General features: G+C 39.9%; 5 protein-coding genes, 1 long non-coding RNA gene and 1 pseudogene across 9 annotated transcripts; 5 read left to right on the plus strand and 2 right to left on the minus strand.

Annotated features, from left to right (window-relative positions):
* The first annotated feature begins 721 nt into the window (after positions 1–721).
* Lrrc72 (leucine rich repeat containing 72) lies at positions 722–66,615 on the plus strand. Its single transcript, XM_003469833.4, has 9 exons — positions 722–856; positions 6,704–6,777; positions 14,741–14,810; positions 41,971–42,052; positions 42,791–42,901; positions 53,994–54,083; positions 55,084–55,236; positions 65,529–65,556; positions 66,415–66,615. Exons 1-9 carry the CDS (start codon positions 722–724, stop codon positions 66,578–66,580), a joined length of 909 nt encoding a protein of 302 aa, XP_003469881.3. The 3' UTR covers positions 66,581–66,615.
* A 1,746-nt stretch (positions 66,616–68,361) lies between these two features.
* On the minus strand, positions 68,362–106,672 carry Ankmy2 (ankyrin repeat and MYND domain containing 2). The gene is made up of 10 exons (XM_063239062.1): positions 106,396–106,672; positions 100,340–100,404; positions 90,219–90,357; positions 87,872–87,970; positions 82,482–82,642; positions 79,437–79,651; positions 78,572–78,707; positions 75,411–75,539; positions 72,579–72,708; positions 68,362–71,192 (listed from the first exon to the last, which is right to left on the minus strand). Exons 1-10 carry the CDS (start codon positions 106,460–106,462, stop codon positions 71,008–71,010), a joined length of 1,326 nt encoding a protein of 441 aa, XP_063095132.1. The 5' UTR covers positions 106,463–106,672; the 3' UTR covers positions 68,362–71,007.
* Positions 106,673–107,010: 338 nt separating this feature from the next.
* Positions 107,011–159,193, plus strand: Bzw2 (basic leucine zipper and W2 domains 2). 3 transcript variants are annotated; one of them, XM_063239066.1, is made up of 12 exons: positions 107,011–107,143; positions 123,476–123,540; positions 129,878–130,054; positions 133,536–133,639; positions 136,679–136,744; positions 139,051–139,186; positions 142,681–142,790; positions 146,617–146,787; positions 149,774–149,920; positions 150,891–151,029; positions 157,959–158,081; positions 158,739–159,193. In XM_063239066.1, exons 2-12 carry the CDS (start codon positions 123,483–123,485, stop codon positions 158,765–158,767), a joined length of 1,260 nt encoding a protein of 419 aa, XP_063095136.1. In that variant the 5' UTR covers positions 107,011–107,143; positions 123,476–123,482; the 3' UTR covers positions 158,768–159,193. The 3 variants fall into 3 exon arrangements, with proteins under 3 accessions (XP_063095136.1, XP_063095137.1, XP_063095141.1); XM_063239067.1 differs by lacking the exon at positions 107,011–107,143 and adding an exon at positions 121,194–121,311; XM_063239071.1 differs by lacking the exon at positions 107,011–107,143 and adding an exon at positions 123,217–123,238.
* Positions 115,587–115,717, plus strand: LOC111756889 (U2 spliceosomal RNA; annotated as a pseudogene).
* A 39,005-nt stretch (positions 159,194–198,198) lies between the features above and the next one.
* On the plus strand, positions 198,199–210,334 carry LOC134473729 (uncharacterized). Its single transcript, XR_010044147.1, has 5 exons — positions 198,199–198,324; positions 198,943–199,166; positions 202,136–202,236; positions 202,363–202,488; positions 210,221–210,334. It is a non-coding gene; the product is annotated as an uncharacterized LOC134473729 (long non-coding RNA).
* An 8,222-nt stretch (positions 210,335–218,556) lies between these two features.
* Tspan13 (tetraspanin 13) lies at positions 218,557–249,366 on the plus strand. The gene is made up of 6 exons (XM_003469835.4): positions 218,557–218,831; positions 242,561–242,728; positions 243,390–243,470; positions 244,226–244,339; positions 245,506–245,619; positions 248,294–249,366. Exons 1-6 carry the CDS (start codon positions 218,769–218,771, stop codon positions 248,366–248,368), a joined length of 615 nt encoding a protein of 204 aa, XP_003469883.1. The 5' UTR covers positions 218,557–218,768; the 3' UTR covers positions 248,369–249,366.
* Positions 249,367–252,823: 3,457 nt separating this feature from the next.
* Agr2 (anterior gradient 2, protein disulphide isomerase family member) lies at positions 252,824–263,759 on the minus strand. Of its 2 annotated transcripts, none has more exons than XM_013152494.3 (8): positions 263,627–263,759; positions 260,635–260,771; positions 260,310–260,373; positions 260,149–260,201; positions 259,181–259,254; positions 256,933–256,996; positions 254,780–254,863; positions 252,824–253,097 (listed from the first exon to the last, which is right to left on the minus strand). In XM_013152494.3, the coding sequence occupies exons 2-8, from the start codon at positions 260,762–260,764 to the stop codon at positions 253,048–253,050; spliced, it is 519 nt and encodes a 172-aa protein (XP_013007948.1). In that variant the 5' UTR covers positions 260,765–260,771; positions 263,627–263,759; the 3' UTR covers positions 252,824–253,047. The 2 variants fall into 2 exon arrangements, with proteins under 2 accessions (XP_013007948.1, XP_003469882.1); XM_003469834.3 differs by having other exon boundaries at positions 263,610–263,744.
* Positions 263,760–288,358: the final 24,599 nt, after the last annotated feature.

The raw sequence follows: 288,358 nt of genomic DNA on the forward strand, positions 1-288,358 counted from the left end.
AATAAGCCAGAGTTATCACCACCAAGATCCCGCCTCCCAAGATACCCAAGAGAAAGGGCAACCAGACTCACACCCAAATGAGGTTGTAGAATAGTCTATGCTGGAGATCCCAACACAGACAGGGGATATATTCGTGTATTTTAGACACACAGACGACAGACAAACTATTTTCCCCCAAGACTAGAGGATGCCTGCCAAACAACGGCTCAGTTTATGCTTTTTACTAGAGCAAGGACTTTTCTGCTACTGACTCAATACATCCCTGATCTGAGCCAACAAGCCCAACAGGAAATTTCATTTTTCTGCGTCCATGGAGCCCTGGGGGAGCCTTAATCCAGCCACCTCCACCTGCATCTCCTTCGTGTATCTGGGTCCCCCATGAGGCAAGCAACGTCCTCGCCACGGTAGAAGCTGTCAGGGGGCACCAGAAGTCCAGCTTTTAAAATGTATCTTGCTCCAGCTTCCATGGCGCTCCCACTCTCCACGCGTGACCGGTGGACACCACACACCTCCGTCTTCAGGAGCCTGACCCCGCCGACGCTCAGACCTGGCGTCCTGGACCTGGGTCCTGGCAGCCGGGCACACACAGCCCCCCAGCTGTTCTGCCGGGAAGCCCAAGGGCACCTCGCTGCCCGCCAAGGGGCACTGCAGAAGCCTCGGTCTCCCCGCTGGAGATTGGCTTTGAGACCGCTGCAAGCCACAAGCATTTGGTGACGGAACAATGGGCCTGGCAGGGTCATCGGCGCCGCCTGCGCCCCCGCGTCCTAGAGTCTTGGAACCGCACCCCATGCCCCGCACCTTACCGAAACGCAGTCCCCCTCGGGCCTCCGAGCCTGCCCTGCTCAGCAGCCTCCAGGTAAGCGACCCTGACACCCAGCACCAGCACCCTGCCTGCCACAGGCCGACCTTGGGTCAGGGGGCCCACTCAGTCCTGCTACTGGACCAGAGGTCCCCAATTTCCAGGGTCTAAGTTGAGGACTGTCTGGATCCACAGTTAATAGGCTGACCTCGCTGAGCATCCTCTACTGCTATATCAAGGGTGGCTTAGAGATTAACACATCACTAATTAAGGACTCCTGAGTCTCAACACACAGTTACATATACATTACTGCATATGCACGCTCCTGATACTGGGCTATGTACATGGACTGCAAATATGAGGTGTGATCCAAGTATACCATCAATGATTAAATTTTAAATAACTTATTACAGTGAAAGACATTCCCATTAATTCCTCTCAAAATGCTTTCCCTCACCTATCCTATCCCATCTTCTCATTAATCTCTGAAGCACTTCTGAAGTCGCCTTTCCTGAGTGTCTTTCAGAGATGTGATTAAAAATACAGGAAAGCACCAGCAGAGAGGAAGCGATCCAACTGAAAAGCAGGCTGACTTGTCTGCAGCGCCTTGGAACTAGTGTGATAAAACCAGGCTGAGAGTTTTAAAATCAGTTTAAAGCTACTCACACTAAGTCCCCATGTGTGGTGCGTGTTGCCTGTAGGTATTAGAACTGAGTATCAGAGAGGATATTTTCTTTTAAGGACTTTAATGCAGATTTCGTTCTTCAAGATGTTAATAATCCTGTATTTTAACAGCATTTTTGTGTTGTATCTGGGTTGTAAGTGACTGGGTAGTGAAGGAATTGCTCACTCCTTTGACGCATGTAACTGCTCAGCTCTCATTGCTGCAACCCACGTGGCTCTTGAGGTTCCTGGGGCAGAGGATGAGAAAGTAAAGAGACAAAGCTGGGGTCAGGTGGAGCCCTTTCTGTCCTAACCAGAAGAAAGGAACTGCTCAACCACTGCAGCAGAAGGATACTGTCAATTTCAACACCCCTGCCCAGCAACATGTTTGCCTGGCTGGCCTGGGCCCTTTGCCTTCCTGGAGCTGGAACAGGTTGTTTACTGGCTTGCTTCGGGTTCTCTGTGTTTTCAGGGCTGGCCTTGCCGTGCCCCACACACATGATCACTCTCTGGCTGCAACAGCTCCCAGTACGGCTTACCTCCCTGACCTCTCTGATGAGATCTGCATTTGCACCTGCAGCTTTCTCCTGGCTGTCTTGTCTTCTGCGTTCCACCAGGGCTCCAACCTCCGCACTTCCCAGCTGACCTCCTCGTTATCAAGTCGTCCTCACATCACCTCAGCTGAGACTTCCCTGCACTTACTGGCTCCTGCAATACCTCACCAGTTCCCCTAGGTGTTCACACAGGCAGCCTCCTGTCTGTTTACTGCCCTCCCCCGCTGCCACCACCCTGCTGGCTGATGAGCTCCACCTTGGTGTTACAGAGGTGCCCTTGCTTCCTGTCTGCCCCTTTGGCTGCACAGCCAACCTGGATCCTGCCAAATGGAGTAACTAAGCACCTGGGTTTAGGGTACCAACATGCAAGAAAAGGATGAAAATGCTTTTGTAATAAGTTCATATCTGGTATTCTTTAAAAGATTGATGTGGTTATCATGGGAAAAATAAGAGTTCTGTTGGACTTTCTTACATGGCTTTTATCATGCAGTTAATTCGTATATATGTTTTTCATATGTATGTATATATGTGTAGAGGTCATATAAAATCAAGTTAATTTAAATGAGTTTGCAGAAACTATGTGAGTTTTTAGAGTTCTGCAAGCCGATAGAAGCTTTTCTTGGGCGCTCATCAGGTGCACACTCCCAAGCCTAAATTTCAAAGTTAGCGCTTATAACATGACCCCAATCTACCTTCCTTTATTTGTTTCTTACAGCTGACTTCCGCATGCCTTTCATTACAGCGAAGTCACTACAGCTTCCCAAGTCTCAAGCCCTTCTTCCATCAACAGGCTCTTTTCTTCTAACCCTTGAAGGTCCTTCTGTTGGACCTGGCCGGAAGTCATCTTCTTCCCTGGATTTGCCAGGGTGTTTCCACTTCTTGTAGCCCTTACCATTAGCAACCTCCTTTTACAGTATTTCATGTCCCTTCCTTCTGCCACCACGAGTTAGGCTTGTATACAGCAGGCATCTTTCACTCAGTTCATTGCTACATTCATAGCTAATCGCAGATCAGTCAAACTACTCACAATCTAAGCTAAGCGCTCCGTAGTTTATGGTTTAACAAATGGCTGAGCGAATCTGTTTGGACTATTTTTAAATATGTTCATCTCAAAGAAGGCTTGTTGTATACAGTCACCGTAGAAAGTGATATGGCAGTTTTTCAAAAAATTAAACTCAGGATTACCGTCTAACCCAATAATTCCACTTCTGTATATTTGCCCAGATGAAGTACCCAAGTTCAGGCAGGAAACTGCACAGATCTTTGTACACTATGTTCACAGTAGCATTGTTTGTGATAGCCAGAACAAGAATCAACCTGTGTCCACTGACAGATGCATGGGCAAAGAAAACATGGTTAAAACACAGTAGAATATTAGTCTTTAGAATGAACAACATTCTGACACATGCTATCGTATAAATAAATGATTCTTGACATTATGTTAAGGGAAATCAGCCAGTCGCACATGGACAAATTCTGTTCACTTCCATGGAGTACCGAGAGTGCTCAAACCCGTAGAGATAGAGTAGAGTAACAGTTGCCTTGGGCTGGAGGGAGGAGAAAGTAAGGAGTCTGTATTTAAGGGGTGCAGAGCTTCAGGTACAGAGGACAAGTTCTGGAAGTGGATGGTGCATGAGTCTCACAGAATTAGGAATGTACTTGCTGTGAATGGACTTAATACCACAGGTTCATCAACGGTGTGTGTGTTTGACAACATTATAAGTAACAGGGAAGGGGAGCTTTCTGGGGCTCTTTAGGGGAAGGAAGGAGTGTGCCACTGGGAAAGCTGGGTGTGGACTGGTGCCCAAAGCCACCCTCCTGCCAGTCCGCTGGAGCCTGAAACTGCTTGGCATACTTTCACATCCCTCGGCAACTTTGGTAGTAATATTTTGTTGCAAAATTGCTGATTGGAAAGAAACATTCCATGATAGAGTTGTGTGAGTAATTAATTATGCCAGTGATTTACATATTATGCAGCTATTTTCTGTTCCCTCTGTACAGCTTATAAATAAATCTTTATTCATTGGTTAAAATTTTCAAAACAAGTATTACTTTCTGATTATCAAATTAATGTGTTTGTTATAAAACATTCAAACATTTTTAAATGTATTACCAGCAAGCCCCCAGGTAATACATTGCACACACCTATATTCCCAGCTTCAGGAGCTGAGGCTGAGGCAGGAGGATCGCTTAAACCCACAAGTAACAGAAAGAACCTGTTTCATAATACAAAAATATATCGCCTGAAAAGCAAAACTCTCTCATGATCTCAAGTGATAGCTTTAAGTAACAATTGGAAATGTGTGCATTTTGTATGCATACAGATTTTATTTTTAACAAAAACATTGTTTCACTTATATAGGTTACTCTGCCTCTTACTTTTCTACATAGAAACACATGGTCCATATCTGTGTATGTCTAGATACCTACCAGTATTAGAATTCTTTAGAGAAATATAACCAATAAAGATGCATATACCAGAAAGGATTTATTTATGGGAGACTAGCTTCTTGATTAAAAAGGCTGACAAGCCCTGCAATCTGCTGGCTACAAGCTGGTAGTTCAGGAAATCCAGGGGGGTAAGAAAGCTCAAGTCCACAGGCTGAGCACTGGTCTGCAGGGAGGTGAGGTTGTGAGACCCTGCTGTAGAAGAAAATATAAATTTGTCCTTCCTCTGCGTTTTTGTTCTGTTTTTGGCCCTTGTTAGATTAGTGATGCCCACCCATATCAGTGACCTCCTTTACACACTTTATAATTCAAATGCCAACCTCTTCCAAAAACATGCACAGACATGCACAGAAAACTGTTTTACCAGCTATCTGACCCTCTGTTAGCCCAGTTATGCTGATACATAAAATTAGCCATCATGTGAATCTCTCTGTGTTTTTAAAGCTTCTGCACAACACAAGGTCACACATTAGTCTATGCTACAGTCATTGGGCATGTTTCGCACCCACAGATAGAGCATGCAGAAATGAACAACCATGCATTTTCTCTGTGTACAATGCATTTTTCTCTGTGTACATACATGTATGCATCTGAGTAATGGAGGTGAATAGCAATAAAGTTGGTTTCTCTTATACGAGAAACACAAAGTGTAAATAAAAAGCAAAATGAAAGAGAGGAAATAGGAAACAGGGAGGTAGAACTTTTACAAATGGGAAGGGGACCAAGAGATGAAGGGAGAAGGGAGGGAGGACAGGAGAGGCAAAAGGGTGAAAAAGGAGTTAAGATGTGTCCTAAGTGCCAGCTCCCCGCAGCGAATGCCATCGTTATGTGCTACAAACGCACTAATAAAAACTTTAAATGGAAACAATTAAATCAAATAAAAATAGAATTCTCAGAAAAAGTACATTTACAGTTTTAACAGATGACTGCATAATTTTAATTCTATTTTGACTGGCATCAACCACCCAAACACTTTAGAAAATTGAGATTGACTATACATAGCAGAGACCAAACGTCTTGGTAGTTAAAATTAAAATACCTAGATCAGAACAGCTAAGCCTGATCCAATGAGCTTTTCCAAAATGCAGCTTGTAATAAAAATCGCCTGATAAGAATACCTAAGCCTGAGCCTATAAATTCTCCAAGCCCCTACGTTCAGCTTGCTTAGCAAGAACTCAACGGAATTTACAACTGTAACTCTATAACTGTCTTCTATTATTAGGACCCCTACCTTCCTCGCTGCTTTAAATATTCATTCATATCATCAAATTTAACTCTCCTTAAAACTCTCAACTAAATGTGAAAAAATTCCCCCTGACATTACAACCTTACCACCCACAGCAAATCCAGCAGAAATCTGGTGATTATTTCACTCCTAAGCATTCAATATTTTTTATATTTCAGAATTGCAACAGTTACACTTTTTACTTCTGTTATGTCTTTTTAGCTCTGCTCTTTTGTGGCAAGACAGGCTCTAATTTTTCCATATCATTTTAAGTAATGTGGCCTGTAAATATTATTTTGTTAATTAGTAAGGAAACTAAGAAAAAGCACGTCAATAGTTATTGCTGAATTTGTGTTTTCCAAGCAAAAACCTATGAAAAGAAAGTTGCTGTTTTTTCACAAAAATTACCACAATATGAATTTGTTAATAACTCATGAAAAATGAAGTTAATCAGAGCAAAATACTTTTATTTACTTATTCAGAGAAAAATGGTATTTATTCACTCACTTATTCATTTGTTTGATATTTGAGAACTTACTGGGTGTCTGGCATGATATGGGTTGTTAAAAAAGAATTTGCTATAACAATATATATTATATTCTATCCAACTCAATTCCAACCCAATACTAAATGTCTTTAAAATATAGGAATCCTATAAAATGTTAATTATTTACATTTGAAAGAACAGCTAAGAATAATTTTTAAAACCCAATTACCCTGCCTCTCAGAAAATCAAAAATTTATTTTTGGTGTATTTGCACATTTTTTCTCTCTGATTAAAAATTATTTACATGTCTCTGTCCTGGATCTGTGCAGGATTAAGAGTAATGAAATTCAACCACAAAAAAGAGTAAATAATATATAATTGTAGTGTTAGAATTTATCATTTTAGAGTGGTTGACTCCAAATTCACCTTTCTTTGATCTCCTTGTAGATCTATTGTCATTGACTGCAAATGCCTCAGTATTTTTGCTCATTGGAATGTGGTTTGACAGATTAATTATATGTTATCAGGCAATTGAAGATCAGCTAAAGATATATGGTTACAAGAGGGATGCTGATGTCTTTGAGCTGTTCCTCTCTCAAAAGTAAGTGTACTTTATGTTTTTTAAAAAAGAGTATCCTGTTAGAGTCTCCCATAGATTCCAATGTTCTTTTCTATTTCCTCTCCCACCTCAAGGACTGGATGAACAACCTCATTCTAATTACTTATTATTATGATGGATCCACTCTTTTTATTGGAGAGAAACAAATGAAATGGATAGAAACAAAGATTAAGGAACCAGGCTGAGTTTGAATGCCAGCTCTATCTTTTCTACTGGATGATCTTAAGATAGTACATAAACTTTCTGTTAAGATTGTCATTTCTAGCAAATGAAAAACATAGAATACCTGGTTAAAGCTTAATTTTAGATGAACAATAAATATAATTTCTTCAGTATTGTATGTCCCACACAGTATTTAGGAAATTTGTTTCTCTGAAACTCAAATGCAACCTGGTACCCTGTATATTACCTTGCGACTGACTCAGTTTCCTGAGTATAATAATACTGTTTTATTCATAGGGTTGTATGGAGATTAGGTGAGTTAGTAAAAGAAGTAGTCCTGGTATCCAGTGAACACTCGGTTGTCAGTATAGTTAATATTTACTATTATTAGGACTCATGATCCATTTATACTCCTATATTATAATAACTCTTATTTTGCTATGACCCTGAACAACTCCTATATTAACCTTAACAAAAAATAGGAAAATCCCACCACCACCATGTTATGATGCAGTAAGAAGCCCTTTGCCAGATGTGGAGCCTGTGACTTCTAACTGCCCAGCCCCTGGAACTGTAAGACACAATTTGTATTCTCTATAAATTATTCATTTTCAGATATTCTGTCATGGCAACATGTATTAGTCAGCTTTCATAGTATTGAGATACAATTGCTTAATACTCAAAGGACAAGTTCAATCTGGCTCACGGTTTCAAGGGTGCAGTCCATTATCAGCTGTTCCAAGGCAGGAACATCATGGCAGAAGGATGTAGTGGACCAAAACTGCTCAATTCTCAGCATCCAAGAAATGGAGCAGGAGAACAGTGCCAGGAAAGAAGGATCCCAGAACCAAATATAGACTCAAAAGGCCCCTCTCAGGAGCCAGGTGCACTGAAGTGTGCTTCACTGTATTTCCGTATGGTTCCTAAGCCATTCAAGCTGACAATCCAGTTTAACCATCACACAGCACAAAAAGGACTTAGACTCCATTCCTACTCTTCATTTTCTTCCTTTATGTTCTTACGTCATTGTGAATTCTATGTATTATTTTAAAATAGGCTTGTCATATTTTTACTCCTATATAATCTTCAAATCTCAGCTTCTTCATAAAGAAAATGCCCTAGTTTATCAATGAACTGGTCAATTTTATCTCTAGTGATGTGAGTAAGTTCTTTATTAATAAACATATTTAGTTCACTATAATTAAATATTTATTCTTAATGTATTAGTACAGAAAAAAATGTTCATCTTTGAGGCAGCCCTGAATATATGGGAAGTAAGGGAATAAAGTGATGAGTAATTTGAAATTTTAAACACATACATATTGTAGAATGGAACAGATGTAATAAAATATTCAGACAGACTTAAGGTCATGCTTTGATCCTCTCCATAGGTAATCTAAGTATTTTGATTTTGATTGTACACTATTGATCACTAGGGTGAGTAGATTAGTTTTAAAACATTAGAAAAATAGAAAGCTACAATATTGATCCTCTGTCCATAGATATTTAATGATTTTGTATGATGGACAATACCTTTTATAACCATGAAATACTAGATTACAATTTAATATAGCTGGGGGCAAATATTTTACAGTCCATAAACAAATAAGGAAAATGAAATGGCTGTTTTCTGAAGTCTCTGTTGCCCTTGAAAAATGAAAAGAGTTTTATCAGTGTCTCCATGGGTAATCCTGGAGCTCACACCATGATGAGTGATGGATCATTATCAGCAGTAGTCATTGCCATCATTAGTAAAACTGTTTTCATTGTCTTCAGTTGACTTCACCTTAAAATTTAACAGCTTACAATTGATTTAGAACAGGCTTTTATGAGCAAAATAAAACTTTCCAATTTAAAAGAGTTGAAATTCCCTGAAAAAAAGTGAATCGCTTATGTCTAAGAGCTGAAAATTCAGTATTGATGTTGCTACAAGAAAATTAACAGCACCTTAACACAGTTAGTATTTTGAAGTATTAATGTATTAAAACAAAGTTTGTGTGAAATCTTCTAATTACCTCTTGAGATCCTTTGAAGCTACCATAAACAACTGCTTTTTATTCATCACCGTAAAAGGTGGTGCTAATGTGCTACCATTCCTGCCCAATGCAACAGTTAGGGCCCACCGAGGTCCAAGTGCTATTTCCCAGAAAGAAATCGCAGAACCTCAGTAAAAGAGAGCATATTAAGTGTGTAAATTTCCAACTGAAAGTTGCTTTAGAGGAGCATAGAATATTTCATGGTGCTAGAGAAGTGCACGAAGACTAATGCCACATGTCAGAAAGACTTGGGGGTTCTTTTAAAAGTCCTCAGCTTGGGTACTTTGAGAATTTTTAAAAAATTGATAAGAATTAAGAAAAATCTACAGGAATTCTGAAAATAGTGGCTTGATAGGTAGCAGGGTAGAGAGCCTCTCTGAGATAAACAACTCAGACGTTAAAAACAATTTAACGACATGGAGAAGACCAGATGAAAGAAGAGGGATTCTCATGACCCAGGAAGAAACTGAGGAAAAAGAAAAAGAAAGAAAGAAAGGAAAAATACAGGTGGAGGGCTGGAGTGAGACACGCTCACTGGGACGCATCCCATGCTGTCCTGGGAACACCATGGAGTCAAATGATTACAGTAGCACTAAAGTCGCAGCCGCTGATAATGGGAGTTAGTGAGTCTGGGGGCCTTGGCAGGCGTGGAGTGGAGCCAAGGTGGAGAGCTGCATTAATTCTCGGTGAGTGCTGGAAATTAGGTTGTGTGGCAGATGTGGCTTCCTGGAGGACATATTGGAATTGGGCAGGACAGGCTTGAGCCTGGAGCCGTGGTGGTATCAGTCAGCTGCCCCTGTCCCAGAGAGACTGGTGGGACCTGCGTGGGCTGGGTCACACCGCTGGTCGGGACTCAATAGCCAGGAACAAAACTGTCCCGAATCTGTGACATCCACACAGCACAGACTAACGTGCTGAAGGCACTCACCAGTTGACTGGCTTAGAAGAGAAAGGCCAGCACACAGTCCCTGCATACACCTCAGATAACAGCAAACTGGAGAGGGCAGCCAGCTCCTAGCCAGCACACTTCAGAAAAACCATAAGCAATACAAAGAGGGCCTGAGACCTCCACCACACACCTGTCTGAAAGAAACCAGAAACATGACAAGAGAAAAAAAATAAGAAAAAACCTCCAGCCACTGACCCTGGGAAAATAAGTCCAGGAGGGGTAAATACAGAAGAGAACCAGTGCAGCAGTCATGCAATGTTGTCCACAACATCAGCAGACATTAAAAAATACCTTTGTGACCTCATAGACCAACTTAAACTGAAATTTTAATCCAAGTGAGGCAAAATATAAAGATTAAGAAAAGAAATGCTAAGCCCCTCTCAAGAAGACACAGATGAAAGAATGGAGGAACCCAGAAAAAGAAGAGAAACCTTTGGTGAAGAATATAAACAAAATCTAGAATACATGAAACAGATCCAAAGAGATTACCAGGAAATTAAAAAAACTCTTGAAAGCTGGCAAAATGCCTTGCCAGAAACTAAAGTTAGCCTTTCAAAATTTGAAGATAGATTTGCAATGTGTGATCGTGAAAGAAAAGACCTCTTAAAAATAACAAGGAACCAGGAAGTAACAATACAAAGGCTAGAGGACAACAAGAGGATCTATAACTTAAGAATAAAAAAAAATGAGTGAAGAGGCAGGAATAAACACAAATGAATTACAAAGGCTATTCACAGAAATAGTTAAGGAAAACTTCCCAAGCATAGGAAAAGGAAATTATATCCAGATAAATGAGGCATACAAAACTCCAGCCAACTACAACCAAAATAGATCTACACCCAGACATATAATAATCAAGATCCCAGAAATTCACTACAAGAACAGAATATTAAAAGCGGTCAGAGAAGAGAAACACATTCCCTATAAAGAAAAATCCATCAAAATAATGACAGACTTCTCAACACAAACTATCAAATCAAGAGCTTGGAGTGAAGTAGTCCAAGCCCTGAAAGAAAATAACCTCCAACCCAGATTGATGTACCCTGAAAAACTCTCTCTCAAAATTAATGGAGAAACAAGATGTTTCCATGACAAGGAGGAACTGTGGGAGTTTGTGACCATCAACCCAACCCTACAAAAAATACTGAAGAACATTCTTGAGAGAGATAGAAAAAAATACCAGGATTCAGCAACAGTGGCAGAGAGGCCTCAATGAACAGTGCAGACAGTGGAATGAAGGAGAAAAGTAGACAAATTATATCAGAAAAATAGAATAGCAGAGAAGGTTGGCTATAATCTCTAACACAGATGGCCTTGATACACTAACAAAAAGAAACACAAGCAGAGATATTTGATCAGGGGGATAAGATCCATCGAGATGCTCTGAATAGGAAATATACTTAACCTGAAAGAGGGTTAATAAACCGAAAGCCAAAGATGAGAAAACAATGCTCTATGTGACAGGGAACCAGAGAGAAATAGGGACAACTCATCCAGCAGCTGCAGATATATTGGAAAGTCATGAAACTTTTGTGCAGTGGAGAACTACTCAGCTAGAAGGAAGGAAAAGCCTTGAGGCTTTCGTAAGTAAAGGAGTACAGCTCAAGATCAAGCTCAGGGGTAAAAAGGTTCAGCACCACTTAGATAGATAACGGGTTGCCCCCCTAATCTAAAAACTAAAGGAGTTAGTGGGACCCAAAATGTACAAAGCAACCTGAGAAAGGGAAAGGGGAGGAATTGTCTAAAAAGTAAGGCAGAGGACATTGTTAATAGTGTATCAGGATTTAAAAGTCACGGTAGTCCTATCACTCATTTAGTTTGATTTTATTCTCTGCTCCAGTCTGTCTACTCATACTAGATTTGAGGGCACAGACAGCTACCCCAAAAATAGCAGGATATACTGCAGTAACTATCCTTAATTTCCTATTAACTTAATCTGAAGCCCTGTGTTACTTATATTGTCTTACTATGACTGATCTTATTTGAATCTGGTTTGTTGTTTTGTCTTGACTGATTTTATTTGAATTTGGTATGCTTGATAATATCAAGTCTAAGAGTAGAGGCAACTACTCTGAAGATGACAAGATGCAATAAGATACCCATTCCGGTTTGATTATTAACTGCTTTTGAAGTCTCTGAAGTGTTTTTATTAAAATTGCTATGTAATGCTACGTTCAATTATATTGTACCTGATGATGTAGACAATTCTATTGAAAATAACAAGAGACAGCATAGTAACTACTGTAGATCACCTAGTATTGTGGTTTTATATGTCTTCTTCACTTCATGTTTTTCTAGGAGTTTATTTTGCTGTCTTGTTTTAATCTGTTTTTCCCCTATAATACAGAAAGGATAGGTATACATGTAGAAATTCACACATGTGGAGAATTTCTAAACAGTTTACGGGAACAGATTATATAATACACTATGTAGTCAACAGATACTCTGAAGAAGAGACACTAAAGATACCCAGTGCTAATTCTATAGCATTATGATATAAAATCTAGCAATATTCACTGTTCAGAGTGATGTGAGTCTAGTCTCTTATGTTTAATTTCAACATATGTAAAGATATGGACAGCTATTTTGAAGAGAACGAGAGACATTATGGCAGTCATTGTTGACTTCCCTATTGTCTGGTCTTGAAGACCTAAAAAGCCTTCATCATCCTGTTCTGATTAGTTTAGTACTATAATGTTCAGTATGTATTCACTGTGTGTGAAGATGGGGACAACTATTTGGAAGAAAACAAGAGATTTAAAATTGTTTCCTTATTATCTCTTTTGCTGTTTTATTCTGTTTAATTTTACCCTCTTTAAAAAAAAAGAATTAAGAAAAATCTGTGTAAATCCAGACAGTGTGTAAAGAGAATGAGGGAGAGAAAGAGGAGAAATGGGCAGCTACTCTTTATAGGAAGGTATCCATTAATCATGTCAAAAGAATGAGAAAATTATAAAAATCATAACTTTACAATCTCAGATCAATTACTTCAGGTAGGAATTGTCAATTGATGCTAATCCCATTAGACAGTTTTTAGGGGACATGATCTACATGTGGGGTCCAAGTTCAGCCACACATAGTACTTTGCAATTACAAAATTTGTACTTTGATGGTAAAGAGACCTGGCGTACACCGCCTTAACCAAGTGACTGAGCTTGGCTTTACCGAGAGTGAGATGAACTGGCCCCTGCTGAGCGGCAGTTACCACCAGTGTCACTGAGAAGTGATCTAGCTTGAATTTAATTATGAGAAAACCAGCAGACCAATTAAGAACTGGGGCATTCCTTCAGACAACTCTTTTGGACACTTCGAAAAGTCAATTTTAGCAGGGAAAAAAGGTGGCGAAATTGTAACAGACTGAAAGATTGTGCATTGAACACCATATGTGAATGCTGATGGAATTCGGAGGAACTATAAATGAAATCTAGGGTCAGTAGGGAAATCTGAATGTAAGCGGTAAATTAGATGACACTATGGAATTCAACTTTATCTTCTTAGATGTGATAAAGGTATTGTGACTAGAATGTCCTGATTTGTAAGATATACATTCTGAATTTTTCATAAGTGACAAGCCTATGATAATAAGCCTGCAAGTCATTTTTAAATGACTCACCAAAGAAATTATATATATATATATATATATATATATATATATATATGATCTGTTATACAAATAGAGTGAGAAGAATATTAAAAATTATAAAAGATCTTATAGTGTTCATTCCTTCAACTTTTCTTAGGTTTGAAATCTGTCAATCCAAAAATTGGTTAGAAAAGTTTATGTTGCTCAGAAATATTGTTTGCCGGTTACATTAAAAAATGTATGTTACCATAAAAACTAGGGACATTTCAGTCTGTCAAGGTTCCAAGGTTAGAAGTAATTGTGAGAGGATGTTACAGTACATGCTATGTGTGATAAATAAAAGAAACGTATGTATAAGTCCTTGGGATCCACAATACTGCTGGAAGTGGGGGATCTGAAGACTCTGGGCCATGTCGGGCAGACGGTCAGCTCTCCTCAGAGGCCCGGCCTTTCCTGCTGACAGCCCGCTCTGAGTCCTCTGCACCTGGCCCTTTGTTCAGTGAGCTGCATCAGACAAAGGCCACGCCACATGGACAGCTGGAATCCACGCAGTCCAGCAGGGCTGGTAATACACTGACTCCACAGCTAATAAACAAGAAAGCACCCTTCTCAGTCCTAACTTTTGGTGTCCTGCAAATTTCAGTTCCTAAGTCCAACCTGGTTAAGCTCAGGACTGGCCCCAAAGTGAAAGCCCTATAGAAAACACTGAAGCAAGAGCTAATTGTGTTGTTCTACACTCACCTAAAAATCCAATATCTTCTTTACTTTACTTTCTCCCTCTGCCCTCTCCCCAGTGAAATTTGTTTTGAAATAAGATTGCAATAAATTTAGTCATTGTGAGATATGAATTTCTGCTACTGTGCTAATGTGCTCTCTTTGAAGTATGTGTCAGCTACTGTGCTAATGTGCTCTCTTTGAAGTATGTGTCAGCATTAACTAGCTAGTTAGGTTACGCTAACAAATTTCAGAAATTAACAGGCAATGTGACAACAACTTTTTTTCCTTTCTGGATGGTGGCACCAAGGCTCGAATTCATGACCTCTCACTCGCCAGACAGGTGCTTACCCCACTGAACTAAATCCTTCACCCAATGTCAACAATTTTGAAAGGACAGAAAGGCCTTTCTAGTTACAAACAAGCCATCAGACCTCGATAGACAGCCTTATTCATGAGTGAATTAATCATTGCTAATATTCAACCTTTTTTTCTTTCCAGGAAACTGACAGAAGTCGTTGATCTTTCTAGGTTTAGAAAATTAAAATACTTATGGCTTCATCATAACAAGGTAATAGTATATTTTGTCTTTAATAAATTAAATTATCTTAATTTAAAGTTAATATTTAGAAGTATTATCACTTTATACTTACATTTAAGCAGACAAGAAACACATATAACCTAGATATCTGTACATATGTAGCTGGGGTCTGTATATAGAAAAATAAGTATGTATCTGGGATCTTGGGTAAGGACAATCTCTGAGAGTCTATTAGAGTGCAATTTTACTCCTGTCTCCTACCTCCTGGGAAGCTGTTCAACGGAGACTACTTCTTCCCTGGATCCCAGAAGAAAACCTGGACAGTGCTATGACTCTTCTCCTAGAGAACACAAAAATCCTGTAATCTGTTTGGTCACAGTCATAGTCCCATTCATAAATGGGAGCACATTAATCAACTGTCACTCTTCATTCACAAAAGAGACACACAGGCCCTCCCAGCCACAGCAAGGGCCAACTGCAGATGACACCTACCCTCTGCATTAACCAGGGTGATATGGTGGCTGGTGTCCTGCCCCCTTGCCTGCCCCCAGACTGTTCCAGGTTTGGTATGGAGTAGGAGATGGGGGGATGGAGGTAGACAGGCAGGGAAGACGTGGTTATTTTTGCTTTGTATTTCTAGTACTAGCCGGTCTTCCAGGCTGACTTTTATCCTGAGGAGTATTCACAAACTTCTTTGCTAGGGTTTTCAAGACCAACTCCTGTTCTCTGGTCACACCTGACCTCACCTTACCTTTATCCCAGGGCTATTTGCAACTGAGGATCTCTGGACCTTGGCAAACTCTGCCCTGGAGCAGAACCCCTTGCAATGTGCCAGCTCAGCCCTCCTACAGTGTTCCCACGTCCACTCCCCAGGACTCATATCTTTCTTCTGTAGTCAGAGGCCAAGGGTTTGTTGAGCCCTGTTGCTACTCAAGCTGATTTGCACTCAGGAAGCATTATGCACCAGGCTACCAAGTCCCCAGCTGCAAGGAACAGGCCTCAGACACACAAAGTACAGTCTCTGAAGCTTCTCTTCAAGGACAGGGCTTAGGAGGAAGTACCCTCTCACAGTACAGGCGTAGGTGTGAACTCCAAATGCTTTCCATATAAAAAAGCAAGACTTGACTAAAATGCAAACCCAAACCATCATTATAGTTGTCTAGTCAGGAGGTCATTTTCAACTTTTATTAATGTGGCTTTTTAATAACTTGCATTCTGTTCATTATACACGGATAATTTAGGGCTGGCATTTTGAATTTATGCTTTCCAACACCAGCTGGTTGAAAAAATTACAGCCGTAATCTGCCTGCATGCAGAAGTCCACATTCACACTGCATCTTTAAACAGCCATGTTTCTGAAAATATTTCAATATTTCATCACATTTTGGGGGTTTTTTTAACCAAATGAGTGGAAAATGCAAAATGGTACCACTTCGATATTAACTAAAAGCATAAGTCTCATAAGCTTGAAGTAATTTCTAGAAGAACAAACACAAATACCTCCAAGGCCGGGCAGTTAACAACTGGATTGGAAAGTGCTTGCATTCCCTAAGGGCATTTGAGCTGACTCTGCCACAAATTATCTGGGGTCACAGCCTGCGACCTCTGATTAGCAAAACACAGAACTCATCGGACTCGGCAAAAGTGACTCATCTTTGTGTTTAGTACGCGCTCTTTGTGGTGATGTTTAGTTCACAATGGGTACAAGTGTTGGCATAATATCTGGGGTGAAACAGGGAATTAACATCTTTGTCTCCTGTTTTGGCTTTCTGGGAGTGGACATGTCCGAATGAACTTTCACACAGTTGAACCGCAGATGCATTGTGCACATGGGAAGGGGTTGCATGCTTTGTCAACTGTTTTATTATTTTTTTAATGTTTGGTTTCCTTTTAATTTTTTGTTTTCATATTTTGTCATGGGGGATTGGCACATAATACAGCTTGTTTCTTTTTTTAAATCACCGTCCCACTTCCTCTTTCCTCCTCCTTTAATTCTCCCCCTAACTGTCTTTACATTCTTGTTGCTATTGGTAATCTTCATGCAGAGTTATGGCATGAAATAGCCATATTCATTAAGGTTATTAGGACCTTTACCTGGCATATCTTCACTCTACCTGTTTCCCTATGGCCTCCCCCTTACCAATCACCTTGATTACCCACTATACAGGTAGTTTCCTGGGTTTAGCTATTATAAATTGTGCTGCTGTAAACATTTGTATTTCTGTATCTCTGTAGTCTGATATCTTAAGATCTTTGGAGAAGATATGTAGAAAGTGAGTAACTGGGTCATTTGGAATTCCTAATTTTAGTTCTTCAGGAAAGCTACATTCTGATTTCCATAATGATTGTATTAGTTTATATTTCTACCAACAATGGAGGAGTGTTTCTTCTTCACCACAGCCATGCCAGCATTTGTTAGTTTTGATCTCATGGTGATTGCCCTGCTGTCTGGAGTAAGATGAAATCTTAGCCTTGTTTTAATTTGCATCCCACTGAGATGTGTTTTTTGCATCTTACAGATGTTGAACATTTTCTCATGTATTTGCTGGCCATTTTTATTTCTTCCTTGGTGAAGTATCTGTTCACTTCACTTGCCCATTTCTTGACCGGTTCTTTAATTTTAGGTGATCAAGTTTTTCTTAGTTCTTTATATATTCTAGATACTAGTCCTCTGTCTGAGGAAGACTGAGGAAGACTCTGAGAAGTAGCTGGCAAAAGTTTTTTTCCCATTCTGTAAGTTGTCTCTTCACTCCGCTAATTGATTCTTTAGCAGTACAGAAGTTTTTAGTCTGGTATGATCCTGTTTGTTGATTCCTGCTGTTATTTCTTGTGCAATTGAGGTTCTATTTAGAAAAAAACCTTTGCTACGCCTATGTCTTTAAGTGTTTTACCTATTTTACCTTCCAGTAAGTTCAATATTTCTGTTTTAACGTTTATATCTTTGACCCATTTTGATTTTAATTTAGTACACGGTAAGAGATAGACCAGTTTCAGTCTTCTGCAGGCAGATAACCAGTGTTCCGAGCACCACTTGTTGAGTAGGCTACCTTTCCTCCTCCTCTTCTTATGCTTGGTTATTTCTATGCCACAAACAATGTCATCACCTACTTTGAAACAGATTTGAGTAGCTCATGTAATGTTGAAAGGACATCATGCCTGAAACGAATTCTAAGTGAGGTCCTAGGATAAGCAAATAAGCTAATATGAGATTTCTTATTGGCTGATAATTGCCTGGCTGTGAAGCTTCCCTAGTAGTCATATTCCATTAAAAATTAATATCACAAATTCTACCAGGCTCATTAACCTTTATAGTACTGAACTGAAATTTTGATATAAATATATGTAAAATTTTGATTATGATTTCTTTAAAAATCTAGATTATACACTGTATAATCTTGACCACTATAAGAATACTATACTACTAGAAAATCTGCTGGAAACTTATGGTGAAAATCATTAACATTGATATATATAAAAATAGATATTTAGCATGACATTTCACTAAGGATAACCTGAATTTGTGACTAGCATCATCCTCACATGAGTGAATGTCTGAGACTGTCTTCTATTTAAGAAAAACAAGGAACAAACTTTCAAATAAAATGAATACATCTTTATTTCTTAATTCACTTTTTCATCTCACGGTAGTTACCTAGTAGTTACTGTGAAGACATAAATGATTGTCCACTGTCTACTGATTCTGTCATTTTTTTCTTATCCAACAAAATCTGAGTTTGGATTTTGGCATATACTCTTTCTCCATCTTGATCAAGTAGTTGACTGCATCTAGCTCCAGGAGTGAATCCTGAGGCATCTAAGCCAGTTGGGGTAATGCCACCATTTTGGTGAGTGAATAAATGGGGATGTAACCCAAGTATGGTGGAGGCTCCAGGGTATATCTGCTGGGAGGCTTCTGGAAGATGTTGCCCTATTCCTAAAAAAGAGCACAAGCAAGGAAATCACCTGTTCCCACTTGATGCTTTCTTGCCTGGATGTGAAGGCAGAAACTACCTGTCCTAGTTACTTTTTACTCATTGCTGAGACAAAATACCTGAAGCCCAAGTTGGGAAAGAAAAGTTTTATTTCTTACAGTTTTTGGAGGTTTCAGTCCACACTCAGTTGACTCCAAGACAGGTGGGAATGGCTGGGCCGCAGTTCATGGTGGCTGCAAACAGCAAGCGGGAACCAGCAAAGAGCAAGACACACCTTCTTCCTGCCATTACATCACACCCCTGGCTCCACCCCTTTTGTGGGTGGAGCACTGACATCATCAATCCAAGCGCTAGACAATGAACCAATCACAAATGCACAATGCAAACTCATGAGGCCTGGGGACCACAGACATAAACCATGACACTACCCTACCAACTTAGTGATTCCCACAGTTAAAGGAAGATGAAACCCAGAGAATCGTGGTGAAGGCAAGATTGAGGCTCTCATGATTTCTGTACTCTGGAGGGTGAGATAATAAGTGTCCCTGTCTTCTGTGCTGGCCTGAGTTGAGGTTAGAAATTACTTAGAGCCCAAGTAACTTGATACCGCTTAACCTGTGCTTGTATTATGCTTCTGACAGAATAAGCATTATGATGCCTGCTCTAGTGACAAAATCCAATGGGGTGTAAAGACAATGTTGAGGCATTTTGAAAGTGAGGGAATGGAGTCCAGTTCCACTTGTCAGCTGTCTGTCATGAGAGAGTGGAGCTGCATGGGAGGCAACAAATATATTTGGTTAGTTTGGAGCTAATGATAGAAGGCATTCTTCCAGCCACTGTCTAGTGGATTTTAGCACTTGACCTTCTGGTCTGAACTTGGAGTATCTGGTGAAACAGGCCCAAGATTGATAGTAAGGGCTGCCAGTATCCCAGCTTTCCTAGGTTCCCCCCTTTTTTTTGGGAAAAACATTTCATAATAAATAATAGAAGAATAACCATAGTTGATACACTGCATATTGTTATCTTCACAGTAGTTACTCAGAGTACAAAATATGTGCATAAAAAATTCTCCAAACAACATTAGCACAGACCTTTCATTTCAAGAAATTAAGAGAAACTCCGGGTCCTCCGTTAAACTCTCAGAAGCTGCATACTGCATGGATATTTACTAGTACTAGACCTGGCCTCTGGTGGGATCTTATTTTCCTAATGTCCTAGACATGGTTAACTGTTCTTAGGTGCATATTAACTGAACTCTTCTGAAGCCTCATTTTCCTTACTCAACTTCTAGCCAAGTTTAGATCAACATATTTATCCTTTCTCACCTTTCAGAAGTGGGGTCCACTTCAGACTTTTGACCTAAGTGATTTGCACTGTGTAATTTGGTTAAGTGACACATAATTTGAATAATTTAGTGTGGCACATACTAGTACATATGATCTCCTTCCTTTTTGTCTCATTACTCCAAAATTTTTCTTTGATGGGTTTCTAATAATGAGCTCTCTGTTCATAATAATAGCACCACATGTTAGTATACTCCTATTTCTGGAAAAATAGCAGTACTTTGGTATACTTCTTTTTGTCTTGGGTTGGAGTAACAATTTGATGAAGAACCCATGTGATGTCTTACTAAGGAACAATCCAATCCACAGTGGAATCTCGGTTTCTGTTATGCTACAAAAACATTGTTTTTGACAAATTGTAGTAATTGAATTTAAATGAAAAGGCCTCCCCTTCATCATCTAAATTATAATTTAAATATTTATAATACTATTGGTCATACTTACTGACTAGAAGATGGTCAGATCATGGGGGGACACGTCTTTTTCCTCCCACTAAAGAGGCCAAAGCAGAAGGATTGCTTAAGCCCAGGAACTGGAGATGAGATTAGGCAAGATAGTGAGGCTTTGTCAAAAAGTTTAAAATTTCTTTTAAAACATCCTGAATTTATTTTATGCTGTTGATATGCTATTAAGATTTTCTATTTCTAACTACCTCTCCAACATTCAGCACATATTGAAAATTTGGTAAATAGCATAAATTTTTGTATTTTAAGAAGAATATTGCTACACAAAATTAGCAAATCACAATTTCCAAATAGAAGTAATTTTATTGTGCTATTATAAATACTTGATAAAGAATTCCTTGATTCATGGTATAATACACTCCTCCTCTCTCTGCCAGAGATGTGTTCCAAGACAATACCTGCCCTTATTGAGAATGCCTAAGACCATAGATAGTACCAAATCCTATATGTACTGCATTTTCTTTTCTTTTATTTCTTTCTTTATTTTTTGTTACAAGGAATCAAACTCAGGACCTCATGCTTGCCAGGCAGGTGCTTTACCCTGAACTGCATCCCCAACCCTATGTATACCTGTGATAAATTCTAATTTATAAGCTAGGCAGAGTAAGAGATTTACAACAATAACTAACAATAAAATAAAAACAATCATAATGGTACACTGTAGTAAAAGTTATGTGATGTGGTTTTTGTCTGTCTTTCTTGCTCTTTAAATACTTTCTCTACTTTCCTACTTTCACTTTTTTAATCAAATGAAGCACTTTATAATCCAGGTGCAGTGATGCACGCCTGTCATCCCAGCGTTCTAAGAGGCTGACACTGCAGGATACAAATTACAAGCAAAATCTGGGTAATTTAGTGAGACACTGTCTCGAAATTAAAAACTAACGAAGATCTAGGGGTGCAGTTTAGTGCTAAGTCCCAGGTTCAATCTCCCTGTATGGCAGGGTGAAGGAGGAGGAATCACTATTTCTAGCATCACCTCTTATTGTTTGGGGCCGTTATTAAGTAAGATCAAGATTACTTCCACACAGGAACTATGACACTGAGGCCGCTGATCTGGTAACCAAGATGGCTGCTCCACAAATGGGTAGATGGTGTGGGTAATGCAGCTCTGCGGGACGGACGGTGTTTCACATCCCTGGCAGAATGAAGCAGGACAATTGGAGATCTAATTCAGACATTCAGAATTTAAAACTCCATTTCTGGATTTTCCCATTTATTATTTTCCAACTTTGTTAATTTTGGAAAAGTGAATAAACACTTGGCAAAGATTCGCTACCATGCTACCATACTTTTTGCAGTTAATTTTGTAACCTACGTTGTATGGTAGTTTTGGGGGGAAACATTTATTTGTGCATTAAGTTTGAGTATATATAATGATTTAATTGTACATGCTTTGTACATTAATATATAATGATTTAATTGTACATACTTTGCCTTTTTTCCAAAAAATGACTAAAAGCACACAAACCCCATGGTTAAGTATTCCATATAATTTGTGATCTTATATATCTCTGTTACCTCAGGACAACATTAATTACATTATGTATGTCAACTTTGTTGAAAGAATTATATTCTGCCAAATATTTAAAACCTCCTAAAAATTTAATCAACATAAATAAGTAAAATAAGGCTTTATTGTAGGGTTATGAAATTCATGGGTATACATGATATATGACATCAAGTTCTGATCGAATTATAAAAAATTACCTATTTTTGAAAAACATATATGCCAAAATTTCAGTAGTTTGAAAATAACAGGAGAAATCATGAAAAAGTATATTTGTTTTAGGAACAGTTATTGTTGAATATTTTAAGGGCAGATTTTATTTTTAAGTACCATATATATTTTAAACTAAGATACAAATAAATATACTGTTTTAACTTATTGGATAGGAAGGTCACAAAAATAAACTTAAGAATTCAGAAAATGTATCAAAATGTTTCATTGCTTACTATGTAATTCAGTGTATATTATTGAAATTATAATATATACTTTATATACACATTGAATATACATACTGAAAATTATAATATACCCAGCTAATAGTCAAATCTCTATGAAAATTTAGAAAACACTGACATTTTCAATACTAGAATAAAATATAATATATTGTGTAATCACTGTTCTGTATGTTTTTGTCCCCAGAATTATTCAATATTGACACAACTGACTTTCTGAAACAGACAATGCTTAGTGGTGGGAGTTGCTTCTATGCATTTCACTATTATTTAATCATTAAATGCTAGGAAAGCGCTCCTCCCATATGACAACCAAAACAACTCTGGACATTGTCAAATGCTCCCAAGGGGGAGCAAAATGCCTCCCCAATCTCTTACTATGACAAAAATATGGCCCTTGGAAACCGAAGTGAAAAACACGTCATGGCTCCTGTCACTTCCATCCAGCTTCTTACATTGGCTCACAAGGCCCCAAAGGATGTGAGGTCTGCATCACCCCAGGTGCCATCTTGCCTCTGGCCCATCCTGCTTTGTCCTCTAGTGCTGCCCCTGCAGGCCTCCTGCCATGCCACTCTGCCCCCACCCAGACGCTGTCCCCAAGTCACCTCTCTAGGCACCACCACCTCCCTGTGACATGATCTCCAGACTTTAATTTTCCACAATACTCATAAACATATCATAATGTACAATTGACTTATTGCATGCATTGTTTATTTCATTTTTTCCCTATTACAACAAAGGAAGGAATTTCTTTTTCTTTTCACTGCTAATCTCCCAGAATTTAGCAGAGTTTGGCGCACAGTAGCTGCCCCACAATGTTTGTTGAATGGAAGAATGAACAAATGAGCTCTTCTGTTTTCTCATAAATACAATAACTCAATAGTTCAATGTCGTCAATGAATCACAAATGACATCCGTTATAAATCTGAGCAGGGCGAGTTAGTACTGTGTTGCTCTTTTGTTTATTGGACATTATTTGTTTCTGCTTATTTGGCATTGCAGCTGGGAACTCCTCTTTGAGAGCCACTCCAGGTAACAGAAATGCACTTGACAGAACGTGCTTCTACTGAGTTAAGCAGAAAAGTTACTGATTGAAAATGATTTTGGGTAGATACAATGAATTTTAACAATCAAACTCAGAAAACTCTCCTGATCAAAGCAAGCTATTGTCAAAACCTTGCCAATGGAACTGGCTTCCCAAAACACTGTTGAATTGGCCATCAACAGCAGAAGCCCAGCTTGCACTGTTGGTGTCACCATGCCCAATTCCTGGACACACTACCATCACCACTGCCGTGCCACTGCCACTGCTTTGGAAAGCACATACTGTCATCTCCGTTTGTGCCAGGATGGACTCCTGTCTGTCTCAACTTTTTTGTGTTACTGTATCTCTACTGAAAGCTCAGAATGAGTGTTGGGGTCAGTTTATCCTGGGTTCAGTACTATCTGTCTGTGTCCTACCAACTAGAAGTCTAGGAAACACATGTCTTGTGCCATGGGAAATAAGTTCTATTCTCATCTCAAGACTCATTAATTGGGGCAATTGTTTGAATTATGTGGAGAAAGGTTAGAAGATGCTGAGCATCCAAAAAAAGTATAACTAACGTTTTCCAAATTGAGTTAGATGATGTTTAGAAAGACAAAAACTGCTGGAGAAAAACTGGTGGCTTGCTAGGGGGCTGGATGGAGAGCCTCGGTGGAGAAATCAGATCAGATGCTAAAATTTGACAACATGGAGAGGGCCAGATAATTGGATAATGATTCTTATTAACCAAGGCGGTAACCGAAGGGAAAAATAAAACTAGGAAGAGGAAGGAAAAGCGCAGGTGGACAACTGAAACCCAGCACACTCACTGAGACCCATTCCAGGCTGTACTAGGTGCACCCAGATGATCCAAAGTCACGCTGAAACCCCAGCTGCCGATAATGGAAGTCAGCAAATCCTGGGCCCTTACTGGGAGGATACAGCACAGTGAGCAGTGGATCCAAGGGGAAGAGCTTTATTGGCTCTTGGTGATTGCCAGAAATTGGGTCCCGGGGTCCCACGAAGCAGCCAGAGCCACCTGGCCATGCCGGAGACTGTGAGATGACCATATACCTGGGCACCAAAGCTGGGCACTAAAGCTGGGCACCATGCAGTTTTCTGACTGATCCACACTGTGCTTGGAGCGCAGTGAAGACACATAGTGCAGTGTGGAGTGGACCCAAGAGGAACTGCATTGATTCCCAGTGAGTGCTAGGGATTGGGTCCCATGGCTGCTGTCGCTGGCTGGAGGACATCTTGGAGTTAGGCAAAGCCTAGTGCCATGGTGAATTCAGTCAGCCTCCCCTGGTGCAGAGAGAACTGTCAGGATCTGCTGGGACTGAGCCACACCTCTGGTTGGGACTCAATAAGCAGGTACAAAATTATTGAGACTCTGTGATGTCCACAAGGTGTAGCCTAATTTGCAGATTGACTTGCTCAGAGGCTCGAGGCTAGCCTGCACCATCCCTATATCCCTGCATGTACCTCAGATAACAGCAAACTGGGGAGGGCAGCGAAACCCCAGTCAGCATGCTTCAGAATGACCCTAAGCAATATGGAGAGGGCCAGAGACCTCCAGGACACACCAGTCTGAAAGAAACCAGAAACATGACAAGAGATGGAAATTTAAAAAAAAAAACTCCAGCTGCTGAACCTAGGAAAATAAGCCCAGGAGAAGTAAAGATGGAAGAGAACCAGTGCAGTAACCACCCAATACTAGATGCAGCATCAGTGCACATAAAGAAATATCTTCATGACCTCATAGACAAATTTAAAACTGTACTTCTGATCCAAGTGAGGCAAGATACAAAAAGATTAATTAAAGAAATGATAAGCTCCTCCCAAGAGAACACAGATGGAAGAACGGAAGAATTCAGAAAAGAAAGAGAAACCTTTGATGAAGAATTTAAACATAACCTAGAATACATGGAACAGATCCAAAGAGATTACCAGGAGATTAAAAACTCCATTGAACACTTGCAAAATGCCTTAACAGAAACTAAAGTTAGCTTTTGAAACTTGAAGAGAGATTTACGATATATGATCATGAAAGAAAAGATCTCTTAAAAATAAAGAGGAACCAGAAAGCAATAATTCAAAGGCTAGAAGATGACAAAATGATCTATAACTTAAGAATAAAATATGTGAGCAAAGAAGCAGGAGTAACCAAAAATGAACTACAAAGACCATTCACAGATATAATAAAGGAAAATGTTCCAAGCATAGGAAGAAGAAATGATATCCAGATAAATGAAGCATACAGAACTCCAGCCAACTACAACCAAAACAGATCTACACCCAGACATATAATAATCAAGATCCCAGAAATCCACCAAAAGAACAGAAGATTAAAAGCAGCCAGGGAAAAGAAGCAGATTATCTGCAATGGAAAAATTATCAAAATAACAACAGACTTATCAACACAAACTCTCAAATCAAGAAGAGCCTGAGGGGAAATAGTCCAAGCCCTGAAAGAAAATAATCTGCAACCACGACTGATGTACCCAGAAAAACTCTTTCTCAAAATTAATGGAGAAATGTTTCCAAGACAAGGAAGGCCTGTAGGAGTTCATGGCCACCAATTCAATACTACAAAAAACACTGAAGGACATTCTAGAGAGAGAGAAAAAAAAATACCAGGATTCCAGTAACAGTGGCAGAGAGGCCACAATGAATGGGGCAGACAGTGGAATGAAGGAGAAAAGTGGACAAATTATACAAGAAAAATAGAATAGCAGACATGAGGTGGTAAGCTATAATCTTTAATATAGATAGCCTTGATACAATAAAAAAAGAGAAACAGGCAGAGTAGATTAGGAGGCAGGTTCCATCGAGATGCTCTGAATAGGAAATACACTCAACCTGAAAGAGGGTTAAAAAACTGAAAGTCAAAGATGAGAAAGCAAAGCTCTATGTGACAGGAAACCAGAGAGAAATAGGTACAATTCATCCACAGCCACAGATAGATTGGAAAGCTATAACATTTTTGGGGAGTGTAGAAGTACATAGCTGGAAGGAAGGAAAACCCTATGATTTTGTAAGTAAAGGAGTACAGCTCAAAATCAAGCTCATGGGTAAAAAGGTTCAGCAACACTCAGACAGACAACAGGCGGGTCCCTTAATCTAAAAACTAAAGGAGCTAGTGGGACCCAAAACATACAAAGCATCCTGAGAAGGGGAAAGTTGAAAAATAGCCTAAAAAAGGAAGGCAGAGGTCATTGTTAATAGTGTATCTGGGTTTAAAAGTCACAGTAGTTTTATCGCTCTGTTTAGTTTGATTTTATTTTGTTCCGGTCTGTCCACTCATATCCGATTTGAGGGCACAGACATCTAACTCAAAAATAGCAATATATACTACAGTAACTATCCTTAATTTCCTATTAACTTAAACTGAAACGCTGCATTACTTACATTGTCTTACTATGACTGATCTTATTTGAAGCTGGTTTATTAGACCGCAGTTTTGCCTTGGCTGATTTTATTCGAACTTGGTATGCTTGATAATATCAAGTCTAAGAGTAGAGGCAACTACTCTGAATATGACAAGATGTAAAAGATATCCATACCAGTTTTGATTATTAACTGCTTTCAAATCCTACAATGTCTTCAAAGTTATGTTTTTATAAAAATAGCTATGTAATACTATGCTTAACTGTATTAAGTCTGATGATGTGGACAAGTCTATTGAAAATAAGTGAAAGCCTAGTAACTACGGTAGGTCACCTAATATTGTGGTCTTATGTGTCTTTTTCATTGCATGTTTTTCTAGGAATTTGTTTTGTTGTCTTGTTATGATCTGTTTTTCCCTATGATACAGAGAGGAGAGATATATATGTAGAAATTCACACATGGGAAGAATTTTTTAAAACTATTTACGGGAACAGATTATATAATGCACGATGTAATGAACAGATACTCCGAAGAAGAGACACTAAGAACCCCAATGCTAATTCTGTAACATTATGATACAAAATCTAGCATTACTATTATTCACTGTTCAGAGTGATATTAGTCTAGTCTCTTAAGTTCAATTTCAGCATATGTAAAGATAAGAACAGATACTATGAAAAGAACGAGAGACATTATGGTAGTCATTATTGACTTCCCCAATGTCAGGTCTTGAAGATCTAAAAAGCCTTCATCCTGTAATGATTTGATTAGTTCTATAATATGCAGTATGTATTCAAAGTGTGTGAAGATGGGGACAACTATTTGGAAGAAAACTAGAGACAATAAGATAGACAGTGAAAGATCTCCAGTGGACCTGCTTTGAAATCGTATTTCTTTAAATTGTTTCTTTATAAACTATTTTGTTCTGTTTTGATACGTTTAATCTTACCCTCTAAGATAAAAAAACAAGTGTGTAGGACTGATAACCATATTACTAAGTTTTTGTTGGATCATTGAGCAGAACTGTTGGCAGTGTCACTATTTGAATGTCACTGTATGCTTTAATTTTGTAACCTGAACAACTATTTCTAAGATGACAATATGTAACTTATCAACTAGTGATTTCTTACTGTTTATTTTTCTGTAATTCTGTATTATTTCTACCCCTTTTTAAAACTGTTTTTGGGGTATTTTTCTCTTTAAATAAAAAAATATAAAAAGAAAGACAAAAAACGGAAGAGTGATACTATAATATTTGCCTGCATGAAGCCGTCAGAGTACTGGAACAGAGTAGTGACTTCATAAATGAATGTTGACCTGAGAGGTCTGTTGTAGGTGTGATTCTATCATTAACCAGCAGACAAAGTTTAGCAAGTCCCATGGTCTCTGTGAAGCTATGTTTCCCCTTACGCCACATAGAGGACTTCAAGCATCATCAAGAAAGAGAAATGAGCTGACAGACGTGAATTGCTAACCAAAGAAACTCACCTGAAGTGATCATAGGGTAAATACTAAGATCTCATTTTCTTATTCATTTCACAATAATTTAATTAGCTACTTCTACAGGTTATCAGGAGTTCCGTGTACTTTGGCCTCACCTGTCACTCCTCAGATGTAGCAGCCTTCAGTTCTTTTAAGTGATATTTTATTTATTGATATTTCTCTAATGTGTTACTACTCCTTGTAATTTTTTCTCCTAGACAGTCGCTGTTTTATTCCTGCTAAGGAAGATGAGGATTTAGCTCTTTCTCCTTCCTTTCTCCACTTCTGCCACATATGTGCATAGTTTCCATTTCTCAGTGTCCTGATGTGGTCATACTGTAAACTGAATTAAATCAGATGTGCCAGTTATATTGTTATGAGAAAGTACGCTTTTTGTCTAAGCTACGTATGAGGCCCTATTTTTCTTTCTTGGACTTAGTCTAATCCCCAGCAGTTTATATTTGTTTGAATTTTTATTTCACTTTTCTTATGTGCTGAACTGTGTCTCCCCCAATTTATGTGTCGAAGTCCTGATCCCTAGAACCTCAGAATGTGACTTTCTTTGGAGACAGAGCATTTTAAAAAGTAACTGTGTCTAAGTGGAGTAATTAGGGGTTCCAATTCATGTCATTGTTGTCTTTGGAAAAAGAGGAGATTAGGACAGAGCGAGGCATTAGTCATATGCAGGATACAGAGAGCACACGAGAAGAAGATGGCCAGGGGGAGACTTCAGAAGGAAACCCAATCACCCCCACACCCTCACCTGGGACTTCAGGCCTCCAGAACTGTGAGGAGCAGGTTCTGCCATGTAAGCCTTCCCTTCTCAGTGGCAGCTTTTTAAAATACTATTCTCCCTTGTTCGGTATGAACTCTGTCAATTGGCCAGATTTGCTTAATACATTCAGTTATTTTCATGTCCATGACAGAATCTGCCCAGGCCTCTCTCCCGACTCTGCACCGCTGGCTTGGGTGTCTGCGCGCAGCTCCAGTGGCCACAGCTCTCCTTTGCCCTTCCTTCCCTCTTTCTTTCCCTGCACATCTTTCTTCTTTCAAATACTCATGCTCCAGTTGCTTCCCGAGAAAGCTTACAGGTGGCGAACTGAGACTGCCCCTGCCTATAGTTTTGTGTATTTGATTTTCATATTTGAACCAATACGTGGACTTGTTTGAGTAATAATATGTAGGCCAGGGCTAAGGCACCTCCTCTCCATGGCTGTCTTTTCTAAGTCCTGCTCCTTGCATCTGTGTATGTGGTGTGTGTTACTTAATGAGTGTGTTTTTCTTCTATCTGGAGGCTTGTACACTCTTCCCTTTGTCTTCAGTGTTCTGATGTTTCATAACAATGTGCATTAGTATGTGTCTATGGCTTGTGTCTAGGTGTCCCCCCAAAGCCTCATAGGTCACAGGACTTTTTCAGAGGGAAGGGAACCTAAATATCTGATGCTGGGATTAAAGGTGTGTGATTACTGATCAGTCTACTGATTGGCTTGGCGAAGTTCTGGCAGGGATTAGGGGTATGAGAGCTACAACCCCCTGCCCCTGGGCAGGTACCCTGTATCCAATACAAGGGACAGGAAGGGTCTTGTCTTCTCTTGCTCCTTGTGTGTTTTCTGCCACCTTGAACTGTATCTCCTCCTCCATGAACCACCCTGCCTTGGAGCCAGATTATGGACTGAAACCTCCAAAACTATAAGTTAAATAAACCTTTCCTCTCTTTAACCTTGAGTTTCAGGTATTTTGTCTCAGCAATGAGAGGAAAGTAATAAAACATCCCCATCCCATTAAATTTGGGGAAATTTTAATCTGAAAACTCATTTCTTCCAATTTTGGGAAATTGTCCTGTGGTACTTTGATTTCTTCCACTTCTGTGGAAGTTTGTCTCTTTCTGGAACTTCTGTCTGCATATTGAACTACTGAATTGATCAAATTTTTTTACGTTTTCTTTTGTTTCCTTATTTTCTCATCTTTATCATTTTACTCTGCTTTCTGGGAGAGTTCCTTGACTTCTCTTCCAACCTGCTATTATGTTCCTAATGTCTGCTTCCAACTTTATCATTTCCAGGGTTTTTTTTCTAAATGTTTTTTATATTATCTTTTAATAAGAATTTAATAAAATTATATATTTATATAATATTCTTTATCAAAATATATTTATTTCTCTGAATTATCTTATTTCTTATTTATTTATTTTTCTTTATGAGAAAGGGTCTCACCATGCAGTTCAGGCTGGCCTTGAGCTCACTTTGCAGAAGGCTGATATCCAACTCTCAACAACCCTCCCGCCTCAGCCTCCCAAGTGCTGGGATTACAAGCATGCACCATCATGCCCAGCTCTTTTATTTTTAAAATCCTTTTTGTGTCAGAATTTGCCTCAAATATTCTCAACTAATTTGTTAACCTTTAGGTAAATATGTCCTATTATATTAACAGTTTCATAGAAGCATAAATGAAACACAAAAACCTGCATGTTGAATATATACCACTTGCTGAGTGTGAACATACATCTACTATGCCCATTAAACCCTCATCACAATCAAGATTATAAACATATCCTCTACTTTAAAAGACTCCAAGTGTCCTTTTGTGTGGTTTCTGTTTATTTTTGTGACAAGAGAACATGAGATTTATCTTCTTCACAAATTTTAAGTGCACGATATCACATTAATTACAGGCATCATATTCTATGGCAGATCACCAGAACTTACCCATTTTACATAGCTGGACTTGGTAACTCTGATTAGCAGCTCCCCAGCTCTCCCTCCCTCCAGTAGTCTTTGATAACCTTCTTCTCTCTGCTTCTGTAAGTTGCACTGTTTCAGATTTCTCTGAAATCCCACAATGGTTCCTTCAAGGACTGACTCACATCACTTAGCATAATCTCATCCAGTTCAGCAGTGGTAACAACTGCAGGGCTTTCATTTACCCTTTTTAAGTCTGAGTATATTCTTTTGTGTGCAAATGCCAGATTTTTCTTATACCCTTCACTGGTTGGTAGGTATTTGGGTTGTTTCTACCCCTTGGCCAATTTTAATAATGCTGTGATTAATATAGAGTGCAGATAACTCTGAAATCCTAATTTCAATTCTTTTGAATATGTACTCTACCATGGGATTGCTGGATCATGTTGTAGTTCTGTTTTTAATATTTTTAGGAACCTCTGTGTTTCTGTAGTGGCTGGACCATTTTATTTCTTGCCAACAGTTTACAAGCATCCCAGTTTCTCCATATCCTTGTCCATACTTATTTTTTATTTTTTGATAATAGCTATCCTTACAGATGTGAGATGATTAAAATATATTTTTTATGAACTTTTCCTTGTTTCAAAGATAAAATATTCTCTCAAATGTCACGAAGTATAATGATGATAGTGGTATTACTGCTAATATATGTATAATTTTTATATAGTGGTAATATAACATGAGATAGTATATAAATATATACATATTAAGTTAGTCTTATTTAGATTTATGTCAGAATTGTGTCTCAAGTGCCCTTGACTGAAGGGCTGCCTTTTAGATGAAAGCTTAAGTATTGATTAGGATGCTGAACATATGTGATTGCATAATCTACACTGAGAGCTTACATTGGTAGGCTAGTAGTCTGGCAGGCAGGCTTTGGGGAAACCTGGTATTAGGATGTCCAGCTCTTGCCTTCTAATGGTCAGAGGCCCCAAAAGAGCCCTTTCCAGATTCCTATTAGAGGGGTAAAGGTTTGAGTGTAGCATTCTGAGAGCCCAGCTCAGCAAAGATGGAAGCAGATTCCCAGCGTTAGAGGGTGACATATTCTCTCAGCCCTTAATCTTAGCTTAAAAACTCTATCTTTGACTGAGCCTCGAATGTACCTGTCCAGGGACTCTGCTCTGTTCTGAAATGTGCACCTTCCTCTCTCTGAGTGACAGCAGGTCCTCCATTGTCCCGTGGAAAACTGGTAACCTTCTCCGGGAATGCAACTGCTTCTTAAACAGCTTTCCATAATGTTCATTTGATTCTCTCTTCTTCTCTTTTACTTGCAGTTGCTGAGTCTTTTCAGGACATTGTGGGGTGTAGAAGGTCATTTTCTGGCTAGCCTTTGACTTTCTTAGGTCCATGGATTCTGTTACCTTTTGCTTTCAGCTTCCAAAATTATACTTATGTTGTCTCATTTCCTGTTATTTGTCCTTATTATAGAAAGAAATTTATGAAAGAATTCATTTTAGAAGAATCTTTGGATGACAAAAAATTGTGTGTATAACCTATATTTTATGTCATTTTCTTCAACTACACAATCATGCATATATGATAACTTTACAAATATTGCTTTAGTTAGAAAACCATATTTATGAAGTATCATTTTTTATATAAATATACAAGCTGAAATGACTGACTCAAGCTAATTAACATAGCCATCCCTCACTCTTATTTTTTATGGTGAGATATTTACTATTGAAATGCAATAACTAGTGACAGTTGTCACACTGCTGTTCAGTAGGTCACAAAACTTATTCCACTTGTTTTAAAGCAGCACAATTCATAATATCTAAATCTTGGAAGTGACCTATATATACAACACATAAATGAACAAAGAAAATGCAGTATTTATACACAATGAAGTACTACTCTGCCATAAAGAAGGATAAACTTGAGTCCATGTGTTGGAAAATGGATGCACCTTGAGACCATAATGTTAAGTAAAATAAATCAGACACACAGGTTAAATATTGTGAGATTTCTCTTAAATGAGACATCCAATATATAAAGAGCAAAAAATAATAGATATTAGGAAAAAAGCTTACTCCACTTGTTCATCTGAAATTTTGCAGCGTTTGACCAACTCTGCATTTTCTCCTTCCTCCACCTTCCCAGCTCTGGCAATCATCTTTCTGATTTCTTCTTCTCTGAATTCAACTATTTTCGGTTCCATTCATAAGTGAATACATGTTAGCCTTTCTGCTCCTGGTTCATTGTACTTAACGTAATGTAAACTAGGTTTTTCCATCCTGAAAAAAAGACTTCCTTCTTTTAAAAGACTGCCTAATATATAATATATTCATCTGGATGTATGTATCCATCCTCTTTATCCATTCATCCATTCATCACCAATGAACATTAAATTGATTCCATATCTTGGCTATTGTAGGAAATGCTGCAATCAACAGAGGAGTGTAAATACTCCTTTGATATATTTATCTCAGAATCTTTAGATTTATATTCAGAAATAGGATTGGTAAATCATATGGTAATGCTGATTTCTATTACGTTAAGGAAATTTCTTATCATTTTCCGTAATGGCTATACTAATTTATTCTCCCACCAATATTGTGTAAGAATTGCCTTTTCTGTTTTCTCCAGGTCTTCACCAGTGCTGTATGTATCTTTAATCTTTTTGATAAAGCCATTTTGACATGTACGAGTTATGTCATTCTGTTTTTAATCAGCATTTCTTTAATGGTTGGTGATGACAGAGGATTTCTGCATGTACTGGGTGCCATCTTGTTTTGAAAAATGTTTTTTCAGGTTCTTTGTCTAGTTTTAAATTAAGCTGTTTTCTTGTTATAAAGTTTTTGAGTCTCTTGTATATTTTGTATTAATTCTTTATCAGATATCTGGCTTACAAATGTTTCCTCCCACTCTGTACTTTGTCTCTTTATTCTGTGAGTTATTTATTGTGCTGTGCAGAGAAGCCTTTTAGTGTGATGCCATCTTATTTTCTATTTTTACTTTTGTTACACGTGCTTTCAGAATTATAGCCAAAAAGATTGTTGCTCAGACCAATGCCATGTGATTTTTTTCTCTGTGTTTTCTTCTAGTAATTTTAATTTCAGGTCTTAATATTTTTAAGTCTTTAATCCATGTTGAATTTGTTTTTTGAATATGGTCTGACGTAAGTATCAAATTCAATAAATAACCAGTTATTCATCATTTATTGAAGAGACTGTCTTTCCCCATGTGTGTTCTTGGCACTTTTGTCAAAAATCACTTGACCGCAAATATATGTATTCATTTCTGGGCATTCTACTTTGTTCCATTGTTTGAGGTGTCTATTTTTGTGTCAGTACCATTCTGTGTTGATTAAAATTGCCTCATGTAAAATATATTTTGAAATCTATGTCTGTGATGCCTCGAGCTTTATTATTTTTGATGAAATTATTTTGGCTGTTAGGGGTCCTTTGTGTCCCCACTTAAATTTAAGCATTTTCTATAAATATGGCACTGGAATTTTGGAACTGGAATTGCACTGAATCTGTAGATTGGATAGTATGTACATTTTCACAGTATTAATCTTTCAAGTGATGAACAAGGACTATGTTTTATGCAGTTTCATCAGTGTTTTCTAGTATTCAGTGTACAGGTCTTTCACTTCCTTGGTTAAATTTGCATCAAGTACTGTAAATACCTCGGTTCATAAATGTTTCTGTAATTCAGCTCATGAACAGAAACGTTTAGCAACATTTTACTTCCATTCACAAACTTCACATCAGGTGATGAACATGACTGCAAGCATCTTCCCTGCTCTGACATGGAGTCATGGCTTCCTCTAGTCGAGGCCACAGTCACACACAAACCTGCACACTTTTTCAGTGAAGGATTTTGTGTGCTTTTAGCTGTACAGTATTATTCAATCCAGTACGGCTCCAAAGAAAGTGCAGAGCATTAATGAAAGTGACAAGAAAGTACAAAGTGATCACGAACCTAACATTTGGGGCTGGGATGATAGCTCCATGGGAAAGCACTCATCTAGCAGGTGCCAGGTCCTCAGCCCAGCATCAGAACAAAAAATGCTGGAGTCAGAATGGTGGCACACACCTATCATCCCAGATACTCAGGAGGCTTACACAGGATGATCACAATAATGAATCCAACAAAAAAGTGCGAAGCAAGAAAGGTAAGAAGAAATTTTTAAAGAAAATCACCATTGAATTAAGGGGATTGTAGCAAAGCACAAGTGTGGTGTTAGTGTAACTGACCTGGCCTTGCGGTGCAAGATAGTCAAGATAATTTGACTATTTGGAGACTAAAGATGCCATCAAAGGGGGTGACAATGTTAATCACAAAAGGAGTAACAATGTTAAACAAGCAGAGGACACAAGAACTGGAAGAGGTTGGAAATTTCCTGTTAGTGTGGTTGAATGAGAAGCAGCTGCAAGGGAGAGTGTTAGGGAATCTATGAGCTGTGAAAAATCCAGGAAATTGCAGTGAGTTGCTGCAAGAAAACCCCTCTATAAGAGCAACAAGTGATGAATTTAAAGGCAGGAGAGGGTCGCTTGATAAATTCTACAAGAGAAATGACCCCCAGAGTGTGATAAGACATGCTGAGGCTTTCAGTCCTGACAAGGTCACTGTAGACACCTATAAAAAGAATTCATCAAATTCATGAAAGCAGAAGGATACATCATTCAACAAGTGCTGAACCAGGGCTCTTCTGGGAGAAAATGCTGAACAAAATATCTGTCATGCAGGAGAAAAATACACTTCCAGGGCGCAAGCTCGTGAAGGACAGTTGACCCTTTTACTGTGTGCAAATGCAAATGCTGATCCAGAGATTAATCCACTGCTGCTAAGACCCTTCTTGCATTCAAGGAACATCGTGTGTAGTGTCATGTGCAGGGTCACTGTGAAAGCTTGGGTCACAAGGCAATTGCTCATGGAATGGCTGCATGAGGTGTTAGTATCCACTATTAAGGAATATCTTTCTGATGACCAACCACCTCAAAGATTCCTCCTTCTGAAGGACAGTGCCCCCAGCATGCCCTCCAGCCTTGGTGGATGATACAGACACTGTCTTAAGCACTTTTCTTCTTGCTGAGACTAAATATCCAAAGTTAAGGGAAGGAAGGTTCATTTTGCTCACAGAGTTTATAGAGAGTTCAGTTCACAGTTGTCAGGCAGGGTAGTGTGGCTGAGGGACATCACAAAGGAGAAACAGTTCATGGCAAAGCAGGGCAGGCAGAAAGCAGCAAGCAGCAAGCAACAACCCTCTCTCTGTCTCTGGTGTCTTATCCAGACTCCCCACTCTTAGGGAGGGTGGCGCTCACCCTCAGGATGGGGCACCCTTACTCCTAGCATCACACTTTGAATCAATCCCAGCATCATATTTTTTATTCCAGCAGCACACACCCTAGATCCAACCACTTCTGCAAAGTCCTATCTATGATGACATGAGACTCTGGGAGGATATCTAGACACAAGCCATAACAGATGCTAAACATGGCTTCATAAAGGTCAAGTTCCTCCCCTCTCAACACGACACCTCTTCTGCTGCCCATGGACCAGTGAGTGATCTGCAACTTCAAGAAGCTGTACACAAAGGCACTCTCAGCAGTGGGCTTAATGTCACTGAAGAGATATCTTTACCTCTGAAAGAGTTCTGGAAGAAACATTTCAACATCCTGCATCAACCTCATTGACAAAGCCTGGAAATATGTCACGTAGCGTAGGCGACACCCCACTCACGCTGGAAGAAACTGTGATCAGAATGTGACTTTCCAGGTTCTGATGCACAAGCAGTGGAGGAGGTTGTGTCCATGGACATGAGTATGGGTCTGGATGTTCATGGTGCAGATGCAGAAGAACTTGGTGAGGACCAGGAGGAGGAGCTGATGATGAAAGAACTTGTTGAACCCCTGAGTGAGCAGCAGAAGGCACTTGTTGAGGAGCATTTCCTGAAGAAGAGGAAGATGGGAGGAGGTTAACAGTGATGCAATAAAATCCATTATGGGAAAATGGAATGAGTGCCAGGATTTCTTTGAGAAGCACCATCCCAACACAACCAGAGTGTTGAATCTGATGGAAGATAACACATGACCTCTTGTTTCTGGAGGGTTATGCAATACAGGAAAACAGAAGTGACATTAGACAGATTTTTTTTCATCAAAATTGAACCTGCAGCTGAGAGACAAAGAAGAGAGGAACCCCTGGAGGAGATCTCATTGATCTCCTTATGGAGGGGGCTCACCCTCCAAAGAGTAACCTCCCCCCACCCACCTTACTGTCCTCCATGCCACAAGTTACCTCAAGCAGGGTTAATGCTCTCTCTCTCTCTTCATACTGTACTGTACTTTAGTATTTTTGTGGTTAAAAAGTACATATGACTCACAATAGATTAGCTGTATTTGCGTTGAACCTTGTGGGAAAATTGGACGCAGTTTGCAACTAAAATTGGTTCAAGACTATGCTAGTAGTAGTCAAAACAGATTAACCTTATTTACATTGAACTTTATGGGGAAGTTTGATTAAGTTCGTAACCAATTCAGTTCTCAACCAGAGTCATGGAACAAACCAAACCAAGACCCCACTGTATTTTTGGTAATTCATGCTAATATAAATTGAATTGTTTTTTCATTTCCTTTTTGGATAGGTTGCTAACACATAGAAATGCAACTATTTTTCATATGCTGATGTTGTGACTTTACTGAATACGCTTATCAGTTTTGACAGTTGTGACTTGGTTTGGGTTGGTTGTTGCTGTACCCTGAGTGGGTTTTGTTATTTGTGCAGTACCAGGGATTAAATCCCAAGCCTTCACACTGACCTACATTCCCAGTCCTTTCTTATTTTTTAACAGTTAACCTCACTAAGTAACTAGATTGCCCAAGCTAGTCTCACATGTGATGGTCCGCTTGCCTCTGCCTCCCCAGAGTGATGGGATTACAGGGATGGGCCACCATGCCTGGCTGAGGTCCTTTAATAGCTCCCAAGTCATCAGGATCTGGCTTCATCTCTTTCCACTTGTCCCTCTTAACCTCAGCAAACAGTACACTCATCATATCCCAACAGCAGGATCCCAGACTGTCAGTGCTCTTGGGAAATCTGTGATTGTAGAGCCATGATGAAAGGTCAGGTTTAGTAATGTGCATCTCCTGTGGATGAGTGATGTAAGAGAAATTAGCCTCAACCAATTAATAACATTCTATTCGTGGGTGGCCAGGAGATAAATGGAAACGAAAGAGAAGAAAAAGTCATGATTTCCACTGGCCTTCTTTGCCTACGCTAATGTCAAGCATGGTTATTATTAGAGCAGGGAGTGGTGAAAGGAAGCACAGAAGGTACTGAATTGCTGCCAGGAGAACAAGAGAAAAAGTGAAAAGGCACAGGGAGCCCGTGGGGGCTCTTCCCTTCTCACTGTGAATGATTTTTCCTACCTTGGGGAAATGCGGCTCTTCACAGGCCTTAATGAAAGCCAGGGTAAGATCGTTGGTGGTTCTGCTGATGGAGTGCTGGTGTGCGGTGGTGGAGATGCGTCAGTGGGATGATGAGGTGAGTGGGATGTGCTCCCTGTGGAGCACCACGACCTGTGGATGTTATTGATATAGGAAGAAACAAGAAAATTCACCAAAGAAATCCGCTTTCAAGCTTTGGATGCAATCTAAAGTGGCTTTTATAGGGTATGCAAAAAATCCTCACTGTCAGATGGGCTGGTGGCTGTTTAACAAAATCTTCTCAGTGATAAAACTTTTCTTTTTTTCTGGGATGTTCGATATTATGGCCTGTGATGCAATGAACCGCTATTTTGAAGAAAACAAGACATCATAATAGCTAGTGCTGATTTAATACCATCTTGTTTTAAAGCCCCACCAAACTATTGCTCTTCTCCATTGGTCTCCATTGGTTTTATCATATTGTATCTTGCTGGATTTTATCATATGGGGTAGTACAAACAAAAATTGTTATAGGCAAAGAGACAATATAGAAACCATTGTTCATTTTTCTGTTAGCTGGTTCTAAATACTCTACAATGCTTTCATCCACTTGAATGGTGTTAACTGTCTTGATATGTTTGATGCTATAGCATATGAAGTTATATTCAAATATTTCAAGGAAAAAGACACTATGGTAACTACTATTAAGTCGGGTTATTTGGTGGTGAAGCACTAGGTTGCTGAAACTGTCATGCTTTGACCTGTATTGTTATGTTGTTATGCCCTCTTTTATCTTAACCTCTCCCTTATTCATTAAAAAATTATTTAATGTTTTTTAATTTTTCTTTTTTAAACTAAGGAGAAAAAATCAAAAAAGCTAGCAGGATATATTATAGTGACTTTTTTGATTTCCTATTAACTTGAAGTCCTGTAATACTCCCACTATCTTGTTTTGACTGATTAGACTCTGTTCCGCTCTTATGATAGTATTAAGTAACAGTATAGACAACTACTTTGAAGGCAATAAGATTCACATTGATGCCCACTCTGGTTTGACTATTATCCTTTTTTGAAGTTTTGTAAAGTCTACAATGTTTAGGTTTTATAGGTCTTATTCTCTACTGTTTAGGTCAACTTTATAATACCTAATGAGATAGACAATTCTTAAGGAAGCAAGAGGCATTATGGTAACCATTGTTGATAACCTTGTACTCTGTTTTTACATCATGTGCTATGTCTACCCTTGGTTTTGACTGACAGCTTTGTTTTATCATGCTTGATTTTATTCTCTTACCAAAAAAAAGTAATAAGATCTATGGGGGCAATAAAACCCAAAATGTATAAATTTTGTTGAAATAAAGAGAGGGAAAGAAAAAGTGTCCTAAAGGATACAACAGCAAGCATGTTTAGGTGTGTTAAATAGATGACCGTATTAATATTTTTGTTTGGATCATTGAACACAACTAATTGCAGTCTTGCTGTTTGAATGTTCACTTTGTATGCTTTGATCCTGTGACCTGAATAACCGTTTCAAAAATGATAGTGTGTAATCTATTAACTGGTGATTTCTTACTGTTTTTTTTTTTTCTTTTGTAATTCTGTATCAGTTGTACCCTTACACTGTTTTGGTTTTTTTTTCTGGTTTTTTTTTTCTCTTTTTCCTTTTAAATAAATAAAAATAAAAACTTTTCTTTCTTTCTTTCCTTTCATTTTCGGTACCAGGAATCACCCTCAGGCCCTCACACTTACCAAGCACTCTACCACTAAGCTATATCCCCCAGCCCCAATGATAAAACTTTTCTATTTAGATAATGATGGTTTCTATGATAAGCTTTAGAAAAACAAAGTTTTAATCATAAGAGTATCTTGTTGTATATATAAGTACTTAGTCCTTGACCTGTAACTACTTCATGAGATTCTTTCTCAGCTCGATCCCATATTAAATAGTACAGACAACACTTCTATATTTTAACTTCTCTGCTGCTCTTACAGCTACCTGAGCTGACCTTTACACACTTACCATGGCTCATAATTCAAACAAAGATGTGAAATTTTATCAAGATTATAGAGTTAATGTATTTTTAAAAGGGGTTCTCTTTGTGACAAGGATTTCTGGCATTGAATATCCCATTTCATATATTGTATAATATTTATTATATAATTATATATATGAAACCTACTCTTAATGGTCCAATTTGAGGAACTTTAAAGAGCGTACTTGTGACTATCTGTATTTTAAACACACTGAATTTTCTTTCTTTCTTTCTTTCTTTCTTTCTTTCTTTCTTTCTTTCTTTCCTTCTTTCTTTCTTTCTTGGCACTAGGGATTGAACCTAGAGCCTTGTGGATGCTAGGCAAGTACTCCACCCACTGAGCTATCTCCCCAGCCTAAACATGCTGAATTTTAAGCCAAACCGTGAAAATAAGATGCATCTTCACTATATTGTTAGAAGAGCAGGGAAATGGTGAGAATAAGATCCTGGAGAAGTACAGTTCTCATCTTAAGAAGACACAAAACTCTAGTTAGTGATCTAGTGATTGATTGTGTAGGAACAAATGTTGAAGTAAGGAAGAAAATTCAGATTCATGAACATATTGGAGGGTCACAAAAGGTCATGTGAAAATGATTGTCTGCACAGTAACAGAGATATTGGATTATCTTGTGTCTCATCTTCGAGTTGTGGCCGTAGTGTTGAGCTGTTGGCTATCAGGACTGACTGGCAGGGTAGCTTCCCTTGTCTTTGGCTAAACCAGGGAGCTCTGTGTGCCAGAATAACATGAAATAGAAAGGAAGAGATGGTTTACAGACGAGGGCAAACGAGAGTTCAGAATGCCACCGTGATTCAGGAGGTCTGACTAAAAGGGTCAGAGCAGGAAGAAGTTTCGAGAAACACAGAAATGGGTTGTAGCAGAGTGAGAAGTCAGCCGTAAACCGCGGGGAGGAGAAAGGGTAGTTCAACAAACCTCTAAAAGTGTTCCAGGGTACTGGGATGGTCCACCCTTGCACGGTCAGAGTGTCTTGTCGCCCTGCGACTGATCCTTAAGTGTAATCAGAAAGAAAGCACAAAGGGAAACCATAGCTCATCGGGACGCAGAAAGGGCTGCAGTGTTATCTGAGCAGAGCCCTTGGCTAGAGATAGTGACAGATGGCAGATCAGAGGGTGTGTGCACCCAGTCGGTACAACTATGTGAGCAGAACTGGGAGAAACACTGAGAGAGCAAAGGCGAGGCCAGATTGCAGTCTTTGAAAGTCCGAAGAGGGCGTTTGGCCAGGATGTGGCAAGGCAAGTTTGTTTTCGTTTGACCAAAAACATCCCTTCTATCACACAATCCTCAGAGACAACCCAGATCTACCACATAGCTTAGTCCAAAAGGTCACAAGTAGTACTTGCAAAGGTCGAATACTTATTGTCCTCTTAAAATTGTAAATCGATCTGTAACTTGTCGAAACTATATTACTTTCCAACTTCCGTTTTCAGCTCAGTGGGATCGCATTTTTAACCAGAAACTACTGTCTGACTGAACTGTATCTAAACAATAATGCACTATTTGAGATAGAAGGTATGTTTTAAATTTTCTCTGCTGGTCGAATAAATTTTCAATAAGTAACAACTTTCAACTGTAGTAACTCATAATAATGTAAAAAAAATCTGTTTTAACATTTCTGTTGAAAATATGTGATGGTCTATTTTTAAAACTGCTTTTTCGTATCAGGAATTGAACTTACAACCTTGCTTTTGCCAGGCAGGTGCTGTGTGGCTGAGCTATACATTCTTACATATTTCATCTTTAAGAAATGTTCTTGTAAAAAGAGAGAGAGAGAGAGAGAGAGAGAGAGAGAGAGAGAGAGAGAGAGAGGGATGTGCTTGTTAGAACACTTTTCTAACACAATATTTTCATGTGTTTTATTCAAAATTCAAGAGAAGGTTCTTGAGCACAGGAATTTTGCCATTCTACAGAATAGATGGACACAAATTAAATACAGTGATAGCCAATTTTAACAATATTTTGAGCTGGGCATGGTGGTGCACCCCTCTAATTCCAGCACTTGGGAGGCTGAGGCAGGAGGATCGCTGTGAGTCCTAGGCCGGACTGGGTTACACGGTGAGTTCAAGACCAGTAAGAACTACACAGCAAGACTCTGTCTCAAAAACCCAAAACAAAGAAATAAAAATAGAAAGAAAGAAAGACAGGCATTCTACTATTCCTATATTCCCACATCCCCATCCATTGCGTCCATTCTTGTGCTTTGTTGTATTCTTAATAATAATCTTCAATGTCGGTCTGGTTTCTTTCGAGGGCTGCGCTGCCTGTCCTCCCTGCACGTCCTCCTGCTGCACCACAATGAGTTAACGAGCATCGAGGCCACCGTGAAGGAGCTGAAGGGGATGCTGCACCTGAAAACCCTGAGTACCAGCTTGCACTTTTATATGACCGTGAATTCAAGTTGAAATAACAAGAGGCGTTTTTCTCATTGGCGAAGTTTAAGAGAGAGAAGCAATGTTAAAATAATAAAACATGAGCAGATTTTATTATTTTTTAAAATAATGTATTTGAAAGAATGGGTAGGAAATAAGCAGTGAAGAGATACAGCCTAGCAAGTGAAAATTACAGAAATAGGAAAGAGGATTTGTATGTTTAAATCTGTGTTTTCTATTTTATCTGAAAAATAAGTTTTAATATATATTATATGATCCTCCTCATATGAGAGATCTCAAATGGGCACATCCACAAGACAGTAACACCGAGGAGTAATTTTAGAGAGGTTAGTACTTTCTTAAAGGTTGGGAGGTTAGGGGACTGGGAGAGCTTCTAAGATGGTCTAAAAATTTTTTATGGTGGTAAGTTACACAGTTCAACTAAATAGAGTAAAAATGAATGAATGGTATACCTTAAATAAGGAAATGGCATGGTATACAAAGTATATTAATAAAGTAAATTCATAACCAAAAGATAAAAAAGCTTTCAATAGAGTGAGCAGAAAACTTCATTCATGAGCGCTGGATTACATCCAGTGAGGACCTGACTCCGGTAATAAAGAAAATCTTCCCTTTCTCATGTCTAATAACAGCCTCCTCCCCGTCTCATAATCTTTCTTAGATTTCATACATTAGCTAGGATATGTGATGTTTGTCCTTCTGAGTCTGATTTCTTTCCCTTAGCATGATGATCTCCCCTCTCTCTCCATCTTCTTCTGCAAAGGACAAAATTTCATTCTTTTTCTGGCTGAATAATACTCCACTACGTATATACCACATTTTCTTACCTGTTCATCTATTAATGGGCACCTAGACCGGTTTTGTATCTAACCTGAGTTGTATGGTGCTGTAGTAATCTTTAGTGCAAATATTCCCATGGATGCTACTCTAAGTCGATTTCACAGAATAGTTTGAGAAAAATTTGTGTTGGTTCTTCTTTGAAGCTCTGGTGAATTTTAGTAGTGAATCCATCTCATCCTGGGGTTTTCTATATTGGGAGATGTTCTACTACTGCTTCAATCTCATTGCTTTTTTTGATCTGTTTATATTTCCTATATTCTCTTGGCTCAGTTTTAATTGATCACGTATGTTTAGAAATATGTCTATTTCTTCTAGATTCTCTAATGTATTAGAATATAGATTTTCAAAGTAGTCTCCAATAACCATCTGGATTTCAGGGGTATCTATTGTAACGTTCCATTTTTTTCCTCAAATAGAACTGATTTGGGACTTCTCTCTTCTGTCAACTTTGGCCAGAGGTTTATCAATCTTGTTCATCTTTTCAAAGAACCAACTCTTTGTTTCACTAACCCTGTATATTACTCTTTTAGTCTCAATCTCATTAATTTCAGCTTTGATATTTATTAGTTTTTTCCTTCTATTGGGACTGGTATCAGTTTGTCCTTGTTTTTCCTGAACCTTGAGATGCATCATTGGTTTATTTATTAGAAATCTCTGATTTTTTGATGCAGGCACTCTTAGCTATAAACTACTTTCTTAAAATTGCTGTTCCATTCCAGAGATTCTGGTACGTTATATTTTTATTTACATTGGATCTTAAGAATTTTTTAATAGTCTTCTAGATTTCTTCAAAGACCCCACTGGTCATTCAAAAGCAAGTTGTTCAGTCTTCATGTGTTTTTGTAGTTTTTGTGGTTTCTCTTGTTGATTTCTAGTTTCATTCCATTATGACTTGAAAAGACACAAAAAATTGTTTTAACTTTTTGTATTTGTTAAGACTTGTTTTATGGTCTAAACTATGATCTGTTGTAAAGAACATTCCATGAATTGCTGAGAAGAATGTGTATTCTGTAACTGTTGGAGGGAATATTCTCTACATATCTACTAAGTCCATTTGACTTGTGGTGTAGTTTAACTCTGAGGTTTCCTTGTTGGGTTTTTTTTCTATGGATGACCTGTCTATTTATGAAATTTGAGTACTGAAGTCACTCACTATTGTAATATTGAAATGTATGTGTACTCTATGTTGAGTTGTATGCATGTATTTATATTGTTGAATGCGTATATTTACATTGTTATATGCATACTGTATGCATATCTCTGATGTTGTATGCATACATTTACATTGTTATATCTTCTTTGTGGATTGTTCTTTTCACCAACATATAATCACTTTATCAATTTATTGTCTTCTTTGCCTGGCCTGACTAATTTTGTCCTGACTTAGCTTTTTCAGATATGAGTATAGCTTCTCCTACTTGTTTTTGGGTTTCATTGGCATGGAATTTTTTTCTGTTGTTCCACTTTCACTCCGTGTATGTGTTTGCCAGTGAGGTGTCTTTCTAATAAGCAGCAAAGAGTTGGGTCTTTGTTAAAATCCAGTCTGCCAATCTGTGTGTAACTAGAGAATTAGTGTCATTTATATTCACAGTTATTGTGGAAAAATAGATACTAATTTCTGTCACTTTGTTGTTTTTCTGACGTTTGATTCTTTCCTAATTTTCTTTTCTTTTCTTTTTTTTTTTTTTTTAACCAGTACTGGGGATCGAACTCACGACTGCCTGCTTGCAAGGCAGGTGCTTATGCCACTGAGCTAAAATCCCCAGCCCCATTCTTTCCTATTTTCAATAGCTTCAAAGAGTCTATTCCTCTTCTATGTGTAGCATTCCTTTAAGTATTTTTAGCAGTGCTGGTTTAATGCTTACGAATGTCTTTTTGTTTCTCTTAGAAGGTCTTCATTTCACCTTAAATTTTGAAGGATGGCTTTGCTGTTTATAATATTCCGGGTTGGCAGTTATTTTCTTTCAGGGCTTGAAATGCATTATGCCATGCCCTCAAGGCCTTTAGGGTTTCTGCAGACAAGTCTAAAATTATTCTGGTAGATCCGCTTCTACAACCTGGCATTTCTCTCTTGCTGCTTTGAGTGTGTTTTCCTTGGTCTGTATTCATGCCATTTTTACTATAAGGTGACATGGACAGATTTTTTTTTAATGTTCACGTTTATTTGGGATGCTGAATAACTCTTGGACTTGGATACTTATCTCTTTCCCAAATTCTTGGAGCTTTTCTGTTAATACCTCATAAAATAGATTTTCTATGCTATCAGTGTGATGTTCATTATCCTCTTTTGCACCAAAAATTCATAAATTTGGTCTTTTGTGTCCCAAAGTTCTTGGATATATCGTTCATCATCTCTGAAGTTTTTTCTGCCTTAATGTCTGTGTATAGTACTTCTTCAAGCTCATCTTCAGGCCCTGAAATTCTGTTTTTCTGCTTGGGTCTGTCTGTTGGTGAGGCTTTCCAGTGAGTGTCTTGTTTGACTTGTTGTTCTTTACATTTCTAGGATTTCTATTTGGTTATTGTTCAGAATACCTCCCTCCTGGTTGAACTGCCCCTTTTTATTCTGCATTGTCTTCCGTATTTCATTCACCTTTGTTTGTATGTTCTTTGAAGTCAGTACTTATTTTATAAATTAGTCTTTCGAATTCATTGATCTTTCATCTAATGTAATATTTTTGCCTTCAATTCCTAATAAGTTATACACACTTCTAGGCAGTAAGTTGCCTTGTTTTTCATAATTCTTGTGTTTCCATACTAAGAGTTGTATATGTATTGGGAAAGAGATCTCTTCCACTCTTATGTGAGGGTGGACTTAGTGTCCAGCCCTTTAGAGAGAGGCTTGATCCCTATCACCACTCAGAAAAAAATGAGTCACAGTAATATCAGTGACACAGTGGGAAACCAGATATTGAAATATAGTAAAATCGTCTAAAGTCAGCAACTTTGCCACATTAACAATAGAAATAAGCAATAATAGTAGAGACTCAAAGACAAATGAAACCTTGAAATACTGTGAAAACCAATAAAAAGCAAAAATAATACAAAAGAGATCACAATAGTAACAGAAACACAAAGGCAAATTAGTTGTTGAAAAACATTAAAGACCTACTAAAACAAATAACTATATCACTGCTATTTCTACAATACAAAACAAATGAACAATAATAGCATAGAATAAGTAAATAGCTAAAAATCAATAAAGGTTAATAGTAATAACAAAAGTCCAAGAGTGGGAAAGGATAAAAATGGAAATAGAAGCAAATTTTGAAGAACAAACTGAAGGAGAATGAAAAGGAGGAGAGAAAAGTGAGATTAAAAACTCAAAGAATTTTTTTAATTAAATAGAATTAGGTAAAATCAGCAGGAAAAACCAAGAAAAAAGGAAGATCAAAAAAGGAGAAAAACAGAAACAAGTCCAAACAATTCCTCCACATTGAGTGTTTGGGTGGGGAATATTTTCCATGTCCTGTGGGACTGGAATCCAAAAGATAGGGACAAGGATCATGAGTCAAAATTGGGACCTGTTGTACTTCTTCTATGCCCACTTCCTGCTGTGTGAATGCAGGGTCAGTCAATGGTACGCTGTCTGCCTCAGTGCTATATTCGCTACAGAAGACTTTTGTGTTTGTTTACCCTTTTCCGTGCATCCTGAGCCACTGCTATCCCCAACTAGCTTTGAGACCTGTGGGATCATGGATTCCCCACTTGCTCTAGCGGCCTCTCTGTCTAAACCCAGGACGTGGCAAACATTCAAATAGACGCTTGTCTTATCGTGGTGGTGGTGGGTAAGCAAATAGGCCCCTGAGTTCTATGCTGAAAGAAGGCAGTGAGAGGAGTCAAGCAGTCCAGTGGGCTCTATTGCAGCCCTTTGGACCCGGTCCCCTTAGAAGACCCCAGGTGACTGGCCTGGCTTCTCACCACAGAATGCAGGAGAACAGTATCCCTCGCAGCCTGGGGTCACCACTGTTGAAACTTTTCAGGGAGTCTGTGACTAGCCCATTCCTCTTTGTGACTGACTCTTACGGCCATATCCCACCCACAAGTGTGGTTGTTCAGTGACTTCTGGTTCCTGGAGTAGTTCTATCTTAAATGATGATCTCCTTCTCAAAATGACTTCTGATTTTATCACCCTTAAATATGACAGGCACTGCAGTGGGGTTCTGCGCTAACCTACAACACAGAAGGGTCATTTTCAGTGGAAAACTCCCCCTCTGACTTTGCAGCTTACCACAGTTGTGGTTTTTCTTGGGACTGGCACTGCCAGTCTATTGTTGGTCACTGGGGCTGATGGCCTTCTCCACTCTGACGCTGCACTTGAGACCTCCTCCTCGGAACTCATGCTCTAGGTTGCTTCATTTTTTTCTCTGCATGATCTCCAGTTTTTCCATAACTTTTAGTTTTCCTGTTACCTCCTTCTTGATTCCCACAGCTCTCCTTCTCTTTATCTTTGTTAAATTGCTGTCTTCCAGGAGTCTCCATTCCAGGTCCCAGAGGGGCTCTGATCTGCTTCTGGCTCCTCCTCTCTCATCTTAATCTCTCCCCAGTCAGCTGTAAAACAGTTCTTTAAAAAGCATTTCTTGGGGCTGGGGATTTAGCTCAGCGGCATTAAGTGCCTGCCTTGAAAGCAGGCAGTCGTGAGTTCGATCCCTGGTACCGATAAAAAGGAAAAAGACAAAAAAAAAAAAAAAAAAAAAAAAAGCATTTCTCAGGGCCACAAGAGATGGAAGGAAGGAGAAAGGGAAAGACAAGAGAATGCAGAAATTGAGAGGTGTTTTGTCCACGCAGCAGCTCCTCACAGTGACTGTCATGATTATGTGCTGCAAATATTTACTACGAAAAAGTAAAATTTTAACAAAAATTATAAATGAGGAAAAGATAGAGAAGATATTAAAACTCCTTAATCTCATTCTTAAGTGATAGCCACTCTAAATACTTTTATGTATTTGATTCATTTATCTGAGCACATATGGGCAAAATATATCTGTAAATTTTAGTTTAGAAATCTCTCACAATGAACATTATTTTGAGGCAACAGAAATTAAAATTATATTATGTATTATTATGTAAATAAAATAATTTAGAACCTTCATATAGTCTAGAATGCCTACTACATAGCAAGTGGACTAAATTTAAATTTTGATATTTTAAGCAATCATCATCATTATAGTTATATACTTGAATAATATAGTTATATACTTTCCGTTGAGAAAAAGGTTATATTCTCTTTTAAACCTTCCCAATAATCCGATATATGAGTAGAACTACTCTTTTCTGTAGTGGAAGTGCTAGACCAAGATTTACCTAAACTACCAAAGAATGTCAAAATTTAAATTCATATCTCATTTCATTTGTAATTTATTAATTCATCCAATAAATATATATAATTTTTCATTCATTCAATAAATATTTGTCACACATTCACTCTGTGATACTTTACCGTATAACAGAACTCACAGTTGAATGAGAAAGGTCCCATTTGAGACCTTTTTGGGGCTTACAATTTTATAACTCACAGCCTAAGCAGTAGACAATGTAAAGGGGCTACTAAACAATTTGCTACATATTAAAACTCAATAATTGGAGCAAAATTTATTATGAGACAATAGAGTGGTAAGCAAGGTTGCCCAATAGTGGTAACCAGAGTTATGCCCTGTAGCAAGGTGCATGGTAGAGATCTGAGTGGGCACTGTCCTGCCTGTCAAGGATGTGGATGTGAGCACAAAATTGTGTCAGGCCTCGGGGTGGGGGAAATGCCTTGTCATTCTTTGAAGTCCATCTTAGTAACATGGCATCTGTATTATTACTTATTATGACCATTACAATGACATCTCCTTAAAACCATTGTGATGTAATTCAAGTTATAATTGTTCCATGGAGAATCCTGTCACAGGCTCACTCTCGAGAAAAACAGAAAAATATTATGTCCAATAACCAGAAAGAAAAGAAAAGCCTCTTCTGAAGAATCTTGGTAGTGAGGTTTCATAACTTGATGCCCTGCTCCAATTTGCTTAAAGGTATTTTACAAAAAAGTTAGCATTTCCTGGACTACCAGTAGTATTTGCACAGTTACATCCTTAGATTAAGTTTCTGAGAGCCTCATTTGCAGTCACAGATTAGATTCAGCTCATTAACTAAAATGAGAAACCCATGCACTTTCAAATGTTAAAATTTGTATCTTTTCAAGTTGTAAAACTGTATAAAAATTTAAAGCATTATTATTATTCCACTCCAATTTCAAGTTCTTCAGAGGGTGAGAAAATAGCCCGGAGGGTAAAGCTCTAATGTATTTCAGCATGTACATTTCCAAGCAGAATTGCTAAGCAATTGCCCTGGAGACGCATGGCGGCAGCTTCAGGGAGGCCCAAAACCCCAGGCAGAGTGTGAGGTCCTGCTGACTGGAATGCCTGTCTTGCAGGCAGGCGGTCAGTGCCCCACCTCTTCTGCCAGTAGGTCTACCTTTCCACTCCCTCTCTCTCCTGCTTCCTTTTTCTGTGTCTTCCCTCCTTCAAACTCTCACTCAGAATCCACACTACGGGTGATCACTTTATTCACCTCTGTCTTCCCCTGACTTTTTGAGCACTAAGGGAAGAAACAACAACAACCAAATCCTTCACTCTTTCCCCTGTTCTGAAACCTTCTTCTCATTTCTCTCAAATTTTGTCTGTATCTCATGAAGCTCTACAGTAGGCAAGTGCACTTTAGATGTCTACATTTTGTGATTGTTAAGGCTTGCTTCCCAGTGGAGCTTGCAGGAGTCACCCCGGAATAGGGGGTTCCCTCTTTTAGGAGAGGATTGCCCTGTTCCCACAGGAGCTGCTCTTGTTGGACATTCTGTCCTCTCTCTCTCCTCTGACCATCCTCAGTGGCCCTGTGCCCTGTGCAGGGATGAAGTTGGGTGCTGGGGCACAGAGTAGGACCATGACCTCAAGGGTCTCTTCATTTGAACCTCTCCCTGTAAAGTCCATCAAAGGGAGACCACCTCTTCCAACCACAGAGCAATTCACCACATAAAGATAACCAGCGGGTATTTACTCAGTAGCTCCGAGTTAAGAAAAGGTTCTGACCCTGCTACTCCCTCCATGCTGTTTTCTTTTTAAAAACAGAGGTGATTTCCATATGTACTAAAAGCATGCATTGTATGATGGCTCACAGGTTTCTGTTAAAATGAGGTGGTGATAAATAACAGTGGAAAACACGGGCCCAACTAAGTAATCTTACCCAGAAGTTCAAAATCTAGGCGTCTGATCTGATCATAGACATCTGAGCTTCCTTTCACAGACTGTTTTGGCTTCCAAAATCTCTCTGTATCATTTCCCTCATCTATTAAAATGGATATGTTAACCCCTTACTAATTACATCCACTTTCTTTGACGATGCCTTTAGAACATTTGGGTCCATTTAAATAATGATTTTTAAACCCAACTTTAAAAGTTTCAAAAATTAACTGGAGCCAATTATTTAAAGACTATATCCTTCCTTTCTCTCTTCCTTCTTTACTTCTTTCTTTTCTTTCTTTCTTTTTTTCTTTTCTTTCTTTCTCCTCTGTATTATTTAAGAAGTAGCTTCATACATGTGACTCATGTGGTTCAAGCTTGTGTGGTAAGGCGGTAGAGACATTTTGATATATTATTGGGTAAATGTAAATTGCTTAGACTCTGAATCCCAAATTAAGATAAGCAAGACAGTGCTGGCGCCACTGAGGTGTACTCTATAAGTAGCCTAGAGGGAAGGTGGATTAAATAGTATTAACCTATTGAAAGTGAAAGTGTAAGCAATTTTGCTTCGTAGTTTGCAAAGGAATGTGCCCATACATCACAGGAGGCTTTCAGAACATTCAGAGACAGGAAACTGATTTCATATCTTAGAAACTTAATTTATGGTAATTTTAGTAGCATCCATCCAAAACTCATAAATCCAAAATGTTAAATGTTTACAGTACATAAGGGAGGGGAGGGTAGAGAAAAAGACTGCTTCCTTCTAAAATTTAAGAGCTAGGGGGGAAAAATGAAAGATAATAAAGATAAAATGCCTTTCAAATTATTTAGTTCTTTTTTTTTTTAAGCTCAAGTAAGCAGAGGCTGGATTGTGGCTCAGTTTCCTGGCTTTCTGTCACTCAGATTTTACACTAAGACAAGATAAATGAAGACCCACAACAAGTACCTAGAGTTTTCAGTATGGTGGCTCCTTGGTAATAAGTCATGTAATGTAAATCTAAGTTTGGTGCTCTGTTTAACCAAAGGTAGGGCTTTAATTTTACATAAGAAATTACTCAGCTAGGAATTCAAAAGATATAGCCAAGAAAAGAAGTGAAACAGTAAAGTTCTGGGAGGGAAAGACAGGGTAAATGAGCCGCCAAGAGTAACCACCATTGCAAGATGTGGGTGCGTTTCCCGTCAGCATCCTGTGCAAAGGCACACTCGACTTCCAGTTGGTATAATGTGACACAGGGGAAACGAGGTGTCAGATGTGATTCCCCAAGACAGTAACCACAGAGCAGCCTTCTGCACTCAAACATTTCGGACTTTGTCTCCCTCCTAAATTCTCATTAAAAGCAATTGTGTTTTGCTTTTATATCCTTCAAGGATGCCTTTTACTTTCCTGGCTCGAACTACAATGCAAGATCCCTGTGGATCTTTTAAATCTGTCCTTATTCCTGCTTTCATATACATCCGTTCTATTCCCTATCCTGTAGTTATAATTATTTGTTTCCAGTTTCAATTCCATCTCTTGTAAGAATAAAATCCAAACCATTTTTGTTGCCTAAGAAATCCTGAAACATTTCTATTCCATTTTTCCCCCCCTTCCCCCAAAACATATGTGTTTCCCTTTAATGTTTTGTTGCTCCTGGCTCTACGTGTTTTTTATTCCTTCCCTCACTCATAACTTTCATTTGTTATAATCCAGGTGTCTTCCATCGCCTGCTTTATGTCCTTTTAACACTCATGCTTTCTACAGGGAATACTTATATATGAGGATTTTATTAGCCAGAAAAAAATTTATAGAAGAAATCAGAATGCTCTATTACCTATAGAAAAAAATCCGGATTATTGATTTGTTTTCAGTTTTTAACTAGTTTGTGGTCATTTAAGCAAGCATGCCTCTCCCACACTTCATGGTGCAAACTTGCATGACAATATTGATCTGTTTTTTCCCCTAAATTTCTAATGCTTTACAACATCATGCCTTGATGAAACTTTGCTGCATGTTGTGAGTCGTCGATACTGTTCGGTGCTCTTAACTCTAGCATGTACAGCACGCAAGCCTCGTTTTGTTGAGGATGTAGCTGCGCAGTAGCTGGAGCTCTTTCAGCTACTGCCATCTAGTGGATCTTCTCACTGTGTGTATTTTGTGGAAATACTTTCTAGAAATTGCATAGAAGCAGAATTCAAGTAGCTAAAGATGCCCAAACGATATAATAAAAGTTTTATTTCCTACTGTTGCCCTAATCCTGTGTACTATTATCTAAGGATTAATAAGTAAAAGACTTTACTTGAAAGTAAGACCCTCAGGACGTCAGTTGTGAATTGAAACAACATAATCCTCCGTGCTGCTTCCTTATGGCTGTGATGGCAGGAGCTCCCTGCACCCCACGTATGCCAGCTTCCTCCAGTCACCCCATAGAGAGTCAAGTCCCTTAGGTATCCCACCCCGCCCCCGCACTCCAGGATCTTAAAGCTGTGGGTGTCTGGTCAGAAATGGACAACACGCAGCATCCATATCTGCTGAGCTCTGCTTCACGCACATCTGAAGCTGCTACTAGCATGTGCATGTGTTGAGTTATGCGTGGAGGGATAAAGTTCTGCTGGGACAGTGTATTGTAACTCTGCACCCAACCAAGCACCCAGAGACCTTTGAGATTGGACGAAAAGTCCCTCAGGATACTGTAATCAAAAGCAGCCTCAACATTCCCCTTGCTATGGAAGTTTAACATTTTCCTCATTTGTGGCGGATTTGAGTTAATGATATGTACCTAGCATCTAGCATAGTTTTTAGGAGATAGTTGTGATACTTAGTAAATGTTTGTTGAATGAATGAATCTAGCAGATAAAAAAATTAAATGCTGCTCTCAACAATATGGGTTTACTGGAGCCATTGGCTTGATGTGAGGTGGAATTTTCCATGGCTGTGTTGTGCATGAATTCTTCTATCTCTCCTACTTTATCAAGTAATAAATAAAGTTAACTTTGAAATTTGACATCTCCTTTTGAATTCTTCCTTTGCAGGTCTATGCCAAAACCCTTTGTGCCAATATAACTTGTACCGTTTGTATATAATCTACCACCTTCCAGGAGTAGAACTACTGGACAGAAATCGTAAGCACAACCTTTTATTGCAGAAAAATACTGGGAAAGCAGTCTTACAACTTCTTAGTTTAAAAATACGGAGTGCCATTAAAAATCTGTTTTTGTAAATGAATACTGTTAAATAATTGTCTCTGAAATGGAAGGTTTTGAACTATTTATTTTTTAGATATTTGCTTTCTGAAATGTGATCTAGTTTAGCAATGCATGTTTTCATCCTAGTGTACTAGAAAGGCCATGTAGCTGGGTGTGAGGAAAGCTTTCCGTCTGGTCCTGCTTTGACATTAACAAATCAGGTGCCAAGTCATTAAGCCTCTGGAACCTTAGTTTCTTATCTCAAAAACGAAGGACTAAGTCTCTTAAAGCCTATGTATATTCTAATTTATTCTCTTTGAAATTATGTAAGTTTTTATTATTTGAATTGAGCTAATTAGTGATAACTTTTTATAATTTATTTTCATACAGTAGAGATAAGTTAGCATGTTTAGTTTAAATAAGTCCCATGTATACAATCAATGTCAGTGCATTACATTGTGCATTTTTAAGACTTATTTTATCTCCAAATTTTAACATTCTGCTTCTTTTGTTTGTTCGGTGATACTGGCTATTGAACACAGGCCTCACTCATGCTAAGCAGGTCCTCTGCCACTGAGCAACATCTGCATCATGTTATTACTGAGCTACTTTTTCTGTGATGTACATCAAAGCCTTGTGGCAATATCTCTTCTTCTCAGTGGCCCTCAGGAAATCCAGGGATATGTCACATTGGGATGTCACTCATCTCTGTGATGCATTAGAAAGTGTCCATGATGCAAGACTGAGCTCAGCTTTATAATGCAAGGAGTGTGTAATGAGGTCCTGTAAGATTATAGAAATAACTGTGAGAATGCTCTAGAAATCTAGAGTGACAGGATACTGACCTAACCTAGTTTATTTAAATACATGTTTTAAAGCCTTCAATTCTGTTTTGAATCTCTGTGCTATGCACTACTAATATTTTTGCATTTATCAGAAGTTACAGAAAAGGAACGAAGATCAATGATTACCATTTTTAACCACAAAAAGGCTCATATCATTCAATCCATTGCATTTGGAAGAAAAGTAGATGCCTCGTGGAATCCTAAATTACCATTAAAACAGAAACCGGCCCAGAAACTACCTTCAGGTATTTTGAAAAAAAGAAAAAAATTAACACTCTTTAAGATTTTGATATTAAGTTTTTGTTGGATCTTTGAACGGTTTGCACTCTCATTGTTTGATTATCCACTTTTTATGCTTTAATTTTGTAACTTGAACAACTATTTCTAAGATGACAGTATACAATTTATCAGCTAGTGATTCCTTAGCATTAATTTTTTGAAATTCTGTATTATTTCTATCCCTTTTTCTGGTTTGCTTTTTTTCTTTAAATAATGTAATTTAAAATAAGCTAAGTACCTAGATAGTGAAGTAATATGTGATTAGATTAGTCCCTTTCCCCTTACTGGCTCAAAATACTCAACACCCATGACTTAAAGGAGAAAGGGTTATTTTGGCTCATGGTTTCAGCGGTTCAAGCCATGGTCAGCTGGCTCCAAGGCAGAAACATGAAGGGTCACGGCAAAAGGAAGCTGCTGATGGTGCGGCAGCCAGCAAACAGAGAGAGAAAGCAAAGGGTCAAAGACAAGGCTCTACCCTTGTAGGCTGTGCCCTGGTACTCACCCTCCCGCCTGTCCTCACCTCCTATCAACACATTCAGCTATTAACTCATCAGTTAATTAATTCACTGACACCTTATGATCCAATCACCTTTCAAAAGCCCCATCTCTGAACACATGGGACTTTGAGAGAGATTTCAGATCTAAATGACATGTTTTCTAATTTTCTTAATTTGTACTTCTATTAGTTAAAGTGAATATGCATTTTCATCTGCAGACATAGTAAATCAGTGAGGGAGATGATAATGAGGTAATTAATATACTGAAGCCTCTTCCCCAGTATCTGGCACAATAGAAATGCATCAATAAACTGTAGCTATTATCATTACCAATAACAGAAGATAGTTTCATCAACTAAGGCTAATAATGATGATATAGGAAAATAATAAGAAAAAATAAAGATGATTTGCAAATTCACCACTCAGAAATAAGCACTCTTTACATTTTGGTAGCAGTCACTTATAAGACCATTATGTGAAAATATAACAAATATTTTCAGCATTGTTTCATTAGCTGCAATTTAATTTCTTGTAGGTAACAGACTCAAACAATCCAGAGCTATTTTTACAGAGTTTAGATATATAAAGTTAGTGTAAACTACCATGAGCTCATCAGTGTTCAAGAATATATCTATCTTTTTATTTTGCTTTACTTAATGTGCTTTACAGTTATAAGTGGCTGCTAAACCACAATTCCAGGGGGAAAAAAAAGAGGACATGCTGCGGACTTAGCTCAGTGGCATAATCACCTGCCTGGCAAGCATGAGGTCATGAAGTCAATCCCCAGTACCAAAGAGAGAGAGAGAGAGAGAGAGAAAGAGAGAGAGAGAGAGAGAGAGAGGAAGAAAACATGGAGCAATACATGTAATTATTTTCCTTATAACAGTTTTCCAATTGGACAATATATATTAAAGCATATATTAAAAAGAATGAAATGGATTTTCTAGAAATAAGGGAGAAAATATTAAGTGGAAAATAATATTGAGAAAATTATTCAGAGAAAAATAAATAGATGACATTAATTAAATGTTGACACAAGGAGATATTAGAAACAGAAGAGAAAATTTAAGTTTAGTAATAATTCCTTAAAAATTTATGGAAGAAGTTAAGCAGAAGATAACATTAGAAGTGATAGTGACTGAATATTTTTCAAAACTGATAAATGAATCCTTAGATTTATAAGACAATAAATTCAAAGACATAAAAGATGCAGACGCACAGCCTAAAAATGAAAAAATAAACTTTACGCTAAACACAAAGCAATTTTAAATCAATCAGAAACATTCAGATCCCCCACAGAAAGACAACAGAGTCCTAAGAAACTCCCCAGCTGCAGCGATGGAGGTCAGAAGACAGTGACGTAATGTCTTTACTGTGGAGGGAAAGTAGGGGCCAGCCAAGAACGACATAGCCAACTAAATGATTAGGCTACACCGGGCAAGAGAGGGAAAGGAAGAAGAACGAGAGCAAAACTCAAGGCTTCCTCCGCAACTTGTTATGAAAATGTTCTAACAGAAAAGGTGAAAGTACCAGTTGCTGGTAGCTGCCTGTGCTTACCCACAATTGGTCCTCCGCATGCAGCAGCCTCCCTAGATGGAGCTTTGCCTCTCTGTCCAGGGAGGCCCAGTGTCCTCGGAAACTTCTCCTCAGGTCTCACTGGTCATGCAGTGACAGAGTCAGAGGGACTGGAAACTGTCCGTGCGCTGCTGACCCCGGAAGCGTTTCACAAACAGACTTTACAGGCTTCACTTTCAAGTAGTGAAACACTGGATTCTTTGCAAACTGAGCTCAGGTTTCTCACAGTGACAAAGGAGAAAGTTGGGAGAGTTTTTATTAGAAATAAGGGGAAGGAGAAAAAAGGCTCCTGATTTCTCCAGGAGGAGAATCTGAAAAGTGGAATTTCCATGTGGCCCCTTGGTCCAGACAGTTTTATGGATAAGTATGGGAATTGCTCAGTTGTTTAATGGTCAGTTATCGCAGCTGGCTCTCTGCATTTGAAAGGATCAATTTTTTAATCTCTAAAAGTACATTTAATTCCAATTTTAGTATGAAATAACTTTTTAGTTATTTGCCTTCCTCTCATTACAAAATATTAAATGACATATGCCAGGCTTGGTGGCACATGCTTGTAATCCCAGCACTTGAAAGCTGAGGCAGGAGAATTGCCATGAGTTAGAGGCCAGTTTGGGCTACATACTCAATTAGAGGCTGGCCTGGAACACATAGCAAGACCCTAGTTCAAAAAAATAGCCACCCCCCAAAGTTACATGACATAAAGAAACTTTTACCTAAATCTATTACCTTTTAATAGCATACCATTTAAGCAGAATATACTTGTAAATAGATACTCAGTCTTTAATCTGAAGAGTGACATTTTCTGGGTTTCATAGTTTTTTTTTTTAACTATAATAACATATTTGACTATAATCATTACATAACAATCACACAAGCATAAGTCTGAAAATTTCACTACCAAAAACAACTTTATGTGGAGGTAATCAGTACGAGGAGATGTTTTCCAAAGTTTTGCATGCTTGAAAGCCTGTACGTCTAGAAAACACAAATGTATATTAAGTGTATATTCCATAAAGTTATCAATAACTAGTAGCACAGCTACATAGAAATATCTGCATATACTTAACTCTTACTCTTAAGGCAAAATGAGAGACTCCTTTAACAGGGTTACAGGGTGTAATTGCACTGACAAAAATTAAAGGACGTCTTTTACAAATTTAAAGTGTTATTGATCACAAATGGATTTATAACCCAATATACAAGTATATCTTCTTTATAAGCTACTAGAATTAAAGTCAGTAGTCACAGATCAAGTTTTATACTTGATCTTAGCCAAAAGACTCTGAAGTGGGAGATCAAATTTTGATGTCAGAAGCAAATTTAAAGAGAAGCCAAAAATTCTGATCATTTTACGTGTAATATATAGATGTATAGTGTGTTAAAACAGAGTGTCTGTTAGCTACTTTGTACACATTAAAATTACATATTCAATTCTAGAAGCTTAACTTTAAAGCTTAAACTCTTCTTTTTGTATATTTTTCCAAATAGTTATCTCATAAGCTAAGATAATAGTTTTTCATTCAACCAATTGTAAACTGATTATGGGAAACATTTTACAAAACAACATTTAAATAAATTCAGTCTTTACTAACCAAAAGCTTATTAACAGAAAACACAAGAAATGAATAAAATACAGAACCTTTGCTTTTTAACGTTTTGTAAGTTCAGCAAAGAACATTTTAACACATTCATGATAGGGCTCTAAGATGTGTGTGTGTGTGTGTGTGTGTGCGTGTGCGTGTGCGTGTGCGTGTGTGTGTGTGTGTGTGAGAGAGAGAGAGAGAGAGAGAGAGAGAGAGAGAGACAGAGAGACAGAGAGACCTGGGTACCTCCCTCTAATTTGAATTCCATTGTCTGATGTTAAGTAACTGAAGTACCAGTCATAAAAGTCACCCAATGGGACAGTTATTGGGTACCATGAGTACATGCGAGAACATGCTAATAACTTAAGAACACCTTATTGTTTCAGACATAGAAAGCTTAACCTTTTGATTGTAACCAACTTAAATATATTACAGTTATTTATTAACATTTGTAGGGGCGTACCACCCTTAGAATAACCAGAGAAGTCGCCCATCAGTAGAGAAACCTGAACAAATCAATTCAAGCAGCTGCTCTTTAAGCTACAGAGGGGAGTTGTGTCCAGTGGTTCCACAAGACCAAGGGGCTCCCAGTTATTTATCTTAACAATTCTTTTAGATAATGCATGAGACCAAAATATAACAATCAATACTTTTAAAGTATACACGTTATCTTTAGCCAAGGAAAGCTCTTATTAAAGTATTGTACACAGACACTAGACACTGCATTTAAAAAAAAAAAAACTTTTTTAAATATTACCTTGGTTGGCTAACAACATGTGTAGAAATATGTTGTCATCTTTAAAGACATCTTTACTCTTACCAGTGAATTTAATTAGCCAGTTGTTAAGCCACATAAACAATAAGCATTTGGACTAAATCATGGGTGCCTATTTATCTGTATGCCAATTTATGTAGAACTTTTGGAAAATATATGCCTGGAAGTTAACACACAGAAGTCAAACATAATCTTTATGTTATTCAGCCTACTATTTTCACGTGTAAGCCTCATGAAAGTCTGTAGCCTGCCACTTTTTCTTCCCTCCAATTTTTTAAGTAGATTTGGCTTCCCTGAAGTTGTTGGGGGAGAGTCTCAAAAGAACCTCAAAAGTACAAGGGAAAAAAGAAATTAACATGAGCATTTAAAAAATCTACAATGAAGCAGCTGCAGGTACCTTAACTACTTATTAAAAAATTGACAGACGGATGAACCAATGAGAAACACACAGAACACACAAAACAATTACTTTTAAATCAGAGGGAACTTTTAGACATATTGGTCACATTGTGCTATAGTTATCTTTTATCATTTGGGATTTTATAACTAGACTAGTCAGAACTTTCCCTGGGGGTTTTGTAGCACTTTCTACGTGAATCCTCACAGAAGTATCTTGTAATAAGTTAACACCAAGACTGGTGGGAACCAGAAAGGGAAAGAGAGCAAAGCTCCTTTACACCCTTGAAAGGAAGGACTGATTTAAAGAAGGTCTTAGGTTCATGACCTACCTTAATCTTTGGAATAGCTGTTCTCTCCGTGCAGCTCAGCAGGGTCCTCTGTATCAGAGCCACTACTGTAATTGCTCCTTTGATAGCCACAGCTGTTTCTTAGGTCACTGTTCTGGCTACACCATTAAAAGTATGCTTCTTCGACAACTATTTTTCCCATCTTGGGGCACTCAGCCAGGTAGGGGTGTAGAAAAAACCCCAGTGCCTGAAGGTCAAAGGAGAGGAGGGGAAGCTGAGTTCCACACTGATCTTTCCAGCACTGATAAACCACAGGAGAGACAGATGTCCGGCCCTGTCTCTTTCTCTGAGCCTGACCTCGTCCAGTGGCAGCTGTGGTGACTTGGGACCAGGCTGGACTGCCACTGTTACTGCAGCCACACCTTGTTTGCTCACATTCCCTTGATTCATACTGGCAACGGGCTTTTCTTTTCTCAGCCCTCAGGTTTTCTCTGAATATAGAACTTGCTTGCTCGTCCAGCAACATGTTTTACAGAGAAAGTTTGGCCAGAGAGATATCGCTCTTGGCTCTTACGCCTGTTTTGTCTAAGCTGCCATCAAACTCAGTCGGGATCCCTAAGACTGCTTTCTGTTCTATGTATAGAGTCATTTGTGCTGTGATGGCCCTGTTTTAAAAGCCCATCAGCCCATCCCACCCAAGCCATTTCCTGGACAGAGAGAAGAGAATGCAGATATTCCCCCATTCCCAGCCTGATCCCAAGGCAGAAAGACAGACAAATTGGGGCTAATAGTTTCTCATTCTTTTTTTTTTTTGAGAGTTTGAAGATTAAACCTAGACCAGTTTTAAAGAATGAGGTCCAGGAGTAAGTCAGAGGAAATAACTGCGAAACATAGGAAGTGTTGCAATGTCTCATCCACCCACAAAATATCTTGTAGGGTGACAAAGTGTCATTCCTGGGGACAGAAGATGCACATCTCCTTTGGAGGATCCTCTAGAGCAGTTCTCCAACTCATGAAAATGAAGGCCACACAACAGCTGACAAGGGACAGTTAGAAAGTAGGCCTGAATGTTCACAGGGAGGAGGACACTGGTCATCCTGGAGCAATGGAAAGCAGGTCACTAGAGAGTCCTGGAATCCAGCAGCCACAAGGTAGTGATCCACAGGGGAGATCCACCCTGGAGGCAGTGCAGAGGTCAATTGCATTGTTTCCTGGGGGAAGGGCAGAGAGTGGAAAGAACCAGAACTTCACCTGTGGGGAACAGGCATAAAGCTACCTGGTCAAAACAAAGCAAAACAAACCCAGCATCTATCTCATCGACCTCTGAATACAATCATGATGAAATGGAGAAAAACGGGAGAGAACAAACACTCTTCAATCTCTTACCTCCTATGAATCTCGATGTGCTAGATTTAAAATTCTAGGGGAATCATCGATTAGTATTTATATAGTTTTGTATAAACCCAAGATCTTTATCTACCAAAGTTGAAGAATAAATTTGAGGACCAAAGAATGAATTTAGGAGAGTGTTTATAAGAAATAAGAAGAAAAAACTCTTGGTGGATACCCACCAAAAAGGAAGAAGTTCAACATACTTTCTTGTCTTCCCTTTGTATAGATAAGCAGGGCATGGGGATTTGTTTAGAGATGGTTCAAAAAGAACTTAGTTATCTTGCATTTCTAATGTTTTCTCTGTGTGGGGTAGAGAGGAACTATCTTAGCATATCTCTTCCTTGGGAGACAAGGTCCTTGCCTCTCTTTTTATTTTTATCTTTCTTAAGTTTACCTTTGTGTATCTAAGCTTGGCTTAGCTTCTTGGATCAGCTCTGAATCTAGGTGAGCTATTCTAATTTTTCTTATCTGACCCTATCATTGGATTTTTTGAATGTCTACACGTAATAACTAAACTGCTACACTCTCAATCTTTAAAAAGACATTATGGACTATTTACAATGGAGAAATGAATCAATTTTTTAAATGTTTACTAGTGGTCTCAAAGTGAGACTACTAGATTTCCATCACATTTGCTCTTCCCTGCGAACAAGACAGAGCTGTCAGTACTGTGCCAGGGGGATCAGTGCTGCAGAGGCCAGGCCCTGGGCAGAGAGGCTTTGCTGCTTAGCAAGAGAGAAGGGCAAACCCAAAATGGAAAACAAAGGGCAATTACATCACAGAGGAGGTCAGTGTAACCCCAGGAAGGACAGAATGCTGAGAAAATGTAAGTTTTAACTGGAGAATCAGAAGCTCGGGAAGCCAGGTCTTGAAAGCTCTGACTCTGGGTAGCTTTAATATGAGCCTTACCTGGAAAAGTGAACACCTAGTATGGTACTACTTATGCATGAAGCCTGAGGCAGGTGCTGGAGGTCAGTGGTAGACACAGCTGAGAAATTGTGAGAGTTGTCAGATTCAGAAGAATTGATGGAGGCAAACAGAACTCCACCAGGTGTAGAGTTACCTAGAAAAGGATAACTCCCACCCACACCTCATTGTGCCTGTAGCAGCCCTGAGCCAAAGAGAGAAACTAAGGCTGCTTTGTAAGGGTGACATCTGTTACGGTTTAGGTTCAGAATGTCCCGCAGTGGTCTCGTATGTGCAGAGTAGGGCTTTGAAGAGTGCTATACTCATCACAGCACAGCCATGCTATTCTCACCATAGCTAAGTACTCATTAGCCCATTGAGGAATTCATAGCTAGACGTGCTAGGCTTAGCCAGGTAGAGCCTGGTGGGGAGAAGGGCCACTGGGGACATGGCTCTGGAGGCCCTCCCCAGTTTTTCCCTTCTCTTTCTGCTTCCTGGCTGCCCCCGAGTGAGCCACTTTCTTCCACTATGCCTTTCCACCAAGCCATTTCTGCCTTAAAACCAGCCAACCATGGACTGAGCCCTTCTAAACCATGAACAAAATTAAATCCCTCTTCCTTTAAATTGTGGGTGTTGAATATTTTGTTCCAGTGATGGGAAAGCTGACTAATACAACAACACACATGAAAATATCTCCTAGAAAGATTAATTCTAAAGTGTAAATTAAACTTTAAAGTACAGGAGGAAACCACTTCTATAACCCAGCAGTAGAGGCCAATCAAAGCTTCACACTAAATCTAGAAGCCATGAAAGAGAAATGCTGAGATTTAACCATAGAAGTAAAAATTAGGACATAGCATAGAAATGAAATTAACTACAAGATTAGAAAAAGTATTTGAAACATGTAACAGGCAAAAGTTAATACTCAAATTTTGAAAGGACTCTTGCATGTGAATTTGAAAAATCCTAGAATAAAGTAACTAAAGACATAGAGATACCATTTTCATCCAACAGATAAGACAAAATTTTTAAATGTTAAGAATGAGAGGAAAAAGTAGGATTAATGTTGATGAGAACGTAAACTGATTCAACTTTCTTGTAAGAACATGTGAAACTAGCTGTCGATATGTGAAAGTCCAAACCATTTGACACAGCAATTCAATTTGAAAGCCGTCCTACAGATGCGATTCTACAGACAAAAAAGAAAGAAAAAATATGTGTATATAAAAGCAACACTTTAAAGTAAGGGCTAATGTCATACAAACAATGGTTATCTGTGGGGGGAGTATTAAACTATGGCACATTTGTATATTATATACAATTCCATTTTAAAATTATTCCATGATATATTGGTATATTTAAAAGTGTTGCACAGTAATATAATGTGGAGTAGTAACAAAATTTAAATTGTCAATAAAGAAAACTGTGTGTTACACATGTGTGTACACATTGGTAGAAATGTGCACAAAGCTCCTTACAGTGATTTTTGTGTGTATGCTGGGAATCAAACCCAGAGCCTTGCATGTTCATTGAGCTATGGGCCCTGTGTTTTATAGCAATGCTTCTGAAACAGGAATTGGAAAGTGAAAGGAAGAGTTCACTTTTTACCTACTAGTTTCCTTATCATTTACATTCATTGTATAAGAAAAGTGTCCGTTTATAATTAAAAATAAAAAACACAAGGAAACACGGCCATCTCTATCAATATGGATAAATGTGGAGAACGTTGTGTTAAGTGAAATAAACCAAACACAGAAGGGAAAATACTGCATAATATGATGAGTACAAGTCTAAAATGGGCAAACTCTTTGAAGCAGAGGATAGAATGCTGGTTGCCAGGGGCCTGGTGAGAGAGAAAAATGAGATGTTGGGCAAAGGGGACAAAGTTTCAGTTCTGCAAAATGATGAAATTCTGGTGACATAAAGTGACTGTAATTAACTGTACTTGAAATATGCTAAAGAGATAGATGTGAAATATTCTCATGACTACACATCCACCCCGGGAGAAAAAAACGATAGCTAATAAGTGATGGGAATGTTGATTAGCATACTTAGGGGGGTTATTTCACAATATATATCAAAATGTCTAATGTGTTTAATTCGTATTTTTCACTTTTAGCTCGATAGCACAGAAGGGTAACTGGAGAGAAAGAAAGAGATTAGGGAGATCAGAGAAAGGCCAGGAAGGCTTGGGTCAGCCACATGTGCAGGGAACAAGGCCATGGACTGGCCGAGGCCACGTGCTTTGCTGTGTGTAACTGGTGGGAGCTCACGCAGTGGATTTCAGTGGCCTTCAGTGGCCCAGCAGGTGCTGGTAAATTTCACCTCCTGCCTGGCCTTCTGGAAAGGAGAAAGCAAGCAATGGTAGTCTGGAAAAGGCCATAAGAATGCCAGGCACTCGGGCCGGGTCCTTTAGCTCTAAAGCTAGGGAAGACAGATTCGCAGGATTTATTCTCTTTGTTTGAAGTTAATGCCAAAAGTCTAAGTGAGTAAAATGACCCTATTTCTCCTCATTTGGATTATTGTCCCATTTATAAGTGCATCAGAAGCAAAAGGTTCAACCTCTGAACCTCACATCTTAATTTTAAAAATTCCTATTTGCATCCCACTGGTAACTGAATTGATTAAGCGTTGTTCTCAGGGTTTTGAGGTTTGCATTGCATTGATAAATTTGTCCCAGATCCTAAGGCAAAACTCACCATAACTAAGAGAAAATTTCAGATTTGGTTAGATACCAAGGCATTTTGGCTAAATTGCTTAAAAACAAATTACAGCTTTGTTCCTTTGATCTTTAAATGCAGAATAATCATTTGAAAAATACTAATTTAGAATTTTTTGTTTTAGATTTTGCATTTGCAGATAATGTAGACAAGTAAGTGTTTTTTTAAAAATCTTTACTTTTATTAGATTGCTTCGTAACTGTCTTGTTCCTTAAATTATCACTGCTTTCTAAAATAGATTTTAATTAATTACAAAATGACTAGTTCTTCAAAAGATGAGGAAATGGCTGTTTTTCTGTAATAAAGAGTTCCAGCTATGTATTTATATTTGACATCTTCAAGGTTTTTACATGCTGATTATAACTCAATATAAATGTCAAGGTGATTTAACACATACAGACACTTAGTAATTATTAGCTGTCCCAAATGAGGGACTTTGTTTACTTTTCCTCTAAATATATTCAGTGAGAGCAATTATTATGTAGATTCATATTTTATATTCACTAAAATTTGCATTTCAAAAGCAAGCACTTCATTAACCAAGGGAGGTATTTTGAAATCATGAATATTGATGAATTTAAAAGTCATTTTAATAGTTGCATTTTTCAACATTCTTTGATTTGTTGAAAAATACTACCATGCAAATTTATAAAGTATAATATGAACAAAAACTTTATAATAGAATATACTAGTTATATTGGTATACATAATAACAAAAATATTTTAATCAGCTCATTTAACATCATTTTCAAAAGTATATGCATGAGCATGAGACCATTTTGGTCAAATTTAACAGCAGATCCCAAAATATATCCAGATACTTTATTTGAAACATAAACCTTATGTACAATAGCAATGTTACTTAGCCTGAAAGTCATTGTCAGTAGAGTCTCCAAATTATTCAATAGTGGTACTAAACTACAAATACAAGAAATATAGTATTTATTTAAAGAAAAATTTCAGCTTGTTCAAATTGATTTTCTTTTCTGACATAATTGCTACCCTTGTAGAACTGTGTTTGATGACCCAGAAGATGCTGTTTTTGTGAGGTCCTTGAAGAGATCAGTGATGACTAGGACCAGCATGAACTGGGACACAGTTCCCACACGAGAGGAAAAATACTTTGAAGAGAAAGGCTTGGAAACCACACGGATGCTCACCATTACACTGAGATAACGCCCTGGTGTTTCCAGAAATCCTACTGGTATTCAGCCGTGTATTAAACTTCTTTGTGACTTATGTACTTATTTTGCTATGTTAGCATACTATATACTTATTTTGCTAGTTTGAATCTTTTAAACATACATAGAAACACCAATACTGAAAAAATTCCTATAGTGTAGGCTTTATAAAGTTTTTGTTGAAGTTAAATATGTATATAGCAGTGGATGAAGATCATAAGAGTTCAGTTTAACAAATTTTCAAAAAATGAATAGGGTCATCTGTTCATGAACCTATCATCCAGAAATAGAACACTAGAGCACCCATTCCTGTTACTGGTCACTGTTCTTCCAAAATAATTGCTGTCCTAATTCTAGTCAATAAATTAATCCTGCCTAATGTAGAAAGCACATAAATGAAATCAGAATAGATTAATATTTTACATCTGGTTTCTCTCTATACTATAAAATGTATCCATGTTCTTGCTAGTAGCAAGAATTCTGTCATTCTCAGTGCTGTGTAACATTCTACCATAATTTATATTTATCCAGGGACCTGTTTTTCCTTGCATCTGGAGACATTTGTCAGTTCTGGAGATGAACTAGTAATCTGCACTTGGCCTAGCCAGACACTGGATACCAAGGGAAAAAGGAAACCAGACAAGCTGTTGGAAATTACCTGGCTCTGAGGGGAAAACCTAGATATTTAAAGTTAACTCAAACACCTTGCTGGTTCCCCCAACTAAGGGGCTGGATTAAATGCTTATACAAGGCAGAGTGACATCTCTCTCTATCCCATCCTTGTGTGGGGAGCACAACACACTGTGATAGTGGGACTGACATCAAAATAGACAGAGATGAAAGCTTAGAAAATGTAATCAACCAAGAACCCAGTAACATCCTTTCACCTGTGGGTGCTTAGGATTCTGTGCACAGCCAGAGTCTGTGATTTATACGAGTGTGTCTGAGACTGAGTCAAAAGCGATTGTGAATGATACCATAGTGGTAGAAAGAATCAACCCATCCCCTTCCGCTGCATCCTGGATGCAGAAGGTAACTCACACATAACTCACACTGATCTATGGTGCTGTACAGAATCTCTCTTAAGTTCTAAAGGAGAGTCAGGGCATTGTTTCCCAAGGCTCCTTAGCAAGGCCATACCACCTGCAGCAGAGAACCAGTCACTGTTCAAGCAACAGTACTAGACATGCCCCTGCGCCCAGCCCAGTAATGACAGCCAACCACTGGCCAAGTAACTGACCAAAGCTGCTCATCCTGAGCTGAACACAAGCAGAGATATCAGTAATACTGGGTGGCCACAATGCACTTTATGGGGAAAATGGCATATTTGGGATCAGATTTAAGCTAGTCCGTAAATTGCATAAGCAGTATATTTTAATTAGACTGTGATGAATTAAAGATGAGATTTTATGCTTTCTAGATTATCTACTAAAAAAGTATAGTCTTTATGAAAAGAATGAGACTTGCTCTAATTTGAAAAAAGTCTGAAAGATTTCACTTATTATTCATTTTAGAGAACTAATGGAATCATGCCCCACTTACATGAGGAAAAAGATTTGCTTTCAAGTGCATTCTTCAGTACTGGATGTGTTTATTCAATAATGAACGACTGTTTATGATTGGGAAACATTATATTAAATACCATTTCGGATAAACACAAACTAGAAGACATAGCCCATAAGTTACCTAAAACTCTTCCAAAATGTAACACACCATTCGGTGAGAGCATTTTAAATTAGATTCTTTGCTTTAAATGACAGACACACTCAGACTGGCTTAGGTGAAAGCATATTTATTTCAGGACCCACCAGGAGGTCGCATGACTAGTAAACAAAATGCTAATATACATAAGTATAGAGGTTCTGGCTAAAACTCTTATTAGTTACCTTTCATTACATCTATTACTTGTTACTTGGAAAAGTGAGTCAAGCACTCTAGGCTTCAATTTCCTCTTGTTCAACAATCAACAATGACTTCACAAAAGTCTCAAAGATCTTTCTTAAATTAAGTACTCAATATGTGTTAGCTGTTACATATATCATATCCTAAGGGGACTGTACCCCTTAGGGACTGTACTTATGTGGACTAAATGTGTGTCCCGTCTAAATTCATATACTAAAATAAGATCCCTACATGGTGTCCTTGGGAGGCAACTGGGTCATAAATGTAAGGCCCCTCAAATGGGATCAGTCCCTTTTAAGAGGTTGGAGGGTTTGTTCACCTTCTTCAAAGTGAGGATACAGCTGTCCTCTGTGACTTGGGAAGAGGTGTCTCACCAGTAACCCAATCCTGATGGCAACCTGATCTTGGGCTTCTGGCTTCCAGAACTGAGAAATATTTGTTGAGTAGGCCTCATAGTATATGATTTTTTTTTTTGCACTGGGGATCAAACTCAGGGCCTTGTACTTGCCAGGCAGATGCTGTACTGCTGAGCTAAATCCCCAGCTCTGTAGATCATTTTTAATAACAAACTCATCAAGATATCTGATGTATTAGGGTTATTAGAGGCAGACAACACACAGATGCACACATGCAAGTGTACATTTATTTTAAGGAACTGGCTCATGTCATTGTGTGGACTGTGAGTTCCATTTCTGAGCAGGCTACATTCTTACGTCTTACAATTCTCATCTTTCTTACAAACAAGCACCTCGCCCCAAGCGCCGTACATTGATTTTCTCACACACCCTGTCTGTGAGAGAATTTAGTGTTAAGAATGAGCTGAGGGCTGTGGATATAGCTCAGTGGAACAAGCAACTTCCTAGCAAGTGTAGGGCTCTGAGTTCAATTCCTGATACCAAAACAAAAACAAAAACAAAAACAAAAAAACAGTGAACCAAGGGGGAATTCCATGGGTGATTTTGTTTGAACTCATCTATTATGCCAAGATTCCCTTGGCAAAATAAATTTATTGATCAAAGTACCTCTTGTAGTGTCAGTCACCTTTAAGTATTAAAAGAGTCCTCCCAGGTGCCTCTCTCCCACAAACATGGTTTACAGCAGAGTTCTCTGTTTTGTAATGATTTTCTGTGCATGTGTATGTCATTGTCATGCTTCTCCTCCTGCTCACCCCATTCTTGGCCACACAGGGTGCTGGTTCCGGTAGGCTGGCTAGCGACCCTGGGATCTGGATGGTGACAGTGAGTTTTCTGGGCATTCTTTTTGCATTACTTATTCCAGTTTTGGAGATTAACAGCCTGCAACATGGAAACGCTAACATCTGTGGACAGTAAAAAGTCCCAGCAGAAGCCTGCCAGTCTGTTAGCCTCCCTGTGGATTTCATACTCAGGACTACAACATCAACCAATAAATGATCAGCAGGGTCAGGTGAGAATTCTAGCCATTCTGATCTGCAACTGCAGATACTAAAATAATATTTACTTCTGCATTATTTGCTATTTCCCTTTGTTATATTCCCTTTATGTGCAACCTCTTAACAACAAACTATAAAACATGATGAGCTGCTTACACGAGGTGTGAGTCATCTAAAAATCAACACAAGAAACATTGAGACAGCACAATATTCAGAAATCACATTCAAGCTCTGTTCAAATATCACATACGCTAAAAACAGGGCAGGACATTCTCTAAACAACAGGTACAAACCACAGTTTCTGGACAGGAAGAGTTCCATAAAAAGCTTGCAGGAAGATAAAATCTGTCAGGTACAGTATGGCACAGTTTCCTAAGAATTATATATATATAGCATGTGTGGCCAGCATTTAATCAGTGGTGTACAGGAGTGTCTCAGGCACATGCTCAGACAGCTTTAGCTACTGGATGCCTTAGCTCCTTCCTAGGAAGCTGAATTTCTGAAGGTACAGACGCTGTAGGGAACTTCACTGCAGAAACTACACAGTTCAGACTTCTCAGGACACTTCCCACATAGAACTGCACTTGGCTGAGCAATGGCAAAGAACTTTTTCAACATACAGCTTTTCTTCAATTCATCACACCTAGTAAGTAGAACTTCACTACTATAAATGCTATGATATACATTTTATTCACATATAAGTTATGATTTTTTAAAAATAACTCATTTCTGTGGCCATAAAATTTTTTCTTTCCTGAAAAATCTCTGTCAAACCTTTTCTGTTTGTCCTTTTGTTCCCTAAGTCTGTACTTATTTTCTTTGAGAACAGCTGCTGGGAATCCAGCCTCAAAAAGGGAATTCAGCCTAAGAAATGTTTTTCTTGTATGTTAAAAGGAAACATTTTTCTATAGAAATGCTTGTCCAATTATAGAACAGAAATCAGCAGGAAATCAGGGCATGGTCCGCAGAGCCTTGCTGGAAGCCTCTGTCCTATGCAATGTGCAGTCCCACCCGGAGCCATGCAGATGCGGCGAGGCGGTGTGGACAGTGTGTGAGCTCCCTGGCGCCTGCCAGGGTGGGGACCGTCCACACGAGCACCAGCTGCGCTGCTACTCCTCAGGGACCTGAGGACCCGCAGGTGCGTCCTGTGCACTTCCCAGCCCAGCCTCGCTGCCAGCAGGCTCTTTCTCCCCTTCCACAGAAGCTTCAGGACTGGGCTCCTCTCGAGAGACACCCACTTCGGCACCTGGCTGCTCTTCATAAGCACAACTAGAGTTGACATCCAATTTGTTGCCTGACAGAAAAGGAAAATAAAAGTAGGTTATTTCGTTCTTACCATGTGCCAGACACTTTCACGTTTCACACGTATTAACTCATTTAATTTTCTCATTACCGAAGGTAGATCATCACCCTCCCTGGTTTACAAATGGAGAAGATGAGGAGTGAGTGATTCCTTGCTCCAAGTTTCACAGCTTGTGCAACAGCAGAATGCGCACTGCACCCAGGACTCGGGCCTCTGCTCCAAAGCCAGCCCTCTACCTCAAGATGACTGTCTGGGACTTGAGGACAACATCTGTGTTTGGATACAGCCCTCTTTCAATGAGCCTGGCGTCCTGTGTAGGTAACTGCCTGTACTCCCTGCCTCACCATGTTCTATGAAATGGTCTCAGCAGTAGAGCCCACCCTACATTTTGAAGAAAGAAAAGGGTGTTTGTAACGTCTAGAGTGGTGTGTGGTACACGGCTGAAGCTTCACTGGGAGTCCCCGTTCTTTCTCTTCTTTCCTGATGGTTTGCTAGGATACAAACAGCTGCCACTCTGTCCTTAGCACTGGACAAAAAGGCTTAGTTCACAGAACAGAAGCCTTAATAGTCAAAGTCTGGCTGTCCTCTCAATGAGAAATGGTTAAATTGGGTACAAATTACCCAGCCACACTATGAATGAATTCTCCACCAAGTTGTAAAGGAGACAAGATCCTTTGAAGGGTACAGCTGAAGTGCCCAGGCTCGGCCTCCAAGGTCAGTTTTTCAAAGTACACACGGCCTCCAAGAAGCCGAGGCACATCCCCTGGGGTGGGGGTGCTCTCCTCTCCGCGGTAAGAATCACTGTGTCTGAAGAGGAGTCGCCTGAGCACGCCAGGGCTCACTGTTCTTACCTGTGCAGGAACTGAATCTGCACATTACATTTGCAGTCTAATCTCTAACTTGTAAATATACTGCGTAATCTCATCTGTAGTTCTGAAATGTTAACAAATCGGAAGGCTTCCAACATTTGAATCTTCTTTGGGTAGCTATTAGGGAAAATGTAATTATTTCCTCATTCAACGACCTTACCATTCTCATGGAGCAGGATGTAAGCGGCCACCCATTAGGATTCCCTTTCTCACACTCCAGTGCAGTCTCCTGAATGAGAGTGCAGAATGTGGGATAAAACACACTCCTCGGGAGTCTCCATTTTCTTGTGATATTCATGCTGATTAACGTCTATGAATTATCTCAGGGACTCAAAAAAGGGGACATATATAAGTGTGACATGTATGTCGGTCACCCCAGCACTTTCTTGGTCCCCAGAAAACAGTCCCTGTGTGTTCAGTGTTAGTCTCATCCATGCACCCCTGCAGAGGACACGCAGGCTCCAGCCCGGGCCTCTGCCCACTCGCAGCGGGCAGGGCTATTACGTACCCTTCTCCTCTCCACTCTTCTCTTTGGCGGCCTCCAATTGTTGCTTCTCATAAACATCTTTTAGATTCTTACAGATTTTCTTATGGGCAAACCAATGTGTTTTTTGGCATGTTTGATCACAATATATTACCTGAAAGGAATTCTAAGTTTATTTTCATTTCAAGAACTTTTGGTGCAGATTTTTCAACTCTGACATTAAGCCAAGTATGTTATAAAAATGTTAAAATTTCCACACTTATAAACCATGGTGCGTGACTGTGTACTGATTTGGATTTTCACGTTTCAGCTTATACTTTAAAACAGTAATAGATATACAACAGACAGTCTACCAAGGAGTGGCTCAGAATCTCTTATGTACCAGAATTGGATCAATAAGATGACAAGGCACAGTTGTCCCTTAAAGAAGAAATATGAGGAAGGACTACAATAGGGTAAAATAGGGGAGAGGCAGATATCTAACAATATGCCTTATTGAGGCAGATATCTAACAATATGCCTTATTTATTGATTTTGCAGAACTGGAAATTGAACCCAGGGCCTCATGCATGCTATGCAAGTTCTCTACCATTGAGTCATATCCTTAGCCTTTTCTGTGTATTATATAAGGCAGACTCTCACTAAATTACATAAGTTGTCCTTAAGCTTGCAAATCTCCTGCCTCAGGCTCCCAGTTAGCTAGGATGACTGGAGGAAGCCTCCACTTGGCTAACGGTGCAGCTTACAGTAGAGCACGAATGTTAGCACACTACAGGTCGGATGGCAGAGCAAAGGCAAATGCGAGGAGGCCGTGGCTCACTCTAGCTGGGGATCAGAACAGACAGAAACATGGGAGAAGAATTCCAGTGGGGGGAATATCTTGAACAAAATAAAGGAATAGAAAGGTGAATAATATGTACAAGTAGAGTAGTAAATTTTTATAATAAGTGAGTTTGTATTTTTGTAAGTGGGGGTGGCAAAGAAATGGGAGTAAAACTCCTTAAAAATATGCCAAGCCCGGAGTGGGGTGGGGTGTGTGTGTGCGCGTGTTAGGAATTATATTACTGGCTCCAAATCTTCACTCACTGATGCGTTCACACACTTTCCCAAGTGAACTCAGTGTTATGCACCAAATAGATTTGACTGGCTTTGGCCACCTGACTCATGAGAGCAACAGGACGCGGGGGTACAGTGGTCTCACAGGGCGCCTCAGGTGCCCTGTGTGTGTCTGGCTGCCAACCCGCCCCCCTGCCACTGTCATGAGAACATGTTCCACTGCCCCACTGCCTGAGCTGAGGCCGGCCAAGCACATGGGGGAAGAGTACGACGTTGTGGTCCTCGGCACAGGTCTGACGGTGTTGGCATGTACAGCAGTAGTTACCCAACACACACGCCAGCCCCATTTCCCACAGGAGGAACCTGATGTCTAGAGAAGTGAGAAATGAAAAGCGATGAAGCTGCAGAAGTAGATGATGGCAGATTGTGATGAGATTCATTTAACATGTTGGAGAATTTCAACCTTAAAATCAACAGGAGGTTAATGTTACCCATAGGATGAAGTGAATGTACAGGTACAGGCATGTGTGCAATAGCTGGATATGAGCAGATATACACAGTAAGACATGCCTCTTACTGCATCTGGATTGCCAATCTCTCAAACGAGTACATGGCAAAGGCCCAAATGAATGAAACAGGTGGTATGATCTTTAGGGCTCCAGGAGGATCAAAACCCTCTGCAGAGTTCTTCACTGTGGTGGCTGAGACATGATGTGTGTGGGCAGCCCATATTTATTTAGTATTCAAACAAGGAAGGGGTTAGAGTGAAAATGCAGGAAACCTGAGCAGGACCTTGGGAGGGCCTCAAGGACCCCTCCAAGCAACAGATGATGCTAATTAAGGAAAACTATCCGAGAAGTAACTCTCTAGGTGCCCTCAGCTGTGGCCTTCTTGCCCCCTGAGGTGTCTCCTTGCTCTCAGTTCAGCCATGCCCGGGCCATGCCACAGCCCTGCACGTGTATCCAGCTTCAATGGCTCCAACAGCCCTTTACAAAAATAATTCTGGCAGAGTGGGCAGTGTAGTTTCTAGGAAATAGAGTTTGGTGCCATTCAAAAGTTACAGACTTAACAGGCAGGCCGATGACCAAAGTCACCATCAGAAGAACTGACTGGATAGCAACGAATTATCCTAATCTACATTTTCCTATCTGGCTCAGTTTCAGTCCTCTTGGCCTCCAATGACTCTCCTGGCTCCTCATGCTCACCAAACACCCTTCCCATGGAGGAGACACAAACTGGGTGTTACGGCTCAGATATAAAATGTGCCGCCTCCAGAGCACACATGTGGAAGGTGACTGGATCATGGAGGGATTCATTGCTGAGTTTAGTAACTGAATGAGTCATTAGAAGGCACCCAGCTTGGAGGTGTGTCCCTGGTGGGGGGACTTGAATGTGTGCCCTCTTGTTCCTAGCTCCTCCCTTCCCTCTCCTTCCTGGCCCCTGTGATGAACAGCTTTCCCCTGCCATGGCACTCGGCGTGTCACTTCTGCCGAGCAGACAGCCAGCCAGGGACTGAACCCACTACAACTGTGAGCAAAAATAAACCTCCCCTCTTAAATTATTGGTTGTTTTCTCCCAGCAAAAGGAAAGTGGCAAATGCACTGAGAGTCTGGCAGAAGACACAGAACTACATTTTTCCTTCTCTTCTCTTACTGCTTTTTTAGTGCTAGATGCAATCCTTTCATGCATTAGAACTTATTTTAAAAACCCACATCAACTTTATGTTGACAGACTATAATCGATTCTCAGCTTACATGCAACCTTAACCAGGTGTCGGCAAAAAACAAACCCCATTCTTACCATTTTGCACACTGAGCATCTCTTACTTGCCCCCTTTTCTCCACAGGTGGAACAAAATTCGACATCCACAAAGCCCACCTGCCCAGTGATGGCCTGGGTAAGCACAGAGAATGCAGTGGGGTCCGAACCCTAGAGCGGTAAGAAGAAGAGAAAACCCTCTGAATCACCATGGAAGACCACGGAGATGTCACCCAAAGGATAGAACGTTGTTCAGAAACAATAAAATTTTCTGAGAATTGACATCAAGATAATATTCATGTAACTACGGGATAATTATACAGCATATCAGAAGCATTTACTACCTCAATTTGTAAAAGTCTGGTGCCATTTAAGTGTTTTAAATACCCTATATTTTAAATTATTTGTTAGATTTTGGTCTACAATGCAAACAGTTAAATTATCAGCTTTATCACTGAGATGTTCCCTTTTAATAAACACACATTCCAATTGCATCATAGTATTAAGAAAAACACTGAAAAATATTATCATATGGCTACTGAAGTTAGAATATTAAAGAGGATTTATAAAATTTTGTAAAAATTATAAGGGTAACTAGTTAGTTACCTGAGGTAGTGTTATTTAAACCTATCTGGAGTAAACAAAAATAATTACGGAATATCTATTTTTCTTATCTACTCTTAACAGTTCTTTGTTTCAAGTTTTTCAAATTTACACATGCATTCCCAACCAAAAATTTGTCACTTTTGAAATCTTCATTTTCATTTGTCTTTGCTTCTTTTTCCTAAGAATGTTTACTTTTATAATTAGCTTACTAACTACAGACAAGAGCTTTAGAAAATACCTGGGAGTAATATTGTATGCTATTTTATAAACTCAAGATAGTCAAAGAAAATTCTAGACTATTCAAGAAGTAAAATTCATTTTGAAACTATCCTGCTGCTGAATACACGGATAATAACAGTAATACTAACTTCTCATACTAAGGTGCTCAGTACTCTCTTTTAGACTAAGTATGATGTACTGAGAAGGAAAATGAGGTGGAGTGAAGCCTCAGACAGCAGAGGCTACTCATTTCATCAGGAAAGAAGGTCTCCAGCAATTCTGCTCAGATGCTGACGTGCCTCAGAGAACCCAAATCCAACCCTTCAGCCCGTATGTTTTCAAATGGAATATTTAAGGGGTTTCCAGATTGCATAGTTGCCAACATTCCCAGGCAATCCCAAGACATTTTAAAGTTTGAGAACTATTACTAATACATTAAATGTTCATAAATCTGTATTATTTTGCCTAAAAAGGAGCATACCGGATAGGATAGGAGTCTGGCTGGCCAATCAATAGAATATGATACACTCAACAGATATCACAAAAATTATATTCTTATGTTCAAATATTTTTCACACAACTGCCTGAGACACGTTTAGAATTTTTACCAGCATCAGGTGTTTATGGGAGAGTCAACGACAGTGATTTTTTTTTTTTTTAGTGCTAGGGATAGAAGCCAAGGCTTCCCATTTGCTAACTTAGTTACACCCCCGCCCTGAAGCTGTAACTAAAGGACATTGTTGCTAGGACAACAGTGTTCATGCGCGTGACTCTTGCTTCAGAAAAAAACCTTAACAGTGATGCACACAACTAACCACACAGAACTCTTTTTGTCCCTGTTGTAGGATAAGAACTTTCTTGTTTAAAGCAAGAAAGCTTCAGTGCCAGAGCTCCTCTCATGGAAAGATAACAGCCTGGAAACAGACAGGATGTTTTCCATGTAAGCTATGAGATCAGGGAAGTGAGCTGCTCTCCTGAAACTTGGAATGCATACTGTCAGCAGATAGAGCAAAACATCTTGAATGGTGTACTCCAGTGGAGCACGACTTCTCGAGCTGGTGCTTCACACTTCTTGCTCACCTAGAGTCCACATCAGGAAGAGATGCACCCGTGAGTGCAGGCATTAGCACCCTCAGAAAGCAGCAGAGCAGACCTCACTGCAGCCGGCCCTGAGAACGCTGTGTTACAGGCAAAGGGCAACACATTTCCAAGGCTTAAAACCTACAGCGCACAAAAACTTCTAAGCAGTAAACAATGACCTTCTGGGACACTCAAGGATAAGCACTCCAGATGCTTTCCAGACAGCAGAATGTGTAACTCTTAATGAACAGAGTCTTTAAAAAAGAAGTCTTTCTAAACTGTATCAACTACTACCTTAACTTTACTATAAGCCTTTTCTTGATGACTTGGATCAGGATAAACTTTAGTCTTCATACTCTCTAAACCTTTCCACTATTCCATCTTGGGGGGCTAAGGGGAACTGCTCACCCCCACAGTGACTGCACGAGCCGTTTCTGAGAACCCTGGGCTGCTAGTTTCAGTTTTTCTGTTTTCTCCCATGGTGGCGGCATGTGAGTTAGCACTTGTGAGCGCTGGAAACCCCCAAAGCAGGCACTGCTAGCTGCTGCTTTGACACCCACCCCACTTCCTCACTAAGCAGCAGGGAGTAAACAAGCCCCAAATACTCATTTCCCCAGGTCCCGCACAGCTGAGCGTGGCCAGGTGACCAGGCAGTGGGTGTCTGCGAGGGCTTGTATCATCCAGGTTGAGACCCTTTGGTTCCTCCTACCTGTGTGGGATGGGAATGTGAGCCTAGAGGGGTCATCACGCTCCTGTCCCTAATCCATTCTAAGCCACTGTGCCAGACATGACCTGTAAGCCTTTGAAAAGTGTTTGGGTGTAGGTTGAATAACTGATAGAGTTTGACAAGGTAGCCAAACCATTCTGTAGCAGATAAATCACTCTTATATTTTGCTACCTTCCTACTACGGAAATACTATTTCTAGTTGACAGCTACAAAAATGTTAAGAGGCTCATGAGAGAGGAAAAGAATAAGGAGAAACAGGTTCAGCAGGTTAATCTATCCCCATTTTTCTTTCTTTCTTTTTTTTTTTGTCTTTTTGAGACTAAGCCTCATTATGCAGTTCAGGCTGGCCTTGAGCCCACTTTGTAGCCCAGGCTGGTCTCGAACTCACAACAATCCTTCTGCCTCAGCCTCCTGAGTTGCTGGGATTACAGGCATGCGCCACCACGCCTGGTTTTATTCCCACTTTCCTCCTGAATGTTTTGAATAGAAAAACTCAAGAAAATTTGTCTTTAACAATACATGACATGGTAAGGAAGTCTTACTGACGGAGTTAACTTAAAAGGAGCCTTACAATTTCAACAGGAGCAATGCTTCGCACCAGCTGCTGGAGGAGTGTGGCTTCACAGTAAGGAAATTTTCTGATACTTTCTCTAATGATCTTTTCTTGATACACTGGAAAGCCATCAGAAGCTCGGCCTTTTAACAAGCTGAAAGATATTTTTAAAGAGTAACTAGGTTGACTGGCTAAGCATTTCCTCTTAGCTAACCCTGTTAGCTTTTAGTACTTTCTTTTTTAAGATTTTTTTCATTGAGTTTTCAAATGGTGATGGACTCAATCCAAAATGCTGCCAAAACTGAATGTCGGGCCAGGCCGGAGCAGGTATCCAAGGCCTGGGCCATCCAGCTAAAGGTGACCCCCACCATGAAAAGCTACATGCTGTTATCAGATTCGCTAGTTACTTATTACCTTTTCTGTTATTTGTAGGAAGATGAAAAGTCTCATTGGGTCACAGGCTTCTAATTTAGTTCCTTTTTCTCAGTGAACTGCAAGCAAATTTAATCTCTGTTGGTCACAGGAAAGGCTAAGACACAGCTCTCCTGGGTATCACAGAGAGCTCCATTAATGGTTTATGAACCCAGAGCAGCAACCCACAGCACAGCGTATCTGCTCTCCCTTCTGGCCTGTGGCCACTTTCCGGGCATGTGATCTTACACACGCTTAATCAGCTTCTCCACACCTCCGGATTCCTCATCACTAAAAACCTCCAGAGGATGAAACTGAGTAAACGCCTCAATCTGAGTATAATGTTGGCTCTTGATTCTTACAAACTATATGTGACCCCAATAATGTCAATTGCCGCTAAATGCTTTATTGTTGAATTCGCAACCAGCCATCACAGAGTAAAACATTATCTACTACATGATAAAAGCAGTACCTTTTGATCAGGGCATCCAGTTTATTCTCTCCATCTTTTAAGAAGGTGATGCATTTCTGAAAGATACAGCTGATATAATGCATTTTCATAGCCAAGATTTCATTCATGTCTCTCTGTTTCATACATTTCTCACAAATCAGATCCATCACCTTGTAGCACTTATTCAGAGCAGCTTCTTCTGCGAGCAGAGGATTCTCTCTTACTAGCATCACGATCTAAAAGCAAATCCAGCAAACAGATTTCCCATGAGAGGCTTTGCCATGTACAAACTGGGCAGCTGGTTCAGTTGATTTCAAGACCATATAAAGTCTTTCCGAGGATCACATACTTACTGTGCTAATGCAAATTAGAAGACACTGTCACAGATCTAAGTTATAAAACTAGTACAGAAGAACCCTGATTCAAGAAATCTTTTGCTAACAAAGTGTTGTAGAAGGCCCTCATGCTATTCATGAATTATGAAGTACAGCAGCCAGCACTCCCTAACTTGTGTGCTCCCTAACCCTAACCCTAACCCTAACCCTAAACAGCTGTCCAGGGGCTGTAAATGTCAGGAAACAGGTAGAGCAATTGCATGAATTACATTCTTCTCTTTAGGCACAAGGAAAGATCATCTGTTAGCTGAAGAACAACCCATGCCTGGACACCCACTTGGAAAAGTAACAGACTGGCTGTCCATCAAAAATTAGAAAAGGATTCTCACTTTTTTTTGGCACTAGGGATCGAACTTATAACCTCACACTTGCCAGGCAGGTGCTCGTGCAAAATCTCAAGCTGAGCCAAATCTCAAGTTTCTCATTTATTATTGCTATTAGTATATTTATATAATCTGTTTCTAAAAACCCAGCACATTACAATAATTTACTAGACTTGAAGTAAATAGAATCAGAATCCTTATTAGTGAATTGGTTGATTATTCCCCCTACCAAAACATGCATCAACTATTTCACGGCAGAGACTCATTAATTATCTACTTATTAATTATCTACTTTTGTTAACTAAAATAAACGTTGGTCAATACTTTATTTATATATGGCATTTATAATCAGAGTATAAATTCTTACAAGGGAGAATATTTTTTTTAAATCTCAAATGGAGATGGAATTCAAATTAGTGATTTTGTTGACCTGAGATACTAGACTTTATTTATTTTATAATGTAAAGCAAATATTTACAAAGAGGTATGATAAAGAACCACAGCATTACTCTAAGTTTACTGTATCTGGTGCACACAAGGACTATTTGTACAATTTTCTTCCTTTCATCTCTGCAGGATTATGAAGTAATATAAAAGAACTCCTTATTAAATACCAAAGAGAACTAAATACATTCCTTTTGCTATGAAAACTCTGAATCTTATTTCCTAAAGAACTGTTACCTTAGAACAAGTTCATACAGTAGCCTTCTGAATTCTTATTTTTTAAATCTCTTTTTAATGGTGCTATAGTTCAAACTCAGATTTCATGCATGCTAGGCAAATGCTCTACCCCTGGGCTAGACCCCTAGTCCCAAATCCCTTTACGGTATTTAAACTGCTAAATCAACAATTCTGAGCTTGAAAACTGTCTTAATAATCCAAGGCAGGATTACTCTGTGAACACCTGTCTTCCTTCTGCCTAAGAGACTCAGATCTGCTGCTATTTTTTCCCCTGTGATTCTGTTTTTCCCCTAGATGACCTTTATTTTCTGGGAATCAAAATAATTTCCCAAGTCCCTTTTGAAAACAAACACATTGTTATTGCTACAGCAGCCACTGAACCTCAACATGGAGGTAGCTATGTTAGATGTCACCTGATAAAAAGGAGTTCTGTGTGTTGGGTCGAGCCTTTACTTTAAAAGATGTTTTACTTTAAATGGTGACTATTTGTTACTATTTTAAAATAATATCCCCTATAAAGAATCATGCTAGCTTGAAAAGGCTGAAGCAACGAAACTGGGTCACCACGAAAGCAACTGGTAAGCTTTTATTTCCCAAGGATAAAGGGAAGTGTTTAAGTGAACAGCATGACCTTTGCAATTTACTGCCTGTATAAATATGTCCTAATCTAATTTACTTAAAATATATGCCTCTAAAGATAACTAAGGGTGGAATAATTCCTTGTACCCTGAGAAACTGGTTTTAATGGGTGGAACCATTAAAAATTATTCCAGAAACTTACTGAAATCTGAAGATACAGCTAGGTAGAATCAGAAAAACACAAAGAACTTTTTCAAATCAACCTAAATTACCATACACAAGAATGCTCAGGCCAAGGGGGAACAAAGGTCTTTAAATTCACACATTCTCTGCACTACGCAAAACCTGGCTCCTGTCTTTATTCTCAGCTTGGCTGAAGCCCAGGTGCCATGGGTGGGCAGACCCTGGGGCTCCTGGCAGGGAAAAACTAAGCATTTTTTGAGGTAACTGCTAAGTCTTATTTTACTCAGATTTTTTTCTGCATCTCTTTGTTGCTAGTGGAGATAGCTCAAGATCTGGAAGTTTCATTTAAGCAATCAATCTGAAATGTACATACTGGTCTGAAAGTTCAGTGATCTGATCTAATTCCTGGGGGAACCGTGTCACATAAAGGCTTCAAAGCCATTTGTGTCAGAAATGTCCTCATGATCACAGGTCGGGCTCACTTTGCCAGCAGATGTGGGGGACTGGATCCTCTACACTAGACTTGCACACCAGGCCCAGACACACTCGCCGAGTGTAGGCTGCCATGGGCTCAGGGTAGCCTCCTTCTCCAGAGAACCTCTTATCCTGAGAAGGCTGTCTCACTTTATGTGACCCGAGAGCCTGTCCTTTCCCTGTAGCCAGTCCTCCCAGCACTGACTGTGGGGGACAGGGTGTTGGCCCAGGCCGCCTTCTCCTCCTCCCTGGTTCTTTCAATGTCCCCCACATTTCAGTCCAGGGTCTCCCTTCCATGACCCCTTCCACGAACAAGAGAGAGCTCTACAACTCTGTGCCTACAAAATGCAACCTAAAATGACCACAACCCCGGGTAAAAGTGGTTCGAACTTCAACACTAAAGAGCGTGAATACAACCAACACCGCACTACCTTGACGGGGTGGAGATTTGTTGTGGTGATGATTTTGTGCAGTGGGCCAGCCAACTTCGGAGGCAGTTTGGGGTCTTTATCCAGCCCCTGGGGCTTTGTGTAATAATCCAGTCTCTCTCGAGGAAAGAAATTGTTGATTATTGTTACACAATCATGTTGACCTTTCAACAGAAAAACAGAACAGTAGTAGTTTTATTGTTAACAAGAAGACATTGTCTGGGTATTATTACGTTGCAATTTTCTTGTGAATCAAACATGTAATTGTCTTTATTCTTCAGGAAAGGAGAGTAGAGAATGAGAAGAGAGTTACAGTAGACTGCTAACCATTTTAAACTAAAGGAGTCATCTTTTAAATTGGGTGTTTTGAGGGCGCATGCCTGCAACTGCAAACTTGGGTGGCTGAGGCAGCAGGATTCTTGTGAGCGCGAGACCACCCTGGGCTCCAGGGTGAGCTCCAGGGCCGGCCTGAACTGCATAGTGAGACCCTGTCTCAAAAAGACAAATGAAAAAAAAAAAAAAAAATGGAGTCATCTTTTCAAGACGCACACTCTAGCCAGGTGAGGTGGTGCAGGCAGTAATCCCAGCACTTGGGGAGGCTGAGGTAACAGGATTGTGAGTTCAAGCCCAGGTTGAGCAACTTGGCAACACAGAGAAATGCTGTCACAAAATAAGACTTAAAGAGGGCTGGGAATGCAGTACAGCTAGCAGAGCCTGGGTTTAATCCTCCGTACCACACAAACACACACACCCACAGAATATCTAATACATAGAAGAAATACATATGAGAATATACGATTTTTTAAAAAGCCACTCAAGTTATAATTGATCCCAAAAGTAATTTATAAGAATTGATTGCAATTTGTCTCTTCCCCCCATAAAAATGATAATCATGCTTCTCTAAATCACGTGCACATGTGTTTTTACATAATTTAAATACACGCTATATAAAGTAGCTTTATCATAATTACCACTAGTATTTTAAAATATCCCTTCCCCTAAACTTGAGAAATGAATTACAGAAAAGGGCTGTGGCTCCCACGGCCTGGAATCTGCATGACTGCTTCTCACCCACCTCTCAGTGGCTTCTCTGGGCAGCGCTCAGGTTAGGAATGGCTCTACCAGCAGACCCCTCCCTGGTGTATGTATGGCCTGGTGGCCTAGTGCCCTTGCAGCGGCTTACGTTGCCTCCTCTCCTGGGCTTTCCCTACACCCACTCTTGCAGGCAGGCAGGACCTGCAGGGCACACACCTGGGCTCTTTGTGGCCTTCCAGAGACTTCTTCCTCTGCCTGCCTAGGGCCGAGTGACAGGGGACGCTCAGGGACAACCCTGTGGCTCTTGCTCCCTGAGACTCATCCACCCTGGGCCCCCCACGGAGCCCAGGCCACAAGCGTATGATGTAGGGGGTGCCCATTTGATCCTGGGATAACAAGTGACCTACAGGGGCATCACACTGTGGCCAGTTGCACGTTGCCCATGTGGCTGGCAGAGGGCTCTGCTTGGCCTGCGGAGAACCTGGGAGCACAGGCAGAGGGCAGTTCCTCCCTATGCCTCAGCTGGTTGGGTGACCCTAGGCCCATGAGTCTTAAGACCACAGCACTGTTCTGCCAGCTGGGCTTGGCTCGCTGCCTAGGAGATAAAGCACCTTGGGGATCCTGAGCTCCAGAAGCACTCCAGTGATGATTACAGCAAAAACAACGATGGCCCTTCAAGAATCTGCAGAAGGAACTAGGTATGATGGCACAGACCTATCATCCCAGCACCTAAGGCAGAGGCAGGAAGACCTTGAGTTTGAGGCCAGCCTGGACTTCATACCTAGACTCTAAAGGCCATAAATTCAATCCCCACTACCAGAATTGGGGGCAAAAAAAGACAACATTCAAACATTAAAAATTAATAAACAAATAGAAAGAGGTAATTCATTTTATTACTGGGAACTAAATTAGATAACTGCAGATCAATTGGACAATCTCAAAATAATGGATAATTCAGAGAGAAAAATCATTATGAAAAAGAAGCCGAAGAAATCTAAGAAATCTATCTGCTAGAGAGAAAAAAAGGTATGGATGGAGAATGAAACAAAGGAAAGAACTACCTATGATTCGAAAAGAGAATTTAGGAGCACTGAATATTATTTTAGGTATGCCATGGTGCTGTTCAGTACCACATTAGATTTTTAGTTCTTTTTGGTGGGGAGGCATAGCAGGTTGGCCCTTCCTCTTTCCCAAAAAGTTCCATTTGCCTTCTTAGCAATCGATATTAAAAATCTGAAATAAACCAAGATGAGCTGTTTAGAAAATGATCACGACTATCTTGAACAAATTAACATAAATGGGCTATGACCATGACAGTATCAAAATCACACAGGCATCTGTGTGTGTAAATTTACAACTGTGCATGAATTAATTTCATTAGACTATTTATAAGTCCATCTGAATGGGCAATTAGAAAGCTTCCCTTTGGAGGAAGTGGTTCTGGAGGCTTGGGCTCTGAAAGGTGTCTCTGTTTCCTGTCCCTCCTTTTCCCTCTGGCTTTTCTCTTTCTCTTTCTGCTTTCCTTTTTGCTGCTGTGAGATGCAGAGTCTTCCACATCCCCTTCCACCATGATGTTTCTGCCTGGCAGCCAGGTGACTACGGGACTAAGCCCTCTGGAACAGTAAGCCAAAATAAAGCCTTCTTCCTTTAAACTGATTTTTGTTAGGTATTTGTCACAGTGACTGCAAGATGAGAAACCATCAGCCTACTCATCTGAGAAGTTCTCACAACAAAATCTAAATGAGGTCAGAACTCCCAAGAGTGATGAGAGAAAGGGCAGAGGAGTGTCACAGGATGACTAAGAGATCACATGGTTGACAAGACTGCTGGAAGCCAGGCAACAGGCTGTCAGTGACATTCTAATAACAATGGTACTAAAAATACAAAGCCCACAGAAGTGTGACAGGCTTTGAGGAAGTGGAAGAAGCAGAAAAAAACTTTTAGTCTAAGAAGGCAAAAACAGATGTACAAAAATCAGTCAGGAGGGTTTCACCTTTTCATGGATTGATGAAATGGTCAAATATGTGCCCTGGGAGTGGGGCTGAGGTACAGATCTGACCAAGTAAATCCCATTAAGGAATCACATAGGATAGAGTAAAAATAAAGAATGCAATTGAGTAATTATTTTAAATATGCATAATTTAAATACCTGCCACGAGACTATCATTTGGATGATAAGACAAAATTCACCTATATAAATTACATTACTAAAACAATGAAAATTTAAAAGTTTTTTACATTTATAACGTATGAAAAAGACGATTACATTTTTATAATGACAGACATCTTGTATATGCATGTATACACGATGCATACACTTATCCACTTGACAGAAACAAAAAAGGAAGCATGACTCTTGTAAAAGGCTAATTATATAGAAAACGTAATTTTAACTGAAAGGTTGCAATGTAACTTTCCATCTATGAAACTGCTAACTAGTTAAAATGTAATGAAAACATTATTTTTATTTTTGAATGAGATACTTTAGAATGTGAATATTTTCTGTCCTAGATTAGTTATTCTGTGAACAAAAGAAAGAAGAGCAGCACATTAATTTAAAGAACAAGCCCTTTTGTTTCCAGACTGTGCCTGTGGGGAAGTTAACCTTCATCTGAGATCTACTTTTTCTTCTTTTAGTCATAGACATAACGGAAATTGTAAAGTTAACCAAACCTCTGGAGCTCACCTAATTCTTCTTTATTTCATAGAGAGCAAGAAATTAAGACCCAGGGAATGGGTCTCACAATCCCAATTAGGAAAAAATATAAACTAACACACAAATCTCTAGTCCTCGTTTAGTGTTCTTTCCACCCTGTACTGACACCCTCAAAGTGGCTTTGAGGTTGGTTTAGGGTAACTGTGAGGTTCCTAGTTGGGAGATAAAACATTTTTCTTACACACAGAAAGGTCATACCTGTCTCAAATGCTCCTGAAATTAAAATACAACAAAAATACCTGTTTTCACAAAGCTGTCATAAGGTGACTGATCATCAGGCTTCATCAATGGTAGCTACTATCAGTTTCAAGAAAATTTAATACTAACATTTAAAATGATGCACAGTTACCATGGTCTGCATTTGACTATTTCCCACTGTGTATTCTAATGTCTCTCAAAACCAGCTGCAGCAGGAGAGAAGATTCCCTCTTTCTATCTCTATGGAACTCAAATTCTCTCATACTTTCATGCTGCTTGTCTTTGCTGTTTGCCTCTAAATAGCATGAAACTTGAATGATGTCTCTGTCAACACTGTATCCAAGTGACCCAGCGTGATACTTGGTATGCAGGTTATGAACACTAAGAAACTTAAATATCACTGGTCCTCACAAGGTCATTTACTGTACTTCCAATTAATCAGATGTTCCTATCTTTCCTTTTTCTTTTGTAGTTATCTGAGACATAGTCTCGCTTTATAGGCTCATCTTAAATTCACTATCTAGTACAGGCTGGGTTCAAAGACACAGCAATCCTCCTGCCTCGGTCTCCCAAGTGCTGGGATTACAGGCAAGCGCCACCACCCCTGGTGGTATCTTTACTTTTCCATCACTGGATCTCTTAACTGCCAGTTCAATGAGTCCCATTAGCAGTGATCAAGTGTTCATTCTCACTCTCGCCTCCACCCCTACATTATGTCAATAGGATTCATACGCCAAGAATTATCGGGCACACAAAATAAATGTTTGCGGTTGATAAATATGATCATGAAGCAGCTGAATATTATCAAACATTCCTTCTACAGAAGAACTGGATCGCTGGTGCAATTATTATTAACAACAGTAACCATGTGTTTAGTGCTACGTATAAAGCCCTTTAAGTCTATCATCTCTTTTAATCCTCGGAATAATCCTGCAATTATTTTATAGTGAGGAAATTGAATGTGACAATCATTAAGTTGCTTGCTATTAAGTAGTAAAGCTAGAAGTGCAGCTCCAGATTGCTGACTCCAGGCTTCATGTTCTCACACATTAGGTTCATCTGCTTCCATCAGAGAGAAAATAGTCTTGAAGGCACCCTGCGGCAATTAAAATGGCCCCGCTCGTCTTTCGATCTCACAAAGCAGAAATTCACAATAGCTCAATTCACAATAGAAACTCACTTTTTCTGAAGTGTCACAAGGTATTTTACTACATTACTCAGAGTGGACTGTATCTGCTTATTTAGAAAAGCACATGCCAGTATTTGCAATTTGGTTTTTTTTTTTTTTTTGTCTTTTTCCTTTTTATCGGTACCGGGGATCGAACTCACGACTGCCTGCTTGCAAGGCAGGAGCTTATGCCGCTGAGCTAAATCCCCAGCCCCTGATTTTTTTTTTTTTTTTTTCCAGAAACAAAATCACTATAAAATTACAGCAAAAGCTCACCTACGAAGGCTGCCATCTGAGCGGCTGTTCTTCCTACAGAGTTGACCACGTCTGTCTCTGCCCCGGCTTCCAGCATTGCCCAGGTTATGTCTTTATTACCTGGGAAGATAAGGGAATAGATTTGCCGATACTAAGGAATGCACAATGTAAACGTCTTCTTCAAATTAGCAACACCCCACACACTTACTTTTAGGACTATCATATGAGTATTTTCATTTTTTCCAAACTATGAATCATAACTAGAAAGAAAACTGTGACAGAACCTAACACGCTTAAAAACCCTATTTTTCAGCTGAACACAGTGGCACAAGCCTGTAACCTAGCACTCCGGAGGGCTGGGGCAGGAGGATCACAACTTTGAGCCCAGGCTGAACAACTCAGCAAGATCTTGTCTCAAAATAAAAACTTAGAAAGGTGGGGGTGAGGGAGATGTAGTTCAGTGGCAAATCCCTAGGTTTGATCTGCACTACTGCAAACAAACAGATTTATTTCTGGAAAACAAATCAGGCAATGTAAAAATAGTATATAACTGAATACCACTTTTAAAAGTAAAATATTTTCTTAATGATAATGCTTAGTATAAAACCAAAACAATCATACAAAAATAGCGAAGAAAGACAAAAGAAAACATCTGAATAAAGTCTTCTTTTTTAATATCCACTCCCATTTCATCCTTGATACCGACAGGCTCTGGAATAACTATTAATTCTTGGGCACCTATCCTTCTATGAGTTTCTTCTATCTTGACATCCATAGTTTATTCTATTCACATTCTATCACTGATAAAATCATTATAGATACTCTGCTACTTTAAACTACATTTAGTGAACAACATTGTCCATTGAGTTCTGCAAATGTGAAGCATTATATTTTTGGGAACAGCTTCTAAAATCATAGCTGGGTTGAAGATCATACATGTTTTAAATGCACTGTGTCTAGCAAGGTTGAACTTGGAAATCTATTCCCCAAAACAGTGCATAAAAGTCCCTAGGCACTATCATTTTCTTAGCCTTTGCCAGTAAAATCCATGTAAAATAATTTATTGTAGGGGCTGGGGGTTTAGCTCAGTGGCATAAGTGCCTGTCTTGCGAGCAGGCAGTTGTGAGTTCGATCCCCGGTACCGATAAAAAGGAAAAAGACCAAAAAAAAAAATTATTGTACTACTTTAAATTTCTTTGATTATTGCTAAAAATGGTTTATATGTTGATCATCCAGTTACATTTTTTGTTCTCTGTGCAATTTTATATTATAGTACTTGTCTTTTAATTTTGTACAGGAACTCTTTATATTTAGCAATATGATCCTATCAGACATGTAACAAATATTTTTCTTTTTTTTTTTTTTTTTTTTGTGGTACTGGAGATCAAACTCACAACCTTGTGGTTTGCCAGACAGATGCTTGTGTTTACTTCATTTTTTATTTGTATTTTTTAAATTTTATTTACAATAAAAGCATGGCTAATATTGTAGGTAAACAATATAGTCAGTGTTACCATTTTTGGATTCTATATTTTATATACAATGCTCAGAAATGCTTTTGTGTTCCAGGTTTATAAAAATGTAAGTTATTCTTTTAAAATATGATCACTATATTACAGGTGTATTTTCTTAAAGAACTACAATAATCACAGATAACCCTATGAAACCTAGTATTTCTCAAGTAATAAATATGAGTAGGAATAAGTTTCTAAATGTATGATCATATTAAGTATATAAGTTTCAGTGAGGTAGAGTTCTATCACAGCAGTTGTTTGACCACAACAATGCAGTGTTCAGACTATCTCACATTCTAAAGACATAAAATATCATAGGAACTACTTGAAAGAATAACAGATCCAGCTCCTTTATTCTACCAAAACATATTGTCAACATAAAAAACTAATTAACGTAAGTCACTAAAGAAACATATCACCAGATAACTATAAAATTATTTGATACACTGTATCTTTTAAAAAAAAAATTCTCAACTATCTCTTGGTGATGCACATCTGTAGTCACAGCACTTGGGAGGCAGAAGGATCACCATGAGCTCAAGACCAGCCTGGATACACAGTGAGTTCAAGGCTAGCCTAGATTACATAGTGAGGCTCTGTCTCAAAAATCAAACACAGGGGCTGGGGATTTAGCTCAGCGGCATAAGCGCCTGCCTTGCAAGCAGGCAATCGTGAGTTCGATCCCTGATACCAAAAAAAAAAAAAAAAAAAAAAATCAAACACAAACCCCACCAATTCTCACCATTTCTATAAAACTTTAAATTACTAAAATAGAAATGTGTATAATCTTAAAAAGCATACATACTTCAGTTTGCACAGGTGACTAATATTAACATAGAGGGCTAAAACTTTACCAGAAAGTGCAGCAAACATGAGGGCTGTGTATCCATGTTCATGCTGGTGACAATTCACATCCGCTCCGTGTCGTAAAAGCAATTTGCACATATCAAGTTTTCCTTTATACGCGGCATGCATTAGAGGCGTCATCCCATTCTAACAGAAAGGAAAAAATGTATTGATATTACCCATTTACCTTTCCTTATCTATGAATATAAATACAAATGAATAAATTCAACTACACAATCTATTTTTATAGTCAGCTCCCCGCTAAACTTCTGAGGAAAAGAGAAGGTTTTATTTATTTTTGTTACCAACAGCAGTAAAAAGATTACACATTACAGATTATACATCAGAAAGGATGGATTCAATCTCACAGGGTTAGTAAATTAGTGGGGTTGGATCAGAACTCAGACTTCCCAAGATTTTAATCTTTACCCAATATACTTAGCTGCTCGGGAAAGAAATGAACAAACAGATATAAACACAAAGAAAACTGAAGAAAACCTTGAAATAAACAATAAACTGTTTATTTCAGAAAACTGAAATAAACATTACTTATCAAAGGAAAAGTTTAATAAAGTACAGCATATTCATAATAGGGGACATTATGAAATTTAAATAAATTCATTTGCAGTGGAAAATTTTGTATGAATTACTGGCAATGAAAGAAAGGAGATACAGGAAATATTTATTACAGTGGTATCTTTTTTTAAAAATAAAGCCCTCAAAATCACATGTCTATTGCAATTACAGTACATTACAATCTGATCAAATATATGATTATATAACTGCACAGAAATAGCTGATACTACACACACTAGGTTGTACTGCTTGGTCTCTATACATTTTGAGCATAACAAGGAAACTTAACATGTGCTGGGCACCTAAGTATCTAGCAGATAAATGAATGCAATGCTTCCAGAAGTGAATATTATCAGTAAACCTGGCTAAACTTTTGTAAGTACCAAAGCTGTTTATGATGAAAATCTCCCTAAAACATATAATCCCTTACTTTTATAAATCTTAGAATGCTAGCAGAATTTGAATTATTCTCAATGATTCCAGACTATTGTTATTAACATTAAGCTGTCATCTTGTTAACACAATGCCATACTTTTGTTTTGTTTTGTACTAAGGATCAAATTCATGACCTTGCACATGCCACGCAGGCGCTTGGGCCACTGAGCTAAATCCTGGGCCTGCCATCCTATTCTTAAAAGGATACTGACTTGAGAACTATAGGAAAGTTGGGTTCTTTCAGGTGGAGGAAAGTAATACTGGGTTTTAGGGGAAAGAATGGAAAAACAGAAGATTACAACCTTAAAACTCCTAGCTGGTCATTTCTATGAGAATGGGATTATTATATCACAAGTGGTTGAGTTGGTGGGAGACATTAGGGTTCCACTGCACACGGGCAGCAGCCACTGGGATGCTTTAGAGACAAAAAGGAACAGACAACTCAGTCACTGGCCTTTGGATGAGGCAAAATGGACTGAGGACATGGGGGACATCCTGATGGATGATGTAACCTGTACCTAAGAGGACAGTGTATAGAATGGGGGAGGGGGCACAAACCTACGAAAAACCACTAGAAAGAAGCAACCATCTATTTCCTTTACAAATTTCCAGGACTGACCTCAATCAAGGAGTATTTCTGTTTGGGCCACCCTAAAAGGGTGAGCAGCCAACCACCTAGCAATCATCCTGCAGCTGGCAGGTCACCGCTCTCAGAATGAACACTCTGGAAACTGCACAACTGTTCTGTTAGAAAACAAAAACACTAAAGAGGCCCTGAATATAATGTGATGATCTGCTTAGGAGCAAAGGAAACGTGTGAAGCTTTGGGATCCACACTGCAAATTGCACTTGTTTCCTGACTGCTGAGACTGCACTAATGATTTCTGCTCCTTTACTGGTCAATTGTCCTTTGTTTGCTGCTACTCCTTTGACTTCATTGTAAAGTTTTTTTCTCTGTTTATCTCTTTTCTCTCTTGTCCCTTCTCATTTACCAGCTACCATCTTAGCAGGGATTGCATGTCAGAGGCAACCAATGAGAACGTTTCTTTCCAAAAAGGTGAAGAGTTATCTCAGCTACATCATTTGTGGTGCAGCCTCAGAACCTGCTGTTTGTCATTCCTCTCATAGCAATTTCAACGCTGTGCTGGATATTCCTGAGTATTAGAAACCGACTTTTTGGTAAATAGCATGTGTAGACAGGTTTTTCAAAAACCTGGCTATCACACACACTTTCTTTTTTTATCTTAGTTATTCTGTGCAGTTTAAATTGAATGTTAAAATATATATATAACACAAAAACTCTAAATTAGTGCCAACCAATTTTTAAAACACTGAATGATCATTTGTGCACATTCACCATCTTTAGTTTGACAAAGGTACTATTAACACACAGCCCTAATCACTTATAAAACTACTGTCGAGCAGCAAGAATACCACGATCATAGGACAGCACAGAATGCTACCTTTAAGAAATCTCATCAGCAGTATTTGGCAAGTGGTTATTATGACTTGGCGGTAATGTTAAACACTCCTCATAACCTATGCGGCACACATACACAACAAATAGAATATGCAACATTAATTTATATAAATGGTATTCTTTATGCTTCAGATTTAACACTCTGGGACCCCTTAAAAGCAAACAATACAAAGTGCTTTGATTCTAGACTAAATAACTGACCATTACTCTGTTGGTTGCCTGAGAGTCTATAAACTTTAAAGACTGTTCTTTGCCTTTTTAAAGTCAACTTCAAATATAAATTGTTTTAACAGACAAAATCTTGTTCATTGACTAGATGTTACATAAAACATACCTTTTAAGAAAAACTGATCTTAAAAAAGACTATCACTGATGTATAGTAACTTCAAAAATTATTACTCTTAAGAGGAAAAATGCACTTTAAAATCTTTCAACATGTTTTAAGAGGCTATATTTTATGAATCCATTATGTATTTTCACCTTTCAGCAAAATATTTTGAAATGCTTCTTAAACTTAGCAACATGTTAAAGAAATGGGTCAGCATGTCTGTCTAACACACATATTTCCACCATGAATATCCATCAAGTGAGTGCTGCATTTAACTTGAGGTAAACATTTAAAAGCTCATTTAACAGTGCTGCAAATGTTTTTCCACTAACATATAAGTAGGACGCCCATATAGGCAACTGTCACAAGAAGAGATTTGGGGACGACTAGATGAGAAAGAAATGAGACAACCTACTGGAGTCCGCAGTTTTACAAATAACCCTTATAAAGATGGAATATTTGATAAACAACATTTTGGGGGAGCAGTCAGACAAGATTCTAATATTTATGCTTTTCATGCTCATAACCTTTTAACTTTTTAACATCAAACATAGGCTAGCGCACTGAGTCTAAAAATGCTACTGATCAGACATATTTTCTTATCTCTCAGTTCAATTTTGTGTTATACAGATTTAGAACAGTGCAAAGGAAACTATAAATTTTGAGTACAATGATTACCAGGCATATTTTGGTTCTAGTACTACCTTTAAGGAAATATTTCAATGTGCCAAGAAAAAAAATATTAATAAATTTTGATGCTCCAAAGACATATAAAGCCACATACTATAAATTTTCTACTCTTTCTATTCTTTTTATAGTAGTTCAATGTATCTGGAAAAGAAAATTAATGGTTTGAAACAAAACTGCTAGTCTACTACCTGAGAAAAGTCTCATGTTTAAGTAAATATGGTAAATTTAAAATGTCACATTCCTATTATAAATGGCTTAACAGTATCAGGGAAAAAAGTGAGACTACTGAATGCTCATGTCTGCTCAAAGTAGTGATAAAGTTTCATAAAGGGTTATCAGGGTGGCACTGAAACTTCATCAGTTCTAAGAAACACTTCGTTTTTATATTTATTGTCTGAAACTGTGTTTCAATTTCCAAGTGCTAATAAATTACAATAATAAATTATAATCAATCGCCACTCCTTTCATTTTTTAATATCTCTAAAATCTTTATGGTATCTGAATGAAACATAAGGGGGAAAATTCCCACCAGTGTGTCATTTCTCAAAGACAAACTCAGAAGTAGTTTGCTTAGCTGAATTGTATGAGAAAAGAGCTTCTACAGTTCTTTAAGTACAATAATCTTAAAAGTCGTATTTATCTGCTATAATTTTTGAATCAAAGCATTCATCAGTATGAGGCGATTATGTTGGAACTCCTTATTAAATACATCATTTACTTACTCAGCAAGTATTTACAGAGTACCTCATATAGCCCAGACACAAATCTACACAGTGCAGTAGCAATAAACAAATTCCACACCCCTAAGTCCCTGGCACGTAAATTCTAGATGTTACGGTTTGAATCTTAAGTGTCCCTCAAATTCCATATGCGAAAGGCTTGGTCACTTGCCTGTAGCCCTACTGCAAGATGATGGAGCTTTGTGAGTCAAGGAGAAAAGTGGTTATTAAGGACGAGGCTGCCAGGGCACACTGGGCCCCTGGCCCTTCCTTTTTCCCTGCTTTCCTGCTGCGGAGAGAAGAGCTCTGCTCAGCGGGACCCTCCCCACCATGACGTCCTGCCTCACCACAGATCCCAAGCAATGGCCCCGCGTGGTGCCACACCGAGTCCTTGGAAACGCTGCCCCAAAATGACCTTTCCTCCTCTACAGGGCTTTTCTCAGATATTTAGTCACAGCAAGGGAAAGATGACTAGGACAGCAGGATAATATGGCAGTGATCTGAGTGCTGGTAGGAAATAATAGAGTAAGGGAACAGGAGGAGGATTGGTTTTAAGACATTCAAGGAACTTCCAGCTGAGAAGGTGGCATCTCATTGAGGGCTTGGAGGGAGCTGTAAACAAGCAGAGAAAGCATGGTCCAGGTGGAGGGATGCAAGCGCAGGGCTTTCGTGGAGAGAAGCATCTGCAGTATGTCATGAGCCCTCAAAAAGGCCAAGTCTGTCTGTGGCCACTCACCATCTCCAGGGACACTTCAGAAGCTTCGTCTCCATCCTGGTTTTTGTTTTTTACCAGCGACAATCACAGCCTTGCGCTTGTCAGGCAGGCACTTACACCACTGAGTTCCTGGCCTTGGTTTTTGTTGTTGTTGTTTTTTAACACGAATGTTTGTGGACATTTTCTGCAAACTTTCTATCAAGCTACAAGAAAAAAATCATTTTATCCCTACTTCTTAAGACTTTTTTTGATCATCCATAGTTATTAAATTTTTGTGAAGATGTCATGGTGCCTGTTGGGGTGATTATATTCTTTTTTCTGTAGTACAGTGGACCACACTGAAACATTTTCCAGGACTGAGCCTCGTACCATTGTTGGAAAAAGCCTACTTGGTTTCGCTGTGTTGTAATGCTTGAATACACTGCTGCCTCTGCCTGGTAACATTTCAGTTAGTACAATTAGAAACCTATTTGCAAAGTGAAGTGGGTCTCAAGTCTGTGAGAGGGCTTCTTTCTATCTGGCATTGGCCTTATACAACCCTTAACTACCTACCCTTTTATAAACTAATAGTATAATTTGTGTAAAATGAAAATCAACTGATCCTTAAAGTTTTATAAAACTTAATTCAGGTTTTCACATTTTGAAGGTGAAAAGTATTTTTAAATGTTCCTAATTATTCTTTTTTCTATTATTTTTTATTATTTTTCTACGAAGTTCATGTGAATGTTAAAATCTATTTATTCAAGAAAAGTTATGACCATCCTCTTTATTTTTATTAGTACGTATTTGCAGTACATAATGATTATATTTATGGTGTAACACATCTTAATTCTTCTTTCATTCCCTTTCCTCCCCAGTTCAAGCCTTGGTCCCTTTCTCATCTGCAAAAGCTCCATTTTTTAAAATCCTCTTTTAAATCACATTTTCTTCCCTCTCCGTCTCTTGTTCCCTTTCCTATTTGTAAATGATCTCCTACCTACCTATTATTTTTATGTTGCTCTTGATTTGCAGTTTGGATTTCTCATATAAGAGACACCATGTGATAATTAAACTGTTTATTTTAGTTAACATTAAAGTCTCAGGTGCACTCTTTACCTACAAATGCTTCAAATTTATCCTTCTTTGTGGTAGAATAGTACTCCTCTGTATATAAATAAATACATTTTCTTTCTCCATTCATCTGTTGATGTACACACAGGCTGTTTCAAAGATGGAGCTATTATATATATAAATTGTGCTATTACAAACATGGTATGTATATATCACTGTAATATAATGACTTCAACCCTTTTAGGAGGATATCTAGAAAGAATAGCTTAATCAAATGGAATGTCTTTTTTTAGTTTGAAGCATCAACATACTGATTTCCATAGAAGCCATACTTCCCGACTACCCACTAACGATGTGAAGAGGTTCCTTTTTCCCTACAGCCTTGCTGGCATTTGCTAGTGACTATGTGATAACATATTGTCTTAATCTGCATTTCTCTAATGATCAGCAACATTCAACATTTTTCCATGCATTTATTGGCCATTTGTACTTAGGTACAAATGTACCTCCTGAGAAATGTCTAGCATCTCAGTTGCCCACTCTTTGATTCCGTCTTTTCTACTGGGAGGGGGGTCTAATTTTTTTGAGTTCTTCACATATTCTAGATGTCAGTCCTCTGAGGAATAGCTGACAAAAATTTTCCCCCCATTCTGTAGGCTGTCTCTTTATTGCTGGTTGTTTCCTTCGCTGTGCAGTCTTTAATTTGATGTGATCCAGACCTCATTCCTCTGAGCACCTGTTCTCCCCTCTTGAGTGGATCCTATCTCTCTCAATAAATTTCTCCTCAGCTAACTGCCACTGTTTCTTGGAATTCAGCCTTCAATTTCCGAAACATGGACTTGCAACATCAGGTCGGTAGTTATATGCCTTGTATATCATCTTACAGGTCTCACTGAGGTTTCTGCCAGGAGACTGAAAGGCAGAGACACCAGAGACTTCTAAACGTAACAGTATTGATCCCGCAGAGATGCACTGGCCAAGCAATGGAACTCTTGACTAAGCACAAACTGATCAGCGCAGGAAGAAGACAGCAGAAACTCCAAATGAAACGTGGTAGTTTCAAAACAGAGAATAATAAGCTTTGGATTTTAGAAAGATATGACACATGGCACCACAATGGAAAAACTGACAGAGAAACCTCAGCAAAACTGAGGCCTATGATGGTAACTTCTTACAACAAAATCACAGTGGAGTAGATGTTGATGAGTTGATGCAGCAACTATGATGTCACTTGAGGCACAAAGCACTGGCCAATAACTGTGTTTTACCTGACCATAAACATACATGGCATGAACAGTTTGACAGTTTACAAAAAAATAACAAATGCAATATATCATGGAGAAATTTTCTTAGAGGACTGGGACTGGTACTCATAAGAAATCATTTATAACAGGAGAACAAAATGTTTCTGCCCAGGGAAGTATGCCAAAAAAAAAAAAAAAAAGAAAAAAAGAAAGAAAGAAAGAAAGAAAGAAAATTGTAGAACACACTGGTGAGCTCTCAGATGGGAGGCAGGAGCAACATCATGAAGACCTACTACAACAGGAAAGCCAAAAAGATCTAAGCGGTGGCCTACAAAAAAAGACGGAAAACAAAACATATGTGCTGTCAGTATAAGTGATACTTGTGCACAGAACATGCAGTTTTCATGGTGAAGATTGCCTTGGCTATGACAACTGAAACAAGGATTATTTTTGTTATAGAGTTCTATTGGTATTTTTATTGTTCATCATGGAAGACTCTACTTCTGCTGTTATCCTTTAGGTTTTGTAAGCAAGTACACAGTGATGTGAAAATGTTGATGCCTATTCTTAGCACTCATTACACATTTGTTATTTTATTCATACCTTAGTTTCTTGCTAAGTGCATGCTGTACAACATAGTAAGAAGCTCCTGACAAAACAGCAAGACCAGTAAGATACCAAGTATATCTTACCAAAAATACGCAGGAAAGCTAAATACATGTGAAGACTGCCTTATGTGTGACAACTGAAGCAAAGATGAATTTGTTGTAGAGTTCTAGGGATTTGCACTGTAGTTCAGAGGAACTTTTTTTTTTTTAGGCTTTGTAAACCAAAAATAGTTGATGCTTTTTTTTATAAACACTCAATAAACATTAAAAATTCAAAAAAAATTGATACTATCCCATTTGTTGACTGTCAGTATCATGTCTTGAGCCACTGGGGTTCAAAAAGTCCTTATGTATGCTTTTGATATAACAACCACTTTATAATTGCAATTGTGTTTTTTCCTTGTTTGCTTTAGGTTTATATACCTACCAATTTATTTCTGTTCTTATGGATCTGAAGGTTCATTCATGCTGTAGCAAGTAGCAGTAATCAATTCCTTATGATTGCATATCCTACTGCATAAACAGGCCACATTTTTGTTTATCCAGCTGATGGACATTGAGGTGTTTCCCACTTCTAGCTATTAAGAATGATGCCGTTATAAATATGCATGCGCAAAGTTTTTTTGGATGTTTTTATTGCTCTTGAGTACAGACCTAGGATTGCTCAGGCTGGGGATACAGCTCAGTGGCACAGCGCCTGGCAAGCATGAGGTTGTGAGTTCGATCCCCAGTGCAACAACAACAACAAAAAAACCAGACCTAGGACTGCTAACCTTAATCACCTGAAGAACTGCTAGATTATTTTCCAAAATGGCTAGACCACTTTACAGTGTCACCAGCATGGCAGAAGAACTCTGATTTTTTTCACATCTTCATTAAGAACTGTTATTGTCTACCTTTTTTATTATAGCTGTATTAAATGAGTGTGAAATAGTATTTCATCACAGCTTTGATTTACATTTCCCTGGTGACTAACAATTTAGGCATTTTTTTCACATACATATATTAACTATTTATCTTCTTTGGAGCAACATCTATTCAGATACTTTGACCTTTTATAAACTGGGTTATATAACTTTTTATCATTGAGTTGTAGAAGTTTTTAATATGTTTTTTCACTGTAAGGTCCTCATCAGATACGATTTATAAAATGTTTCTCCTGTTCTTATCACTCTCTTGATGGTATGCTTTAGCAAGGCCAAAGCTTTTAATTTTGATAGTTCCCAATTACTTATTTTTAAAATTTTGTTGCTTACACCTGAATTTTTAAAATATTTATCCTATTTTTCCTAACTCATTTCTTTTGCATGTATATTTTATCCTTTTTATATAGTTTCATGAGTTGAAAATCTTAAAAACTAAAGACTGAAAGTACAATGAAAAGTACTGCAAAATTTCTTATGACTATGACTTTTGGTCACCTATCACAGCTTTTGACAAACAACAGTTTTTGATACATACTGTATTTTCAATTCTACATGGTAACCATTTCTATTTCTTCATTAGCTGAAGAATTATTTAAACTAAAATTATTCCAAATATGTATTCCTCCATTATTTTTTATTTTTAAATCTAACTGCATCTGATTTGATATCATCTAAATTTTGCCTTATAAAATACTATAATACATATAATCATTAGCACATAAAAGACCATGTTTCCCATATTTGACTGGAAAGGATATGGTTGTGGATAATCTGTGCTTACTTGACTCCCAAAAAGATTAAATGTGCTAGTTTATAACAGCCAAATCTTGGAAACAACTAAGTGCCCACCACTGATGAACTGATAAGATGTGGTTTTTTTAATATACAACCGTGTTCTACTCTGCCATAAAGAATATGCTCAAAACATTTCTAGGAAAATGCACGCGCCTTGAGTTCATACGCTTAAGTGAAATGAATCAGACACACTCTGGAAGTGTAAACACGGACTAAAATGTATTTTGAATTATGAGGAAAATGTTCAAATGGGGAAGGGAATGAGAGAGTGGAGGGGGAAAGAAAAGAAAGGAAAAGTAAGAAGAGATGAGAAAAGCAGGAAAACACGGAAACAAAGTTTTGCAAATGGAGAGGGGAGGAGGAGCTGAAGGACAGAAGGGGAATGGGGAAAAAGATTAAGTGTGCTTTCAGATGCTTATCGTTTGTGACCCATCTGCTGACATCTGATTTAGATACCATTAGTATAACTTGACCACAAATTCTAGAAGATAATTCTTATTGTTTATTTTATGTTATATATTCTCATAGGAAGTAAAATACTTTATTAATATTCCTTATTTTACCTCATCCAAACAGTTGACACGAACATTCTTACTGGATAATAGTGTTCCAGCTTCCTGGACAGTACCTAAGGGAAAAGGAAAAATGAAACATAAGATTATTCATCATTGCAATAGGAAAGAAAAAAAGTCTAACATCCAGGCAATAAACTTTAAAGAGTTATCTGTAGAAGTCAGGTCCAGTTGCTAAGAAATAAACCATCCAATCACACACTATTTGTTTTACAAAGTAACTGTCCGGGGTAAAAGATTTATGAAAACTAAAATAGTTGTCTTGTTTTTACTTTTACTGACCTTAAATTATCTGAAATTGGCCACATCATCTTTTTGGCAGTAATAAAACAACCACAAAGCGTAAGACATAATACCAAAACCAATCTAATCCAAATCAACATCTAAAGGTGAAATTCTAGTCAATGTAAAACTTGGAATCCAAAACTGCAGTCAATATTTATATAATTCCTCAGCACTAGGTCTTGTGAAATTGATGGCACGTTTATAATAGAATGCTTGGTTTGGATTTGCTTATGTGAACATTTGTAAAGCCTGGCAGTATGTAAAAATGTTCTATGATCAGTATTCGGACCACCGTACTGCAAGTGATCACACTGAAACCTGAAGGTCAGTTTTTTGTGAATTTGGAAACCAGCTGTAATTGAGCCACAATTCCCAGGTTTTCCCAGATTTCTGAGGGGGGATAATGGCAGACACAAGCGAATGGAAGACAGAATGTTGCTATTATTGTCATTAATTCCAGACAGTTACATCTTCTTCCAAATAATTTTTGGTTTGACTAGAAAGACAAAAATGAAATAGAATGTTCTCAGGGAGAAAGGAGATAAGAATCTCCTCCAGGAGAACATAAAAGGGTGGGAGCAACCCCCAACAAAGTTATTTCTTCCCTCACAATCATGCTTTGAGAATGGGTGAAATTCTGCCTGACTTGCAGAGTAAAAGGTACGGTGTAAAATTTAAACCAGCAGGATTCCTGGTCCCCAAGCTGCTTCCCAAGCAAGCTACCTCTGCACCACTCACCAACAGGTAAGAAACAGAAATGTGTGGCTGGTATAGAGACCCAGCTCTGTTGGGAAAATGTCAAGAGAATGATCTACGCGTCCCTGGAGCACAGCAGGAGCTATTTTTGTAAACAGTGCATTTTTCTGCCGCTGAAATCCATCTGAAAGCAGCGAGTTATCACTGACTGCATGGCTACAAGAGGAGAGGGGTAGAGCTCATATCAGCTGCTCCAAATCCTGGGTTTCATCCCCAGCACTGCAATAAAAAACAGGAAGGGGCGCTTTTGAGGCTGGGAGCAAGTTCTAAGTTCAGTCTTACCTGTGACTTATATCAGAGATTTTTCTCCAATGGCTTTAGAGAAAAACTGAAACAGAACAAAAACTCCTGCACCCTCTTTGCACTTGAAGGGGATGCTTCAGCTGAGTCACATTCTCATAAACGAAGTTACTGTCTTTCTGCAGTGTACACAGTGAAGGGAGAATGCTACAGAGATTGTCAGGGCCTTTCACATGTTAAAGGAAGATAAGAATTACAATCATAACATGTCCAGCCCTCGGAGAACCAGTGGCTAATTCTACAAAATGTTTGCCCAGTGGCTAGCAATCTAATCTGCCTGGTCAGAGAACTTCAGAGAAAAAAATGAGACATGTTGTAATAGGGGGAAAAATTTAGTTGTTTTCTCCTAGTAAACTCTTACTCAAGACTTCATTTCGGGTTCCAGATGCAGAGAGGTTTTCCACACACATGCCAAGCACTTCTGCAGCCGATATCAGAAACACAAAAAGAATAAAGGATGCACCTAGCACTTCTATTGCAAACAGGTTAGGAAGTTTAGGAGCTCTGTGATAAGAGCTACAAATATACATATATATTTCTTACTATATCACACACATAAATGCACACACACCACTCACTAGGTTAATATTTACCTTTTAAAATGAAGGATAAGAAAAATATCTGAAACAGTCTGGGCTTCCATAGAACGAAAGTGGATTTTGGAAAATAAGCAAACTAGCCCAAAAGGAAAAACTTGTGCTGACTTCTAATTTTGTGTTCCTAATTTAATGACATCAGGAAAAAGCTAGAGATGGTTCAGGATAGCAGTGAAATGTCAAACACGTGGCTTATACAGATGAATATTTACCTCTTGTCATTCCTGATTATGTATAGCAGACCCCTAAATGGTATTTTGAAATTAAGTTTTAAACTGTAATTGTTTTATTTTGGGAAGGAACTGTGTTAAATCTGATTTAACAAACTCTTAAAGTGGGGAGTACAACAGTATAAGAAAGGATGTGCAATGAGCAAACACTTACCTTCAGTGGAGACAGAAATTAACAGCTCTAAAGTAGTGAACGGAATATGAATGATCTGTTTCCCTTTTTTGAGAATTTCTCCAGGTTGTGTTATGGTTTGTGTCTCGATGTCCCACTAAAGTCTCCTATAGTAAAGGGGAGTGGGCTTTTCATAGGTGGCTAAATCTAGAGTTTGTGACTGATTCATGGTCCCAGGCTGGGAACAAGGGTGTGTGTGCTACACTCGCCCTAGGCGGGTAGCCTGCCTACAGTGTGGGGGACAGAAACAGGCGTGCCCCCCATCTTTCCTGTTGCTTTTGCTGCCTTCTACCATCATAAGCAGTTGGCCCGCTACCATGCCACCCTACATTGGAGCTAGATGATTACAGAAATGAAACTTCTACAAATTGCGAGTTAAATAATCCCTTCATCCTTTAACTTTGGGTGTTGGGTATTTTGTCTCAACAATGAGAAAAATAACCAACACAATTGTTAAAGAAGAAAACAACACAACCTGCTTTTTTAGGGTGAGACTAATCAATTTTTCTGGATAAACCTGCATTTCAACAGAGACATCACGCAAAGTGGTTTTCTATTATTGTCTTTCTTCTACTAAATCCATTTCCTCATCTATGAAACGTAGTGGGATTTAGCGCATAGGGTTGTGAGGAGGACTGAGGTCTTGATTTAATGTGGGCACACGGTAAGCCTTCAGTACATAGTAGATGTTCTTATTTTATATTCAGAGCAGCACCGTATAATTCACAATTCTGACACCTGGATTGAGACTACAGGTTGTTACTGAAGATAAGCAGATGTCACCAAAACGAATTCAAAGTGAGGGGCTTGTGACTCTGCTTCTGGCATTCCATCAGAAAATGACAAGATTAAGCCAGGCGTGGTGGCTCATGCCTGTAATCCCAGCACTTGGGAGGCTGAGGCAGGAGGATGGCTGTGAGTTCAAGACCAGCCTGGGCTACAAAGAGAGCTCAAGGCCAGCCTGAACTGCATAGCGAGACTCTGTCTCAAAAAGACACACAAAAAAACAAAATATGACAAGATTCAGGTATGTATGGACTTTTGTTTTTTGCGGCGTGGATCAAACCTACTGCCTCAAGCATGTGACAAAAGGATCCTACCACTGAGCTACCCCCAAACTTCCAGATAGGCATGAACTTAAAAATAATTATTCATCAGAATTCCCAAATGCGGACACTTTCAAGGATATTCAAACTATAGATTGGCTTGTGAAGTGCTACAATGTCAAATAAAATAAGTACATAAAAATGTTAATAAGAAAATAATGTAAAGAAATGTAAATAAAACAAATGTAAATACAATAATGTAAAAATATTTAAAATGCCTTAATTTTAAAAGAGCTATAAGTAGATGTCAATATAATCACAAATATAAAACTACAAACATACTAAAAAAGCCGACTTCCAATTATAACATGGATTTAAAAATAGTGAATTGGTGTAAGGGTTCTTAACATTCTCCCTCTTCAGTTTTCTTGCCATATTTATTGTAGCAACAGGTAACACAGTATTTTAAATGTGTCACTGGTCCTAACTCTTTCTACTAACTGCCTTGAGATAGATACTATTATTATTCCCATTTGTCATATGAAGAACTTGAGTTTCCAGAAAAGCAACTTGCACAAAGCCACATCACCAGTAAATAACTGAGGCAGGATTTCAACCCAGATATCCGAGGTTAAATGCCATCCCATGCTGTACCTCAGTGTTAGAGTTTAAAACTTAAATTCTAGCTCATCAAGATTAAATACATTAATATATGCAAAAGTTTCAGAATTATGCCTGTCATAATGACATTCAACCAATGTCAGTTATAGTTACCTTCTCACAACTCCTAGTAACTTTTCTTGAGAGGGCAGGCATGTCCCACAGACCTTGATTTGAGAAGAATGTGTCACACACTAAATTCATCTCAGTTTTTTTGCACTGGCCTAGGCCAATGAAAGTTGCTGAGACAGCCACATGCGGTGGCGCATGCCAGTAATCCCAGTACTCTTACAGGCTAAGGAGGAGATTAACTGCAAGTTCCAACTCACCCTGGGCAACAGTGATTTACTGAGACTCTGCTTGGAGTGTGTGGGGAGGTATAATACTCAGAGGAGACTAGGGATTTGATCCCCAATATCCCCAACAGAGAAAAAGGGAGGGAAAAAAATCTGCACTCATGCAACTTGATGCATGATATGGGCTCTGAAGTATCACAACACTACTGAAAGTAAAAACACATTAATTGTTTTTTGTAATCTTCAGAGTAATAGCTAATGGACATCTCAGACTATATCCAAGAACTCTCATCTCCCCTTTCAGTGATGTAATTTATATAACTTTTCACTAGTTTTTCATTTCTAAGAGCACATGTGAAACCTCTGGTCTGTTTAAAATCAGAGTTCTCACCTCTGGTGGATTCTGAGTTAATCCTTTGTTTCTTTTTTCCTCCCTCTACTCAGCACGGTACCTGGCAGAGGGATGGGACTCACAAGTTCCTTGAACAGAATCCCTGCAGCACCAAAGGCCAGGAGAAATTATCCAGAAGTAGGCAGAACACAAAGTCTACAATGCCAAATAGGTCAGCAGTTCCAACAATAAAAACTCAACCCAAAGCTCCACAATTCCAAACACTTATCATGCTAAACCCTGCCGTGACAGACATAATTTTTCAGATATGATGAAATGGGCTAGGCTTCTTTCACCTGTTGAGGTTAAACCCGATTTATTTACTTATTTATTTTTGCTGCTTTACATGTAGACTTCTCGTGTTGTGAAGACTTAAATGTGTCTTGTGCTATGGAATTCCAGATTTGAGTTTGGCTATTACGAAAAAAAGGAGACTTTTAACCGTGGGGCCTCGTGCTGCAAGGTCAGGCCTGTGTGTCTTTCCAGGGAGGAGTGGCTTTGCTCCCGTGAATCTGAAGCCCCAGGAGCTGGCAGTCCCACGCATCCTCACCCCAGCGCAGGCTAGGTGCGCGGTCACACTGCTATCACCTGCCAGGTAAGCGGACTCCCAGACAGCTCCTCCAGAACGCCTGCTCCGCGGCTAAGCCGAAAACATGGCTCCTCGGCTGTCGCCCCGCGCGGCGGAAATGAGCCCCGCGCCTAGGGAATAAGGGAGATCGCGCGATCCGGACCTCACGGAGCGGCGGCGCGGGCCGAAGGGTGGGTGTGGACGCCTCGCCACTTCCCGCGCCTCCACGCTTGTGACAGAGTCGGCCGAGGCTTTCGGAGCCAAGCAAGCTAGGGATGCCCTGGATGCGGAAACCTGGAAGCTGCACAATGCAGCCCCCGTCCTGTGCCCCCTCGGAGAAACCTAAGCGCTCCCTTCAGCCTGGACGAGGTGGGGACGGGGACGCGCCGGAGATCCCGCTCTCAGGGCCTCCGGAAGTGGAAAGGGCCCTTCAGATCCCCGCCCAGAAGCCTGGTGGTATTAGGCCACCTTCTCCGAGTCGCCCGCGGAGCAGCCCTGAAGCACGCGCGGGGAACTCAGAGGAAGCCGAGGGGAGAAGAAATCCAGGGTCCCCCAGAGCTCCAAGCAAAAGCCGGAAAGCTCGCTTCCTCCGGGCCACGCTCCGCCTCCCTAAGCGGTCCCGGGCCGCAGGGAGACAGGCTTCTTCCCGGCCTGGACAGCCGGCTGGCAACGCAGGGTGCCCCCGGCCCGGCCCCGCCACGCCCCCCGCCGGCTGGGCACGCGCAGGCCGCGGCCCCGCATCCGCACCTTTCCCGATGACTTCCAGCAGCTCCTTTTCCTCTGCGGCCAGCTCGCCTTTCTTCATGTGCACCATAGCCCCCGCCAGCTTGGAAGTTATTGTTTCTCTGGAAGTATTAAGTAACGATGTGTTTGCGTTAGGAAAGTCAGAAGCACGGAAGAGACCGGGACGCCGAGTCCTCAACCACGCAAGCACTCGCCTCCGCCTCCTCGCTCCTGCAAGCTGCGGGCTGGGCGAGCTCGGGCGAGCCGAGGGGCTTGGCGGCGGCTCGGAGGTGGCCCCGCCTCCCCGCGCGTCATTGGCCGGACCGAGAGGACAAGCCGCAAAAGGAGGTAGCAAAAGCCTGCAATTGGAGCAGCACCGGAGGGAAAAAACCAACTGAAGAGAACAAGAGGGGAAACCTAATTTCTTTCGCAAACTTCCCTCACTCATCCCGCCCGACACAGATATTTAGGGACAGACAATACTAAACGTCGTCTATCTTGAATGCCTCGGTCAGAAAATGGGTTCTTTAGCAGGTGAAGAATCCCCCGGTTTTCGCGGTACCGCCACCATATCCCCGGGAATGGCTTGGTCTGGACGGGGGCGGGCCGGGGGCGGGCGCCACGCAGGAGGCGGAGCTGCGCTGGGTTCCGTGAGTCTATGTCAATGTGTCTGTCCTTCACTCCTCCATTGTCTGCCGCCGCTGCAGTCGCCGCCGCCGCAGGAACCGTCCCAGCCCCCAGTCTCTTGCGTCGTCGCTACCTCCTCGGACAGGTAGGAGCAGCTCAGGGCGGGCAAGGGAAGCAGGGAGCCGAGCCCGCCGCCGCCGCCGCGCCTGAGGCACGCACCGGGGCCGGAGCGAGCGGGGAGGCAGCATGTGGCTCCCGGGCGGCTCTCAGCGGCGGGCGCTCGATGCACTCCACCATCCCCACGCGCGAGTGCGCCAGCGCCCGGGCCGGAGACACCGGCTCGCCGCTTGCGGTGGTCGCGGGAGACCCGGGCAGCGTGGACGGCGGCGGCGGCCACGCGGTGCGGGCGGTGGGTGCACATGGTCGTGTGCGTGGCGCCGCCGGACGCGCGGCGCTGGGGCTGCGTGCGAGGGGAGCGAGGCAGCGCCGCATCTGCCGCGTGGCTCAGGTCATCAGGCGTCGCCTCCCTCCACTTGTCACCTTCCCTCGGCCTCTGGAAGCCGTGGGAGAAAACCAGACTCGGTCGCCCGGGGGGTCGCGAAGGATGGTGGAGGCAGTTTCCACGCGCATTCGTGCTCGGTCTGGGAGACACAGCCCGGGCAGGGCGCGGGAAGGGCCCCAGCGCTGCCAGAGTTTCCAGTCTCTTTGTAACTCGGATCTTGAGATTTATGGAATCCGGGAGGGGAAGGCGCAGATGAAATTGGCGTTACTGTCTATATATAGCCCTAGATTAGCAGTTTAATCCAGCCTTCATTCAACTGTACTAGGTAGCCCCGAGCTTCGCGGTTACGTGGGAGGAGAGGGAAGGTAAATACAAGTGTGTACCCTTCTCGTGGCTCAGAAATAAGACTTCTTTGCTGAATACATAGTCAGACATTCCTCCAAGGTGCACATCCAAAATCTCCTGACGGCATCTGTGAAACCTTCTGTTCTGTAGAAATTATTGTTTACAGCTTTACTGTCGTTTCTCTACGGACTGGTATTGATGTTTCTCTCCAGACTCATTTGTGTCAAAGAGAAATATTTGAATCACTACGTAGATGGTTTTTGTTAAGCATCCCCAGAAACAATCCTCCTTCCCCCAGTGCATGCATAAAATGAAATGCATTTTCCTTCGGCCTTCCGCCTTCATTTTGCTTCAAGCGTTTTACTAACACTCCTGAGGTCCCCGGAAGATGTTTATTATTTCTTGCCCTTAACAAGAAAAAGAGTCTGTCTTAAATTCCAGCTGTCTCCCACCAGGGCTTCAGCTTTGAGGTGGGGGTAGGGTGGCAGATCTAGAGCCGGAAGATCTCCCATGAAAATGGTTTGAAATTATTCATCTCAATGTATGACAAAGAAACTTTTGTTTGGTGATGCTTTAATAATGATGTGACTGTTCGAAAGAGTAGAAGGGCTTTTGAGAGTGACCGATATTTTGTAACACTTAGAACGCTGTGACTACCACTGCAATTGATCTATAATGTGTCATGCAAAAAAGAACCCACACACCTAAGAACGTGCCACTGTGGAGTAACCTCAACCTATTATGATATCTTCCCAGTAGATGCACAGGCAGAATTGGGTATTTCACTGCCAGTATTTCCATCTCTTGTGCCAAATCTGGGCCATGGTTACTTGAAGGTCACACCTGTTTGTCTCACTGGGGTTCCTCGAGGATAACAGCTTTATTAGGTATTTTCTTGTTGCTTTATGACACCTCTGTCAAGTTACAGTCAGTGACATTTAAAAACAAAGAAACACTTAACATCCACATAGAGATAGAGGTAAATCGTGTGCAGTTTATATGTCTAGGAATAGATAACTAATCGATACTGCTTATTGGATTACACTGATAGTTTTATACAACATAAATATTGAATGTAGGTGTAAGATTAGCTAATGAGCATGTTGAAATGTATTTGTGTCAAAGAACTGTACTGATAAAAAAGTAACTTCTCACATTGAGTAGTCTGTACTTGATATTATGCCAGACACTTTGCATAGGATTATTCTAATCATTGTTATAACAACCCAGATATTGACCAATGCTGTCCCCATTTATGCAAATAAGGGAACTGAAACCAAGGAAAGTTAACTTGCCTACAACTCCACTGTGAAAAGTGCCAAAGCCAGAATTGGAACTTAGATTTGTTTATCTGTCTAAACACTCTGTTTCCATTACTGTCTTTTTACAGAAATGGAACATACACACTGTTGAATTTCCATGACACTCTCTTCTTTTTCTTATTGACCTTCTTAAACTGATCATTTCTGAAATTGTGAAATATCCTGGTACATGTCATCTCATCACTTCCTTCTCTTACCGCTCTAGACCTTCTCTTGCCTATTTCACTGGATTCCTAAGTAGTCTGCTTTTCTCTGAGCTCTCCACATGTAGCTAACTCAAGGAGCTCTCAATTCAAAAACGCAAACACTGATCAGCCATCCTGTTACTGGCTTTCTACTGGCTCCAAAGTTAAGTTCCAGCTCCTATCCCAGTGGGCATTTCCAGTCAGCCAGCCCTTCCCACATACCAGCCCTAAGGCCACCACACTGTTCCCTAACCTGCCAGCAATTTACAGCCTTTTGTCTCTGCTTTTTTCTTCCTGGAATGACCTCCCTTCCTTCTTCACCCAGGCTCTGCCCACACTGATGGACTGTTCACCTCTCAGAATTGACTTAAATCTAATCACTTCTCCCACCTTTTGTGCTTACCTTTCCTGCCCTCTGCAGTGAGAGAGTGCAGCTACCAGCTACCACCCTTAACTCCTGTCACTCAGCGAGGAGGTAAAGAAAGTCTTGCCCTGTGAATGAGTTTGACATGTGCCCAGGTCAGTTGTACCACAGTTGGCTTCCTCTAAATTTCCCTATCCTCTGGATCCCAGCTCCCCTCCCATCACTCTCTGAATTTACCTCTTTTTCAGGGTCATGGACGTTCATGACAATGGACTAAGCCCTTTCTCATCACAGTCTATTAGTTTTTATTAATTTGCTTTTAACCCCTCCTTGTTCTAGAGTAAAAATTAGCTAGGCTGAATCGATCTTTGTTTCTCAAGGTTTAACTCAGTATCTTGCACTTGGTGAGTGCCTAGTACATGCTGAGTTGAATTCATTTGATCTCTAAGTTATTTTAGGTGGATTTGTTTCCTTACTTGACTAATCCTCCCTGGCAATGTGAGGTGATGTGGCACTAAGCACACATGACCCTAAGCAGAGGCAGAGTCTTTAAATGTTTTGAGACTCAGGCTTCTTGACATTCCAGTGAATCTATCAACTAAGGAAAAAAAAAAAAAACCACTCAAGTGCACATGATACAACTTTGGTGTACCATTTCTGGATGGCCCCAGTGAAGCCTCTGGTTCTCTGCCTTAAGAGAACAGTTTGCTTTCTATTGCAGGGACAGTTTGGGGTTTTAGTTTAGTTTTTTGTGTTTTGTTTTGTTAGTTTTGATTTTTGGCTCTTTCAGGCTCATGTTTTACTTGACACTGTCTTCTTGTATTTGCACCAGATACATTTCTTGACTGACTGACTAGTTGATACTGTTTACTTTTTATTTGAGACAATATTATGGTTATATTTTCAGAAGATCTCTTACCTTTCAGAGATACACACTAGACATAAAGAAGGAATGATAAGCATCTGGGATTTGCTTTAATATAGTTCTGTGGCATTGACGAGGGCCGGGTCAGCATTTAAATGAGTAGATGATAGCCTTGTCACACTGTTCCCTCTACTTTTGGATATGTTGGACACTATCCGTGATGAGGTTGTTAAAAGGAACATTGGGAAGTATTACAGCCTTTAAGAAATTACTGTTTTGTTTTTCCCCCACAAAACCTAAGACAGTATCATAAGTACAAATGTCATTTCTCTACTTGGGGTTCAGCTGTTGCAGTATTTGTTAAAACATCCTAATCTACAGAGGACTGCTGCGAACAGTGCATTTACCTAAGCACATCACATTTTAACTTCTCAGCAAAACCAAGAGGTAGTGTCCTTACCGGGTGCTTCTCCCACGGGATTATGAGTATCTTCCAGGCAATTGACATCCATCGTCTTTGGAAATTGACAAAGTGATCTACAGACAAGTCTGAAGGAAGGAGTACAGACACATTTAGTTCTGCTGAGAAAATCAAGATGCGGTAACAGTGATTTTCCTCCAAGCTGTCTTGGAAGGCACCCTCCCTACCACCACTCCCCCCAAAATGACAAAGCTATTGAGACAGCATCAGTATTGTTAGAACAGCTGTATTAACGTAGGGAAGTCAGACCAGGCTCAGAACAAGGTGTGCTTGCTAGCTTCTTACTTATGGATGGCTTAACCGAATCCTTACTTAGACACCTGCTTTGCAGTTCCTGGAGCTATAGTTTATGTTTCTTGATGTTTAAAATTTTCGGGGGCAGAAGATGGAAATAGCTCAGTAGTAGAATGCTTGCTTAGCATGCATAAGGTCCTGGTTTTGAAACCTACCACTGCCAAAACTCTTTTTCTTTGTATTTTGTGTATGTTAAACATTTTTCTCACTCAGCTTCCTGGACTTTATTTAAAGAGCATTTAATTGATATAAAACCTGCCAGTCTTAGCAGGTCATACACAAGAATACTTTCCATTCTCAGCTTGCAGTGCTGCCTGCGTATTGAGGCTATGGATCTCTTCACCAAGTATCTTTTGGGCAGTGATTTGGCCTGTTCTAAATTTGGCTTGTGTTGAGTAAAGAGTGCCAAAAATGCTTAGATACTCTTACTTGTAAACTATCTGCTTTGAAAAATAAAGGTTTAGGTAACTCATTAAATGAACGAGTCTTTGTGATTTGATGAGACAATGCTCTCCTTATTCATAATTCATTTTTAGCATTAGGTGTTACCTTTAATTTTTTTAAATGCTTAAAACAAAGGAAAAGTATAATAACAAGAAAGGAAGAATATTGTCCCATGTTAATATTAAGCATAGTACAGCCATTCTAATTCTTTTAACTCTGGAAGTATTAATGTTATAGTTTGTTTCATACATTAACTTTTTTTCTCTAGAGGAGGGCCTTTAAAGATAGCTGTTAGGCATACTGTACTGTTATTTTTGAGGACTTCCAAATGAATACCAACAAGAGACCTGGGGAAGGTAAATCCTGACAATAACAGTGCTTTGCACGGTAGAGAAGGCATCATAAGCTACATGGAGTGTGTAACCTCTTAAGTCTACTGTCATCCTTTTCTTTTGGTTTACTCACTTCAAAGGTCTTTAATACTTTCCAAACTAATCTGGATAGCTTCCTAGATTTATGGTCATTTCTATGAGGAAAAGAAGAGTGACATATGTTTTTTCTCAGCGTTCAAGTAATAGAATGGAGCTATTATAAACAGGAAAAAGAACCCCAAATTGATGGTGCAGAGGAAACTGCTGGCCAGAGGAAGAGGATGTAGAAGTGGTGTTTGAGAGTGTGAAGACTGCTTTTGTTAGAGCTGAGCCTCTGCAGGAAACAATTTAAAAACTGGATCCTACAGTGTTACAGAAATCATGGTACCATAAACTTCCTCATATTTGCCTGTCCCAAGAGGCAGTATTTTTGTTAAATCTGTTTTATAAGGACAAGTGGTTATTTTCCTTTGTAGAACTCGTTCTGCATTTCAGAAGTAACATATGCTCATTCAGTTCGTCCGACTCCTGAACCAGACTTTAAAATTAATATTTATGCCCTTGCTCTATCTAATTCTAAACTATAAAATCTATGAAGCAGATAATGAATAAGCTGCCTTCAGGAATCATAATAACGTTCCAAGACCTTGCAGCAACTTTGGAAAGCGCTCTGAGTGGAGAAGAGTTAATGAGGTTCCGGTCCCCCGTCTGTGACAGCTCCAGATGGGCAGGATCTTTGCGCTTCGGTCTCCACTGTGTCACCAGTGCTAAATGAAATTCATGGCCTCGGCCAGGTGGTTTGACATCTCTGTGTAGATCCATCGTTTTCAAAGTATTCCCTTCCTTTAGAATGTCAATTATAAGTTACAAAATAAAAAAACTCAGCTGTTAAAATAGTAGTAAGTACAACCGCAACTCCAATGCATGCAACATTTGAGCACACCAGAGGTCATCAGTGCTGGTGTCCACTACTTCAGATGTCTTGTCAGTGCTCAGAACAATCTCCACTACCAGACAGTGACTACCGGGAAACTTGTCCCATATGGTCCCTGCTGTCTCTCTTGCCTAGGTTCAGACTGGAGTCGTTGACAAACTGATAAATAAAGAATGATTGTGAATGTTTGAGCCTTGTTGAAAATGTAATTGAGAGGATTGCAGTGCTGCACTGGTCTTTGTTTTTTTTTCTTTCAGTTTGAATTTAGTTGGTCACTTCTATAAAATATCATCAACCAGCACAGCCCTGCTGCCTTGGTGAGCTGTGGCCCATGAAGTCTAGGCTGGCTTTGGCCTTTTTATCCAGTTCCTCTTTTCACTGTATCATGGACCTGTGTGGCGTGGTGGGCATCCTTCAAATAAAGGTTCATCTTCTAGACAGGCTTGGGAATCCCCTGGCCCTTCAGATCTGGGGTGATGAGGCATAGGTTGCTTGGTTGAAAGAATTAATAAGTAAGCAAATGTTTGGGCTCATGCTCACCACCACCTTTGAGCTTCTTGAAAGTGCATTATCTTGTTTTTCTTTCTCTCTCTCTTTTTGTTGATTGTTTGCTTGCTTTTCCTGTGCAAGGGATTGACCCCAGGGTCTTTGCACAAAGCTTCCTCCTGGCCCAACTCCCCTTTACTTTGAGACAGGGTGTCAGTAACTCATTGGGTAGCCCAGGACCCTCCTTCTCAGTCTTCCCTCTTCCTGGGAGCTGGGATTACAGGCACGCACCACCTCCACACCCATCCCTCTACCTACCACCACCACCACGGTTTTCAAGTTGTTTCCACAGAGCAGAATACTCCCTCTGGTTAATGGATGGGGGTGGTTTTTTTTTCCCCAGAAGATTTTTGTGTTGTCCTCCTTCATTAAAACTCTGAAGAGAGGGTTACACGTCAACACTTTCTCAGTAATAACTGATCTTCCAAAGACTGCCTGTTCAGACTGGTAATCATCAACACTTTAAGCAATTTTGTGTTGTCAGGCCTTTATAAACTGACCTGTTTGCCCTGTGTTTGACGTTCTGCTCCTTGGTACTTCTCATCTGATTTTCCTCGTCTCACTAAGGGAGGCCTTGATGTGTATGCTGTCCACAAGCTTTTTGTGTCCGAGTGGAAAGTACAGCTCTCATAAAAATCCTCTTTCTCCTGTATTAAGTTAGGCTTGACATTTATTTAGCTATCTTCCAATGAATTAGCATTTTTCTGAAGAACCTGGGAGATGAGGAGATTATAAATATTACCTTTTGATTTTATTTAGTGTAGGTGAAAATCTCAAATGCATAGTCATTTTCCAAAAGTTTCCATAAGACAACGTTAAGGGGTTAAAAGTACCATTTCCAAGGGGTGACAGTGGGGCATGTGTTGAGAGTGAAGGACTGAAAAGTGGACATAACTTTTTGTTTTATCACTTTTTACACTGTTAATAATTGTGGCTTTGCTCCCAGATTAGAGCTTAAAAGAGCTAATTAAACATATAAAATCATTGTTTTCTAAGCTTAACATTATATGATAATTGGATTTTAACTTTTTTCTGCATGTAAGAAGTCAAGAATGAAGGATTTTGTAGTATGCATCATATCAGTATGCACAGTGGTTACTACTGAAAGTTAGATTTACAGATATTTTCTCTTAATTTGTCTCTAGATTTTTTATCTTGTGTATGGTGAGCTTAACTTTATAAAGGGTGATGTCAAAGGAATTCTGGTCAACACAGTTTTGTTTCTCCACACCTTTATTAAATAGGCAAGTGCTATGCATTATTGAATGTGAAATGTATGAGATTAATGTTCATGTGAAATAAATACATTGAAATAGACAAGTACAATGGGTAAAATTAACCCAAATCTTGGCACATATGGGACTTCCAAATCATCATGTTGTGAAATTTTATATTTACTCTGTAGATACTTTTATTAATCAGTATGCTTTTGAAATAGCTCTTGAGAAGTATATGTTACCTTTGAATGTCATATATAAGAAATACAGTCGGGGCTGGGGATTTAGCTCAGTGGCATAAGCACCTGCCTTACAAGCAGGCAGTCGTGAGTTCGATCCCTGGTACCGATAAAAAGGAAAAAGACAAAAAAAAACAAAACAAAAAAGAAATACAGTCATTGATGTACATAGTTACCTCGCACCTTCCTTTAACAGTGTTGTTGTTACTCAGGCCTTTGTTTCCTTTCAGTACTTCAGCATCTCATTGTAAATTCAGAGAAAAGAGTGTGTGTACCAGGAGATACCATGTGGTTGCATATTGGAATGAACATTCTAGCTAGCCTCCAAAGGACCACACACTTTAACAGATCAGACTGAAATACTTCTGGTGATAGCTAAAATAAAACCCTCCATCACACAGCAAATTTTTCATCATTGAGGGTAATGAAAAGAAAATTTTTGAGACTTTGGGAGAATTCCTGTAAAGGGGAAGCTTTGCATTACTTCTTGGCCTTTTGGCTAAGATCAAGTATAGTATCTGTTCTTAAAAAGGAAGGTGTCAAGAACCTTATGCATCAGAAGAATATTAATTAACGGCAATATTATTTTTTGAGGGGGAAAAGACTTTTCATTGAGTAATTCTGGAATATATTTTTTAATCGGTTAAATTACTGTTTAAATTTTTAAATTACCAGTTTGTGCATTTTTGTGTATTGTTCCAGTATTTTTCAGGTATATAGAAAAATTACAGATTTTACTGAAAATTTTGTAAACTTTGAGTCATAATGTTTTCTTTATATATTTGTTTTGAGTTAGTAAAGTTTGAGTTTCTTTTAAAAGCCTCATTTCTTGTGTTGTGCAGGTGTGTGTGCACACGTGCCTTGTTTACTCTTTTCATGGTGATGATCTTAACGATCAGCTTCATTTTATATCATTCTACTTTACTCCTCACTCAGGACTGTAATGTGGAAAAATACTTCCCTGGTGGGATTTAGAGAGGCAGCACAGGGCATGCTGAAGCAGTTTGTGGCTCACTTACGCCAAGGATTTCGTGTAGTCTACGTTTGCAGCAGGGTTTGAAGGATGGTCTCTTCTCACGTAGCAGTAACAGCATTAAAATGTTTTTTGCCGGGTGCTTAGGAATACTGTATTTATTAAGACATCTTCATGCCAAAGTTAATTTGCCTTTTTCCTGGAATGCACAATCAGTACAGCTGGGTTGTTTCCTATTTTACAGCTGAGCGATTTCTCAGGGATTTGGTAAATTACGTTAACCTTTCTCTGTGGCAAGCTTATTTCTAAGCAGCACCAGGAAATACAAAATCCCCATAGCGTTTGGCTTCCCGAGCCTTTTTCACTTCCCTAAAAGGGGTATAGCTTCCTGTGATTGGCCTTTGCTCCTTGCTCAATGTATACGTAATTATTTTTATTTCTGAATACTCTGAAAAGAAATTGCATCTACTTCATCCCCTTAGTTTCACTGTGTGTTTCTGAAGAATATTCCTTTGCTTACAGCATACACAATGCAAAATAAAATTCAAGGAATTTAATACAGACGCCATAGTTCTGTCTTTCTGATTCTTTATCTGGAACAGTTTTTTTAATCTGTTTTTTTAGAGAGAGTGACAATTTTGAAAAACATAGGCCATTTGTTTAGGAAAACCTTAGATAGGCATTTGTTTCTTCCTGATTAGATTCAGGTCATGCATTTTTATCTGGACAGCCACATGAGCAAAATCATACACTTTCCATTGGAAATCTTTTAAAAATTTGTGCTTTTCTTTTCCCCTAGTGAAAGTGTTGTCTTATTTCTTCACTGTGTAGTTGCTGTCTTGGTAATTTTCGTCAGGATGCTTTGCGGGCACATGTGCATCCTGTTGGTCGTGACACACATTGCCTCATAGGTTTGGTACACATGGTGAACCTTGCATGAAATCAGTTTTTGGTGTGATGAATAGAAAATGGCAGATTTTCTAATTCCATGTTTCTTTTCTATTTAATATTAGTGTTCTACTGGGAGAAAACTTTCCCTTCTCCCCAATTACTCACCTTTCTGTTGCGTATTGATCAGTTATTTACTTCAAAATGAACATAAAGTGATACACAGATGGTCCTTTTGAGTTCTTACTTTACTCAATAGATTATTCGGTGTTGCTTTTCTTTAAGTATCTGGTGATCAAGTTATCCCAGACTACAATAGTGAAATTATTCTCCAGATGCTTCTATGATGTTTTAATCTTTTGATTTTTATTTTTAAGAGAAGCCATCTTAGAATCTTCTCCAATCTTGGAATCAGCTTTTACTCAAGGACTTTTTTTTTTCTTTTTAGTAGGGAGTAATATCTACTATTTAGACCAGATCTGAACATCATTTCTTTTTTGCAGGAATATTATTGCTTGTAACTCCTCGAATTGGTTTGAGCTTCAGAAGAGAGTAAAGTTTTTCACTTAAATATATATAATTTTCAAGTTATAGAAGCGATCCATATATTTATATTATAAATATAAATATATTGAAAATCCTGAGAAATATAGATGAGAGAAATAAAATGTCTCCCTGAGGTCACTGCTCATTGGGTGCTGTGTTTATGTAGCCCAGATCATATGCACACAAAATTTGTCACTGCACTGAATATACTTAGCATATATTGTTTTCTCCAGATAGTAAAAATAAGACAATTTTGGTTTTTAGTTTTCAGTTTTCTTTGTCTTTCTGTTCCTCTTCATTATTGCAGCATCCTAAAGTAGGAAAAGTTTATTCACTGGTGCCCAACTTGTTTTTGCATATCTCTCCTCAGATTTCTTTCTCTGACTCTATTCTACGGTCCTTGTGAATAGCTCTGTATCAGATTGGGAAATGTTTGTTTTATGCATTTTAAAGTGTGTATATATATATATTTATTTATTTATTATTATTATTATTTTTTTTAATTGAGACAGACTCTTGCTGGGTGTGTAATTCAGACTGACCTCAAACCCCCAGCTATCCTGCCTCAGCTTCCTAAGTGTGGGATTCTGGGCATGCGTCACTGTGCCTGTGTCCTAAATATGTAGACTTTATTTTGTTTTACTTTGAATATTGTTTTCTAGTTGTACTTTTTTTTTTCAGATAAAACTTAAAATCTAGTCAGTGCTAAGTTTGTTTTGTCTGAATTTGACATTAGCATTTGGCAAATATATAAACAAGCCATTTGGTGAACTGTCTGCTTTGTCCTTGTTCTGAATTGTTTAGTCCTTGTGTGTCGCTTTCAGTCTAAAGAGCAGGGCCCACCTCTGTTCTGCCCTTCACTATCTCATCTGTCTAGGGCTTGCAGCCTGAACACTGTTGAAAATTTGCACCACACCATTTTTGCTGTGGAGGACTTTGTTGTACGTTATAGGCTGTGGGGTGTTCAGCAGTGTCCCTACCAGATGTCAGTGGCCTCAGCCCTCCTCCTCCTGCGGTGGCAAACAAATATGTGCCCTTAAATTGCCAGGTATGCCCTGGGTGGTAAAATTATCAGTTATTCCTGGGTGAAATCACAGTTCTACTATAATAGTACTGGATGCGTCCCCAAGTGTATTTAAACCACAGCTGGACAGATAGCAGTCCTTGACCATTTCTTTGTGTTAGGCTGTTTCCTCAAAGTTTTCAGGAATCCGATTTTTAATATGGTAAGTATGTGATAGTTACATTAATTATTTTATCTATAGAGAGAAATTCTCAGAATCTTACCTAGATGATAGGTTTTGGTGCATTTTGCTATGAAAACAACCTGAAATGTTTTTCAAGGATAAGTTGCCTAAAAGTCAATATTTTTCGGCAAAAAATATTTGTAAGTTTTTGGAAGACATTTGTTAAGTTTCATGCTTTTTGACAAAAAAAGTTTTGTAATTTTGTATTAAATAGGGTAAGAGTGAAGGGACAGGCATGTAACAGCAATTATTTTTGTTATTACGGAAAAGAATATTGGATTTGCTTATAAACTTTTATAGTTACATTATTTGCTATTAAAAAATTCTAAGTACAAAACTAGAATTGTTAGGTCATTTAATTAAGAGTTTTGTAGAGGCGGGGTGACTTTGTGTGTGAAAAGGCTGTTAGTTGCAAAACCAAGAAAAGGCTATTAAATAAGCTGATGTTCTGGGCAACAGATTGCATAGTGTTTTTATAGGCATGTGTGTAGTTGAATGCTTTAGAGCATTCATAATTTAAACTTTTTTGAGGCAATTTAATGATTTTTGTTTCTTTGGAGAGAATTTTGTTACAGTGTTAATCCCAAAGTTTCCTAGACCCTACATGTTCTTTAAAGGTTTTCATGACGCTGTTCTTACAGTTTTAGCTTTATTGGAAAGGAGAATTGTTTGTAATTATGGGTAATTTGGTTTTTTCCTTTCATAGTTGCATATTCCACTGACTTAGAATGTGAATTAGAAGGTAATTCTTGAATCTTGAGTCAGCACAAAGAACTTCAAGGGAATAGCTCAGTTTTATGGAGTTTGGTGCTATTTTATCTTTATGAAACACTTTCTTCTTTGGAAATGAAGATGTTGCTCTATACTTTGAGATTCTACAATCCTTTTTCTCCAAAATCTTAAACAGTATTGACTGAATACATGGATTTCTTTGCGATGTGGTGACTGGTTATTTTCTTGACCCCTGTGGCCATGTGGCTTTGAAATATGGGCAAAATGATCCTTAGTGCTACTATCTTTGCACTGTATTAATTAACAAATTCCTACTCTTTGAATGTATTTTCACGTTTTTTCAAACTACATGCTTGTAGCTGTAAGGGTTTACTTTAGAACTGTGTCACCCCGCAGAATAGCTGTTAGTCACATGGACTATTTAAATGTAAAACCTTAAGTGAAGTAAGACGAAATACTGCTTCCTTTGCCATACCACAGTTTAAGGGCACAGTAGCCAGATATGTCCTCTGACACATTTGACAGTGTGTTTACTACCAAATGATAATATAATGGTAGAGATTATGATTATAATGCAGATTGATTCCATCATCACAGATAGTTAAAATATCTCCTTTCTGTTCTTTTATTGTGACCCCTGCTTTAAAGTGTACATGTTAGAAGATTGAGGTCCTGTGTCAAGCATCATTATCATATACATAGCATATATTAAACTTTACAAAATAGGTTTTCCCAGTTTAAAGACAACCAGTCAAAAGTGTAGTATAAGCAGGGTATGGTGGCACATGCCTGTGACCCTGGCACTCTGAGAGGCCGAGGCAGGAGAATCACAAGTCCAGTCTCAGTCTGGGCAACTGGTGACTAAGAGAAAAAGAGAGACAGAAATACCAGGCAGGACTGACAGTCAGCATTCAGGTGTGTCTGTCCCTAAGAGGGCTGGGCAGCTAGCAGGCTTAGTGCCTCCAGGCCTGTCCTCGCTGTGGCCCATGGTCACACCTGAGCCTGCGTCTGGGAGCTGAGAGACCATCTGCTGGGCATGAGGACAGCTCTGTTGTTGGGGTCAGGTGGACAGCACACAGCTAACATAGGGAACCCAAAAACTTTTTCTTCAGACCTTTCTGTTTAGATTTGAATAAAAGTTATTTCAAAAGTATTTCATTTATTGGTCCCTAGTTTCCAAATTCCAGATTGAATTTAAGTATTTTTCTGATGTTCCTTTATCTTCTGAGATAGCCAAGAAATCTAGTTTCTTGTATGACATGTGAGATGCTGAAATCCTTTTTGTTTACCCTTTTATGTGTGCATTTTAATAATGTTTCAAACCACAGAGGAGTTGTATTTTGTTGGGACAGGAGATTTTATTGTCTGTTTGGTTTATAGCTTTGTTTGTTCCTTTCGTGGAAGTCAGATTGTGAAACATACATTGTATTTCAGATGAATTTATCTTTGAAGATTATTTTAAACTCTTTTAGCTGTCATTTTTTAGTTGGTGTCAAATTGTAATGCAATATAATAAACATAAGCTTTTGACAATGGAACTACCTTTGTTACTCTTTGTTATTTTCTGAGATTTGAGCTAGCACCATTTTTTTTTTTTTTTTTTTTTTTATTGCAAGTGGCCTCACTTCTCTTAGGCCAGAGCTTTTGTACGTGCTCAGTGAGGACTTTGTAAAGGCTGACCCTCACCGGAGCAGATTATAGTGCAGCCAGGAGAGCTAAATTTAGAGGGAAGCCGTGCCTCTGCTCCAAATAGCAACAGCTAAGAGATGCACACTTAGTGAACAACACATAATCTTCAGTCAGTCTTTCCCTGCATGGGTGAGTTTTTTGTTTTTGTTTTATGTGTTGCTGGTGTGTGTTAAAATCTTCGCATACTTATTTATGTTTACTCAGTATTAAGTTGTCCTTCGCAGAGAATATATTGAGGGTGAGGAGAGTAAACCCCTAAAACAGTTATGAAGAAAAGCTTTTGTGTTTCTAAAAGCCAAGGGTTAGAAACAGTAGTTCTCTCCCTGTGTTCATTTGGTGGTAATTCTCCCTCATCAGGAAAAGATACAAAGATAAAATTTCATAAGGAATTCCATGAGTTTGTATTCTAGACCAAGGGTAAGTTTTAGAGAAGGCCACACTTTAATATTTTAATTACAAAATAAAAACATCAGTGGAGAGTAACTGCTTACATGTTCTGCTAAAGGTATTTCAAGCTATTTGGAATCTTACTAATTTTTTTTTCAGAGTGAGACTAATGGGTGGTGGTGGTTGTGTTTTGTTGTATTTTTTCCTTAAAATAAGAATATATTCACAATAATACTTGTGCAGTTTGGGAGGTCTGAAGATGTTGAAGAAACATAATACAGTATTAGCGCTTTTGTACCAATTAAATGTTTGCACATCCAGAGGGACTGATTAAAACCCCAATAGGGAACTTCCTGAATGAGTTGTATAGTGAGTATAAATAATGCATCAGAAGCTTTATTTCCAACATCCATCAATGAAACGAAGTTTCATTGATTGCATTTATAGCGTTTGTCAGTGTTGTAGAATATACCTGTTGCCTGTGTACGAATGCAGAGCAGTGGCTCTCTGTACCCTCACTATGCTGGGCGCTGCTAGTGTTTCAGCTCCACATTGTATTAGAGATATTTGGATTTTATCTCTTCTACTGGTTTCCTTCAGGGTATCGATTCTAGCTTAGTTACCTGTTGGTCTCAGAGCAGTGTGTGAGTCATTTTACTTTATAGAATTGATAAGAATTCCTTCCACTCAAATCTCAAGTTGTTTTGTGTTTGCTATGTTTTTGTAATTGGTTTCTTTTTTTTTTTTTGAGTCAGGTTCTTGCTATGTACTATAATTCAGACTGGCTTATTCTCAATTGTAAGACATGTTATGGAGCAAGTTTTACATATTTTCATACTTGAATTTTCTCATTTAAGCCAGTAAAGAGTTACACTTTACTGTCTTCTAGTTAGTTGTTTGCTTGCCCACTAGCAACATGCCTTGAAAATCCTTCTATTATCAGTAGAGCAGCTTACTTGACAAGTATTTAATAAATGCCTAACCCTTGCCTGGTTTTTAGATATGAAAGACACAGTATTGTGTAAAAGCCACAAAGTCCCTGTCCTCACTGAAGTAACACTCTCATAAGAGAAAGTAACCACAGAGAAACAGGTACTAATAAATGGCAGGTAGTGAGTGCAAAGGGTCCTAAAAAAATAAAGCTAGGTGAGGACAGAGTGACAAGGAGCCAGTTGTGTCAGAATAGTCCAGAGGTTTATCCACAAAGGAAGCAGTGTAATGAATGCAGGAAGCCAGCAGGTGACAGCTAGGGAAGAACCTTCCTAAAAGAGAGGCAGGTGCGCAGCCTCGGAAACCAGGGCTCATCCAGTCAATCAGAAGAAAAGCAGAGACATTAGCGTGGCCGGAATGCTGTGAGCGATAGAAGAGGGGGACTTCACAGACACGTGGAGTCAGAAACGGAGCCAGGTGAGAACTGCAGCACAGTTAGATCTGATCCATTCCTTTATAAGGCTGCACTGTGTTCGGACAGGAGCTGCAGGGCAGCTTACTTGACCAGACTCCTACTTGTGGACATTTATGTAACTTCCCACTTTGTTCACGAGTCCAGCAATGCTGCAGTTAAATCCTTTTACAGACACGCAGACAGACGTGTATTTGCTTCCTGATGTGGTGTAAGTGTAGGATAAAGGCCTGGTGCAGGAATTGCTGGGCCGCAGGTGATAGCCGGGTGAGTATGGGTAGATTTTTACCATAAGCTTCCGAAAAGATACCACACAGAGTCCGGCCCCAGCCAAAGTTACTGTCTGTGTTTTTTTCCATGTCCTTTGCCAATACTTCAATGTTTTTGCTAGTCCAGTAATTAAAAAGGTATTTTCATTTATGTTCAAAGTTGAACATATGCTAATAACTATGTATTTATATGAAGTGATTATTTTAAAATACCTAATGTTCATTTCTTTTTCAGAAATTTTATGAATAAGCATCAGAAGCCAGTGCTAACAGGCCAGCGGTTCAAAACTCGGAAAAGGGGTAGGTTGTGTTTTCTGTGTATGTGTGTGTTTCTACAAAGGTTAATGTTTAAGGTAGAAGGGTAAGAACTCCAGCGATCCCTTCCACCTAACCTCACAAATTCTATTGCTGTAAAACCCAAATGTAGAGTCTGAAGTCAAACCAGTTCCTTAGGTCTTTGTTGGAAAAGTCATTCTGCTTGTCTGAGATATAAATCTTTGTAAAATTAGAACAATAAACTTTACGTTTTTTATTTCAGCATTCTTAGTTGGGTGTTGTTTTCTTCTTTGTCTTTCTCAACAGCAGAGATGCTTACTGTGTGAAATAATAAGTTGGGGTTAAAAGTACTGAAGAGTTTTTTACTTCCTTAGAATTTAGGAAGCCAAATTAAATCTTCTGACCTAATACCCAAAATTTGTAATTTTTGCACGTCTTTTATTGTGGATAGGATCATAGTAGTAGTAATATAGTGGTGGACACTTTTTGATGATGATTGGTAAAATTTCTGTTTGTGTGAGTGACTTTTATATATTGTTTGTTTTACCAGCCTTTTTGTGTAAAGAGTATTTTAAATATGATTTTATATTTAGTCAGTTTTATTCAGTTGCATAATGTTGCACATAATTTTGGATAATTGGTGTCTGTTATATAAAAATATTATATATTTATGATCAGTTTTACAATTGTATTTTCTTGTATATAAAAAGTCAAACTGAAACTCTGTAAGGAAACTCTTTCAAAGAGAAAACATGAAGTGAATTGTTAACTGATTTTAAGAAAGGCTGAAAAATGCTTAAGAAAGTCTTGTAAATGGCAAATGATCATTGAGTGCCGAGTTGCCTCAGCAGGAGCCCACTTTGTCCATCCCTGGCATGAGCAGTGCTGAGGAAGCACCGGCGGCCCGGGTTCTCTTGCAGGCTGTGTCCACTTAGGTAGCAAGTCTGGTCGGTTAGAAAGACCAGAAGTTCCAGTGCGATCGATCACTTGGAGCAGAAGAGTCTGAGGAGTCCCTGGGCAGAAGTAAGACTGAACCCAATTACATAAGCTCTTAGGACATGGGTAGCCTGAGCCACCTCCTTATAATTAGTCCTTGTCTCAGTCGTATAAATTGTGCTTCTCCGTTGGAATCTGGCAGCAGATACCAATGCAAGGCACTGGCCAGCGTGTATTTACTGTCTCACTGTTTTAAGAAGTCTTTAAAGAAAAAATGACATAGGTGATTTTGAAAGGCATTTCCAGGGGAGCCAGACCAAGGAAGCGATTGCCGACCCAGGAGTGTGATACTAGATAATCTGCCCCTGACTGGGAGGTGCAGAAAGCTTCGGCATTGCTTGCCTGCCGGGGAACGTGCTAATCTCGGACCTGGATCTGTAACTTAAGCAGTTTGGTGAGCATGATGCTGATTCATTGAGCTCCATGGCCAAGACAGCGCAAGACTGTGTTGCGCAAGAGCTGACGAGATTCCACAAGTGAGGGCCCTTCCCAGCAGCCGGCAGTGTGGAACCGGAAAGGGCTTCTTACTCTGCAAAGCAGTTCGCCTCTGATTCATTTGGTTGTCATGACTGTGTCATGAGAGTACTCAGAGAAAGTTAGTGAGAATTAGATAGTGTTTGTCAGTAAGTCTGGACTTATGTAACTCAGGTCAGATGGGAATTTAAGCAGCATTTGAGACATTTTGTGCCATGCTGCTGACTGGAAAAAACAAATCATGTCAACTTCAGATTGCCTCCTGATAACTTTCCAAGCCTCGTCATTGCTTTGCCATTATGGCAGGGCTTTCAGGTAAATGGTTAGCAGTGTCAAAAGGTGAGGGAGAAGAAAGAACTGGATGTCTCAGTCCTTTTGCTAAGCTGTCTCCTGAAGATCTGTCTTCACTTTGAAAGTGTTCCCTTGAGCATCATATAGAACCCCATTGACACCCTCTTTTCCTTTATGAAATACTGTATTTCTTGCCCATCGTATGCTCTCTAGTTATGTTTCCTAGTGTGGTTTGTGGAAGTCTGAAAGGGTGAAAATCTTTGGTGGCCAGATTCTGGGTGAGGATGAAGTTTTCTTTGCTTGCCAGTTAGGTCTTCTTAGGTAGAGGTACTGTTACCCTCTTCAGCTCACAGAATTATTTCTTTAGAATTCTTTTCCTCTCCTTCTACAAACAAGACTCTGTTAAGTGTATTGTTTCTGCTGCCAACATTTGCCTGTTTAGGGAAACTGGATAAAATTAGTGAAAATAGAAGAGGAAGAAAATGAACAAATTATAGGCATTTGGAGTGATCATGTATTGAGCTTTCTCCCTGAGACTTGAGCTTTGTACTGTTTCTTTTAAATCATTATTAGGTTTACAGGGCTGAAGAAGTAGCTCAGTGGTAATAGCCTAGCATGGTTGAGGCTCTGGGTTCAATCCCCAGCACTGGAAGACAAAACACAAAAATTTACCAGAAGTGGTGTTGTAACTAAATAGACTTTTAAGCTGTAAAATACATACAACTAGTATGTGTAATTGGAAAATACATGGTACTTCTTACCATAACTTAGTAGCCTTCAGAAAGAGGATACGTCATTCATCGGTTCATTAGCAGACCGGGCAAATGCTGAATTTACCAGTTGCCATAGTTGACACAACAAGCAGTGTAATCCAATATCAGACAGGCATATTCGAGTGTGTGAGTAGGCCTGTTTTTGTACAAAGCCTATTATGACTAACTCTTCAGTGTCACTAACAATATAAATTCCAGACCCTAATTATATACTTTCTACTTCAAGGAAGGCTTGCTTTAGGAAGCAATGGCATATTTTTGTTAAGAGTTTGTAAGTATTGCCGCTCGCTAGTCCACTCTCAAATGAAATACAAACTACATGATACAGAGTTACTCCAGTAGAAAGGAATCTTTGAGTAAAATGGCTTGATTCCAGTTGACCTCCGTTAGTGGTCCTGCCTTTTTGTTGTATAGTCTTCTTTTCCTCTCGATGGAGACTGTCTTCTCAGGTGGGAGATTTTTTTCAGCCAATAAGAGAATATTAGTTCTGTAATGTCATCATAACTTCTAAGATAGCCAAGCCTTGTAATGTATAAGTCATCATTTTGATATAATGCTTTACTGCTCGCTGTTGAAGTATCCTTGGTCATAATACGTTTTCCTCTTCAGCAATTCTTTTGGAAATTTATAATGGGATGAAGGCCTTTTTAGAAGCACAAGTTTTTAAATTTGTCTCTTAAATTTAAAGCAAAGTCTCTGGCAGAGATTCTCAGTGTATCCTGTTCTCTCTCTCTCTCTCTCTCTCTCTCTCTCTCTTTACGTCACTTACATTGACAATACCTCAATTCATAATTTTGAAATCATCAGAATCTGAACACCCCCCCCCTCCGCCCCCCACAACGGCATCCAAACTTGTGGTGTGTTTGTGATGCCTTCAGTTGGCTTTGGAAGCTAGTTGCAAGACTTAATAAACAGCCTCTGGTCTTCTCACTGCTACAGTCTCATAGAAAAGGAAAATTTTCTCCCACTGCTGGGAGGAAGAGTTACCCTTTGGCCAGATCCTGATAAGGATGGCTTTATCTCCACTTGCCTGTGGGTTCCTTTGCTTAGAGATACAGTTCCCCCTCCTCAGCCCCTCGGAATTTATTCCTCTGGAGTTCTTATCTATTCTGACTCCCTCTCGCCACAAGACCTTAATTATATTTTTTCTGCTGTCAACATTTGCATGTCCTGTGGCTGCATAATGTTTTCCCTATGGCATCAAAAGGACCTTCTATCTCCTGTGTATGACAAATACTGTTCCAGCTAATTTATGTGGGCCTTTATGGCGCCTCACACCCTGTGACTCCAACTGGTACTGGGATTGCCATTCTCCTCTGGGGCTGAGGCTGATGTAAGCGGTGTTAACCGCTTTTAGAACCCTCCTTTCTGTTAGACAACTCTAAGCAGTCAGTCTGTACAAACCAGACAGTTTGGTTTTTAAATGTAGTTTTAATTTTGTCAAAATTATGCAAGCACATGGTTTAAATAGTCCAACAGCTCTGTAAGACATGTTATAACAACAGCAGGTCTACTCCCCAGAGGAACTCTTTCAACTCTTCTAACCGCTGCCTTTGACATTTATATGCATGCTGCCAAACAGCATTCTTCTATGGCTATCCCTTGGCTGTTTGGGGGCGTTTTAAATACTGGCTTCCTAGGGTAGAAGCTGAGGCTTCAGCTCTCTCAGTGCCCACCCCTCCAGTGGACCTTGTGCCCTGCTGCTCTGTTCTTTCATTCTATACTGATTGCAGCTACACCAGTGTTTGGGCTTGTGCCATGATGACCTTTTTACATGCTAGTCACAGCTGAACTGATAGTTGATTATTTTTTCTGAAATTGTTCCATTATCTCTATCAAATTTAATAATTTGTCTTCTTTTAGCCTCATTCTCTGTTCCTTGAAATTAGCCTTTCCCTTTGTTGTACAAGTCTCAATACAAAGAATTTTAGGGATTCTAGCAGTGATGGTTTATTGAAGGAATTCTTCGGTCCTATCCCATTATATTATGTATTGAAGAATTCACTCTTGGTCAGGTCACTAAGCCACAGTAGAGCTGTCAACTTGGAATGTTGGAAATGCCCTTTCACCCTTTCCCACACACGTACGGGTCGCCTGTCTTTTACAGGCTTCTTTTTCTTTTTCCCTAGGCTCTCTTGACCTACGCCTTACTTAGCCTCCATTTTTGAGGCTTTGAATGTTTCAGTATATGTGAACTTTGCTCTTACTGTTGATTAATGGTTTGGCCAAACACTAGGATTCTGGGTTAGAAATTGTTTTCTTCAGAGCTTTAACGAAATTTCTTCTTGTTTCTGATAGTTCATGAACTATTGAGCAATTTGTGTCATTTTGTTTCGTGATATTTTGCATGGCTTTTTTTTGTCGTTGATGTTTTGTTTTGCTTTGTTTTATTTGTCCCAGAAAGTTCAGATGTTGATTTGTGCCCAGACGTCTGAAGTATCTGATGATGAATGTGAGCGGCGCTCTGCCTCTCTGCGTTAGTCACAGGGCTGGCTGGGCTGGCAGCCTTTTATTTGGACATTTTTCTGTTCTGTGAAACTTTTAGAAATGTTTAAAAAAACTACAAATTCTACCTTTTCGCTTTACTTTTTATTTGGATATTTGACTGATCTGCCCTTTTTGTTCTTGTTTTCCAGCTCTGACCATTTTTCTAGTTTCTCACAGAGATGCTCAGCTTTCTCCTTCAGTTGTTTCATTCAGTTTTTTTACTTTTCTGTCATATGTTTTATTTCCGATGAGTCATTTTCATTCATGAAGTCTTTTGTAGTGTTTATCCCTCCTTCTTCCTCCTTTCCTCCTCCTCCTGTCCTCTTGCGGCTCACATCAGCTCCCACATGGGAAGCACTGTATCTCTAGAGCGGGGAGCAGAAGTCCCAGTCCCTGACCCCCCACACCGTGCAGTGCTCTCTCGGGACCTGGCGCACTGCGTTGCTTCACTTACCCTTCAGCATATGCCCGTGTGACGTCTCGTGCTTGTCTTATCAGTGTTTCTTGAGGACAGAAGGCTATGTAATATAATAACCCGGATGTTAGTTACCTCTTGAATATTCTCCCATTAGTTTGCTGTAGTCTTCTCCTCTAAAGAGCGTGTCCTGTTGGGCTAGACTGAGTGCAATAGGTATATGAACCCATCTGTCTACTACTTAAGCCAGCCATTAAAAAGATTAATAAATATTCTGAAATTTTCTGGTTGAAAGTCTAACTAAGAAGTATCTATGGATATAACTGCCATGAACAAAGAGCCCTTTGGAATCCGCAGTACTCCTTTAAAGAATGTCAAGGGCTCAGAAAGGCATAAAGTTTAAAATGTCTGCTCCAAGACTATAAATATGCATATAGTTCCTAACATATATTGCTAAATATTTATGCACTCTAGAATTGTTTATCTTATAAGAGAGCCCTTCTTATTTCCTCCCTGTCAATCTTTATGTTTATATTTTCCTATATTCTTTGGTGTTTTTGCTGGATATGAAACAATAATTTAAGTTTCTTGTTACACTATTTTTTTCTCTGATGGTTAGAGTCAGTAATTCACATTGGCATAGCCTACAAATGACATAAATGAATAGCCATTAATTTTATTATTTATGAGCTAGAGAGTTAAATATTTCTGTGGCCTCTTTGAACAGGGATACCTTATTGCTTGGGTAAATGTTTAAACAAGTCATTGTGGAACAGGAAAATCTGATAGAAGAATTTACATTGTCCTTCAGTTTCTAAATGAACGCTCTATGAAATAAGCAGCAGTGAAGAAGCAGCACATATGGTTCTGTCTCTGGGGAACATGATGTGTACATAAAGGAATAATTATGATTTTAAAATTTTAGATGAAAAAGAGAAATTCGAACCTACAGTCTTCAGGGATACACTTGTCCAGGGGCTTAATGAAGCTGGTGATGACCTTGAAGCTGTAGCCAAATTTCTGGACTCCACAGGCTCCAGATTAGATTATCGTCGCTATGCAGACACACTCTTTGACATCCTGGTGGCTGGCAGTATGCTGGGTAAGCCATGCGTCACAGCGTCTTCCTATATATTTACTTCCTGATGAGATAGAATCTTTATAAGCCTCCATTTATTAGACTTGATTTAAAAATGCAAGTAGGACCCTACAATGTTTACCTCAATTGCAATTTGGAATGGTACTAAATAAGGGTTAAAGTGTTTCCTCTTGATAAAGGAACGGAACTAAAGGGTTTCTGCTGACTTTACAACAGACTGTCACTTAGCTTTAACTAAAAACCAATTGTCCCGTTTGCTCCTAATCCTTACATGATTATAGAGGGGCCGTAAAAGTGTTATTTTACCCAGAAAGTGTGACTCTGTGTCATCTAGGTCCTTCAGTGTGCTTATTGAGTCCAAATGACCCACAGCAACTTTTCTTTTGAACCTAACCCCAATTTCCAAGGTTTTGTCAATGCCATAGTATCAAGAAATACAGATTAAGCTTAGTTTTTTTTTTAAATTCTTTAAATGTGGATGCTGTACATAGAAGGATTAGAAATAGAAGATTTATAATTGTTACAGGCTGGCGAAAGCAAAGTAAAGGCTATATATTACAAAGTAGAGACATTTGGGAAGAAGATTTCAGAAGACAAAGTGAAGTAAACAACCGTTCCAAATGTTTGGCAGCTATCATAAGCACCCATTTTTCCTGTTGTGGGCATTCTCAGATCTTGGTTATTAATAATTAGTTTCTGTGGTAGCCATAAATCACCGGCAGTGGCTGATTTTCCTATGCCTGCAATTTTCAGTTGTTTGAGGGGCCTTTGTGGCCGACAGGAGCATTTTGATTGTTACAGAGACTTGGGATTGGAGCCCAGGTATGCGTCCTGCTCCGCGGTGCAAAGCGCAGTTCCCACAGTGTAAAGTTGCTCTGCCCAGAATCGGTGCCTTCCTCTAACAGGGCTCATGAGCTTACTCTCTGGACTTCGAGACAAGAGTGTAGCATTCTACCTTTTTGATGCAAAGGCTCTGCTGAGCTCTTACTTCAAGTATAATTTCCATTTTTTAGCTCCCTCCTCCCCCAGATAATTTTTCCCTAAGCTATAGGACTTAGCCCCTTGTATGGGATTCAGTGGACATGAGGGCCAACACCAGTCAAGATAGGCGTGGAGGATGTTTGCTACTGTGAGGCTTCAGAGATGGAGTTCTGAACATTTGGGCACAGCCCCGCTGGCACAGTGCTGCTTTTCATACAGAGCTTCAGAAGTGCAGAAGCATTGAAGATAGCCTTTCAGGAATATCCTTGATGGGTATGGCCTCTACGTGTCTGAATGAGGAACCTCTTAATGGCACAGCAGTCAACAGAATGCAAGAAACCTTGGCCCTTTTTGCCACAACCATTGTTCCTTTTTTGGTACATGGTCCCATTTAGTCCCAGGCCCCTATGCACAGATTTTCATTGCATACTGACTTTATTTTGTTGTTACTGTTTATACAGATCACTCACTGCTGTTGTACATAATTCCAGCCATATGCAGTGCCTCAGTACCAGGTGACCTCCCGGCAGCAGTGTTGACCCTTTTGTCATTCGAGGTTACTGTGTTCTCTGTCATCAGTCTTCTTAGACCTCCTCTTACTTCTCTGGGTGCAAGTTGACTCCTGCTTTTAACCACTACTGCTCTCAAATATGTGGCAACTTATCTATACATCTTGCATGGATTATCTTTATTTACCATGATCAGCAGATTAATTTCTGCAGTCCAGGTTTCATTCCATACACTTTGCCTGTTTTTCCAAGAAGAGGGTAGAGCAGTCTGATACAGGTTACTTAGCACGGGCTGTACAACCTGAGATGCCTACTGAGTCCAGGTTTCTGATGTAATTGACCAAGCCAGCCAGGTGTATTCCTTTAATATAAACACTTTTAATTATCAAACAGGAATTTTCTTTACACCTACAGTTATCTTCCCTTAATTATTCTTGAATCAACAACTGTCAGTCTTTCAGTTGTCCCCGTGGTATAACAGCTATAATAAATATTTGTCTTGTACTTCAGTCTTAGGAAAAATTACCATTATAAATGGCAATTAATCCTTAGTTCCAGTGTCAGGAAAAATAATTTTAAGTGGAAGTCATGACAATATATTGCACATACATAACAAGTATGTGTAACAAGTTTTTCTTGTGTAAAAGAGTGCAAATTTTAAAACTTACTTTTTAAAAAAACAGACAATACTTTCAAAGCATGCTTTTCATTTAAGTAATTTTTTTCAAGTAGGAGTAATTAGCCCAGAGTTTTTGGAAGATTATCATCTTAATAAAATTTTGTTCCAGGTGGTGTGTTCATTAAAAGGGACTAATTAAATCTCATGCATAACTTAATTGAATGAAAATAGACTCCTGAAGGAACTGACTTCTCTAGAAACTAATTTATTTCCAAAACTGCTGGAGTCTGAAGCCCATAAAGGATGCGGTAGCTAAGAAAGTGTAGCACAGTTGAATCCTCCTCTGCCTCTGTCTTTGGCAAAGGTGGCTGGATACAGCCCTTTTCATCTGAAGATCTGCCTTGACAAGTTAAATCAAGGCAGCCATATACTTAAATTCACAAATAAAAAGTGGCTGGTAAGAAGGTAACATGTCTCTCCAGCTTTGATCATTGTTGTATCTGTGTGCCTACCAAGGTAGCTAGTATAAGTATATATGCTATAAGTACTTGTTAAGCATATGAAAGATATTATTCTGTCTTGACCTGCTCAAAATTTCTACACTACAATGAAATAGAATGAGAAAACAAAAGTACCTGATGTTCTGTTTCTGCCCTTCTAATCAATCAGTGCTTATAATGTCCACCGCTGAAACTTGGAGGTGAAGCCCTTGAATATGGAAAGTTGAATTGTAGAGAAAAAGCCATTCTGGTTCTAGTCAATTTAGTCCATGAGGAAAAAAGATAAGAGAGAATAAAATATCTAGCAGTACACCTGTTGGGTGATCAGATACAAACGGCAGAGTACGTACTGTTCAATAGCTCGTGGATAATTAGGTTAGTTAAGAAAGAACAGTTTTAATACATACCTGAGTAAAGGCCAGAGAGGTCTATTAGTGTCAGATTTCACCAGTCCCATAGTTAGGTGAAGCAGAATCTGACAAATTATCAAACCCTAAAAACTGTATCCTAACATGAGTAACATCAGGAATTGTGCTGAGACTGAATTGAATTTGCTGAATGAAAGGTTGCTATTTGGCTCCCTTGGTTAGAGACGGAATTTGGAAATGACCAGATTCATGGTGATAGGCTAGAGCAGATGGAGACCATGGAACAACAGTGTTAGATGCTGCGCTTAGCATATGAAATGGAGCAACCAGTTTGTATTACACTGGAAACATCAGTACACAGCAACGTTTGTCTATTTACACAGGAACATTCTAAGGAATTTCGTGAGACTCACAGTTTACATCTCTGGTTTTCCTTTATGTGCAGGAATTGCTGTGTTCTTCAAATGTTTTTCTCTTTTCAGTATTGCACTAATTTTCTCCTTTCAGCCCCGGGAGGAACACGCATAGATGATGGTGACAAGACCAAGATGACCAACCACTGTGTGTTTTCAGCAAATGAAGATCATGAAACCATCCGAAACTATGCTCAGGTAGAGCCTGGCATTCAGAGGTTGTCATCATTTTGGAAGCGGGGAAGCCTTTGAACAGTATTGAGGAAAACAAATTCATTTATAATATGGATGTTCTTAAACACTTGGAAAGACACTCAGTTACATTCATAATAAGACAGCTGGCTTGCAACATGATAAAAAGTTTTTAAACCACATGCTGGTCAGGGATTTAGAGTACCAGGTATACAAAGCATTAGCCGGTGGGAGTGTAAGCTGGTTGTCTCTGTAATGTTTTTCAAGACACGTGCACGTTCCCATTGACCCAGCAGTTTCAGTTCGGAAACCATCCTGTAGCTATGCTTACATGTGTGAAATGACATCTACAATAACAGTCATTATGATATTGGCAGTGATACCCAAGAAAGCAAACAACAGAATATCAAGACTAAGTAAAACGTGACCGTTGGTATTAGTAATGATTACCATATAGTTACGAAAAAGGCAAGAGGATATTTGCATTGCATTAGTTCTATAAAACGTTCATATCCAGATTAAATGAAAACTGCAAGTCAGTAACTTAAAAAGACAAACTATTAGAAGCAGATACATACAGGTATTTCTTTTTTTTTTTTTTTTTTTTTTTTTGTCTTTTTCATTTTTTATCAGTACCGGGGATCGAACTCATGACCGCCTGCTTGCAAGGCAGGTGTTTATGCCGCTGAGCTAAATCCCCAGCCCCACCTACAGGCATTTCAAAAGAAGCAGCATCCTTGCCCTACCCTGAACATATGAAAACATGTTTGAACTCAATGGTGCTAAAGAAATTCTTACTAAAATCAGACCATTTTGTGTTTATTTGCTTGGTAAAAGTTGGGTTGTCCCTGATCCTAATAAAGGGCTGAAAGTGATGAGAATGTAAACAGAGCGCCCTGTTGGGCCTTACCTTTTAAGGCTCAGCATAAGTGTGTTGCAGCCAGCAGGAGTGGAGTGGGCATGTTCCTCTTCTTAAATGTCAGTTACTCTCAGCTAAACCACTAAATGAGCAAGTTCTAGGGTCACAAATCTTACTGCTATCCTCCTTGGTACAAATTGGGAAAGGCTGTAGGAATTAGCCACAGCTAAGGGATAAGACTACAAAGACCGTATCTTTTTTTAATTATTAAAATGTGCAAGGCATATGAAGTGAAGTCTTTCAGGATATAGGTCATTAACAATTTAAACTTCAAACATTATTTTTAATCACATGTTATTTTAGCAAAAATTTCCTTTCCCTTTTTATATTTAAGAAATATACAACATAAAAATAAAGGCATGTGCCTTTAGAGACAGCATCTCACTGCATGTAATTCAGGCTAGCCTCAAACACGAAACAGTCCTGCCCCAGCCTCCCAAGTGCAAGATGGTAGGTATATGCTGCTGTGCTCAGAGAAACACTTTTACATGGTACAGAAAGTTAAGTAGACAGAACCAAGAGGGCCAGATTTTAGTCCCTCTAAACATCATTGTTTCTGCTATATAATGAATATAAACACAGTGAGAAGAAATACACGGAGTAAGTATCCTCACTTCAAAAGCTGATGTTTGTAAATGAGATACAGGCAGTCCACAAGGTATCACAGTTTCTAAATTCGGATTCTGAATCTGTATACCTGGTAACCATTCCTTGTCTACCAAATAATAGTGCCTCTTCCCTTCCCCATAGAATGTTAGTAAAGTTTTGTTTTGTTTTTGAATTTTGCTACTGGGAATTGAACTCAGGACTTCATGCCAGGCAGGCACCATGCTGCTGAGCTATATCCCCTCACCCCATAGAATTTTTTCACAGTGAAGTCAATACAGATACAAGGTATATTATTCATTATCTGAATTCTACTGGAAGGAAAGTAAAGAAGACCTAGAGGAAAAGAATCAGTACAGCTATTTCCATAAATAAGGTGTATGAAGTTTGTCTTTTCATTATATCTACATTGAATGGTTTCTTTTAACAAGTGATTTTATTTTTCATTTGGATTGTGGATATTGGAAGGAGAAAGTAATTTGATACCTTGCTTGAGTTTTAAAAATCATGGAATACTTACAGATTGACAGAAAAACCTAGTGAATGATGCTCTTGAGCAGAGAGAGATTACTTAAATGGAAAGGATATTTGAGGGGAGATAAATATTGTAAGCCGTTAGCTCACTGGAAAATGCTTTTATAAAATGACTTTTCTCCTGCATAGACATTTACTTGTTATTTAGATTATCATTCTTGGATAAACAGAATTATTTTTCCTATTAATAAGCACATTAAGGAGCAGGTGAGCTGTAGTGGGGTTGGAAATCAGAATGTGTAGGATTTGAATATAGTGTGTTTTCATACTGCATATCAATCCCCTGCCTACTTCACTGTTCTTTTCCCTTAATGGGCTAGTATGATTTTTTACTTTTGAGCTCCATCTTAATTACATTAAGAAGTACACCAAAATTTGTAAGAGTAGTTCACCGTGAATAGAGAAAGGAAATATATTCAGAGAGCATTTCCATAGGTGTTAACAGTATTTACAATATTTACAAGATGCATTTTTAAATAAAAACATTGCACTTTCAGGCAGTCTAGAGTTTAACTGACACAGCGGCAAAGCCTAGGAAGGAGGCCAGAAATCTTTTTTATTGCTAGTCCATTCTCATAATTTTTGCTGGTCTATGAAAAACATGTCTGTCGCCCACGTAGTGTATAACCTGCCTGAACTCTGCGCACTCAGCTCATCCTTGTCTAACCCACGTAGTTAGAACCCCTTCGTTTAATTATTGTCCGTGTCTCACACATAAAAATCCTATTCATTCTTAGTGTCTTCAGCATTATTTTTGACTTCTGTACTTGTTCTTTTCTTGAATGAATTTGTTTTATCTTTTAGGTACTCTTGATTTTATTTTTTCCCTAGGTTATAGGAACAGCTTTACAATGCTTACAACTTTCATATCTCTAGATGAATATGTTTTACCTTATTATTACAGACCTATGGGGTAATTAAGATGAGTTTATAAACGTCTGGATTTTTAAATTTTTTACATAGTATTTTTTTAATTTTATGTTTAGGTCTTCAATAAACTCATCAGGAGATACAAGTATTTGGAAAAGGCATTTGAAGATGAAATGAAAAAGGTAACATTCAAATGTAATTCCTGCCTTTTCAAGTACTCAGGAGTGCTAGGGACGTAAAATAAAAGCTTGTCGAATAAGTGATTTAGCATGACTGAGTATTAGCTAACTGCTAAAGGAATAAGTATGTGATTACCCTGGGCTTTTTCATTAATATTAATGTGGGAGAGTGCTTTGTTTAATAGGAATAGTTTTACAGAGCTTAAATCAAAAACTGGAGAGTCCAGATATTCAAGAGCAGTATGTGTAACTTAAATGTTCATTATTGGGATGCTGGTTCTAAACCATCCACATGTTAGAAAGAACATCATGCAGTAAGATTGAGGCATAGCTATAAGAATCCATAAGAAGTTCCTGTAGTAAATTAAGGGAGAGGTGTGGTGGCCCCATATGTGTAATCCCACCACTTGGGAGCCTGAGGCAGGAGGATTGCTGTGAGGTCAAGCCCACCTGGAACTGCAGAGTGAGATGCTGTCTTGGAAAAAAAGAAAAGCAAGATGCAGAGCAACAAATTAGTAGTTTGACCTTGATCAAGGTAATTTCTTGGTTCCTGTTTTCTTGACTTTATAAATCGCAACTGTTTATATTATTCTATTTTCTGTCGCCATTAGCACAATAAGATAGACGGTGAGTTATGAGGAAAATAAGTTTATTTTGGGTCATTGTTCTGCCAGTCTGAGGCTGAGTAGTGGTCTTTTTCCTGGTGGAGTCGTGTGGTTGCTCGGAGCATCTCTTGGCAGGAGCTGCGGGCGCATATGTACATGTGTAGCTCCTGGTCTCTTTTCCCTCTTCCTGTCAAGCTACCGGGAGTCACTCATGACTGTCAAATCCTGATACTTCCCAAGGGCCCCCTACTCATGACAGTTGCAGTAAGTTCCTGCCCTCTTAATACCTCACAATGGGAATTACATCTCAACACACGAATCCGTGGAGGCCATTCAAACTGTGTCATAACACTGTCTTCATCCTCGTTCTGCCACATACTCATAACGTACAGTCACATAACTTTCCTGTGACACCGTAACTCTTCAACTATTGGGGAATAGTAAATTAATACTACCCTATCAACCTCACAGAGTTATTGGAAAAATCATCTCATTAACATATAAGTACTTAAGTTTGTATTTATGCTGGTTATTTTTCATTGGTGCCAGATGATAAAAAAAAAAAAAACCAGCAGATTCCTTTTTGAGTAATAATAGTCCCAGGAGAACTTGGTACCATGCCTAAGAAGTGATAGAATGGAGAAGATGCCTAGCACATAGTCAAGTACATAGCGGAGGAGAGTTAGGGAAAACGAGGGCAACCCACAAGCCCATTCACTTTTGACTGCCATTCAAACATTCTAGAGCTTCGTCTTTTTCAATTTGCTTTACTATTAGGGCAAAAGGTTGGAGCAGGAACCCCAAAGCCTCAAGCAACACCTTCCCACCCCCCTGCCGAAATTGCTGTTTCTAGCCCGCTCCCAGGACTCTGCAGCCCGTTCAGCACTTGCTTTATCTCATGCCTTCCGCAATCCTGGAAGTGGTGTGTTTTGGATTTAAGTATTTTAAAAAATCAGGGACTTAGAAAATCCTATCCTCTTTCAACATTCTTACTCTGAACACTGTTAAATGCCAGGAAAAGTGAATTTTAAATGTCAAAAACATGCATAGGTTCTTTGTGGTTTTGGTGGTGTTGGTGACGGTGGTTTTGGCCTTGTTTTGTTTTCTCATCATGAGTGTTTTGTTATTTCTCAAAAAAAAAAAAAAAAGTGCATGTCAAGGAGGGAAGTATCACCATAATTGAAAAATGTTTCTTGCAGAAATCATTATGTTCATTATGTATTCTTACCCTTTTTCATGTGTGTGCTACGATTAAAAAATTAGGTAAATGTTTAAATATTTTTACAATTTATTACCATGAAAGATATATTGCCATTAAGCACCCTGAAAATTCTCTCCCTTGGTTGTAACACACCCCGTTGTACTTTGCAATGTGTTTGACTATAAGAGTTTTTTTAAAATTTAAACATTCATCATGTTTTTCATCAGCCCACATATGTGGCGAAATGTAAATACACAGTGTTCCTCACATCTGTTTCCGTATTTACAGCTATGTGTAAGTGAACATCGAGGAAAGGTCTACGTCTTACTGCATCACTTCACTTGCACGCGTTTATCATTGAACGTGTGCGGTTCCCGTGTGTGCCTCTGCCCTGCGCATGCCCCGCGCGTGGGTGCCACCTGGCATTGATGTGCGTTCTGCGTGTTGCTCTCCTCCTTTGGTCCTTTGCTATATAGACATGGTTTCTTTTGTTTGACCCACAGCTTCTCCTCTTCCTTAAAGCCTTTTCCGAAACGGAGCAGACAAAGTTGGCGATGCTGTCTGGGATCCTGCTGGGTAATGGCACCCTTCCCGCCACCATCCTCACCAGCCTCTTCACGGACAGCTTAGTCAAAGAAGGTACAGCGCTCAGTGCCGCTCTCACCTATCAGATGTAAAGAGAAAGGAGAGTCAGAGACAGAAAAGCACCGCTACCTTTCCTTAGCATTGTCTCCTGCCTTCTCCGTGGGTGAGCAGGGGCAACCTGTAAATAATACAGTATACGGTTCACAGTGAGAAACTAGGAAAAATGTGCACAACTATACAGAGACTGAAGTCTTTGTTTATAATCTTAAAACTAAAATCTTACAATTCAGTGTATACCTGTAATCCCAGCTACTTGGGAGGCTGAGGGAGTTTGAGGCCAGCCTGAGCAGTTTAGGGACACTGTCTGAAAATAGAAAAGATAGATTTAGCTCAGCAGTACAGTGCTTGCTTAGGATGCATAGGACTGGGATTCTATCCCCAGTGTCACCAAAATCAAGCAAAGAAACAAACAAAATCTCAGTGCCTAGGTGGAATACAGTAAAATCAGTCAGGTCCAAACCATTTCTTTCAACAAAGATGCTCCTCCTACACTTTGCTGGGAGAGTTCCTCCACCATTAATGCCCTGTGCTTTGTACAGTGTTTAATCTTTTTGTACTTAGGTGCCTGTAGCACTGACTCCCATTTGAGGTAACCATCAAACGTGTAACCACTCCCTAAGAGGTTTGTAAATTGCTTGGATTGCAAACATGTACCTATAAAAGTTCTGAAGAAAAAATGTAACAATCAAAAATGTCAGATTAAAAAACATCCCACCTCACATGGCCACTCTTTTAACACTTTCCACCTAAGATGGAAACATTAGGGAAACATTTTCAGGTGCTCATTTTGATCACACTTGAGAGCTTCATTGTCTTAAAGACATTAAGTATTTTTAGAAAGAAGTCAATGCCTGCTGCAGAAAATGGCTTTCCTGAGAACTGAACAGGCATGCATGCAATGATTTGCTAACAAAATAAAACAAAAAGTGAGCTGTTTTCTTGGAGGAGGATAATGATATTCAAATTAAAATGTAACGCAAAACAGTTATTTTTTACTAAAAAATAAACTAATGTAACTTTTGTGAGAACATCTGTTAATTCTGAGCACTTAAAAGTTTTCCTCCTACACACATGAAGACCTAGCCTCATTCATTCCCCATGGTGAAAAGGTTATAGTTTTCTCATAGTTACCTGGGAAAAAATAAAGTCAATTAAGAATCTTCTGCATTATTCAGTGATTCTCTACAGTGTTTGGCTTAAATACCCCTCTGCCCATACTGTAGATTGAACCCATGGTGTTCTCGCTGAGCTACATCCCTAGCTCCTTTTATTCTTTTTATTTTGAGACCTGGTCTTGCAACATCAACAAGTTACCCAGACTGTGCTTGAGTCTGGCCTCCCAGATTGCTTGGATTTACCCCACCAGTTGGCTGAATGGTTCATATTTATGACAGTCCATTTTCTGTAATTAGCATTAGACTGTTAATCTTAGGGCATTTGAGGAAATCTCTGGTACTTCAGTTTTCTTTCTTATTATTAACCAGGATGCAAAAGGTAAAATTTAAATCTTGAACATTATCCTAGCTGCTAAACATAATTGCTCTCCTAAGTGATAAAGTTACTATAGCAAAACATTAATAGTTGTTCACTATATACATATACATATACATACACACACACATATATATATATATATATATATATATATATATATATTCTATATATTGCTCAATTTGTTTGACTTTTCTGTGTAGAATTTTTTAAAGTTAAATGTTGAGAGGAGGAAAGGTTTGCTGTGGAAATGACATGTAGAACCTGTGACACACTGTTTTGCCTCGCACCATCTTGAGAAACTAGCGATTTAAACTCTTGTTTCCTATTTAGGAATAGAAGTGAAGAAATTACTTGCAAATGGTCAAGGGGATAGAATGCTTCCATTCGCTGGAAGAATGACTACAAAGAAATTTCCCAAGATTCTCACCAAGTGCTGCACTCTGCAATGCAGAGTGCTTACTGAGGAGTTTTTAAAAGGGCTGGAATGTAGTTCAGTGCGAAGGCCCCAGGTTCAATCTCCAGGACTGAGGGGGAAATAAATTCGAAAAGGGTTTATTTTGAAGGGCCTTGTTTATAGTTCAGCTTATGAATATGCTTAAATACTTTTTTCTAAAAGAGAAACAAAGTCATTGATGCGTGTACATCACAGCTATATTTCTGCCACTATTAATCTTGTCAGCAGCATACTAGTTGACATTACAGTTTTGTGTCTCATGGTTTTTATTGTGCTGTTTGGTTTTTTGGTTTGCTCATTGTCAGAAATAGGACTTTTTATTTGTCACTATAAAAATCTGAATATTAAACAGATTCTTAGACTGGTGGTTTGTAGCTGTCAGCTTATTTGACATTAGTACCAGCAGCTTTTCCAGACTGCTGTCTTCACCAAAAAGCTCCATGAGTTTTCCAAGTGTAAATTCGGGCTGCTTCCATATTTGTGATTTTCTAATGAAAACATTACAAAGAGACAGAGAGTCTAGCAAGCCTCTGTGTCTTTGCCAGTGCTGTCTGGAATCTAGTTGTTGACCGCTTTTTTCAAGCCACTTGTCTGAATCTCTTGGGCCATGATTTCCATCAGCTTCTGGATTTGGTAGACCTATTGGTGCTAAGCATAAGAAATCTTCTGTATCTGATAGTCATGATTTTTACTTTTTAGTAAAACCTACACAGAACAAAAAAGCAAATAACTATTGGTAGTCTTGACATCAAGACGAGCTTCAATCGTGGTCTGCCTTTTCTTTTCCCCCACAAGGACACACTTTGTCACGGCTGAGATCCATCCCATGGCAGTTAGTCAAGTGGGTTTTGCCTTGAATATCCACAATAATCAGTGTGAATTTTCTAAATGCACCTTCATTGTTCTTTAGGTGAACAGGTTTCATTTCAAACGCAAGGACTGTAAGGCCATCAGGTGCCATTTTGGTTATCTGACTTCTGTGCTTGGAGTTTTTAAGTGTTTCTGATACTGAAAAGAGAAAATGCTTTTCTGTTATACTAACATTTCATAGCAAACGGATCAACTGCTTTCCTCTGGGCTCCTTTTTTGCTGCCTTCTGGTAGGCATTTAGTCTTGCCATCTGCGATGGTGCTGCTCAGAAAGCCGCTCAGATGGTGCATCACTCAGAAAGCGGTGATCACCTGAAGAGATGATCACCGTCACAAACGTGAAATCCCGATGAAGCACAGGGTGGCACAGAGGACTGAAGACACTGGGTTTCAAACAGGTTTTTGATCAAGTAAAAATAAACACATAAAGTAATTAAGCTCTACCAGCTTCATGTCAGAGAGTAAGCTTTGAAAAGTATTTTAATTTTTTTCTTTCTCATAAGATATTCCATTTGTAATAATGTGAAGAAAAAACTGTACCTATAGGTCTGTCCATTTTCCATTTCTATCAAGACTTAAGTTATTGGCCCATCTTAGGAAACCCAGTAAGAAATGTTGCCAAGTGATTTTGTTTCTATGAGGAATGTTAATTTCTTCATTTTTTAAAACAGGCATTGCAGCCTCATTCGCTGTCAAACTTTTTAAAGCCTGGATGGCCGAAAAAGATGCCAACTCTGTTACCTCTTCCTTGAGAAAAGCCAACTTGGACAAGAGGCTGCTTGTAAGTGTTTTCACATTAAATGAGAGAGAGAAAGAATATTATGCTCCTGCAAGGGCTATGGCAGTTCCTGTAATGTGGTGCATAATTTAGAAGCCTGAGCCTGAATTGGAAAAGCATTTCTTTATTTCTATATAACTGGCCAAAAGAAACTAGATTCCATTTTCATTGCTGGTAAATAAATGGCCTGATGACAGGGAAGCACAGGGAATGGGAAGACTTTCACTCAGATCTGGAGGTTAGTTGTGATAAGATGCTAACATTTTATCAGAATTGAAACTTCCTTTGGTAAGCAATAACTTTATGGAAACCCAGTGCTTTAATATGTTTTGGTTTGGCTTGGTTTGGTTTGGTTTGGTTTTTTAAATTCCCTAACATGTGCAGAACCTTGAGTATAATCCCCAGCACTGAGGAGGCTAAAATTCTGTCAGTCCCACTAAGCGAGATACTTGTAATATCTTGGGCAGCAGTGATCTCAAGCATGTTAAATAGTTTGCAACAAAATCAGGGTTTAAACAAGATTGGAGAAAATAGGCTATTGAAGAAAGCAGACAGGTAAATTATAGTCTGAAACTTCCATGATCACAATTACTTAATTATATTTTTATTTCTCTGCCTTGGTATTTTTCAAAGAAAGTTAAGAAAATTGTTTTGTTTTTATACTTTCTGTCTGCATCCTACAATTTCTTCCTGGTATAAGCAACAGCTGTGCAGACGACAAAGGTTTATCCCAGTGGAATTGCTTTTACAATTTTAAGACAGAGTCTAAAATGAAATGCCCCTGCCATTTGCTCTTCACTGTCTATTCTCTGCTTTTCTCTTCCACTGTGTTTTGGTGTGGAAGGGTGCCAGTCCAGTGATTAGTTATAAAACTTTTCTTCAGGAGAACCTGAAAATAATTTTCAATATAAATACTGATACTTTCTATCATTTAAAATTCCTTTGTCTCTTGAAGTTTGTCTTTAAGTTATGATGAAAAAAGAAACTTAAAGCCTAGATTCTAATTAATTTCTGCTAGAAGTAGTAATTTTCATTTAGTATATGTTTGTTGATTGCATGCTGTGTGCCAGGCATGAGCCTAGAAGTGATGGCACCCATATAGAACAGGATAGAAAAGTTCCCCAGGGATGTGGCTCAGTGGTAGAGCTGAGCATGGCATGTGCAAAGTCCTGGGTTTAATCCCCAGCACTGCCCTTCTAGAACATATCTTCTGGTAGAATTGGGGGCAGATCCTTATAAATAAAAGCCAAAGTTAGGAAAGATAAGTAAATAAACTACTTTGTGCAAACATATAATAAAATTATTTTTTATTCTGATTTACATTTTAGCAAAATAGTATATTACCAGACTTTAGCAATCACCTACAAATATAGCATAAAAGAATTTAAATTTAATAGAGAAGTGAGAATTGAAGAAACTGTCCTCTTAGTTGAAAAGGGAACAATGTATAAGAAATTGAAGAAATTGCTGTCTTCCTTTATTTATTAAGTAAATTTCAAGTATATTATGTGCTACACTATTTCTGGGAACTGACAGGAAGCAAACAAGCAGACGCCTGCTTATGGGCATACACTCTATTCCGGGAGACTGAGCAGTGCACTATAAATAGGCAAGTGAAATGTACATTATAATAAAAGGTGTCAAAAAATGATATTGAGACAATCGAAAGGTATTAGAATATGGGAAGCAGTTTTCCAGGACCAAGTAAGACCTGTGTAATTTGTGCGAGGACTTGAAGATGGTGAGGAAGTGTGGACTATAAAATGAAAGAAAATGTGTAGGCCTTGAGATGTGGCAAGTTGGAGACCGACCACAGTAGAGTGTAGAGAGCTCAGAGCAGGAGCTAGCGCGTGTCGTCCGGGCACTGGTGTGCATTCCAAGTGCGACAGATGCTTTTGAGATATTCTTTGCAAAATGCGTGTATAATGTGCTTTAGATTCTTAGTCACTTTGGTTGTTATATTGGAATCAAATCAGGAACAAGTGCAAAGCAGGTCGACCTTAATCTGGTGATGAGATGACAGAGCTTTGTACCAAAATAAGGTTTTATGTTGCCAGATGTGCTGGTACATCCTATCATCCTAGCTCCTCAAGAAGCTCAGGGAAGAGGGTCACAAGTTCAAAGCAGCCCTGAGCAACTTAGTGAGGCACTGTCCCAAAATAGAAGAAGGGCTGGGGATGTGCCGGAGGGGTAGAACGCTCACCCAGCATGTGTCAGGCCCTGGGTTCAAGCCCTAGTACTTCAACGTAAAAAGAAAACAAAAAACTGAGAACAAAATAGGTTTTTCCAACAAATTTAGACCATGTTCCAAGCCACAGAATGATGGTTTTGATTTAGACTGGCTTTGGCTAAGCTTAGCCTAAATAATAATTTTTAGGACACTATAGCATTCATAAGGATTTTAGATATAGTTTAGAAACTATCGGTAATAAGCCTGAATGTGTGTTGCGCTGAACCTAACTTTGGATCACACTTCGCAGTCTTTCTTCCTGAACACAGTATCAAGTGCCAGCACCAAGGAATGAAATTAGTATTACCTCAGATGCCAGTTCTCTGTCCTTAAGTATTTCTAGACATATAAAGTGGGTCAAGCAGCTAAACATTATTGAGGCTGAGCTTATCATGTAGAAAAAATTTTTATTGTATACAGTTACATAGAAAGGACCAAGTCTTTTTGATTCACAGAAGAAACTCCATAAAATTAACCCCCCCATATTTCGAAGCTTTTGAGTGATGATGAAAATATTAGTGACAAAATTAGTCTGCTATGAAATATTTGCTCTAACAGAGTGTGTACTATATTTGGTAGCTTTTCCCAACAGCTCTCTTCTGATAGTTTGACACATGTGAGTCAAGAAGAATTATAAGATGATAATACAGAGAATAGTGCACTTTAAATCCCAGCAAAGCAGCCCTCTGGCAAACCCATCACAGATCTCTCCACCTAGACTTATATGAGCGCCACATAGCCACATCTAACCAGTATAAGGTTGGAGTCTTTTTTAGGAATTTGAAAGTGAGAACTTTGAAAATTGTCTTAATTTCATAGTTGGGTGTTGAACTCATACACGATTAGATCATGACTCAATGTTGCTGAGCTTCTGCCAAGCTGTGTAGGGTAAAATGAAATGAGGTGAAAATCTGAGAACGAAATGGTGTGTTGCTCTTTTGGCGGAAAAAAAAAATCCATCTGAATTATGAAGATTGGTAGGGCAACTTTAGGTTAGGTCTCACTGTGACTTTGAGAACCACACCTTTAATATAATGGATAAGGACAAAATTCTCTGTGGCACCTGAGCTAGTGTTTTAGAATAATGGCAACATTTTCTCGGAATGACAGTAAAGTTCCTTAAAAGGATAGTAGTATTGTTTTTGTAATATCTGCAATCATTTGAGGATTACTGAAATTGACTGTTGTCTATCCACTTGTAGTTAGGAAAACTAAATGTCATGATTTCAATTGTTTTAAATTTAAAACAACTCAAGTACTATTTAAAATTGTCATACTTACCTATAATTCAGCAGTTTTAGTTCCATGTTCATACATGCCCCCATTGCTTAGAGCTAAGGACTGATAGGACTGGGACCTTAGAGTGAGTGAACCTAGTTTTTCTGAGTAGCTTAACATTCTCTGTCTTCAGAAGACTGCTTCACTTTAGAAGTTGTTCCACGCAGGACATATCCTGGAGATTTGTTTTGAAAACCACCCTTTGTTTCTTCTTTTCCAAATATATCTTCAGTGTTATTATAATATGAAAATTTTGCCCTTTATGCTTGCTGAAATTTGAATAGCTTCTTGTGTAACAGCCTCTTTCTTTTCATCTTCCAGGAACTCTTTCCTGTTAACAGGCAGAGTGTGGATCATTTTGCAAAGTACTTCACTGACGCAGGGCTCAAGGAACTTTCTGACTTCCTCAGAGTCCAGCAGTCCCTGGGCACCAGGAAGGAGCTGCAGAAGGAACTCCAAGAGCGGCTGTCTCAGGAATGCCCGATCAAGGAGGTGGGAGACCCCAGTCGGCCACAAAGCAAGGCTGGGGTGTTTCGCAGTGGTAGAGCGCTGGGCGGCAGCTGTGTGATCCCAGCAGTGATAGGAAAATGGAAGAAATTAGCGCGTAGGTCATGGAGCACAAGCTTTCCCCGCTCACAGAGACTGCTCTGATCGTCATTGCTGTAAACTTGTTCCTGCCATTTAAATTAGCTCCAAGAGTTGGCTCAGAATCCCCCATTTTATTACATTGTAGAGTGCACCAGAAATTAATGGTTATTTCAACACAAACGACTTACGTAACTGGCTGCTATGATTGTCAGAATATTTCACCTGACACATAGACTGAATGCTTACCACTAGAATACTCCATAATATATTTCTCTATTTTGTTGTAGGATGTCTGATCAGGTTACACGTTTTATTCATGTTTGCAATCAGTATGGAGTATTTTGTGCATCACTGGATGCACAAAGGAGTGCACAGGTTACTTTTTTGTGGTGCTAGGAATGAAAATCCAGAGCTTGCTTATGAGGCAAACCCTTTAGCACTGAGCTATACTCCCAGCCTCTGTGTGTCTATATATATATATATATATATATATATATATATATATATATATATATGCATAGTTTGTAAAGCTGTAGTTCTGTAGCAGTGACTGTCTATTAAGTATTGAAGATAACTTTATATTTAAATTTTTAGGACCTTTTACATGGCAACCCAAAGCTCTGTGAATAAGTCCTTTCCTTTTCTTGCTTATCCCTCAACCCCTCCCTTCCCCACCTTCCTGTGCCCTAAGCTGGTGGTAGTGAACCTGTGGCACACATGCTGCAGCAGGCACACAGAGCCCTGTCTGTTGGCACACGAGCCAAGCATTGAGTAACAGTTTTTTTTACTAAACTAAGACCTCAGGATTCAGGTTTAATTGCAGTGTTGGCATTTGGCGATAACTAAGTGGGTTTTGGGTTGCAGTTTGGGCACTCATCGCTGAATGGTTTGCCATCACTGCTGTAAGCCCTGCAAGGCTGAGGGCTGGAAAATTTCAGTTGATAACATCAGCACATGGAAGTGTTGAAGCAGGTCCCATGGCTTTGAGGTCAGCAATACACTCGATAATTTTCTTCAAGCCAGAGCATGTACTTGACCTTTAATGGGAAACTGAAGGAAAAACAAAACCCATGATGATGCTTTTTCATGCAAAGGTGTCACCCTGAACTCCTTAGCAGATGCATCCACTGTTGGTGTCACATCCTCATGGTCCAGTCCCCTCCTAGGGTGACTAAACACAGGAAGCTTCTGAGCACAGGAAGCGTCCACAGGGTGGAGTCCTGCTCTGCCATAAAGATGAACTTGAATCATTTGTAGGAAAGTGGATACACTTAGACCATAGAGTTAAGCAAAATACAATCAGAAATACAAGCTTAGCTATCACCTGGTTTCTCTTGTATGAGAAACCCAGAGTGAAAATAAAAGATAATAGAAAGGAGGGAGGTAGCTCACTCTCAGAGGGGAAGGGATAAGGACTGAAGAAAAAGAATTAGGATGTGGTACGTCCATGCACCAACTCCACGGAAGGAATGTAAATGTACTGTAAACCTACAGAGAAAAGAAAGAGACTCAAGAGACGAGGGGGAGAGAGGAAGGGGAAAGAGGAATTAAAAGGTATTACGAATGTTTGCCAACTACCCCTAAAGAATGTACTGTACATTGGGTACTGTACACTTATACTAGTAAACTAAAATATTTTAAAAGAATTTTTAAAAACTGTAACAGAAAAACTAAAGTTAAACTACTTGTCAAATAGTATACTTCAGATACATCATGGTTATTACTCAATTTAAGGTCCTAAACTCAATCTGTGTTTTTATCTCAAAAAGAATCAGCATTCTAGGTAAATATAATACATTATTAGGCTGATCTATATTGCATACTTGTAGAACTGAGAATAAGTTTACACATTTATGGATAATTCAAAGGACAAAAATAACCTGCTGGGTATTTCTGGATTGATGAGCGTTATTGTGTGTGTCTTGATGTTCCTCAAAGCCTCATATGCTTTGAGGAGTTGGCTGGATTGAGGTTGGGAAATACTGGGGTTGAGGATGTGGGGTTCTAAATTAGTCCACTGCTTGCAATGAACATAGTCTGAGTGGATTAATTTAGTCCATCAAAGGAACATTCCACCAAAAGGCTGGTGGCCTGGGTGGGATAAAAGGCAAAGGCAGGCTGGCTGCTTGCCGTTTGCTGCCTCCTGCCTGCCACACCATGAGCTGTTTCTCCTCTGGGACACCACCCTGCCTTGGAGCCAGATGACTGTGGACTGAACCCTCTGGGGATTTAGTCCCAACAATGAAAAAAGTAAGACAATGAGTATCAAATAAAGAGACTTATCTTTGTGCTTATAATTTATTTACAAATTAACTTTCCCTGAGAATGAGGCATGGAAATCAGCAGAGGTGAATAAACTGTGGGGAATGGACCTTCGAAAGTCAAGGAAGTTAAAACCAGCCAGTCATGTTGGGACACACCTGTAATTCCAGTACTCAGGCTAAAGTGGGAGAATCACAAGTTTGAGACCAGTCTGGTCAACTTAGCAAGGCTTTTACAATTTTAAAAGGGATGGGGGTGTGGCTCTGTGTTAAGGCCCTGGTTCATGTTTCAGTACCAAACCTCCTCTCCCCCAAAAAAGAAAGAAATTAAAAGTTGAGATCCAAATTCACAAGTGTTTGCCTACCTGAAACCCCAAGAGAGACAAACTGGCTCGTGTCCCTAGACTGCTGCAAAGGGGTTGCGCCATGTAAAACAGGACTCAGGAAACAAAGTCCTCGTAGTACACGCTGTCAGCTTTGGGTCTAAAAATAAAGCTGGTGTGAGAAAGAATTATGCTTTTTCTCTCTTCTTATAATCTGACAGTATGTGTCAGGAAAGAGGAAGTGAACGGAGTACTGAACCTATATCTCCATGCCCTGTTGCTTTCTGACCTGTCTGTTGAATACAGGTGGTGCTTTATGTTAAAGAAGAGATGAAGAGGAATGATCTCCCAGAAACTGCTGTGATCGGGCTTCTGTGGACCTGTATCATGAACGCTGTGGAATGGAACAAGAAGGAAGAACTTGTTGCTGAGCAAGCTCTTAAGCACCTGAAGGTAAAAGAGCCCATTGTGTCTCTTGAGAGCATGAAAGAGCTGGGTGTGGGGGGTATACACGTTATCCCAGCGCCTGGAAGGCTGAAGCAGGAGGATCACAGATTCACAAGCAGCCTGGGCAGCTGAGACCCAGTCTCAAAAAATAGACAGACAAAGCTTGGGTGCAGCAATTTAGGTCCCACCTGTGATTTCCCAGAATTAAGCTAAATATATACAATGTACTGTTTTCCTTCTCAATTTGCTGCTGCCTTATATGCTTCAGATATAGGAACATGGAAAATATCTCAGAATGAGTTTTTAGTAAAAATAATTGCAGAAAAATCCATGAGTTCATGTTTGATAGGCACATTAAAGGGAGATACAACCTAAATTACTCATTTTCTTTCTGTTGCATGTGACAAAAACTTAGAAAACCATAAATTCATAATAGAATGTATTGAGTATCTGATTGGCCCTAGGAAGTCAAGATCAAAGTCATGGAAAATGACTGTCAGTGTTTGTGAGACTGGAGGAGCCAGCTTTGAGGCTGTGTAGCTTAGGGAAGCTTCTTGGAAGACAGCATTGAACTGAGTAGGTCTCAAAGCAGGCAGGGCCCACACATCAGGGAGAGAAAGCCTGGGCCGTGTGAGATAAGGGGGACAATAGAAACAGGTGGCCAGTGAGGGCTGGGGCATCCCGAAGGAGGAGGCCGCTCTTCCAGAGCACTGACGTGGAGAAGGCAGCAAGGCCGACACTGCACACGGGAGGCACAGTGGGTTACCTTAGGGGGAGCTTCCTGGTTCATCTCCTTTTAGTGGATAATATGAGAAGCATCCACTGGGATGAAAGCAGTTCATTTTGATCCGACACAGTATGATAAGAAATCCTGAACGCAGCATTTTCCAGCACACCTCGAGGCTGCTCTTATCTCAGCAGTGTTGGCACCATAGCTCTTCCCCCAGTAACAGGATTTATTGTCCACCTGTTCTAGCAATATGCGCCCCTGCTGGCTGTGTTCAGCTCCCAAGGCCAGTCCGAGCTGATCCTCCTCCAGAAGGTCCAGGAGTACTGTTACGACAACATCCACTTCATGAAAGCCTTTCAGAAGATCGTGGTTCTGTTTTATAAAGGTATCCATCACGTTGTTCCAGTACTGTTTCTTGTTTCCTTGAAACCCTTTGAGGACAGACATGGGGTTAGGTAGAGCTCTCAGAGTTCTGTTTATGAGGGGCCAGCTGATCTTGAGCCTTCTGGTGAAGCTCTCAGACCATGGAGAGTCCGTGCACCATATGCATTGCCTCGGGTACTGTCCTGATTAACGCCTGGGCATTTCTCACTGGTGGAAGCTCCACAAGACCAGGATGAACTGGTTATTGTTTCTGGGATGGTGAAAGAATATAATTATATGGGATAATTGAGTCTGCTTTTAAATTTTAACAATTAGCTTTCATAACAGAGATTATCAAAATGCTATATATATTGTGTTCAGTCCCTTTTAAGTGTTATAAAGCTGACTTGAAATTGCTGAAATAATTAGCCTTTTCACTTGGCATTTTAGTCATTTGGCTCTGGTATTCTCTTATTTCCCAAAGAAATGGATATTTTTAGGTTTCCACATTTACTGCCTTTTCATTGCATTTATAAGGTTTGGGTTGTCATGACAACTGGCACTAAAAATGAATGCTAAAGGTTTAACTGATCTGTCTCCCTACCTACATTAAGAAAAAGATCCTGTAATATTCATTGGTCTGCATTCATGTACTTTTATGAAGGCGAAAAAGTGCTTAAGAAATACATTTTGAATCTTATATATTAGAGGTTAACAAACAAATGATATAAGAATTAAGTATAAAGTAATAGCAATTAAATATTTATTCTGTTTGATATGTACTGAAAATTGTTGTAAATGAAGATTTGGAATTTGGGGTATTAAAATCTTAACATTATTGCGCCAGGGACATAGCTCAGTGGCACAATTGCCTGCCTGGCAAATGTGAGGTTGTGAGTTCGATCCCTGGTACCAAAAAAGAAAAAAGAATCTTACATTATTGATGAACAGATATTTTTTAAATCTGTAAAAGCACTTCACAATGAACTTTTAAGTGCCCGGCCATATTCAGATACAAACACCTTGCTCACAAGTACTTGAGTGATTTACTTTTGCAGAGTACCCAGGTGTTCAGCAGCAATAATCGTATCAGCAGGAGAGTGTGAAAACCACTAATTCCCATTTGCAGTAGGCACCATTGAATCCTAATGGATGTTGTCCTACAATACCAGTGTCTTAAGACTAGGATGCACCGGATCACACAAAAGTGACCCATCAGAACCAAACTAGCAGATCAGGTTGCCCATCCACGCATGGTACCCGCAGCCAAGAATGAGAATCAGTCTGCTTAGCCACTTGTCCTCTGTCCGCTGCAGCAGCAGCTGGCTCTGTTCGTAAGACCGATGGCCTGTGCTGCAGCTCTGCGTTTGCTGTGAGAGCAGTCAGGTTTTTCCACTGCAGAGAACAAAACTGGTTCATGGAACAGTTTCTTTAAGGAATCCTTTATCCTTAAGTAGATAAACTTCACCCCAAAAATGTAGAAACTACTTATCAGCAGTGACATCTAGGTGGCATCAGAGCTACCAAAATCTTTCACATTTCTGGTCTTGTTCACTAATGCCAGCATCCCTCCCCATTGTGTTCCTGGAACAACCATCAAAAGATAACAAAACTTCATTTCCTGTTCTTCAATCCCAAATGCTAAGGAACAGGATGTGAAGTTATAAAGTAACACAAGTGGGTGCTGGGAAGTTGATCAGAAAGAGGCCCTGGCTCCTCCCAGCCGCTCGTTAATTCACCAGGCAGTCAGCTTGTAGAAAAGTTGAAGGCAGTGAAGTCTGTGGCAGGTGTGAGCAGGCCCAAGGAGACCGTTGTGGGAAGGATGGCAGCGTCTTGTTTTTTGGTTTTTTTTGTTTTGTTTTGTTTTTTAATTTTGTCTGTATTGGAGATTGCATCCAGGGCCTTCATACAACCCCTGTTCTGTTTTTTGAGATAGGGTTCTTTTGAGTTGCCCAAGCTGGACTTGCCATCTTCCTGGGATTATAGGCAATGTTGTAGTCAGGGACTGTGAGGAGAACAGTCAGAATCAGGACATGGAGTTCATAATATTATTTTATGATCATCACCCAGAGTTAACAGAAGAAACTGCAGGAAATCTATCCACAACATCAAAGACATAGAATATTTAGCCAAGGGCCTAAATCCCACAGCAATGTCCCACATGAGTCCAGATGAAGACCCAGAGCTCATGACAGTGCCTCCCACGAGTCCAACTGGAGGTCCAGAGCCCACAGGAAGAACTCATGCCAGTCTCTTTTATGGATCCATGCTGGGAAGGCCCAAAGGTCAGCAGTGGAAGCTAGGAAGTCTGTGCCAGCAGGATGAAGTCTGTGCTGGTAGGGTGAGGGTTCTACACTGGCGCCGAGAAGCCACACACAACAAAGACCAGGGCTGTCCTGAAAAGCACCACACCCATCCTCGCTGTCAACAGAGGCCCCGAACTCCTCCCTTGACAAGCACAGTCAGGTACCTGCCAGGAAGCCAGCATGACCAGTTCATCCTGGAGACCACACAGCACACGTCTTCCTCTCCAGAGCCAGGAAGCAATGCTCAATATGAGGATCAAAGTTTCTCCGGGAGAACCAATGGCTCAGTCAGCAACTGGAGAACTCACAGTGCCTCAGTGCCTCAGTGCATTAACGCCTTCCTTCTTGTCCACGTCTCTGTTTATGCTGGCAACTTTCCTCAGGTGAAACATGTACGCTCAGCACCGTGCTGATCCAGTTCTGCTGGCATTAAGACCACCAGTTCTTAATCCATAACAGGCACCGTACCCAGCTCAACATCATTTTTATTAAATGACTTTTTTTTTATTCAACTTCTTGGAAATGAAATCAGAAATCTTGTTTTTAAGAAATCCTAAAAATATGTCACTTACATATTAAGACTAAATATTATGTTCTAGATAGTTTCATAGTTTTCTGTAAGATTTATATATACAGTCTGTTTTCCTAAATGAAACAATTATACATTTTCTTTTGAGACTATAAGTCCCTAAAAGCTGATTATTCCATGCCACCATAAAGGATGTTGCATTGTTGTACCGTTTACCTCCATCTCTTCTTTTTTTACCAGTTTTTTACTTTGACATGACTTTGTTCAGTAAACATTTATCTACCAGCAAGCAGCCATTTGTACCAGGATGTGGGTGCTGTGTTTCTGCTTTATACACCTAAAAAGACTGGATGAAAATGAATTTTAAAGCACTTTTTTCCAACTCTAGCGTGCATTAGAATCACCTGGAGAATTTGCTGACCTGTAAATTCCACAGGTCCTGACTCAGAGTCCACAGTTGGGCCTAGAAATTTACATTAAACGAGCTTTAGCAGGTGCTGCTGTGTCTGAGCCAGATCCGCTGATAAGTGCGCTATGTTCCCAAAGCAGCAGACTCCGTGAGCACTGCAGCACAGTTAGATTATGTTTATTTCCATGTATGCAGGCACATTTTAAAATATTAAGATAGTGTCATTTTATCTTTCTTACATGCAGACACGTCTTTCCCAAGTTTCCAGAACTTGAAAATAATGCAATTTTAGTGATATAATTAACTTACTTCTGTATTTCAGTGTTACTTGTTGCCATTATTCAAATATTTGAAAATATTTTATGTAAGCATAAGAATGAAAGTGAATTAAACTATGATGTTTTGAGCAATGAATAAACTGATCATTAGTCACTTAGCAAAAATTAACTTTCTGTACTAAAACATAGATTTTTATATATCTAACTCAGGAAGAAAAAGTAAATCCAAAGTTAACTTTGAAATGTCACAGTTTTCACTTTTCAACATAATTTTTCCCCTTGAAGGTAAATGCCATAGTCTCGGCAAGTAGGTCTATATATAAAACTTAACTTTCTTGAGTTCTGTTTGATCTATCAGGGGTTTTCTTATGGGCAGTCCTTACTTAGATTAAATTCTGTCCCTCATGCAAATTCTTCTAAAAGGAGTTTCTTATTCTTGTCCTTAAAAGTGAGTCCCATTCTCAGCAGATATTCCTAGCATTCTTAGGGTGATTATTTTCAACTGTCCCTATGTGACATCCCTAATAAGAAACTGAGTTTTCTGAGTTCCAGGTGACAAAGCTGTAGAAATGACTAACATTTTGCAGCTTAGCAAGTCTCAAACCGTTCACACCATATTGTCTTTTATTCTCATGGACACCTAGATTTTAAACTTGAGCTCTACAAATTGAGAAATATACTTTTTATGGTCAGGTCCATGTATTTCTCCAGTGTGCATGTATTGAATGTGTGCTGTGTGGCAGGCCTTAGGGTGTTGAAAACAAGATGAGCAACTTGCTTAGCTCTCGACTTCCTGAAACTCAGGGTGCATAAGAAAGCAAAGGATTGCAGTCCCTGTGTTAGTTGTTAAAATAAGCACCCCCCCCGGGGGGGGCAATGTGAAGTGGGGGGCATGGTCGAAAGAACAGCCCACTGCAGTTAAAGTCCATTTGAAGAAGGAGAAGAAAAGCCTCCCAAGAGAAGCAAGAAATTTCACCAGCCTTAGGGATAAGTCGGCCTAATGGAAGGGAAAATCTGTATTATAGTCTGAGGAACTGTGTGCAAAGGTAGAATGTCTTTTTTCTTACTGTGCTTTCACTGTACTCCTAATATGAAAGATCTAAACAAACACTTAGTGATGTCCCACTGTAATGAACCTTTCTCCCCACTCTTCTGTAGTAGGGAGAAAATATTACCTCTCTTCATCATTCATTGTAACTCCTTGTCATTAGACTTTTCACTAAACAGAAATTGGACTTCTGCTTGGACTTTGTGATGTTCGTGTTTTGTCTTTTAAGTTGTCCTGTGTAGTTGCTTCAGTCCCTGTTTATTGTTGATTCCCTGGTGCTAGAAATTTGGTCTTCTAGCAAGTGTATATTACAAAGTTGGCTTCTAAGCACTCAACCTTGCACTGTTTATCTGGTTTTAGATGGGAATGCATTTGATAGGTTTTTCTTGTTGTCTTAGTCACTTTCTCCTGCCACCAACAACTCAGAAAAGAGGTTTATTTTGGTTCATGTTTTAGAAATTTTAGTGCTTGCATGGTTTGGCAGCATGGTGGGAGGGCCACGGTTTGCCGGAAGCTGCTCACCCAGTGACAGACAGGAAGCAGAATGAGTAAGGCAAGGAGCCGGGAACGAAACCCTTCCGGGTCACACCCCCAGGGACAGGCTTCAGACCACACCCGCCCTCCCATCATTCAGTCACCTGTCACCTCTGAGCACCTGAAGCACGTGGGGGGCTGCTGTATGTAAACCACAGCACCTGTCATTCAGTGTCATTCCACTGGCAAGTGTTGGCAAACGCAAGGCCCCTTTCTGCCTCTGTGGGGCAATAAAGCACAGCAGTGAGCTGTAGGCCTTGAAAAGGAAGCCTCACATAGTCTCTGCCACTGCAGAGCAGGCATACAGCTTTCCAGCATGTTCTCTGGATCATCCTGCATTCATTAGGGTGTGCACAGGAAGTACAGTTTGTTTTTACATGTGGTCACATCTCTTGGTTCTGTTTTTAAAATAGTAATAGCACAATAGTTTTATATAATTTATAAATTCAAGAATATGCATGCATAGTCAAAATTGTTTTATGAACAGAAGTTTAGAAATTACTGATCTAAATAGCAAGATCTTAAGATAGTTTGCCAGTTATATAAAAGAAGCTTATAAAAACCTGTTTTCTTGGAAAAAACCTGTACAAGATGATTTTGCACAGGAACAAGTGTGTCATTAGAATGACTTATCAACTTTGTGTGTTTCAGCAATTGTAATAGGTTAGTACCTCGTGGGGACCATAATAAATGTTTTTCATCTGCCTTATATCTCATTTCTCACTCATATCCCAAAAACAATACATAGACTATTCTTTTTATGTTCTTCTTTTCCTAACACTAAATAGAAGAACATGTGTTGACTGGTAACCTAAGTGTGTGTGTATTGACCTACACCATAGCCAAGAAGCTCACGTGGGTCAGCTGCTCATCCCTGGAGCCAAATGCCCAACAGACACAACTGAACAAGGAAGAGCTTATTCTTACTCAGGATTTCAGAGGGTGCGACCCACAGTTGGTCGGCTCCAAGGCAGAAATGGAGCAGGTTGTGTGAAATGAGGTGCTTGCTTCACAGCAGCGGGGAGGCAGAACCTGTGACGAGAACCTGAAAGAAAGCATCCAGGAACCAGATAGTGTACCCAAAGGTCACCCCTCTGATGCTCCCAGATACCCAGAAATGTGCTTCGGTCATCTGCTGGGTATTTCTTAATCCAGTCAGGTTGAAGATCATGATTTTCAATCACACTCATCTTTTTGTTTTATTTTTGGATTATATATTTATTTTAAACAGAATTTTACTGTATAGCTCAGCCTGGCTTCATCTTGAGATGATCCTCCTGCTCAGTCTCCCAAGTGCTAGGATTACAGGCATGCCCCACCGTTTTTGATGGTCACACTCATCTTTATATCTAATCATTAGTGCACAATCGTTAGCCTATCTGCATTTTTTTTCTCTTTGTCATGTCCTTCTATAAAAGGAAAATCCTCTTGAAAGAGCCATCATTTCAGATTACTCCTTCATCAAAACTTGAGTCTGAACTTGGCAAGATACCCTGTGCTCTAAACTGCTGGAATTGCTGATTCATTTGAAAATTACAAAGTAACCCTAACTCCTCCAGGCAAAATAGATTTCTAAGCCCCAGAAGCAACCTGTAGGCTTACATTGTATCATGCCTGATGAGTTGCATACTGTTAACTAGAGCACTTACGAAACCATGACAGCACTGTGCTGCCGGAAATGAGTTTGCATTCTTTCTTCCAGTACATTTCAGACTTAGATTTCTTTCTTTGCTAATAAAACTTTTAATATGAAAAGAGATTGCTTTTTATTAAGTTATTGAACCTGAAGTTGCTCTTAAACATGACATTCATGTGGTAACTTTGACATCTTTGACTTAAAATTTCAGCTGATGTTCTGAGTGAAGAAGCAATATTGAAATGGTATAAGGAAGCACATGTTGCCAAAGGCAAAAGTGTTTTTCTTGACCAGATGAAGAAATTTGTTGAGTGGTTACAAAACGCAGAAGAAGGTAAGGTTCCTTTAGTAGCTTTGATGGCCGTTTAGCAGATACTTTACCATTGTACTCTTGGGTCCCCGCCTCTTCCTGTGGATTTTAGCTTTCCCCAAACCGAAGTTCTCCATGTGTCTCCCATACTTTGCTTCTTCCTGACATCAAAGTGATCAGAATTCTCAGTGATACTTACAAAAATGAAAGAAAAGAAGCTCTCAAATCACCCATCCAGATGAAAGACAGAAAGATGGAGGAAAATCAGCAGATGTAAGAGGGAGGAAAGGATACATCAGGCTCACAAATCAGGGGATAGATTCTTTACCAGGTAACTGATATTTTAAAAGGTAAAAGGATAATTATGAGTGAGAGCAAATCTAAGAATGAAAGTTTATTTTAGATGATGCAAAAAATAAAAGGTGTTGCAGCCTCCAAAAATTGTGTGAGCCTGTGTTTAAAAGGCAGAGTTCGGTTCTTGTAAAGCAGAAACGCACAGGACTTTGCTGTCTGTACTCAGACAGACCTTAGGGTTAGACCTGTAACTATTTTGCTTCATGAGCGGTAGAAGCCTTCTGGGTGGGTGACAAGGTTAGTGGTAGTGGTGACTAGAAACTGTCATGATCTTATTTAGAAGCATCTGGGAGAAAATACCTGACTTCTGTCTCTCTTCTCTCCTAGAATCGGAATCAGAAGGTGAAGAAAATTAAACTGCCGGACAAGCACAGTATCTAGGTCACCACACCACACTTTTGATTAGGAATGCTGAAACATTTGGGAAGAGAAACCTGGCTTCTGCTTTCACAAAGGAAAAAATAAATAGGATAGGCTTCCCTTGTGCAGAGGGGAAATGGTTTTTCGTTTTTGTTTTGTTTTTACATGGAGCCCTGAGGCATCAGCTAGTACACTTGGGACTCTACCTCTCACTCTGTACGCTAACTTAAAGCCATTCAACGAGGAGTCCAGTAGGAATCGGAAATTAATTACTCAGCAGACTCCTTTTTTAGCTGTATTTTTCAGGTACTGTGTGGTGAACGCCCACTGGTGTCTATTACAGGGCCACTTTGGTAGTTGTGTATCAGCTCGTGTATGTGATTTGACAAACCAGTTTTTTAAAATAAATGGCTTTTTAAAAACCTGCGCTTACATTCTCAGAGCTTTTGTTTCTTTACCGTATGTGACTTCTTACACGCACAGCATTGCTGCAGTGCCAATTTTTCCTGACCAGAACGCTGAAAGATTGCCTTTTTTATCCATAAACACTGCTGTATTATTCTTATCCTCATAAATAATAAATTGCATCTTTATAATGAGATAGAAGCAGACTCAAAGTATATACACACATTGACACCATGAAGTTATTAACAATTAGCCATGCACATTATAGTGAGGAAAGCTTTTTCATTTTCATTAGCTCTATTTAGACAAAAACAAAGAACGTGTATGTGCAATCTTCCCTCACTCTTGAAAAACCTAAGATGCTGCTCCTAGCTGTACGAGGGAAGGGAAACATTTTATCTAAGAGTCAAGACTAAAAGAGGCAGCATTAGAACACTGCTCCCTAACATTGTGTTGGATCATCATATGGTCCTATCAGTTTCCTGTTCATTATCAGGAAGAACAAATCTACTTTGCCAAAGACTTGGTCACATCCCTAAATCTATAATGTGATAAATTCTTCCCACTTTTTAGACATGAAGCTCTTGATAAGTATTTTCCTTTGGGAGGGTGGCAGGTCATTAAGTCTCTTATCTGTCTGCCTTTCAGTTTATCTAAAAGTGAAATGATGAAGTTAAGGGGAAGTCATGTCATACAAGGTTTCTGAAATCACTTTCCTCATTATTGCGGGACAGTGACTTGAGAGGAGAGACTTAACTTTAGCTCACATTTTCTGACCTTGGCAGACATCAAGGCAGAAACTGCCTGGTGCAACAGCCTGGTGGAGAAAAATGCTCACGGCAGGGTGGCCAGCACCAGGTCATGTCTGCAGTGACCTGTGTGCTCCGTGACCTGCCTCTTGGGACCAGAACCCCACCACTTATCAACGTACTCGGCTGCTATACTGATTAGTGGATGAGCCCACTGGGTAGGAGAAAAATTATTTTTATCCTAAGTCTATTTTAATTCTTTTAAAAAGAGAACCTGGTGGTATATTTACGATTTTTTAAAAAGTATTTATTTTGGAAAACATTAAAAAAGACTTTTGGTAGGAACTTCAAAATATTCGGTATTCAGCCACAAACAGGTGCATTCCTAATAATCTTACATTCAAAATAAAAGTTTTGCTTAGGTCTTTAAAAGTAAGTCCAGGACTGGGACGATAGCTCAGTAGTACAGTGCCCGCCTAGAATGTGTGACTCTGTGTCACTCTTCCAAACTGCAAAAGCAAGAAGTCTATTCTCTGCCAATTTTACATTCTGTTCTTTATTTGATGGTATTTTGTAACATTTTGCCATATCAGAACATTATTCTTCAAAAGGGTAGTTTTTAAATATAAATAATTGTTCATGGTATAGGTGGGGCATAATTTAATTTTTATTGTGTTCTGTATATGGTATGTTATAGCTTTTTGCTTTTAAAAATTACAATTTTATAATATTTCCATTGATTTTTGTTTTTCAATAAAAGCAAATCTAGAAAAAAATTAATTTGGGTCAAAGAGTTTGAACATCTTTAACTCAACATGATCTCATTTTGTGAATTTAGACTTATACATTTGCATGAATTTTGCTCCCATTTTGGGCATTGTTTAGGGAAATGTCACAGATTAATATTTAGAATATATAAAGAACCCAAAAAAATCCACAAAAGAGCAAGTAATAAATGGGTAAATGATCTGAATAGACAATTCTCAAAAGTACAAACTGTTGATAAATATAAGAAAAAAGGCTCACTATCTTTGTGAGGGAACTGTAAATCAAAACTACACTGAGGTTTGGCGTACCTATAATTCCAGCACTTGAGAAGCTTGAGGCAGGAAGATCCCCACAACTTCAAGACCAGCCTGAACTACATAGCCAGACCTTGTCTCCAAACAAATACATTGAGATCCTATCTCACCCCAGGTAGAATGGCTATTATAAAAATAATACACTATTGTGGGAAACAGTATGGAAGTTCCTGAAAAAAAACTAAAAATAGAAATAACTATATAATCCAGCTAAACCTCTCCTGGGTATGTAACTGAAAGAAATGAAATCAGTGTACAAAGGAGACACCTGCACAGCTATATTGATTGTGGCATTTCTCACAATAGCCAAGTTGCGGAATTAACCTGCACACCCATCAACAAGTGAATGGATAAAAAATACCATGTGTAAATATACAACAAAATTTTCCTAAGCCATAAAGAGGAAGGAAGCCTTGTCACTTGCAGGGAGATAGATGGAGCTGGAGGTCATGTTAAGCAAAATAAGCCAGACACAGAAAGACAAGGGTTGCATGTTTTCTCTCAGATGTGGGAACAGAGAAAACCCTATAAAAATACAGGGATCTGTACTTTTAAAAAGTGACAGTCTTCAGTGACCCTCCTGATGGGAGCTCCTCCACTGCTGTGGCCCCTTTCTTGTGGAATACTGTTGGAGACCACTATGAAGTGGGTCTGGGCAAGATTTAAATTTTACTAATTAGCTTTCTATGTTTATCTGGGAGTCTGTCCTTAGCCTAGGCCCTTTGCCTGGCGATGGGAGCTGATTCATAGTAAGTGAACCTCTATGAATCACCGTGCTGGCTGAGGCCTGTAGGGCCTGTGAGGCCAGAGATGCCTCCAAAGGCAAGATAAGGCCACAGCTGAAGACGCTTGGCTCCAACACTAATTAAGTAAATAGACACTGCAGCTGCAGGCATCTCACTCCTGCAGTCACACTCCTACCATGAATGTCAACTTGGACGCAGGACAGTCCTAAATTGGCATTATTTACTACTTGAAGAAGTCCTTGAAGCGACTCCCAAGGTCCTGCTCATTGCCTGCACTTTCCTCAGTTTCCCCGCCCCTTGTTGGACCTAATAAATAAAGTGGGCAATCCAGAGAAGTCTTTGTCTTAGCCTCAGAATCTCAAGCTCAACTAAAGGGTTTTGACCCTCCTGGAGCCCTAAAATCATGCAACTTGTCTCAATTTATTTAAACCTCCACCTTACACTCATTTGAGAGATCGGGCATCTAGGTCAGGACCCGATAGAATACCTAAGAATACAGTGTTCCTTCAGAACACTTTTTTATAGTTCATTTTTTACACCTTAGATTGTTGTGGTGCATGCATATAAACCTAGCTACTCAAGAGACTGAAACAGGAAATCTAAAATTCAATTCCAGCCTGTACAGTTTAGTAACATAGTGAGACCTTCTGTCAAGATTTTAAAAAAGAGCTGTAGATGCAGCTCAGTGGTAGAGTACTTGCCTAGCTTGTGAGACCCTACATTTAATCTCTGGCACAACAACTTCAACAAAAAAATGTCCTTTCATTTTGTGGGGGTTTGCTATTTTGTTAATATATGACATGAAAAATAAATCTGCACCATAAATGGAAATAATACAACTGTTGAATCAAGAATCAAGAACTGAGCATCGGTGCTACCCTGCCAGACTACAGTTCTCAGGGAAAGTCTTGAATCTGAATTCTGACAGCATGGAGTTTGCCTGTGTTTGTAATAAATGTGCTTAGTATTGTTTTGTTAATGTGTTCTCTTAATATCATTTTGCCTTGCTCTGTTCTCTTGTGTTGAGTTACTTCCCAGGGTATGATGTGAGCACAGTTGAATTAGCAACAACAATTCCCGGTTCTCGGCAAGGATTGTGAATTATGTGAGTGCTTGTTTTTAATAAACCTGTTACACTCTTCCCTTTTGGCACTGAGAATAGTTCCTAGGCACGCATCTGTTCTGCAGAGATAGCTGTGGAGCACATGCTTGTCCTTATACAGGTCATACAAAAAGAAATTATCCTTGCCTTCTCTGAAACCATAGTCACATTTTAAATGGTAGATTTTTAAAAAAAGAAAGAAGATTTGTATGACTGTTGATTTGGTTGTGTGTTTCAGCAAATATTTGGCATTTGCTGCAGAGTTGGAGGAGCAGAGCCATAAACTGGGAACTGATTATCCTGCGCTTGCAGCCACCAGGCTGCCTGCTAATGAGCTGTTTAACCAGTTAGCAAGACACTTAGTACTCAGTAGTTACGAGGCTCACTTGTAAAATAAGGGTCTGGCCAAGATGTTCGACTTGGGACTGTCACCCTTACAAGTAATCCGCAAACTTTCATTTATCAGATCCTTAGACTAGTGACCTAAGAAAGGAAAAACAAAACTGGGCTATATTACTGGTTGGTCCTCAGACTTCATCATGTATCAGGATCACCCAAAGGGCTGCTTCAAATTTTTGCCCCAGCCCACTCCCACCAAGTGTCTGACATCTATGTGAGCCATGTGCAGGATTTGCATCTCTTACAACCTCCCAAGAGAGGCCAGTCTTTCTGCGGCTGCACCACACTAGGAAAAGTACTGGCTAAGTGCTTACTAAGATCTGGTCTTGGGTTGACTTTATGTAGTCCATTCTATCTTCCAGCAAAGAGATGGCCTGTATTTTCCTTCACTGTATTTTTTATTGCTGTATATCACAGCATATAACTTCCCAGAAAATTGGCATTCAGAAAATGTTGGAATGAATAAATGAGCAAATGTGTATTAGGAATTCCGGTTTTTAGAAAGTTAAGTGATTGTTTGTATTTGTAATTAGTACCTGTTTGCTGTATAGTGTTTACCCTTGTGAGGAGTTGGTACATGCACATCACATATCTTACTTCCTTTTCTCATCCCCTTACCCTTCTGTCCCACCCGCTCCCTCCATCTCTTTGATCTTTAGGTTCAAGAATGTCCTATTACCCTAGTTCCTGTATCTTTTATTTTGCTCTTGATTGAGTTTCTCATAAGAGAAACCATGTGATATTTGTGCTTGTCTGTCTGATTGACTTAACATTATGGTCTAGAGGTGCATCCATCTCCCTACAAATGCCTCAAGCTTGTCCTTATGGCAGAGCGGTACTCCACTGTGTATAAATGCCACATTTGCTGGATTCATTCATCTACTAGTGAGCATGTAGTCTGCACCCAGGACTTGGCTGTCCTTTTTAAACTGGGTGTGGTGTCACAGCCCTGTAATGCCAGCTGCTCGGGAGGCTGAGGCAGCAGAATGACAAGTTCAAGCCTGTCGACCGTGCTTGTCTCAAAAATTTTTTTAAAGACTGAGGATGTAGTTCAGTGGGAAGGCCCTGGGTTCAATCCCCAGTACCACAAACAAGAAAAAAAATCCTTTTTAAAGGATTGATGATAAATATGTGCTAATATGTTTTTATACCTTAAAAAAAAAATTCAGCATTGAAACCACAGTCTGACGCCTTCCAACTTGGTATTTGGAGTCATGGACCAAATAAAAGCCCATCATTATTGACTATGTCATTCTGTGGGACAACCAACAACAAGTGTTCCCTTTATTTATAAGATAATCCTGACAATATATTATGTTTCCAAATGAAGCACAGATACTTTCCTGTGAGGATTGTCTGACCTGGCTCTGTTATGACCAACAAATTTTACAGGTATGGTCCACATGATGACCAACTGTGTTTGTACCCTAGAACAGATCTTAGAAAGGTAAAATATCTCCATTCTGGGTCGCTAGTGCTTAAATTTTAGTTTGCAGCATGTCACCTGGAGGGCTTGGACATTACAGATTGCTGGCAACAGGCCCAAGGTTTCCAACTCAGAACTCTGGGATGGGCGTACAGATGGGCCTTTCTAACGAGTTTCTAGGCTATTTGGTGCCTACACACAGAAGTGCTGGGTGAGGTGATTTCCAATCCCTTAGTGAAAGCCATGTTGAGGCAGCCCAGCCCTAAAGGAGCACACACTGCTTTAGATCAGCCCAAAAGCTATCACATCTGTGTAGTTTCTAATTCTCCCAAATTCTGACTTCTCTGAAGTCCTAAAATACCATTAAGAGACATCAGAGGGGGCTGACGATTTAGCTCAGCGGCATAAGCACCTGCCTTGCAAGCACGATGTCATGAGTTTGATCCCCGGTACCAAAAAAAAAAAAAAAAAGGCATCAGAGGGTTGGAAGTAACTCCAGCAACCTTAACTTCTTACAACAGACTAAGTCTTTTAAGTAAATCCTGGGCCCTTCCTCAGCATCATCTTTCTCCAGTAGCAAGGAAACACTGATTTTACAAGTATGGTTCCAGACCAGCAGCCTCAGAGGTTGCAGGCAGCCTGAAATGGTGTAAGGAACCACCCGTCCTGCTCATCAGAATCCAGGTGGAACCACTCTTTTGTTTTCACAAGTCTTCCTGGTGATTCTGATGCACACTTGGGCTGAAGAACCCTAACTTAACCTCTGGGTGCCAACACATCTTGAAAAAGAGTGTGAAGGTAACTGGTACAGGTGGGAGGACCTAGTACAAAATAAGGGATTACCGAGGTGGTGTCCCTCATGCTCCTGAATACTGTTTAGTGACTGGAAAGTTTAAAAAGGGAAACTTGAAAATATCTCTGGGGACAATGTGACTTGGCAACTTTTGGTAGCTTTCACCTGATAGGCGGTGATCCGGGGCATTGCCCTGTGGCCCTGTGATCAAACCAAGCTGTGCAGATGGCTGGTGAGTAACGTAAATTCATCCCCAGTCACGTGGGAATGCTGTCTAAAAACTGGTTTTGCTCAACTTGTTTTCTTGAACAATGAGGTGAAAATATATTCCATGCCTTCCTTAGTAGCAGGCTCATCAATAATCATAAAAGCACACTTCTTAGTGTCAGACGACAGCTCTTCTAAGAACAAGAGAATGAAGCAGGTAAGTATTTACAGTACACCTCAAAACAAGCTTCTGGTTACAAAGAATGAAGGGGTCAACAGAGGTGTAAGACAAGTGCAGAGTCTAGTGCACTAGCCTAACTAGCTTGTGACAAAAGATCAAACATTTCTGATGCAGTTCTAAAGCTGAGCATAAAGTAACAGATGAAATATTTGATCATTTTTCTTGGCGCAGTTTTAATGCTTTTCTGTGGAATTTAGAAAAGCTATTCACTTTCCCCATATGGCCTCTACTCTTTTATTCAAATCAAAACATGTTCCACTTCAGAGCATGCATGGGCCAAGTGACTTCTAAATGTAAGAGTAATGCCAATGGCCCATGGTTTATTTACAAGGGCACTGTTTAATTTCCAGATACTTTGGTTTTTCTAATGTAATATTGTTATTGCTTTCAAGTTTAATTTTACTGTAGTCAAAGGATATAGAGTAGAATTTCACTGCCTTTAAATTTACTGAGACTTGTTTTATAGTTGAGCATATGGTCTATTTTGGTGAGTGCCCAGGTCCACTTGAAAATGACACATTGTTGGGCAGTGTTCTATAAATTTCAATAAAGTCTTGGTGGTTGATAATGTTCAGAGATTCTGCATCCTCAATAATGTTTTTATTGTTTTTTAAGGAGCAAAGTTATTTGACTCACAGTTTGTAGAGGTCTCTGTCCATAGTCCAGCTGTCACCAAGGTGGAGTGGATGCCAGATTAGGCATCACAGAGGAGAAACAGTGCGTGACATGGAGAAGATTGCAAAGTAAGCAAGGGAAACCACAGTTCTTTTTATCCCTTTTCCAGGCTACTTAGAACATGTGGCACCCACACCCTTAATCCTAGCACCCTTACACCTAGTATTGCATCATGAAACAATCCCAGTGTCACACACACTAGATCCAGCCACCTCTGAAAAAGCCCCATCTATAACCTCATGAGGTTTTGGGGTGACATCTATAACCATGCCAAAACAAGGAGTAAAGAGCAAGTGTCCACTTGCGTCTTCCAGCTCTGGGACTTCTTCCTGTCACCCCACCACCTCTGTCTTGGAGCCGCAGGCTACCTGTGCCCGTTGGCATTCCATGTTGTGAAATGAGAAGAAGGTTCACAGTATTCAGACCTAGCTGCTGATCTCAGCTTTCCCAAGGCAGGAGATTAGGACATGGAAGGCTGGCTGGTCAACAAGATATAATCTGTTAATCACAGAGATCCAGAATGCAGGTTGAGCAACAGGATATGATCTGTCAATCATAGCCAGGACATAAGGGCAGGGCAACTTCTGACAAACCAGGTCTGAAAGTGTGTAAAAGACAGTAGCTATTGATTGCAGCTACACAGTCTTTCTTTTCTCCTGCCCTATTTCTGCAGTGGATTGTCCTGCTTGTGGGATTTACCTCCTGTTGCTCTTTTCTTTACTCTTTCCTTTCCTTCTTTTACTTTAAGCAAAAGTTGCATTTATCTTTTCATCAGTTGTCCTGACCAATACTTTGGGTGGGACACAAAGAGCTTGGATCCACTGGATATTGCCCCCTACAGCACTACTACTTGGGAATATGAACTTCAGTTTCGTGTTCCTTAATATGAAGAGATTCAGTTAGGTTTTGCACTTAGATACTGTCTTGGTTGCTGAGACACAATACCCAACTCCTGCGAATTAAAGAAGAGAAGGTTTATTTTGGTTTACAGTTTGTAGAGATTTCAGCACAGTCTGGTGGCTCCAAGGCAGGACATCATGGTAGAGATGTGTTGCTCATTGCATGATGTCCCAGGCATCAGGAAGACAGGAGGAGAGGGAGATATAGACTTTTCAAGAAACTTCTTAGTCCTACAGCCAGGTGGGACTGAACTCTGCCATTAACTAGGATGAGCCTGGAGGCTGAGTCCCTAGAGCCTTTGGATAAAAGCCGAAACCACTGACACTTTGATTTTAGCAGTGATCCTCCTCCTCCTCAGACCAGAGCCCTCTAAGTGTAATTCAGTGATAAGCCACCCCATAGCCCATTTGCCTCCCCAGAGCTTCCCCTTGGGTACATGAGGATTCAAAGGGACGTCCAGGTAAGAACCCTACCAGTTTTAAATACTGTTTGCTCTTCAGCTTAAAACAACGCATTATTGCACAGTTCTGTAAGCCATAAGTCTGAGTAGTGCAATGGGCTTCTCTGCTTAGAGTCTCACAAGGCTAAACTCAAAAGTGTCAGCTGGTTTAGGCTTTTATCCAAAGGGTCTAGGGAAGCTCATCCTAGTGAAGAGCAGAATTCAGTCCTACCTGATCATAGGACTAAGGTTCCTGCTTCTTTGCTGGCTGCCAACTATCTGTCTCCCTCCCAAAAGCTACCCTTATTCTTTGATTCAGGACCCCTCCATCTGCCTTCAAAACCAACAAGTAGACTGTGCTGCCCGTCTGCTCTGTTACTTCTGACTGACGTGATTCTGAATCCACTGAATGACCCAGGAGACTCATGCTGTTAAGATGACTCATGTCCTTAAATATTTTTTGTTTGCTTTTTTAAATTTTCTTGATACATTTTTGGTATACATACGGATCACATTCATTCTAGGGAACTTGTACCTGCACATAATATATCTTGCTTCTTTTCTTCCCATTCCCCTCCCCTTCCTTTAACCCTTCTTTCCCTCCTCATTTCAAGAAATTCATTTCCATTTTTTCCGTCCATTCTTTTTTCTTCTCGTCCCTTCCTTTCCCTGTTCCATTTCCTTGTTGCCTTTTCCATTTGTACATTTTCTTCCTATTTCACAATATTTGTTACCTACTTTGATCTTATTTATCCTTCCAGTTTCTCATACTGCAGAAACAATGCAAGATAGCACATGTGTATTTGATTTATTTCACTTAATATCTTCTCAAGGTCCATTCATTTATCTAGAAATGGCTCAAATTTATCTTTCTATATGTAGAGTAGCACTCCATTGTATGAAAAACCACATCTTCTTTACCCATCCCTTGGTTGATGGGTCCTGATCCATTTCCAAGATTTAGCTATTACAAACTGTGCTGCCATAAATATGTGCACATATTACTGTGATATGATGCTTTTTAATTCTTTTGGGCCAACACAAAGAAGGTGATAGCAATTTCCAAGAAAAGGACATTAAAAGCTACATGATTATTAATTACCCAATTCTCTATTTAATTTAGCTAATTTTGCTTCATATATCTGAAAAGTCTATTGTACATGTGTTTGTTACTTTCTCTCATTACTGAGACAAAATACCGAATGCCCAAAATGAAGTAAAGAAAGGTTTATTTGGCTTACAATTTGTGAGATTTCAGTCCATAATCAGCTGGCTCCAAGACAGAGTGGCACATGACAGAGGGCAGTAGATCATGGCAGCACAATATAGAAGAGCAACAAGACCAAAAGGGAAGGAGCATGGAGAGAAGGCTGTTCCTTATATTGTGTGTAGGCCACATCTCTTGGGTGTAGCAGTCACACCCATAATCCCAGCACTGGACCGGTGAATCATTCACAAACTCTAGAAGTCTGTACCTATCACCTCATGAGGCTTCAGGGGGACATTCAGACGCAAATTATAACATTCTACCCCTGACCCCCAAAAAGACTCATGCACATGCTTTATGCAAAAGACATTTAGTCCATCTCTAAGAGTTACCAAAATCCTAACAATTCTGGCATTATTGAAAAACAGAAGTCCCAAGTCTTCTCTGAGATTTAAGGCAAACCCTTAGCTTTGAGCCCCTATACAAGTGGAAAGAAAAATATTTTGAATATTCAATGGCACAAGATAAACATGATCATTTCAAAAGGCACAAATAGGGAAATACAAAGGATGAGACCTGAGGAAGTCCAAAAGCCAGAAAAGCAACATTAAGTGCTATAGTTCCATGTGGAACATCCAAAGCCATCTTTAGCAAGTTGTGAGCTCCAAAGGTTTATGTGGCTCCACTCCTGCGGCAATTCTGGTGGTTTTAGCTCCCAGTACTCTCTTTTGGGCCCGATTTGCTCCCTCACAGGTTTCCTCAGATGATCCATGTTCCTAGCTTCTCCCAACCTCTGGGGTCTCCACTGCAGCTTTGACTTCACTCTCAAAACTTCACACATTTCTCTCTCATGGGCACACTACCTGGGCTCCCAGGCCTTCTGAAATCTTGGTGGAAGCCTTTTTAACTATTGCATTCTGCATGTACCTTGTCTTTGTTACTTTTTACTCATTGCTGAGACAAAATACCTGATGCCCAAAGTTGGCATGGCAGGGCCGCAGTTCATGGGAGATGCAAATGGCAAGGTAGAAACCGGCAAGAGGGAGCAAGACACACCTTCTTCCTGCCATTACATCACATCCTGGCTCCATCCCTATGTGGGTGGAGCACTGACACCATCAATCCAAGCACTATACAATGAACCAATCACAGATGCGTAATGTAAAGGCATGAGGCCTGGGGGCCACCTACATAAACCATGACATACATAAAAACCAGCACCACATAGGTGATGCCAAGGTCTGCTGCCAGCTGAAGCAGTAGCCAGACTTTCTCTTTCTTAGTTGTAGGAGTTGAGTGCCTGAATCACTGGGCACTCTGAATCCAGTTCTGAGGAACAAATTCTCTGTGCTGCTGCCATTCTTCAACCTGGTGTGGCCACTGCTGCCATGCAGGATCATAGTGTGGCTGCTGCCATTCTGGAACATGGTGTTCTGTGGCTTTCTCCTCAAAGCAAAACCTTCCACTTTTACAGTTTTGAGGCTGCAAAGAGTAGGGAATTGCTGCTTCTTGTATTGCCCTTCGGCCATCTTTTCTATTCTGTTCCTTCTCAGCAATCAAGAACTTCTCAGCTCTATCTTGAATGTCCACAGCTTTACTGGAATTTCCAATTCAGCCAAACTCATGATATTTTATTTCATTCTGTTGTGCTCTTAGTTCTCAATGTAAATCTGGCTAAAACCTCCCAGCAGTAGCCATGCCACTGCCTCAACATTAGCCTTCCTTGAAATGTCTTCTGCCAGATTAACTAGTCGAATGCCCTTAATCTTGGTCTCTGGCAAAATCTCTGAACATAAGCAAAATGTAGACAATCTTTTTGCCAAGTCATAACACACATCACCTGGAGTCCAACAACCAATGCAGTTCTTTTCCCCAATAGAAACCCCTCAAACCTGGTCTTTACTGACAGGATTCCTATCAGCCTTATGATCTTTTGAATTCTGACCAGAATCTCCCATGCAGAACAGCATAAGTAATTCCACTGCTACTCTTTCAGACAACATCTAAGAATCTTCCTAAACTCTTTCCTTAAGCCATTTACAAAGGCTTTTCAACCACACAGTCAGGTACAGTCACAGTAGGTACCCCACTTCTCTGGTGCCAAATTCTGTTTTAGTTACTTTTCTCATTGCTGGGACAAAATCCTCAACTCCCAAAGCTAAAGGAGGAAAGGTTTATTTAGCTCACTCTTTGTAGAGGTTTCAATCCATAATCTCCTGTCTCCAAGGCAGGTGGCATGGTACAGGGGCAACAATTCATGGCAGTACAAGACAACAAAAGCAAAAAGAAAGGGACATGGAGACAAAACTCTGTCCTTATATTGTAAATAGGCTACCCACCATAGGGTGGGTAGCCTATTTACAATATAATGCGCTCACACCCATTATCCCAGCATTTCACCATGAATCAGTCACAAACTCTAGAATCCTGCTCCCATGACTGCATAAGGCTTTTGAAGAACATCTAGACACAAACCATAACAATATACATTTTTATTACTGCTCTTTGTCATGAATGGCTAGCTATTCATTTTGAAAATCTTTTCCTCTGATAATACCCTTTATCTTGAAGTCTACTTTATGGATTAGTACAGTCATTCCACCCTTTGAGGCATCCAGTTTGCATGACGTATCTTTATTCATTTGCTTTCAACCTATGTCTTTATACTTATGATACTACACTTGTACACTACATATTACTGAGTCTTGCTTTTAAAAAAAATTCTATTGTGATAATTTCTGCCCTTTATATGATATGTTTGATCCATTATTGATGGGTTAGATTGAAGTCTACAATTCTACAGTTCTTTCCCTGCTATCCTTTGCTTTTCTTTTCTTTGCAACTCTGTTTTAGTTACTTTTCTCTTCTTTCTGAGATAAAATATCCAATATCTAAAGTTAAAGAGAGGAGAGGTTTATTCAGCTGACAGTTTAAGGAAGTTTCAGCCCATAATTGACTGGCTCCAAAGCAGCATAGTACATGTGGGAGGGGCAATAGTTCATGGCAGTGGAAGACAATAGAAGCAACAAGGGAGAGAGAGAGAAGATTTGAAGTCTCTTATATTATATCCAGTTTTCCCACCTAAGATGGGTGTAGCACTCACACCCTTAATCCCAACATTGGACCATGAGTCAGTCACAAACTCTGGATTCAGCTGTCTCTGAAAAGCCTACTTCCATGACCACCTGAGGCTTTTGGGGGGATGTCTAGACATAAACCATAGCACCATCTTCTCTTGCCTTCTTTTTGAATCATTTTCTAGAATTCCATTTTAATTGAACTGTTGTCTTTTAGCTATGCTTTATGTTATCTCTGTAGTGATCATTCTTTACCATATAAAATCGTGAATTTTCATTCTAGATGGAGTTATTTTTGTGATACCTTACATAAACTATCAATACTGTGTAACTGGGTAGGTCTTTTTTCCCTTTCCCAACTTCACTTGTTAGTGGTACATACTTGCTAATGAAGACTGCTGGGAGATATTTTGGGTTAGGTGAAATGGCTGGAGAGCCCTTGGGATGGAATTAATAGTTGGCATTTCTTTCCTTTTCTTCCCTCCTCCTCCTCCTGTTCTTCTTTCTCTTTGTTTCTCTCTGTCTCTGTCTCTGTCTCTCCCTCTTCCTTCTTTCTTTCCAAACAGGGTCTCACTAAGTAGTCCAGGCTAGACCTTAAATTCAGGACCCTTGGGTTTAGAGGTATGACTCAGTGGTACAACACTTGGCCTCACATGTGTGAGACCCCAATTTGATCCCCAGCACTACAGAAAAATGAAAACCAAAAGCCGGGCATGGTGGCTCACGCCTATAATCCCAGCACTCAGGAGGCTGAAGTGGGAGGATCGTTGTGAGTTTGAGACCAGCTTGGGCTACAAAGTGAGCTCAAGGCCAGCCTGAACTGCATAGTGAGACCCCATCTCAAAAAGACAAAAAAAAAAAAAAAAAGAAAGAAAGAAAAATGAAAACCAAAACACTCATGACCCTCATGCCTCAGTCTCCTGAATGCTGGGGTTGCAGGCATGCAACCCTCCCCCCCACCCCGGCTACATGAGAGGCTTTATAATAAGGGGAACTGAACTGTGCTGGGGCACATGCTAGGTTTTGCCACATGATGTCCTTTGCCACATTATAAGAAGCAGGACAGGCTTTCCCAGATGCTGAACGGGTACCAGCACCATGGTTTTGGACTTCCCCACCTCTAGAATTGTGAGACAAATAAGCTTCCATTCTTCATAAAGTAGCCAATCTCAGGTATTTAATTACAGCAACGGAGAATGGACTAAGACAGTGTACTTCATAAGTATACATGAACTTAGCATTTCTGGTGTTCTACTTGATAAGCATCTGGTATAATTTTTTTAAATTCTAAAACAAAACTCTACTTTAGAATTTCTAATAATATAGAAAAGCTGACAAGTGAGAACTCCCTAGATCCTGCCATGGAGGGACTCAGGTGACTTATTCACCTGCTCTCTTGTTAAGCACCTGCAGCATGGGCCTGGAGGAGAACCATTACCTGTGAGCCTACTGCCACTCGGGCTGAAAATCAAGCACCCTTCCCCTGCCTGCCCCCTCTCCCAGAGTTACTGGAGATATATTTTTCAACATCTCTTGGGAGGATGACCATATGCAGTATAGCAAATATGGGGGATTTCCTTCTATCTTCTGTTCGAAGGCATAGGTTGTTTTCACTGTTTTGTTATGTTTCTTTTGCTCTATTCAGTATTCTCAATTGGTTTTATAATGTTCTATTTTTGGTTTGATTTTACTATACCTAATTGCCTGGACAACTATTGTGAAGTCAAAGAGATATACCATAGTACTTATTACTACTGTCCCAGTATCCTACTGTGAAATCCTGTACCAGTTTCACTGCATTGTCTTGATTGGCTTTGTTCTGTCTTGTGCTGTTGTATTTTTACTACTTTCAAAGTAAAAAAAAGAAAAAAAAAATAAAAGCTGACAAATTTTCTTAGTTTCATTTTTCCCTCCTGTGGTGAGCCTCAAACCCAAAGTGTCAAGCATGCTAGATAAGTGGTGCGCTCCTAACACCACAGCCCCTGAACTGCTTCTCTCCATTCTTGTCTGGACTCAACCAGGGCTCCTTCTCTTGAAAAATCAGAGCATTAGACATGACAGCTCTGTGGACTGTGAGTCCTGCTTCCATAAATAATTCTCAGGACTTCAGGGAGCTCTGAGATTTCCTCCTGGTTGAACTCTGTTGGTTCATTTTCAGAGTGCCCTCAAGAATGGTTATACTAGAACAACTTAAAGATCTGCTAATGTCACAAATCACAAATTTTTAATACTCAATAACATTCACACGGACCTCTGTTAGGATCCTCCCCCACCACATGATTGAAAGTAATCATTAAGCCCAACAGTTATACTTGAAGTTCTAAATGAAATCCAAAGATTTTTTTCAACTTCCTACTTTGTGTTAAGAAAAGTTATTTTCTGCACACAATAAAAACAAAATTTGGAACAAGCAAAGTCCCCAGAAGTTCCTATGATGTATGCATTATTTCATTATTTTAGATGTGAGGAAAATATTCTTGAACTCATGCTGAGCATAACAAATGATTCTAACAGTGAAAGATATGTGAGTAATGGCAGGATTATAATAGATGTCTTTGAACACTGAACTGCAAAACATGTCAAAAATGTGTGCATTCAAAAACATGACAGAGAACTCATGAAAATAATATGCCACTTCTAAGAACAACAAGCAGTCTCCAGCTGGTGAGGGCTTGCCAAGCCATGGTGACCAAGTAACTGGATGACAGTGTCACAGCCGCCTCCCATAGGACCGGTGTATACCACTGTCAAGCTTGGAGACCCAGCTTGCAGCTCCTTGTTATCCTGGGCCCGTTCTTCCTCCTAACACAGTCTCCCAGTGCAGAATGAAGAGGAAGGGTGGCCAGGGAGGATGGGCAGCGGAAGGGACACACAGAGGAAGAAGGGATGATGTGTGAAGACGCGTCATGCCAGGAGCCACTGACTCATCCCCCTGCATTTGCAGTCAGCCTTGGGGCACTGCTGGACACCACTGCCAAAAACCCAATGGCCCATTTTCAAAAAGAGTGGAGTAGTGTAGGTAACTCATTTTATATTTCTGGTTTTTAAAATTTTGATTAATGCATGTTTACATTCCTTGCGTGGAGTTGGTACATGAACAGATATTTCTGTTTTTTAAAAACAGGTGGCCAGGTGTGGTGGCGAACCCATCAGCACTTAGTAGACTGACACAGGAGGATCGCTAAATTCTAGGCACCTTGGGCTACAAAGTGAGTTCAAGGCCAGCCTGGATTTCTTATGATAACATGTCTCAAACAAAACAAAACCACAGTGGAAACATTCTTCAGGTAAATAATTTGAGTTGTCCAAAGCAGTAGTCCACCAAGCAAAAATTGTTTTGGGTACAGTCCTTTTTTTCTCTCCTTTATAAACACTTGTGAAAACAAAAAGGGGACCTGTAGCCTGAGGGTAAAATTCAACAGAATGTTTGCTTGGTAGGCACAGTGCCTTGGGGAGTGGGGAGCAAAACCAGAATGAAACAACAGCAAAAAGAGATTAGGCCTGCAGAATCCCTGAGCAGACAAAACCAAGCCCTCTGTGTTGAGCTCTGTACCTAGACCCCCAGTTCCCCCAAACAGGTGCATGTGGAAGGCTCAAAGGAATGAGACAAGCCGCATGGGCTGTAGGGCTGCAGGAGGAGTGAGATCTTTGGCAGAGATTGTAACAACTGCTGGACGGCCAGCCGGGCGACTGATGCTAGGCAGACTGTATTTAATCAAAACAAGTTAGGAGCTGCATGGACAAAGGAGAAAACTTGAGCAGGATCTTGGGAGAGGTTCAAGGACCGCTCAGAGCAACAGATGATGCTAATTAAGGAGAACTATCCAGAAAGCCTCTAGGTGGCCTCAGCTGCCCCTGAGGTGTCTCCTCATTCTCAGTTCAGTCATGCCACCATCCTGCATGTGTATTCAGCTTCAACGCTCTCCAACACCTCAAAGCTTAAGCCTGGGTCTCGAGGGCCTATCCCTTACTTTTCTAGTGAGGATTTGTACTGTAATAGTAGCCTGCAGTATTTCCTCAGTAACTTTCATTGAGGAATACAGGCAGAAATCTGTATTTACCCACAAGATCTGATCAATGGCAAGGACTGTTATGTGTAGTCAAAATGGGATCTGGACCCATCTTTAAGCTCTTACTGGTTTTGTGTATGTTTACCCATGCTTCACAAAGAGTCCAGTAGACTCATACCACTTTGGGATCTGATTTTAACAAGTTTTCTTTTGATTTTTTTCTGGTAAAAGTAGCCCAATTCAGTACAATCATCCATGAAAAGCCAGATTGGCAAGTTTTGGATGTGGTCAAAAGTGAATCCTCAGGTTACTCACGCATGGATGATAAAGATGGTCCATTAGGGTAAAATACATGCTTTCATAACAGAAGAGTGATGTGGGTGGATGATGATGATGATGGTGACAATGATGACTGATGATGAGCATGTGAGTCAAAGTTCCTGTGACAGAGAAATGGAGTAAGAATTGACTGATAGGGCTGGGGATTTATCTCAGCAGCCTAAGCGCCTGCCTTGCAAGCAGGCAGTCGTGAGTTCGATCCCTGGTACCGAAAAAAAAAAGAATTGACTGATACAGACATAGGGAATGCAGACCTTAATTCAAATGATGAAACAAACAGTAATGAGAGCTCATATTGATAGGGGGAAATGCTAGATGTCAAACACACTGTTTATGTTCCCTGAAGTCAAAGAATGAATTCTGATAAACACTGGAGGTTAAGAGTAGGAAAATTTATTGCTGAATAGAAATGGGGAGTAGGAATAACTCCTGAGAGAGAGAGAGTGGGTCCCAAATGGGTTGCCAACAAGCTCACCTCTCAAAGGAATTTTTATAGCAAAATCATGAGATTTTGCTCATGTACATGAGCAACCAATAAGATTGCAAGTGCAGTCACTTTGTTAATATTGATCCAATGGTAGTAAGAGTACGTGGGTGACATCATTTACCTTGGTTGATAATCTGTAGTCTTACTCTTGTTTTTAGTCTTAGTGGTTTTAGCCTTAGCAGGTGAGAGAGGATAGCCCACCTCTAATGAGGTAACAGGACATCTCAAATGGTGATACCAATAATCCCAAATCTCCATTCATCTATTAGAGAAGTATGTAAAACCAGTCATTGTGATTTTAATCTTCAGATGCATCTCCAGCCACAGTCTTGATGGATTCTCATTTTTTTTTTTTTTTTTGCGCTAAATCCTTCAAGGGCCCAGCCCTGTCTGACTATGTACTAGATTTCTACCTAATTTAGCTGTCTATAATAATATCTGGCTGATGCGAAATGGTCACACAGCCAAGTGGAATGATCTCATGTTAGAACTAGATCTGAAAACACAGTGAAGGTCTTGGCTGGCAGAGGTGCAATGTACTGGACAGAATGCCAGCATTCAGTGTTGGAAATTATGAGACAAAAGGCTACAAGATGCTGTGAAATACACAGGGGCTGAAACGCAAGTAAAATGTTCTGTATGCAGCAGTAGCCATATTCAAAAGTGTATTTGTTATGACTCTTCACTAGATAGATGGAAATCTTTCTGCTGTTCCTTGTACTCACTCTGTAGCCCAGGCTGGTCTCAAACTCGCAACAATTCTCCTGCCTCAGTCTCCTAAATGCTGGGATTACTAGCTTGCATCACCATGTCTGGCTATATCTGCTTTTCTTCACACATATTTCGCATGGTGATTGCAGGCATGTAGGAAACTTATGGAAAAGCAATGGGTCAAAAGATGGGATAAATTGTGGTCTTGTAGATTTGAAGACTTATTATGCTTTTGAGTTAGACATTTATCCTGGAACTCGGACATCAGGTCCTTATTCATATAGTAATAAACCAAACGATGTTGTGAACAGACTTGTTGCTTCCATCTTCCAGGCTGTGACATGTGACAATGGTTTACAGGTTTGCAGCTGAGGTTACATTTGCTAGCAGACCACAGATTGACCAGCACAGGAACTGTATGAAGGTACAAAGCAAAAATTCCAAATGAAATGTTGCAATTTCAAAAAAGAGAATTGTGTAATACAATCTTTGGATTTCAGAAAGATATACATTGGCCTCATATACAACAAAGAAAAGCCAGCTGGTACTGCTGCTGTCAGCACTGCACCATGATGGAAATATTGACATGGAAACCTGGACAAAAGCCTGAGATGGAAACTTTCAACAACAAAACATGACGTGGCATAGATGCTGTTCATGGGTTATGCAGCAACTATAAACTCACTTCAAACACAAAGTATTGGTCAGTGGTTGTGTTTTTCTCAGTCCTAAACATGTGGGGAATAGGGCCAGGGATTTAGCTCAGCAGCATAAGTGTCTCTCTGGCAAGAGCGAGGTCCTAGTTTAGATCCCCTGTGCAAAAAAAAAAAAAAAAAAAAAAAGTGTGCGGCATAAATAGTTTGATAGTTCACAAGAAAAATAACAAGTGCAAAATATCATGGAGAAATCTTCTTAGAGGATTAGGGCTGGAAATCATAAGAAATCACTTATAGCAACAAAAGAACAAAATGTCTCTGCTCAGGAAACTGTGCAAGAAAAATTGTGAGCACGCTGTGAGCTGACAGGTGAACAGGCAGGTGCATCACAAAGACCTACGATGACAGCAGGAAAACCATCAAGATGTCAACCATGCCCTAGAAGAAAGTACAAGTAAACAAAATGTGTACTATCAATGTAAGCATTACTCGTGTATGGAACATCAGTTGTCACGTGTGAAGTCTGCCTTGGGCGTGACAGTTAAAGCAAAGCTTATTTTTGTGGTAGAGTTCGATTGGTATTTTCATTATAGCTCATAGAGAAATTTATTTCCTATGTTAGCTTTTAGGTTTTGTAAGGAAGTGCATAGGTAAGGTGAAAATGTTGGTGTCTATGCTAAATGAACAATACATATTAAGAATTTAATAATTTATGTTATTGGTATCTTATGTCCTATTCACTGCACACTGTCTAATATAATCAGAACCTCCTGAAAAAAACAGTGAAACCACTGAAATGTCAAGCAAAAGACACGTGTGTATGGAGCACACTGTTGTCGTGTGCAGACTGTGATAGTTGAGGTAAAGACTATTTCTTTGTAGAGTCCCACTGTATTTTCATTGCAGCTCATGTGGGAATTTATTTCTAATGTTCTTTTTTAGACTCTGTATACTAAAAACCAGTTGATGTTGAAAATTTTGATTTTTTTATAAACTCAATAAATATTAAAAATTCAATATTTTATTTCTGTGTTATTTTTTCCTGTCAAGTACACGTTGTTTAATATAATAAAACCCATCAGTTATAATTACTAATTCAATAGAAATATTCTAAAGATAGGGGTCTCAGACCCATGTGCTTTGATAATAAAGTTAGTCCTAGGCTCCGAGGACTATACCTTTTTTTTAAGTACTGAACGGTGAAACCAGGGCTTTTTTTATTTTTTTGAGACAGGGTCATACTGAGTCGGTCAGTTGCCCAGGCTGGAGTTGAACTTGCGGTCCTGTGACCTCAGCCTCCCAGGATGCTAGGATGACAGCATGCACCATCCTGTGTGGCTCCACTTCAGCTTCTCACATGATCTATACCTTAATGGATTTGCAACCATAAGGGAAATTTAACTTGAGCTAAGTAAATACTGGTTTATAAAACAGAAACTAGGCCAGGTATAATGGGTCATGCCTGTAATCTCAGTACTCAGGAGGCAGAGGCAGGAGGATTCCCGTAAGTTTGAGGCCAGCCTGGGCTATATAGGAAGTTCAGCCAACCTGGACTACATAGTGAGACTCTGTCCCAAAATAACAAGCAAAAATCTACCTGGGGACAGTAGCCTACAACTGTAGTCCCCAGACAGAAACTGAAAGATTTCAACTTTGAGCACAGTCTAAGAAATTTAACAAGACCCTGTCTCAAAATGAAAAATGGTTTAGAGCAGGGATGCTGAACCTATGGCACTTGTGTTATTGTGGATTTTTTTAAGACAAAAAAAGTTCATGTAGAACTGTTTTTCCTGAACTAAAATCTCAGTATTTGGGTTTAATTGCAGTGTTGGCAGTTTGTGATAAGTAAGTGGGTTTGGGGCTTGCAGTTTGGGCACCTGATCTCTAAATCTTTCACCATCGTTGGCTTAGAGATTAGCTCAGTGCAAAAAAATTGATTCAATCTCCAGCGCAGAAAAAAAAAAAATTGATGTTTCTTCCTTCCCTGTGTCTCCTTGGACCTGCTCACCTGCTCGCTCCTCAGACCTGTTAGTTTACAATTCTGGAAGCCAGGATTATGAAACAGGGTTTTTCTATTTATTTATCAAGCAAGTGAAAGTTTTTTGTTTATTTGTTTTATTTTTTGTTTGCTTGTTTTTTTGTTACTGGCAATGGAACTCACAACCTCACACTTGCCAGGTAGGTGCTTTGCCACTGAGCTCTATCCCCAGCCCTCACTATTTATTTATGAGACAGGGTCTCACTATGTAGTTCAGGCTGACCTTGAACTCACAGCAATTCTCCTTCCTCAGCCTCCTGAGGGCTTCCATTACAGCTCCGACTCCGATGTTTATTTAAGATTGATCATCTGGTTAATTAGTGAATGGCCTAAGAAGAGCCAGTGTGCTGTCTATTTGCTGCCTGGTACTCACCTGCATTATTTTATAATTGCATATCACTCTCCCTTCGTATTGGGGATTAAAGAATAGGAAATAAAGTGACCGATTTTGCTACCTTTCCATGATTGTTAAAAGGGGAACAAAAGGGAAGGATGTTGGCATTAATGGACAAAATGAGAAATCTGAAGAACGTGCCTAGCTGCAATGCCACCTGAATGTCACTGGCAGGAAGAAGTGAATGATGAGGCTTTTTTGTGAGTGAAGTACAGTCCTGTGATGAAGTGAGGCATCACTCAAAGCAACTCGAAATAAAAAAAAAAAATTACAAAGGGCTGAGGATGTAGCTTAAGGTGAAACCCTGGAGTTCAATGCCCAGTACAGCATAAAATAAAAATAAAATAAAATTTAAAGAAACAGAAAGAAAAAGAAAAAACTGTTCTCTCATCTATCGACAGGATTGCTGCAGAAAATACCGAGGGACCCAACACACACACACGCACACACACACACACACACACACACACACACACACACACACAGTGCACTCTGCCCTTGCGTCCTCAGCTCAGAAGAGAAAGAGAAAAGAGATTTAGGATGAGCAGGGCTTCTCAGTCGCCAGCCCTGGGGCAGAAGGAGACATGGAGCAACATTCTGCACACAAATCAATATTTAATTAAGGAAAAGTGTAGGGAGCCTTGGAAGCTGGAGATTGATCACATGTGTGGGGCTGAAGCAGGGCCAGCCCAGAAAAACCAGAGACCAAAACAAGCTATGTAAACAAGAGGTTCCAGCACCAAGAAGGCAGGGATCCAGGCCTGCAGGAAAGGAGGTGCTAGGCAGAGGGGCTGAAGCTGACAGTCTTCCTGGGAGGGTATAAATAAAGGTGCCACAATGGTTGAGCAGTTCCTTTCCTCACATCGGGAGGGTAAGGGCTCCCCCGGACCCCAGCTTTGTCTCTTCTTTATTTTCCCATCCTTTAGCCGGTCCTCAACCCCAAGAGTTGCATTGGGTCGCAGCAGAAAAGGATAAATATTGCGGATGAGGAAAATGTTTCTATCAGTCTGGTGTGATATAGTTCTGGACCTGTCTCAAACCGGTGTCCAGGTGAGTTAATTCTCTGCAGACTCCGAAGAGACACACAGTGGCCCCAGCCCAGTCTTCCAGCCCACAAATGTTTAATCTTACTTTTTAGTCTAACATCTAAAGAGACTAAAAAGTAAAATTAATATTTTGCCCAGGCTTGGTGGTGCATACCTATAATCCTAGCACTCTAGGAGGCTGAGGCAGGAGAATTGCAAATTTGAGCCCTGTTATTGTTGATACATTGTGTCAATTTGAGAAGTATAAAAGCTTAACCAAGTAACTCAGCAGCTCTACATCCTGGGGTGTAGAGGGCAAGCCCTTACCTCTCTAGGATGTTGTCCATTGTGTCAGTTTGAGAAGGTCAGAAGTTCAGGTATTTAGCAGGGAGCCAGGGTCCTTCGTTGTAAACATCCTCAGCCAGTGCAAGAGGAGGGCATGGAGATGGTTGAGTGCTACACACACCCCAAGGGCATAGTCTGCTTACAATATAAGGGAGGAAAAGAGGGTCTTCCCTCCTTTTCTTCTTGTTGCTTTTGCTGTCTTGAAGTGTTGCCCCTGTGCCAGGCCACTCTACCTTGGAGCCAGCTGTTTATGGACTGAAACCTCCACAAACTGTGAGCTAAATAAATCTTTCCTTAATTTTGAGTGTTGGGTATTTTGTCCCAGCAATGAGAAAAGTAACAAGACAAACCCAGACTGAGAAACCGAATAATTTAGTGAGATCTTGTCTCAGAATAAGAAATGAAAAAGGGCTGGGGATATAGCTCAGTATGAAGATCCTGGATTCAACCCCTAGCACCACACACACACACACACACACACACACGCACACGCACACGCACACGCACACACACACATACGCACACACACACACACCTGAAATGCTGCTATTCCACCTTCCCGCCCCCAAAGGCTGCCTGTCCTTGTGGGGCAGCTCACCCTCTACCTCAGCCTGCAAGAGATACGTGGTGGCAAAAGGAGTCTTGGACCCTGCTGAGGTATCAAAGAGGAGTGGTGAGTCCAGAGTTGCTCATTGGTATCATTGTTTTAGGGGACCACACAGATCCCCTTACACACTTCTCCCACAGGAGTCCCCAGGGAGCTGTGCAGGGTGAGAGTCTACCAGACTGGAGACTTCAGCACCCTCCGATCCTGGCTGGTGCACCATGAAACTAGATTTCCAGTGCCACTGGCAAACTGAGTCTTCTTTGGCTGTGATTATTACTCAGTTTTTTTGTGTGTGTGCATTTGTTTGAATGGCACAATAGAGTAAACCTGGGGAAACTACCACTGATATGATTCCTGATATTTTTTTTAATTTTAAAAATTTTTTATTTTAAATGGAATAAAACAAAACAATAAAAGGGAACCCAATATAACAGTGAGAACAATATTGGATTTCAAATACAAGGTTGAAGGAAATCCCTAGTGGTTTGCTATATTGCATATTGTTACCCTCTAAATAGATGATCAGACTACTGACTTTAGGCCTGCAGTCAATCAAGCAATATAAGCGTTAAGTTGTTTTTAACTTTGGTAGCTATCATCTCAGCCTGTGTTCCTCCGAATCAGCCAGTGGCTTACAGGGTGACAGGGTGGGGGGCTCTTCTTGTCTCCCAGCCCACATGCCAGCTGGCTCCCTGGAGGGAGTTTGCATTTTGGTTCTCCTCTTGGCCTCTATGGCTGCCTGGTCTTTTTAATATACATTTTGTTTTGTTTTGCTTTGCTTTGCATTGTTTTGCTTCATTTCATTTCATTTCAGTTTGTTTGAGGCAGGGTCTTGCTATGTAGCTTAGGCTGGCCTTAAGCTGTGTAGCCCAGGCTGGCCTCTAACCCATGGCAGTTCTTCTGCCTCAGCCTTCTGAGTACTGGGATTACATGCATGCACCACCATGCCCAACCGTTTTCTGTTTTCACAAAGTTTTGTAGTCTGCCCTTGAACATGCCATCTTTCTGCCTCAGCTTCCCTAGTAGATAGGATTGCAGATGTGCACAACCATGATAACAGTTTTAAAAATCTGTTATTAGCCTAATTATTTTTCCAGCTGCTTATATAACTTTTAGAACTTCAGATTGCTCTGGCATTTTCAGTGAGTATTCAAAAATTCTTCTAGCAGATGAATCTGGTGGCACATGCCTATAATTTTCGCTCACTAGGAGGTTGACTGCAGCTTTGAGTTCAGTTTAGGAAACTTGGTGAGATTCTGTCTCAAAATAAATCACATTAAAAGAGCTGAAAATGGGTCTCAGTGGTAGAGTTCTTGCCTAGTGTGTGTGAGGTCCTGGGTTCAATTCTCAGCAGGACAAAAACAACAAAATTTTCTTGGAAAAACTTTGTGATCTTTTTTTTTTCTTTGTGACTTTTGATCTCCTTGGAAACCGTGTTAGCTGGGTTTCTAAAAGCTAATGAACACAACTGAAAAAAGTCAAGTCAGAACAGTGTTTTGAATTCACCCTGAGGTACTATATACTCCTGGGCCCAGATCTGTAAAAGGTCATTTGCTAGTCCTTTCTAAATCATTTGATACCCTGAGTGACACATAAATAATTAAGTAGTGACTTTTAATCAAAGCTCTGTAATGAAAGTTCCTTTATGCAAATTAAATGCTTTGAACAGCTTATTTAGAAACTTCTGTTTAACCTAAAAGCACTATAGCAACAAACTGATAATTTAATTTAATAGTAATCTCAGATTATACATTAATTTTATTTTTATGAATAGTTCTTACACAAATATCAGAATTTTGTTTCAATATTGTTAGTACTTCTCACTGAAGGAAGATACCATATGGGAAAACAAGACTGTACAATACATCAAAAAATATTTTATAGAAAATGTGAGAAATACATTGGGAGCTAAATGTTTTATCCTTTTCTACCTTTTATAGCTATTAAAGGTAAGTAAGTATTATGGATTGACTTTTGTACACGAATAGCTCATAAATTAGGGTCTTAACCTCTAATATTTTAGAATGTGGATTGACTTAGGAATAGAGTCACTGCAAATATCATTTTAAGAGGAGGTTTAACAGAGGAGAGCAGAATGATGTCAAATTTACATAGAACTTTCTCCTGGTGTTCTGATAAAGGGGCATTGTGGACACAGACACACACAGGGAGAAGAATGAGCAATGCTGAGGTTGGGACAATGTAGAAGGCAGGGGCACCATGGGCTGCCTGGTGACCGGCACAGGTTAGAGAGGGCATGGAACAGGCCCCCGCAGGCCCACAGCAGGCACTGCTCCTGCTGACTCCATCTCCATTCCGCTGCGCCAAACCACAAGAAACAAGAACCTGCTTTTTGAGCTTCCCAGTCTCGAGTATTTTGTTATAGTACCTGGACTGATGAAGACGGCCGTGGAGGAGCCAGGTACACCAACTCAAAAGCTATAGGAACTCAAAGCTGAATAATGGCTATAAAGCTCTGGTAGTTGCTCCAATTCAGTTCATACACAAGTTTATTTTGAAATATTCAAGATAATTATACATGGAAAAATTTGCAAACATCCTAAAGTCAACCACAAATTGCTTCTAGAGACAGATGAATATAACAGACACTATTAAAATAGTCATTTTTCTTACTTCTAGGTTTATAATTATAAGTGGGATCTATGATGAATAATCATGACCAATTTTCTTAGTTCTATTTTATAAATAGTGATCATGCTAGATTATAATAATCTTTTTTCTTAGTTCTAGGTTTAGAATTATAAATAAATGCAGGATAACACTGTCTTTAAAAATGCTTTAGGGCTGGGGATTTAGCTCAGCGGCATAAGCACCTGCCTTGCAAGCGCGCAGTGGTGAGTTCGATCCCTGGTACCGGTTTTTAAAAAAAAAATGCTTTAGTGTTGGAACATTTGCCACTCATATCTAATTTATTTGCTAAATTAAGTATAAAGTAATTAAATAAATAAGTTTCTGTTAAAGTGACAAGGCATATATAATTGCCATTTTAGTAGTTACATTTACTTTCCAATGGCATTGTATTCAATATGGAATTATTTTAATTCACTATTTTCTTTGTATCTTAAAAATAACCCTGTAGAATAGTTATTGATTTGACCTTACACCTGCCAAACAAGTTTAGCAAAGCTAAATTATACACATCTTCTGCAGATAACAAGTCATGACTTCAGTGCATGAAAGAAGACATAACTTTCAAATACAAATTCTAAGTTTGTTTTGTGGGTCTATAAGAAAAATGAAAATTATCCTTGAAACTCATCATCTCTAAATAATGAGCTGACACTGATGTCAGCATTTACCAGAATATCTTTAAATATATTAGCTCAGTGAGATTTTTTTTTTAAATAGAAAATCAAAGGAAAAAAATCTCAACTCATCATTGGTGGAAGTTTTATTTTCTTGTTATTTATTTATTTGTTTGTTCGTTTATTTTCATGATGCTAGAGATTGAACCCAGGGCTGTGCACTGAGCTATATCCCCAGACCTTTTCATTTTTTTCTTTTAGTTTGTGACAGGGACTCACTAAGTTGGCCAGGCTGGCTGCAAACTTGTAGTTCTCTGGCCTCACCTCCTGAGTAGCTGGGATTATGGGTGAAGGCTGCCTTTTACTAGTGTAAAGTCTTTATTTAAAAGTTAAAGAATCTGTCTTAGTGTTGTCACAATTGAAAGAGATGACTGAAGCTATTTCATTAGCAAGTTGTCTCATATGCCAACTTATACAAGTTACTTAGCTTTTCAGAAAATTATAGTCACAATTAAGTGAACTTAATGCTTAGCACATTATCAGGTACATGATAAGCACTTATTGAAAATAGTTAATAATAGTATTGAGCCTTTCTTTTTCTCTCTCTTTCTCTCTCTCTCCTCTCCTTCTCTCTATAGTAATTTTTGTAACCGTTAGGCAGTCTCAGTCTTTGTATAGCAGGAAGAAAAACTGATTAAAAGAATCATGTCATCTCAGGTAATATGGCATAGTCAGCAATAACAAAGCATCAGACATAACCTAGAAAATAGCAAACTGTGGTAACTATTAATTGGCCCCCACTAATCATACATATTAGATCTGTGGTTATATAAAAAATCTAAAGCAAACCAGAAAGTTGTGTGTAATCAATAAGCCCTCTATGTGGCAATTTTGTCCTTAGCGGAAACATTTCAAAGGACTGGGAGAAGGTGTGAGAGAATAGAGAAAATAAGAAAAGGAGAAGAGATTAGAAGCAAAGCTAGAGGATAAAGGAAGGTCACACAAACTTTTGGAAGGTGGTAAAGAATAAAGAGAGAGAGAAAAAAATAAAATCAAGAACAGCAGAGAAATAACAACATAAAACTAGAAATCATGTTAACACTCATATAAAAATAAAAACAAACAATGAAGCAAAAACCAAACCAAAGAGAGAAGGGAGGGAAAGAGGGAGAGGGAAGGAGGGAGACAGAGAGAGAGAGAGAGAGGAAGAAGAAGAAGAGGAGGAGGAAGAGGAGAAGGAGGACGAGGAGGGAGGAGAGGAAGGAGAAAATAAGAAAAAAGTCCACTTCCAGGTGTGTCTCTGACATCACTGGTAGATAAAGAGGGTAGACAACATCTATATTCCTACTGATTAATCTCAGCAATCCAGCCATAGGTTTGTGGTGAGGCAGTGGATAACCCCAGCAATCCCGCCCCTTTACATCCACTGATGTTCATGTTGGTTTCTGGCTGTGAAGCTAGAACCAGATTTGTTTAACCTGCAACAGTCTGTGTGCTGGTACTTCCAGGGGAACATGGCGGATAGATAACAGCAGCTATGGAGGCTCTCAGAGTTAGCCAGCTTAGAATCCAGGAATGGTGTGGTGTGAGGAATCCTAAACAAGGGGAGATATACCCTGCCGACCCAGGAATGAACTAAGCTGAGAGAAACCAACTGGAAATGCAATCCCAGTGCTATAACCAGAAAAGATAAAATCTCAGCACGGAAGCTGGAACCCGCCCTCTGGAAATCGCGATTTGAATTTCCTGCCATGGCTACTGTGTCTGAATTGGCACAGCAGGGAGAGAGACACGCAAAAGCTCTGAGAGTGGGAATCGGTGAAGGGAGTTGAGAGTGGGACTGGCAGGGAGCCCTGCATCGACCTGCGGTGAGTGAGAGGAACAGGGACCCTTCCATAGACTAGGAGGCTCCAACAGAGGACATTCTGGGACTGGGCAGACTAGCTGTAACAGGACACTGCAGTGACTTTAGTCGCATATTCCCCTCTCAAGCAGGATTGGTGGTGAGTGCTTGGCCTGGGTGACACCGCTGACTAAGATCCAGTAGGCTAGCCCAAACCAGGTGCCAGCGCCTGGCAGTGCACCCTAGAAGTGAAGCCTTCAGTAGGTTGACTGACCTGGATGGGCAGACCAAACATACACTGCCCCAGTCTGTGTCTCCCTAGTACACTGCAGTGGGCAGAAACACCTAGCCAGTGGATTCAAACAAACTGTAACCCACAAAGAAAGAAACTGGGCCTCCTATACACACCTGTATGGAAGGAACAAAATTTATAAGAAGAGGAGGCACCAAGAAAGGGTCCTCGGTCTCTAATCCTGAGAACACTGATCCAGGAAAGGTAAATGCAAAGGAGAATGAGGACAGGAAACATGCAGTATCAGACACAGCACCAATAGACATAAAGCGATATCTCCGGAGCTTCATAGACGAGTTCAAAAGTGAATTATTTAACAAAGTAAAGCAAGATATAAGTAGAATAGTTAGAGAAATGCTAAGCACCACACAAGAAAAAACAGATGGTGGAATGGAAGAACAGAAAAAAGGAAAGAATTGTTTGATGGAGAAAATAGAGAAAACATAGAATACGTGAAGCAGGTTCAAAGAGATTACCAGGAAACTAAAAACTCTATTGAAAGATGGCATAACAGCTTGAAAGAAACTAAAGATAGATTTTTTGAACTGGAGGACAGATTTGTAATGTGGGAGCATGAAATGAAAAACTTCTTACAAATAAGAAAACAAACAGCAATAATACAAAGGCTTGAAGATGATAAGAGGATCTATAACTTAAGCATTAAGAACATAAAAGAAGAAGTAGGGACACAAACAAATGAACTACAAAGGCTATTCATAGAAATAATCCAGGAGAATTTCCCTAATTTAGCAAAAGGTAAAGATACTCAGATGTATGAGGCATACAGGACCCAGCCACCTACAACCCAAACAGAACTACACCCAGGCATTATAATAATCAAAATTCCAGAAATCCAATATAAGAACAGAATATTAAAAACTGTCAGAGACAAGAAACAGATCACTTACAAGGGAACACCCATCAGAATTACAGCAGACTTCTCAGCACTAACCATCAAATCATGAAGAGCATGGGAAATAATTCAAGCTTTGAAATAATAACCTCCAGCCAAGATTGATATACCCTGTACAACTGTCCCTAGAAATTGATGGAAAAACAAGGTGCTTCCAGGATAAAGAGGAACTAAGGGAATTTGCAACCACCAATTCAATTCTATAGAGAATACTTACTGCAGGACATTCTAAAAAAAGAAAAATACCAAGATTCCAGAAACAGTGGCAGAGAGGCCACAATGAATGGAGCAGAAAGCAAAATGAAGAAGACAAACTGACAACTAATGACAGAAAAAGAGCTCAACAGAAATGAGGCAGAGAAGGTTGGATGGCAGGAACAGCTATTTTGGAGAAAACAAGACATCATAATAGCTAGTGCTGATTCAATATCATCTTGTTTTGAACTCCCATCAAGCTTTTGTTCTTCTGTCTCCATTGGTCTTAACATGTTGTATCTTACTGGATTTTATTATATGTGATAATATAAACAAAAGCTTTTATACTCAAGGAGATTATACAGAAACCATTGTTCATTTTCTGTTAGTTGGTTCTAAATACCCTGTAATACTGTCATTCTCTTGAATGGTTTTACATTGTCTTGATATGTTTGATGCTACAGTATATGAAATTATACTCAAAGATATCGAGGAAAGAGACACTCTGGTAACTACTTTTATGTCGGGATATCTGGTGGTGAAACACTATTTTGCTTAAATGGTTATGTTTTGATCTGTGCTGTTTTGTTGTTATGTCCTCTTTTATCTCAATCTCTTTTTTTGTTATTTACTTTTTTATCTTTTTAATCAAGGGAAAAATAAAAAAATAGCAGGATATATTATAGTAACCCACTTTGATTTCCTATTAACTTGATTTGAAACCCTGTATTGCTCTCACCATCTTGTTTTGCCTAATTTTCCTCTATTCTGTTTTGCTTGATACTACCAAGTTTGAGAGTATAGGCAACAACTGTGAAGACAATAAAATTCACTATGATGCCCATTCTGGTTTAACTATTATCTTCTTTTGAAGTCCTGCAATGACTCAAATGTTTTGGTTTTATTGGTTTTGTTCTTTACTGTTTTGTTCAATTTTATTATAACTGATGGTATAGGCAGTTCTTTTTAAGATAGCAAGAGGCATTATGGTAACCATTATGTTGATCACCTTGTATTTTGTTTTTACAGTATGTATTATGTCCATCCTTTTGATTTGACTGACTCTGTTTTGTTATGTCACATTTGGTTTTATTCTCTTCAAAAAAAGTAATAAGAACTGTGAGAGTAATAAAAGCCAAAGTGTGTAATTGTCATTGTACAAAAGAGAGGAAAAGAAAGTGCTCTAAAGGATATAACTGCATGTATATTTAAGTGTATAAGATAGATAACCATATTACTGAGTTTTGTTGGATCATTGAACAGAACTGTTTGCAATCTCACTGTTTGAATGTCCACTTTATATGCTTTAATTTTGCAACTTGAACAACTATTTCTAAGATGATACTATGTAATCTATTAACTAGTGATTTCCTACTGTTTATTTTTTCTGAAATTCTGTATAACTTGTACCCTTTTTCTATTTTTGTTTCTTTTTCTCCTTAAATAAAATTAAAAAAAAAAAAACAGTCTGTGTGCCTCCTGCCCACTTGAACTCAACTCCCTGACTTCCAGATGACTTGAGCTTGGCAGCCTGACTCTGTCACTGGGAACCACTAGATGGAGCTTGCAGCTATTCTAAATTCTGAGATCATTTAGGTACCTGCATTGTTGTGGAACATTGGAACTACCGGTCCAAGTCTTATTCTCCAGGAATCCTCCAGGAGCAAAATCAGTCTCCAAACTGTGACTGTACTGTTGACTGCCCTGCAGTTGCTTCCTGTGTAGTTGCTGACTGAAGATGCTAGCTGAATTGAAATGTCCAGCTTCTATTGATCATGACTGAGTTCATGATCTCAAGGATGAAGATTATGGGAATTTGTGCTGAATGATTTTTTTTTAGAACTACTTAGTGATGTATTTAATAATTCTAGAGGCTTGTGAACTGTCAATACTAGAAGACTGAAGTGATTTGTTTTCTTCTTTCATATTTGTGCATCCTATGATCTATTTTTTTATTTTGTTAGTACATGTTTGCATTGATCATAGAGAGTAGGTATATGTACATAACAAATCTTGATACTTTTTATTCCTTTATACTCTCTGCCTACCTCTCTCTAACTCTAAATCCCTTATCAATTTTTTAAACCAATTTTCTTTGAAAAAGTACTTGTAAAATTTTTTGTTGTTGATTTTGTGGTGCTGAGAATTATATGCAGGACCTAGAATGTTCTATTTAATCTCTCTAACACTGAGCTACATACCAACCCTGGGGGTTGTTTTGGTTTTTGATTGGTGATTAGATTTAGATAACCACAACATGCCAGTTTTGGCAGCATATGCTTGTAATCCCAGCATTTGGGAAGTTGAGGTAGGAGGATTGCCATGAGCTTGAGGCAAAGCTCAGCTATATAGTGAGTTTAAGGCCAGCCTGGACTACATAGAGAGACCCTGTCTGAAAAAACCAAAAGAAAAGAAAAAGAACACAAAACAAAAATAATCCAAACATAACAGAAGGTATCACATACATAACCCTTACTTTTTTACTGTAAATTTTTACTTCATTGTAATAATAAGCAACTGTGGATCTCAGTACCTTTCTCTGAGGATTATAGGAAGCAAATTTTGTGTTTACCTATTTGTCATGATGAAAGGGAAGCTGTGTGCACCTGTTCAAAAGTGTCAAATGAGAATTTACACCACTATCCTTCATGGTTCAAGATGCTGTGAAATACACAAAGGCTGAAGTACAAGTAAAACATTCAGTATGTACCAATAGCCATTATCAATATTATATTTATTATGATACTGAACTGAAATCATTCATAGGTCAGCTGTTTTTAGCAGGGATTTTTCATAGTGATTGAAAGAATGTAAAAGAATTATGGAAAAGCAGTGAGTCAAAATAGGGCATAAAAATTTATCTCCTTATGGATTTGAATACTTATTATGCTTTCAAATTAGATATTTACCCTGGAACATCAGGTCCTTATTCTTATAGTAATAAATCAAATGGTATTATGAACAGACTTGTTGCTCCCATCTCTCAAACTAATTGGAATGTGGCATTCAACAATTGGTTTATCAGTTTCCAGTTGCATTAGTTACTTTTATCTCATTGCTGAGACAGACCACCTGACACCCAAAGTTAAAGGGGAAAGGTTTATTTAGGTTACAATTTGTCCTTAATCAACTAACTCCAAATCAGAGTGGCACCGCATTCCAGAGGAGAAACAGCATGACAGCAAAAGACAACAAAACAAACCACAGAAGAGAAGAACAAATCCTTTGTATTGTATCCAGTCTACCAGAATTAGGGTGGTTCCAATCCAATTAGTGAACTGATGTAACAATCACCCACCCTGCATCCCAGCATCCTTGATCCTAACATTGTACCCCTGTCAACCACATGCTGTGGATTCAGCCATCTCCAAAAAATTCCCATCTGAAACTGCACAAAGCTTTGGTAGAACATCCAGCTTCAAACATAACAGCAATTGATGTTACATTTGCTAACAGATCACAAGTTGATCCGTACAGGAACTGTACACAGGAATAAAGCAGAAATTCCAAAAATGTTGCAATTTCAAAATAGAGAATTGTGTAGTACAAGCATTGGATTTCAGAAAGATTTATATTGTCCTTTGACTTTTTTCTCTCTTTCTCACTCTCTTTCCAAAAGTTCTACAGCAGTTGCTCAGGTCTTGATCATTGGTTTAATTTTGCACTGGCAATGCTTCCCTTCTTACACAGGGCTATGTTAGTGGGAATCGGTGGGAGCTCATAGTTTTGGAAACACACTCTGGAATTGAAATAGGAAGTAGGTGTGCACATGTAAAGTTGGCTAGTGTGGCCCAACCTATCTTCTAGTCCCTCTCCAGATAGCAACTACCTCAGGGGGTGCCCCGAGGGTATATAAGACCAAGAGGAATGAAAAGAAACACCTTTTCTTTTTTCATCCTTGTTTTGCAGATGGGAAACTCAAAGTTGAGTTTCCTTACTCCTTTGGAGTATAATTCTTAAGCACTGGAACTTGTTCAACCTTCACACTCCGAGGAGGAGCTGTTTAATATTTTTCTTCATGTACACATGCCTATTCCACCATGAAAAATCCCTGTTAAGTACAGCAGACTATGAATAGGCATGAGTGGGATGCAGGGAGAGCTGTTAATTAGGAAACTATTTTACACCTGGGTTTATACTATAAGAGAGGAAAAATGGTCAAAGGTATCTTATGTTCAGACTTTCTTTGCCTTAAGAGACAAGTCTGACTTGTGTTCCAAGTGTTGATGTGAGCTGCCAGAAAACCAGATGCCTCTGGTCTTTAAGGTGAAATCTGATGCATCTACCTTGTCCTCCATACCCTATGGACCAGACTTCCAAGCCAAACCCAATGAAACCACTACTGGGCTGTCTCCACCTCTATCTCACTTTGTTAAAGCTCTTCAACAGCAACACCCCTGTCAGGAGGTGGATAAAAACTTTGGCCCTACCTGAACCCATAAGTCTTTTGCTCTCAATGACCTCCAAGAGATCAAACAAGATCTGGGAACGTTTTCAGACAACACTGCTAAGTATATTGAGATCTTTATGGGACTTACGCAGACTTATAAACTGGACCTGAAAGCTATGATGTTGTCCTTAAGTAAAATATTGACTTCTAGTGAGAAACAGGCAACATTACAAGCTACTGTTACATTTGGAGACAAATATCATACTGTTAATTTTAAAAGACCAGAAGACAGAGAACGAGGGAAAAAAACCAGTTCCTCCTGGAGCCCAAGCACTTCCTATACAGGTGCCTACAGTCTGTCCCTGTAGAAGGAACAGTTACATGCAGCTACCAAAACAGCAGTCGTGTGAAAGAAATATCTGTGGCTGTAAAAAGAACAATGAGAAGGCGGTGTAGGTCCCTTTTTAAAAACATTTTTTGCCTCCACTGGTGAAAAAGTGTTTTTTCCTTCTGATACTTACTCAGCGATCTCTGTTAATTGATAACCTATAGGAAAAGTGTTACCTAGTCTATTTATAGTTATGAACCTAAAAACTGTAAAAGTGTTGTCCTGGTTCAATTTGGCCAGTACATCTGAGAGTGCACTCGGACTTAAATTAATTATTTTGTGTTTTTGTGTTTGCCCATCTGTCAGTTCCGTGTGTGTTCATGAGCTGTTAAAGCCCCTGTTGCTGCTTCATTGAATACAAATATTTTTTGAGCTCCAGCATTTCTTCTTCTTCTTCTTTTTTTTTTTTTTTTGGTTCTTTCTGACATTTCAATGGAAAATCCATCTTGTAGGTTTGCAGGGTAGCCGAACTTATTTAAAACACTAACAAATGAGGACTGAGAGCCTCAAGGTTTACATAGGAATACAAGTCTTACATTTTTAAAACACAAAGGTTACATATGATTTAAGTTAATATGTATTTCTAATGAATCCTAACTTGTAAGGATACATTACCCTCCAAAAGTTTTATTTGCATTGGCTTATAGATAAATAAATATCCATGACATTTCAGATACTTGTGGTTCATATAGTTTAACAGTAAGGTAAGACTGAAGAGTCCTTTAAAGTTAGTAATGTATTTCCATCCAGGTTGTTAGATAACCAAGATCATATAAAAAATCAGTCTTATAAATGCAACTCAATTATTGTCTGTGTACCATAATTAAAGAGGTCTTCTTGGCCAACAAAACATATACAGCTTTAAATAAATAGTATCTGTTATGATGAATGTTATAAAGTAGTTGCTTTTAGTTATAATTAAAAGATTAAATTTTCTATATCAAACAATATGGCTTTCTAAAAATATGTACGTGCTCTTGGTTAAACTTACAAAACTACATTTAAAAACAAAGACTCTATATTTTACTAACATAGTGTTTTTCATTGTTAGACTTTTGGTCACTAAAAAGTGAGCTGTAATTGTTAGTACTTGAGTGTTGAATGTGTCTTAGTTACTTTCTTCTTGTTACTGAGACAAAATACCTGACACTCAAAGGGGGGAAAGGGGGCACCAAGGTGGCAGAGTGGTTCGCTGCAGAGAAAGAGCCTCTCCGAGAGTCACTATCCTGAGGTTGGAATAGAGCAACGTGAGGAAGACAAGAAGGATGGAAGTGGTCCCCCTGGATTCAGGAATAACAAGGAGCATGAACTGAAGCTCACAGAGAGAGTAAAGGGAGAAACTTCAATGAAGCAGAAGGAGGTATGTAGTGGTGCCTTCTCCCTGAGATGGGACTCACTGTGTAAGAAGAGTGATTCAAACCTGCAGACACATGGTGACTGTCCTGTGAGAGGACATCTAGACACAGCCTGTAACAATATGGGAAATGCTTTGGATGAAAACCTATTACCTTAGTTTGTGACATAACTTATATTATATATTTTATTTAGATACTGTGTGTGTGTGTTCTAAAAACAAGCTATGAGATAGGTCTAAATTTTGAAGTTAAATTTTTTTTTTTTGCTACCAGAAATTGAACTCAGAATCTTGCACTTGTAGGCAGATCCTTGTGCCACTGAACTTAAATTTATGGGGTTAAGACTACGTAAGTTTGGTACTTACAAAATACCTAATAGGTATTCTCTTTTATATGTGTCCTAGACCTTAGACATATCAAATGATCAAAATTTTAAGTTTGGTCCTGACATCTAAACTTGATTGTCACTTGTTGGTTTTCATCAGATGGGTGTTTTTGTTGTTGTATAGATGAGATACACTTGTGTATTTTGGTAGTGGGTCTGTTGGTGTTCATTAACACTGTTTCCTAAATTTATCATAACTATAAAGATGTCTAATTCTTTTCAGTATGGTTTCATGTCATAAAACGTGTTGAAGGAGTCTAAAATTTGTCTTAAGAGTAGAAACTAAACATATGTGAAGATTTCTATGTTGCTGCTACATTAATTATTGTTAACCTCACAATGTATCTAGTGGTATATTTGTGTTTCTCAGGTGTACAGGCCTTCAAAGATACAGGGTTGGAAAAGGTCTTAGCACACTGGTGGCTTCTAGCTAAAGTTGTTTATGATAATAAACTCTTTTAGGCTCAAGCATCTGGCTTCCTCTTACATGTGTCGCAGCTGTTTGTGATGAAATGTACACGCCAGTCCAACGTGAGACAGTCAGCCAGATGACGTGGATACTTTTTGAAGGACTGTGCTTCAAAAAGTTATGCTATGATTGTTATGTGTCTGTTATATGTGTTACAACACTTAAGAGATGCTCAAAAGCTGTGCAGTCTGGGCAGTGTTACTCTGACAATTGAAAGGTGGGACATTAATAACCTGTAAGTACATCTATGCAGATTCTTCTTAGATGACACTATTAAAGGATGACAAATTTAGGGAAAAGATTTTATGTCAGATAATAGACTAAAAGTTCCTGTCTACTAAGCTGGGAATTTAAATGTATTTCAAATAATAACAAAACCTAATAGTCTAATATAATAATGTCATTGTAATTGTTATACTAAAATGTTGTGTTGCCCTTGACTCCAATTGTTATCTGCTAACATTCTACAGGGATTCAACTTCTATGACAGTAGTGACTGGTAAGGAAATAACAGTTTCTTGGTCACATTATATATTTCAACTCTTCTCCTAGGGTTCAACAACTGAGGTTTGAAGCCCAGAGCCAGAAAAACTACTGGGCTAAAAGGACTTAATAGTTTATCCCTGTTCCTCTAATACCAACAAAGACTGAGGACATAAAGGGACCTTTTCTGGAGGTTTTTATAATTTTGGCTCATCAAAGTTATAAAATCTCTTGCACTGGGAGATTGTTGGACCCCAGAGGACAGGTGTCAACCAAAGTACAGTGTGCTAAAAAGGAGAGAGAAAAGTCTGCACACTTCTATCAGAGGCCACACGGTCAAGCGTGCCTGTGGCTGCTGACCCTGCCAGAGCAGCTGAGACTCTGTTCATGGTTCCAAAAGTAACCTTGAAGGGGCTTCATTGATGTTGATAGGTAACAAGGGATTAATTTTGATTAACACAGGTCTCACTTTAACTTGATCTTAAACACACAGCATAAAAGTATAAATAAGAGATGTATAAAAATAATACCAGAGTAATAAAGGCTAGATATAGAAAGGGGGCTCCAAGCACTGACCCCTGCTGGCAATTTCCAGCTCACTTGTAGCTGACCATTGTTGTGTTTCAGTGAAAAGAGAAACCTACATTGAAAGCTATAAAAGCTAAACAAGAATTCTGTAAATCCTTAGCTAAAATTGTCCTTCAAAATCATCAAACCTTGTATCTTCTTAATGTTAAAAGTGGGAGAATTTAAATTTGAGACAAATATCAGACTTACAGAAAACTTCTGTAAGGAGAGAGATCTAGGTTTTGATGGCTATTCCAACCCTTAAAATGATGTCTGGGTGTGGCTCTTCTCTCAGTCTGCCTTTCTGTTCGAATGCTCATGCTTTGGCCATGTATCATTTAGCCTCTTGGAAAAATTTATTTATTCTCACTTAAAGACTGCCAGATTCCAAAGAAACATGCAGATGGAACCAATGACAAACATACCAAACTTCTTTTACCAGGATTCACCATCTCAGTCTTGTTAAGGGAGTTCATCCCTGCTATACCCCAACATGTCCTTTATCCAAGGCCCTTTGGGTTGGCTTTAAGGAGAAGGTCCCACTGTAATCTACCCCAAACCAATCCTTCACAGCTTGAAGCAGCTGGATTGAAACTATGCCCACTCTCCCTAACCACAATTAGGGATAGCTCTTTGCAGGTGAGGGGCTAGAGTTTGTGTCTGGATGTCTTTTCAAAGTCCCATGCAGTCATGGGGGTGGGGGTTTCAGAGGTGGCTGAATCTGTAGTTTGTGACTGATTCATGGTCTAATGTGGGGTTAAGGGTGTGAGTGCTGCACCTGCCCCGGGGGAGGAGCCTTGCATTCATTACAAAGGGAGGGAAAGAGGCTTGCTCTCCCTCTTTTATATCTCCCCTCTTTGGTATCTTCCCTCTTGAACTATTGCTTCTCTGGCATGTGCCACCCTGCCCTGAATCCAGCCAATTATGGATTGAAACCTCTACAAACTGTGAGCTAAATAAACCTCTTTTCCTCTCTAATTTTTGGTATCAGGCATTTTGTTCCAGCAACAAGAAAAGTAACTAAAATGGGGGGATATTATATGCAGCTAAGTCAAAGAAGGACTGAGCTTTCAAGGGAGTCAGTGAAAAATAAAGATATTAGCATTGTGGTTAGAAGTGTATTTGAAGACCAGTCCTCAAGATAGAGATACACAGGCCAGGGCTACATGCCTCCCTAAGATATAACAGTAACTTGAGTTTGTACTGTAATTAGTACAACTTGGTCCAGAAAGTTTCGCTAGACATCAGTCACCAGGGTGGTTGACCAGAGCATCCAGGCTCATCTCTTTCCAAATATGTCTTGCTCTTTCCATGTACCCACACTGGGTGACTTGGTTCCCTGTTGAATCAATAGTAGCTAAGCAGCTCTATTTGTAATCCTATAGGTGAACTGTAGTTTGACCCATGTGGTACCCACATTGTGGCTTTGCTGTATAAACTATCCCTGACAAAGGACCTCAGTAGCAACCTGCTTTGGGGACCCCCCTATCTCTCAGGAGCTCTCACAATAAATCTTTCTGACTCTTAATGTCTGTTGTTCTTTAGAACTCATTCTTTGATTTCAGGGACACAAACCTGGCGCAGGTTGGGAGTTATGTTTCTCCTGTATCACAAGGCGGAAATGGTGTGATGGAGTTCAGGGCAGATGAAAAGCTACTCATGACATGGTGGCCAAGAAACAGAGCAAAGAAGGCAGGCGTCAAAGAGGAAGATGTACCCGTCCAGGTCACGCCTGTCTCTTCTGTCCAGACCCTGCTACCTCACAGCACAGTTAGCTGATCATATTCAGGTGATTCCAAATGCTTAAACCATAACAAAACTAAAAGTAGATGTTTGCTTCTCACTGTATTTTCAAATGCACACATCACTTACCTAGTGATTAAAATAATTTCTTTTAGGCATTCCTGTGGGGAATCATGGTTATTTTAGCATTGTTTCTTTAAAAATGACATTGCAGCTGAGTGATAAGTCTATAGTAGAACATTAACTGCACTTTTATAAGCCATGCTCAAAAGCCATGCATGCATCACTAGATCATCTAACAGCTTGTTATACGTTAAAGGATACGCTTTCTTCCTCTATTACAATCTAACATCAAAAGTCCCCCACCAGAACAAACATACATATTTTATTCTGATCCCCTTGACTGCTGACATTGGTCAATATTTACACATTTGTCAACTAATTTCCCTCAGAGAGACTGTTTCTGGCAATGCCAAGGGCACTGAACCCTGCCAAATAAAAACATTACGTCCTTCTTCAAACAACACCTGAGTGTCCTCGGAACTGAGACGGATAACAATGGAACCATGTGACCTGATGAAATCATCCCTGGGATGACATTTCCAGATCCTTCCCGTACATTAAAATCAAATATAACGATCTCAGCCTTTCTCCCTCATTATGAGGTCTTCTCTTGGACTCGCCTGCTGCTGTCTTACTGTGCAATGATAAATTCTTAAATTTTCTATATTCCTTGACTGTTAGTGGTAAGTTCTTTTTTAACACCTACAGCACCAGCCTTTGCTAAACTGTACCTCAGTTGACAATTTCTTCTGTCAATTTACCCCCCTAACTCAAATTCTTACAATTCCTTATAATCTGGATAAGATCTCCAGAGTTAGGATAAATATAACACTTTGTAACAAGGAAAACTTAAAGGGGAGACATCTATAGGGAAAAACTTGAAAGTTTTGGGATCTCCTGAATAATTCAGCTGCAAAGGCTTCTTAAAGAAATGACTGATCACTGCTGACATTACCAAAACAAAAAAGGAACCATTCTCCTGGAACGCTCTGTGAAAACATCTGTTTGAAGTGCAGACATATAGGATGCTGAGGTACTTTCTACTAATTCTAAAGCAGCAGTCTGCGGAGCCCAGTATGGGTGTACACACCTGCAATCCCAGCACTCTGCAGGCTGAGGTGATAGGGTGGCAAATTTGAGTCCAGCCTGGGAAACAGTGACTTAGTGAGGACCTGTCTCCCCCAAAAATCTGTGGCTCAGTGTGACGGCCCAAAGTTCAATCCCCACCACAAGAATGAAAGAAATAGAAAAGAAAAGAAACAAAACAAAGGAACTTCTCTGTAGCCTCAGACACTGCTGGACTTCAATCATCAACTCATCTTTCAGTGTCAGCTCAGTCAAAAGAATGACTGCCTTCTTAGTGAACGTTTGTGGCCAGGCTTTTCTCAGGCCTCCTCTAAAAATTTAATTATAAATAACTTAGGGGAAAGTCTTGAACTGATGAGTTACCATTTCAATGGTCAAAGTTAATAGCAGGCCTCTGGGCATCTCTCTCATCTCCGTGAAGCTGTCAGCAGGTGCCTCTAGTCGCTCTCCTGTCGTCTCCTGTCTGTACTTGGCATCCTTCTCTCCCCAGCCTCTAGGATCCCTCCAGTTCTAGAATATGCTTATTCTGATTGTCTTTTCCCATTTCCTCTTCCTGTCCAGCTTTCTTCCTCCTGTACCCTCATAAATAAATACTCAACTTCTGCCCTGTGTTAGGATGTGTGCTAAAGTCCTGGTATTTAGCAGAGACGGATGATGCTTGCTGGCGTATGTATGTATCATGCTTCCCTTTGTCCCAGTCTCTCTACTTTGTTTTATTTTTCTTTCTACTTCTTGGACTTGTGTTAACTGAGTATAATTTAGGATTAAATTTAAAGGATATCACATGCGTATTGAATGTAATGTTCTACTTTCAATCCTACATTTTAATGTTTTTTTTTCCAAAATCCAATATAAAACAATAACTAAAGTTAATTAAATAGAGTCTTCGGCATTGACTATATATTCAGAAACATTATTAATTCTCAGCAAAGTGTAGTGAGGTGATTCACATCAACTTGTCTCATTTATTTCTTCATTTTTGTCATTATCATTAGTGTTGTTTTTGCTCAAGACCTTTGCACTGAGTTACACCCCCAGCCTTTTAGTTTGTTTTTAGTTTTTATTTTGAGACAAGGTCTCACCAAATCTTTAAGTTGCCCAGGCTAGCCTTGAATTTACAATCCTGCTTCCTCTTCCCAGAATGCTAGGCTCACAAGCATGTCTGGCTAGTCTTACACCATTTTGGGTTAAATTTTGTTACCAAATGAATCTCAGGAGTACACTTAATAAGATTATTTTATAATTTTCAGAACTTTAAATTTTAGAATAAGGATTTAAAAAATTTGGCTTTCTGAGTAAATACCAGGCATATAATAGGTAATTGTACTTTATTTTATTGGTATCTAAAGTCAAATCAAAACATGTAGATCATGTAAAGATAAAAGCAAATTTGTTTGTTTTGTTTATTAAAAACAAGAAGATATTTCCTTTTTCCTTAGAGCATTTACTTTAAGCACTTATAATTGAAAATGTTTTCCTTCTGTTCTTGAGCTGTATGTAAATGCTTTTGAAACACTCAGTAGGCATGTCATCAGCTGCACCATCTAGGAATGACACTTTGAAGAACCTGGGAGCCAATTGTTTTGAAATATAAATATCACAGGAGCCAGCACCCCTCTGCCTCAGCTATGGAGCCTCCATGAGTGGCCACCTTTTTCCACCATGCAAAACTATCTCCTCTCATACAGAAAGATGTTAGTTGTTCCTTTGGGAAAAGCCCGTTAGCTCTGATAGATTCTCTCCTCCTGCATATGCCAAGTACTGCTTTCAACTCTTGTATGAAGATTAGTTGTTACCTTGAAAACCTGTATTGAGTCATAGCAGTTTGGCTAACATCATGGGTTGAATGTGGTTTGCTCCTCAAAGGTTTGTGTGTCGGGCCTTTGGTCATCATGTGGTGGTGTTCAGGTGGTACATGGTGTGACATGGCTAGGACACTGGAGATGCTACCCTTGGAACAGGTTAAGGTAGGTCTTATTGGATTCTGTTTCTGGGACAGTGGTTAGGAGGAGTGAGCCTTACTGTTGATTTTTTTCTCTAGTTTTCTATCTTACCATAGGATCCCTTTTTTCCTTTTTTTTTTTTTGATACAGGATCTTGCCATGTGGTGCAGGCTGGCCTTGAACTCACTATATAGCCCAGATTGGCCTCAAACTCACAGCAATCCTTCTGCCTCAGCCTCCCAAGTATGGAATTACAGGCATGCACCACCACACCAGGTAACATATGATCACTCTTGCACAAGCTACCATCATGACGTTATCCACCATGAGATCCTCAACAGAGGTCAGCTGATGGGGCTGCCCAAACTGTGAGCTGATTATCTCTTTCTCCCCCTCCCTCCCTCCTTCCTTTCTGTTCTTTCTTTATTAATCTCTTCTCTTCTTTTTTCCTCTTCTAAGTACTAGAGATTGAACCCAGTGGCCATTGAGCTGCATCCCCAGACCCTAACCTCTTCTGCGTACATTATTCAACCTCAAATATTTTGTTATAGCAACAAAAAATGGACTAATGCAGCTGCATAAGGCAGTGAGATTTCTTTGTCTCTGCAGTGTCTTATTACATTGCCTGTGATGTGCTTTATATTCTGGTTCATTGCTTATCTAATAATTAAAGTGTTTTCTTTCTCTCCTACTTTTGTGGATATTTCAGAGAAGATTTTGTTTTTAATTATATTTCCTCATAATTTATACCATGAAAAGTCACCACATTTTAAAGATAATGTTTAGTTAACTTTAATTCTGTCCTAGTATAATTGTGGTTTGCTCATGGTAATTTTCAGTTAATGTTAAATTAAAATAAATGCATAATTGCATTTATTTGCTAATGATGCCATGCTATTTATAAAGGCCTTTTATGTTCCATAGCCTAAAAGTAATATATTGAAGCTTGGTACAGAGTCATACACCTGAAATCCCAGCTACTAGGGAGGCACAGACAAGAAGATTCTGAGTTCAAGACCAGCCTGGGCAACATAATGAGACCTTGTCTCAAAAAACAAACATGTGGAAATAAAAGCTATAAGTAATACGTTGTATGTAAAGGCTCGAATTTACTACTGAGTCCAGGCAGTTGAAAGGTGTCCTTTTTAAAAGTAATACTTGTGACTCGAGTATCACTCCATGAGACAGAGCGCAGGCAGAAGTTCCACGGGTCATTTCACTGCAGATATGTGAGCTGTTGTAGGTATTATAAATCTGCAGGCATTTTCAAGATTTGCAGCTTTGTTCTGTTAAACTGTCTTTAGCTACATGCAAAAGAACAGCTGTCTTGAGGACCTTCTGGTGACACCCTGTGAATCTAGAGAAGGGGCAGGGTTTCACGACTGGCTCCATCCAGCGTTTGGATTCTGTTACCCTCTCATTCCATTGGCCGTGCTGCCCTGTGTGGCATCCTTCTGAGGCTGCTTTCCTGGAGATGATATGTATGTGCCCTGTTTTATGTCTGCCTACCGTGAGGGGAAACCTTTGCCCCAATACTTCAAGCCAGACTGCTGAGGCTCATTCTACTGCGACACCTCAGTTTACACCGCTCTCCCTGAATCAAAGCCTGTCACTCGGGCCACGAAGTCATCCTAGAGAGTAGGATCAGCTTCTTCTGAGTGGCAAGTGCTGCTTTTGGAAAACGGTGTTTTGCTTTCTTTTAGCAAGGTGGTGGTGGAAGTCAACAGATACAAAGCCAGCACCCAACTCATGATGTACAGTATAAGTCACCAAGTCTGTTACGTAAAACCGTGCAGCACAGAATCTAGTGGGGCAGACAGAAGTTGGTTCCATGAGGTTCAAGGGAAGACTCGTGCTGTTCTTGTCCTGTTTACCTTCTCACTCTGCTATGAGCACAGCAGTGATGACTCATTAGCCTGTGACACACCGACTTCACAGGAAGACCAACCTGCAGTAGTTTACTCTAGAAAATGAGCTGTGGAGGGTGACTGATGCATGCAAGAGCCAGTACAAGTTTTTTGTACGTCTTTCTGTGTATCATGACCTGCAGTCTTAATCTTTCCTTCCCTTCCCCTTCTCTCCCTTCCCCTTCCCTTCCCTCCCCTCCCCTCCCCTTCTCTCCTCTCCCCTCCCTTTCCCTTCCCTTCCCTTCCCTTCCGTCTTTCCTTTCCTTTCCCTTCCCTTCCCTTCCCTTCCCTTCCCTTCACTTCCTTTTCCTTCCCTTCCCTTCCCTTCCCTTCCCTTCCCTTCCCTTCCCTTTCCCTTCCCTCCCCCCCCCTCCCCTCCCCTCCCCTCCCCTCCTCTCCTCTCTTCTCTTCTCTTACTTTTTTTCTTCAGTACCGTAGTGAGAATTTAACCAGGGTCACCATACTGAGCTATATCCCCAGCAGTTTTTTAATATGTTATTTTGAGACAGTGTTAGTAAATCAGTAAGTTTTGCAGGCAGAATTTGAATTTTTGATCCTTTGCCTCAGCCTCTCAGAGTGCAAGGGTTACAGGCGCATGCCATCATGCCCAATGACCTTAGGAATCTTACACTGAGATATTCACATCCTTGGATGATAGAGTCTCTGTCAACCTGAACCATGTGATAAAATGGTACAGAAGGCTTTGCCATTCTTGCTGAAACAGCATAAGTAAGAAACTTTGGCTTTATTAATCTACAGTTAGGGGGTGAATATTGCATCATAATCTAGCCAAGGCTGTCTAGAGTAGAACTGCTATTTTCCAGTAGTTACTATACAAAGGTCCACCTAAGAATAATATTCTTTTTTTTTTTTGTCTTTTTCCTTTTTATCGGTACCAGGGATCAAACTCACGACTGCCTGCTTGTAAAGCAGGTGCTTATGCCACTGAGCTAAATCCCCAGCCCCAAGAGTAATATTCTTAAGAGCACAAATAAGCTAGATTGAAAATACAGCTTTTTGCCATTAAATTGAGAATTTATAATGTTTTTGTATTCACATATGACTTTCACATTTCTTGACTTTTTTCTGTGTGTTTTATTCCTTTTCTTCCTGACTTAATGATGTATTGGAAAAGAGATTTTCATTGCAGGTTATAGCGGAGCAAGGTGCGGTTGGAACTATGCAGTCTAACCCATGACTAAGGAAGAGATTTATTGACTCTCAAACCACATTTGCATCATGCTGTATGTCAAAACTGTTTCTCTGAATAAATACAATAGGTTTCTCTGTTAAAATTAAGCCATATTTCCTATGATTTTCTAAAAAGAGGAGACCATAATTAGCCTTTCTTTTAAAAGAGTAAAACAGTGTACTGCATTTTATTTGAGATAACTGGTTAGATCTTAATATTTACTTTATGCTTGCCAAGAAACATGAGAATGATTTAAAACTCTTCTTTATTCTATTTAGTGAGTTATTCTAACAAACTACAAATCTAACACCATATATTTCTGGAAAATAGCACGGGAATATTTTATTATAAAGAAGTTCAAGAGTTGGTCATATAGCTTAGTGGTAGAATATATAACTAAGGAGCCAGGGATATAGCTCAGTGGCACAGCACCTGCCTGGCAAGCACGAGGTCCTGAGTCCTGACTCCCACTAACAAAGGGGGAAAAAAAAATAGAATGTATAACTAGTATGTGTGAGGCCCCGGGTTCAATCCTCAGATGGGGGCTGGGGGGTCAGTTACAAAAAAGCATTTTTTTCTAACTGAAAGCCCAAGGTTACAACAAATATATCTTGAAATGTGACAAGGCTTGGTATATTAGAGATTGTATTAGGGGGCCCCAAGTCACCCTCAGGCTTGTGATTTACTGGAAGAATTCACAGGGCTCAGAACAGCAGCTGAATGCTTGGTGATCTTTATTTACAGGGAAAGGATACAAACAAAAGAAATAGGAGTATCCAGGTATAAGTTTCTCGGGTTAGGGTTACGGTTAGGATTAGGGTTAAGGTTAGGGTTAGCTCCAATCGGACTCCTATGGGATTTGCTTAATTCTCCAACAGTAATGTGTGATAACTCATGCAAAATGCTTTGAATTACAAAAATCCTTGCTGTCCTTGGTATCCATGGCTTGACTGGAGCTCAATCATGTGTCCTGGTAGTGCCAGTGTGACAGATCACAGCTCCAGTCCCTACTCCTGAGCCTCACCACAGCAAACAGCCATGCACCACAAACACATCATGTTCCAAGAGCTTGGGTATGCAAAACCACTTCACAATCTCCAGGTAGGATGTGCCTCGGGCTCAGGAGCTATTTTCTGGCAACTGGCCTGAAGACTGGCTTGCCCTTGGGATGGGAAGGACTTAAAGACCAGCTTTATGGTATTTAAAATGGAACTGAGAACATAAGAAATTATAACTCATAGGAGTGTAATAAAAAGAAATAAAGAACTGTGTGCAAACAATTTTCATATTTTATTCAAGAAGTTATGGAAAGTTGGGTTTGAGCCTTGTAATAGACATCTGACAGCTTAAATGTTTTATTCATTGTCTCATAAATTTGCTGAGTACTAGGACAGAACAAAATGTTTAGTGATACAAATAGGCCACCTCTTCTTGCAGAACTGACTGTGTATTAATAAAAAGCAGAGACAAGTTGAAAGGCCTGGATAGAAAGTGTGATAAAGATACTGGTCAGGTTAATGCCAGTAGTTGGTGTAAGAGAATTTTAGATGGCCGATGTGACCAGGGTAATGGTGACTGCCAGTTGTACCAGCCATTTGCTTCATTCTGGCTGAAGGACAGTAAGTGGAAGGTGCATGGGCCCCTTATTTTCCCTGTGGCACTAGGGATGAATCCAGGCTTTATACATGTAAATGCTCTTCCACTGAGCTTAACCAGTACCTCAGGGATCATATAGTAGTTAGTTTTTTGTCACCATGATAAAATAACTGATAAAAAAATTTATAGGACGAAAGACTTATTTTGGCTCACGGTTTCAGAGGTTTCTGCTCATGGACATCTGGGTCTGTTGCTTTTGGGCCACGAGGAGGCAGAGCATCCTAGCAGGGGCCTGTAGTGGAGTGGAGCTGCTCACCTCATGGTGGACAGGAGGCACTGGGAGCGAAGTGGCCAGAACAGGGAAAGATGTAGTCCTAGAGCCCAGACCCTCAGGACCGGTTCCTTCAGCTAGGTACCACCTCCCAAGTTCCAATGCCTCCCATGATGACAGCAAATTATGAATCCATCAGGAGATTAAACTGTTGATGACATTGGAATCCTCATGATCCAATCACCTTCCAAAAGCCCCAACTCTGACCACATGAACCTTGTCAGGAGATTTTAGATCCAACACACAGCGGATGGGTTTTGAATGGAGCTTTGAAGGGCTTGTGTATATTTTACCATCTCTTACTTCCTCTGACATGGTAACACAGAAATTGCATCAGTGGCTGGATACATAGGGAGGACAGCTGTTCCGACTCTCAATTTTGCACGTGTGTGAATAAATTTTTGTACTAGTATAACCATGAAACTTCTGGGTCAACATTTTTGTTGTTGCATAGTGTGTCCTATCAGACTGGTACATTGCCTAATGAAGACCTAGGAGTCAAGAAAAATTCCAGCCTCTTCTCTTCTCTCCTCTCCTCTTCCCTTTTTCCTCTTTTCTTTTTTGAAAAAGGGCTTATTGTTTATTCATGCTGGTCTTGAACTCCCTATGTAGCCCAGGCTGGCCTCAAATTTGTGGCAATCCTCCTGCCTCAGTCTCCTGAGTGCTGGGATTACAAACGTGTTCCTCCACCACCGGTGAAAAGTCCAGCTCGAAAAGAATACCAGGAAATTAAAATCAGTTCATTGCAACTTGATCAAAAAATGCTTCAATCAAGGGGCTGGGGGTTTAGCTCAGCGGCATAAGCACCTGCCTTGCAAGCAGGCAGTCATGAGTTCGATCCCTGGTACCGATAAAAATGAAAAAAAGACAAAAAAAAATAAATAAATAAATAAATAAAAATAAAATAAAAAATAAAAAAAATGCTTCAATGTCCATTGGAAGAGTTAGTTGAAAGATAGGTGTGCTCTAGGCTTTTAAAAGCTTTGGGAGGGATTCTAATAATACATTTACATAATTCAATATATTTTGAAAATTTGCAAACCTCAAATAATTTAATCCCAAATAGTTAAGTCTGCTAATTCTCTGCTTGGAACTCCTCTGTCATACTTTTCCTCATGCCAGATGACTTTGTAGATGCTGTCAATATTTGAGTTAATTAGGAGGCCCACTGAGTTGGGGGGAGAGTTAACTAGGTCTAAGTTGACATCGTTATGTGCCTGCATTTGCTTCCATTTCTAGTTATGACATGGTTGGTCCCACGAATGAATGGCTCTCCAGACCACTCATATGTCACTGTGTCCATTCATCCCATGAAACATGAATGTTCAACACCAAAGATCATAAAGAACTTTACCGGAATGGTGTTTAGTCTGAAAGAGGACTCCACTGCCTCCTGTGTTACTGTCCTTCTATAGTGCTATGATTTATGTCTTGAGGTCCCTGAGAGCCTTGCGTGCTTACAGGTGGGCTTTGAAAGGTGACTGAATTATGGGGGCTGATGGCTGACTTGCTGTTTGGAGGAGGCCCTGAGAGAAGCAGCGGGTCACTGGTAGTGTGGCCTGGGTGGGTTCATCTCCCTGCCCATTCTCCTCGACTCATACCCTGCTTCCCATCTGCCATGTTTTCCTTTGCTTTAGAGTCAGCTGACTATGGACTGAAAAGCCAGCCAAAATAAACTTCCCCTCCCTTAAGGTGCAGGTGTTCGGTTCGTGTCTAAGCAATGAGGAAAGTGACTAAATCATGCAGCCTCCTCCCCATAAATCTACACTGGCTGTGTTACTTGGTTTTGACCCGAAAAATGTTGTAGACGGAGCTGGGTGACTTCTGTGGCTGAGTCGGGAGTCTTGGGGCTTCTCGGAACATTACTCCAGGTGAAGCAAGACATCAAACCAGACGTCCAAACACCCCCCAGACTGCCACGGCAGGAGGCAGTGACCCAGAGATGCAGGGCAGCGTGCCATTCCTGCTGTGGCTTCAGAGAGGCAGAGGGGTCAGTTTGTGCTTCCAGCCACTGAGCATCTGGGCATGGCTCTCACTCCACCCTCCATCTGACTATTGCAAAGCGAGGAGCTTGGAGTGAGCAATGCCAAGCTGAGTCCCAGAAATCTGCAGAAACTAAAGAGATGTTCATTAGGTACCAGTGCAGCATGGGAGAAGAATCCAAAGAGCCGTGATGTTTCTTCAACTTCCAGCCAGAGCCTGGGTCTGTTTCCTCCTGCATGAACTGGTTTTGTGCTGTGAAGACACTGCCAGTGCAAGGGCCATCTGTCAGCAATGCCACCTGCCTCTTGGAGCAGTGAGCCACTCTGGAGGAACCTCAAGACCTTGCTGTTGAGAGCTTGAAAAGTCTTGAGGCGATGCAGGGCGGGAGGACAGACTGAATGATTTGCAGTGTGGTGAGGCTAGACCTTCCATACCAGCCTGGACGTCACCCAAACACCTCCAGTGACTCTGTTGGCTGCCCAAACCCTGCTCAAACCCTTGACCTGCCAAATTGTTACATATAGAAAATAGTTATTGTTTTAAATTTCTGGAAATAGATAATAGAGTCAAGGACTTTCCCCAAATTTATATAGAATTAAAAACAACAAAGTATGACAATACATTGTAAAGAAAGCTCGGCATGATGGTGCACGCTTTGAATTCCAGCAAAATGTGAGACTGAAGGGGGAGAATCACAAATTTGAGGCCAGCCTGGGCATCTTAGTGACTTAGGGAGACCCAGTTTCAAACCGAAAATAATTTTAAAAGAGCTGGGGGTGGGGGGCACTTGGGAGGTTGAAGCAGAAGGATGGCTTTGTGTTTGTAGTGAGACCCTGTCTCAACAAAACAAAACAAAACAAAACAAAACAAAACAAAACAAAACAGGGCTGAGGGTGTGTTTAATCCCCAGCACCACACACACACACACACACACACACACACACACACACACACATGTAAATAAGAAAAACTAACCTAAGGTTTTTTTTTCTGTTGTAGGGATTGGATCCAGGGCCTCATGCATGCTAGGCCAATTTTTCCACTCCCACTGAACTATATCCCTCGCCAAAAAAATAAATTTTAGTCCACTGTGTGAGAGAAAAGCCTGACTTGTCTTCTCATCTCTCTGTTGAAATTATTACAAAAAATAAACAGCCAAAAAAAAAGTAAGAAAAATATAGGATTCTTCACACATTATAAAGTAATTAGTTATAAGGCAGTTAAACACTGCATGTGAGGGAAATTTGTAGTATTTATCATTTGTCTGTAAAATTTGAAATTTGTTGTGTTTTCTTCCATTTAAAATAAATTTTCAGGAGGCTGGAGATTTAGATCAGTGGCACAAGTGCCTGTGTGACAAGCACAAGGTTGCAAGTTTGAACACTGGCTAAAAATACAAAAAAATTAAAAAAAATTTTTTTACTTATTTGTGTGAGGTTTTTTTGTGTCTTGTTTTTTCTTTTTTTGTATTTTAATATTATTTTTGGTTTGTCTGGTTTTGGTTTCTTGAGACAAGCTCTCACAACATAGCTTAGGCTGGCCTCAACGTGTATCCTCCTGCTTCAGCCTCCTAAGTCCTCAGATGAATGCCACCGTACCCAGCTTCATGTGCTTTTTTTTTCCTAAAGAGCTTCTGAAGATTTTGAGAATTCCATGTTTAAAGAGAGGATTTTATAAACTTTGAAAGAGAAGGGAATAGGGGGTGGGAATTTAGCTCAGCGGCATAAGCACCTGCCTTGTTAGCAGGCAGTAGTGAGTTCGATCCCTGATACCGATGAAAAGGAAAAAGACAAAAAAAAAAAAAAAAAAAAAAAAAAAAAAAAAAAAAAAAAAAAAAAGAGAAAGAAGGGAAAAAATACAAACTGTTACATAAAATGTAGAAGGAATCAGAATGTTTATACTTTTCCATGGCACTGGAATACAAATTATAATAGAGAAAAGCACTTTAGGTTTCTAACAATAATTTCCCAGGGGACCCACTCGGGACTCCTCTGTCTCTCTTTCTGACAGAAGCTTTCTTTCTCTCAATAAATATTTCTGCTGTTAACCTCCATAAAAAATAATAATTTCCCAGCTAGACTTTGACACACTTAGAATTCTGTCAAATCAGAGAAGTGAATAAAAGTATTTTTCTGATTGGTGTAGAAGGTCTTAAAAATTAGACCTAGCTCTTTATTTTAGGAAAGCACTAAGCAGTGTGTTCCAGTATATTTAAGCTGTGCAAACAGGATATGACTTAACGCTGACACACTTTTCTTTCCAAAAATGATGCCTGTCTGCCCTAGATTGTACCTGGTAGACTGCCAGAAATATCCACAAGACACAACTGGCACTGTTGGCAGAAACACCCGAAGCACGGGGACCTCTGAAATGAAATGACGGAGTGCCCCTTATCAGTCACATTTATTAACAAACCGCTATTATACTGAAGAAAAGTGTGTATAAAGTTATGGAGGACAAAATACAGTTTACTATTTTTCTCTTTAATAGCATTGCTTATATAACTTAAACCTCAGATTTTGGTAACTAGGCTGTATTTGTCTTATCTCTATTCTTTCCTCTAACTTTGATACTGGGGTTCAAACACAGGGCCTTTGAACTAAGGACATTCTCACTGCTTTTTTATTTTTTCTTTGAGGCGGGGGCTCACTGAGTTCCTAAGTTGCCCAGGATGGACTCCAATTTAGGATCTTTTTGCCTCAGTCTCACAACCAGGCAGCAACTGTCTAGGAACATTGCCATCCCCCAAAATGCAAGACTTTGATAGTTTTGATCTCCTGGCTTTGATAGCTTTGCTCTTTAAATATTCATTCCTAAACATTTTCACTAAAGCTCTTTTGTGCGTTAGTGTATCTAAATGGAAGAATGCAAGATACATTGTTGTTACTTCTGGTTTCTTTTCCTCCTCTTCTACTGCAAGATACAGCTACATTGTTGCAGTAGCTACATTTTATTCACTTCTGGCATTGGTTCCTTTCATCCTGTGAATTTCATGGTTTAGTTATGGGTTTAGACTGTGGAGGGCTGAGTTGTTTCCAGTTTGAAGGGTTAGCAAAGCACTGGGAGCTGAAACCAATTCTGTGAGTCTCACTGATAAGAGGCAGAAAGATACTTTTTATGTGATTTAAAATATTTAATCATCCTTGCAAATCCCAAATTGACTTCCATTTTCTCAAACTTAACGACAGTTTATTTAATAAGTTCAGCTGACCATCTTAATTATACTCCTCTCCCATCCTTTTTTGAGACATGATCTTCCTATGTAGTTCAGGCTAACCGAAGAACTCATGATCCTCCTGCCTCAGCCTCCCAAGTGGAGGGATTATAGGAGAGCACCGCTATGCCTGACTTCCCTCAAACACTCTTACTGATCACCCACTCTTTAATATATGCGTATTCATTAAAGGTCATTATTAGTTTTTAGATAACCTCACATGTTAGTTGAAGTAGTTGTTGGATAAATAAATACAGCTGACACAGATCTACCATGGTCAAAATGAAGATAGATTTAGGCCTCACGATCTAAAAAGAGTGGTTTACAGAAAGCTCTAAAAACACCATCAATTCAGCCAGGAGCAGTGGCACACGCCTGTAATTTCAGCACTGTAATCCCAGGCTGAGGCAGGAGGATCCCAAGATCAGGCCCAGCGTGGGCAACCTTGTCTCAAAATGAAAAATGAAAAATAAAAAAGAGTTGTAAAGGCCGGGGGTTCAGTCACCAGTGTCATGTGTGTGCAGCCACACACTCAGTTGACCCTAAACAGCCATCTCAAGGATGCACTGTTGGTAAGAAAGAAGGAGAGTTGAACAGGAGGACGTGGATACACAAGATGCCAAAAGTAAGCAGAGTAATTGATCATGAATGTGGATTTTCTCTCATTAAACACAGGTGATTACTGGTTGGGCTGGATTCATCCTCTCATCAAGCCGGTTTTGCCCTTTGCTCCCTGAAACTGTATGAAATGTCACAATAGCTAAAAATGCTGGCTCACAGACATTCATAACTGAGATGTTAGTGTCTATGTCAGCATGAGATACAGTAGTTGAATTCATTGTGCAATTTGGTGCCTCTGGCATGATACGAATGGAGAAAGGGAAGAAGCATTTGCACACAATAATTTGCTGGTAAAAGAAAAAAAAAAAGGTAGAGTTTAATTTGTGGTTGGAAGAAAACCAGTTTTTAGAACTGAGTTGTGGTTTGAAGTCCTTTGACTCGAAGAGTGAAACATTCCGCCTGGCAAAAGGGAGACTGAATAGGACTGTGGGAGGGATGGATGTGCTGTGTTGCATTGCTAACGTCTGGCAAAAGACCTAAAAGACTAAGATAACAGGGAGAAAATAGAGCAAAAGTCAGGCATGGGAGGAGAAGGAGCACTGTGGACCAGCCGCCGACTCACTGTGGACAGCAGCGGCCCTGCAGGTGCGAGGCTCAAAGGACAGGGCTCTGGCTCTCTGGTTCATTTGCTCAGGAGACAGAACATGGGGTAACAGGTGAAATGCAATGAAGCATCTATTCGTCATTGCAAACAATATAAGCGTGTCAATTCCGCTTGAAACCGCTGACATTTTAAAAATTGGCATTTAATTTATCTAGTGATAATATTTTATTGGCTAAGGAAATATGACACTGGGGTTTAGTCTTCATGCAGGAAACTGCAGAAGAGGCAATTTGAAATTTACTATATCACTGACATTTTATGTGACTATAAATTGTGTATGAACACACTGATGTTTATCTAATTTCTTGTTCATATTCCTGAGATGTGTGGAAAGGATTTTGGGAGCATAGTGAACAATGCTACCAAAGTAATTACTTCGTGGGGGCTCTGTGGAGCAGTCAAATTCTAACATTGAATTATTTAAAGAGGTGTTGATGTTAAGGTTGAATAACAAATATATTTAACAAGAAACTAATAGAGGATGATACCAAGAAAACAGGCAAAAATGCTTAAAATATAAAAGAAAGAAAAAACAAAGTTGAGATAATGCCAAGTTTAATGTAAACCTGGAGCGATTTTGAGAAGGACACTGAGATGGATTCCTGAGTTAGAGAATTCCCTTCCCTGCTGCAAAGATTTGTACTGCAAAACTGAAGGATGGTTTCAAAACAGGCCTAGAGAACATGTCACAGGAGGTACGGGGGAAATGTAATCCAAATTTTTTTTAGCAAGAGCACGTTCCTCTCAAAGCCAAAAGCTCTTAGTGTTGGAAATGAGCTGCAAGCCCAAGTCCTGCTCTGCTCTGGTGTGGGGAGCCTGCCTGAAGCTGGCCCTAGGTGGTGGTCCCCTGAGATCCATCCCTGCCTCCCTGACGCTTCCCCAGCCCAGGGCTTGTGGGGCTCCAGAAACAGGCTCGTCCCAGGGGTGCAGAGGGTTTCTCAGACCTTTGCCACCTGCCACCCAGAGATTCTGCTTTCTGTCGCCAAGAGCCAGAACACCACACAATGGGCAGGGCTTCACAGAAAAGATTGATTTGGGCCCTAGTTCTAGAGGCTTGAGGGGCTGCACACGGTGAGAGGCGGAGTTGAGCAGGGCTGAGTCTGTGTCTCCATGTCCTTCTCCCGCCTGTTAGGAAGCCACCAGGATTCAGTCATCCTGCATCCTTCAGCCCACGACATTTTCTAATCTGAACTATTGCTCCGATGCCCCACCTCCAAACACCACCGCCAGGCTAACTTTTTTCCCTCTTAAAACTTCACAGTGGGTATTGAATCTCAATACATGAAGTTTTGGGGGACGCTCTGCACCAGAGCAGCCTTTGCTAAGGCTTAACCTGCATGGCAGGCTGAGACTCTTCCTCCCAAACCCTCTCCCGCCTTTCTTTCCTTTCCTGCTCCTTCCAATGCCAGGCCTGTTCCTTGGGCAGGCAGCTTCTCCCAGCTCCCTGGGTTCCCGCCCAGAGACCGCGTCTAGTTCCTGTCCTGCACCTCTAAGCCAGGATGGCCTCGGGCCACTGAGCAGACCTATACTACTGCCCAAGACTGTTCTTTGTCATGGTTCAGAACTAAGAGAAGGAGAGGAAAAAGAGGAGGAGGAAAGGGGCCAGGGACAAAGAGAAGGGGGTGGTGGGGGAGGAAGAGGGTTTAGCAGGCTCTCTAGTTGTCTTTTTCTGATTGGGTCCAATTTTCTACCTTTTAAAAAAATTTTTTTTTTCTTTTAAAGAGGATAAAACCAAGGAAAATAACACAGAACAAAACCAACCAAAGTAAATCAGTATAAGTGATACAGGACTTCAAAACCTTACAAAATCAACAATGATTACCATAATGCCTTTTGTTGTCTCAAAATAGCTGCAGATACCTTGGGACACAGCAAAAATCAAACAGAACAAAATAGAATAGAAACAATAAAAACAAAACAATGCATGCAATAAAAGACTTCAAAACAAGCCAATAGTAAATCCAAAATGGCTACCACAATATGAGTTGCTACCATTTAAACAGCTGCTCATGCCATCACATTTAACATAATCAAACAAGACAAAAGAGAATAAAACCTAACCCAAGAAAACAATGAAAATGATACCGTTTCCAGGCAGGGCTCACCTCCTGGTGAGGCCTGGTTCTCTCCCCCTGCAGTCCTGGAATGGTGCTGACTCATGAGAGGCTTAGGTCTGGCTGTCCCCACTTCGGTGGCGGCCCACGCATGGTGCTGGTTTCCAGGCAGGGGTCACCTCCTTCAGAGTCCTATTTTTTGAGCATCCAAGTCTTTCGTAATTTTCACTTTGGTGGCAGATAGTGGGTACGAACGTGTCCAGTAACCTGCTGTCACCTTTTCGTTTGCTGGGCAGCATTTTTTGCTCTCCAGTCATGCTCTCTGCCTTTTGTACCTGGTGGATCACTTCCTGTCCTGTCACTCTGTTCCAGCCTTTCAGGAACTTTTTCCCTTAGTCTGAGATTAGGTAAAGACTCAGACTGATTTGTGGAGATTTTTTCCCCGTTCTTCTTGACCTTACTCCCAGTTATAGCCATCACCTTGTACTTGGGGAGGATCCGAGCACTTTAGATTATTGAGAAGGGAGGCTGCCTCTCGGTACTCTCGCCTGACCACAGCCTTCAGGACTGTAACCCTGTTCCAGGTGACAGGCTGCAGGATACAGGCGGCAAATAGTTAAGGCTCACCTCCATGGCTGTGGTGCTTGGGTTCTATTCTGTAACACTGGCACAAATATTTGGGCATTAAAAGATGGTTAAGTGGTCCCACTGTGGTGGCCCATGGCTGTGGTCACAGCACTCCAGGAGACTGAGGGGTAGGATCCCCAGTTCAAGTCCAGCCTGGACAATTTAGCAATTTAGGGAGATCCTGCCTTAAAAACAAAACCAAACAAACAATATATATATATATATATATATATATATATATATATATATATGGGTGGGAATGTATGGCTCAGTACAAAGACCATGGATTCAGTTCCCAGTTGTCCTCCTGTAATGCATACAGTGTTAAATGTTTAACTAGTTTTTCCTTACCCTACTCAGCTAGTTTTCCTCCTCAGCCAACGTAAAAGAGATGGGAGTCATGCTGGGTTTTGTTTCCTAACAATATTTCATCATCTCTGAGTTTTAGTTCTCATAGATGTCTTTATTCAGACTTTTTTGAAAGGTATTTCTGAGACTGCATCATTCCTGCTTTCATGGGAGGGAATAATCTTGAAAATTTCTACATCCAATTCAGAAAGAGAAATCCCACAACATCCGTTTGTTTTCTTTTGTTGTTTGCATTGCTCACTGTTTTCTCTATCGAAGGCCACAGGTCTTACCAGATAACCCTTCTACAACTACAGCTCTTGGCTCTTGGCTGGGTTCTGTAACTGTTCCCTCCAATTATCCCCCAGACTTACCAGATTTAGGGTAATTATAACTTTCTACTCTTGTCAGTGCAGGATGCCTCACCATCCTTTGCTGGCTTCCTCTAAACTTTTGGCCCCACTTTTCTCTGCTTTTGTTTTTAATAGTCCATTTGTGAAACTCTTCTTAACTGCACAATGTAAGCCACCTATTTCCTGCTGGGGTGCAGACTGGTGGTATTTCTTTTGAGAAACAGAAAGTGGCTCCACCCACCTGGAGACAGTGAAGGCCAGGAGGCCTGGGCTGAGCAGCAGCTGAAGTGGTAGCAATGCTCGTGACATCCAGGAATAGGAGGAGGAGGATTAGAGCTCCCTGCAACATCTCTCCTGGCTCTAAAAAGGAAAGCCAAATATGAAAATATTGTTTAGCGTTGACAAGTCATTTTCTAGAATAATTTTTTGGTATACTTCTGAGCTTGGATTACATGTCTTTGTTGTGTAGAGGTGGGGGCAGAGTACTCCAAGAATTTTTTTATTATTTAATTATTTTATTATTTTAAATAATAAATTATATTAAATTATTTTATTATTTTAAATTATTTTAATCAGTTTTATTTAAGCCATAACTTCAAATTCAGTATTGAAACTTAGTTTCCATAGAAATACTGTAAACTTCAAAATCTTTTTTTTTCACCCAGAAAGTATTATGAAAGAACCAAATCTTGACTGGCCTAGCCTGGAATCCAGTAGGTGTTTAAAAAACGTGAGATCTGTGGATACCACTGAGCCTTTACCCTGTGCCAGCCTCTGCCCAAGGACTTTTAATATCCCCCTTTCAGATGAGGAATCCAAAGAAACAAGTGTGAATGAGTCCCCTCAGGTGAAGACTGCTATTTAAAGGTTCTCACGGTTCTTACTTGGGCAAAAATAAGCTCATTGAAATTCAGAACTAGACACAGCCGTAATCGCTCCCGATTTTCCTTTGCAGGGCACATTTATAAAGTTTATCAGATTTGTTCAAATCCCCATAGGGTCAGTCTGCCCGCCCTGACCCCGGTCACAGTGACAGGCCACAATCCTTCCCGTTTCTGAAAGAACCACAGATTTCACGCCCTCCTTTTATTCTTTCGCTGCTGCTTATTTTCCTCTTTCCTTCGCCCTGGCTCCATCCTCTCTGAAATCTCTCCCCCTTTCATTTGAAGGCCCGGAGGTTAATTTTAAAATCCCATGCTAAACGGTGCCACGTCATCCGCCAGGGCCGAGTTCAGGGGTGCCGTCCTGGGCTCCCCGCCCGCGCAGATCTCCGTCGGCCCGCCCTCAGCTCCTCACCTGCCCCGGGGCCTTGACACCCCTTCCCACTCCTCCCCCTCCGCTGCCCTCCCCTTCCCCGCTCCCCTCCCCCTTCCTCGGACAGCCCCGCCCCTCCCGGATCCTCGCCGGCAGAGCGCATTTATTTGCATATTGCTACCTTTGTTCCCTCCGCCAGCCAATCAGCAGGCGGGCTGAGGCGTGTGGGGGGGCGCTGGGCGGGGCCGAGATCCAGCATCCCGCGGGAGCCGCGGCGGCTGCAGGTTCCGGAGCTGGTGGGAGTCGCGCGCTGCAGCCTCGTTCGGTCCCGGCCCCTGCCCGGCCCGGCCCCAGCCCGCGGGCGTCGCCGCGCTGCGCTGCCCGGCCAGGCCCAAGGCGCTAGGACAAAGCGGCAGCCGGCGGGCCCCAGGGGGCGGATTCTCCTGCAGCAGCGGGCCAACCCGGCTCCAAGATGGTGTGCGGGGGCTTCGCGTGCTCTAAGAACTGCCTGTGCGCGCTCAACCTGCTCTACACCGTGAGTACCGCGCCCGCGCCCGCACCTGCTCGGCCGCGCCGCCGCGCCCCGCCCCGCCCGAGACCCTGCGCGCCCGGACCCGTCTGCACCCTGCTGCTGGGAACCGCGAGGCGGCGTGGCGGGGTGGCGCGCGCCTCTTAGCGGGGGCTGCGCGCTCCGATGGTTCGAACCGGGGCCGCCCGGGAGGTGCGCAGGAGACCCGCAGCTGCCGAAGTTTGCCTCCCGAGGGGGCTGTGTTTCGTGGTTGCCGTTGCGGGTTTCCATGCTTTTTCCGTGGTCCGCGCCCCTCCCCCAGTACCCTCGCTCCGGTTTAAGCCAGGATCGCCGGTTAAATAAACAGCCGCCTCCCAGGTCGCTGCTTTTCGGGCCAGGAGGCTTAGGCCTCTTCGTTCGAACCTGCAGGCTCTCTTGGTGGGGCTGGAGGCGCAGTTCTGGGTGAAAAGGCGGAGGTTAAGTTGACGGTAATTAAATGGCTACCACATCCCAGGTTTTACGTGCATGGTTTTTGTTCGTTGTTCTGACAACTCTTGGAGGCTAGCGGAATTGTCTGCGTTTTTATATGTAAAATAAAAAACAAAAAGGGGCTCAGTAAGTTTTCAAGCTGGTAGTTGGTGGATTGAAAGAGGATACCTTGCCTTGCAATCCAGCTCTTTTTACAGACTGCCTCGAGGGTGGGAGAAAGTCCCTCTTTTGCCACCAGCCCTTCATCTTGGTCGTGCTCCCCTCGATTGCATGCTTGCACCTCGTACCTGGCAGCACCCACCCTGAAAACAAATCCGGTCTCCTGCGTTAGCGAGAGCGAGGCCATTTGGGCAAGCTTAGGTTACATCCTTTGGAGAGAGAGGCTGGGTCATTTTACGCTTATTGTTTCTTCTCTGGGATGGTGGCAGGGCAGGACAGAAGCAGGCGTAGTGTATGTTGTGGCTTGTTAGGAATCTGGTCAACGCAGTCACTAACGCGAGATGGGAAAAACATTTCCAGAACACCTGGTGGTATTTGGCTATACATAGCAAGTTAGAGCTCACAGTCCACCTGGCTCACGTGAGGCATGTGTGTCACATTATTGATTCAGTAAATGCTGATCCGTTCTTTCATCAGCCTACAGGGTCTGCTTAGAATTTCAAATTTTGTCTCTTTGCGCCCTAATTCTTTTTTTCTATTCTATTGATTTTAATAGCTATGCGGTAAAACAACTAATTCATGGGACGATTAAAAATGATTAGTCCTTTAAAATTTTTGGACTTTTAGGACAAAGGAATATTTCTTAAAATAAATTAGTGGGGGGTTGGGGATTTAGCTCAATGGCCTAAGCACCTGCCTTGCAAGCAGGCGGTCGTGAGTTCAATCCCCGGGACGGATAAAAAGAAAAAAAGAAAAAAAAAATAAATTAGTGGTGAGTAGGTAAAGATAAATTCAGCAGCTTGAATTGGAAGTGAGCAACGGGAAAAGTTGTGTTAGGTCTTTAATAGATGCAGAAAATGTCCCACAGCAATGTTTTGGTGTCTGCATCTTGCCTGGCCCCGCAAGATGTGAGGTGGTTGAGTGTAAGGTTGAGTTGAGGACCTGGGAAACACTTCTTTATAAAACATGAATAAAAGGGCCCTTTGTAGGTTCTAATCCAGCCCTGATCACTGCCTCTTAAGTACCCACGGAGCTGCAGGCCTACGTCTGAGGCCATTTCTGAAAGCGGAGTAGGAGCAGACTTTCGTCGGGGAGTAAAGGCCATGTCTTACCTCCTGCGTCATCACTGTAGCAGTGAAGCCTTATCCACAGCGAACTTGGGACTCCACCAACTCCACTGCCCATCCTGTGGTATTGTTTAATGAGCCTCTGATTTCTGATGACTTCATGATCAGTCCAGAAAGCAGGGCTCAAAAGCCAATTGGAAGAAACAGCCCCAAATTTGTCGTGGAGACTTGACAGTTATGCAGAGGTTACCTGTTGATTTTGTCGGGGGGGGGGGTTTGGTCTACCTTGATTGTGTTAATTGAGGAATTGTCAAGTACTGAGCTTTAGTCACTGCTAGTGAACAGTTTGTAAGCGTGTAAGAAGAGTTGCGATAACCCCTTAATGTACCTCCCTGGTGTTGTAGCGGGAGAGAGTGACTTGCTTTGGAATGCTCTGCGTTGAAATCATTCTTCATTTAGCCAGGATTGAGTGCCTACTGTGTGCCAGCTCAGTCTGGAAATACAGCAGCAATCGAAACAGGACTCTAAAGTCACTATGTCTTTATGAAGTCTCTGTTTTCTACCTTTTCTGTATATGATCAGAACTGTGTATAGTCATAAACATTTGCCTGCTGTGTGCGCCTGAGAACTGTGGGGTAGAAATAGTTACAAAGAGAAATACTTGTCCTATTAGGACAGGAGCAATTAAGTGGTATATTAGGTGCCCTAATATTTAGGACTGGGGAAGGCCTTTCTAGGGTAGGAATAAAGATGATTGAACTGGGGGAGTGGTAGAAATATTGTGGAGCTACCTGATACTTCAAAATAAAACCTATTTTGGGAACATGATTTTTTAAAAATAGTATGTCTTCATATGAATATATTTTGGCAAATAGTGAAAATAACTAAATTTGTGAGGAGTTTCAGGAAATATGAAATTAATGTATTAAAATACGTATCATTTTGATTTTTTTTCCCCTTTTTGAGACAGGGTCTTGCTATGCAGTTCAGGCTGGCCTTGGTCTCACTTCTTAGATCAAGCTGACCTCCAACTTGCAGCAATCATCGTGTGTCAGCCCCTGCCTCCTGAGTGCTGGGATTACAGGAGTACGCCACCATGCACAGCTAGAGCCTTGTGGATCACTTTGTGAACTGAGGGTTGGATAGTATGTGGAGCATCTCGAGGGGTTTTTTCTGTACAGGAAATCGAATTTACAACCTCATGCTTTCCAGGCAGGCACTGTGCCACTGGGCTATATCCTTGACTTTTTTTTTTTTAAGTTGTGAAGGGAATCAAACCCTAGAACTTTGTGCATAGTGGGCAGATGTTTATTCACTGACTGAGCTACTCTACATATTCCTTTTTTTTTTGTCTGTCTGTTTTGTTTTTGGTACCGGGGATTGAACTCATAACCTTGCCCTTGCCAGGTGGGCGTTTATGCCACTGAGCTAAACCCCTGGCCCTATGTGTTCCAGTTCTATATAGTACATATTTAGGTACTTCCTTTTCTTTCTCCTCTTACTCCCTACCTTCTTTTCTTATTTAATACAAAACACGAAACCTAGAACTGTACGTAGGCTAAGCAAGGGCTCTACTGCTGAGCTGCATTCCATCTCTTATTTGTCTGCGTCTTCCTAGGCGGCTAAGTCTGCTTGGATCTTGTGATCTTCTTTCCTCCGCCTCCAGAGTACCTGGTATTACAGGTGTGCACCACCGTTTGGTTCCTTGGGCTTCTTAACCAGAGAAGAGAGCTCTCTTGAAAAAAAAAAAAAACAAAAAAAACCAAAAAACAAGTTGAGTGGCTGACTGTTAAATGGAATCAAACTGAAAAATACAACCAAAAATGAATGTATTCACTCTGTGTGGACCTTAAAGAATTGTACTCCAAGAAATATGTCCATATATGTATAATGAATGTGTATGGAGCAGAAAATGGCTTATGGTCTTTAAATCAAGAAGGAAATTTCACAAGTTTCAGTTCTATTTCTTTTTTTGTGTGTGTATTCTTCTAAAATCTGGGTTTTTTTTCCCCTTCTTTCATTTGTGATTTTTCTCCCCATATACCTTTGGTTGTTTTGAGAAAAGTCTTCATGTACTATCAGAAATTACAGTGGTAACTCCACATGCACTTGATTCTTTCTATGATTCTGGTTGCAAACCAAATTAGATGAGAACCAGATCAGATTCAGTGGTCAGGTTCAGTGTTGACCTTACGGGGAAATTTGATTTCAGTTCTCACTGAACTGGATTTGAAACCAAAATCATTTTAAGACACATTGACTTATATTTTAACATCTATGAAATTTGATACATTTTCTAGTAGATAAAATGTACTATTACTGGGCCGGGGACATAGCTCTACATCACAAGTGCCTTCCTGGCAAGCACAAGGTCCTCCTGAGTTTGGTTTCTGATACCCCACTCCTCCACCACAACTGTCAGATAATGAAATAAATCTCTATAGTTTACGGAGAAAAAAACTACTGGATTTGTGAAGAAAACAAACCTTTCCAATTCTACCAATGTATGTAAAACAACATTTTATTGGGTTATTAGTTCCTTCATTTGTGAATTGATGACATTTTTTGTTCTCCCTTTATGGTGTTAATTTAAAATAAGATGTATATAAATGCCTTGAATGTACAACAGAAACAAAATTAATTTGCTGCAACTTCAAGTGGAAAAAGTTAACATATTTTAAATCTTTAATCACAAATCTTTGTGCATTAATGGAGAGATTATCAAGCTATTGGCATTTAAAGCACACACAGGCTGTTAAGTCAGTAGCCTGCTCCAAGAAGGAAATTAATTTGTCAGTTGCAAGAAGTGACTGAAAAAAGAAGTGACTGAAGTGTGGTAAGTATGAATTCAGAATTAGGATTCTAATTTTTAGACTTAAAATTTTTGATTTAGCTGTATTTTCTTTTTTTTTTTTTTCAGTGCCTCAGTCTGATCCTTAGAATGCTGGAAAATTACTATTTTTGTTTAGCCTCAACTTCTAAATAAATGAAAAATAAAATCTTAATATTTTAGCCAAAGGAAAACTTCAGTTGCTTTCAAATGATAGTGTTTCCATTTCTCAAAATTTCAGTTACTTTTCAGATTATTTCAGTTAATTTTTAAATGTGTGATTAGAGGTATAGTATTATCTCTTGTTTAAATCGCTGAATGTGTTTAATGGGTTGCTAGATGTTGACTTGCATTTTAAGCTAGGAAAATGATTCACTACAGAATGTGAGCATTTTCAGAGAACGTTATTATAATGCTATTTATAATCTTTTACACCTTTTATTTTTGGTATTGAGGATTGAACCAGAGACCTCACACATGCTGGGCCAAGTACTATATGTTTTAAAATGTTTCTGAGCTTTAATTTTAAAAACATTTGAACAAAAATGTGCTATTAATGCCATTTTTCACATGAAATGAGCTTATAGATATTCACACAATTGAACTAAAAAATTACTGAATACATTTCCAGTGAGAGAAGCAATTTATTTTGGGGAAGATTTAGCCCATAGTTCATTTTTAAATTGTATTTATTTATCTCTAAAAAAAATTTTTTTATTAGTATGTGTTTGTCACACATAATGATTCTGTTCCTAGGGGGAGCTGAGCCCTCTGGGTTACGCGTGTCAGTTTGAAGTCCCATTGAGCTAATTTGTAGTCAGCTTAGGTGGCCTAATTGTGGGTGGCATCTGATACACCCTGGAGTATCTGGTGCAGGCAGCCTGGTCTCGCCCTCTTTCCTCTTATCATCCCATTCACCATCTTACCAGTGGAAGGAATGCTCCAAATCCATTTTTAATAATAATGAAAACAAGTTCTTTAATTTTTCATTCATGATCTCACTACCTGCTCACTTTGTTTTGCATTGTTTTTATATATTTTAGCAAACAAGTATTTGCCCTTTCCTGCCTTGATGTCTTTGCTAAGTTTATACTCTTCTCTGTAAAGTTACTGAACAAAACTTTACTTTTAAATTTCCTCTGATATCTTACTACTTAAGTGCCATCCCAGAACAATTCAAATAGGCAGAGGGCGTGTGATTTTATTATTTATTCATCTATTAATGTTTCCTAGCTAATTCTGTAGATTACAGTGAGAGCTGAGAGCTGATGTTATCAGATTTGTACTGGGTCTTTGTCCTTGTTTGTACCAGCGCTGTGTGCTAGAGGTGTTTGTGGGCCCCGTTTTTCTCCCCTGCTAGACGTTAACTTCTTGTTGCAAGAGACTATAGCATTCTTACCTGTTTTTTCCCTTTGTTGCATTGCCCAGCTTATAGTATTTTACTTCTTTTTTTTTTTTTTTTTTTTTTTGGTACTAGGAATTGAACTCAGGACTTTGCACTTGCCCGGCAGGCTCATTGCCACTGAGCTATATCCCCGGCTTGCGCAGGAGACTTGTGTTTTATCTGTTGGTGGAGTCCTGGTTTAGGAAGGGATTGGGTGGGGGTACAGTGTGGTGGGGACAGAGCCAGCAAGCAGTGCCATGGTAGGAAATGACGCCGGGAGTTAAGGGACCCAGAACATAAGTGACCTTGAGTATTGTGAGGACTGGAGCTGTTGTAGCAGATGAAATGGGAATTGTTGGTGGGTTTGTGCCCTTGGGCACAATTTTTATGTAAAAAAAAGATGGTATAGTTCTGACACGGTCTGATAAAAATATGGTGGATATAAAAACTTTTAAAATTTAAAACAACAAAAGATGCATTGTCATTAGTCTTCCTCAAAATACTCTGCCCCTCCAAGCACATTTATCCCATTGTTCTTGTAACTTTCTGAAGCAGTTCGGGAGTGTTTGTTCTTTTGTGTCTTTAATTGCACTGTTGTGGATGCCTCCACTTTTTTGTTTTTTGAGACATGGTTTTGTTATGTTGCCCAGGCTGGCCTCAAACTCAGAGCTATCTTTCTGTCTCAGTCTTTTACGGGCTGGGATTACATGCATGCACCAGCATGCCCGGCTTCTGTCTTGAATTTTTTCTTTTTTTGTCTTTTGTCTCTTTTTAAGACAGGGTGTTGCTACACCCTTGAGCTCAGGCTGGCCTTGAGCTCACTTTGTAGCTCAGGATGGTCTCAAACTCGCAGCGATCCTCCTGCTCCACCTCCCAAATGCTGGGGTTATAGATAGGCGTGTACCACCACGCCTGGTTTCTGCCCTGATTTTTGATCTCACCTCCCAAAGACACTCACCAAAGAGGTCTTCCAAGATTGCATCAGAAAGTGATAAGAACATTTGGGTAATCGTATTTGAAGTTTGTGTGTGTATGTCTGGGGGGTGGATAGGGGATATTTTGAGAGGTAATAGCCATGTGTCTTTTAGTAATTCTAAAAATGTAAATATTGACTGTATTTAGATCAGTTAACACTGAGAATAGATGATAGCTGGCACAGACTGAAGCAGCAGCACTAGTTAGGAGGCTGTTGCTGTAATTCAGATATGGAATCATGGAGGTGTGGGCCCATATGGCAGCAATGAAAGGGATAGAAACACTCCAGCAGGGCATGGTGGCACACACCTGTAGTCCTAGTGCTTGGGAGGCTGAGACAGGATGATCACCATGAATTTGAGACTCAGTCTGGGCTACATAGTGAGTTCAAGGTAAGCCTGAACTCGTTAGTGAGACTCAGTCTCAAAAAAAAGGAAATAACAAAACAGTCCAGTCCAGTTCCGGACTTCTTGTGGGTAGGAGCAAGATCATTTCCAGCCGGACTGGAATGAGGCATTAAAGAGAGAGACAGGGTGTAGTTCCTCAGGACGGTGGCCTGAGCAGCTGGCAGAATGGTTTTGCTAGCTGGGATTTGCTGGTAGCCATAGGTTGAGTAGGCTTTGGGATAAAAACAGGGTTTAGCCCTTTGTTTGATGCCCGCAGATATCCACTGGAGAGGTGAGGCAGCCCTTAGACAATTGACATTGGAGTTCAGGGAGAGGAGTGTCGGGGGTTTAGATTCAAGGATCTGTCAGCAGAGTGAATGGAATTTACAGAATTGAGATCAAATGAAGCCGTTATTAGTATGGGTGGCTGGAGAAAACCAGTGGCAGTGGACCTTCGTTCATTGAGAGGTCTGTGGGATAGGGTGTACTCTGCAGATGACCTGAGAAAGGAACAGCAGTCAGGGAGAGGGGAGCCTGGCAGGGGTTGGTGGCCTAGAAGCCAAATGCAAGTTGTCTCGTGATGGGATTGAGTGTGTGTGAAATGTGCTAATGAGGTGAGGGGCTGGGTTTTCAGGCTTGATTTAGTTCTGTTTTGGTGCTGACATTGTCCCCACCCAGTTTTTAAATTGTATCTTGATGGTCTCCTAAATAGCTCAAGAGTTGCCCTTGAATTTGGGATTCTCCTGCCTCAGCCTTCAGGGTATCTGGGATTATAGTTGTCTACCTTACCTGGCTAATACATAATTCTTGAGTTCAGCAATGAAGAAGACATCAAAGGGAGCAGTTGTGTTTAATTTGCGTATGATAAACCATAAGCACATCGGCATTGAGGCCCGAGTCCCAGCATTCCTGCTTCCCTAAGGCTGGCACATGGCTGGCATTGAGTTAATTGAATGCAGGAATCAGTGTGGAATGGTTCAGCTCACAAAAGGGCCAGTAAAAGGAAGGGGCTGGGTGGGGTTGGAACTCCCATCAGCAGCTGCAGAAGACATTTTAAAGTAGTTAACCTTGGAAAATGACCAGCCAGGGGCCCTTCCTTTCAATTTCCCTTGTATAATGTCTTTTTAGCAGTCATTCGATACTTTGTATTTGTGCTTAGTAAGTATAAAAGCAGTAGCAGTATGGAGAACCTTCAGGAAGACAAATGCAGGTAGGAATACTTCGGGGTTTTGTATCATCTGAAGAATAAACACGGAACAATGAAAGAACTGAGGTTTTGGCTTCAACACTACATATCTTGCTATTTAGCAGTATCTAGATTATTTATAGAATTGTGCATTTCCTTCCAGATGTTTGGCATCGTAGAAACACATACTTGATCGTTGAGAGACGATCAAGTATGTGTTTCTTTCATGGAAGGGTTCGGTTTTTTAGAGCATCTCCTGCTTGTACATGTGGCAGCACATAGAGGAAGTTGGCCTTCGTTCTCTTCTATTCCGGTTTGGTGGTGCAGTTCTGTGTCTCAGTAATGCCTTAACATTTCTCGCCTCCCACCTCCGCTGTAACTTTTCTCAGTGTAGTGCTAACAAAGCATCTTTGAATAATTTAATTAATATGTAGTCCAGTGTTTTCTTTTAAATGTTCTAAGCTCCTTTATCCTCAAAGCAATTTAGTTATCTTGGTAGAATTTATATGCTAAAAAATGTAGCTGTTTTAGAAATATTCAAATCTATCTTTGGCTTGTTCATGAAATGTGATGGATATTTGATAAAAGAAATCGTTTTTATAGTTGTATAGAATAATCTGATACACTGTTAGACTGAATTTCTTCCCTCGCTTCAAAAATGGTTTCGTTGATTAATAAGCATTTATTTGTTCTTAAAGTGTAATAGTAGTATCAAGAGCCCTTTCAACCCCCAGAATTTTTTGAAACCTTTTCTATGCGAGGCGCTCTGCCAGGTGCTGGGAATGTAAGATCGTGCTGTTCCCTGCCTGTGTGGTACTTGAGTGTAAAAGTTCAAAGTAGAGCTGGGCTAGGGAGCAGTGGCTACTGAATTCCCTCCAGTGCTAATCCAGGCCTTTGACATTCTGGGATTTGAGAACCTACCAGTATAGGTTTTATCCAAAAACGAGATATAAAGGGTGTTCAAAATGGGAATGACCTCATATGATGGACTTAAAATTTTTTTATTTTTAAAAAAGACCCCCACATTAACTTCCTAGTCCATTTTCTGTCGCTATCGCAGAGTGTCACACACTGGGAAATGTTTGCAGAAAAGGAATTTATTCCTTGCAGTTCTGGGGGCTGGTAGATCCAGGAAAGGGGCTGGCCTGGCAAGGGTCTTGCTGCATTTTAGCATGGGAAGGACGCTGCTTGGCGAGGGTGGGCTGTGCAAGTTCAGGCTGCCACCTTACAAACCTCTGATCCTGCTGTTGGGTGCCTCCCTCAGTATCTCATCTAACCCTAGGTTCTTTCCAAAGGGCCTGCCTCCAACTCCAGCATGAGAACTGGATTAAGTTTCCAGTGCATGAACTTTGGAGGACATTTTTAAGCCATAGCAGTTAGAAAGAGTTCATTTATAGGTGACAGGCGTCCACTGATTAACATGATCTGTTTTCACATAGAAACAAATGAAGCAGTGTGGAATGCAGGCCAAGTGCATGTTGCCAGGGACCCAGTCCTCTGCTTTCCTGCCCAGTGGTCCCTGACATCATGTAGTTTTCTCCCTTGTCACCAGATTACATCTGCAACTCAAGGTACCATAATTTGTCCTGTGCCAAAGAAAGATGATGCTTTAGAAATGCTCTTCCTTTTAAGGCTTTTTGGAAGGGGGTTATTGAGATATTTTTGACATATAATAAACTATTAGCATTTGGGAAGTCTTCACAAACAGAGTCTGTGCACACCTGTGAATCCATCACCACACTCAAGACCTTCATTTCAGCCTGCCTGTCGCTCAAAAAGTCTGCTTATTCCATCTGTAACTCTTCCTCTCCCCTCACCCCTGCTCTAAATCTGTAGACACTCACTTACCTACTTAAGCAGTCAAATTTGAGGACTGTGAGGTTCAATTTAGCCTCTGAGTAAGTAGAAAAGAGATGATCTATGACATTACTCTGGTTTTTCAATCTCTTCTCTCTTTTTGGGGAGGCGGGGCTTGGGTTAGGAAGATCCTTTAAAAATATATATCTTTAATGGACACATAGTAGTTGTACATATTTATGGGCCAGTGTGTGACATTTCCATGCATGCACACAGTGAATAATGATCAGACTGGGTCATTAACATACCTGTCACCTCAGACATAGCATCCTTTCTTTGTGGCAGGAATATACACCATTCTTTTTCTGATTAGTTATTTTAAAATGCTCAGTTAGCTATAATGGTAGTTATTCTACTGTTACAGAACATTAGGAGGCTCTTTGTCCAGCTCTACGCCAGACCTGTTAACCACCCCCTCTCTAACCTTTCCAACTTCCTTCTTAGGTTCTGGTAATCACTGTTCTCTGTATTTCAGTGAAAATCATGTGCTCTTGGGTTTTTTTTTAAAGCTTATTGACAAAATAATACAATAAAAAACAAAACAAAAAACAGCACCTCACTGACAAGGGAATAAAGATTTAAATTTGGTTTGGGAAGAGGAGGTGGTCACAGTGGTGACGGTGGTCAAGGCCATTGCAAGATTGCAGAATTTTTTCGTTTTGTTTTGCGAGGCTGGATCTCACTGTGTAGTCCAGGCCAGTCTTGAACTCCCTGTGTAGCCCAGGCCGACCTGGAACGTGCAATCTGCCTGCCACGGTTTTCCAAATGCTGCAGTTACAGGCATGTGTCACCATGCCTGGCAATTTGCAGTTGCTAAAAATACTTACGATAAACATTTGCAAGATGGAGCTTTTATTAACCAAATATTTTAAGTTAGAGATGAGCTTATAAGAATGCTTGGTTCCTGTAATTGGAATCTACTGGCTGGATCACAAGGTGTGGATTGGGAAATCAGGAAAGATGGGAGGTCTTTTATTTGCCCCTTGCAGCCCCCTTTTCAGTGACTTGCTTCTCTGCTTAGATTCTTTTTCCATGTTTAAGATATGGCTACTGGCAGAATCAACTTTTATAGCTTTCTATGCCACTTTTTTTCTCTCCTTGTCTTTGTGTCAGAAGTGGGACCTATTTAATGACTGTGTTGGTTTATGGATGTACCCTTTGATCTGATCACTATTGACATGATGGACAACCATATTGGTAAGCTTGAATCTGCTCTGTCTACTGCTGGCAAAGTCAGAGCAAACCAGTGAAATCTTAGGGTTAAGGGTTGTATTAAAAAAATGTGCTAGGTGCAGAAGCAACGCATGTGAACTGCAGAGGTCATTCTTCTGGGAAGTGCTTTGTGTGGTTCTTTTCTAATTCTAGAATATTCCAGCAACTTCTTCATCATTCAAATGGCTGGATGTAGTGATTTAACATTTCAGCACTTGGGCTACCTCACACACACACAGAAAAACAACACTGTGCACATGCTTTTCTTTGTTCTTGAATAGCGTGGCATGTATCGGTCCAAAAATGCACAAACACATGTTGATTGGTTTTCAACATTTCTGTTGACAAGAATGACCTCAGATACGCTTATCTTTATCTTAACTAGAACTACCGGCTCTGCCCGTGCTTGGTAACTCACTGTGTGCTCTTGGCCTGTGTAGGAATGTAGGCGTAAGTGGCAAACATTTTTGATTCGGAGAGAAGAAAAAGAAAAAGCACCAGGGGAATAAACCAGCATTTGGTAGTTAACTAATACAATTTTCAAGAGCGAAGAGGGCTCTGTTTTTCTTTCACATCACCAGCAGCTAGCTCTCGTAGGGTTAGTAAGTTAGAAAGGTACACTACTCAAATGTATTGATCTGGCTACAGAATAAAAACTAACTTCTTTGACACTGTAATCATAGCTTTCATATTCCGCCTAAGTGTTGGCAGTTAAATAAATACCTTGTCAGGTACTATGACAGAGTCCTGGGGGAGGAAGGGTGGTGAGGCAAAAGCTGGCCACAGGTGACTTGTGTACCTTTGCCTTGTGACCCTGCTGCTCCCATGTCCTCTCCTGTGGAATGAGGGGAGGAGGTTGAGGTCACTGACCAGGAACCCCGTGCCCAGGTGCCCGCTGGGTCTGTGCTGTCCATGAGCCTTGCCATCTGCTCAGTGTCCCAGTGGTCCTGTGTCCCTCGCCCCTGCCTGCCTCACCTCGTCGTCTTGTCCTGTGTGTGCTGGTGGTTGCATCGCTGTCCTCTCTCTGGGATTTGCTTGGGAAGCCATGCCAATTTTAGACACTTTTATAATCTTTCCCGGAGTGAGCCTTTCCCATTACAGTTCTTTTAACTCTCCCAAAGCTCTTGTTGTGCGATAAACTTTTCTTTAAGGACAAAACAGGAAAGGTTGGCGCTTCCTGCTCATAAAAACACCGCTATCAAGGAGTTAACAGATCCAGGATCTGTTTTTATCAGCATTCTGTCTCCCAAAGGAAGGAAATTATTTGTCATAGGGCTAAATTTACTTTCAATTACAATTGGTTTCGTAAAGAAACTGTTATTACAATTGAACAAAGGATTCCCTGCTCCTTTTGTCTACTGAGTTATGGTGACAAGCTTAGACTTCTTAATCATGCGGTTGGAATTAATTATTTTTAGATCAATAATTTTTAGATCATTGCTTGAAAGGTTTCATATAATCTCATTAATTACCAACCAAAGATAACACATAATTACCACCACCCCAAAATAAGTTGTTTCATTATCTTTAAAAGGCTTCTTTTTAGTAAAACTTACAGAAATGGTGATAATCAAATCTTAGAGACATTATTATCAATCGTTAGTAGTTATAATATTTCTGTTTTTAATTTTAAAGTATTTGGGGGATTTTGTTGTGGTGTTTAGAAATGTCAGTCGCACATAATCAACACTTGCTTTCAGTTTTTTAATTTAAAAGACCCAGCGACATTGGCAAACAGAGACAGGAGCAAGAGAGATTGACTTTTTAAATGTCATGCTATGTATTTATTCAAAAATACTAAAGAAATAAAAACTAACAAACGAACATGGCTCAGAATTCTGGGGGGAGGTGAGGCTTGAGGGCCTCAAGTTCAAGCCCAACCTGGCCAGTTTAATGAGACCTTGTCTCAAAATCAAAAATGAAAAAGGCTTGGATATGCCCCTGTGTGAAGGCCCTGGGTTTCATCCCCTGTACCACAAAACCAAATCAACAACAACCCAAAAAATTTTGGGGGTTTGATCAAAATACTGATCATCTCAATAAGTTCATAAAAATATAGTTTCACTGTCGTGGTAATAGATGCAAAATTTGTTTTAGATTACAGAGTGTTGAATCTGGGTCCTTGTCCACCTTGGGAAAAGCCCTTACAAATAATAAGCTTATATTGTGTGTGCACACTTGCTTGTGTGAAGGTTGTAGGGTTGGTCTTAGCTCACACCTGAGAGTATCCAAATGTGAGAGGTACTCAGAGAAGGCTTTTGGTTACCCATGTGTAGCTAGCCAGTAAATCATTCATTTCCTGCTGCCTTCAGGTGGGTCTTGTCTGCACTTGAAAGCTTTCTCTTTTCCTAAATGGGAACATGTTAACAAGACCGAGTCTCGATTATACTTGATGATTCATCTACCAGAGTTACTGCAATACAAAGTGTTTGAAAGCCAACAAGAAGATCTTCGTTTTTATTCCTGGATTTGGGAAAGAGGAACTAAGGCTGGGTGGAGATAATTTGGCCAATTTATGTAGAAAAAGCAAGAGAATTTAGAATTGGTGCTGATGTAGGAAAGGGCCATTAACTTGTTCTAGTTTGAATTAGGAAATATTTCCTAGGCACAGAAAGTACCATGGCAGAGCCAAGTCCTGTGTGCCCATGGCCTGGTTTCACAGATGCTGGCCCTGAGCTGTGTGTTTCTCCCTACGAGTCCAGAGGCAGGGCTGGGGCTGCACCTCAGTGGTAGAGCCCTTGTCCAGTGTGCTGTGAGCCCTGGATCCCGTCCTCCGCACAGCAACCAGAAAAAGTTAAACACTAAAATAAAGCTACTGGTTCACTCTGTAGTGCCTTTTTGATGTTCCTATTGTCCCCTCTCATAAGTAGTCACTGTCCTGAAATTGATACATGTGATTTCCATGCCCCTCTGTGACATTTATGACAATCTCACGTATTAGGCATCCACAGAGATTATGGTTTTTTTGTACTTGAAAATCTACATAAATGATGTTTCTTCTATATTTTGTCTAGTTTATGTTAGGAAGTGTGTGTGTGTGTGTGTGTGCATGTATGTATCTGTGTGTTTTATTTTTGTGGTATGTTGTACTAGAGATAGAACTTGTGGCTCTTGCATAAAACTATACCTTGAACCCTTTTTATTTTTGTTTTGAGACTGGATTGCTAAATTGCCCAGGCTGGGGTCAAAGCTGTGATCCTCCTGCTTCAACTTCCCAAGAGTTTGCCAGTACCTCAGCTGTTTTGTTATGGGTTTTGAAGTTCATTGACTTCACAGCAATAAATATCATTTGTATCCTGTTGTGTTATTACAGCAGAGTTTATTGATTCCCTTGTCACAGGTTGGGTTTTTAAAATTTTTTTACTGTTACCAAAAAAGCTGCAACTGAATCCTTGTGGTTGTGTCTTGTTGGTAAAATGAATATATTTCTCTTGGGGCTTAATCTAGAAACAATAGCTGGGCTAATAAGAAATCTGTAAATTTAACCTCCTTCCAGATTATTCTATGAAGTATCTGCAGCAGCTTACACTTACACTTGCACATGAGTTCTGGACTCTTCACACCTCTGGGGTCATCTGCTTTGGTTTTGCCACCTGAGTGCAGTTGAGATCATATCCTGCTATGCTGTTTTTTGTTCTTAATGAGCTGTATCATCTTTCTGCTATTGATTGGACCTTTGGGATTCTCTCTGTGCTTTCTGTCTTATTAGGTTGACTTCAGATCTTCTCTAGCATGTATGAGTGCTGGAAATATTTTCTTCTGATTCTAGACCTATTCCTTGTGGTTTTCATTGCTTAAAGCCATTACAGTATTTTTTAAACCTTTTCCTAAAGTTTAGGTTGTGTTTTCTTTATTTTTTTTAATTTTTATTTTGAAAGTGTACAACAGAACAAGTCAGAATAAACCCAACTAAGATCGTACAGTGAAATTGGTACAGAACTTCACAGCAGGTTACCGGGATAACAGTAATAGGTATCACAGTATATTTTGTTATCTTTATAATAGTTGTTCTTTCAATCCCATATATCAAAATGAGATGAAATATAGAACTTATCAAAACAGAATATTGAATAGAGCAGTACCATTAATCAGAAAAGAGCAAAACAGTAGTAAAAATATTTGCCTTCAAAGAAATGGTAGAAGGAAGTCCCCCTTATTTGCTATGGTCAATCTCCCAGGAGATGCTCAGATTTCTGGTTCCCACTTGCTAATGGGTGGGGAGGAGGAGGAGAAGGAGGATAGGGGAAGTGGGATATTTGACTCTCGGCCATGTAGCAGTAGGTTCACTCTTGCTAAGCAGGGAGGCAGAATGGTCATTTGCTTTCACAGCGTCCTCAGTTCCAACATGGCGTGGATCTCAGGAGACACTGCTGGTTCTCCCCCTGGAAGGGCTGCAGTGGGCCACCCTGCCTCCGCTTACCAGGGAGAGGAGGTGCTGGCTTGGCTTCCCAGAGTCCTCAGTTCCAACATGGCCGTGTTTTCTTATTTAGGTTTAAATTTGTGAGGTGAAGTAGGGACTATTATCATCATTTTTCAGAATGGGGAAACACTTGCCAAAGGGCTAATAGGTAAACCCTTTCTTTCCTACTGATTGAGGATTTTATCTCTAAAGATTACTCTCGGTGTATTTAGAGCTATGTCTTTTATGTTTAATTATTGGGCCATTAAAATAAGTTTTTGTTTTTGCTAGTATGATTTTTTTTAACTTCTTTAGTTTTTAAAATTTCATAGTTACGTACTTAACTTTATATTTATTTATTTATTTGGTAGGACCGAGAATTGAACCTAGAATCTTTGCACTGTGTTACATAGCTAGTGCAGTTTTATTTTGACATAAAGTCTCACTAAGTCGTGAATTGCTTTTGTTGATTTTTTTTTTTTTTTGAAACAGGGTCTCACTATGTAGCTCAGGCTGGCTTTGAATTCACTAGATAGCCCAGGCTGCTCTTGAATTGTGGCAGTCGTCCTGCATCAGCCTCCACTTCACACCTGAGTAGTTTTCCAATTTTTTAAAACACAAAGGCAGAGTTCAGAACAGTTAGATTTAAGCAGCAGCCTTTGAGGCATGGTTTGCCATTGGGAGCATTTCCTCTGTATGGTAATTGTGTGCCTGGGTTAGGAAAAATTAGAGCAGAAAAAGACCTTTCTCCTTAATCTTAAAAGTATTTCTAGCTCTTCTCCCATGGAAGTTAAAACCCAGAGAAGGTATTGACTAGGATTGCATTGAACTCATAGCTTAAATTGGGGTTGAATTCATGCTTTATTGTCTGAGTGCTCCCTCCCCTATGAACATATGTCTCTTAATTAAGTTTAGATCTTTACAGTGTTTTCCATGGTGCTCTTATACTACTTTTGTTAGATTTAGTCACATGTATCCTATACTTTGGGGGCCTATTACAAATTGTATCCTAAAAAATTAATTTTAAAATATTTTTGGTGTGTTGTATGTTGATTTTGTTTCTAGCATTATAGCTGGTGCTTTAGTAATTTGTGGCTGTTGCTGTATTACCTCTGTGCACAGTACTTTCCAGTAGTAATAGCTTAAATTTTTTTATATTTACTTTCACTGGGTTGTTTAAGACTTTCACTACCATGTTGAGTCGAAGTGATTGTCCTCCAGAATTTTGAAGGAAATTTGTCTCCTGAATCATTGAGTATGATTTTTGCTCTGTGCTTTTTATAGATTTTTTTTTAAATCAGGTAGGGAGATTTTGAGGAATTTATTCTCATTCTTTGTCTTAATTTTGGTGGGCTTTTTTTCTTTTCATAAATATGCCTAATCCTTTCTGTTTTTCTACTTTATTTTGGTCTGTTTGGCTCTTTCTCAAGTCTATACTTTATAAATATATAGTTTTTTCTCATTTTTTAATTTCTCTTTAGTTTAAATGTGTTACTTTTAGTTCCATTTCAAGTTCTTGGGGAGCTCTGATCCTTGCTCTGTGTTACGTCTCTGACACCCTCTTTAATCTTTGTGTTTCGTGCACTGTGGTTGATAGGAAGGTTGTTCTGCTGTTGCTTGTTTTTAAGTTGACAACTGCCCCTCTGAATCTTCGTGGATTTGCCTCTCTGATCCCTCTCCCCCCCCCCCCCCACTCCATTGCAGCCTGTGATCAGCTTTTGTCTGAATTCCTTAGCATTAAGATTTCTTTCTGTCCCAGGTGGTGCACATTTAAATTCCACACATGGGCATGGCAGGCTAGGGACTCTTGCTGGACTTTTTGAAGAGTTTCAAAAATCTCTGCTGTGCTCCTCGCTGTGTCCTTGGTATTTTTGTAGCGCTCCTTACCCTGAGAAGTAGCCTTGTGGAGTTCTTAGCTGTGCAATGGTCTCAGTTCCACTTCGTTTTTCTGCCTGGCTGAAAACCGAGGGGTATTTCCTTCAAGGACTGTTGTCACCCGCGGGCCCCAGACTCCAGGGGACGCTTACAGCTTGGATTTTCGGTTCTCCTTTCATTTCTGGTTTCTGGAAATTTACCATAATTTCTCTGTGCTCAGTTGTATGTTTAAACAAACAAAACCTCTTTCCGTGTTTAAAAATATTTGCAGCAGGAAAGATTTCTGTGAGAACTCATTGCCCGTGTTCTCAGAACCCTCTGTGGTGGGCTGAGCCCTTCTGGCCCCAAAAGTACCTACGTCCTAATCCTTCAGGCTACCAGTGTGTCCCTTACACAGCAAAGGGAGGTTTGAAGGTGAGATTAAGTAAAGAATCTTCAGACGGCAATATTATTTTGACCTCTTAGGAGGTCACAAAAGTTTATATAAGAAAGAGGAAGGTGAAGCTCTTGAGTCAGAAGTCGGGAGGTGGCTGAGGTGTCATGTGAAGATGCTACAGTGCTAGTTTGAAAGTAGAAGAATGCAAGCGACTTCTGGATGCTAGAGAAGGCAGGACCTGGAGTTCCCAGAAGAAGATGCAACCTCACTGATGCTGTGATTTTAGGTTAGGAAGATCCAGGTTGGACTTCTGACCTCTGGAACTGTAGAAAATGAATCTGTCACTTTGTTATTATGCTTGTAAGATTTGTTAAGAAAACTGCAGGAAAATTTCAGTTTTTGAAGATTGCTGGTAGAAAGTAATGGGGAGAGACAGAAAAATATACCAGAAACTTGGTGAGGAATTCCCGTGGCAGAATGGTAAGGAAAAGAAGTAGCCTTTTCTTTCCCCTACCTGGAATAACATTATGATACTTATAGTAATACTTGGTAATAACTAGTGCCTCATCTGAGAACTAGGCTGGTGCATATCCCCCCTTTTTATGGTAGAATTTATTGTTTTGGAGTTGGGTGCAGTAGCTTGTGTCCACTTGAGCCCAGGAGTCACCAAGGCTGAGGCAGGTGCATCACTGCCTGGGCAACATGGGGGAGACTTTCTTTTAAAGAAACATAGCTGGGCGAGTAGATTGTTTGTCGTTACCCAGTTTGCTAGTTGGTAGTGGAGTGAGCACAAAACCGGTTTTTCATTTGCCAAGGCACTGTTGGTTTTAAGGGTTTGGTTTGTGGGAAAGGTTCCTCTGCAGACACCCAGTTATCACACCTGCTGTGTGGTAGGGGTGACACAGACACCAGGCAGTCTCAGCAGCTGACCCCGACCCCTAACCTGTTCAACTCCAGGTGAATGAGTCCTCTTTTCTTTCCTGATGCTGCTGTGGAAATTACCAGAACAGGACTGAGACAACAGAAGTATATTCCCTCACAGTTCTGGAGACCAGAAGTCTAACATCGGAGTGTCAGCAGCTTGAGGTTTTCTGTGGAGCCCTGCGAGAATCCGTTTATGCCTCTGCTATCTTGGGTGGCTCCCATAGTTTTTCAGTTTGTGGCTGCATTACTGTCTGCCTTATTTCATTTTATTTTACTTTGTGTGTGTGTTTTACATGACTTCCTTTGTGTGTGCATTTCTAATTTCCTTCTGTCCTCATAAAGATGCTCATGGTGACATTTATGGCCCACCTGATACACAGGCTAAACTGTTTAAGGCATTTATTTTGAAGTGTAAGTAGTATTCATTTTTCTGCTGCAGAAGGTAATATTCACCGTGGGGTTATTTTCTTAGTTTGACCTACTTTATAAAAAATTTTCTGCTGAAGCCATTGCTTGCTTCACTGTAAGCTTTCATTTCCTGCTGTACTGACTTCTGAAGCAAAGGTCAACAAACTATATCCCTTGGCCAAACCCATCACACTGCCTATTTCTGTGTGGCATGCTAGGTGGCAAGAATAGTTTTTCATTGTTAAATGGTTAATGGAATCAAAAGAACAATTATATTTTGTGATGCATGAAAATTACATGAATTTAAATTTTAGTGTTTAAAAATAAGGTGTTACTGGAATACAGTCCTGTATTCATCCATTTATATATTTTGTCTTTGCTTTTGTGTATAGTGTCAGAATCGAATAGTTGCGGCAGGGGCCACGTGATTTGGAAAGTGCAGAGTAAACATCTGACCCTTTAAGAAGAAGTTTGCTGGCTTCTAGTCTAGTAGAGATTTCTTTATGTCTAGCGTTTAGCACATAGCCAGCACCAACCATTTGTAGGAATAACTTTTACTATTTAGGAATATTTAACTTTTAATATTCTGAATACAGAATTTAACAATCTTGCTATGATTCCTCAAAGATTTCTATAAAACTGTATGGCATTAGAATTTCTGTTGTCAGATTATTCATGGATCTAATCTTTATGTTTCTATGAGTCAAATAATAAAACATAGAGTGCTAGTCTTGCCTGTGAATTTAATTAACAAGTAAACACTATATCTGGTAAAGAAAATACGGTGGGTCTGCACTGTCTTCGCCAATTTTCTTGTTGCTGAGACAGAATCTCTGACACCCAAAGTTAAAGGAGGAAAAGTTTATTTGGCTCACAGTTCATACAGACTTCAGCCCATAGTCAGCTGGCCCCCAGGCAGAGCGGCTTGCCGAGGGGCATTGTGCAAGAGAAACAGTTCATGGCCAAGCCGGGCAGGCACAAGGCAGCAAGCAGCAGTAACAGCAGCCCGCTCAGTGTCTTCAGTTTTATCCAGGCTACCAGCGGGTACCCCGCACCCTGTTAATCCTAGCACTGCACCGTGAGTTAATCCTGGCACTACATCTGTGCTGCCAGCGACACGAGCCCTGGATTCAGCCACCACAGCCTCTGGGAAGCCCCGCCTGTGACTGCATGAGGCTGTGGGAGGTAGTATCTAGACACAAGCTACAGCACGCATGGTGGAATATTATTCAGTCATAAAGAGAAAGGAAATCTTACCATTTTAGGAAGATGGATGGGCCTGGAGAGCATTATGTGAAGCAAAATAAGCCAGACATAGACAACTCTTGTTTCTGTCATATGTGGAATCTAGAGGAGAAAAAGGACATGAAAGTAGAATTAAAGAAGAAGAAATAGGGGAGGGCGAAGGGAGGGAGAGGGAGGGTCAAAGTATGTTATAAACCTGTGTAACAATGTCATTGAAACGATGATTATGTATAACTAATATGCTTTAATAAAATCGACAAAAAGTATCATATTCAGGAATGTGGCAAATGGGAAGGTTAATTTGATAGACGTGGGGATAGGCTGTGGTGTCCGCCGGGCTGGTCAAAACCAGTCTGGATTCTACCCTGGAGGTACATTGACCATACAACGCAGTCAGCTGCAGGGGAGTAAAGCAGGTTACCTCCGCTGTGTGGGGCCTCACCAGTCAGCGACTTAAGCCTTGTCTCAAAGAGGAAGAGGCTATAGGTGGAGTTCAGTGTAATTAATCCCCTGGGTTGGCCTTTTTTTTTTTTTTTTAAGAGAAAAAACCAGAAATATCAAGAAGCAAACAATTAAAAATACCGAAAGCAAAATAACAACAATAACGAAAACAATGGCAATATAGGATTTCAAAACAAGAGGATAGAAATTTAACAATGGTTGTTACTGCATATTGTTATCCTCAAAGTAATCGCTCAGGCTACCAGATACAGACATGCAGGATTGATCAAACAATACAATTTCCCTTTGAGCAGTTTCTTTCCCTTTTATTATGTCTATTATAAGTTTTGGACCTTATTTACTCTTTCAGTTTTTTTACACTAGCAAGACAATTTGGTGTTTACACATGCAAGTCTGATTTATTTCACTTATGACTATGGTTTCCAGTTACATCCATTTACCTATAAAAGCCTCGAGTTTATCATTCTTTATGGCTGAGTAGTATTCCATTGTATAAAAATACCACATCTTTTTTATCCATTCCTTGGTTTATGGGCCTCTGGGTTGTTTCTGAGGTTTAGTGATTACAAATTGTGCTGCTATAGACATGGGTGCACATATATTGCTGTGGTGTGATGTTTGCAGTTCTTCTGGGAAAATACCCAGAAGAGAAATAGCTGGGTCAAATGGAACCTCTACTCATAGCTTTTCTGAGCAAACAATGTATTAATTTCCAATGTACTTGTACCTCTATTTCCTGTTGGCTGCGTTTCACTGGAGACCCTGGCCCCTCTAGCAAGCTGCCCTGCCCTGTGCCGGCCTGGTCTTCAGCAGGTGGCACCCAGGTGTCGCAGCCACCTCGAGCAGGGTCCCCCCCCTTCCTGCACAGCTCTGGAGGCTTCTGATTTGCAGTCCTGGTGAGAGGGAACGAATTATATTTGGCTGCCACAGAGTCAGAAATCAGTTGTTCCCTTGCGAAGGGGCAGAGGACTCTTTCTAATGCTTTCTAGTGCAGAGAAGATGGAGATAATAGTTAAACAGAAGGAAAGGCGCCTGCTGTTGGAACAGCTGAGAAAGGAGGGAGACAAATTTCTGAGTGGCAGAATGGTGCGAACTCTGCCACCTTTCTCCTTCTGAAAGCCAAGCTTTCTGTGTGTGCTCCAGGCTCATCCAACTCCCTCACTGGCTCTGTTGTGCCACCGATGGCCGCTTTCACCCTCAGAGTTTGCCTCTTAGGCAAAAACTTTAAAAATTGGGTAGAAGTACAAAATAGATGCACAGTAGCAGCTTATTGTATCTACATTTACAGTTTTATAAACGAGTAAATGTAACGTTTGTCTTAAATTTTGCAAAACCAAAATTCCACATTTGAGCAGAAAAAAAATCCATCAGGTAGATGGTGATTTTTACATTGTAAACAGTTGACCAGGCCTTGGCATAGTGCTACATTTTAATTTTTCTCAAAGGGGAATTACAGCGTCACCTAGCCTCAGGAGATCTCTGACTGCAGGTGCACCTGTCCAGTCCTGACACCCTCTCCCATCCCTGCCTTGATACTTGTCTAAGCTGCACGCCTGTGGTGAATTACGACCTGTCCTCAGCACGTCCTGTGCTGTTTTAAGGAAATAAGTGTAACTTCAAGTTTGTGGGTTTGAACCACTAGGCAGGAAGTCTGATCGTATTTGATAAAATATAGGGAGAATGATTGCATTACTATAAAATAACAACTTCTTGCTCAGGATGCCATTTCATTTTCCATAGCTAAATTCTTTTATACTCTTTGCATCCTGCGGAAGTTTTCATGCCATTTATCTGTCTAAATTGGGAATTATATTGACATTAGTTCATTTCAGCAACAGCGCTGTGAACAGTGTTTTCCAAGCGCACGACAGGTCTTGGAAACAAGAAGGGAGGAAGTGGGTCGCTATTCTCAAGTTGCTTTCAATCTCCTGGACTGACAGGCTTGAAAACACAGTGACGATGGGAATAATAGAACTTCATTCATACAACACAGATTGTCAGACAGGGGAGGGATTGATTCCGGTGTTTGGGCTTTGAGGGAAAACATCAGTGTATCGGGCAGGAGGGTGTTGGTTTTTAGAAGTTTTACCCATGTTATTCTTAAGTAGCATGTGTTTAGGGTAAAGGAAAAAGATGACTGCAGATTCAGCCAACTGTGGATCAGAAGTAGTTGGAAAAACAGTTGTGCGATGGACATTATCTCTTGTCATTCCCATATTAATACAGTGTAAAAATTATTTACATAGTATTGGTATCATTTTAGGTATAAGCAATCTAGAGGTGGTTTAAAGTATGTAAGCGAAGGTAGAGGTTATATACAAACACTATACCCTTGGGTATGGAACTAAGTGTTCTTGGACTTTCGTGAAAGATGGAAAGGGGGCGAGTCCTTCAGCCAGCCCCTTGGGGAGTGCTGAGGGAGGATTGTATTGACTATTAGTAATTAATGACTATTAGTAAGACCTAAACAACCTGAAAATGTTGATATTATGTAAACTGACACCTCCCCCTTGTTTTTACAGTTGGTTAGTCTGTTGCTAATCGGGATTGCTGCCTGGGGTATCGGCTTTGGGCTGATTTCCAGTCTCCGAGTGGTCGTTGTGGTCATCGCAGTGGGAATCTTCTTGTTCCTGATCGCGCTGGTGGGGCTGATCGGTGCTGTCAAACACCATCAGGTGTTGCTGTTTTTTGTATCCTTTCTTAAAATTCGGATTTTTACCACAGGGGTTGAATTCATACTTGCTGTTGATTTACTGCTTGAGTGGCTTATAACTCATTTAATATCATTAGGAAGTTAATTGTCAGCCAGTAACTCCTAGAAAGCCCTGAGCATATATTTGTTCAGCCAGTGTTAGGAACATTTCTGTTAGGGTAAAGTATTGTATGTGTGCATGTTCACACTCCTTGTGGTGCATAAAGAATTCTGCAACCTCAGTGTAGTCCTGATAATACAGTGAGTATATGTATATGTAGTCTCTGAACTCTGCAACTTCAGAGTTAAATTGAACTGATTCAATGCACTCTGGGCCCTTTCCAACATTTTAATACTTGTTTAAGAAAAAATTGTTTTTTAATACTTAAAATTTAATACATTTATGGACATTTGTCTGTACTTATTTCCTATTTTAGGTATGTAAAAATTTTTATTCTTGAGCTCTCTGTATATTTATGAGCTTTAAAGCTTCAGTGTTTCACCAAAATAATAACTGTGTGTGTCTTTTTTGAAGTTTAAAGGTCATTTGTTCTAGTTGCTCAGTAAATTGCTTCTGGTGCCCTTTAAAAGTTATGCTGGAACTTCTGATTTATGCTGTTTAAAGAGTACTGAGAAATATCCTTAACTTGAGCTCTCAGTATATGATTATTCTCTTACTTGTATTTATTGTTCAGTTTTCTGTGTCTTGTGCTTGTTTAGCCCTGAATCAGGAGCAGCAGGTGAGTGGCCTTTTTCCTGTGACTGTGCTTCATCACACACCACCGCGTGAGTCCAGGAAGCAGGGTGGAGGGGTGGAGGAGACAGACAGCAGCCCCACTCTGACTGCGTTAGTTAGCCGGGCTGCCGGAGCCCAGAGACTATGAGGTGGTGCTGTGTTTTGTGTCCTTTAAATGGGGTTTAAGTCTCACTGGGTAAAAAGTATTACTGCCCAAACGTGTTTACCAGGTCCTTACTCAATACTGTAAGTAGTTGGCTCCAGGCTGTCTGTGGTTCCATTTCAGTAATTCTTCTTTTCAGGCTTCAATGTGTACAGAAATGGGGCTTTCTATCTTGGGGAACAGAAACTTTATCTTGCTATACTCTAGGAATTATGTCTTTGAACCAGATGTTATAAATTGCATGTAAAAACTTGGACCTTGGGGACTGGGGATTTAGCCCAGCGGCATAAGTGCCTGCCTTGCAAGCAGGCAGTCGTGAGTTCGATCCCTGGTACCAATAAAAAGGAAAAAGCAAAAAAAAAAAAAAACAAACAAACAAACAAAAAAAAAAACTTGGACCTTTTTTTTTATTCCTGAGATAGAAAGAGTGACTTAATTTTTGTTGCAGAATGAAGGATAAACCTTCAAAAAATCTTAATGCTCTTTTGGAGAGTATTTGTTTTACATAATCAGAATTCTAAGTGCTGTGGGTCCTAGCTTGTGGATTCTATGCAGTGATGACACATTTTAATTTATGTGTTACATGGGTTTCCCAGAGTCAGCTTCTGGAAGTTGGCTGGAACAGTACCGCAAGTGCTCGAAATGACATCCAGAGAAATCTAAACTGCTGTGGATTCCGAAGTTTTAACCCAAATGACACCTGCCCGGCTGTGAGTCAAATTTAGAGACTTTTTAAAGGAACTCATTTTGTTTGATGCATAGTGATTAACATGGGAGAAATGAATTTTCTGATGCTGAATTGTATTTCAAAATTGTTCTATGTATGCCTCTATTTTCAAACACTTCATTTTAGCCTTTGCTTGTTCTCAGAGATCCTGAATATTCCAGAGCCCAGCTAAACACACAATTTTTGGTTTATTGCCCCTAATTCTTTCCCTGACTCTTCTGAGAACAATCTGGGAAAGAAGAAGACTAGAGAATAGATCAGTCTTAGAGATTTAGAGGAAATATATAAATATCTTAGTTTGAGAATGATCTCTACTAAATTTGGTTTCTTAGCTAAATACCTTGAAGGTAGAGAACCCTCTGCATTCTGTCCTGTACAATTCCATATCCTTTGTGTTTGGAGTTGAGCCTTTGATGGAACATCTAGAACCAAATTCCTGTCTCAGGCCAGATCCCTGTGGCCAAGCTTCAACCCCAGTCCCATGAAGACAGACTTGGGCTTGGCACAGGTCAGCAGCTCAGGTGTGTTTATATTTTGGGGGACTCTCAGAACCCTGAGCTGGATATCCCTCCTGGTGAGAGGTGTCAGTGGTGATGTTTCTTCACAGGAGTCTGTATTAATTTTCCATTGCTGTGTAACACATTTTGTGGCCTAATACAATACCCATGTGTTGTCTCATGGTTTTCATGGGTCAAGAGCACAGATACGCGTAGCCAAGTCCTCTGCTCAGGTCTTACTCGGCTGAAGTTAGGTGTTGGTGAAGGATGAAATTCGGAGGAGAGTAGGGTCCTCTACCCAGCTCAGCAGTGGTTTTTTGTAGAATCAGTCCCTCGTAGTTGTAGGACCAGTTGCCCTGTTTTCCTGGTGGCTGAGCATGGCAGCATCCAAGTTTGCACAAGAAGCTCCATTCTGGCGAGATGGAGTCAGACAGAATGCAACATAGAGGTACGGGCATGACTGTCCTATCAGACCACAAGTCCCAGCCACAGAGGATCCCCTGGGGCCATCTGAGGAGCTCACATACTGCTAAAAAAAAAATGCCCCAAATTGGATATAATACTCCCGGGTCCTAGTTTGGCATTTGTGCTGTTTTATATGCTCTTTATAAATGTACTTTAAAATAACAAATCTGTTCTTTAATTCATATAGAGCTGTTTTAAAGATGTCCATCCGTGCCCACCCTGTGCTCCAATAATAGGAAGATATGCGGGAGAGGTTTTGAGATTTGTTGGTGGCATTGGCCTCTTCTTCAGTTTCACAGAGGTACGTGTAAATAGCTCCATGTTTTCCCATGTCACGGAGAATCCAGTTTTGCTTGGCATGAGGGCATGTTAGCATGGCACCTAACTTTTGGAAGATACGAGTGAATATTTTCCTTGAGAGCTGATGGGTAACAGGAGGTCCCTAAGATTGGAGTCAGAATGTCTCATGCAGCTCACCTTAACTTTATGGCAGTGTGAGATTTTTGCTCTATTTCCTCAAATGTAAATTGATTTTTTTTTTACATTTTGAGAGATCTTTTTTGTATTAGTGAATATTTACAATACATATTAATTGCATTTGTTTTGGGGAATCAGTGTATCTACATATCACATTTTAGATGTGAAACCTAATGAATGCATGAAATGAGATTAGCCTGGGTTTTCTCTATATCTCTTTTCTTACATTATATTTCCCTTTGTGCTAAGCTGTATCCCCTGCGCTGTTTACTGTTTTATTTTGAGAAAAGATCTTGCTCAGTTGCTCAAGCTGGGCTCAAACTTTCTGTCCTTCTCTCTCAGCTTCCCAGAGTGTTGAGATTACAAGCATGTGTCACCAAGCCTAGCTCAGTGTCTTTATTAAACTCTTAATATCTGCAGATGATTTTTAATGCTTCTGCGTTCACAATATGTATAAAAATTAAAATTTTCTGTCTTTAAGGCATAAATCCCAGTTCTAGTATTTTTATTTCATAGAGATAATTGTATAAATATAGAAAATCAATATGAAAGGATGCATATTATTTATAGCAACTATCTTTTAGCCATCTTTTCTTCCTCAGCAACATGCTGGTTATGTTAAAGTGTGTTACACAGGACCGGATGGCTAAGCTGGTCTGGTTGGAAATGCAGCATTGCTGATCATTAGTTGTGAGCCCCTAGGCAAGTTACCCATTCTGTGCTCCTCGTCTTTAAAGATGAGTACGGTATAATAATAGCCCCTACTTTATAGGGTTGTTGTTATGATTAAAGGGGTTGATGTAAACCTTGTAATATGTATAGTAGTATCTGCTATGTGGCAGGTGCGATGTGTTAGCTGTTGTTTTGTAGCTATTAATTAATGATATGTAAGACTATTATACCCGATTTAAAAACCAGGGAGACTTCTACCATTGTGGTGTAATGACCACGTCATGGTCTTGTTTTATACAGATAACTGGATAACATATGTCAAATGATTATTTTAATTCAGACTGTGAAATGTAGAAATTATACAGTAGTCTATGTGTAAGAGTAAACATGTATCTTTAAAAGAAAATCAGAGCAAATCCTAAGATTTTGTGTGGTTGAAATCCTGTACATCCATTTAACCCATTAACATTTAATTTTCTCTTTACTATGCCACTATCGTAAATAATTCCAAAGTTGCCTCTGTGTCTAGAATGTTTCATCTCTATCCTATCCTTTTTATAATACATTTTAAAATGTAAAATGTGATATCACCTGGGCGCATTAGTTAATACTGGATTGCCTACTTGCCTTCTGGGAAGAGCCTACCAACCTTTGATTTGAGCACTGACGCTACACATTTGTACTAAAGAATTTGACAATCTGATAGGTTAAAAATTTTCTTTTCTTGTTTGCTCTTTGGGAAAAGTGGGTATGAATTTAACCTTGTATTCCTGTGGTTTTGGACTGTTACATTTCTTCCTTGGTGAAGTACTCATTTACTTTTGTCTTACTTGAAGCTCTTCAGAACACTGGTGCAAATTCAAAATAGCACCCCCAAAACAAAGGGGTTCTAATCCTTGCTGGGACACTCCCCGGGATGGCGCGTGAGAGGTGCATAGTGCTCGGGCACTGGGTCCTTTGCCTGCTGCCTCCTCCTTCCTGTTGCTTAACTTTTCTCTTTCCTTCCTTTCCTCCCTCTTCTAATTTGTCACAATCCATTACAGTTTTTCTGTAGACTTTTTGTTCTTTCACTTTCTGTGGTATTTATTATTTTTGTGACTTGGTTTTTAAATTTGGAGATTTTACTCTTACTGTGATCAAATCTATTGTTTTTCTTTCCTCCTACAGTTTATCCCTTTGACAAGCTTAGAAAGCCTTTCTCATTTCGATGCTTCGTGTGCGTGCGTGTGTTTGTAAAATGCACAAATAATGTATGAATTGCATTTGCGTATATAGTGCATATTTTTTGTATGCATCTATGATTATAGCATAGAATACATGTATATGTATGTGTATGCACATTTCTTAAATGTTGTTTTTAGTTTAGTTTACCTTTCAAGCATGAAAAATTCATGCCTGGCTGTTGCAAAGTGGGAGAAAAATACCAAGCTTTGTCCTTCTCCTCTGATGCTCCATCTTTGTGATGCCACTGTGTTGTCCTTTCTCTCTGTTTCTGACTTTGATCACATCCTCAGCTTACCCAGACAGTCTGTAACTTCATCATGCCAGCAGACGCCCCGCTACCCTAGAATGCAGCGACTTCCTGGGTGCTGGGGCCTATGGTGTGGGTATCCTTGGGGAGCACTTGTACTGCCTGCCAAACAAAGTGTTCATATTTAAATTTTTCAAGGATCTCGCATTTGATTTATTTAGTTCATTTGAAAAGAAAAGAAAATCTCTTTCCTTTGCGTGGGAGGAGAGCAAAGCTATTTAGAGGCCACAGAGTTGTTTTATCAATAACTGAAATATACACAGACTTTCCTTTCTTTTTCTTCTTTCTAATCCAGATCCTGGGCGTTTGGCTGACCTATAGGTACAGGAACCAGAAAGATCCTCGTGCTAACCCTAGTGCGTTCCTTTGATGAAGAAACAAGGAAAATCTTTCATATCCTGACTTTTGTCCATTTCTCATCTAGTTTTAAATTAAGCTAACATGCTCATTTAATCAAGGAAGCAGTATCTAAAAACTCACATTATCAACAGTGGAATTACATATTTTTTTTCTTTCATTTCTCTAAATGTTTTTTCTTTTTCCATTGCTGACAAGAAGAAAAACGGAAACTCCTTGATCTCTTTTGACCCTTGGTGGTTCCCGTAACCTACTGTATTCACAGTGTCTGGCACTGTCCACTGTGGCCTTCCTTAGCATTTTTATCTGCAGAAATCCTTTGTATGACACTACTATGTTGATCATATTGTGAAACGAAATATGCATTTCACTGGAAAAATTGTATGGAGCACTGTGCTGTGTAGATAGTTCCCACTGGAAAAAGTTGATGTTACTAAGGCCGGAAAGTTAAGAGCTTCTATAATGTTAAATTCCATAAGGGAAACCCAGATTCCCAATATTTTTTGTCCTTTAGGAAAACGTGTTGTGAAAAGTGTTAATATAAAAGTGATAATTTAGTTCTAGTAGCCTTTCATGATTATACCGATGTATTGTAGAAATAGCTATGTCTTTAGGAAATTGTGGATTTGTTTTTGACTTTCACAGGTAAGTGCAAAGCAGAAGTGATTTCATGAAATATTGTAATGTTAAACATTTATCTTCAGCTTTCAAAATGGAATGACTTTCAGAAAGTATAAGTATATAATCTCTGTGTTCTTTTTTTAAGATAATTTAAACTCCACAAGACTGCATTTTTAAACAATTTACTATTTTAATGTGTTGGCCCATGTAGCAAAAAGATATTTGATTATCTTAAAAATTGTTAAATGACTTTTTCATGAAATTTCTCAGTATTGTAATAAGGACTTGTTGAATTCAAGCATATTTGAATGTGATAACCCTTATAATTTGAAATTGAATTAGTATTGTGGTTCTGTATATTAAGTTAAAAATAAAAAGCTGAAAACCTTTCTTTGTGCATCCATGTTTGAATTAAACAAGATAATGGAAGTTAATTTGATTCCCTTTTTTTTTTCCTGCCTTAGTTTCTCCTTTGATTGACTTAAGCTGGGAGTTGCTATTTAAGTGTATAATCAAACCATGATAATGAACTTTTGCTGGTAATTATCACCAAATCTTTTCTTTCTTTTTTCTTTTTTCTAAAAGAGAAGTCATTCATACTTATTTGGGGGAAAATACATAAATTCTTTCTAATTACCTAACATCACTGATTTCTTGTGTTCTAGGTTTCACGTGATACTTTCTGATAGTTAGATTTTAGACTAGGAAACGGCAGATAGTTGAACTGAAGGTTTTAGAGAGTTTTGTAGGAATGTCACTTCTGTGCCTCTGTCGTAGGAGCTGATCTGCTAAGAACACAGAACTGTATTGTCCCTAGAATGTCTTCCTGATCTCTGAGGCAATTCTAACAGTGTTCCAGATTGTATCAAAGATATAATCTTCAGAGATACATGAAGGGATAACTTTGAATTCTGTCTTTAAGGTATTTAATGTATATGTATTTTTTCTGTGTATTTTTTGTATTTCAAAATCCTGTAAGGTTCTGGACTCTCATAATACTTTTCTTGTACAAATGATTATGTTTAGAAACAGCTATTCTACAGAGAACCAGTCTGTATGCTTGATCTGTGTTATAACCCCAGTGGCTTTATTTGGGTCAGCCCAGTAAAAAATCAGAGCCTGGGCAGGTTAAATGTTAGGGCTGTTAAACCATGAGGATTATAATGATGGGAAATTAAATAACTGAGGATTAGCTGCTCAAGAAATGCACAGGTACATTTTGAGGCCCCCACACCTTGGACAGCCCTGTGAAATGAATCTGGACTTTCTGCTTGGTAGACCTGAAGGGCATGGATTCCAAGCCCTTCTGTGACATCTCTCGTAATCCCTGCCTGTCTGGATGCAGGCACGGCTCCCATTCACAGCACGTTACAGTGCCCCTGGAAAGGCCCCAGGAACGTCCATCCTGAATCCCAAATGGCCTGTTAGGAGCATTCGGACAAGCTGATCCCGCCTGTGGGAAAGAGCAGACTGCACAATTTCCACCCAGGGCCTGGCATTTCAACAAATGGGCACAAGGCAAATCCAACACCCTGCGTGCCATTTCATCTCACAAGTGTTTAAAAAGAGACTAACTGCCAAAGAATTCTGATTCCCTTTTACATAAAGGAGTGTCCCTTGGAATATTTCTTCAACCAGCCTTCATGCTGAAGCTGAGACAGTAACACTAATAGAGAAAAAGATTTGACATAATTCTAAAATCAGCTCACTGTGACGTAAGTTCATTCAGATCCTCTGTTATCTGAGCCGCAGTGTGCTTGGTATAAAACCAGTTCTGCGTGTTCAACCTTAATAGCATGACACTGAATGGAACCATATAGAGGGAAGGAAACCCGAAGTGTGACATTTGGTTCTCAGCCTCTGGGGCCCAAACTGCCTGCAGTACTTTGTCTAAATATTTCTTTAACCCTGTTTAGGTATGTTCACTCTTCCAAAAAATACAGTAAGTGCACGGAAACAGTTTTGCTTTTTCATTTGCAAAAATAAGGAAAAAGTTAGAAACACATTTTTATGTTGTGTTCTGAGAAAAGCACGTGTTGTGATAGTTAAGGACATGATCCCTCCAACAGGAATAGCCTTGTTTATGAGAAATGACAGCAAAGGTAAAGATCAACTTTTCCCGCTTTCTGGGTGCGAGGGGATTTCTATAACATGGATAGGTTTGTAAGTAGCTGATGACTTTACACCAGGCTTCCCAAGCAGAGTGATATCCCTCGATGTGTGGGCCAGTGTTTTTTAAAGCAGCAGCCAATCCTTCACCCAGAAGAGAAATGGGGGCAGTGAGACGGGGCCCAGGCAATTTTTTTCCTTTCTTTTTAAACTTTATAAAATTAAAATACCATAACAAAATAAGATAATAACATTAGTTAATATACTGTGTACCGTTATCTACAAAGTAGTTACTCAGAATACAAGGCATAACCCAAAAAGACTTACAAAAAAAAGCAATAAATGTCATCTTACAACTGAGCAGTCCCTGCCATTGAAATACTTCATGAGACACTGGGAAAGGGACAATCAGGCTCCCCCGCCAGATGCCAGGTCCTTTCTTTACCCTGTCCTTAGGAAAACTAGCATCTGGAACTGTATTTTCAGAGGAGGGCTTGAGAGAGTCACAGGTGAGTTAAGCTGCATGTCAGAGTGGACATTGACCTGCCTGCAGGGATGAAGCCACTTTTGCTTTTACTGCCTTGCCTTTTGCAAACAGGTGAGGTCCTCGCAGCAGGCAGCCTTTTTATAAGTCAGGCTGACGTGATGTGGACTTTGAAGTCTGGCTCCTTGACCTGAAGGAAATTCTGTTCTTAGAGCTTTCCCTGTCTTGTCTCCCATTTTCTCTGGTGGTCACTAATAGGAGGACCTCAGGAGCTTTGTAGAGTTAATGATTTCAAGAAAAAACATAGACAACAACAGCAAGTACTCAAAATCCACTGATGATGCTGGCCACAGTGAAAGAGGAAGGCTTTGAATGTGTTATTTACCGTGGGGAAATTAATAATGCCAAAAAGCTCAATTCAGACAAGGATCTGTCTAGGAACGTTAACCAAGGCAGCAGCTGATGATCTATATGCAGTGTATTATGTGGGCCACCACAACCGGGGACCAAAAAAGGTCCGCGGTGGCCGGTGATAGAGGATTTTCATCTAATAAAGAATATGAGATTAAATGTGTGGTGGAGAAGCTAAGACACGGTTGTAATTTTTGTTGGCAGACAGAATATAGTTAAAAGCTAAAGCCCCCTCCCCACCAGGAGCCAGGCCCTCTCACAGCTTTTCCCCAGTACCAGCGACCTCTGATCTCTGCCTCCTGACGGGATATCAGTGCCCTTTGTCCTTCCCCCAGGCCGCCTGTCCCCTGGTAGTGAGGAAGTGAAGCAGTTAAACCCAGTACTCTAGAAACTTTGGGAAAGCAAATGCTACAAGGCCAACTATCAGGGCTTCCTTAGAAGGACAGGTGTTTAGAGGATAGATGTTCTGTGAATGATCTTCACACTAACTGAGTCTTCGGGAGGACAAAGCTGGCTGCCAGGGATTCCCATGAGATCACACAGAAGTGTGAGGCAGGGTGAGAAGGGCGGTCTCCAACAAGGAACCCAAATTCCCTGCGATGTTTTCTGCACACTTTTCTCCACTGGTCGTGTACTCTTTGATTACTTTCCTGCCTCCTCTTACTCTGCAAAAGTCTGTAACAAGGTGGGATGAAAACTTTATTCTTTTGTGTGGGAACTCGTTTTGGTCTGTGCCCTTCTTGAGCGTTTTTGTGAGCATCCAATGGTCCTATTGGGTGAAAGAATCAAATAGCTGTTCTATACAAGACCAAGTTGGGAAAAAATGAAAGCAACAGCCTTCAGTTTAAGTACCTCCAAAAGGATTTATTTTTTAGAAAATCACAGCTTACTACAGTAGTGTACAGTATTGTTTTCATACACATATTCCTGAAGTCAATTTTAAAAATAAAAGACGGTTGTAACATTAACCATAATGTAATGAGCGTGCTGGCCAGTGCTTCTGCAGTCTTCTTCGGGCCCAGTCTCCAGGCCTGGCATGCAGCAAACAGCTTGCAGAATTTCCCCCACTACAGTTCAGTCTTCAGTAGCTTGAGGGCTTTCTTCATGTTGTCAAGCACTAAAAGTGGGAACAGAAAAAACAAGATGCCCTTAGGAATTGTATTAATAGATGTAGTAAGCTTCCAAACCTGGTTGCTCCAGTCATTATTCAGAATGTTTTTTAAGTATATAGGGTGACTATTTGATAATCTTGTAAATTTTTTCCCTAAAATTACATAACACGGTTTTGTGACAATCCAGTTCTCGTGAATTTATTCTTTCTCAGATCTGCCTTCTCCCAATTCCCTTTTCCAAAAAAAAAATCTATAAGCTCTATCAGGAGCAAACAGTTTTGGTTAATTTGGAATTGAATCTTAAATCATGTCCAGAACACATACTTGTGAAGTGTGTACAGCTACTGCAGAGTACTTTAGAAGTACGTGGAATGTAAACTACAAAAATAGCAAGCCAGTGCTTACATAGATAAATTCCTTTAGTCCTCACAAAAACTGTTAGCAGATCATTTTTAGATGGAGGAAAAAGGCTCAGGAGAGGTTGATGCGTTTGCTCAAGGTCACATGCTAAGAAGTAATGGAGTTACTGCTCCAGCACCCAGATTTCTACATCATTATCCCTGTGCAGCAGCAGTAATTGCTGGAAGGTATGTGATCTAGTGAAATAAGAGGCCCCTATGACACAGGCACTGAGCAGCTGTTCACTCAAGAATTACGCAAATACAGTATTCACGAATTGCTGCTAAACACGACACGATGGTATTTTGGGTGTAGACACTGCCTTTAAAGAGTTCAGTCTCACTAAGATGCATACACGGGCAGCAGTGGGATGGCTTCTCCTTGGCCTTGCAAGCTTTTACAGTGCGCATTGCCAATATGGACTCCGGGGAGCTTTCCTGCTGCCCAGCCCCGCCTCCTTCCCAGCAGAGTAACCTGCCTCAGTGCTGTCCAGGAGAAAATGCTACGGTGATGCTAACAATATCTGGTGTCCGTGTACTAACCACTTGGAATGTAGTTAGCAACCGAGAGACTTCAGTTTTCATTGTACTGAAAGTTAAATCGCCACCTGTGGCTACTGGCTAACATTGAACAGTAGGTTCTAGGTAGCTATGACAGTTGCTCGGAACTGGTTTCTAGGATAAAACCTAGTTTCCTTTCTGGAAGAGCATGGGTAATAGAAAAAAAGGAGATGGATCTTTTGCAAATGAGGGGACCAAGAGGTAGGGGAATGGATGGGCAGGGGAGGAGATGTGCTAATGGAAATAAAAATTAAAAAAAAAAAGATTAACGTGTCCCAGTTAGATGCATCCATCCATTTAAATTAGTGCCACCCCAGACACCCATCTCTTCCTCATTTGCAGTGGCTTGTTGGGTCATCTTGCCTGTTCATCTCTAAATTGAATAGCCCAGCAACAAGCTGGGCTAACTTTCACTTCTGTTATTTGAGGGCTTAAAGCATCAGACTGTGAAACCTCTTCCATTCAGGTCTGTATTTGTGTACCTGAGAGGAAACCCGAAATATAGGCAACGAAGTCACAGAATCCTCGGGTAAAAGATCTAAATAATTCATCCTCAGCTGAGATTAAAAAACAAAACAAAAATCCTGGGAGCAGTGTGTGATGTACCTGAGGACTCAGGTGAATGGGGTCAGCCTGTGTCTCTGGGGTCCCTGAGCGGTGAACTGTCCTATGACTGCAGTGAAAGCGATGCCCCACACACACCCACCCGCGTCGGAGCTGCCACTTACACAGAGCGGTGTCTGAAGGCTCATAGGCATAGAGTCGGTTTGAGTACCTGCCAGTGATGTCTGCTCGCACCGTCAGGGATGGGTCTGCAGAGAGAAAGGGGATGGATGTTTTGTTTTCAAGCACCTCTGTTGCGGGTGAAGCTTACACAGTAGCCATGGGGTGTGAGGGGAGCCCAGTGCAGCGCTCCACCTCAGCCACTGGCTACCCAGCCTTCACGGAGAGCAGGTAGTGTGGTGCTATTTGTTGGGAGAGGTCATGAGCCCTGCCATCTATCTAATGTGACTCCAAAAAGGACGCTGCCTGAAGGCCAGCTGACCATGCACCGAACCTCCTGAAACTGTGAGCCAAATTAAACTTCTTAAAGGTGTGGGTTGTGGTTATTGGATACTGAGTCCCAGTCATGGGACAGCTGATGAATACACAGTGCCCCTCACTACTCTTTTTAAATTTGTTGTGAAAAGAGACTTTAAAAATAGAGATGAAAGAGACTTCTGTTATGTGTATCTCCTCCATTTTGTTGTATATGGAATTTAAAGTTACATTCAGTGCACCCAAAGGGAAATAGGAAGCTAGAGGTATAGAGACTTGTCTTGTCTTGAGTGGGTGAATGAAGGGGCCTAGAACTTTATCCTAAAAAGAAGCTGAGGACATGTGAGAACCATCTGCCTATTTTGGCTTCATGGCATTTCTTGTAATCCTGGCTTTCTGGGAGGCTGAGTAGGAGAATCACAAGTTTGAGCCCAGCTTGGGCAACACAGTGACTTAGTAAGACTTTGTCTCAAAAAATAAGGGTTTGGGACATGGCTCAGTAAAAAGGGTTCAGTACCTAGTACTGAAAAACAAACCAAAAACCACCTGCATTTTTGCAGTGTGTCACTGGTACAGGAGGAGACTGTCTTGTCATTTTAGAATATCAGACTAAGACCAAAGGACCTAAGTTACCAGGAGCAGAGATTGTATTTGTTTTATTTTGTTTCAGACAAGTCCAGTCTGGCCTCTAACTCACAGTTTTCTTCCTGCCTCAGCCTCCCAAGTGCTGGGATTACAGTCCAGGCTCAGCTGTTTTTCAGGGAAGCTTTCAGGACTATACTTCTGCTTGGTGTGGAGGATACAAAGTAAAGTAATGTAATTTTAAACTCTGGCCTGTGGATCCCAACCCTGACTGCCCTGGAGTCACCTGGAGAGCTTTACAGGCCAAGCTGCATGCATCCCACCTGGGCTGTGAGGTACTAGGTTTCAGGTGTGGTGCGGGAGACACAGGGTTTAAAATCCTCCAAGTGACTTTGACCACAGCCCAAATGGAGAAGCCTTGAGCTATAAGAGCAAGTTGCAGAGGAGCTGGTGCTCGGACCCACAGGACAGACTGAGATGTCCTTGGCTGGGGAGACCACAAGAAGTCTCATGGGAAGCATGAGCAACCTGTGACTCTTCCCTTCAGTCAAGGTCATACTGCTCCCCAGGGCACAGGGCTGTGGGGCGTTTGCCTAGCATGAATGAAGCCCTGGATTGGGATTTGATCCCTAGCACTATGAAAAGAAAATCTAACATTCTAAACCCTGACAAAACCTCCCTCCCTCCCCTTACCTTGTTTTTCTCTTCCCTGTTTTATAAATGTAAGCTAAACTTTGCTGAACCACCTGGTGAACCATTTGCTTAGACTGAGCTCTGTTACTGACAGGCTTCACTGTAGATTTTTCTTAAATCAATATGACTTTGGTCAAAGCCAAGCTCTATACATACTGAGTCATTCAGCAAACACTGAGAGTCTACCAAAAGGTCATGCTGGGATTGTGATGGCAGACACAGGGACGATCTCTGCAATATTAATGAAATCATCCGCCAGCAAATGGAGAATTATAACCGAGGAGCATTTTACCGATGGCAGAGAGATGGTGCTTCCTTCTCAGATATGTTCATAGCAGAAGGGGAAAAGTGACAGACAGCCAATGAGAGGTCATGAGTGGAAACAGAAGTTCAGGTTCGCCTAATGAAATGCATTGTGAACTGGAAGGATGTCCCCTAACCTTGCTGGAGGCTGAGTGGTGCCCATGACTGTGGTGAAGTGGCGAGTGACACTGGAGAGGTGAGAGGAAGGAGGTGGCAGCATTTACATCTTCAGAATGTGGTGTACCTTATTGTCACCTTCACTTACCCACAAATAAAATCCTGGGGACGTACTGGCCATCCGGAGAGAGATGTTTGTCAGTTGTTTCATACTGAGAGTAAAAAATAGAAATAAAAAGCTTTTAGTTTGTTTACCTTGCAATTATTTTCTAGCTTACAAACAACAATGGGTATATTCATGGGGCCAGGGACCTAAGACAAGATGGGGAGAAAAGTTGGGTGCATGAAATAATAAAAAAAAAAATAGAGCAGAATATGCTGCAGAGCATAAGATAAAGAAAGCATGGAGCAAAAGCATTCGAGTGGGAAGAGCTGGGAAGGAATTAGGATGGCTCGGGGAAATAGCTGGATGAAGGAACAGGAGTGGCTGGAAATTCATGAAAAAAAGCAGAACATGCTTTTGTGGAAATTGTAGAAACAATTTTCTTGAGCATTCACTGATTAATTTTATTTAGGATTTGATTCAGCAAAACACAGTGCTTCTCTTTAGTGAGTACACAGGCTACTGAGAAACACAGGAGAAAACGCTGAGGACACAGTGGGTGAGATGTTACATGGGGGACATGGGGTGTCAGGTTCTTTGGGTGCTTAGAGCAGGCCATGATCTCAGCATGCTAAGTCCTGCACTTATGAATGAGTTCCATTTGGGAGGACATTCATTCAAAGTGAGTCTTATGCAACTTTGACACAAATGTACAATGTAAAGCATAAAAAACTAAATGCATGGTCTGTTCTCATCTTGGAAGTCTGCAGCTCCAGTGTGGGTAAATCAGGGACTCCCCTTAACATTTTCTGAAGAGGGTAAGGAAGAGAAGTAAAGTAACAATAGTAACCAGGTCTGTGGAAAAGGACATCCTTGCCAGGGAAGAGCATGTGCAAAGGCACGCAGCTAGAGGCTGTGGGCTTACTCCCGTGCATTAGGGTTGTGAGAGGGGGGTGGTGAGTAGCGCCCCACCAGGTTGTTGCAGGTCCCAGATCTTGCATGATTTTGTGCATCATGTCACAGGGTTTTCATTCAGAAATAGTTAAGAACCATTGGAAAGATGTTAGATGAGGCACCATGACTCTGACTCAGTCTTTTAACAATTACCCTGACAGTCATGTGAGATTAGATGGATTTTTTTTTAATAGGCAGAAAGTCATTGAATAGCATTGCAGTAAGCTAGGCAAAGTGAAAAAGATAGACACTAAAATTATGGTTGTGAGCTTATAAAGAAGTTACAGTAATATCCTGGGAGGCTGAGGCAGGAGGACTGCAAGTTGGAACACAGCCTGGGCAACTTAGTGGAGACTCTCAAAAAGTGGGTTGGAGTTGTAACTCAGTGCAAAAGGTCCTGGGTTCAATTCCCAGTAATGAGGTGAAAAAGAAGTGAGGACTTCTAGTGAAACAGAGAATAAAGAAAGATGAACTATTTGCAAAACCAAGCCAAGGATGACTGATTCAGTGTGGGATACACTGAGCTCAAGCTAATTATAAGACAGTGCAGCGTGGTTGGATAGACAGGCTGGAAGACATTACTGCGGAGAGATGGAAATCAGCCTGCAGCAGTCTAAGCAGGTGTGGATGGTGTCCACGGAGAGTGTAATGAAAAGTTGTCCAAGCAGAGATTTATCAAATCGCTGACGCTGAGGGGCAGAAAGAGGAAGGGGAGAGGAAAGACGCATTGGCTGCTCTTTGAAGAAGCTGGGTTGTGATGGGAAAGAGAGAAGCTTAGAGGGACAAGGCAAGGCAGAGTCATTTTTGTTCACTTTTAGAAGAAAATGGACCTCAGAGATATACCAAATAGAAAGAATGTGCAGAAAAAAAAAGGCTTGAACACAGGCGAGATGGAGCTGCTGAAGGAGAGTGGGAACACGAGGGTAAAGCCTGCGGGCTCCACGAGAGTCCCACGGCCAGGACGCTGTCCCTGTCAGGGAGCAGGCCAGGGACTGACCAGCCAGGACCGCAGGGAGGTCACACGGGGATGATGAACAGGAATGACAGCAGGAAAGTAATTTGCAAAATACGAGAGCCTTCCCGTTGTTAATGCAGCGTGGAATCTCCTGACCACAGGGCAGTCGTTTTCAGGCAAGAGAAGGTTATTAATTACTAAATAAAAACAGAGGCCACGTAGGGTCTTAAAAGACGAAATGTCTCCTTGTTTTCAATCTGTGAGATGGGCTATTTGGTACAGATCCCAGTTAATTCAGTGTAACTAAGATGCATTGAAAAAATGAATCATCTGTTTTATTTAATGAATTTGTGGTGAAACGTTAATGAGAAAAAATAAACTCACGACTAGATTGAGAAGCACAAACTGTTCTGCCAATTTCTGGATTTCCTTGTTTTCGGCAAACACTTTCTTTAAAGCTGTAATATAAAGAAAAATCTTTAAGCATCCATCTCCATGTAGTTAAAAGCCTAGTTTTCTGTTGTTTTGAGTCCAGTATGACACTTCTGCTTTGTCCTTTTAGGAACTGATTTGTGAAATGATATCTATGTCGTTGTCTAGCTCTGCTTTTTGCCATTCATTTGTTCATTCATTCACCCACTTACTTTTTTTCCAACCCATATTTATTGAATTTCTACTATGTGTTACACACAGTTTTATGCTCTCAGGAAAGTGGAGTAATAAAAAACACAGGCTTTTCCCATAGAGCTCAGATATCTGTGTGAAAGACGGACAATAAGAAACACACAAAAATTTAATAAGTGCAGGTGGAGAAACGTACTTCAAAGCAAAACAAAATGAGGCAAGAGGTTGAGGAGATGTGGGTTGGTGAGGGCTGATCTCTGACAAAGGACCCTGAAGTGAGCGTGTGGTCCACTTTGGGGCTAAATCATTAAACTTTGAGGGTCAGCTCACACTGGACAGAGAACTGCAAGAGCAACAGTGTTGAGGTGGGGAAAGCTTAGAGGTTTGCAGAGCAGCATTTGCTGATGTATTAGATGTGGAACATAAACTCAAGCAAGAGGTCCACGATGAATCCTATCTCATTTAAAATATTCCCACAAAATATGGAAATAACACAGTTATTTTAATATGTTTTCTTTTTTACTTAAAATATTCTTTTTTTTTTTTTTTTTTTTTTTTTTTTTTTTTGGTACCAGGGGTCACACTTACAGGCAAGCACTTGAGCCACTGAGCTAAATTCCCAGCCCTAACCTAAAATATTCTTCCTTATTTGTGTTAGTTTCTAACGATCCAAAGATGGGTGGGCCCTCCCTAAAAGTCTATAAAGGACGATTAGGAGAATAGCTTACCCTGACTGTGGGGGCATTCGTCCAAGTGATGGATAATCATCAGCGGTTTGTTGCTGTAAGAGCAAACGGATGGGGAGATTTCAGTGAGAGGACCTCGGGTGCAGCTCTCTGTCACTAGGTGGCGGTCTGGAGACCCCGGCGGAGAGCATGCACCTCCTTACCTCGTCTTGGATTTGTACAAGGCTTCTTCATAGGTCTGAGTCCAGATGAGTTGATCGCCCCAACCTAGAAAAGTAATGAATTTAAAACTATAATTTTAGGCCCACACCTGTTGAACAGTAATGAATGGTAAAGACCCAGGATAGGTACATACTCAATACCAAGGGGTGGGTGGGGGAAACCTCTAGAGAAACTAGAAATACTTGTAAATTGTGATAAATCTAGGAAGAACACATCCCAAAACACAGGGTAGACACTTCAGCACCGAGTCAGGAAACTTTTCCCAAATAAGCAGCACTTGGGAGCCAACAAGCAGCGGGGTCCCACCTCTGGAGAGGGTCTGGGGCAGTTTGGGTCGAGAGTCCTTCTTAGCTCCGGGCTTCACTGTGGTTTCCTTGGCCAGGGTGTAGGACAGGGCGACCAGGAGCAGGAAGGCTGACGCCGAAATTTTCTCCATGGCAGATCTATGTGGCACACAAACAACAAACTATCAGTGATCTTCGAGATCTGCAGACTGTATCTCCGTGTGGAATACGACAGAAAGGGGCTCTGTTGACGTCGTATGCATGAGATTAGAGTAGAAATCCACGTTCAGTGAAATTCTTCTAAGTATATATTCCGTGGATATTTGTCTACCACCAGCCTATGGGTGTGTCTGTCTCTTACCCTGTTTATCAGTGGATAATAGATTTACAAGAGAAACAGATACAATATAAGGAAATAACTCCTCAGATGGTCCTGCTCTTACAGCTGAGGAAATTCGTATCATAGATTTATATTTACAGCGTGTAATTCTGGAAGGTGAGTTCTTCCAAAAAGATTTTGATTCTCCATGGACCTTTTAGGCAGGCGGTCATAAGTATGCATTTTAGTGCACAGAAGTATTCTGTGACATTCATAGCACAGAGAACTAAGCCCCCACGGGATCTCCTTATTAAATTCATTTTTTCCTTCGGCTGTTCCACAGTTAACTACTAGGAAAAGCTGATGCGATGACTGCAAACAGGAGAGTGAAGTCCTGTGGGTAAGGACAGAGGAAGAGCTGGCCAAGCAAGATGTGCAGTAATCACTAGGGTTTTCCAAGGACTGTCACTTGAAAAGCTGGAGACTTGGGGTTCTGGTAAAGCCAAATAGTAAACTTGCTTAAAAGGAAATATGACACTATAGCATCTAATTCTAATATACATTTAGGTTTTGAATTAAGTCTAGTGAACTCTGTAAAGGAAGTAGGACGGACGATCATTGCTTAATACTCTTAAGAGTGAAGTTTCTTATGACCGCATAGTTTGAATGGGAATCTTTGCAAAGTATTTGATGATTAAAAAAAGGAAAACATTGCTAAGTCACCAAATCCAAGTGAAGCCTTATATTAAACCGTCCAATTGGATAGACCCAGCGTATAGCTCAGTGGCATGGTGCCTGCCTAGCAAGCAAAAAACAAAAACAAAAATAAAAAAACCCAAAAAACTGACCAATTCTTACCAAGACTTAGTATGCAGGCACAAAGTGTTTTACCCAGAAAAGACATACATGAAATGAAGGAGTATAGTTCCTTCATTTTCTACACTTCTAACATGTAGAAATGCCAGGAACAGTTTTTTAAATTTCTGCAAAAACAACTCATATGTACCACAAGTCAGTGAGATACAGCCTTTTTGGTTTGATGCTTTTTTTGGCAGGGCAAGGGTCTCGCCATATAGTTCAGACTGCCCCAGAACCTGTGGCAATCCTCCTGCCTCAGCTTCTGAAGTGCTGGGATTACAGACAAGTACTACTACATCTGGCTTTTATTTTTAATAATAAATCAAGAACTTTGGTGTGAGAAACCTGGATAATTCCTTTCCAGTGACAAATAGATCTACCTATTGTTACTTGCAACCTTTCTTCCCATCAATGGAGCACCCTTTGGGGAGTTCCCAAACAGCCCATCATCTTTCTATGAGTGGGACACGCTCCCCTAAGCACTAGAAAACACTAAACCTCTAGATTATTATATTCTGCAGACTCACTTCCCCAAACACATAAAAGACCCGATTCCCCAACCATGGTGTGTCTCAGTTCACTCTGCACTTGAATGCATCCTACATTTACCCTAATAAATTCTTCTCACATCTTTTTTAAAAAAATAAAAAGGAACTTTAATGTGAGAATTATACCTTTTGAACATTAGTTGGCTAAAAATATTTTATAGATTATTTTGATTTTATCAATGTTTAATATAGTATTTACTAATACCTACGTGTACATAAGAACATAATAGTAAGTTGGTAATAAAGTGCTTTTATTCAGCCCATTGACCATTCTTCTTGTATTTAAATAGCTATTAAAATAGCTATTTGTACAATAGCTCCCTGGGTTACAGGTTGTAACTATTGATATATTACATGTGTTTTATGGCCTGTAATATAACTCCTGCTGTACAAACATCCTGCTCTTTCATAACACGAAGAGATTCTACTCTGTGAGCTTGCTGCATAAACTCATTAGAACACTTTAATTTTGGAAGATACTGATAATTTAGAGACACGCACGCACACAACACACACACACTGACACTGTGACGTCTGCACTTTTCACGGTCGCTCTATCCCTTTCTTTTCTTTTTTTTTTTTTTTTTTTTTTTTAACTTTTTATCGGTACCATGGATCGAACTCACAACCGCCTGCTTGCAAGGCAGGTGCTTATGCCGCTGAGCTAAATCCCCAGCCCCCACTCTATCCCTTTCTTAACAAGGAGTGAACCTGCAGGAGGGCTCCGTGTCCCTGTTCCTTTGTGCTGCAGAAAAGTAATCAGCTTTCTTCTCTGCAAGCCTAGCCGGTGAGTTAGAAAATGGAAGCCACAAGCATTCTTTACACCCCAAGAGAAAGAAAACTGTTTCCTGATCTGCAATATATACCCTAAGGGAGCACCTGAGTTGTGTTCTCAAAGTTGAGAAGCCTGCTGGCTTTTGCTTTAGTTCGCTTTTGGGAGAGAAGCAGAACACAGAAGGTGACCAAGGCTCCTGGGCCCTGTCCCAGGCTGAAAACTAAGGAGTTGGCCCGGGCTCACACCTCTGGTTTCCTAAAAGGGAAGGGATCACTTTGAACCTGCTCAGGAATGTCAGGTTCTGCCAACTCCAGGCAAAAGAGGCCCCAGGAAGCTTTTGGAAAAAGTCCACTGTCCCCGCCCCAAATTCTGCCTGCCATCACCCTGGGAAACTTGCACTCCTGTTTGTTGTTGATCACCTGCAGCTTTACACAGCAATCAGAGGCCAAAGCTCACTCGAACAAGAGGCATTTGAGAGGCATAGCCGAGAGCCTTACCTGGATTCCCCACCCACCTGCCTGTGAGAGCGGTCAGGGAGCGGTCCCAGTCCAGAGTGTGCCCACAGCGCAGAGCCTCTCTATTTATGCACCAGGGCTCACCTCAATCCCACCCACTAATCCTGTATTCACGTGTTGCCTACTCGGAAGCAAGTGTCCCTTTTTCCAAGCAATTGTCTCCTCTGGATTAAGGAGTTCCTTGGTTTTTTTTAAACTAACATTGCAAAGGGCAATGCTTTTTCAGCATGCAGGTCTCTGTTTGTGAAAGCATATTACACAGAGGTTTGGAAAAATAGGCAGAGTGCCAAATCCAGGTAAGCTTTAAATGAGGACTTTTGATTTGCCTGAAGGCTGATTTGTCTTTATGTGATTGGATGAATGCACACAAGAGATGATTCAGAATTCCAACTCTTAGAGTCATATACCGGCCAGACTCTACTACCATGCAAATTGTTTTCCATGTTATACCACCTTCCTCTGGGAAGAAAAGCTCATTAACTGCAGGTATAAAAAGTATTAATCAAACACGCACAGAATGTTTCAAGACTGAGGAGATTATTGAAAACACACAGCTTGATACTATGAGCTTGTAATAATTGCCCTGCTGATGAATGTATGTAACAATTTCCCTCCAAACTGTTAAAAACATTTACACAGGTATTTTGTTTACTTAATGCTAAGCTTTTCTGCTAGACATGCAGGAAGCCATTTCCCTCTTTCCTATTAGCTTCTTTAGAAACTGATGCCTGAAACTTTATTTTTTTCACTCAAGATTATTTAACTGCTCACTGAAGATTTTAAGATAGGAACTCATATTTTCTGATAGAAAATATTGATCCCATGTTTTGTTCATGAAGTCATACTCAATCCTCAAAAGCTCAGATTGGACAATCCTTTAACGACGGGATGCAAAACCCTATAGAAACTAATTGCTAAAACGAGTTAAGAGCATAAATGTTTCAAAACTTGTTCAATTATGTGCATTTTTTCAATATAGCCTTGAATTCTGTGGAACAGTGATTCTCTACTAAATTTTCTTTCAATTCTGAAAGAGTTTGCAGTGATAATTTCCTTAAGAGTTGAACTGAAAACAATGATTTGAGCCAAGTCCTTAAAATTAAAAAGGCTCATATGTAGACCCGTAGTCAATTTAGCTCTTAGAATATTTGATTCAACCTCTCTTCATTTGGCAAGTAAAAAATGAAGATACCAAAAATTTAATGACTTTCTCAAGAGTCCACAACTAGTTTAGGATGTGTCTGGGACCAGAGCTCAGGGGTCTTTGAGTCTATGGTCTGTGGAAAGGGAAGACTGGACAGCATTTGCTGTCACAAGAGTCCACGCAGCATCCTGCCTTCACTGGATGATGGCAGAGTCGTCATTTAATGAACTTCATTGGGTGATGTCAGAGTTGTCATTTAACAAACTGTCATTTAATGAAAAGTACAGGTAGGAACTTTAGTTTTCCTATCTGTAAGCAGGGGGGAATATACATGCTGTCTTCACTTGTTAGTGAGACAGCGAATGAGAAGGCACATGCTTTGCTGTGTTGGTCTGTTAAGACTTTTATCACAGAATACCACTGGAAGGCGCAACAACAGAAACGCATTTTCTCTCAGTTCTGGAGGCTGGAAGACCAAGATGAATGTGGTGGCAGGATTAGTTTCTCCTGAGGCCTCTCTAGGGTTGTAGATGGCTATCTTCTCTGTGTCTTTACCTGTCCTCTGTATCTGTGTCCTAAATTCCTTTACTTATGAGAATACTACTCGCATGGGATTAGGACCTAACCTAAGAACCTATTTTAACTTGACTCCTCTAAGCACTATCTCTGATTACAGTCACAATTTGAGGGATTAGGGATTAGAATTTCAACATGTGAATGGGACATACAACTCAGGAAAAATATTTGATAATTAAAAAAATCTCAGGTTTGCCATAACTTTTTTTTAACCAGTACCAGGAATCGAACTCATGACCACATGCTTGCAAGGCAGGCACTTATGCCACTGAGCTAAATCCCCAGCATGGTTTACCATAATTAATTATAATGGTATATATAATGGTACTCCTGCACTGAATCTCATATAAGGAAAAAACTGTTATTTGTCATAGTGGCAAAGAAGGAGGAAATAATCATAGACCTACATACATTTTTGGTGGCCCTGACATCTGTGGCATATCTATTTTGATGGGAAGAAAATAGGATTTTGTTGATGGTACGAGTATCTATCCTAGCTCTGAGATAGGAGGGGGAGAAGTGTTTCTTGTAAACTATTAAACTCCATCATGCTTAACAGGGCTGTCACGTAATTAGCCTTTGGGATTTGCCTAATACAGTAAAAATACAATAATAGTAGGTACCTATTTTTAAAAATACCTGGATATGATTTCTCTGAGTAGGATTTGAAAATTCAGTATATAATGATTAGCAGGCAAAGCTAAGCTTGGTACCAATGACTCTAACAAAGGCTATGATGAAAAAGTTGTTACACTTTTGTGCTTTAAGCATCTGTGTTATCATAATTTTAAAGGCTTTTATTCAAGTGTATTTCTAAGTAGGTTATTTTCTATTAAATAAAATCTGGAGACTAAAATTAATGACTAGCAATTATTGAGTAGCCTGGATACTTAAGTATATTGTTTCATTTACCCACTCATTTATTCATTTCTTCAAATATTCAACAACCGTATTTATGTAGCAAATATTATACCAGACGTTAAAAATATAAAGATGAGAAAGTCAGTTACTGAGGTAGTTAGACATAAACAGAGATAACTATAATTGTGGGCGATAAGACATTACAGAGAAAGCTCCTCACAGAAATTTATGACTCTGTCCTTGCCTTCCATCTCTTTGAAGAATCATGATAGAACAATTCTAAAACCTGACCATTCAGGGGAGAATAGTGTGTGGCAGGCACAAGTAAATGGAATAGACATCCAGGTGTTAGTGTTTTGGGGGAAGTAGAGGTACCTGTGTACTAGAATGTCCAGGTTGGTGGTGGAAGGGAAGTTAAGCCAGATGTGATTCATGCCTGCAGTCCCAGCACTTGAGCGCCTGAGGAAGGGAACTGTCATGAGTTTGAGGCCATCTTTGGTCTGCAGAGTGAGTTTAAATCCATCCTGAAGTGCATAGCGAGACTGTCTCAAAAACAAGCAAAAAAAAAAAAAAAAAAACCCACACAAATTAGAATGTAGTGCATCTAATGTGTTAAGTGACTTCCCCATAAGCTCAAATATTTTTGAAGATGAATATTGATAAAGGAAATATTAATAATGTTATTTTGGCATTCAAAACAAATCTTAGTCAATACTTAGTCTTGCTCATTAAAATGATATGCTTCAATGAGTTCCTATAGGCTGGAAACAGAATTTCTTGAAAAAAAAATCTGGGTCTCCTAACAACTTTAGCCACAGAGGAATGAGAGATTTCATACACGTTAAGGCAACGTGTCCTTAGCACCTGGCAGCTGTCCTGCAGTCGATAAAGGCAGAGGACAAATACACTCCTCAGGGTGGAGCCCTGAATAAGCAGCAGTGGTCCAGAGCTGGCATTCGGCCTTAACCATGAAAACGACTTTCTGAAGTTTCACTGCCTCCTGAGATCACTTTTCTTTAACCTCAGTTCTATGACATTTCTTCTGATTTTTTTCTAAACCTTGCTCCTTTAAAAGCTACTATCCCATTTTCTTGTTCGGTCTCGGTTGATCATTCTGTGATTGGGAGGCAAATTTTTTGTCACTGTTTGGCCTCTGCACCTGAAATAGCAGGTTTTTAAAGACAGGGCTAAATAAGTACCAGTGGAATATGGAAACGAGAACGTTACCTAGCAACATGATCTTGGTAAATAGAACATGTAAGATGCTATATCATGAAGCATAATAATTCAAAGCTTGAGAAGTTTTCTTTAACAAGCCTAAACCATAAATTTTAATACTTTGAATCCACACTAGAAATACATTTTACTGTTAAAAAAATAATCTCAAAAGGAAGGTCCTGTTGTGTTTGGACATCACTCATCTGTCCAATGGTGATAAATAACTTTCCAAGGCCTAAACTTTTTATACATAGAGTTGAATGTATGTCTTGGAAGATCAAAATATTTCTTCTTCAATTCATGATTCCAAACTTGCCTTTTGTATGCGTGCTTATATACAGTTTATGTTGTTATGTTGATTTGCCAAAATGAAAGAATTGGTTTCAGGATTGGGTGCGTAGGCTCAGGGGTATAGGATGTGTTTTATAGCATGTGGGGAACTCTGGGATTATCCTCCATCCTCAAAAAGAGATTAGTTTTAAAAAAATCAGAGTTGAGCTAAGTTTTCGATTTTTAAAAAAACTGCTATGATTGTTGCAGATATAAAAAGTTGATAAATGGGTACTAAGTTGCAGCTCGATAGGAGTCAGAGAATTCTGGAGTCCTGTTGTATAGTAGGGTGACTATAAAATAGTGATTGTCTACTGCGTATCTCAAGAAACTTGAAAGGATTTTGAATATTTTCATCATGAAGTGGAGATAAATGTTTGAGGGAGGGGATAGATATGTCTGATTAACCTGCTTACATGATGTACACATACATGTATTGAAACATCACGTGGTACCTATTAAAATGTATCATTTTTATATTTTTATTTATCAGTTAAAATTAAAGACATAGTATTTTTTACATTTATATTTTTTACAACTTAGCCTTTTAGAACCACTTTGTCCTATCCAGATTTTATGTTTTTCCTTGCAATACCAATGAAAGAATAACACGTAACATGTTCTCAATACTCTTCTGTTTGACTGTGCTTTCCATATGACTCACTCTGTAATAACTTTATTCTCAGAGTCTTCAGAAATAGGTCAGCCCCAAAAGCAAACAGAAGAAACTTGCCACCTTTCCTCTCTTCCTGATTTCTTTAGGGCCTCGTCATCACTTACAGGCTAAGCCTTGTTGTGTTCTCCACATAACGTCTTCTCTCGCCTGCTCTTAAAGTACGGATCTTATTGGTTCATTCTTTATAGGCTTTCAGATGCTACGCAGTGAGGGCAAATGGATTTTAATTCAGTGCACATCTAGGATGTAATTCTAGACGTGTATCTACATTACTGTTAAACCAGTTTCCTATTATTCCCATTTTAGGCTGAGTTGCCAGGTAAAGGGCTCTCTTCTACAAGTAATTCTACCAACTGTGTACTATAAAAGGTAAATCTGGAGGCTGCCAATGTGGCTTGAGGGATATCAGAAATTCTGCAAAGAGATTTTTACACAGAATCATTAATCACTTCGTTTAAAATACCAGATGAGTACTAAATGATTTTCACATTTTTAACCAGCAAAGTATGGATAGTTTTTTTTTTAAATTCAAGTGAATACACACATATTTATAGCTTAACTGATTTTCTCTGATTTATCTCACAAGTCTGGATCACACTCATTTATTTGCTCTTAAATGAAAATATTTCCTCAGAGTGGTTTCAAAAAGACTTTTATGTGACATGTTCACAGCGTGTTTCATTTGTAGCTCAGATTAGTTTAGAAAACTGGGATTAATGACTTCCTAACGACGAAAAAGGGAAATAAAGCAGACAGGCTGTGAAGTGTGTTGATGGTTTCTGAAAGCAGATGAAACATTTGTCTTAAATTGCTACTAACTCTACACCTGTGATCGCTGAGGTTTTAGTATGGTGTGCTCGTTTATCAAGCGTGATATTTTTACGATGTGATGGATTGTGTAAGTTCTACATTCTCTTCAGTCTTCAGAGTGTGCTGGTTGCAATGGTTAGAAATTTTCCTTCTAGTGCTATTCGCCAACTTTTAATCATGATCTTTCCCCACACAATTTAGAGTCACTTAGTTTATGATTACTGGCTTATGGAAAAGTAGGTGAAAAGACATGCAATATATTGGTTTGTGATTGATAAACTAAGGACGAAGTTTTGACAAATTTTTATTCTTATTAATACATGCTAGCAGCCTGTAATGATTGCATGCACTGTAGGGAAAAGGTATGAATTTTAAGGCATTTTCTTCCATAAATTTTCCGTTAGAAGTAAAAATGACATTTATGAGATCTGGGTGTAACTTTTGTAAGCATACTGAACAGTACACACTACTGAATTTTTGCAAAACTGTTGTCTTTTGTTGACTGACTACATGTTTTGTTCTAGTGTAAACCAGTGACGAGAAGTAATATTTATAATATAATATTTATTCTGGCATATGTGACCCAAGAAAGATTAATCTTAAAAAACAACTCTTCAAAGCAGGCCATGCCAGCAAGCATAATACATCCTGTGATGTCTTGTCACTTGGAAATAACACAGATTTCAGTGGATCCAAAGATCAGGACGTGTATGTAGTTTTAGGAAATGACAGCTTCACTTTGCATTTGGAGATTCTGGTTCTGTGGCCGTTTCCTCCTTTGCAAGACACTGGAGGACGTGTCAGGTTAGGCAATATCACCGCAAAGGCCTGTTAACCTCAGAAGAAGGAAGTTGCCAATGCAAAAGTGGTACCCAGGGGCCGATTTATGCCAGCTTACTGCCAATGTTCTGGGCTGCCAGGTGAGTGGAAAGACTTTTATATTTTATTTCCAACCACAGGTCAGTGTCAGAGATAGGGCCACAGAAGCTCATTGTTCAGCCTGTCTTGTTATCTGAGAAACAAGTAGTTCCAGGATCAGTCCTGACTCAGTGCGCGTAATGCATATCGAGAAGAAACGAGATCGTGCTTCCTCCACGTTGCCACACCTCCTGGGAGGCCTGCCGGCCTTCTTTTGCCCTAGGCATCTGTTTCCCTCCTAGCTAGAGTTGGTCCCCTCAAATCTTCTCTTCCAAGGATACCATATATATGTTCACTAGACAGGGTGTTGCACCTCAGTAAAAAATTACATCAACTAGAAATGAGCCAGGATGCTTCGGGATGGTTGTCTGTTAGCATACAGCCATGGGAGCACTGCGGAGAATTATCACTGAGCCTTCTCGCTGTGCACAGCAGTGATACAACTGGAGAAGGGCACCCCAAGAAGGTTCCTGTGTACAGAACATAAATGGCGCTACTTCCGGTTTCACCACCCACCTACGGCCCGATTTACTTTCCATGTGCTTTAATAATGGTTTTACTTTTCATTTCTAAACGGTAAATTAGGTTCTTTCTCAACCCATCTGTTAAATTTTTATAACCATTTATCTTTATTGTCCTTTTCCTTTTAAACATTTCCTTAATACCTTCAAACATGTATTGAGGTAGCAATGCTAAACACACTTCTCTGCTTTGCTTGTTGACTCTTCCTTGGGCAAACATTTTTCTCGCAGTGGTCCGTTCTTCGTACGTGTGACCTCCTCGTCCCAGGGAACCATTGTTCTGCTGGAGTCCTGGGTGCCCTGCACCATAGACAGGTTTCTCTAGAGCTTTTCTGAGTTAGTATCTGGCAGGTGTCTGACTGGCCTCTCTGGCCCATGGGCATTTTTGTGCTAATTGCAATCCTTGGGACGGTTTTGGCAGAAAGAAGACAGTGCAAGCTTCATTTCCACATGCACACCTAGGACAAATTTAGAGTTTTGTTGTTTCATAAGAGTATGGTTTGATTTTCCTTTTCTCTTTCTCTTTCCCTCTCTTCTTCCCTTCCTTCCTTCCTTCCTTCCTTCCTTCCTTCCTTCCTTCCTTCCTTCCTTCCTTCCTTCCTTCCTTCATGCCTTTCTTCCTTCTCTTCTTCCCTTTCTCTCTCTCTCGCTCTGTCTCTGCCTGTCTCTCTGTGTCTGTGTCTCTGTCTCTCTATGTTTCTCACTCACTGGGAATTGAACCTAGGGCATTACTCATGCTAGGCAAGTATTCTACCACTGAGCCATACTCCCCACCCATTTTATGGCTCTGAACGTTGTATGCAACTGTCAGTTGGAGTACAGTAGAGAATAAAAGCAATCCACTCGCCTACAGTACTCAGATCTGCATTCATCTTTGCTAATGTAAGCACTTGTGATTATTTTTACTAAGCACTTGTTCCCCAGAAAAAGGAATCCAGAGAGATAGCGTGAAGAACGTTGTCTGTCGATTACTGTCATGGTAACGAGGGAGTGGCTTTACCCGCAGCCTTGGTGGAGCCTGCTCTGCCTGGGCTTTACTCATGTTGACTGGGGAGAGGGAGACTGAGGATGGGGAGCAGGTGAGGCGGGGAGAGGGTGGTGAGCCTGGGCCAAGTGGTGATTGCAGTAGTGTGGGACAGCAGATGGGTGCCCAGGCAGAGGCCTGATTCAGGATGGGAAGGATGGCAACAGCACCTAATTCTTTCTGTGCAAGTGGAAGGAGAAGTCTATTTCCTGCTTTTATATATTTATCTTGGAATGAGAGATGATAGCATTCAGGATGTATGCTTCCTAATGTAAACACTTAGGCAAGCAGACCGGACGGAGGATAAGTTAGGAGGTTTCTTAGTGTATGCTGCCTTTATTCCAAGAATGCTCAGTGTTTAATACTTACTTTGTTTTAAATGTATCTAAGATATTATCCTGTGTGTGTACATGCACACACCAGGTACGTATATTTGAGTGTATATACACACACCAGGTGCTTGAGTGTCTTTGGTGGTAAGAAATCATTAGTGAAGGTGAAGAAAATTTTATTTCATCAAAAATAATTAGGGTGCAGCTCCCACATCCAGGCACATTTCTGAACACGGATATTGAGCAGTGAGTAAAATAGCAAAATTCTTAATCTTTCATTGTGTACCTTCTGGGGCAGAAAGGCAGTGAAGTAAATTAGTAAAATACACAGTGTGTTAGAAGGAGGTAAGCAAGACAGAGAAAGATAAAACAAGAGGGACACACAGCGTTGGTGGTGGGCATGTGTAGTTTTAAAGGCAGACTTTAGGGCTGGGATATAGTTCAGCAGCATAAGTGTCTACCTAGAAAGCGTGAGGTCAAGAGTTCGATCCCTGGTACAAAAAAAAAAAAAAAAAAAAATTAACAAGTAAAGGCAGACTTTAGGGAGCCCTCCTGGAGAAAGAGCTAAAGGAGCCAGGAGAGTAAGGACAGAAGAACTGTGGAAGAGGGAGAAGTGGGGAAGCTCCTTGTCTGTAGCCACATGAGCTGGGGCTGGAGCGGTTTCATGGCACAGTAGGAGACACGCAGTGCCATCCGTGGGACTGCACCCCCTGGGCCAGAGCTCTGTAGGATTTGTGTGACCTGGAACGTCGGGTTAAAAGGTACAGCAGGCTTATAGACAGGTGTTCAAGCTCCCCTTCTGCTTCAGCATCCCCGCCTGGCTTGCACCCCAGCTGTATTCCTTCAGCACCTTGTGCTCTGCTCTGATGTTTCCAAAATTGGAGAAACTTGTCCCTGTCCAGGTCCTGGCTGATACTAATGCACAAGTCACATACCATCAGCTCTTTAGTATAAATGAAGATAAATGTCCTTTAAAATGACCAACTGCAGACAGGGACCTTTGGCACAGGGGCCAAATAAAGTTTTAAACAGAGGAAGTAATTCAGAAATTCACTTACCAAAATTGGCACAAGTGGGGCTTATGCACCTACATCTGAGATTTTCAGTTGCAGAGAGTGAAGCTAAGAAAGTTCAGATTGAAAAAAAAATTTTTTAAAGGATAAGTCAAAAATGTCTGTGGTAGCATTTCCACGGTTGGTTTCAGGTTTCATTACCTACTCGCCCTCAAATGCAGCGTCACAGTATAGCTGCCTTGTATTTGTTGTATTTTACCTGCTTGCTAAAAATTTTGTAGACTAAAAATCTGAAATTGAAATATATCTTCCCATTTTTTTTTTGGTACCAGGGATTGAACCCATGACCTGCTTGCCAGGAAGGTGCTCGGGCCACTGAGCTGAATCTCCAGCCCATCTTCCCAATTTTTATACCAAATTGATTGCAGATTTAGTTTCAGTCCCCTTCTGTCCCTTTTGTTCCCATTTGTACATTGTGGTTAAGCTTATCATGAAAGTCTAGTCTACAAATCCAAACAGTCTTATACACTACATTTTTCCCCTGTTTAAAACAATGTAAGAGATTCTTTTCTTACTTAAAAGCCTGCTTAGATAACATAACTCTCCTTTAAAATCACCACTGTGTTGAGTGGGGTATAGCTCAGTGATAGAGCACTTGCTAGCATGCATAAGATCCTGGATTCTATCCCCAATACCTCTAAGAAAAAAACAAAAACAGAAACAAATCTGCTCAAATCAGTGTGTTAAAAGACAAAGGTCAGAAAAATTAAGTTAACAGAGTTCATTTGAGCAAGAAACAATTCACCAGTCAGGCAGCACTCAGAAGAAATTCAGAAGGCTTCACTCAGTAGTATTAACAGAAAGCTTTGTAGCTTGGATACAGAAAGAAGACGGATCACCTGGTTGACCACAGGGAGGCCTCTGCTACAGGGAATAGCACATGAAGTATTTGCCTTATAGGGCATGATGTGATGAGTTGGTTGCTTATGATTGGCTAATATTTCACTGTTTTTAATTGGCTGAATTCTGGCCATTTGTAGAGAAGCTCCTAAGTTAGGTTGTAATTTGTTTAAATTCTAAGTTATATTGCAATTTGTTATATAGAAACTCAGTGTACAGAGTCAGCCTCAGACTCATGGTTTCCTGCTGTTGTAATTTAGTAAGTTAGCACTATTGCTGACTAATCATGTGGAAACCATTGACTCAGCCAGGAACTGGATCACTCCAGATCTCAGCCATAGTGACCCTGTTCAGTCTTGGTGCCTACTTCTCCCACACATGTGCTCTATGCTGCAAATGAATGGTGTGTGTTATTCCATCTCCTTTCACTCCACATGTGCTTGCTGAATTCCTCCTGTAAGCCCGACTCTGTTCTATGTGATGGACAAGATAGAGTAGTGATGAAGGGCTTGGACTATACCAGTATCTTTCAAATGTTTTATCTTTAACATGATTTGTCCATAATAATTTTTTACTCAGAAGACTCCTTCATAAGACATGTCAAAGAAGCTGTTTTGAATGAGATTTGGGGCCCCCTCGTTTTCTTCTTCTTCCACAGAATCCTTCACTACCCAGTTGGTACACACAGGTGTCCCTCAGCATTCTTGGGTGACTGGTTACAGGACATCTCCAGGTATCAAAATCCACAGATGCTCAAATTTCTTAAAAGAATGGGGTAGTATGTGCATATACCTTCTGCACATCCCCTTTGAATTTAAAATATCATTAGCTTACTAGTACCTAATATTGTACAATGTAAATGGCTGTTACACTGTGTTTTTTTAAGGGAATAATGACAAGAAAGTGTCTTTATGTGTTCATCACAGATACAAATTTTTCTCCCAAATATTTTCTAGCTGCTCTATTTTCTATCATTTTTCTTTCCTTTGAAATCCTTTTTCCTGTAATCCCTAACAGGGAGAAAGAATCTGCTTGAGGTGTATTATGAAGGAGGTGAGCAAGTGAAGGAAGCTGCATTAATCAGCTGTCCTGTGACTGGGACACAAACCCAGCACCCACAATTTAAAGAAGAGCTTTCATTTGGCTCAGGGGTTCAGGGGGTTCAGTCTATGATCGGCTGGATACAGATAGAAACACAATGGCAGATAAAGAAGGCAAAGCAAAGCTGCTTAGATCAGGCAGCCAGGAAAGAGAGCAGGGGACCAGCACTAGAGAGGAAAGGGGCCAGGGACATATGTAGCACCTGAGGTCACATCTCCAAGAGCCAATCAGATGTACCCCAAAGTGTGCTTTACCAATCTGCTAGGTATTTCTTAATCCAATCAAGTCGATTATGTTACAACCAGCACAGAAGCCTACCCACTTGGCTGTGATGATCAGGAAGGGTTTTATGAAACAGTAGCAAAAATAACAAATGGCTCTAATAAAAATAAAGGGATCTTTCAGGACAGAATAAACAGCCCTAAAAGATCACAGTCAGGAAAGTGATCAGTCCGTTTAAGGAATAATCCAGTTCAAGTAAAAGTTTATAGATCTAGACAGAGACTGACTGGAGTCAGGCCAGATCAGATGCTGGTGCCAGTTTTAATAGGATGTCTAGTAAGGCAGGCAGAAACGTGACCTGGAAGTGGCAGTTCACTCAAACATTTCCAAAAACCAGGGCCCATGTGGTGGATCCCTAACAAGGAAAAAAGAACATAGAAATACCCAGAAACAAAATTGAGAAATTCCAACAGTTCATGAATGAGCAGACAGAAGAGGTTCATTTAGTAAACATAAGCTTCAAGAAGGTCTAGAAATGTAAGGCTGGAGTCTTATTTAAGATTCAAAGTTAGCTTAATTTGATTCCTTGCCTATGGAAAATTACTCCAGTACTTAACTGTGCCAGACAGATACCTCAAGAATGACAAAGAGGCCTGAGACGTAACATCTACCCCCGGGGAACTTGATGCATAACACAGAGTGGGGGACTAAGGGGGCTGGCATAACAATTATACAACCCCACTAACACAGTTACTACGTGTATGGGAGATATTTCTCTGGAGGCAGTATCTGCTGGTAATTTTGAAACATAAGGACACAGGCATGTGCAAGAGTTGGTCTCTGTGTAGCTAGGATGACCAGAGCCCTGTCGCAGACTGGGCGGTTGGCACTGCTAGATGGTGTGACCCTGTGCTGAGAGCTTGGGCTGCAAAGACTGCATGGGTTAGATTTTGGCTATTGGCTGAGAGTATTCAGGTAAATTTCTTACTCTCTCTGTAGCTCAGTTCTCTTGCAGGTAAATGTGAGATAAAATAGTAACTGCTTCCAAGATCCTTTAGGAAAAACAACTGAGTCAACATCTGTGACCTACTAACAGTGGAGCTTGGCACACATCAAATCCTCTATAAACGTTTTATATCATTCCAAGCCACAACCTCATTCCTTTTCTAGTCATCACATCGATGGCTAGAGTTACACCATCTCAACTGACAATTGCTGTTTGCATAAACAAAGTAACACAAACTTTCCTGAAAGAAGAATAATGTAGTGTCGTTTATGGAAAGATCCCGAAGAAAACCGCAGAGTAGGAAGGATTCTTAAGTCTCCAAATTGTTAAGTGTGACAGAAGTGTCTAGATAACTGAATTTTCAGGTTTAAATATTCATGGATTGTTACCTAATAGTCTTTCACTTTATCTTCCTTTAGAGCAAACATTTTAATGAGTCCACCATTAAAAGCAACATAGGTGTATATTAATTAAAAATAACCTCTGTGCTTTCTATTCCTGTGCAGATTAAATCCAGAAATTGCAAATTAGAACTCTCTCCCTCCACCACATCTGTTCAGAATTCTAAGTCTTCCTGAAACCTTAGAATCCCTGAGATAGGATGCAACAGGAAATTAAATTTTGAGAAGCTATTGTGCAGGCTTGTCCACTCACACCTCGTTTGTATAAACTGCGACTTTGTGGAGCTACCTGCTGGTGACTGAGCTGATCACAGCACTCCTGCTTTATGCTTGAGATTGTTGGAAAAAAAGAAGCGCTTTGAAGAGGGACAGGTGCTGTCAAATAAAGGTTAGCTCCAAGTTTGCAAACAGGAGCATACGATCAAGACAGGGCAAAACACAAAAGATGTTTGGCAAAAACTGGGGAAATTTATGATCTACCATGAGAAGCATGGTAGCTTCAAGTGCAGGACAGCTGGCCCTGTGTGCCACCCAGATTCGGGTTCAGCCTTCTTTGCAGATAGGACACACTTAATGAAACTGGATATTGTGGAAAGAAGATTCAGAAGAGCAGCTGTGAGACTCAATAAAGGAGTATAAAATAATTGTTCGATGGCAAGGGCCTAGCTGAGGTCAGAGAGTGCAGCTTTGAAGTCACTGCACAGGGCCAGGGCATCTGAGTTTTCTTCAGAAAACCAAACTGCTTTTGAACTAGAAAAGCTGTACATGGGCCATGGAGTTGCAGTTCACTTGTGATTTTCCCAGCTGAAAACTAAAGATTTTTTAATTGGAAAGGTGATGTATTATGTTTAGTTGCCTGGGTTGTATATTATTTTGCAAGCTCATATTTAGTATTAGATATCTGGTGGCATATGATATGGATAACTTAACAGATACTTTAAAGAGATAATATTACTGAAGAGAGAGGAAGGAAAACTTCTTTTATATAACACAAGAATGATTTTTATTGTATGACACTGAATGTGTGTTTTATTTTGTTCTCTTTTGTTGGTTTCTGCCTCAAGTGGATCTCTGTATGTTCAATTATACTTAGAGGGTAATAAAAACAATCACCTAAGAATGTTATTCAGTTTAGTGACTTCTTACTTGACTCAGAGAGGGAGGATAACACTGGTGGCTGCACTTGATAAACCCTGTGCCCTGCTGCCTCAGCCTCTCCATTTCTAAAGTATGTGATAGCAGTGAACTACTTCGGGTTGCTAAGAAGAAGATAAACAGGGAGCTTGTAAAAGGTTGGCTAAATATTAAATGCTCTACAAATACCTATGGTGCTGCTATACAGGAAGGACTCAGGTCCTTTTAGATAAAACTTATTAAACTTTCAAGGGAAGAGAATGAATGGATAACAGAGCAGGCATTGCCAGTGGAAATCATTTCCCTCATACGTTAGCGATAAGCAGCCTGGTTCCCAGCTAAACCTTCCTTTTGAGGAAATACAAACAATTTAGCTACATGCTCTTACAAACAGTCCTGGTCTTATGAACCAGAGGCCCATTTTACCAAGAAAGCCTTGAGCAAAGGTTATAAGTGACTTCATTAGTATCAATGACAGAGCAGGCAAGAGGAGAAATTTATTGTCATACGTGGTTCTGTAGGTGATGAGCCACTTGCTCTGTGACTCAGACAGCTTTGTGTAAAAACAGACCAGGGTACCTAAGGGCTGCTCAATGAATGTCAGTTGTCTCACTGAATATTGGTTCTAACATGCTGTGTTGTCCACCATGGGTCCACTAATCAGTGGGAAATACACTGTTTTCCTCTGCAACACTGGATTTGTTTGCGACTGGGTTGCATGAAATTTTTAGGATCAGGACTATAATTTTGAATTTATATCCCAAAAACAAAGGGAGAAGTCACACAAGTGGGATGACACAGTGTCTTTTCTAAGGGTTGTATGTTACCACTTGCGAAGCTCAGCAGCTTAATATAAACCAAGTACCAGAAGACTGAGATAAATGTATCGTAAACAATTTATCTTCTATATTAAAAACAGATGAAATTTATCTGTTCACTGAAGTACATCATTTAATAGCACTTGAATAAGCTAAATATTGTTAGGGTACAAATTTGGAGATAAACTACATTTCTTTTTTAAATTCTACTTTATATTGTTTTCCCCAGTAGTGAGGCACTCACTATGGATTTGTGGGGTAGCTCCAGATCTGTTACCCAATTTAATAATGTACATGGTTGTTGACTGGTGGTGTTGAGAGAGCTACATGAGACTGACAGCTCTGAAGGTAACAGACACAACACAAAAACTACTCGTAGGGAATGGATTGGAAGATGTGACAGTTAAACCTAATTGCCCAACTGACTGGGTTAGGAGTCACCTCTGGAATTTTTTTTTTTAATTTTATTTAAGGAGAAAAAAGAAAAAAAAAACAGAAAAAGGGTATAAGTTATACAGAATTTCAGAAAGAATAAACAGTAGGAAATCACTAGTTAATTGCATATTGTCATCTTAGAAATAGTTGTTGAAGTTACAAAATTAAAGCATATAGAGGGGACTTTCAAACAGTGAGACTGCAAACAGTTTTGTTCAATAATACAACAAAACTCAGTAATATGGTTATCTATCTTATACACTTAAATATATATGCAGTTATATCTTTTAGAGAACTTTCTTTTCCTTTCTTTTGTACAATGACAATTACACATTTTGGGTTTTATTACTCCCACAGTTCTTATTACTTTTTTTTTGAAGAAAGTAAAACCAAATGTGACATACCAGGACAGAGTCAGTCAAATCAAAAGGATGGACATAATACATAATGTAAAAACAAAATAAAGGTGATCAACAATGGTTACCATAATGCCTCATTATCTTAAAAAGAATTGCCTATACCATCACTTATAATAAAATTGAACAAAACAATAAAGAATAAGACCAATAAAACCAAAACATTGGAGACATTAGAGGACTTCAAAAGAAGATAATAGTCAACCAGAATGGGCGTCACAATGGATCTTATTGTCTTCATAGTTGTTGCCTAGACTTTCAAACTTGGTACTATCTAGCATAACAGAATAGAGGAAAATCAGTCAAAACAAGATGGTGAGAGCAATACAGAATTTCAAATCAAGTTAATAGGAAATCAAAGTGGGTTACTATAATATATCCTGCTATTTTTTATTTATTTTTCCCTTAATTAAAAGGATAAAAATGAAAAAGTAGATAATAAAAAGGAGATTGAGATAAAAAAAAAGAGGGCATAACAACAAAGCAGTGCAGGTCAAAACATAGCCATGTAAGCAAAATAGTGTTTCACCACAAGATAATCTCAACATAATAGTAGTTACCATAGTGTCTCTTCCATTAAAATTTTTGGTTATAACTTCGTATACTGTAGCATCAAACATATCAAGACAATGTAAAACCATTCAAGAGAATGACAATATTACAGGGTATTTAGAATCAACTAACAGAAAATGAACAATGGTTTCTGTATAATCTCCTTGTCTATAAAAGTTTTTATTTATATTATCACATATAATAAAATCCAATAAGATACAACATGTTAAAACCGATGGAGACAGAAGAACAAAAACTTGGTGGGACTTCAAAACAAGAGGATATTAAATCAGCACCACCTATTATGATGTCTTGTTTTCTCCAAAATGGCTGTTCCTACCATCCAACCTTCTCTGCCTCATTTCTGTTGAGCTCTTTTTCTGTCATTAGTTGTCAGTTTGTCCTCTTCATTTCTCTTTCCGCTCCATTCATTGTGGCCTCTCTGCCACTGTTTCTGGAATCTTGGTATTTTTCTTTTTTAGAATATCCTGAAGTAATCTCTGTAGAGTTGAATTGGTGGTTGCATATTCCCCTAGTTCCTCTTTATCCTGGAAGCACCTTGTTTTTCCATCAATTTCCAGGGATAGTTGGGCAGGATATATCAATCTTGGCTAGAGATTATTATCTTTCAAAGCTTGAATTATTTTCCCCCATGCTGTTCGTGATTTGATGGTTTGTGCCGAGAAGTCTGCTGTAATTCTGATGGGTGTTCCCTTGTAAGTGATCTGTTTCTTGTCTCTGATGGCTTTTAATATTCTGTTCTTGTATTGGATTTCTGGAATTTTATTATATGCCTGGGTGTAGCTCTGTTTGGGTTGTAGGTAGCTGGGGTCCTGTATGCCTCATACATCTGAGTATCTTTACCTTTTGCTAAATTAGGAAAATTCTCCTGGATTATTTCTGTGAGTAGCTTTTGTAGTTCATTTGTTTGTGTCCCTCCTCCTTCTTTTATGTTATTAATTCTTAAGTTATAGATCCTCTTATCATCTTCTAGTCTTTGTATTATTGCTGTTGGTCTTCTTGTTATTTTTTTTAATTTTATTTAAGGAGAAAAGATAAAAAGCAGAGAAAGAGTACAAGTTATACAGATTTGCAGAAAAAAAAATGAACAGTAGGAAATCACTAGTTAATGGATTACATAATGTCATCTTAGAAATTGTTGTTCAAGTCACAAAATTAAAGCTTGTAAAGTGGACATTCCATCAATGATACTGCAAACAGTTCTGTTCAATGATCCAATAAAACTCTGTGATAGCATTTTCTATCTTATACACTTAAATATACATGCAGTTATATAGTTTAGAGCTTTCCTCTCTTTTGTACAATGACTATTACACATTTTGGGTTTCATTGCTCCCACGGTTCTTATTACTTTTTTGGAAGAGAGTAAAACCAAATGTGACATAACAGAATAGAATCGGTCAAGTCAAAAGGGTGGACATAATAGATAATGTGAAAACATAATACAAGGTGATCAACAATGGTTACCATAATGCCTCCCGCCATCTCTAATAGAATTGCCTATATCGTTAGTTATAATACAATTGAACAAAACAGTAAAGAATAAAACCGACAAAACCAAAACATTGGAGACATTGTAGGTCTTCAAAAGTAGATAAAAGTCAACGAGAATGGGCGTCATAATGAATCTCATTATCCTCACAGCTGATGCCTAAACTTTCGAACCTGATACTATCCAGCAAAACAGAATAGGGGAACATCAGTTAAAAACCAGATGGTGAGAGTAATACAGGGCTTTAAATCAAGGTAATGAAAAGTCAAAGTGGGTTACTATAATATATCCTGCTATTTTTTTTCCTTTAATTAAAAGGATAAAGATAAAAAAGTAAATAATGGAGTGGAGATTGAGATAAAAGAGGGCATAACAACGAAACAGCGCAGATCAAAACATAACCTATTGTGAAAGAAACAATAGGGTGACTACTTTTAGGTCAGGATTATCTGGTGGTGAAACACTATTCTGCTTAAATGGTTATGTTTTGATCTGCGCTGTTTCGTTGTTATGCCCTCTTTTATCTCAATCTCCACTCCATTATTTACTTTTTTATCTTTATCCTTTTAATTAAAGGAAAAAAAATAGCAGGATATATTATAGTAACCCACTTTGACTTTTCATTACCTTGATTTAAAGCCCTGTATTACTCTCACCATCTGGTTTTTAACTGATGTTCCCCTATTCTGTTTTGCTGGATAGTATCAGGTTCGAAAGTTTAGGCATCAGCTGTGAGGATAATGAGATTCATTATGACGCCCATTCTCGTTGACTTTTATCTACTTTTGAAGACCTACAATGTCTCCAATGTTTTGGTTTTGTCGGTTTTATTCTTTACTGTTTTGTTCAATTGTATTATAACTAATGATATAGGCAATTCTATTAGAGATAGCGGGAGGCATTATGGTAACCATTGTTGATCACCTTGTATTATGTTTTTACATTATCTATTATGTCCACCCTTTTGACTTGACCGATTCTGTTCTGTTATGTCACATTTGGTTTTACTCTCTTCCAAAAAAGTAATAAGAACCGTGGGAGCAATGAAACCCAAAATGTGTAATAGTCATGGTACAAAAGAGAGGAAAAGAAAGTGCTCCAAACTATATAACTGCATGTATATTTAAGTGTATAAGATAGAAAATGATATCACAGAGTTTTATTGGATCAATGAACAGAACTGTTTGCAGTATCATTGATGGAATGTCCACTTTACAAGCTTTAATTTTGTGACTTGAACAATTATTTCTAAGATGACAATATGTAATCCATTAACTAGTGATTTCCTACTGTTCATTTTTTTTTCTGTAAATCTGTATAACTTGTACCCTTTCCCTGCTTTTTTTTCTTTTCTCCTTAAATAAAATTTAAAAAAAAAAAAAAAAAAAAAGAAATCCTTGAGTACAACTTCATATACTGTAGCATTAAGTATATCAAAACAATGTAAAACCATTTAAGAGAATGACAGCATTACAGAGTATTTAGAATCAACTAACAGAAAATGAACAATGGTTTCTGTATAATCTCCTTGTCTTTAAAAGGTTTTTGCTTATACTATCGTACATAATAAAATCCAGTAAGATACAACCTCTTTAGACCATTGGAGACAGAAGGACAAAAGCTAGATGAGACTTCAAAACAAGATGATACTAAATCAGTATTACCTATTAAGATGTCATTTTCTCCAAAATAGCTGTTCCTATCATCCAATCTTCTCTGCCTCATTTCTGTTGAGCTCTTATTCTGTCAGTAGCTGTCAGTTTGTCTTCTTTGTTTTGTTCTCTGCTCCATTCGTTGTGGCCTCCACTATTTCTGGATTCTTTGTGTTTTTCTTTTTTTAGAATATCTTGCAATACTCTCTGTAGAGTTGAATTGGTGGTTGCAAATTCCCCCAGTTCCTCTTTATCCTGGAAGCACCTTGTTTTTCCATCAATTTCCAGGGACAGTTGTGCAGGATATCTCAATCTTGGCTGGAGATTATTATCTTTCAAAGCTTGAATTATTTCCCCCCACGCTCTTCGTGATTTGATGGTTTGTGCCGAGAAATCTGCTGTAATTCTGATGGGTGCTCCCTTGTATGTGGTCTGTTTCTTGTCTCTGACAGCTTTTAATATTCTGTTCTTGTATTGAATTTCTGGAATTTTTATTATTATATGCCTGGATGTTGCTCTGTTTGGGTTGTAGGTAGCTGGGGTCCTGTATGCCTCATACATCTGAGTATCTTTACCTTTTGCTAAATTAGGAAAATTCTCCTGGATTATTTCTGTGAGTAGCTTTTGTAGTTCATTTGTTTGTGTCCCTACTTCTTCTTTTATGTTCTTAATCCTTAAGTTATGGATCCTCTTATCATCTTCTTGTCTTTGTATTATTGCTGTTTGTTTCTTTGTTATTTTTAAGAAGTTTTTCATTTCATTCTCCCATATTACAATTCTGCCCTCCAGTTCAGATAGTCTGTCCTTAGTTTCTTTCAAGCTGTTATGCCAGTCTTTGATAGACTTCTTAGTTTCTTGGTAGTCCCTTTGAACCTGCTTCACATATTCTATGCTTTCCCTGTTTTCTCCATCAAACAATTCTCCCCTCTTTTTCTGTTCTTCCATTCCACCATCTGTTTTTTCTTGGGTGGTGCTTAGCATTTCTCTAACTATTTTGCATACTTCTAGCTTCAGGTCGTTGATAACTTCATTCCTGAATTGGTCTATGAGGCTCTCTATATGGCGCTTTATGTCTATTGGTGCGGTGTCCGCTATTGCCTGTTTCTCAGAATTGGGGGCCGAGGAGCCTTTCTTGTTGCTGCCTCTTCCCATATTCTCTGTTCCTTATATATGCAAGCTTATATGAGAGGCCCAGCTTTTCTCCCTGTCAGCCACAGCCTGATTGAATTGCGCCGGTTAGATGTTCCCACTCACCGCTGCGCACCAGGCAGCCTACGCGGGGCCCGCCCCTCCCGGCCTCCGTCAGGCTCTGGGATCTGGGTTGGGCCAGCCTACGGGGTCCTCCAGCAGCGTCACACAGGCCAGGCACTTTTCACCAATCCCGCCCGAGAGGGGAATGTGTGGCTGGAGTTGCCACTGCGCCCTGCTCCCGCAGGACTGCTCGGGCCCAAAATGTCCTCCACTGGAGTCAAACTGTGGTGGAGTGTCAGTTTCTCTCACTCACCTCGCCACAAGTCAGTACATGCCTCCCTGCCCGTCCTGTTTTCAACTCCGTTCGCAGATTCCCGTTCTCAGAGTTTCCACGCGTCTCTCTCCTTGCCGAGCCGATGTAGAGGCAGCCAGCCACCGCATGGTGGGTAACCCAAATCGCAGCTTCCAATGGGGCGGGGTCCAGCCTCAGCAGCGAGGCTTTTCTGTTCCTGTTTTAGCACCAGGACTGCAGTCCAAGTTGGTTTCTCTCAGCCGAGTTCGTTCCTGAGTCAGCAGAGCATAACTCCACCTGCTTATGTCTCTTTAGTCCGCACCATACCTGGCATCTGAGCCTAGTTTCTCAGAGAGCCTCCGGTAGTTGCTGTTATCTGTCCGCCATGTTCTTCCGGAAGTCCTTCTTGTTATTTTTAAGAAGTTTTTCATTTCATGCTCCCACCTTACAAATCTGTCCTCTAGTTCTGATAATCTATCCTTAGTTTCTTTCAAGCTGTTATGCCAGCTTTCAATAGAGTTTTTAGTTTCCTAGTAATCTCTTTGAACCTGCTTCATGTATTCTGTTTTCTCTATTTTCTCCATCAAACAATTCTCCTCTTTTTTTCTGTTCTTCCATTCCACCATCTGTTTTTTCTTGGGTGGTGCTTAGCACTTCTCTAACTATTCTACTTATTTCTTGCTTTATTTCATTAAATACTTCATTTTTGAACTTGTCTATGAGGCTCCGGAGATACTGTTTTATATCTATAGGTGCCGTGTCTGATATTGTATGTTTTCTGTTTTCATTCTCTTTTGCTTTTACCTTTCCTGGATCAGTGTTCTCAGGATTGGGGACTGAGGAGCCTTTCTTGTTGCTCCCTTTTCCCATACTTTTTGTTCCTTCCATACAAGCATATGTAGGAGGCTCAATTTTTTTTTTTTTCTCTTTGTCTGTGGAAGTTTATTTGAATCCGCCGGCTAAGTCTTCCCGCCCACTGCAGTGTACTAGGGAGACACAGACCTGGGCAGCCTCTGCTGGGCCCGCCCCTCCAGGTCACCCTACTGAATGTTTCACTGCTAGGGTGCACCACCAGGCACAGGGACCTGACTTGGGCTAGCCTACAGGATCTTAGTCTGTGGCGTCACCAGGCTAAGCGCTCCCCACCACTCCCACTTGAGAGGGGAATATGCGACTAAAGTCACTGCAGGGCTGTGTTCCGGCTAGTCTGCCCCGTCCCAGAATGTCCTCTGTTGGAGCCTCCTAGTCTATGAAAGGGTCCCCATTTCACTCACTGCAGGTCGAGCCAGTCCTGCTCTCAATGCTGTTTGGGCCGATTCCTGCTCTCAGAACTTTGGCGCGTCTCTCTCTCCCTGCCATGTGGATTGGGACGCAGAAAATTCAAATCATGGTGTCCAGTGGGGCGGGATCCAGCTTCCGCACTGAGATTTTATCTGTTCCTGTTATAGCATCAGGATTGCATTTCCAGTTGGTTTCTCTCAGCTTACTTTGTTCCTGGGTCGGCAAGGTACATCTCCCCTCATGTGGGACTCCTCACACGGCACCGCTCCTGGATTCTAAGCTGGTAATCTCAGAGAGCCTCCGTGGCTGCTGTTATTTGTCTGCCATGTTCTCCCAGAAGCCCTCTGGAATTAATAAAGCACACTGGTGTTCTGGGTGTTTCCGGATGGGCCAGGAGGTGTGACTTGGGTACCACATCTGGTCCTCACTCCTTCCTCTCTGGTGCTTCTCCTTTGCTCTGATTCCTGGCTTCCTTAAAGGGAGCAGAGCAGAGCAATATTAGTCATCCTCTTGCTCTGCTTTGCACCCTGTCACAGTGCTTCTGCCTTGGAGTCAGCTGATCATGCCTGGAATCCTCTGAGTCAAATTAAACCTGTCTTCTTGTAAGTTGTGGGTGCTGCAAATTGTGTCTTAGCTATGTGAAAGCTGACTAAATCCAGAAAACTTGGTTTTCTAATAGAAGACAGTCTCTCTATCATTTCAGTGTCTGAAAGTTCTTAGCTTTCTCTCAGGAGTTGTCCCCAGCAGACAAGGATGGCCTTCTGCTAATGCTCTTGTTATCTTTTCCTCCAGTCCCATTTGTAATTCTAAGTCATAGTTTAAAATCTGGCTCAAATTACCTCTTAATGAATTTGATTTTATGTCATTAGATATAAATGAAGAATAATGTTCATTTTCAAAAGGACATGATCCTTGTTTTGTTTGTTTTCAAGACAGCATCTCACTCTGTAGGGCAGGCTGGCCTTGAACTTACTATGTAGCTAGTTTGGCCTCCAACTTGTGGCCAATCCTCCTGCATCAGCCTCTCACATGGGCATGTGCCACCACACCCGACCTATGTTCCTTATTTTTGAAGAGAAGTTGAAGAAGCAGTTAAGGTGACCCTACAAATAGTCATCACTTATAGGAACATGAATCATATCAAGAGTCTTAAATGATTATTTCTTTTTTCAGTGATTAAATTGAAGTGCCAGCACATTTACATAAACCAGCACTCATGGGTCTCAGGTGGTTTTGCTAAGATCCACCCATCCAGTGTTAGATGGCCCAGAGATGAGTTGCAGAAACAGATTTCCTGATAATCCCTGATAGGCTTCAGAAATATTTCAATTACTGTTTCTCTCTAAATGATGATTCTCATTTCATGATAAAATCATGAAACACACCAGTACTTCTTCTAAATTTTGAACCTAAGTCTTGAAACATCAGTTTTTTTTTGTTTGTTTTACAATTCATGTTATCCTTTATTAGACAAGGCATGGCCCCTCTGATATGTCATAGTTAGAAATTTACAGCAGCACGGTTTATTTTTGATATCAATTGTGGGGAAATGACCACCAAATAAAACCTATGACACTATAAGCATGAAAAGTAAAACAGTGATGGTAAGAAATCAAAGCTTTGTATAAATCGTACTCTTGACTTCAACATGAAAGCAAAGTAGGTGAAATTTTGTGCTTTATATAACACAATTATGTTGTGAAATGTGCAGATACCTGGTTAGGTCATAAACATCAACTTTTTGAATAGTAAAGAATTTTAAACCACAGGTAAACTATCTTTGTATAATAAAGGTAGCTACGTAAAGAAGCATGATTCCCCTAGCCAGTTTTGTTGGACCATGCCTGTAATGCCAGCTACTCTGGAAGCTGAGGCAGGAGGATCACAAATTTGTAGATAGCCCGGGGAACTTAGACCTTGTCTCAAAATAAAAATAAAATAAAGGGCTGGAGATGCATCTCTGCAACAGAGCTGCTGCTTAGCATGCATAAGGGCCTGTGTCAGCCCCCAGACCTGCAAGAATGAAGCCCTGTGAGCCCTTTTGTTTCCTGACCCACTGCTTTCCTGACTCCTGTGCATGCTCAGAAGCTTCCAACTTTCTTCAAATAATGACCAGTTTCTAAAACTAGTCAGAGTGCATTCAATAATCTATCAGAAGGGTGTTATCTAAACTCCTACTGGGAGATCCTTTAAGAACGGGCTTTAAAAATATAGGTGCTTATTTGTGTAAATAGTTTAATACTCTTAATTTACTTTTGCATTTCCTGCCATGGACCTGTACATGAGAGCTGGTTATGTTGGTTCTTCTAGCCTTCTACCTTCTCCTCCTCCTCCTTTCTAAAATATTTATTTATAAGGGAGTAAAACCAAAGCAAATAAAATATAATAAAGCCA

Source organism: Cavia porcellus, unplaced genomic scaffold, assembly GCF_034190915.1.
Source record: "Cavia porcellus strain 051 isolate PalLab524CR breed Dunkin Hartley unplaced genomic scaffold, mCavPor4.1 scaffold_2, whole genome shotgun sequence".
NCBI classification, from domain to species: Eukaryota; Metazoa; Chordata; class Mammalia; order Rodentia; family Caviidae; genus Cavia; species Cavia porcellus.

Excerpts from the sequence above, each read along its gene's own strand:
- Agr2 (XM_013152494.3), bottom strand. The coding sequence starts at position 260,764 with ATGGAGAAAATTTCGGCGTCAGCCTTCCTGCTCCTGGTCGCCCTGTCC. Across the intron at positions 260,202-260,309 it reads TTGTACAAATCCAAGACGAG|CAACAAACCGCTGATGATTA; the intron begins GTAAGGAGGTGC and ends TTGCTCTTACAG. Across the intron at positions 253,098-254,779 it reads GCCTTCAGACACCGCTCTGT|TGCTTGACAACATGAAGAAA; the intron begins GTAAGTGGCAGC and ends TCCCACTTTTAG.
- Bzw2 (XM_063239066.1), top strand. The coding sequence starts at position 123,483 with ATGAATAAGCATCAGAAGCCAGTGCTAACAGGCCAGCGGTTCAAAACT. Across the intron at positions 130,055-133,535 it reads GGTGGCTGGCAGTATGCTGG|CCCCGGGAGGAACACGCATA; the intron begins GTAAGCCATGCG and ends TTCTCCTTTCAG. Across the intron at positions 158,082-158,738 it reads GTTACAAAACGCAGAAGAAG|AATCGGAATCAGAAGGTGAA; the intron begins GTAAGGTTCCTT and ends CTTCTCTCCTAG.
- Ankmy2 (XM_063239062.1), bottom strand. The coding sequence starts at position 106,462 with ATGGTGCACATGAAGAAAGGCGAGCTGGCCGCAGAGGAAAAGGAGCTG. Across the intron at positions 100,405-106,395 it reads GCTGGAAGTCATCGGGAAAG|GTACTGTCCAGGAAGCTGGA; the intron begins GTGCGGATGCGG and ends CTTTTCCCTTAG. Across the intron at positions 72,709-75,410 it reads GATGCTCAGTGTGCAAAATG|GTAATATATTGTGATCAAAC; the intron begins GTAAGAATGGGG and ends AATTCCTTTCAG.
- Lrrc72 (XM_003469833.4), top strand. The coding sequence starts at position 722 with ATGGGCCTGGCAGGGTCATCGGCGCCGCCTGCGCCCCCGCGTCCTAGA. Across the intron at positions 14,811-41,970 it reads TATGGCTTCATCATAACAAG|CTCAGTGGGATCGCATTTTT; the intron begins GTAATAGTATAT and ends TTCCGTTTTCAG. Across the intron at positions 55,237-65,528 it reads GGCCCAGAAACTACCTTCAG|ATTTTGCATTTGCAGATAAT; the intron begins GTATTTTGAAAA and ends TTTTTGTTTTAG.
- Tspan13 (XM_003469835.4), top strand. The coding sequence starts at position 218,769 with ATGGTGTGCGGGGGCTTCGCGTGCTCTAAGAACTGCCTGTGCGCGCTC. Across the intron at positions 218,832-242,560 it reads CGCTCAACCTGCTCTACACC|TTGGTTAGTCTGTTGCTAAT; the intron begins GTGAGTACCGCG and ends TTGTTTTTACAG. Across the intron at positions 243,471-244,225 it reads CCCTGAATCAGGAGCAGCAG|AGTCAGCTTCTGGAAGTTGG; the intron begins GTGAGTGGCCTT and ends TGGGTTTCCCAG.